The 288358-nt window shown below is 45.7% G+C and overlaps 6 protein-coding genes across 11 annotated transcripts in view; 4 read left to right on the forward strand and 2 right to left on the reverse strand.

The window, feature by feature from the left end:
* Positions 1 to 89666: 89666 nt before the first annotated feature.
* On the forward strand, positions 89667 to 173211 carry USP24 (ubiquitin specific peptidase 24). 4 transcript variants are annotated; one of them, XM_040407815.1, is made up of 67 exons: positions 89667 to 90300; positions 111312 to 111474; positions 112135 to 112202; positions 112375 to 112518; positions 112597 to 112719; positions 112988 to 113023; positions 113999 to 114064; positions 114830 to 114895; positions 126586 to 126660; positions 130236 to 130394; positions 131322 to 131436; positions 131576 to 131679; positions 132834 to 132941; positions 133355 to 133450; positions 133524 to 133685; positions 134263 to 134370; positions 134501 to 134650; positions 135262 to 135393; positions 136857 to 136968; positions 137437 to 137513; positions 138344 to 138484; positions 138843 to 138896; positions 139345 to 139460; positions 141513 to 141579; positions 142851 to 142961; positions 143626 to 143724; positions 145096 to 145263; positions 145457 to 145542; positions 145631 to 145724; positions 145806 to 145955; positions 147373 to 147470; positions 147645 to 147740; positions 147820 to 148048; positions 148139 to 148301; positions 148804 to 148959; positions 149670 to 149740; positions 149846 to 150006; positions 150798 to 150859; positions 151672 to 151863; positions 151955 to 152072; positions 152387 to 152531; positions 152664 to 152783; positions 154748 to 154873; positions 155050 to 155148; positions 155283 to 155365; positions 155556 to 155697; positions 157587 to 157706; positions 157794 to 158011; positions 158092 to 158216; positions 158298 to 158439; positions 158585 to 158732; positions 159802 to 159897; positions 159998 to 160101; positions 160186 to 160299; positions 160617 to 160713; positions 160794 to 160910; positions 166251 to 166343; positions 166472 to 166574; positions 168116 to 168231; positions 168312 to 168425; positions 168652 to 168717; positions 168807 to 168870; positions 169190 to 169268; positions 169970 to 170045; positions 170706 to 170792; positions 170886 to 170996; positions 171321 to 173211. In XM_040407815.1, exons 1-67 carry the CDS (start codon positions 90052 to 90054, stop codon positions 171381 to 171383), a joined length of 7713 nt encoding a protein of 2570 aa, XP_040263749.1. In that variant the 5' UTR covers positions 89667 to 90051; the 3' UTR covers positions 171384 to 173211. The 4 variants fall into 4 exon arrangements, with proteins under 4 accessions (XP_040263749.1, XP_040263750.1, XP_040263747.1 ...); XM_040407813.1 differs by having other exon boundaries at positions 89668 to 90300; positions 111309 to 111474; XM_040407814.1 differs by having other exon boundaries at positions 89668 to 90300; positions 111309 to 111474; positions 145809 to 145955.
* A 7369-nt stretch (positions 173212 to 180580) lies between these two features.
* Positions 180581 to 192567, reverse strand: PIF1 (PIF1 5'-to-3' DNA helicase). Its single transcript, XM_040407818.1, is given in 14 exon segments — positions 180581 to 180679; positions 182416 to 182607; positions 182689 to 182834; positions 183097 to 183184; positions 184000 to 184106; positions 185840 to 185979; positions 186277 to 186383; positions 186574 to 186688; positions 186772 to 186925; positions 188667 to 188792; positions 189020 to 189085; positions 189088 to 189148; positions 190083 to 190653; positions 192508 to 192567. Coding segments are annotated over 13 exon segments (1911 nt in total). The 5' UTR covers positions 190650 to 190653; positions 192508 to 192567; the 3' UTR covers positions 180581 to 180637.
* Positions 192568 to 193922: 1355 nt separating this feature from the next.
* On the forward strand, positions 193923 to 196329 carry FAM183A (family with sequence similarity 183 member A). Its single transcript, XM_040407832.1, has 4 exons — positions 193923 to 194071; positions 194634 to 194693; positions 195379 to 195482; positions 195962 to 196329. Exons 1-4 carry the CDS (start codon positions 193930 to 193932, stop codon positions 196073 to 196075), a joined length of 420 nt encoding a protein of 139 aa, XP_040263766.1. The 5' UTR covers positions 193923 to 193929; the 3' UTR covers positions 196076 to 196329.
* Positions 196330 to 212682: 16353 nt separating this feature from the next.
* On the forward strand, positions 212683 to 241093 carry CFAP57 (cilia and flagella associated protein 57). The gene is given in 25 exon segments (XM_040407835.1): positions 212683 to 212836; positions 212838 to 212859; positions 214530 to 214846; positions 214937 to 214985; positions 214988 to 215251; positions 216143 to 216244; positions 216247 to 216288; positions 216393 to 216544; positions 219504 to 219643; positions 222721 to 222886; positions 223390 to 223503; positions 223659 to 223871; positions 224489 to 224662; positions 225026 to 225187; positions 225657 to 225812; positions 225897 to 225990; positions 228821 to 229011; positions 229919 to 230092; positions 230880 to 231038; positions 233477 to 233620; positions 234616 to 234732; positions 236474 to 236608; positions 238876 to 239019; positions 239233 to 239368; positions 240684 to 241093. Coding segments are annotated over 25 exon segments (3687 nt in total). The 5' UTR covers positions 212683 to 212701; the 3' UTR covers positions 240869 to 241093.
* Positions 241094 to 243471: 2378 nt separating this feature from the next.
* TMEM125 (transmembrane protein 125) lies at positions 243472 to 265451 on the forward strand. 3 transcript variants are annotated; one of them, XM_040407829.1, is made up of 2 exons: positions 243472 to 243546; positions 262141 to 265451. In XM_040407829.1, exon 2 carries the CDS (start codon positions 262523 to 262525, stop codon positions 263177 to 263179), a length of 657 nt encoding a protein of 218 aa, XP_040263763.1. In that variant the 5' UTR covers positions 243472 to 243546; positions 262141 to 262522; the 3' UTR covers positions 263180 to 265451. The 3 variants fall into 3 exon arrangements, with proteins under 3 accessions (XP_040263763.1, XP_040263764.1, XP_040263765.1); XM_040407830.1 differs by lacking the exon at positions 243472 to 243546 and adding an exon at positions 260288 to 260490; XM_040407831.1 differs by lacking the exon at positions 243472 to 243546 and adding an exon at positions 260518 to 260571.
* A 16043-nt stretch (positions 265452 to 281494) lies between these two features.
* Positions 281495 to 288358, reverse strand: part of C9H1orf210 (chromosome 9 C1orf210 homolog) — an 11416-nt gene continuing 4552 nt past the window's right edge. The window contains exons 2-3 of the mRNA XM_040407834.1: positions 284728 to 284868; positions 281495 to 282224 (exon numbers count right to left, since the gene is read on the reverse strand). Coding sequence (XP_040263768.1) covers positions 281905 to 282224; positions 284728 to 284782 — 375 coding nt within the window. The 5' untranslated portion in view covers positions 284783 to 284868 and the 3' untranslated portion in view covers positions 281495 to 281904. The remainder of the gene's footprint in view (positions 282225 to 284727; positions 284869 to 288358) is intronic.

Below are 288358 nucleotides of genomic sequence, written 5' to 3' on the forward strand. Positions count from 1 at the left end.
TTGATTTAAGACCTCCTATAACAGGGCGGCCCTCTAGCTGCTGCAAAACTACAACTCCCAGCATGCCCAGACAGCCTACAGCTATCAGTCTACAGCAGGGCATGGTGGGAGTTGTAGTTTTGCAACAGCTGGAGGGCCGCAGGTTGGCCTTCCCTGTCCTATAAGATCAGAACCCTCCTCTCCTGAAATACTTTGTGCTGCTGGGTCACTGTTCCTCCCACAAGATCAGCACACTCCTCTCCTGAAATACTCAGTGCTTCTGGGAGCCCTGCTTCTTCCATTCTCTGTCCAGGATCCTGGCGCTTTCTCCATTTCCCTCCGTCTTCCATTGTTCTGCCCATATCATGAGTTCACTAAATAAGAGAGAGCCCTTCTTTCCTGAAATACTCTGTGCTGCTGTGCCATACATTATTGCCAAGAATGAGTTCATTGCAGAGTAAATAATAGAAATTGTGGTATTCACTGTGTAACGGGGTCTTCCATGTCTTCATAGCAATGTTCGGAGGGATCGGGCGGATCGGATAGTCCGGGGTCTTGGAGGAGCCTTGGAGGGGATCAGCCAAGAGAAGCAGCGCTTGTTTCTGGCCGATCAGGTTGAAATGTTACCAGGTTGTTTTGAAGGAGGAAACTCGGCCTCTCAGCGGGGGCCCCTCAACCTGAGGCCGAGGCATTGTGGACAGATGAAAAGAGCCAGTTTAATTAGTCTGAATCATACGGATCCCGCAGAGGGGACGACAACGAGCGCTGGAAAGAACGAGGGGAAAAAGTCAAACAACAACACGTTTATGAAAACAGCATGTGACACCAGGGCTTTCCGAAAAGCACAATTTGCATTGAAAATTTGGGGCAAGGAGATCGTTTTACCGTTTCCACATTGGTCACTTGGCCGGGACTGCGAATAACCGGCGACTGAACCGCGCTGTGTTGTCCTGGGCAATAACACAAAGACAAAAACAACTGCAATCCCGTTAACTCTTTATCTGCAAAATGATGTGTCTGTGCATCGTCTACTGACAGGAGCCAGCAAAGGTTGGGAGCCCTGCTCCAGTAAAATCCTCTAGGGGGCGCCACTGAGATCACAGCCAGTTACTGGCAGCAGCTGTTAAAAGGCCAGTCTTATGTTAAAGCTCATTGTAGTTGAACACTTCTGCAACTTTGTAACATACAGTAAATGCAAATATTACCCTGGGGTCACCGATTGTTACAAAGTATCAGCCTGTGCAATTCCTACAGCTAAACACAGCAGCACGACAAAGCTCTGTGCACACATCTATATGCTGTTAGGTTTTTTGTCTGTCCTTTTATTTGACTTTGTCCTGGGATAAGTGGCGGAAGCTGCTACCTGCCAGCACCACCCAGCCCGCCATTCATCTTAGTAATGGTGTCCGTCTCTTCCTGTGTCTCGTGTCTGGCAGCTCTTCAATCTCTCTGACTTTATCTCCATCTTCCGGCTCTATCTATCTCCAGCACCAAAATGACAGAAAGCAGAGAATGAAAATGTGGTAGTAGTCAGCGGCTGGTGAGGGTGATGGTACAATAAAATATGAGGTGTGAAGGAGGAGACAGCAGAGTGCAGCTCAAGCAAATCCAAGCTACAGGGATGATTAACACAGGCACCAACTGGGCCCTCCATCTGGGCACTGGGGTTTTCTAGCCAAGATAGTCTGTGTTGGTGTCTCTTGGCAAGAATGTGGGTCTCTGTGGCTGCAATTGGTTTGGTGCAGGTTAAAAATGGGTGCACAATATAAGGGATCCCCTGATACCTCACCCTTAACCCTCACAAGGAGGTGTGGACTTTCCTGGTTGGAATCCAAGGTTGTGGTCCCAGGAATGGTCGCCATTTGGCAGCCGGAAGCAGCAGCGATGATAGGACTAGAACATAGTCATAGAACTAGAACATGGTGACATGACTGGAGCCAAGATAGGAACGTAGCATCCAAGGAATAAAGCAAAGGGGCAATCAGACTCCAGGAGCAGGCTAAGATGGTACCTGTAATGACCGGCGTCACGCACAGGGAGGGAAATGGGAAGGCCCTGCCCAAGGGAGAGGGAAAGGTGGTGACCCCTGACTCACCTTGCGGTTGGCACCTGACTGCCCTGACGTCCCTAGACGGGTTCCTCACCCGTGCGGCGATCACGTGCCTAAACCCTGGCTTTCCCTAAAATGAGCCCTAGATAGTGAACGGGCCGATGGGATCGCTAGTCCGCACCACTGACACTAAGAGGGAAACACCAGGGAGAGGACAGACAATACAGACAAACACATACACCCAGGTGGGCGATCACAGCAGACCACAAAGGTCCAACAGGGATCCGGAGGGTAACGTTCTGGAACAACTACCAGAGAACGCAGCAACACAGCTCCAGAGGGTCAGAATAGAAGTCCAGGCAGGAAGCTCTATATCTGGCAACCAGAGAAGTGTGAGGGGAATATAAGGAGGTTTGGGAGTGCTGGACAAGGAACAGCTGAGGAGAAGGAGCTACGGATCAAGTGAGCAAAAGGGTTGCAAAGCAAACCCAGAAAGCTACCATAAGGAAACAGCCCTATCTTACATAGAGCGCGCAGCCAACCGCTGCGACTTCCTGACCCCGGGTATAACGGAGTCAGGCGTGGTTCTTGACACCCTCGTGACAGTACCAGGTGAAAAGGATAAAAGCAGAGTCCATCAGCAGGCTGGGATGGTACCAGGAGAGGAAAGCAGAAGCAGAGTCCAGGAGCAGGCCCAATTGGTACTGGGAATACCAGGAACAAGTCTAGTTAGAGTCCACAGGAACAGGATCCAGATAGTTCCAAGACTGTTCTGTGTTGACCCTCATGAAAGCATCTAAAGACCATTGTCTGCTTAAATATGTTCCCAGAACCAAGACTTCCCCAGTGATATCAGCACATCAATTGCCTAGCAAAGTGCCACAACCAAGGAGAAGACACAGGAGGACAATAGTGGGCTGACTATAGAGCGATCAGGACTGAGGACAACTAGGAATGGTACTCTTCTTTCCAAGAGCCTCATACAGGGTCATTGCTATAGAGGTGCAGAGCAGTCACACCCGGGCCCTGGAGCTTGAGGAATGGGAAGGGGGGGGGCAAAGATCCCTCTGCCACGTAAGAAGATACCATTATTATAACAGCACATGGTATTTGGGGACCCTGGCACAGACAATGGATTGGGGCCTAGGATCTTCAACCTATGCCTCTGACCCCATAGTTGTTTCATGGACTGCCTCTATGGTATGCATGGTGGTAACCATTTGATCAGTAATGGTCCCGAACATCCTGTCTTGTCTTTGGCTCTTCGTATTACGATCTCTTCATAAGATTGTAAAGACCTACTGAAATATCAACGCCCATCAGTACGAACCCACATCTACAGAGGACTATAACCATTAGGACAATGTTGCCCAAACCCACCAAATCCAATGGGATTGGCCAACCATCTAGTGTATGTGGGGTGTCCAGGCTCTTACCTGTAAGGGCAGGGGCAAGAAGGATCGGGCATGTTGGAAAATATACCGCCAGCGGGCTCTTGGCTAAGCCAAACATGCAGATACTGTTTATAGCGACGGACAACTACCTTGAATGGGATCATTTAGCCATTTTAGAGACAACAAGAGAGAGCTTCAACTCCTGGTGCAAACCATCCCCCCCCCCCCCCCCCCCCCCCCAAAAAAAATGTTAACGTTCAGCTGATGGTGTGAGACTACAACCCCTAACAAACCCAAGTTGAGTGATCATATTTATACTTCTTGGTGATAGAGCACCCCCTACTGGTGGAGGAAACCTTCAGCCACTATAGTGGTAACCCAGAGGGCCTTCAGCAGTGATCAGCCCTGACGAGCAGCTCGATGCTAGTGAAGACCCTGCTGCTGCAGATGTACAGGAGCTGAACGCCTCTCCTACACGACCCGTGTGTTAATTTGTGAGGGTGCGAGTGAGGTGTTCCTCTGCCAATAATGTATTTTTCCACTTTGAGAACATTTCCTCCCCATCTACATTTTTCAGAGCTCCCCCTCCAATATAATAAAATATAACGGGGATGTATATATGGAATTAAGGCGCCCGTGCCAGAAATAATGTCGTTGGGTGGTCGGGGCCGGCATCTGGCTGACTCCGGCGACTACACGTGCTTTATAAGAAGACAAATAAACTCTGCGCATAATCTACAGAAAATCACATGACCAGAGGTCGTCCTCACTATAAGAAAGTTTAATATTAGAAATTCTGGTAAAAATAAAAATCTCTAATGTCCACTTATCCCACGGTCTTGGGTTTGGCAGTAAGGAGCGTTCTCACCAGGAAAGGATGAAGAAAGTTATAATGTATCAAGAAATAAAAACATGGCTTCAAGAGGACTTGTGAGCTCAACCCCATTTAACCACACACAGTGCCCATTAGGGTTGTTCCTGCTGATTAAAATGCTATTTGGGTGGTGAACATCTTATGCGCCGTTTCAAAGAAATCAGAGTTTTATTACATATGCTAATTAGGGCTTCAGTGCATGCAGGGGTTGACCCTAAGTGTATATGTCATTACTAATAAGTGCCCGATGACTTCAGGCACATTGCAGGTTTATCACATTTTTGCCGCGCATTGTGGCAAAATTGATAACAAGGCTGCTATGTGCAATAACTAAGGGACATGTAGAAGGACCTGTACATGGTCACATGACCTCTGCAGGTCCTCAAGCCACAGGGGAGAGCAGCAAGGAGGCAGAGAGTGTGAGCTGCATACAGTAAATGTATGGAGTCTATATTAGTTTAGGAAGGGGGTCTGGTATAAAGGTCTATATTTTAGGAGCCCTGGGGTCTGAATTTATTTCGAGGGTCTGCCCTGGCTCTCTTGTTAGGGTGTCTAGGTCTCAACTTATTTAAGGTTTCTGCTCTGGATCTGTGTTTAGTTATTCCACTTTGGGGGTCTGTATTTATTAGGCAGCTTGTTCTGGGTTTATATTTCGAGCATCTGATTTGGTCTTGGATAAGGTAATAGTTTAAGGGGTTCGGGTCTGGATAAGGAAGATGTGATGTGGGGGGCAGTATTTATTTAGGTTGTCTGTTCAGAGATCTGTGTTTGTTTAAGAGGTCAGGTCTGGGGACAATTATAGTTTGAGGGTCTGGGCCTGTATTTGCTAAGGGGGGGGTTGTATTTATTCCCAGGTCCGGAGTTATTTGTGTTGGTATAGAGAATGGTGCAGAAACAAGGGTCCAAAGATGTCTTAGCAGAAAATGCTGCAGTCATGTGGAGAAGAAGCATCGTGGTGCCTTGGGCTAGATGGAGAAGAAAAGGAAAGAGAACGTCTACATCAGAGAAGACGTCACCTGTAGTCACTGGATTTATAGAGGAGTTGTCACCTTTCCTGAGTTGTCTTTTGCATTATATAATTAGATTTTACAGAAAGTCTTTGTCTCAGCCTAGGACTTATAGTGGATGTTACCGTTCTCTGTGTCAATATGATGTGTCCTTGCACAGGCTGATAGTGTCGGCAATGGTTGGAAACTGTCAGTATGTAGGGACACAGCCTCCTGAGAAGGAGAATGGTAACAGCCACTTATCAGTGGTAGCACAGAAAGGTGGTGATGTCTGTACGCACAGCTTGGCAGGCCATCCGTGAAGTAAAGGGGGGTGGCCAAGCTTTGTGAACAGCCCAGGGCCCATGGTCTACTTAATCCTCCACTGATATTACTGCTATGGGGCCCGAGACCTGCTCTGAACTGGGTCTGACCCAGAAATTCATTCCCTTACTGTGACTGTAACCTTGGTGCCCCCCACTGGCTCTCACAGGAAATGCCAGGGCACAAAGGGTTGCTTCAGGGGTCTGGTAGTTTGCCATTTCAGGTCAGAGACAGAATTGTAGGGCCAACAAATGGCTTATGGTGTGTGACAGAAAAGGGGCCTCATTTTCATCTCGCTCTACAGTGTGCACCCCGGATACAAACACAGCTACGGGCTTAGATCGAAGTGAAAATATATTAGTACATCCAGAAATATGATTTTGGCGCAATACTGAAGCGAATAAGTCTGCGATCCTCGCTGAATGAGGCAGTGGTCAGATCTGGAGACATATAGTATGTGGTATATCAGTCACAGCGGGCCCGATCCCGGAGATTTATCCACGTTTACTGCTCACTATAAATTTGTATCTGGAAAATGAACAGATGTGAATGCAATGAGGAATCTTCTGTCTCCAGGCCAAAAATGAGCAGAGCAGAAGTTACTGTGGCCACACAATATGCTCTACATTCCCAGCATGCACTGCAGCACCTGGCATTTACATATAGTACATTGTAGAAGGTGTTGCCCATGATATCTACAGTTATTGAAGATAGATATACATGTGCAAACATAAATACATATATACAGAGGCATGCAAATATTTAGGCACCCCTGGTCAAAATGACTATCAATATCTCATGGCACATTGTGATACTTTTTTGTGCTTGGAGAAGGGTTCCCAGCCTATTCACCTAGAACAAAATATATCCTCCAGCACAAGTCGTTTTTTAATTGCAAAATCTAAGTCCCTGATGTTAACATCATTGAAAATCAGTGAATAGACGTCAAAAGAGCAGAGCATGCAAGATGGCCCCGGAGTCCAACAGAAGAGGACAATTATAAACATTTAGATACAAGTACATACATACTGACTCCTCTGTCCCCCTGGATACTCCTCTGTTCACTCCACTCTCCTCTGTCCTCTCCAGAGACTCCTCTGTCCCACTGGATATTTCTCTGTCCCCTCCACTCTCCTCTATCCCCTCCAGAGACTCCTCTGTCCCCTCCAGACTCCTCTTTCCCCTCCATACTCCTCTGCCCTCTCCACTCTCCTCTGTCCTCTCCACTCTCCTCTGTCCCCTCCACTCTCCTCTGTCCCCTCCAGACTCCTCTGTCTTCTCCAGACTCCTCTGTCCCCTCCACTCTCCTCTGTCCCTTCCACTCTCCTCTTTCCCCTCCACTCTCCTCTGTCCCCTCCAGACTCCTCTGTCCCCTCCAGACTCCTCTGTCCCCTCCACTCTCCTCTGTTACCTCCAGACTCCTCTGTCCCCTCCAGACTCCTCTGTCCCCTCCATTCTCCTCTGTTCCCTCCACTCTCCTCTGTCCCCTCCACTCTCCTCTGTCCCCTCCACTCTCCTCTGTCCCCTCCACTCCCCTCTTCCCCTCCAGACTCCTCTGTCCCCTCCACTCTCCTCTGTCCCCTCCAGACTCGTATGTCCCCTCCACTCTCCTCTGTCCCCTCCACTCCCCTCTTCCCCTCCAGACTCCTCTGTCCCCTCCACTCTCCTCTGTCCCCTCCAGACTCGTATGTCCCCTCCACTCTCCTCTGTCCCCTCCAGACTCGTATGTCCCCTCCACTCTTCTCTATCCCCTCCACTCCCCTCTTTCCCCTCCAGACTCCTCTGTCCCCTCCACTCTCCTCTTTCCACTTCACTCTCCTCTGTCCCCTCCAGACTCCTCTGTCCCCTCCACTCTCCTCTGTCCCCTCCACTCTCCTCTGTCCCCTTCACTCTCCTTTGTCTCCTCCACTCTCCTTTGTCTCCTCCACTCTACTCTTTCCCCTCCACTCTACTCTTTCTCCTCCAGACTTCTCTGTCCCCCCCACTCTTCTCTGTCCCCCAACTCTCCTCTTTCCCCTCCAGACTCCTCTTTCCCCTTCAGACTCCTCTTTCCCCTTCAGACTCCTCTTTCCCCTCCAGACTCCTCTGTCCTCTCCACTCTCCTCTGTCCCCTTCACTCTTCTCTGTCCCCTCCACTCTCCTCTGTCCACTCCACTCTCCTCTGCCCACTCTACTCTCCTCTGTCCCCTCCACTCTCTTCTTTCCCCTCCAGACTCCTCTGTCCCCTCCACTCTCCTCTTTCACCTCCAGACTCCTCTGTCCTCTCCACTCTCCTCTGTCCCCTCCACTCTCCTCTTTCCCCTCCAGACTCCTCTTTCCCCTCCAGACTCCTCTGTCCCCTCCACTCTCTGTCCCCTCCACTCTCCTCTGTCCCCTCCAGACTCGTCTGTCCCCTCCAGACTCGTCTGTCCTCTCCACTCTCCTCTGTCCCCTCCAGACTCCTCTGTCCCCTCCAGACTCCTCTGTCCTCTCCACTCTCCTCTGTCCCCTCCACTCTCCTCTTTTCCCTCCACTCTCCTCTGTCCCCTCCACGGTCCTCTGTCCCCTCCAGACTCCTCTGTCTCCTCCACTCTCCTTTGTCCCCTCCACTCTCCTCTGTCCCCTCCACTCTCCTCTGTCCCCTCCACTCTCCTCTATCCCCTCCACTCTCCTCTGTCCCCTCCACTCTCCTCTGTCCCCTCCAGATTCCTCTGTCCCCTCCACTCTCCTCTGTCCCCTCCAGATTCCTCTGTCCCCTCCGCTCTTCTCTGTCTCCTCCTCCAGTCCAGCACCTGCTGAGAAAGGGGATTGCAACAATGTAAGGAGGAGGGGGGGCGGTCTTCATGCTCAAGGTCATCCAAATATTTCTTCATTCCCCCCTGCTTTTGCCATTCTTTCAGTAGGTTTAATAAATGGATCTGTTTTCACTTTCTGGAGGAAAGCATTGTGTCGTCTGTTCTGTCACTTTAAATTAACTGGGAATAGAATGAAGAATGTGCATTTTATTGTGCGCCCATCACCTATGGACAGGAGAGGACGGTATAACATGTGCTCTATGGCACCCCCACCAAAGACATTGAAATTGCCCCCCTCCCCTTAAAGGAGAGATGTTCGGGGTCAACCTCATTGATCCTGGAAATGAAGGGGTCACTGTGCTCTCCCTGTACAGCCTCTCCCTGCACAGCGGCGCCCCGACCACACGATGTGAAGAGAGCTGCAGACCCCTGCACAGCCGGTGGTCAGTAATGCGACTGCAGTGGAGTATATAAGACTTTTTGGAGAGGTTTCCAGGAGATCATCCAAGGTAAATCACATGAAGCAGGGATGCTCAACCTGTGGTAAAACTGCAACTCCCACCATGCCTTTCTGTAGGCTGATAGCTGTAGGCTGTCCGGGAATTATGGGAGTTGTAGTTTTACCACAGCTGGAGGGCCGCAGGTTGAGCATGCCTGACATAAAGCAGTAAAGCAATAATCAATTAGGAAGGAACAGCAATAAAACGAGATGCATTCACAGCCTGAGGAGAAGGTGACGTCCGGTGATCCGCAGCCGCTTTCATGTCGGATGATTTATCTGGACATACTTTCCCAGTTGCCTCAGAGTTTAGATCACTGCTATCTGGTTGAGTAAATGACCCGTCAAACAGCTGGAGGAAATGACTGGAGCTTTCATTCATTTGTTGATTGCCGGTTGCAAAACTCTGAAGTTTATTACGCAGAAGATGAGAGTTTAAAACCTTATAAAATGTATCTGAGCTTCTAGCATCGCCGCGTCCTGAGCTCCCATTACCAGGTCCTATAAAATCCAGGAGAGCGAGAAGAGCGGGAGAAGTGCCGGACAGTGACTGAAAACCCCGCGCCACACACTGCCATCCTGCAATAGTCATCAATGACATGATATCTTCATAAATGACAATAATGCCGCCTATCCATTCACTAGAGATCAGCGGTGACATCCCTGAGAATGCCGCCTATCCATTCACTAGAGATCAGCGGTGACATCACTGAGAATGCCGCTTATCCATTCACTAGAGATCAGCGGTGACATCACTGAGAATGCAGCCTATCCATTCACTAGAGATCAGCGGTGACATCCCTGAGAATGCCACCTATCCATTTACTAGAGATCAGCGGTGACATCACTGAGAACGGCACCTATCCATTTACTAGAGATCAGCGGTGACATCACTGAGAATGCCGCCTATCCATTCACTAGAGATCAGCAGTGACATCCCTGAGAATGCCGCCTATCCATTCACTAGAGATCAGCGGTGACATCACTGAGAATGCCGCCTATCCATTTACTACAGATCAGCGGTGACATCCCTGAGAATGCCGCCTATCCATTCACTAGAGATCAGCGGTGACATCACTGAGAATGCAGCCTATCCATTCACTGGAGATTAGCGGTGACATCACTGAGAATGCCGCCTATCCATTTACTAGAGATCAGCGGTGACATCACTGAGAATGACGCATATCCATCACTAGAGATCAGCGGTGACATCACTGAGAATGCCGCCTATCCATCATTAGAGATCAGCACTGACATCACTGAAAATGCAGCCTATCCATCATTAGAGATCAGCGGTGACATCACTGAGAATGCTGCCTATCCATTTACTAGAGATCAGCGGTGACATCACTGAGAATGCCGCCTATCCATTTACTATAGATCAGCGGTGACATCACTGAGAATGCCGCCTATCCATCACTAGAGATCAGCGGTGACATCACTGAGAATGCCGCCTATCCATCATTAGAGATCAGCAGTGACATCACTGAGAAAGACGCCTATCCATCATTAGAGATCAGCGGTGACATCACTGAGAAAGACGCCTATCCATCACTAGAGATCAGCGGTGACATCACTGAGAATGCTGCCTATCCATTCACTAGAGATCAGTGGTGACATCACTGAGAATGCTGCCTATCCATCACTAGAGATCAGCGGTGACATCCCTGAGAATGCAGCCTATCCATTCACTAGAGATCAGTGGTGACATCACTGAGAATGCTGCCTATCCATCACTAGAGATCGGCGGTGACATCCCTGAGAATGCTGCCTATCCATTCACTAGAGATCAGCGGTGACATCACTGAGAATGCAGCCTATCCATTCACTAGAGATCAGCGGTGACATCACTGAGAATGCAGCCTATCCATTCACTAGAGATCAGCAGTGACATCACTGAGAATGCAGCCTATCCATCACTAGAGATCAGCGGTGACATCACTGAGAATGCCGCCTATCCATTCACTAGAGATCAGCGGTGACATCACTGAGAATGCCGCCTATCCATTCACTAGAGATCAGTGGTGACATCAAGTATATTTACTAAGTAACTGTCTGTAAAGCTCTGCAGAATATGTCAGCGCTATATAAGTGAGTAAAATAAATAAAAGAACTTTGTTGCCAAAACAAAAACCAATATAAATATTTAGGAAAGTTTTTTTCCTCCACTTAAGTTTTTAAAATAAATTCATCAAAATTTCTAATTGATTCCTGTCTGTAAAATGACAATATCCCAAATGTCCTGATTTCAGAATCCAATCGACTCAGATCGTTATAATGGAATTTGGCAGTAATGATGTCACTTATTGTCTGCAGGCCGAGCACTACTTTACTATAAGTGATTCACCGCTATTATAACTTAACATTTAATAGTATATTGTTAAAAGTAATAAAAAGGCCCAAAATTTGTATACAAACAGGGACAAAGGACACACCAAAATCTGTAGATAGATGCGACCTATAACTGGCCTCAGAACAATACAAAACCCAGTAAACAGATGACAGGAGGGAGGATAGACAATGGAGAGACCGGGGTACTGGGACCACTTAGCAGATTTGCATTTGGGACCATTGAGTCTTTTTTGAGCATTTTTTATATTTTCCCTTTCTGTTTCCTTTACTTGACGAAACTGGGCAATCACTGTTGCCAAATGGAGGGACAGTAAGGGTTAATTAGAGAGGGAGTACTATTAGTCAGAGTTTTTCAGGGATACATAGGGACAGAGTCCCAGTACCCCGGTCTCTCCATTGTCTATCCTCCCTCCTGTCATCGGTTTACTGGGTTTTGCATTGTTCTGAGGGCAGTTATAGGTTGCATCTATCCACACATTTTGGGTGTGTCCTTTGTCTCTGTTGTATACTAATTTTGGGCCTTTTTATTACTTTTTACAATATACCATTAAATGTTAAGTTTTAATTGCGGTGAATCACTTAAAGTGAAATTGTTACCGCTAACGTACTTGGCCTTGACCACTGTAACTTGGTCGTGTGTGTTTTTGTTTTTTTCTACTTCACTATAACCCCCAACATCTGTTTGCATGTCCGCACTGGTATTTGTTATAATGTTTCCAGGCTGCAGGATTCTTGTAATTAACATGTCAGTAACTGCCAAGAGAATATGATCCACTAAAATGCCTGTTCCTTGCAGAAGAGCTTACAATCTATGTCACCGAGCCTAGAACAGGAACTTCTGCATCTTCCAGGCATTGTTCAAATTAGGTAATAAAGTGATTACAGCCCACACAAGTATAACGAGCAGAACAGCGAAGTGCAGACCGAAAACACAACAACGAGAATGAAACAAAACCATCAAAGTCTAAAGAACACTACAACAGTGTCTCCACATAGAGGACAGCATTATAATATATCCCTGTATTGTAGTAGTTATATTCTTGTATATAGGAGGTAGTATTGTAGTAGTTATATTCCTGTACATAGGAGCAGTATTATAGTAGTTATATTCTTGTACATAGGAGGTAGTATTATAGTAGTTATATTCTTGTACATAGGAGCAGTATTATAGTAGTTATACTCTTGTACATAGGAGGCAGTATTATAGTAGTTATATTCTTGTACATAGGAGCAGTATTATAGTAGTTATATTCTTGTACATAGGAGCAGTATTATAGTAGTTATATTCTTGCACATAGGAAAAGTATTATAGTAGTTATATTCTCGTACATAGGAGCAGTATTATAGTAGTTATATTCTTGTACATAGGAGGTAGTATTATAGTAGTTATATTCTTGTACATAGGAGCAGTATTATAGTAGTTATATTCTTGTACATAGGAGGCAGTATTATAGTAGTTATATTCTTGTACATAGGAGCAGTATTATAGTAGTTATATTCTCGTACATAGGAGGCAGTATTATAGTAGTTATATTCTCGTACATAGGAGCATTATTATAGTAGTTATATTCTTGTACATAGGAGACAGTATTATAGTAGTTATATTCTTGTACATAGGAGCAGTATTATAGTAGTTATATTCTTGTACATAGGAGGCAGTATTATAGTAGTTCTATTCTTGTACATAGGAGCAGTATTATAGTAGTTATATTCTCGTACATAGGAGGCAGTATTATAGTAGTTATATTCTCGTACATAGGAGCAGTATTATAGTAGTTATATTCTTGTACATAGGAGGTAGTATTATAGTAGTTCTATTCTTGTACATAGGAGGCAGTATTATAGTAGTTATATTCTTGTACATAGGAGGCAGTATTATAGTAGTTATATTCTTGTACATAGGAGGCAGTATTATAGTAGTTATATTCCTGTACATAGGAGTAGTATTATAGTAGTTATATTCTTGTACACAGGAGGCAGTATTATAGTAGTTATATTCTTGTACATAGGAGGTAGTATTATAGTAGTTATATTCTTGTACATAGGAGCAGTATTATAGTAGTTATATTCTTGTACATAGGAGGCAGTATTATAGTAGTTATATTCTCGTACATAGGAGCAGTATTATAGTAGTTATATTCCTGTACATAGGAGCAGTATTATAGTAGTTATATTCTCGTACATAGGAGGCAGTATTATAGTAGTTATATTCTCGTACATAGGAGGCAGTATTATAGTAGTTATATTCTCGTACATAGGAGCAGTATTATAGCAGTTATATTCTTGTACATAGGAGGTAGTATTATAGTAGTTATATTCTTGTACATAGGAGACAGTATTATAGTAGTTATATTCTTGTACATAGGAGCAGTATTATAGTAGTTATATTCTTGCACATAGGAAAAGTATTATAGTAGTTATATTCTCGTACATAGGAGCAGTATTATAGTAGTTATATTCTTGTACATAGGAGGTAGTATTATAGTAGTTATATTCTTGTACATAGGAGCAGTATTATAGTAGTTATATTCTTGTACATAGGAGGCAGTATTATAGTAGTTATATTCTTGTACATAGGAGCAGTATTATAGTAGTTATATTCTCGTACATAGGAGGCAGTATTATAGTAGTTATATTCTCGTACATAGGAGCAGTATTATAGTAGTTATATTCTTGTACATAGGAGGTAGTATTATAGTAGTTATATTCTTGTACATAGGAGCAGTATTATAGTAGTTATATTCTTGTACATAGGAACAGTATTATAGTAGTTATATTCTTGTACATAGGAGGCAGTATTATAGTAGTTATATTCTTGTACATAGGAGGCAATTTTTATTAGTATAAACAAGCAAAAATACAATAATACATTTCAAAATAAGAATGAACAAACAATTATTAAACTGAAATCATACATATCATCAAAATAATAAATTTATAATAATAACTTTAACTTAAGAGTCCATTGCAAATAAATGGGAGAAAAGATGAATAAATAACATAATTTCAGGATACATGAACCAAAAATTACTCCAAATATACATTCCTCCATAATTTTTCATTCTCGCCCTTTCTCCTAACTTCTATAGATCTGATCCACCTTAGCTCCGACAGGATGAGGTTTACGGCTTTCTCATGATTGAAGGGCTCACTGTGGATGGACACTCTTGTTCTTGTATGCCAGTGATAGTATTTAACGATGGTAATAATCAGATGCATGGTCCCCCGGTCAATGTCAGCTACCTGTGATGTCACACCATATACAATGTCTGGGTAGGTCAGAGACTGCAGTCTTGGGATTTTTAGCTTGCTGGTTATCTCCTGCCATATCTGTCGCCCTCCCCAGCACTCGGTTATAAAATGTTCCATAGTCTCCTCCTGCTGACAGCCCAAGGGACACATGCGATCTAGAACACTCAGGAACTTTAAATTGCCTCTGACAAAAAGCTTCCCATGGAATGACAGCCAGGCAATGTCAAACAACTTTGCAGGAAGCCTTGGTCCGTTGAGGAACCTAAGACTTTTCTGCAAGGTGGCTGTTGTGCAGTCTCTCAGTGCTGGCTGCAAGTTATAGAAGGCCCTACAGATCCTTATATAGAGATCCTTCCTGGTCTTAGTCTCCAGATACACCTTGTCTATTCCCCATTTCTTCACACACTTTAGACCATATTCCAGGTACTGGGGGAGGAAGCCACGAGTAAACCGACCCCTCTTGAGACTGCCGCCTCGCACCCAAGACTCTGCAAAAGGCAATATCCAGTCCCTGACACTGTTCACCCACAGGGAGCTGCTGTTTGAGTCCAGGCAACCAAAATTAACTTTCAGAAACATGGAGTCAAAGAACACCCTTGGATTTAACATATCCAGCCCACCCTCTCTCCTCTGTAGGTAGGTGATCCCTCTTTTTATTGGGTTCAACCTGTTCCCCCACAAAAGTTGGAAGAACAGGCTAAAGAGCCTAGCCGAGAAAGGTTCTGGCAAAGGAAAGACAACAGAGACGAACAAGAAGACGGGGACCAGGTAAGTCTTCAACATAGTAACCCTTTCTCTATAGGTCAGCCTCCAACTTTTCTTCCCAATTTAGTTTGGCATTATCTTCCCTCCCAAATTTGACCCCAAGGATTTTAATATAGGTGGAGGCCTTTGCAAATTGTGGCAGATCAAAGTCTGGATCAGTACTTAAAGTCCAGAGAGCTTGACTCTTCTCAAGGTTGACTAGAGACCCTGAGGCCTCCGAGTAGCTTCTGATGGCTGCAGACAACATCTCCACCTCTCGAGGCTCAGATATCACCACAGTCACATCATCCGCATAGGCAACTACTTTCAAAGGCAAGCAGTGGGGGACCAGCACCCCCTGAAAATCACACTCCTGTAGTGACCTCAGGAACGGGTCCAAGGCAAACACATACAGCAGTGGACTCAAAGGGCAACCCTGTCTCACCCCTGCCTCTACTTCAAAAGTGTCCCCTTGCCAACCATTGATTAGAGGAAAGCTCTTCGCCTCACAATATAAAGTTTTCAGCCAATCTACAAATTGTCCTGGAATACCGTACTTTGACAAAGTGGCCCATAGATACTCGTGATCCACTCTGTCAAAGGCTTTAGCCTGGTCCAGACCTACAACATATCTCCCACACCTCAGAGCTTTACATCTCTCAAACATCTCCCTTATCGAGATGACTGCTCCAGAGATGTTCCGCCCTTTTACTGTGCCAAACTGACAGCCTGCCAACAGTGCCCGGGACAAACAAACTAACCTAGAGAACAGGATTTTTGCCAGAATCTTCCTGTCGACATTCAAGAGGGCAATCGGCCTCCAGTTCTTGATGTCACTAGGCTCCTTACCTTTAGACAGCAGAATTAGCGAGGACACCCTCATGGACGGAGGCATCAGGTGATTTTCTAGACAATTTTTGTACACGTCCACGAGGATTGGGGCCAAGTGGTCTCTGAACTTCTTATAGAATTCTGCTGTTATACCATCTGGACCTGGTGCCTTCTTCAGATGTAACTGATCAATGGCCACTTTAACTTCCTCCACCGTTAATTCTGCTGTCAAAGGAGAAAAGTCCACATCATTAGAATCAGGGCCTGGAGTTGCCTCCAAGAATTGAGTCATCTTCTCTTTATCCAAAACCTTCTTCTGAAATAAGTCAGCATAGTAAGATCTCACCACCCCCAGGATACCCTCCCGAGATTCCTGCAAAACACCCTGGGAGTCAGTGAGACCTGCCACCGATTTATTAGCCACACGTTCCCTGCAATTCTCAAAGGGATCAGGAGCCCCTAAGGTCCCATAATCCCGTTCCAGAACCAGGGAGGTGTACCTGCTGTACTGATACTGCCTTATCTCAGATTTCAGTCGGTCGATCTTTTGTTTTTCATCCCCACCCGCCGAATACAGTGACTCCAATTCTTTCCGCAGCCTGAGATACTGGCTATACTTACTCTTCCCTCTTTTAACTGACAGTCTCTGTAAGAGGGATCTGATCTCCACCTTGACATCCTCCCACCAGTCGGCCACGTTGTTATAAAAGTCCACTCTCTGTAGCTGAACCTGGAAAAGAGAGTGGACACAATCCTGGACATAGACATCATCCAGGAGGCTGGAATTAAGCCTCCATAGCCCTCTACCAATATCAGAGCGTCTAGTGGCTCCCAAGCAAAAAAACAAAGCCAGGTGGTCAGAGTAGGGGACGACCTTCTCACTTATCCCGCTAACAGTCTCTGTGGGGTTCACAAATGCCATGTCGATTCTACTGCTTCTGTCAGCACAAGAATATGTGAAGTTTGGCTTTCTGCCACCCCATGTGAAGACATCACTTAGGCCAGCCTGCGATATTATGTTACTTAAGACTCTGGAGTCTCTGACCACCGCTCTGCCCGAGGACCGGTCACCTGATGACAAAGTGACATTAAAGTCCCCCGCCATTACCACAGGTATAGAGGTAAAAAGATACTGCTTCACATCATTAAACAGCTGGATTCTCTCAGCCACTGTCTGTGGGCCGTAGATGTTAATAAAGCGGAGCCGTCTACCATGGATGGTCACTTCCAGCACCAGGCACCTTCCCATAGCTACCTCCGTTAACCTGTGCACAGTCACGTCATTAGTGTTAAACAATATGGCCACCCCGGCATAAGGCTCCACAGCCAGCGACCAGTAAGAAAGACCGGACCGCCATTCACTCTCAGCCTCACGTAGATGCCCCAAGGTGTTCAAACGTGTCTCCTGCAGAAAGATGACATCTGCATCCAGGTATCTGAGGTGATCGTATACCGCGTGTCTGGTCCTTCTTACTTTGATGCTGTTCACATTGCTCGAAGCAACTTTTAGAAAAAACACAGCCATCACAAGACAACAGAAAAAGAGCAGATAAGTGATTCCCATCATCATAGGTCAGGATCAGAGGCTTCCTGCCTACCACCGGTCTCCATATCTGACTCTACAGGGGCTTCTACAGGAGGGGGCTTCTTCTTTGTTGGGGGGTCCCCTGTGTCTGCCTCACCCTCATTATCTATTCTCTGTTGCTCTTCCTCATAATCCCCATCAGACTCTGATAACGCCTCATATCTGTTTGATAGGACCATGACGCCTGCACCGGTACTGACTTTTTTCCTGGTGTTTTGGCCCAGGTTATGTCCCTCCTCAGACTTACGGGAAGACTTATCTTTTTTCCTCCTTTTGTTCCTCTTGGCCTCTTCATATACAGAAGGTGATACAGAGGCGGCTGCCTGAGACTGGTCCTGAGTGACCACCTCCATGGTGCCCTGTGTGTTCTCTGAAGGCTGAGGTTCGGGTGTTGTCTCACCTGACCCCTGTTGTACCTCGTGCCTCGCCAGTATGGTCCCTGACATCAAAGCCTCCTCCTCTATAGCGTCTGCGGCCTCCACTAACTCCTCATCTGGAAGCTCCCTGCATACGTTATGCCAGGCATCTGGGCAATCCTTATGTGAGTGGCCTATCTGTCCGCAGAGATTGCATCTAACGTTCTTACACGTGGCACTCAGATGGCCGAGCTCACCGCACAGGTTGCACTTGACCACTGTGCACACATTTGCCACATGACCGACCTTGCCACACTTGAAGCACTTTCTAGGTTGCCCAGGATAGAAACAGACGCCCTTCTCTCTACCGATAAAGAAGGAGTTAGGGAGATGTAAGGTGATGTTATTGTGCTGGCGCAGCTTCACCAGCACCTTCCACCCTCCAGTCCAGACACCATCATCGTCCCAGTTCTTAGTGAGGTCGGACACGAGGTCACAGTGCCTCCGGAGCCACACCACAATGTCCTGGGGAGGAACAGATTCATTCCAGAAAATAACATTCACAATAACAGTGTCTGGCTTGGAAATGGGAATGAAAATGAACTTATTCCAGCCTTCGGTGTCTCTAAACCTGGCAAAGTTTGCCCAGAACCTATCCAGACTAGACATAAGCTTAAAGCCGACATCATAGCCCTGCCTGTCTGGTAGATTTATCACCGCCAGGATGTCCTCTGGAGCAAACCCCATCTGGTGGCACAGGAGTTCCCTCACCACAAACCTCCTATCGGGGAGGTCTTCTTTGGTGCCTCGGTGTTTAAACCTCACCACGTTCCTCCTCTTAAACGCCTGGCCTGTATAGCCTGCACTGGAGGTGAAGGATGGAGCGCCGCGGCTCCAGGCATTTCTGGGAGGATCCTGACGGGGCTCACTACCCTGAGTATTGGGGCGAGTGTCTCCACTAGAGGGGCCTGACGGGGGGGCACTACCCTGAATATTGGGGTGCGCGTCTGCACTAGAGGGGACAGTCTCATCCGATGTGGGTTGTGTTAAGGGGGGGAAATTACAGACATCATTCTGTACACCTTCCTGACCGCCATCCACCTCTATATCCCACACAGACTGTACAGTATCCCCAGCCCCCAACCCCTCAGGTACAATATCAATGTCCCCGGTCTGTGCCCCAGTAACAGAGCTCTCCTGCGTCTCCGCATCACCCTGACCCATGGATACATGTCCACTGTCCTGCTGTTGGGCTGGCTCTGCTGGGACTTATGGTGCCACATATCCAGGATGTTGCTCAGGGACAGCTGAAGGTTCTTGCGGCTGCACTTGCCCACCTCCCTTCTGGAAAGAGAAACTTGCAGGCTTCAGTATTGGTTGTGTCACTCGCCGGGGCTCATCTGGGGACATGGACCCTGATTGTGCTCTAGAGGAGCGGGATCCAGAGTCACTGTTCTGTCTCTGCTGTGAGAAGCGTTCCTGGTTCCCGTAGGACTCGGCCAGGGGCCCCATCCTCTCCAGGACACAGTCCATCTCCTTCACCACCTGTGCCAGCTCTATGCTCAGTGAGTGCAGCTTGGTATCATACAAGGTGTTACTATCGGGGTGCGCAGTTTTCAGGTTATATACACAGTCTATCTGCATCTGCAGCAGTTGTTTGTGGTGCTTTAACTCCCCCATTCTCCTTACCAGAGCCGGGATCTCCTCCGCCATCTGCAGCTCAGGTGCTCGCGTGGTCTCCTTCACCTGCTGTCCTGGTCGGGGCAGGGGTCCAGGCTGTTTGGATTCACCGGTCTCCTGCAACTTTGCCTTTCCAGCTTTACTGCTAGTACTTGCAGTTGCATCTGCTGAGGCCTGTTCACACTTTGCAGTGTTTGTAGACATGGCATTCCTGGTTACCTGTAGAGGCATTGCTGCAGATCTGGTGCGGCCTTGGCAGGCCATGCTGGAAGCCACAACTTGCTGTTTCAGGTTTTCTTGCAATGTTTGTTTCTCCAGTGATGTCCGTCTCTGTCTGTGTGCAGGAGAGGGGAGCTGCTCACCTGCTGCACGACCTGCGCTCATCACCTCTGCACCTTGCTGGCTGGACTTGGGATCCGCTTGCATCTTCACTGCACTCACTTTCTTCTCTTCTTCTTTCTTCAGAACAACAATATTTCCTTCATTCTGCTGCTGACTGGAAACTTTGGGATTAGTATCCACTTTAGGAATGGTTTGGGAGTTTTCTCCCAGTGTAGGCCTGGAAGCCTGGGCCTTGCTGAGGGAAGTTCCCCGCCCGGGCTGGCCACACCCTGGGCTCTGGACAGACATCCACAGGCTCAGGAGAGCTACTCACACACGTCCTCACAGCTAGGAGGCAGTATTATAGTAGTTATATTCTCGTACATAGGAGCAGTATTATAGTAGTTATATTCTTGTACATAGGAGCAGTATTATAGTAGTTATATTCTCGTATATAGGAGCAGTATTATAGTAGTTATATTCTCGTACATAGGAGCAGTATTATAGTAGTTATATTCTTGTACATAGGAGCAGTATTATAGTAGTTATATTCTTGTATATAGGAGCAGTATTATAGTAGTTATATTCTTGTACATAGGAGGCAGTATTATAGTAGTTATATTCTTGTACATAGGAGGCAGTATTATAGTAGTTATATTCTCGTACATAGGAGCAGTATTATAGTAGTTATATTCTCGTATATAGGAGCAGTATTATAGTAGTTATATTCTTGTACATAGGAGGCAGTATTATAGTAGTTATATTCTTGTACATAGGAGGCAGTATTATAGTAGTTATATTCTCGTACATAGGAGCAGTATTATAGTAGTTATATTCTTGTACATAGGAGCAGTATTATAGTAGTTATATTCTCGTATATAGGAGCAGTATTATAGTAGTTATATTCTCGTACATAGGAGGCAGTATTATAGTAGTTATATTCTCGTACATAGGAGCAGTATTATAGTAGTTATATTCTTGTACATAGGAGGTAGTATTATAGTAGTTATATTCTTGTACATAGGAGACAGTATTATAGTAGTTATATTCTTGTACATAGGAGGCAGTATTATAGTAGTTATATTCTTGTACATAGGAGGCAGTATTATAGTAGTTATATTCCTGTACATAGGAGTAGTATTATAGTAGTTATATTCTTGTACACAGGAGGCAGTATTATAGTAGTTATATTCTTGTACATAGGAGGCAGTATTATAGTAGTTATATTCTTGTACACAGGAGCAGTATTATAGTACTTATATACTTGTACATAGGAGGTAGTATTATAGTAGTTATATTCTTGTACATAGGAGCAGTATTATAGTAGTTATATTCTTGTACATAGGAGCAGTATTATAGTAGTTTTATTCTTGTACACAGGAGCAGTATTATAGTAGTTATATTCTTGTACATAGGAGGTAGTATTATAGTAGTTATATTCTTGTACATAGGAGCAGTATTATAGTAGTTATATTCTTGTACATAGGAGCAGTATTATAGTAGTTTTATTCTTGTACACAGGAGCAGTATTATAGTAGTTATATTCTTGTACATAGGAGGCAGTATTATAGTAGTTATATTCTTGTACATAGGAGCAGTATTATAGTAGTTATATTCTTGTACATAGGAGCAGTATTATAGTAGTTATATTCTTGTACATAGGAGCAGTATTATAGTAGTTATATTCCTGTACATAGGAGCAGTATTATAGTAGTTATATTCCTGTACATAGGAGCAGTATTATAGTAGTTATATTCTTGTACATAGGATCAGTATTATAGTAGTTATATTCCTGTACATAGGAGCAGTATTATAGTAGTTATATTCCTGTACATAGGAGCTGTATTATAGTAGATATATTCTTGTACATAGGAGCAGTATTATAGTAGTTATATTCCTGTACATAAGAGCAGTATTATAGTAGTTATATTCTCGTACATAGGAGCAGTATTATAGTAGTTATATTCTTGTACATAGGATTAGTATTATAGTAGTTATATTCTTGTACATAGGAGGCAGTATTATAGTAGTTATATTCTTGTACATAGGAGGCAGTATTATAGTAGTTATATTCCTGTACATAGGAGTAGTATTATAGTAGTTATATTCTTTTACACAGGAGGCAGTATTATAGTAGTTATATTCTTGTACATAGGAGGCAGTATTATAGTAGTTATATTCTTGTACACAGGAGCAGTATTATAGTACTTATATACTTGTACATAGGAGGTAGTATTATAGTAGTTATATTCTTGTACATAGGAGCAGTATTATAGTAGTTATATTCTTGTACATAGGAGCAGTATTATAGTAGTTTTATTCTTGTACACAGGAGCAGTATTATAGTAGTTATATTCTTGTACATAGGAGGTAGTATTATAGTAGTTATATTCTTGTACATAGGAGCAGTATTATAGTAGTTATATTCTTGTACATAGGAGCAGTATTATAGTAGTTTTATTCTTGTACACAGGAGCAGTATTATAGTAGTTATATTCTTGTACATAGGAGGCAGTATTATAGTAGTTATATTCTTGTACATAGGAGCAGTATTATAGTAGTTATATTCTTGTACATAGGAGCAGTATTATAGTAGTTATATTCTTGTACATAGGAGCAGTATTATAGTAGTTATATTCCTGTACATAGGAGCAGTATTATAGTAGTTATATTCCTGTACATAGGAGCAGTATTATAGTAGTTATATTCTTGTACATAGGATCAGTATTATAGTAGTTATATTCCTGTACATAGGAGCAGTATTATAGTAGTTATATTCCTGTACATAGGAGCTGTATTATAGTAGATATATTCTTGTACATAGGAGCAGTATTATAGTAGTTATATTCCTGTACATAAGAGCAGTATTATAGTAGTTATATTCTCGTACATAGGAGCAGTATTATAGTAGTTATATTCTTGTACATAGGATCAGTATTATAGTAGTTATATTCCTGTACATAGGAGCAGTATTATAGTAGTTATATTCCTGTACATAGGAGCTGTATTATAGTAGATATATTCTTGTACATAGGAGCAGTATTATAGTAGTTATATTCCTGTACATAAGAGCAGTATTATAGTAGTTATATTCTTGTACATAGGATTAGTATTATAGTAGTTATATTCTTGTACATAGGGGCAGTATTATAGTAGTTATATTCTCGTACATAGGAGCAGTATTATAGTAGTTATATTCTTGTACATAGGAGCAGTATTATAGTAGTTATATTCTCGTATATAGGAGCAGTATTATAGTAGTTATATTCTCGTACATAGGAGGCAGTATTATAGTAGTTATATTCTCGTACATAGGAGCAGTATTATAGTAGTTATATTCTTGTACATAGGAGGTAGTATTATAGTAGTTATATTCTTGTACATAGGAGACAGTATTATAGTAGTTATATTCTTGTACATAGGAGGCAGTATTATAGTAGTTATATTCTTGTACATAGGAGGCAGTATTATAGTAGTTATATTCCTGTACATAGGAGTAGTATTATAGTAGTTATATTCTTTTACACAGGAGGCAGTATTATAGTAGTTATATTCTTGTACATAGGAGGCAGTATTATAGTAGTTATATTCTTGTACACAGGAGCAGTATTATAGTACTTATATACTTGTACATAGGAGGTAGTATTATAGTAGTTATATTCTTGTACATAGGAGCAGTATTATAGTAGTTATATTCTTGTACATAGGAGCAGTATTATAGTAGTTTTATTCTTGTACACAGGAGCAGTATTATAGTAGTTATATTCTTGTACATAGGAGGTAGTATTATAGTAGTTATATTCTTGTACATAGGAGCAGTATTATAGTAGTTATATTCTTGTACATAGGAGCAGTATTATAGTAGTTTTATTCTTGTACACAGGAGCAGTATTATAGTAGTTATATTCTTGTACATAGGAGGCAGTATTATAGTAGTTATATTCTTGTACATAGGAGCAGTATTATAGTAGTTATATTCTTGTACATAGGAGCAGTATTATAGTAGTTATATTCTTGTACATAGGAGGCAGTATTATAGTAGTTATATTCTTGTACATAGGAGGCAGTATTATAGTAGTTATATTCCTGTACATAGGAGTAGTATTATAGTAGTTATATTCTTTTACACAGGAGGCAGTATTATAGTAGTTATATTCTTGTACATAGGAGGCAGTATTATAGTAGTTATATTCTTGTACACAGGAGCAGTATTATAGTACTTATATACTTGTACATAGGAGGTAGTATTATAGTAGTTATATTCTTGTACATAGGAGCAGTATTATAGTAGTTATATTCTTGTACATAGGAGCAGTATTATAGTAGTTTTATTCTTGTACACAGGAGCAGTATTATAGTAGTTATATTCTTGTACATAGGAGGTAGTATTATAGTAGTTATATTCTTGTACATAGGAGCAGTATTATAGTAGTTATATTCTTGTACATAGGAGCAGTATTATAGTAGTTTTATTCTTGTACACAGGAGCAGTATTATAGTAGTTATATTCTTGTACATAGGAGACAGTATTATAGTAGTTATATTCTTGTACATAGGAGGCAGTATTATAGTAGTTATATTCTTGTACATAGGAGGCAGTATTATAGTAGTTATATTCCTGTACATAGGAGTAGTATTATAGTAGTTATATTCTTTTACACAGGAGGCAGTATTATAGTAGTTATATTCTTGTACATAGGAGGCAGTATTATAGTAGTTATATTCTTGTACACAGGAGCAGTATTATAGTACTTATATACTTGTACATAGGAGGTAGTATTATAGTAGTTATATTCTTGTACATAGGAGCAGTATTATAGTAGTTATATTCTTGTACATAGGAGCAGTATTATAGTAGTTTTATTCCTGTACACAGGAGCAGTATTATAGTAGTTATATTCTTGTACATAGGAGGTAGTATTATAGTAGTTATATTCTTGTACATAGGAGCAGTATTATAGTAGTTATATTCTTGTACATAGGAGCAGTATTATAGTAGTTTTATTCTTGTACACAGGAGCAGTATTATAGTAGTTATATTCTTGTACATAGGAGGCAGTATTATAGTAGTTATATTCTTGTACATAGGAGCAGTATTATAGTAGTTATATTCTTGTACATAGGAGCAGTATTATAGTAGTTATATTCCTGTACATAGGAGCAGTATTATAGTAGTTATATTCCTGTACATAGGAGCAGTATTATAGTAGTTATATTCTTGTACATAGGATCAGTATTATAGTAGTTATATTCCTGTACATAGGAGCAGTATTATAGTAGTTATATTCCTGTACATAGGAGCTGTATTATAGTAGATATATTCTTGTACATAGGAGCAGTATTATAGTAGTTATATTCCTGTACATAAGAGCAGTATTATAGTAGTTATATTCTCGTACATAGGAGCAGTATTATAGTAGTTATATTCTTGTACATAGGATCAGTATTATAGTAGTTATATTCCTGTACATAGGAGCAGTATTATAGTAGTTATATTCCTGTACATAGGAGCTGTATTATAGTAGATATATTCTTGTACATAGGAGCAGTATTATAGTAGTTATATTCCTGTACATAAGAGCAGTATTATAGTAGTTATATTCTTGTACATAGGATTAGTATTATAGTAGTTATATTCTTGTACATAGGGGCAGTATTATAGTAGTTATATTCTCGTACATAGGAGCAGTATTATAGTAGTTATATTCTTGTACATAGGAGCAGTATTATAGTAGTTATATTCTCGTATATAGGAGCAGTATTATAGTAGTTATATTCTCGTACATAGGAGGCAGTATTATAGTAGTTATATTCTCGTACATAGGAGCAGTATTATAGTAGTTATATTCTTGTACATAGGAGGTAGTATTATAGTAGTTATATTCTTGTACATAGGAGACAGTATTATAGTAGTTATATTCTTGTACATAGGAGGCAGTATTATAGTAGTTATATTCTTGTACATAGGAGGCAGTATTATAGTAGTTATATTCCTGTACATAGGAGTAGTATTATAGTAGTTATATTCTTTTACACAGGAGGCAGTATTATAGTAGTTATATTCTTGTACATAGGAGGCAGTATTATAGTAGTTATATTCTTGTACACAGGAGCAGTATTATAGTACTTATATTCTTGTACATAGGAGGTAGTATTATAGTAGTTATATTCTTGTACATAGGAGCAGTATTATAGTAGTTATATTCTTGTACATAGGAGCAGTATTATAGTAGTTTTATTCCTGTACACAGGAGCAGTATTATAGTAGTTATATTCTTGTACATAGGAGGTAGTATTATAGTAGTTATATTCTTGTACATAGGAGCAGTATTATAGTAGTTATATTCTTGTACATAGGAGCAGTATTATAGTAGTTTTATTCTTGTACACAGGAGCAGTATTATAGTAGTTATATTCTTGTACATAGGAGGCAGTATTATAGTAGTTATATTCTTGTACATAGGAGCAGTATTATAGTAGTTATATTCTTGTACATAGGAGCAGTATTATAGTAGTTATATTCCTGTACATAGGAGCAGTATTATAGTAGTTATATTCCTGTACATAGGAGCAGTATTATAGTAGTTATATTCTTGTACATAGGATCAGTATTATAGTAGTTATATTCCTGTACATAGGAGCAGTATTATAGTAGTTATATTCCTGTACATAGGAGCTGTATTATAGTAGATATATTCTTGTACATAGGAGCAGTATTATAGTAGTTATATTCCTGTACATAAGAGCAGTATTATAGTAGTTATATTCTCGTACATAGGAGCAGTATTATAGTAGTTATATTCTTGTACATAGGATCAGTATTATAGTAGTTATATTCCTGTACATAGGAGCAGTATTATAGTAGTTATATTCCTGTACATAGGAGCTGTATTATAGTAGATATATTCTTGTACATAGGAGCAGTATTATAGTAGTTATATTCCTGTACATAAGAGCAGTATTATAGTAGTTATATTCTTGTACATAGGATTAGTATTATAGTAGTTATATTCTTGTACATAGGGGCAGTATTATAGTAGTTATATTCTCGTACATAGGAGCAGTATTATAGTAGTTATATTCTTGTACATAGGAGCAGTATTATAGTAGTTATATTCTCGTATATAGGAGCAGTATTATAGTAGTTATATTCTCGTACATAGGAGGCAGTATTATAGTAGTTATATTCTCGTACATAGGAGCAGTATTATAGTAGTTATATTCTTGTACATAGGAGGTAGTATTATAGTAGTTATATTCTTGTACATAGGAGACAGTATTATAGTAGTTATATTCTTGTACATAGGAGGCAGTATTATAGTAGTTATATTCTTGTACATAGGAGGCAGTATTATAGTAGTTATATTCCTGTACATAGGAGTAGTATTATAGTAGTTATATTCTTTTACACAGGAGGCAGTATTATAGTAGTTATATTCTTGTACATAGGAGGCAGTATTATAGTAGTTATATTCTTGTACACAGGAGCAGTATTATAGTACTTATATACTTGTACATAGGAGGTAGTATTATAGTAGTTATATTCTTGTACATAGGAGCAGTATTATAGTAGTTATATTCTTGTACATAGGAGCAGTATTATAGTAGTTTTATTCTTGTACACAGGAGCAGTATTATAGTAGTTATATTCTTGTACATAGGAGGTAGTATTATAGTAGTTATATTCTTGTACATAGGAGCAGTATTATAGTAGTTATATTCTTGTACATAGGAGCAGTATTATAGTAGTTTTATTCTTGTACACAGGAGCAGTATTATAGTAGTTATATTCTTGTACATAGGAGGCAGTATTATAGTAGTTATATTCTTGTACATAGGAGCAGTATTATAGTAGTTATATTCTTGTACATAGGAGCAGTATTATAGTAGTTATATTCTTGTACATAGGAGGCAGTATTATAGTAGTTATATTCTTGTACATAGGAGGCAGTATTATAGTAGTTATATTCCTGTACATAGGAGTAGTATTATAGTAGTTATATTCTTTTACACAGGAGGCAGTATTATAGTAGTTATATTCTTGTACATAGGAGGCAGTATTATAGTAGTTATATTCTTGTACACAGGAGCAGTATTATAGTACTTATATACTTGTACATAGGAGGTAGTATTATAGTAGTTATATTCTTGTACATAGGAGCAGTATTATAGTAGTTATATTCTTGTACATAGGAGCAGTATTATAGTAGTTTTATTCTTGTACACAGGAGCAGTATTATAGTAGTTATATTCTTGTACATAGGAGGTAGTATTATAGTAGTTATATTCTTGTACATAGGAGCAGTATTATAGTAGTTATATTCTTGTACATAGGAGCAGTATTATAGTAGTTTTATTCTTGTACACAGGAGCAGTATTATAGTAGTTATATTCTTGTACATAGGAGACAGTATTATAGTAGTTATATTCTTGTACATAGGAGGCAGTATTATAGTAGTTATATTCTTGTACATAGGAGGCAGTATTATAGTAGTTATATTCCTGTACATAGGAGTAGTATTATAGTAGTTATATTCTTTTACACAGGAGGCAGTATTATAGTAGTTATATTCTTGTACATAGGAGGCAGTATTATAGTAGTTATATTCTTGTACACAGGAGCAGTATTATAGTACTTATATACTTGTACATAGGAGGTAGTATTATAGTAGTTATATTCTTGTACATAGGAGCAGTATTATAGTAGTTATATTCTTGTACATAGGAGCAGTATTATAGTAGTTTTATTCCTGTACACAGGAGCAGTATTATAGTAGTTATATTCTTGTACATAGGAGGTAGTATTATAGTAGTTATATTCTTGTACATAGGAGCAGTATTATAGTAGTTATATTCTTGTACATAGGAGCAGTATTATAGTAGTTTTATTCTTGTACACAGGAGCAGTATTATAGTAGTTATATTCTTGTACATAGGAGGCAGTATTATAGTAGTTATATTCTTGTACATAGGAGCAGTATTATAGTAGTTATATTCTTGTACATAGGAGCAGTATTATAGTAGTTATATTCCTGTACATAGGAGCAGTATTATAGTAGTTATATTCCTGTACATAGGAGCAGTATTATAGTAGTTATATTCCTGTACATAGGAGCTGTATTATAGTAGATATATTCTTGTACATAGGAGCAGTATTATAGTAGTTATATTCCTGTACATAAGAGCAGTATTATAGTAGTTATATTCTCGTACATAGGAGCAGTATTATAGTAGTTATATTCTTGTACATAGGATTAGTATTATAGTAGTTATATTCTTGTACATAGGGGCAGTATTATAGTAGTTATATTCTCGTACATAGGAGGCAGTATTATAGTAGTTATATTCTTGTACATAGGAGGTAGTATTATAGTAGTTATATTCTTGTACATAGGAGGCAGTATTATAGTAGTTATATTCTTGTACATAGGAGGCAGTATTATAGTAGTTATATTCTTGTACATAGGAGGCAGTATTATAGTAGTTATATTCTTGTACATAGGAGGCAGTATTATAGTAGTTATATTCTTGTACATAGGAGCAGTATTATAGTAGTTATCTTCTTGTACATAGGAGCAGTATTATAGTAGTTATATTCTTGTACATAGGAGGCAGTATTATAGTAGTTATATTCTTGTACATAGGAGGCAGTATTATAGTAGTTATATTCTTGTACATAGGAGCAGTATTATAGTAGTTATATTCTCGTACATAGGAGCAGTATTATAGTAGTTATATTCTTGTACATAGGAGGTAGTATTATAGTAGTTATATTCTTGTACATAGGAGGCAGTATTATAGTAGTTATATTCTTGTACATAGGAGGCAGTATTATAGTAGTTATATTCTTGTACATAGGAGGCAGTATTATAGTAGTTATATTCCTGTACATAGGAGTAGTATTATAGTAGTTATATTCTTGTACACAGGAGGCAGTATTATAGTAGTTATATTCTTGTACATAGGAGCAGTATTATAGTAGTTATATTCTTGTACATATGAGCAGTATTATAGTAGATATATTCTTGTACATAGGAGCAGTATTATAGTAGTTATATTCCTGTACATAGGAGCGGTATTATAGTAGATATATTCTTGTACATAGGAGCAGTATTATAGTAGTTATATTCTTGTACATAGGAGGCGGTATTATAGTAGTTATATTCTTGTACATAGGAGGCAGTATTATAGTAGTTATATTCTTGTACATAGGAGGCAGTATTATAGTAGTTATATTCTTGTACATAGGAGGCAGTATTATAGTAGTTATATTCTTGTACATAGGAGGCAGTATTATAGTAGTTATATTCTTGTACATAGGAGGCAGTATTATAGTAGTTATATTCTTGTACATAGGAGGCAGTATTATAGTAGTTATATTCTTGTACATAGGAGCAGTATTATAGTAGTTATATTCTCGTACATAGGAGCAGTATTATAGTAGTTATATTCTTGTACATAGGAGGTAGTATTATAGTAGTTATATTCTTGTACATAGGAGGCAGTATTATAGTAGTTATATTCTTGTACATAGGAGGCAGTATTATAGTAGTTATATTCTTGTACATAGGAGGCAGTATTATAGTAGTTATATTCCTGTACATAGGAGTAGTATTATAGTAGTTATATTCTTGTACACAGGAGGCAGTATTATAGTAGTTATATTCTTGTACATAGGAGCAGTATTATAGTAGTTATATTCTTGTACATATGAGCAGTATTATAGTAGATATATTCTTGTACATAGGAGCAGTATTATAGTAGTTATATTCCTGTACATAGGAGCGGTATTATAGTAGATATATTCTTGTACATAGGAGCAGTATTATAGTAGTTATATTCTTGTACATAGGAGGCGGTATTATAGTAGTTATATTCTTGTACATCGGAGCAGTATTATAGTAGTTATATTCTTGTACATCGGAGCAGTATTATAGTAGTTATATTCCTGTACATAAGAGCAGTATTATAGTAGTTATATTCTTGTACATAGGAGGCAGTATTATAGTAGTTATATTCTTGTACATAGGGGCAGTATTATAGTAGTTACTAGACGCAATTTACACTGTGGTATTTATCTTCGGTCCGACAGCTTTCTAGCTGTCGACCAGTGAAACCCACGTGTCCTCGTGGTGGAAGCAGCGAAATACATTGGGGGATATGGTCCAGCAGGTGTTGCCTGACCGTGCAACACCTCTCTTCTTCAGGCGTCGCTGTGTCCCCCCAAACTCAGGCTTCCTCAGCGTTGTGGCCCCCAGCACTCCTGGCTGGGACCACACAGACCCTCTCCAGGTCTGTTCCCTGGGGCCCCACTCCTCCTCTCCCACTCTGAGGATTGCTTTATCCCCAAGTGATTATCACACCTCACCTCAGGCCCGGTGATCGTGGGGAAAACACAGCAAATCATCCCATACATCTACTCTAATAGCTATGAGGCCTGTCACTGCCAGCAGTATTATAGTATTTACAAACCGGATTCCAAAAAAGTTGGAAATCGTGAATAAAAACTGAATGCAATGATGTGGAGGTGCCAACTTCTAATATTTTATTCAGAATAGAACATAAATCATGGAACTAAAATTTAAACTGAGAAAATGTACCATTTTAAGGGAAAAATATGTTGAATCAGAATTTCATGGTGTCAACAAATCCCCAAAAAGTTGGGACAAGGCCATTTTCCCCACTGTGTGGCATCTCCCCTTCTTCTTACAACACTCAACAGACGTCTGGGGCCCGAGGAGACCAGTTTCTCAAGTTTAGAAATAGGATTGCTCTCCCATTCTTGTCTAACACAGGCCTCTAACTGTTCAATCGTCTTGGGCCTTCTTTGTTGCACCTTCCTCTTTATGATGCGCCAAATGTTCTCTATAGGTGACAGATCTGGACTGCAGACTGGCCATTTCAGTACCCGGATCCTTCTCCTACGCAGCCATGATGTTGTGATTGATGCAGAATGTGGTCTGGCATTATCTTGTTGAAAAATGCAGGGTCTTCCCTGAAAGAGATGACGTCTGGATGGGAGCAGATGTTGTTCTAGAGCCTGAATATATTTTTCTGCATTGATGGCGCCTTTCCAGACATGCAAGCTGCCCATGCCACACGCACTCATGTAACCCCATACCATCAGAGATGCAGGCTTCTGAACTGAGCGTTGATTACAACTTGGGTTGTCCTTGTCCTCTTTGGTCCGGATGACATGGCGTCCCAGATTTCCAAAAAGAACTTCGAATCGTGACTCGTCTGACCACAGAACAGTCTTCCATTTTGCCACACTCCATTTTAAATGATCCCTGGCCCAGTGAAAACGCCTGAGCTTGTGGATCTTGCTTAGAAATGGCTTCTTCTTTGCACTGTAGAGTTTCAGCTGGCAGCGGCGGATGGCCCGGTGGATTGTGTTCACTGACAATGGTTTCTGGAAGTATTCCTGAGCCCATTCTGTGATCTCCTTTACAGTAGCATTCCTGTTTGTGGTGCAGTGTCGTTTAAGGGCCCGGAGATCACGGGCATCCAGTATGGTTTTACCGCCTTGACCCTTACGCACAGAGATTGTTCCAGATTCTCTGAATCTTCGGATGATGTTATGCACAGTTGATGATGATAGATGCAAAGTCTTTCAGCAGTTTTTCGCTGGGTAACACCTTTCTGATATTGCTCCACTATCTTTCTGCGCAACATTGTGGGAATTGGTGATCCTCTACCCATCTTGGCTTCTGAGAGACACTGCCGCTCTGAGAAGCTCTTTTTATACCCAATCATGTTGCCAATTGACCTAATTAGTGTTAATTGGTCTTCCAGCTCTTCGTTATGCTCAAATTTACTTTTTCCAGCCTCTTATTGCTACTTGTCCCAACTTTTTTGGGATTTGTTGACACCGTGAAAATTGGAATCAACGTATTTTTCCTTTAAAATGATACATTTACTCGGATTAAACGTTTGATCTGTCATCTACGTTCTATTACAAATAAAATATTGACATTTGCCATCTCCACATCATTGCATTCAGTTTTTATTCACAATTTGTTTAGTGTCCCAACTTTTTTGGAATCCGGTTTGTATATTTACATACATAGGAACAGTATTAGAGTATTTACAATTATATATATACAGGAGCAGTATTATAGTAGTTAAATGCTTGTACGTGGAGATTATTTTCCCTCCATGATGTCTTGGCATCTAGCATGGCAGTTGCATTTGGGCATTGTCTCTTTCTAATCATACGATTCTCCTACAATCGTCTAGTACAGCGGTCCCCAACCGCCGGGCCGCGGCAATACAGAGGAGCGGAGAGGCCAGGCGCACATCACACAGCGCGCGGCCGTACAGCCGGAAGGAAGGAGAGCGTTCCTACCTTCCAACTGTGATGCCGGCCAGCCACTACCACAAATGAAAATGCTTGAAAAAGGCTTGTGAGGCAGGGATTGGTTAGGTCTCACTGCCCCACCAATGGAAATAAAAATGACGGCCCGAGGGGAGGGGAGGCATCCATTTTCAGCTAGTATCTTCTGAGGGAGTATCTTCAGCTAGTATCTTCTGCAGCAGAGCCCAGTGCAGCAGAGCCCAGTGCAGAAGAGCCCAGTGCAACAGAGCCCAGTGCAGCAGAGCCCAGTGCAGCAGAGACCAGTGCAACAGAGCCCAGTGCAGCAGAGCCCAGTGCAGCAGAGACCAGTGCAACAGAGCCCAGTGCAGCAGAGCCCAGTGCAGAAGAGCCCAGTGCAACAGAGCCCAGTGCAGCAGAGCCCAGTGCAGCAGAGCCCAGTGACCACTAGACCCTAGTCAGTTTTGTGCAGCCAATTCAGGTATAGTTACCACGTCAGCCTGAAATAAAGGCAGGGAGATATCAATGTAATAGTGAGGCCTATTTCACACTGATTCTGCATTATGGTGAGTTGAGTCACATTTAAATAATAAATGTAATCGTTATATAGTGTTGTGACGGTATCATCCGTGTCACCGTCTAGTATTCCCTTCTCCCCTTGAAATAGCACCGCCAAGTAATCCACAGAGCAATAGATCGCTATTATCGCTAGTATCGCCGGTATCGCCAAATAAGTCTATAGCTGTCCCAAGCTGAATGCTAGAAATACTTTACTGGAAGGCTTCACATTGAAAAATACAATTGCTTTTATCCCCTGCTCCCATGCAAGGGAGACACCCACAACAAACATACATTAACCCATAACACAAAGGTTACAACCCACATAGACACCATGGTTAACATAATCAACACAGGCAGGAGAATACACATTGCCCTCTGTCCTGAGAGACAATCGAATTACAACTCGGTTGTCTCCAGGACAGAGGACAATCGCCAATACACACAGAGAGACAATGGAACAGACATCACTTACTCAAACATACAATGTCCCACCCTTTACAATACACATAGACGTTTAACACATCCCAAAATGACACGAATTAGACCAGGAATTCAAAAGTTAGTACAAGTCTCTTTGGCCTGGATGTACTTATGGGTTTTCTGCACAAAACCGGTGCATTCAACATGGGACCATAATCACATGGTAAGAGGCTGGCAAGTAGTCCTTTCCAAGCACTTGTGGCAACCTCAAAAGAGGGGAGTTTGTCACAAAAAAACAAAAACATATTATATGTTTTATTATGCACCTTGTGTTTTGTTATGCGTGTGAATCAGTCAGCGCCGACCAGCACCGCCCTAAGCCCCTCCCACCCCCAAGACCCGCCCCAGAACCCACCCACCCCACCCGGTCCCTGGGAAAATTGTCTTGCATGAAACTGGTCCTTGGTGCAAAAAAGGTTGGGGACCCCTGGTCTAGTATACAGTATGTCTATACACAACGAGCGGCCTGTTTCCATTCATCGGTACCCCCCCAGCCTCACCATCCCATATAAGTCATTTCTTAGATCTATGGAGCCTGCTGGTTGCAGACTGACACCTATCAGCTTGTATGTATATGGCAGAGATTTATAATCAGTGGGGGTCTGCACACAGAGGGCCACGGGGTGGGGGGGGCTGCTCGAGGGTCTCCATATGTTTGGAATGAGTGTTTTGTTCTGTACAGAGAAGCAGAAACATGAAATGACTTATTGATCTAGAAGATCAGAGCGGGTATGGGCAGGGGATGTAATATCACTGCCCTTCTGGATGCCATTAGGGATATCAGTGAGACCCTCAGGGAGAGCCCCCTCTGAGGCGCAGCTCTCACTATGGATTGCAGTGAGTAATACATTTATGAGAACCACAATAGGTTTACAGCAATAAAGAAGATTTTTTGTGCCACATGTTGCCTAATATGTAACAGATTATACTCTGGTCATACAACCTTTACGAGACCCCCCCCCCCCCCCCTTCCCTGCCACCAACCTGAACCCTTGTGTAACCCTTTTGTATTCAAACCATGCTTTATGTTTCCATTCTTCTCCACTTTTATCATGTCTTCTTCCTGTCAATGAATGAAAAAATTTCCCTTTCTATTTAGATCTTGCCTAGACTGTAATGGTACATCAGCACCAAGAATGTGTCCATTCACAGACAGCAAATGCAGCATGTTCATAGTTGTTTAACCACTGGATAACACACAGACACGCTGAGGGCTGGACTCCACCAATGAATTCGGTTTATGAGATGGAAAGAAGGTGATTATTATTGATTAAGGTTCTCACCTATGGCTCCCCCTAGTGGACACATTTATTACTGATGAGATTTCAGCTAGGGCTCCCCTAATGTAGACCGGTATCCTTAATGAGAGCTCTGCTATGGCTCCCCCTAATGGAGACAGGTAGTACTAATGAGATCTCAGCTTTGGTTCCACCTAGTGGAGGCAATTATTATTGATTAAGTCTCAGCTGTGGCTCCATCTAGTGGACACCATTATTGATGATGTTTTTAGCTATGGCATCCCCATGTGTAAATGGTTATTATTGATGAAGTGTCACCTTTTGCCCCCAAGTTGAGGCAAACACTGATGTGACTCCTCCTAGCACAGGCCAATATTATTGCCTAGGTCTCAGCTATGATTTTTTTTTTATCTACAATTCCCCTTATTAATGTATCAATGTCAAAATTGGCCTAAACCTATCTTGACCCAGATATAAAGCGTATATTAAAACATCACTTTTAATTCAATATAATGATAAAACGGCTGTGAGCCAAATGAACAGTTAAAACACTTTGTTTCCGCCCCAAAGGATTAACCACTTAGTTGCTACCGAGGTGAGGGAGATGTGCACAACTATGTCTACAGCACTAGAACATAGGGGGCAATGTGTGAAGAGCCTGATGTAAGCCAACTGCCTGTAGTTGCCTGCGAAAGCTGATTAAATGCAATGGGTGACTCTGCTCCTACACACAGAGGTGCACAGCACACTTGTCTGACACTGCGTCATTCACACACTGCGCACGCGCTGCGCACACACTGCGCACGTGCTGCTAAACACTCCACCTGGCTCAAAAACCCTGCTGTATTAGATGAAATATCCTGCATAAGGGCTGCTAAGCTAATGAGCTGCATTGGAGCAAATCAAGCAATCAACTGCCCCCCAACATGTTTCACCAGACCACTGGCTTCTTCAGGGGACATGATGGTGGTATAAATGCCGCAATTCTGTGATTGATTTGTATGGTGGCCAATTAGTGTTAAGAAAGCTACACCAAGTGACAAAAAAACGCTAAACAATTGAAGTGTCTGCCCTCCCTATTGTATTGTTGACGAATGAGTGCAGGGCGGGGGAGGTGTCCTTCTGACATCATGCGGAAGGAAGACTTAGAAAATCAGCGGGACGATACTTACCAAAGTGCATGTCCTGCGCAAGCGATGGGTGCGTGAGCACTGAGACACTGAGTGCCATTACCCATAGAGGTAAGGAAACTCAAGACATGCCTAGTGCGCATGTCCTGCGCCGGCAGCCGATGCGTGAGCACCTGGTTTCCAAGAAGGGATAACCAAGTGCACTGCTGCCCATGCGTGCCAACTTAAAATATGGTAGCGGCACGGAATAACCTGCGCTGTTAATAGATGCCCAAGCACTTTATCTCTGGTAAGGAATAGATGTTATATCCCTAGAGGAGAGCCATATTCACAAAAGGAGGATTTCTATCTATCATCCACTGGTGCCAGTTGTACAATATGCATTCTAGTATTGACTGCATACCTGTGGCTATCCCACCGTACCAACCACCGGCTGTCATCTATAGTTATTTGCTCACTAAACTGAAAACTAACCATAAATATGTGTGTCAACTAAGATTACCTCCCTAAACGGTCTGTAGTCAGCAAGTCCGCACGTCTCACACCCTTCGCGCGCGCAAAGGCCCTATGTAGGACCTTTTTTTGGATATCCTCTAGCTGTAAACTTGTTATACAGGTTATTACTTTCCTGTATAAAATTGTAATCCTCTGAACAGTTCCTGCGCGCCCTGATATATTGACCTATAGGTATCCCCTTTTTTAGGGGGTGTGGGTGGTGACTGTTCCAGTGCAACAGATTATTGGTGGCTGTAGGTTTACGGTATATCTCAGCGAGGAAGTGGCCACCAGGATCCAAGGTGAGACTGAGATCCCAAAAAAGTGAGTGTTGTCATTAATTTCTGACGTGAATCTCATTCCTGTGTCATTGGATTTGAGTGCCTCCACGAATTGGTGAAAAGTGTCCCTTCCCAAAGGATAAGTACGTCGTCAATGTACCTACCCCAAAATAAAATGTGTTTAGTGTTATTAAACGATAGTGTCTTCCCACCACCCCAAAAACTCATTTGCATAATTGGGTGCGCATTTACTGCCCATAGCGGTCCCGACTAATTGTAAGTAGAAGTGTCCATCAAAAAGAAAAAAAATGTGAGTGAGAAGAAAGTGTAATAAGGTTAAAATAAACCTGTTGTGTCTGTGAAAGAGTGGAAAGAAATGAGGAAACTGCCTGAATTCCTAAATCATGTCTAATATTGGTGTATAATGCCTGAACATGGAGGCTGGCCAGTCTCGTCTCTGCTCCTGGAGCCCGGTGACCACATCCCTGGTGTCCCTGATAAACGAACTCGGAACAAAGGGTGCGATGAATTCATCGACGTATTGGCTAATATTCTGTTGCCCGAGACAATGGGTCTCCCGACACAGGTCGTCTTTGTTCGTGTACCTTTGGGATGGCATATAGGGCTGCTATCATGGGATGTGCTTTATAGAAATCTATACTCATCCTTGGAAAGTGGCTTACATCAGGCTCTTCACACATTGCCCCCTATGTTCTAGTGCTGTAGACATAGTTGTGCACATCTCCCTCTCCTCGGTAGCAACTAAGTGGTTAATCCTTTGGGGCGGAAACAAAGTGTTTTAACTGTTTGTTTGGCTCACAGCCGTTTTATCATTATATTGAATTAAAAGTGATGTTTTAATATACACTTTATACCTGGGTCAAGATAGGTTTAGGCCAATTTTGACATTATTATATTTGTATACAAATACCTTTACCCAGGTTAGGTCCTTCTTTTGTAAACAATTCCCATTATTGAAGACTTATGTTGATGAGATCTTAGCTATGGCTCCACCTAGTGGACATCTTTATTACTAATGATGGGCTCCACCTAATGGACACCATTATTGCTGATGTTTTTAGCTATGGCTCCCCCTAGTGGATGCCTAGGATAAAACAGGTCTACTGCATTTCATACCATGAATCTGTTTATATTCATGGTATTATTGATTTAGCATTATTATTAATAATAATAATAATAATAATAATAATAATATAACACATTGGGTCAGGTTTACTAATATGGCTTAATTGCAGACAGTCTAAAACTGCACATCGCTAATGTCAGCTAGCTTAATAGGGTTAAATCTGGTGACAGAATCCCTTTAAATCTGAGCAGTCTGTTTAGCTGTGTGGGGAAACAGCGGCCTCTTGTGGTCAAACAGCAAAATAACAATGTTCATGCAATAAGAGCTGTTTCACAATCTCACACTGGGACACCCACCGATCAGGAGGACAGGGGCCCTGCACCCCGTGGAGCCCCCCTGAAGTGGACAGAGTGGCTGGTCGGAAATGTGCGCCACCACTCCATTCATTTCTATGGGAGCGTTGGAGATTACCGAACGCTGTCCTCGGCTTTCTCTGGGGCTCCTATAGAAATGAATGGAGCAGCGCTGCACTTTTCTGACCAGCTGCTCCGCCCATTTCAGGGAGGCTCCACAGGTTACACAGGGCCCCTGTCCTCATGATCGGTGGGGGTTCCAGCAGTAGAACCCCCTGTGGATAGGGGGATGACTTGTTATAACCAGAATACCCCTTTAAGTCATACCTCCTCTTAGGAAGACCACACCCCTTTTCTGTAAAGCCACACCCCTATTCAAAACAGTTAATAAAATCATGGACGCCAGTTTTTTGGTGCAAATGATTCCAGAATTGTGATGTTTTGATTAGTAGATGTCTCTGTATCTGTCATTGGGAGGTGACATCACTGTATTCACATTCATAGGAGCAGTCCGACTCCTGTATGACAACTGTGCTGATGGGAGTCATACTTCCTATGGGCAGAATTCATTATCCATCATCTATACAGAATGGAGAATGGGTGTAACAGTCGTCTCATGTATACTGTGTATCTTACTGGTATCTGCCATAGTGACAGGTTCTCCCGGAGGGTCGTCTGCCGTTAAGGGGTCCTCCTCCGTGTCTTGTGGTTGGGCTCGGAGTGTCTTTATCATTTTATGATATCCTGGGGGGGTTTCTCTTTGCATCTGTCTTTGGTTTCTTTGATGTCCCCTCCATTTTTTATCACTTTGTATCCAGGAGGGAAACTTGAAACAAACTTTTCCTCCGACTTCTGAAAGTCTAAAACTCATTCTCTGAGCTGAACTGTAACGGGCAGCGTGGGGCCCCGCAGTGCCGGGAGTCGGGGCTCAATCTCTGGATTTAATTAAAGCCACATTTCCTAATGAGGTAATGTTTCTGGTTTATCTGGATGCGGGGAGGCAGCAGGTGGGGGGGGGGGGGACATGGCGCTGCAGAGACCGTACAATGTTAACCTCCTCTTTATCACCTCCGTGTTTTTCTTTTCCCTTTTTTTTCGATGCATCGACACATGCGGCGGCTCCACCGGGAACCCTGCGCCGCGCCATGTGGTTTTCAGTAATATTTCCCCAAGGCAGAAGACAAACAGTTCTAGGGGAAGCTCATAAAACCCTCCGCAGATCTGTAGGAAACGTTCAATAAAAGGGGCTGTAATATTTTATCACAAGGTAATTTGGGGAAACGCTGACGGTTCTTAAGATTTTATTATTATTATTACTGAAGCATTTCATGAATGGAGAAGCTGGAAACAGAAGTCAACATGTAGCAGAGCGAGGAAAACTCACGACCAGGGTATTGTGGAGCAGGGCTGGTGGGGACGGTGTCCAGGGGACCAGATGTACGACGCAGCTCCGGGGCCACAATATGACATTTGCACCAAGGTCCCACACTGTCATGTGCCATCTGTAACACACCAGGATGCCACTGCTACCTCTGCACCCCTATAGCTACGCACCAAATGGCTCCCCTCTCCTACAGAAGCTGACTTCTATAATTATATATATCTTATAGGGTGGGAAATTGTCATATACAATGATATGTGATGGCATGACTGCTGCTTGCTTCCAAAAACAGCACCTCACTTGTTCATGGGTTGTGTCCACTATTGCAGCTCAGCTACATGGCTGAGCATAGTGCTAGGATAGGATCGTTTTCAGACCTATACAATTATCCCTGCAGCCACCACTAGGGGGAGCTCACCAATTGTACATTTTTTGCTGCCTTCATCCACCACTAGGGGGAGCTCACAAAACTATATAATTTTTGCTGCTTGCAATCACCACTAGGGGGAGCTCACAAAACGTTAAGAACCAATTTCTTCTGCGGCAAGTTCAATCATTTTTTTTCTTTTACTGCGTTCAGTGTGTGCGTTTTTCTGTCTGGATTGTATCCGGATTGCATTAAACATCTAGCAACCATCAGTGAAAAAACCATTGCATCCGGATGCCTTCCAATTTTCACGCAAGCCCCATTCACTTCTATAGGGGCCGGAGCTACATGAAAAATGTACAATATAGAACATACTGCGATTTTTCCTGAAAGCAGAGATGATGCGGGAAAAATTATGCTCGTGAGCACACACTCCTTAAAATGAATGGGTCAGGATTCAGACCGGACGCTATGTGTTCTCTACATGCAACCTTTAGGGCAGGATTTTTCAAGCAGACTTGGATCCAGGACGGCCATCATAAATTTCAAGACTCCATACAGACAAACTGTGGGACCCCCTGCCCCCCCCCCTCTCAATTTTATTCACGCTGTTTACAATCACCATAAACAATATATTCACTACATTGTACGGGATATTACAATGTTACAAGGATAACCAAATACTATTTTGTGATATTTAATAAATAAAAAACTATAAGGCATAACAAACCCAATCTTCACAACATAAGAAGGTAAGGCGGCTGTTCACTGCATGGATGGTCTGGGGTTCAAATCTGTAAAATAATCTTTATAATAAAGGTTATTACAGAAAAATAGAACAGGAGAATACAGTCTATTGCCCCCTTATAAGTTTGAGAATATTAGGGTTTGTGTCCCTTTAAGAGACTTTACATTTTACATTGTTACAAGTAGAGTCGAATCTCCTCTTAGTTCCTTCTTTTATTTTCTTTGTAAATTTGTCAATATTAGTCACTAACATTATTCACTCTCCTTTCTTTGTACAATGCCGCAGAATATGTTGCCGATATATCAATATAGGTTGCTTGCATTAATTCTAAGGTATCTGTTCTCCTTATGACCCAGGCCGCAGGGGCCTATAAGCAAGGTGAAACATTTATACTCCAGCCTCACCTGAACACTGAGCCTATTGTCCTCCGATATTCCCCTCCCCCCATAAGAATCTATTATAACTTTATTATTCTTTTGTTTGCAAAGAACAAACCCCATTTGTGCGTTCGCGCGGACCCTCCGGCCTGGCCCCCAGCCCACATCATGCGGCCCAACATTCCCAAGTCTCTGTTTATTAGTTGCACAATAATTGGCTTTTTTTCCATTTTTGGAGCCCCAGAAGAAGCGTCGTGTAAAGCTGCGCTCTCCCTGCCAGATATTCACAGCGCAAAGCTGGCAGAGGCTGCGAGGAGCGGAAGCGTTTTATAAGGAAAATATCCCCCATCACAGACCCGGCGGCCGAGCCCATTAATAGCAATGGAAGGCTTCGAAACTGAACGTTTGATTCAGACTTTCCAGGTAACCGTCTTGAATGGCGCGGTATGGTGCCAGAGGAAGTAATACTGAGGGGTCTTCTCTGGAGGTCCAGCCAGAGGATGGGGGGGCTTGCTGTATACAGTGAGAGGGCTATCAGATATTTACAGCTGGATGAGACGGGCATATAACATAATATAATGTAACATAATGTAACAATACTGTATAATATAATATATAATGTTTGTGTGTTCTCCAGTTTCCTCCCATACTGATAGGGAACTTAGATTGTGAGCCCCATTGGGGGCAGGGTGACGATGATGTCTGTAAAGTGCTGCGGAATATGCCAGCGCTATATAAATGAGCATAATAAATAAATAATAAATAAATAACTAATGTAATATAAAATGTAATGCTATAATGTGACAATACTGCGTAATATAAAATGTAATGAAATATAACAATATAATATAATGTAATGTGATAAAATCCACGGCTTCCTCGGATTACAGATGAAATGGTAATGACGTCCCTAGGTCACTGTATAATGAAAAGTTCCATTTCCTCCACATTTCACTGCTTGCTGCCAGTGAATGGAGACTGAGGAGCTGAAAATCCTGTCCTGATCAAAGCACACCGAAGCCCTGATACCCCGTCACAAGCCACGCTGCGCAGCCGCAGGGTCCGTACACATTCTCAGTCTCTGACAGCTAGTACCGGCCGTGAAGTGGTGGAATTTATAAAGTATATTAAAAAACTATAAAACGTTTCATCCTGTTTATTAGAAGGGCCCCTGAAGTAAGCCAATCACAAGGTGCCCCCCCAACATTCAGCCGCGCTCTGTGGGGAACTCAGAATCAAGCACTCGATTCCCCAGCGGCGCCCCCCACAGGGGTAATGAAGCATTGCACATGGAAATCAATGTCATAGTAATACCCTGTATTTATATAGCTCCAGCATATTCTGCAGCGCTTTACAATCAGGGGGTTCATGTACAAACAGAGTCATAAAGAGCAGAGGAATGAAGGCGCTGCTCACAAGAGCTTACAATCTATGACACAGAAGGTAACACTGGTAATGCACGGACGAGCTGATTCCCTCAGAATGACCCTCTTTTTAGCTGCCTTCTGGTTTGGTGAATCGATCGGGGTCCTGAACCTCTGTGACCGGTCTGACCCGCGGCGTAGCCTGCATTCAGCCAATCAGCGCACTTCTTTCATACACGAGCCAGCCCGCTACTTCAGAACGCAAAGGACCCTAAACAGTCATCATGGTTTGTAAAATTCCCCTTTAAACCCCTGACTCCCAGTGTTAACTCTAGCACGCCTCCTGCTTCTTTATAGGGGGCGAGAAAACCCAATTGCGGGGTCACAATACACAAGATTTTGTATGTTCCCAATTTAACCAGCAGATGAAGAGGGAACAAGAACAACTCCCCCACAATGTACATCCAGCTAATGAGGCCAAAACCAGAGCATTACGGCTCCTGGGGGATCTATTCACACCTCCATCTACCTGCACCGAAACCTCGATCAACCCAATACCGCCATCCTGTTCTCTCCGTATTGTCGCCCTCCTGTGACTATTGGGGTCAATGTATTTATAGTTGTTCTGGTCCCATCATCCAGATACAAAGCGTCCATTGAGCGGCTGCAGAAAGACCCAGTAAAGCTTCAGACGGCCAATCACCATCCAGTATCATCTCGGAACGGACTACAACAATCAGCATGGAGCAAGAGCGCCACCTGTCAGCAATCCCTTGTAAACTGCTGAGGGAGCGAAACCTGTTTGTGACATTTTTGAAAACTGGAAACCCTCAATATTTGTCTTTCGAAGACAAAACCAGGAGTGGATTTTAAGAAAGCGGAGGTCGGATCTGTCAATATTTTTTCTCCGTTCTTGGCTTCAAAAACTGCATCAACAAACCTGACGGTGTGACGTCATCCTGAGGCCTCGTTACAGGTCCGCTTGTCTCATTCAGGGATCCAAACTGATTAACATATACGAATACGTAAGGCCTCTTCCACACGAGTGCGTTCATTGAAACTCGCACCATTTTGCAAGCAAGTTCAGTCAGTTTGGTCTGCGATTCCGTTCAGTTGTTTCCTCGCGGGTGCGATGTGTTTTGATGCGTTTTTTTCACGCGCGTTATAAAAAAACTGAAGGTTTACAAACAACATCCATCAGTGAAAAACGCATCGCATCTACACGTGCTTCCGGACGCAGTGCGTTCTTCACTGAAGCCCCTTTCACTTCTATGGGGCCAGGGCAGCGTGAAAAACGTAGAATATAGAATATGCTGCGTTTTTCACGCAACGCAGAAATGTTGGGTGAAAAAAAGGGGCCTAATACCTGAGATGCCTCACAGGTTAACCCCTTCCCTGCTGTAGGCATTTTGCAGCTTAGTGACTTGATTGTCGCGTTCTAGGAGCCATAACGCTTCATTGTAGCCGCCGCATGTGGGATTGTTTTTCGAAGGACAAGTTGTAGTTTTTAATGGCACCATTTTGGGGTAACATAACTTACTGGTTATCTTTAATAACTCTTTCTAAGGGGGGGGGGTGCAATAAATACCACCACTGAGTTTTTAGACTGTAAATTTTGAAATTTTGCACAATAAACACCCTTTAAAAAAAATATATAAAATGTTTCCCATGTTTTCCTCCCATTACCCTTAACTTTTTTATTTTTCTTTCTATGGAACTGTGTTAGAGTTTGATTTTTGCAACTTGTAATTTTTATTAGTAACACTTTGGGGTACATAACATATTTTGGTTACCTTTTATTACATTTTTTAAATTTTTTTAAACAGCTATTCTACCATTGTTTTTTGTTTGTTTTTTTACTTCGTTTGCCGTGGGGGATAAATGACATGATATTTAATTCTTAATTTTGCTCTTGTTAGTCAAACAAGGAGCCTTTGATTTGGGATCCTTCGATCGCTTATTAGTGAACTGTATTGCTTATGTAGTACAGTGCACTATACACTGTCAGTGGCACAGCCTGATGGCCATACACTCCAGGCAGCCATGGGGGCCTTCATTAGACCTCTGGCTGCCATGCTCAGACTTCATTGTCATTCACAGGGTGCTGGTGTCAGACAGAGGGAGCCCCTTCCTTCTAAACCACATAGATGCTGTGGTTGCTATTGATCGTGGCATCAAAAGGGTTAAATGGCCTGGACTGGCGCCTCTGTCATGTCACAGCCAAGCTTCTGCTTGTCGCTGCACGGGATAGCCTTGCGGTGTTTATTCTAGGCTGCTGTAGGAACACGGCGTTCTAGAATAAAGCTGTCATTAAGGGGTTAATAGGCTAGGGAAAACCACCGTTTATTCACAGCGAGACTTTATTATATAGTCAAAGTGCTAAATAGAGGCACTAAAAAAATGGCCGATCTGTCAGCAGCAACTTGTTGATGGTTTCCAGGTGACAACTGGAATATACACTTTACAACCGGCCGTTCTCGAAGGGAGCGCTTCACTCAAATAATACCGACAATAGAATATCATTATTGCAAACCTTTTGGTTTCCATGGTTACAGACAACAAACAAATCACGAGTAGTCTGATCTTGCAACCAGCCCACTAGCTCTGTGCCCTGCTTCTTACTAATGTGCATCATGTGATGGTTGGCAAAAAGCAGGACTCAGAAGGGGGTGACACATGGCCGCAGGAAGAGATTATACAGACTTTGTAGACTCTAACCATGAGATGTGTCGTTTTGCATAAGAGCTATAGACAAAAAACGGTAGGAGGTTTATAACCAACTATTAACTATTTGCAAAGTTGCATAATTTTTTTTTCATTTTAGATGCACTGGAGCTATTCAATTATTTCTAGTGTGTATATATATATATAGTTTCCAAAGATGAGGCAGCACTCCAATGGATATAAAAAGTGGATTCTTTATTCCCCCTCTGTGCAGCGTTTCAACCGTCTCAATGCGGTCTTTCTCAATGCGGTCTTCCCATGCTTGAGAAAGACCGCATTGAGACGGTTGAAACGCTGCACAGAGGGGGAATAAATAATCCACTTTTTATATCCATTGGAGTGCTGCCTCATCTTTGGAAACTATACGTGTCTATAGCCGTCCAAGCCTGCGGCTGAGAGGACCTGCACCCGCCATTTTTGGTCTTGTGCTGCTGTGTTTCTTTTTGTTTTTTATATATATATATTATACATTATATACGTCTCAGGGCAAACTGAAAAGTTCAGCGTTCTACAGTTTCACAAGATGCATTCATTTCAGATTCTCCTGCAGGCAAATAAAAATACCGACACCTGAATGAGACCAACTAAGGAGACATACCGACACATTGTTCCAATTCCAGGCGAGATTTAGGATATTTGGCCTTAAAGTAGGTGACTCCACACTACAAGTAAAACAAAGCTCCAACAGATACAAGTGATAGAAAACACAAAAGGGGGTCATTTACTAACCAGAAATACGCCTATATTAAAGGGGTCCTCTCACTTCAGCATGTGGCATTTATCATGTAGAGAAAGTTAATACAAGGCACTTACTAATGTATTGTTATTCTCCATGTTGCTTCCTTTGCTGTCTGGATTCATTTTTCCATCACATTATACACGGCTTGTTTCCATGGTTACAGACCACCCTCAAATCCATCAGTGGTGGTCGTGCTTGCACACTATAGGAAAAAGAGACAGCCTCTCTGGTGGCCAGGACCATGGGAGCACACATAGGCTAGTTCTTTTTCCTATAGTGTGCAAGCACGACCCCCGATGCTGGATTGCAGGGTGGTCTGTAACCATGGAAACGAGCAGTGTATAATGTGATGGAAAAATGAATCCAGACAGCAAAGGAAGCAACATGGATAATAACAATACATTAGTCAGTTGCTTGTATTAACTTTCTCTACATGATTAAGGCTAGGTCTACACAACGACATTTGTCGCGCGACAGATAGGGCACAACTACACTGCAACATTTGTAGCGCAACATTTTGTTGCACCAATGTCGCGTGACAATTTTTAGAATGGCAGTCTATGGTGTCGCACTGCAACATGCAACATGCTGTGACTGCGACGCAACAGTCGCAGAAAAATCCATCTCAAATGGATTTTCTGCGACTGTTGCGTCGCAGTATGTTGCATGTTGCAGTGCGACACCATAGACTGCCATTATAAAAATTGTCGCGCGACATTAGTGCAACAAAATGTCGCGCGACAAATGTCGTCGTGTAGACGTAGCCAAATGCCACTTACTGAAGTAAGACAACCCCTTTAAGCGTATTTCTGGCACAGTTTGCAGCGCAATCTGCAACCTTTCCCCACTCACACCAGGTGTAAAAAAGTTTGCCGGGCCCATCTTATTTAAAATTTCCTACGCCTGGTTTAAGCATAAAAAATGGTCTAAATGTAAGACAGATCGGAAGCTGTCTTACATTTAGAAGTTAGGCGAAGTTAGGCTAGGTCTACACGACAACATTTGTCGCGCGACATTTTCTCGCACCAATGTTGCGTGACAATTTTTATAATGGTAGTCTATGGTGTCGCACTGCGACATGCGACTTGCTGCGACTGCGACGCGACAGTCGCAAAAAATCCATTTGAGACCATAGACTACCATTATAAAAATTGTCGCGCAACATTGGTGCGTCAAAATGTCACGTGACAAATGTTGCAGTGTAGTCGTGACACATGTCATCGTGTAGACCTAGCCTTATGGAGGTGGCGGCGCCTCTTCATAACTCCGGTGGATCCGATAGCTATAGTGGATATTAAGACCGGCGTCTAAAACACCGGTCTTAATACATGACCCCCAAAGTTTAGAGATGAGCGAGTCCATTCCAACGCTGGAAAAGTTCTAATTCTAACAAATGCAAATTTTGTGTAATTAATATTCTGGAGAATCGCAAGAGAGAGGGAAGGACGGAAGAAGCATCATGGTTTGGGCTGGTGGAGGGGGCATCAGCTACAAAATGGTTGAAAAAGAAGATTTGTGTCCTGACCTTAACCCTGTGGAGATGCTGCGGAGGGCTGTGCACACAGCGAACCCCAAAAATATTGATGAACTGAAACACATTTGCAGGGAGGAATGGTCCAAATTCCCCCTCAGTGTTGTGACATTCTTATTTGCAGCAGCTACTGGAAACATTTGGTGATTGCTGCTAAGGGAGGATCTAGAGGTTATTAAATACTCCTCAAGAGTGCCCCCATTAGTAGAAATGTTAAATATTCAAAGCTGACCCATCAATACCTGTTGAGACACAATACTCTAAGCATATTTACAAGTGGTCACATGGACCAATAATTGTCTCTTTAAGAGACAATTATTGGTCCATGTGACCACTTATAAATATGCCCATTAGTAGAAGAGCCCACAGTAGAAATAAGGCCCCCTATTGTTCCCTCAGTAGTAATAAAGCGCTCTACAGACCCCTCAGTAGTAATAGGGCCCCCATAATGCTCTTAGTAGAAATAAGGCAAATCTATAAGTCCCTCCAAAGAGCCCCCAGTAGTAATAAGAATGCTTAATGTCCTCTGGATTTATAATACCCCTACAGAGCCCCCAGTAGTATTTATACTGCCCCCTACTGTTATAATGCTCTCCCTGAAGTGCCCCCAGTATTTATAATGCCCCCTGCAGTACCCCCTGTAGTTATATTCCTCCCCCCCCCGCCATACAGTTGTCACGGTCCCTCAGGTGACTGATGTCAGGAAATCAAGGAGATTGGCTGAGCGTGGAGGAATCTAACAGCCTCCTTGATTTCTCTTGATTCAGTGTTGATAGGGTTAATGGCCACTTCCTATTTCTCAGCTGTTGCTCAGTGGTCATCACTTCTACCCTTTATAGTCTGACCCCACTCTTCCAAATATGCGGTAGATAGCTTCATTTGGGTTTGGCTGAGCTGGTGTAAGGTCGTCTCTGGTGTTCCTGCACATTCGTCTCTACAGAAGTTAAGTGTCGCGTTTGTTTGTGTTTGTTATATTCCCTGTTTGTATCTGGGCCTGAGACAGAGACTTCCATTAGATAATGTTGCGATCAGTGTGTGGGGGGGAAACTCTACACTGAACACAGGAGGGAAGGGGAACAGTAACTGGGCCTGGAAACTAGGGAAGAAACAGGTCACCTCCTAGACAACCCTAATTCGGGCCCTAACTACCTATCAAGATGAATAGACCCTGAAGGTAGGAATATTCATATGCAGGATACCTAGGCCTTTATTCCCTATTAGGCCCTGGAAAAGGTTAGGACCAGAGACAACCTATTCCTCCCCAGATGGACGAAGGGAATATAACAAATACAAACAAACGCGACACTTAACTTCTGTATAGATGGACGAGCAGGAACACCAGAGACAAACTCACACCAGCTCAGCCAAACCCAAATGAAGCTATCTACCGCATAGTCAGAAGAGTGGTGTCACGAATGGTGTAACAGAAAACTAGAAGACACAAATGAAGATCCGACTGACTTGATCCAAAACTAAGGAACCAATGGGTAAGCCCTGTAAGCCCTAGCTCTCTCCCTTAGTTGCTCAGCCGATGCAAAAATCTCAATGGTAGAAATCTGCATACCCTCGTTCCTCGACTGTATGACACCTGAACACCCTATGATAGTGAGGGGACACGACCACCGGCTCCCTACACTTAATACGGAGGGAGTCAGGGTCACCTCGGATCAAGCAAACAGGAAAACAAAGATAAATGAACAGACTTATCTGTAGCAGCATCAGTTGTAGCATCCAGCATGCACCCACTCCAGGAAGTTGTATAAACCGCAAAGTGATGCAGTATGGGAGGGGATTTAAAGGGATGCAATCAGTGCAACTACATGACAGCTGAGAGAGGGAAACGAGATGACAAAAAGAAAGCAAAACAAAAGAACCTCAAGCAGGAGGTTCTGAAGAACGTCTGTCAGAGCTTCACAGATGTCTGACGGTGACAAGTGGGGTCAGACTATAAAGGGTAGAAGTGATGACCACTGAGCAACAGCTGAGAAAAGGGAAGTGGTCATTAACCCTCTCAACACTGAATCAAGAGAAAACAAGGAGGCTGTTAGATTCCTCCACGCTCAGCCAATCTCCTTGATTTCCTGACATCAGTCACCTGACGGACCGTGACAACAGTCCCATGTAAATAAGATCTTACCATCTCTCCTGCCCCCTCCGAAATACAGTCCCATGTAAACAACACAATCCCCTCCCCCAGCTCCCTCCCCCATACAGTCCCATGTAAGTACCATCACTCCCTCCTACAGCCACCATCAACGTAGATTCCTATGTAAATAACATGACCCCCACCCCAGTCACCTCCAACATACAGTTCCATGTAAATAACATCTCTGCCTTCAGCCCTAACATACAGTCCCAGTTAAATAACCATAACTCCCAGCATTGCTCTGCCTCTCCCTTCACTTACCTCTCCTCATGTAGCAGACATCACCACAGGACTTCTCCTCTACACTGCCATCCTCTCCTGCACTGGTCACATGATAATGACATCATCGCAGGTCCTTCTCTACCACTGCCTGTTTTACTGGTCACATAACCTGTGATGTCACCACAGGTCCTTCAGCTCTTCCACAGCATTAGATTCAATTGTATCGCAGTTATGAGGAGGGCAATACAGTTTTAACCTAGCAACGCCCTTGAGTTAGGCCCCTTTCACACGAGCGAGTTTTCAGCGCGGGTGCAATGCGTGCGGTGAACGCATTGCACCCGCACTAAATCCTGACCCATTCATTTCTATGGGGCTGTGCACATGAGCAGTGATTTTCACGCATCACTTGTGCGTTGCGTGAAAATCGCAGCAAGCTCCTCTTTGTGCGTTTTTCACGTAACGCAGGCCCCTATAGAAATGAATGTGGTTGCGTGAAAATCGCAAGCATCCGCAAGCAAATACGGATACCGATGCGATTTTCACGCACGGTTGCTAGGTGACGATCAGGATGGGGACCCGATCATTATTATTTCCCCTTATAACATGGTTATAAGGGAAAATAATAGCATTCTGAATATAGAATGCATAGTAAAATAGGGCCGGAGGGGTTAAAAAAAAATATATATATATTTTAACTCACCTTAATCCACTTGTTCGCGCAGCCCGGCGTCTCTTCTGTCTTCTTTCTTCAGGACCTTGGTAAAGGACCTGTGGTGACGTCACTGCGGTCATCACATGGTCCATCACGTGGTCCATCACCATGGTGATGGATCATGTGAATGACCATGTGATGAGCGTAGTGACGTCATCAAAGGTCCTTTTCCTCACAGCCCTATTGTACTATGCATTCTGTATTCAGAATACTATTATTTTTCCTTATAACCATGTTATAAGGGAAAATAATACAATCTACACAACCTTGAACACAAACCTGAACTTCTGTGAAGAAGTTCGGGTCTGGGTACCACAGTCGGTTTTTTAGCAATTGCGTACCTACTCGCGCGGGTTTGCCGCAATGCACCGGGACGCATCCGGACATAATCCAGACACGCTCGTGTGAAAGAGGCCTTAGGGAGTCTGATCTGTGGTCTGAATAAACTTCAGGGTGTGCTATGGGGTCTAAACCAATTTAGGGGTTCTGGTCTGGGGTCTGAATTAAATGCAGAGTCCAGTCTGGGGTGTGAATATATCTAGGGGGTCTGGTCTAGGGTGTGAATATATCTAGGGGGTCTGGTCTAGGGTGTGAATATATCTAGGGGGTCTGGTCTAGTGTGTGAATATATCTAGGGGGTGTTGTCTGGGGTCTGATATTAAAATATGAAGTCTAGGGTCAGTGCAGTTTCTAGGTAAAATTTCTCTCAGGGCGAGTGTCAAAAAAACCCCCCCCCCCCCCCCTCAAAACTGCTCGATAAAATAAGTGTCTCCCCATTGTAAAAAATGTGGAACCACATTGCACGGACGGTCACAGTGACGCACTGTCCCACAGACTCAGGCTCTCACTCACAGCAGGCTTCTTTCTCAGCACTGCTCCGGGCGGGCGGTAACAGGCAGGCTCTGCGGGCGGCGGTGCTCTCCTCACTACTGTACATCACGCGGCGCGTGACGTACAGTGAGTGAGCGCCGCCGCCCGCACTGCCTGCCTGTGGGGGACATTATTTTTAATAAGGATCACTATGGACATTATTTAGAATGGAGGCTGCTGTGGGTGTCATTATAACTGTATAATGTCTGATAGGCCTAGTCCTGAGTTATATTACCCTGCCCTGTATAATAATGTACCCTGATACCCCTTAGTTATATTACTCCAGCCGGGTAATATAACTAAGGGGTATCAGAAATGGGTACATTATTATACAGGGCATGGGCAGGGTGATATAACTCAGCTCAGGACTAGGCCTATCAGACATTATACAGTTATAATGAGTAATGACACCAACAGCAGCCTCCATTCTAAATAATGTCCATACTGATCCTTATTAAACTTAATGTCCCCCACAGTGACAGTGGCCCCCATTTTCATGTCTCCCACAGTGCTCCCCCCCCATTGTAATTAATGTCCCCCCCCCCATTGTAATTAATGTCCCCCCCATTGTAATTAATGCCCCCCGATTGCAATTAATGCCCCCCCCCATTGTAATTAATGCCCCCCCCCCCCATTGTAATTAATGCCCCCCCAGACCATCACTCGCCTCACAGCAGGCATCAGCACTGCTCAGGGGCTCAGGGCGGGCGGTAACAGGCAGGCAGTGCGGCGCTCACTCACTCACTGTATGTCACACGCCTGCGCCGCCTAGTGGGAGGAGCAGGCGCGTGACGTCAGTAAGTGCCGCCCGCACTGTCTGAAGAGTGAGAGGACTCGGCACTCGGGCACAGGTCAGGCGAGATGTCAGAGGGAGGCAGGGCCGGTGCAAGGATTTTTGCCGCCCTAGGCAAGATAAAAATTGCCCCCCCCCCCCCCCCCTTATCAGACATCACATATATTCCACCCCTTTCTCAGCTTTTAAATTAAAATAACTGCTATGCTTCCCTTACGGTTAATCCAGCTTCTTGTAGCTGTCTTTTTGCGGAATGGAATTGCGGACTCATACATTTCTATGGGGCCGCAATTCCGATCCTGAAAAAAATAGAACATGTCCTATTCTTGTCCACAATAGCGGACAAGAATAGGCATATTCTTTTAGTGCCGGCAATGTGCGGTCCGCAAAATGTGGAACGCACATTGCCGCTGTCCGTGTTTTGTGGATCCGCAAAACACATACGGACGTGTGAATGGACCCTAAATGTGAGGTAAATTAGTTTCCAATGTAGCATTAATAACTAAACAATTAAATAATAAACATATTGCATTGTCTACTGACCACCAGGACAATAAGATGATCTGGTCTCTGGCTGCAGTCTGGCTCTGGGGACTCCCTTGTCACTCTCTTCTCCCCCCCCCCTCCCTTGTCACTCTCATTCTACCCCCCCCCCCTTGTCACTCATTTCCATTCCCCCCCCCCCCTTGTCACTCATTTCCATTCCCCCCCCCCTTGTCACTCATTTCCATTCCCCCCCCCCTGTCACTAATTTCCATTCTCCCCCCCCCCTGTCACTAATTTCCATTCTCCCCCCCCCTGTCACTAATTTCCATTCTCCCCCCCCCCCGGTCACTAATTTCCATTCTATTGTCACCTCTAGTGTAGCGTGGCCGAGCTCTGTTCGATCCGCGGTACAGGAGCATTTGTTTCCTGTACCCGGCCGGACTGACAGGAAGTGCACACTAAGCACTTCCTGTCAGTCCGGCCGGGTACAGGAAACAAATGCTCCTGTACCGCGGACCGAACAGAGCTCGGCCACGCTACATTAACATGAGCACAGAGCAGAGACAGCAGGCAGGAGATTCTTTAGAGGAGCGGCAAGCGCTCAGCCGCTCAGGAGGCGCAGCATGACGGGCGCCGCCGGCCGGCAATTATATATAACCAATTTTTATTTTTTATTTTTTTACACCACACAGGGCGCCCCCCTTCTGACAGCGCCCCGGGCGGCCGCCCGTCCCGCCCGCCCCTAGAAACGGCCCTGTCTAGGGTCAGAATGCATTTACGGGGTCTGGTCTGGGTTATGAATATATTTAGGCTAGTTTCACAATAGCACTTAGTATCAGGCAGGTTGTTCAGACTCTCTGTGCATTCCGGCACTGCGGGAAGCTTAAACGACGCTGTACGGCCTCATTAACTATAATAGGGACTGGCGGAAATCCGGACGCAACCTGGCAAATATCTCTTCTCAACATATTTGCAGGGTTACAACCGTATCTCAGCTAGTCCCCATTATAGTTAATGAGGCTGGACGGTGATGTGACAGTGACGGTGGCAATGGTGGAATGCACTGAGATCTGGCAGGCTATTCCCTCTCGGAACAGCCCACCGGATAATAAGAGCTAGTGTGAAACAACCTTAGGGGTCCATGGGCAATCTGGGGTCTGATAATAATAAAGTGAGTCTATATTAGACCACACCCTTTTATATAAGTCAAGCCCTTGACAGGCAACTAGTACTTTTGTTGTGACTCTCTGAAGGGCTCTCCCAGGCCTCTGAATTTGAATAAGTGTCATTTTACTTAAAAGGGGTGACTGCTTTTTTTATATTGACAACATATCCTCAGTATAAGACAACCCTTTTAATGACAGCAAGCAGAGCTGTATAATCTGTATGTAGTGAGCTCCCTCTAGTGGTGGCTGTATAATCTGTATGTAGTAAGCTCCCTCTAGTGGTGGCTGTATAATCTGTATGTAGTGAGCTCCCTCTAGTGGTGGCTGTATAATCTGTATGCAGCGAGCTCCCTCTAGTGGTGGCTGTATAATCTGTATGCAGTGAGCTCCCTCTAGTGGTGGCTGTATAATCTGTATGTAGTGAGCTCCCTCTAGTGGTGGCTGTATAATCTATATGTAGTGAGCTTCCTCTAGTGGTGGCTGTATAATCTGTATGTAGTGAGCTCCCTCTAGTGGTGGCTGTATAATCTGTATGTAGTGAGCTTCCTCTAGTGGTGGCTGTATGATCTGTATGCAGTGAGCTTCCTCTAGTGGTGGCTGTATAATCTGTATGTAGTGAGCTCCCTCTACTGGTGGCTGTATAATCTGTATGTAGTGAGCTCCCTCTAGTGGTGGCTGTATAATCTGTATGCAGTGAGCTTCCTCTAGTGGTGGCTGTATGATCTGTATGTAGTGAGCTCCCTCTAGTGGTGGCTGTATAATCTGTTAGCAGTGAGCTCCCTCTAGTGGTGGCTGTATAATCTGTATGTAGTGAGCTCCCTCTAGTGGTGGCTGTATAATCTGTATGTAGTGAGCTTCCTCTAGTGGTGGCTGTATAATCTGTATGTAGTGAGCTCCCTCTAGTGGTGGCTGTATAATCTGTATGTAGTGAGCTCCCACTAGTGGTGGCTGTATAATCTGTATGTAGTGAGCTCCCTCTAGTGGTGGCTGTATAATCTGTATGTAGTGAGCTCCCTCTAGTAGTGGCTGTATAATCTGTATGTAGTGAGCTCCCTCTAGTGGTGGCTGTATAATCTATATGTAGTGAGCTCCCTCTAGTGGTGGCTGTATAATCTGTATGCAGTGAGCTCCCTCTAGTGGTGGCTGTATAATCTGTATGTAGTGAGCTCCCTCTACTGGTGGCTGTATAATCTGTATGTAGTGAACTCCCTCTAGTGGTGGCTGTATAATCTGTATGTAGTGAACTCCCTCTAGTGGTGGCTGTATAATCTGTATGCAGTGAGCTTCCTCTAGTGGTGGCTGTATGATCTGTATGCAGTGAGCTTCCTCTAGTGGTGGCTGTATAATCTGTATGTAGTGAGCTCCCTCTAGTGGTGGCTGTATAATCTGTATGTAGTGAGCTCCCTCTAGTGGTGGCTGTATAATCTGTATGTAGTGAGCTCCCTCTATTGGTGGCTGTATAATCTGTATGTAGTGAGCTCCCACTAGTGGTGGCTGTATAATCTGTATGTAGTGAGCTCCCTCTAGTGGTGGCTGTATAATCTGTATGTAGTGAGCTCCCTCTAGTGGTGGCTGTATAATCTGTATGTAGTGAGCTCCCTCTAGTGGTGGCTGTATAATCTGTATGTAGTGAGCTCCCTCTAGTGGTGGCTGTATAATCTGTATGCAGTGAGCTCCCTCTAGTGGTGGCTGTATAATCTGTATGTAGTGAGCTCCCACTAGTGGTGGCTGTATAATCTGTTAGCAGTGAACTCCATCTATTGGTGACTAAAGGTAAGAAGCATTTTATCTTTTACCTCTAGGACTCTGTGACAGCTAAATGCCTGAACAGTATGGAAGCTACGCCTCTGGGTCTTTAATTTTTCCTGAGGGTCAGAAGGTCTTGGTCACATCTGACTGAATGGTCTCCAAAACCAATAAGATCCAATGGCATGGGTGAACCTTGTTATCTGCAACGTATCTCTAGGAAAGAGCCAAAGCTCATAAGTGATTTTCTATAATTTGTCGCCTCTTTCATGTGTGAGCCAGCATTGTGTGAACACTGACGCCCTGTCACTACACGACGTGAGTGCAGCAACCGCTTCCTGCCCAGATCCAGATAACTCGGACTGGAGGAGCAGGAGGACCGCAGCGTTCCAGCAGAGACTGAATGAAACATTATGCTTTCTGGGAACTTAAGATAAACTTTATCACAAAGAAATTAATCTAATGGCAAAATAACGTCCAGGATCCGATGGCGTAATAAAACTGAAGGAGGATGAAAGACGATAAAAGAGGAAGTAGAAATGTAAAGAACCAATGTGCAATGATTACTAATAATTATGTGGACCATACTGGTATAACCCGGGTATCTCCTGTATATAATATATATACGCTGCTGAAAAAAATAAAGGGAACACAAAAATAACACATCCTAGATCTGAGTTAATTAAATATTCTTCTGAAATACTTTGTTCTTTACATAGTTGAATGTGCTGACAACAAAATCACACAAAAATAATTAAAATGGAAATCAAATTTTTCAACCCATGGAGGTCTGGATTTGGAGTCACACTCAAAATTAAAGTGGAGAAACACACTACAGGCTGATCCAACTTTGATGTAATGTCCTTAAAACAAGTCAAAATGAGGCTCAGTAGTGTGTGGCCTCCACGTGCCTGTATGACCTCCCTACAACGCCTGTGCATGCTCCTGATGAGGTGGCGGACGGTCTCCTGAGGGATCCCCTCCCAGACCTGGACTAAAGCATCTGCCAACTCCTGGACAGTCTGTGGTGCAACGTGACGTTGGTGGATAGAGCGAGACATGATGTCCCAGATGCGCTCAATTGGATTCAGGTCTGGGGAACGGGCGGGCCAGTCCATAGCATCAATGCCTTCGTCTTGCAGGAACTGCTGACACACTCCAGCCACATGATGTCTAGCATTGTCTTGCATTAGGAGGAACCCAGGGCCAACCGCACCAGCATATGGTCTCACAAGGGGTCTGAGGATCTCATCTTGGTACCTAATGGCAGTCAGGCTACCTCTGGCGAGCACATGGAGGGCTGTGCGGCCCTCCAAAGAAATGCCACCCCACACCATTACTTACCCAATGCCAAACCGGTCATGCTGGAGGATGTTGCAGGCAGCAGAACGTTCTCCACGGCATCTCCAGACTCTGTCACGTCTGTCACATGTGCTCAGTGTGAACCTGCTTTCATCTGTGAAGAGCACAGGGCGCCAGTGGCGAATTTGCCAATCTTGGTGTTCTCTGGCAAATGCCAAACGTCCTGCACGGTGTTGGGCTGTAAGCACAACCCCCACCTGTGGACGTCGGGCCCTCATATCACCCTCATGGAGTCTGTTTCTGACCGTTTGAGCAGACACATGCACATTTGTGGCCTGCTGGAGGTCATTTTGCAGGGCTCTGGCAGTGCTCCTCCTGTTCCTCCTTGCACAAAGGCAGAGGTAGCGGTCCTGCTGCTGGGTTGTTGCCCTCCTACAGCCTCCTCCACGTCTCCTGATGTACTGGCCTGTCTCCTGGTAGCGCCTCCATGCTCTGGACACTACGCTGACAGACACAGCAAACCTTCTTGCCACAGCTCGCATTGATGTGCCATCCTGGATAAGCTGCACTACCTGAGCCACTTGTGTGGGTTGTAGACTCCGTCTCATGCTACCACTAGAGTGAAAGCACCGCCAGCATTCAAAAGTGACCAAAACATCAGCCAGGAAGCATAGGAACTGAGAAGTTGTCTGTGGTCACCACCTGCAGAACCACTCCTTTATTGGGGGTGTCTTGCTAATTGCTTATCATTTCCACCTGTTGTCTATCCCATTTGCACAACAGCATGTGAAATTGATCGTCACTCAGTGTTGCTTCCTAAGTGGACAGTTTGATTTCACAGAAGTGTGATTGACTTGGAGTTACATTGTGCTGTTTAAGTGTTCCCTTTATTTTTTTGAGCAGTGTATATGTACAGCTGGTATAAGTTATACATCTTCTTGTATATAATGATATGGACCATGCCGGTATAACCTGGGCATCTCCTGTATATAATTATATATGTACAGCTGGTATAAGTTATACATCTTCTTGTATATAGTAATATGGACCATGCTGGTATAACCTGGGTATCTCCTGTATATAATTATATATGTACAGCTGGTATAAGTTATACATCTACTTGTATGTAGTGATATGGACCATGCTGGTATAACCTGGGTATGTCCTGTATGTAATTATATATGTACAGCTGGTATACAGGTGAAACTTGAAAAATTTAAATATTGTGCAAAAGTTAATTTATTTCAGTTATGTAACTTAAAACGTGAATGTAACGGGGTGCCAAAGGCTCCCTCGGTCTCCCATCAGCCGCAGACCTGCTGCTTAGCTTCGGGAGCGAGGATCTGTGTTTGACCTCGTTCCCAGGGCGGCTTTGCTAGCTGGGAGGCTCCCTGCTCCTAGGTCTGCCTTGAGCGCCGAGCTGATCACTCGGCGCTCGACTGGTCGGTCTGTTCATTTAGGTTCCTGGCGTTTGTTGGATACCTGTATACTTACATGATCCTGTTTCCTGACGATCCTTTGCCTGCTCCTCCTGTACTGCGCATCCTTCCTGGTATTTTGACCTCAGCTTCCACCTGACTGCTCTTTGCGGACTCCTTTTCTCCTACTTCTCGACTCTCCTGGTATTTATGACCCCGGCTTCTCCTGACCATTCTTTGCTTATCCCTCTGTACTGCGTTGTGCTCTTGGTTTTGACCCGGTCCGTTCACTATCCGTTATTTGTCTTGTCTGTCCTTCCCGCACGTATCCTAAGTTAGGGACTGCCGTCCGACTGCCGCCGTGAGGCAAGTAGGTAGGGCCAGGGGTGAGGGTGGAGCGCAGTGGTCACTATCCTCCCCCCTGTGTGTGTGTGTACGTGACCGTTACAGATTAACAGGCCTAATAACCACTGTATAATGAATCCTCTGGTGACCCTGACTGACCATGTCTCTAATCTGACGCAGATGGTGCAGGAGTTAGGGGAAAAACTCAGTTCTTTTGAGTTAGGGCAAGGTTCTTCCACTCCTCAGGCCTCCAGTCCGCATTTTGAGCCCCAGATTAAGCTCCCACAACCCTTTTCTGGAGTCCGGAAGAAGTTTCTCTCTTTTAAGGAGAGTTGCAGACTTTACTTCCGTTTGCGCCCCGTGTCCTCTGGCCTCGAGAGTCAACGCATGGGCATTATCATTTCCCGACTACAGGGTGATCCCCAGGACTGGGCGTTCTCTTTACCTGCTGGCACCAGTTGTTTAACTTCTGTGGAAGGGTTCTTTCAGGCCCTGGGTACCCTCTATGATGAACCAGACAGGGCTCTAGTAGCCGAGACGGCTCTAAAGGCACTGGTTCAGGGCAATTTACCAGCGGAGGATTATTGCACCCAATTCAGAAGGTGGTGTGTCTCCTCAGGATGGAACGAACCAGCCCTGAAGAGTCAGTTCAGGTCAGGTCTGTCTGATAATTAAAGTATCTTCTGGTCAGTTATCAACTTCCAGAGACCTTAGAGGAGATGATGACCCTTGTTGTCCGACTTGACCGACGGGTTAGAGAGAGACGACAGGAACGACTGTTCTCTTCCCAGATGGTGGTCAAGCCAGAGGCCTATCCAAGAGACAACGCTGAGGTCTCCACCGAGGAACCTATGCAGGTTGGCATGACCCGAGGGAATCTTCACCGCAGACGTGGAGAATGCTTTTACTGTGGAGATCCTGACCGTTGGATCAACCAGTGTCCTAAGAAGGTCCTCTCTGTCAAGTCTCCTAAGGCAAGGCAGCCTAAAGACCAGGTACACCCAGATTTTTCTAAATGTAAGCTTTTGGTACCCATTACGATATCTCTGGGGGTAGATAAATGGCCGGGTAAGGCCTTTATTGATTCTGGTTCAGCGGCTAGCTTTATTGACTCTGAGTACGCTGTAAGATTGGGTATTCCAATGTTTGCTTTACCAACTCCTATCCATGTCATGGCTATTGATGCTACTCCTCTTATTGGTGGTACGGTGAGCTCATGTACCTCAGAGATTTCTCTAACCGTGGGTGTGTGCCACTCAGAGAGATGTTCCCTTTTAGTCCTGGAGAACCTACCGGTTGAGGTGGTACTAGGGTTGCCTTGGCTCCGACTACATAACCCCACTATAGATTGGTCCAAGGGGGAGTTGGTGAGATGGAGGCATAAGTGTGACTCGTGCTTGTCCGTGGTACAGGCTGGGGTCTCAGTAAAGTCTGATACTTTACCCACTGTTGTTAGGGAATATTCTGATGTATTCTCATCACCAACCCCGGAGGTTCTACCCCCCCCCTTCCCCCGACCTTAGGATTGTACTATAGAGCTAGTAGAGGGTGGCAAGTTTCCTAAGGGGCGAATTTATAATCTTTCTAAGCCCGAACGCAAGGCCATGGAAGATTATATTAAGGAGAGCCTTGGTAAAGGGCATATTAGACCTTCTGTCTATCCTATGGGGGCGGAGGTTTTCTTTCTTAAGAAAAAAGATGGCGGTCTTAGGCCATGTATCGATTACCGGAGATTAAATAAAATCACTGTCCAGAATAGATACTCCCTCCCATTGATTCCGGATTTATTTAACCAGGTCCTGGGGGCAACCTGGTTTTCCAAGATTGACCTGAAAGGGGCATACAATATAATCCGAATCAAGGAGGGAGACGAATGGAAGACGGCGTTCAATACTCCGGCAGGACACTTTGAATATCAGGTGATGCCTTTTGGACTCAGCAATGCCCCAGCTGTGTTCCAAAACTTCATGAATGACATTCTTAGGGAGTTCCTAGGTAAATTTGTTATTGTCTATCTTGACGACATTTTGATATTCTCTCCTGACTTCGAATCTCATGTGTCTCATGTTAAACAAGTATTAGAGGTGTTGAGGGAGAACCAGCTATCCGCTAAGCAAGAGAAATGTGTCTTTGGTGTACAGGAGATTCTGTTTCTAGGGAGTGTTCTGACTCCTCACGCCTTCAAGATGGATCCTGGTAAGGTACTAGCAATTAAGGAATGGGTAAGGCCTTTATCCTTAAAGGCTTTACAACGGTTTTTAGGTTTCGCCAATTACTATCGTAAATTTATTATGAATTTTTCTGTAATTGCTAAACCGTTGACCGACCTTACTAAGAAAGGGGCGGATTTGGAGAATTGGTCTACTGAGGCCATTTCTTCATTTGAAAAATTAAAAAAGGCATTCAGTACCGCTCCTATTCTGATCCAGCCTGATCAGGAGAGACCTTTTATTGTGGAGGTGGATGCGTCCGAGGACGGCGCAGGAGCAGTCCTTTCACAAGGTCCTGCTAGTCTAACTAACCTGAGACCATGTGCCTTCTTCTCCAGGAAATTCTCTCCCACTGAGAGAAACTACGACATAGGGAATAGGGAGCTGCTGGCCATTAAATGGGCATTTGAGGAGTGGAGGCATTTTCTGGAGGGGGCAAGGCATTGTGTAACTGTTGTCACTGACCATAAAAACCTTATGTTTCTCGAGTCTGCAAAGAGGTTGAATCCCCGTCAAGCCAGATGGGCTCTGTTTTTTACTCGTTTTGATTTTTCCATTACGTTCAGGCCGGGAAGTAAAAATGTGAAGGCAGACGCATTATCTCGGAGCTTCCATGCTTTTCAACCTACTGAGGTACCACCTGAATCCATCCTACCAGCAAAAATCTTCTTAGCAGCTCTTACCCAGGATATCTCGGGTCGCATTAGGTCTGAACAACATCTGGCACCGGTATCCACCCCAACAGATAAGTTGTTTGTTCCCGTACAATTTCATCTCCAGCTGTTGGGTGAGTGTCACGATTCTGCCTTTTGTGGACATCCTGGTTTTGAGGGCACTAAGGATCTGGTTTCTAGATCTTATTGGTGGCCCACTCTAACTAGGGATGTCAAGTCCTACGTGTCTGCCTGTGAGGTTTGTGCCAGGTCCAAGACACCTAGGACTCGCCCTGCTGGTAACCTACAACCCATACCCATTCCCAGTAGACCTTGGTCCCATATCTCGATGGACTTTATAACTGACCTACCGCCGGCGGAGGGTAAGACTGTGGTTTGGGTAGTGGTCGATAGGTTTAGCAAGATGGTCCATTTCATTCCCCTGTCTAAACTCCCGAATGACAAAACCCTGGCGTCTATTTTTGTGAAAGAAATTGTTCGATTGCATGGTATCCCGGAAAATATTGTTTCTGACAGGGGTGTGCAGTTTGTGTCCAAATTCTGGAGGGCCTTCTGTCAAAAATGTCAAATTTCATTGTCTTTTTCCTCTGCCTACCACCCTGAGAGTAATGGGCAGACTGAACGCCTTAATCAGTCTGTGGAACAATTCTTGAGGTTGTATGTTGCTGATGACCAGCAATTATGGGTGAAATTTCTTCCATTGGCTGAATTTGCTTTGAATAACCGTGTCAATTCCTCTGCTGGGGTCTCCCCTTTCTTTTGTAACCATGGTTTTCATCCCCGTTTTCATTCTGGGTCATCCGTCTCCTCCTCTAACCCTGAGGCGGATAGGCTCTCCTCTGAACTGTGCACAGTTTGGGTCCGGGTTCAATCGAACTTAGAAAAGGCTCAAAGTTCTCAGAAACTCAAGGCCGATAGGAGACGTTCAAGGGGGGTGAATTTTCAGGTTGGGGATAAGGTATGGTTGTCCTCCAAGAATCTCTCTCTTAAGGTAGATTCTAAAAAGTTTTCTCCTCGTTTTATTGGACCATATAAAATCACGGAGGTGATTAGCCCGGTATAATTTAGGTTGGAGCTGCCCGAGTCATTCCACATTCATAATGTGTTCCATAAATCTCTACTTAAAAAATATTTTGAACCGGTAGTACCATCGAAAGCCTCGCCTCCGCCGGTTCTTGTTAATGATGCTGTCGAGTATGTGGTGTCTAAAATAGTGGATGTCAGGAAGGTGCGTAATTCCTTGCAGTACCTGATTCACTGGAAGGGGTATGGACCTGAAGAGAGATCCTGGGTACCTGCCAGGGAGGTTCATGCTCCTAGACTTGTTCGAAAATTTCATTTAGAACACCCTGAAAGGCCGTCGCCTGAAGTCTTGGGTCCAGTGGCCCCTCGTAAAAAGGGGGGGTACTGTCACGGGACGCCGAAGGCGCACTCGGTCTCCCATCAGCCGCAGACCTGCTGCTTAGCTTCGGAGCGAGGATCTGTGTTTGGCCTCGTTCCCAGGGAAGCTTTGCTAGCTGGGAGGCTCCCTGCTCCTAGGTCTGCCTTGAGCGCCGAGCTGATCACTCGGTGCTCGACTGGTCGGTCTGTCGGTCATGTGACGCTGGCCACGTCACATGACCCTCACTCCCCACGATAAATACAGGCAGCCTGCTGGCCACAGGTTGCCTGTTAATTTAGGTTCCTGGCGTTTGTTGGATACCTGTATACTTACCTGACCCTGTTTCCTGACGATACTTTGCCTGCTCCTCCTGTACTGCGCATCCTTCCTGGTATTTTGACCTCGGCTTCCCCCTGACTATTCTTTGCGGACTCCTTTGGTACTTCTCGACTCTGCTGGTATTTATGACCCCGGCTTCTCCTGACCATTCTTTGCTTATCCCTCTGTACTGCGTTGTCCTCTTGGTTTTGACCCGGTCCGTTCACATTCCGTTATTTGTCTTGTCTGTCCTTCCCGCACGTATCCTAAGTTAGGGACTGCCGTCCAGTTGTCCCCTGTCATCAGGACTCGTGAGGCAAGTAGGCAGGGCCAGGGGTGAGGGTGGAGCGCAGTGGTCACTATCCTCCCCCCTGTGTGTGTGTGTACGTGACCGTTACAGTGAAACTAACATATGAGATAGAATCATTACATGCAAAGTGAGATATTTCAAGCCTTTATTTGTTATAATTTGGATGATTATGACTTACAGCTTATGAAACCCCAAATTCACAATCTCAGAAAATTAGAATATTGTGAAAAGGTTCAATATCCTCGGCTCACAGTGTCACCCTCTAGTCACCTAACCCATAACACCTGCAGAGGGTTCCTGAGCCTTTACATTATCTCTTAGTCTGGTTCAGTAGGAATCACAATCATGGGACAGACTGCTGACCGCACAGTTGTGCAGAAAACCATCATTGACACCTCCATAAGGAGAGAAAGCCTCAAAAGGTAATTGCAAAAGAAGTTGGGTGTTCCCAAAGTGCTGTATCAAAGCACATTAATAGAAAGTTATGTGGAAGGGACAAGTGTGGAAGACAAAGGTGCCCAAGCAGCAGGGACGACCGCAGCCTGGAGAGGATTGTCAGGAAAAGGACTTTCACAAGGAGTGGACTGAGGCTGGAGTTAGTGCATCAAGAGCCACCACACACAGACGGACATGGGCTTCAGATGTCGTATTCCTCCTGTCAAGCCTCTTCTGAATAACAAACTACGTCAGAGGCGTCTTACCCGGGCTAAAGAAAAAAAGAACTGGTCTGTTGTGTCCGAAGTCCTCTATTTTGATGGGAGCAACTTTTGCATCTCATTTGGAAACCAAGGACCCAGAGTCTGGAGGAAGAATGTAGAGGCACACCATGCAAGATGCTTGAAGTCCAGTGTGAAGTTTCCATAGTCGGTGTTGATTTGGGGAGCCATGTCATCTGCTGGTGTTGGTCCACTGTGCTTCATTAAGTCCAAAGTAACGCAGCCGTCTACCAGGAGATTCTGGAGCACTTCATGCTTCCTTCTGCAGACGAGCTTTATGGAGATGGTGACTTCATTTTCCAGCAGGACTTGGCACCTGCCCACACTGCCAAAAGTACCAAAACCTGGTTCAATAACCGTGGGATTACTGTGCTTGGTTGGCCAGCAAACTCGCCTGAACTCCATAGAGAATCTATGGGGCATTGCCGAGAGAAAGATGAGAGACATGAGACCGAACAATGCAGAAGAGCTGAAGGCTGAAGCATCCTGGTCTCCATAACACCTCAGCAGGGCCACAGGCTGATAGCGTCCAGGCCACGCCGCACTGAGGGGCCCGAACCAAGTACTGAGCACATAGGCATGATTAGACTTTTAAGAGGTCCTACATTTTTCTATTTAACATCCTTTTATTATTGATTCCATGTAATATTCTAATTTTCTGAGATTGTGGCTTTGGGGTTTCATAAGCTGTAAGCCGTAATCATCCAAATTATAACAAATAAAGGCTTGAAATATCTCACTTTGCCTGTAATGAGTCTCATATGTTAGTTTCACCTTTAAAGTTGCATTACTGAAATAAATGAACTTTGTACAATATTTAAATTTTTGGAGTTTCACCTGTAAGTTATACATCTTAATATCCAGAACGCGGTCCGTCTCTGCTTGCAATGCTTCCCGGAACACTTCCAGTAAAGGTTTCTTCTCAGACCTGGCAGTTTATGGATCAAGGACTAGTCTTTATGACAAAGAACCTCTCTTGTTCCATCTTCAGCTGATCTGGACCTGACCCAGAGAGTCTTCTCTTTGGGTTGATTTCTGGCATCCAGAAGTAACGCAGAACAATGTTCTTGTGTCTTTGGCTGATTACTCAAGATTACTGGAAGAGGGACAAGCCAGCACCGATCCTGCAGATCCTTAGTGCATTCCTGGAGCGTTCACATCCATGTAGGGAGAGAAAACCATCAGTATCAACCCACATCATACACTGACCACTAATCATGGGCCCGGTGACTACATTATGTGTGATATAAGGACAACCCAGGTCATACCAGAAGATGCCCAGGTTATACCAGCTGTACATTTATATAACCTGGGAGATACCCAGGTTATACCAGCATGGTCCATATCACTATATACAAGTAGATGTATAACTTATACCAGCTGTACATATATAATTATATACAGGAGATGCCCAGGTTATACCAGCATGCTCCATATCCCTATATACAAGAAGATGTATAACTTATACCAGCTGTACATATATAATTATATACAGGAGATACCCAGGTTATACCAGCATGGTCCATATCATTATCTACAAGAAAATGTATAACTTATACCAGCTGTACATATATAATTATATACAGGAGATACCCAGGTTATACCAGTGTGCTCCATACCACTATATACAAGAAGATGTATAACTTATACCAGCTGTACATATGTAATTATATACAGGAGATGCCCAGGTTATACCAGCATGCCCCATATCACTATATACAAGAAGATGTATAACTTATACCAGCTGTACATATATAATTATATACAGGAGATGCCCAGGTTATACCAGCATGGTCCATATCACTATATACAAGAAGATGTATAACTTATACCAGCTGTACATATATAATTATATACAGGAGATACCCAGGTTATACCAGCCTGCTCCATATCACTATATACAGGAAGATGTATAACTTATACCAGCTGTACATATATAATTATATACAGGAGATACCCAGGTTATACCAGCATGCTCCATATTACTATATACAAGAAGATGTATAACTTATACCAGCTGTACATATATAATTATATACAGGAGATGCCCAGGTTATACCAGCATGCTCCATATCACTATATACAGGAAGATGTATAACTTATACCAGCTGTACATATATAATTATATACAGGAGATGCCCAGGTTATACCAGCATGGTCCATATCACTATATACAAGAAGATGTATAACTTATACCAGCTGTACATATATAACTATATACAGGAGATACCCAGGTTATACCAGCATGGTCCATATCACTATATACAAGAATATGTATAACTTATACCAGCTGTACATATATAACTATATACAGGAGATACCCAGGTTATACCAGCATGGTCCATATCACTATATACAAGAATATGTATAACTTATACCAGCTGTACATATAGAATTATATACAGGAGATGCCCAGGTTATACCAGCATGCTCCATATCACTGTATACAAGAAGATGTATAACTTATACCAGCTGTACATATATAATTATATACAGGAGATGCCCAGGTTATACCAGCTGTACATATATAATTATATACAGGAGATACCCAGGTTATACCAGCATGCTCCATATCACTATATACAAGAAGATGTATAACTTATACCAGCTGTACATATATAATTATTTACAGGAGATGCCCAGGTTATACCAGCATGCTCCATATCCCTATATACAAGAAGATGTATAACTTATACCAGCTATACATATATAATTATATACAGGAGATGCCCAGGTTATACCAGCATGCTCCATATCACTATATACAAGAAGATGTATAACTTATACCAGCTGTACATATATAATTATATACAGGAGATACCCAGGTTATACCAGCACGGTCCATATCACTATATACAAGAAGATGTGTAACTTATACCAGCTGTACATATATAATTATATACAGGAGATGCCCAGGTTATACCAGCATGGTCCATATCATTATATACAAGAAGATGTATAACTTATACCAGCTGTACATATATAATTATATACAGGAGATGCCCAGGTTATACCAGCATGCTCCATATCACTATATACAAGAAGATGTATAACTTATATCAGCTGTACATATATAATTATATACAGGAGATGCCCAGGTTATACCAGCTGTACATATATAATTATATACAGGAGATACCCAGGTTATACCAGCATGGTCCATATCACTATATACAAGAAGATGTATAACTTATACCAGCTGTACATATATAATTATATACAGGAGATACCCAGGTTATACCAGCATGCTCCATATCACTATATACAAGAAGATGTATAACTTATACCAGCTGTACATATAGAATTATATACAGGAGATACCCAGGTTATACCAGCATGGTCCATATCACTATATACAGGAAGATGTATAACTTATACCAGCTGTACATATATAATTATATACAGGAGTTACCCAGGTTATACCAGCATGCTCCATATCCCTATATACAAGAAGATGTATAACTTATACCAGCTGTACATATATAATTATATACAGGAGATGCCCAGGTTATACCAGCATGGTCCATATCACTATATACAAGAAGATGTATAACTTATACCAGCTGTACATATATAATTATATACAGGAGATACCCAGGTTATACCAGCATGGTCCATATCACTATATACAAGAAGATGTATAACTTATACCAGCTGTACATATATAATTATATACAGGAGATGCCCAGGTTATACCAGCTGTACATATATAATTATATACAGGAGATGCCCAGGTTATACCAGCTGTACATATATAATTATATACAGGAGATGCCCAGGTTATACCAGCATGCTCCATATCACTATATACAAGTAGATGTATAACTTATACCAGCTGTACATATATAATTATATACAGGAGATACCCAGGTTATACCAGCATGGTCCATATCACTATATACAAGAAGATGTATAACTTATACCAGCTGTACATATATAATTATATACAGGAGATGCCCAGGTTATACCAGCTGTACGTATATAATTATATACAGGAGATGCCCAGGTTATACCAGCATGCTCCATATCACTATATACAAGAAGATGTATAACTTATACCGGCTGTACATATATAATTATATACAGGAGATGCCCAGGTTATACCAGCATGGTCCATATCACTATATACAAGAAGATGTATAACTTATACCAGCTGTACATATAGAATTATATACAGGAGATACCCAGGTTATACCAGCATGGTCCATATCACTATATACAGGAAGATGTATAACTTATACCAGCTGTACATATATAATTATATACAGGAGTTACCCAGGTTATACCAGCATGCTCCATATCCCTATATACAAGAAGATGTATAACTTATACCAGCTGTACATATATAATTATATACAGGAGATGCCCAGGTTATACCAGCATGGTCCATATCACTATATACAAGAAGATGTATAACTTATACCAGCTGTACATATATAATTATATACAGGAGATACCCAGGTTATACCAGCATGGTCCATATCACTATATACAGGAAGATGTATAACTTATACCAGCTGTACATATATAATTATATACAGGAGATGCCCAGGTTATACCAGCTGTACATATATAATTATATACAGGAGATGCCCAGGTTATACCAGCTGTACATATATAATTATATACAGTAGATGCCCAGGTAATACCAGCATGCTCCATATCACTATATACAAGTAGATGTATAACTTATACCAGCTGTACATATATAATTATATACAGGAGATACCCAGGTTATACCAGCATGGTCCATATCACTATATACAAGAAGATGTATAACTTATACCAGCTGTACATATATAATTATATACAGGAGATGCCCAGGTTATACCAGCTGTACGTATATAATTATATACAGGAGATGCCCAGGTTATACCAGCATGCTCCATATCACTATATACAAGAAGATGTATAACTTATACCGGCTGTACATATATAATTATATACAGGAGATGCCCAGGTTATACCAGCATGGTCCATATCACTATATACAAGAAGATGTATAACTTATACCAGCTGTACATATATAATTATATACAGGAGATGCCCAGGTTATACCAGCTGTACGTATATAATTATATACAGGAGATACCCAGGTTATACCAGCATGGTCCATATCCACCCTAGGGGAGACAATCAGCATGTAGGGGTGTACGTGATCTGCAGAGATGGATTCATACCCAGATCGGTGGAGAGCGCCTTCCACGTGGATGAGTGGCCAGGAAAGCCTTCCCCAGACCATAGCGCTACCACCACCAGCTTGTGTTCTTCCAGCAATGGCTGCAGGGCGTTCCCTTTCTGATGTTTCTCGCCTGACCCACCAACGTTCATCCATTCCATGAAGCAGCAAACGTGACTCACCAGAGAAGACAACCCTTCACCAATCAGCGGGGGTCCGATTCCGATACCGCCGAGAAAATGGAAGCCTCTTCTGCCGCTGCAGCTTGGTTATCAGAGGTGCAGTGACCGTCCGTCGCTCCGGAGCCCCAGACGCAGTAGGTTCTCTGAACTGTTGGGTTAGACACACGTCTGGTGCCCCTGGTTTGTTCCGGCGGTGAGCTGCTCCCCTGTAGGGTGTCCATCCTCCCACCTTCATAGCCACCATTCACCTCTCACATCAGTGGCACGTGGCGCTCTGCAGTTTCCACGTCACTTATTCACAGTGGCGCCGTGAGTCCACTCACCATACACTTCCACCACAGCAGCACGAGAACAGTTCACACTGCGCAGTGTCAGAAATAATAACGCCAATAATCAGCCCTTTCTGCTACTCTGATAAATCGCCCTTTTTACCCGACAGACTGGTCGCATCTTTTACCAGTGAAGCACAAGTCTGTAGTTAATGGCCCCCAATGTGTCCCAGCTGTGATCTATAGGGAAACCTGGGTGTAAATGTATAACTCCCAGTGCCTCTACTGGTCAAGAAAAGTATTACACAGTGTCCATTCACATCAATGGGTTTTCTATGCAGGACAGGACGTGTCCTCCAAGGCCAGAGACGCCCTGTGGAAATCAAGAGACGAGGACCCCCCCCCCAGCAGTAGGGCGTATAGAATAGGTTTACTAAACTGCACAAGCCCTTTAAGCCTGACCCCGGCGGTTCTGATTATAAATCCTGGCGTAAATAGGTGGTGACTGGAACCATGGGTCCATATTTACTGTTAATCTCCAGTCCAATCTTTCACCCTGCAGTCACGAGATGCCCCAAAGTCGCCACCAGTGCCGCGCGCTGTGCGAAGAGTTTGGTGCATCTCGCTAGAAGTCAGGCGCTTTTGCTTAAGGTCCTCTCACTTCAGCAAATAGCATTTATTATGTAGAAAAGTTACTTACTAATGTATTGGGACTATCCATATTGCCTCCTTTGCTGGCTGGATTCATTCATCCATCCCATTATACCCTGCTTGTTTCCATGGTTACGACCAATCCCTGCAATTCATCAGCGGCGGTCGTGCTTGCGCACTATAGGAAAAAGCGCCGGCTTCTCTGGTGGCCGGGACCGCGGGAGCTCACATAGGCTGGTGCTTTTTCCTATAGAGTGCAAGTATGACCACCGCTGCTGGATTGAAAGGTGGTCGTAACCATGGAAACGAGAAGTGTATCATGTGATGGAAAAATGCATCCAGCCAGCAAAGGAGGCAATATGGATAATCGCAATACATTAGTAAGTGCCTTGTTTTAACTTCCTCTATGTAATAAATGTTATTTGCTGAAGTGAGAGGACCCCTTTAATTGATTTACTTTGCAACAGCAGTTTGTGCCTAAAAACTGGTGCAGATCAATAATGAATTTGATGCAAATTATGACTCCATTTATTAGTAACATGTAGCGTAATTACGTGTCCTAATATGAAGAGCCGGGTTATAAAGAATTTCGGGTATACTGACCCTTTCTGAGAAGGAAGGCATTGAACATTTCCGCAGATACACACTGCCCCCTGGTGGGTGATCCAAGAACTGACCGGATGAGTTTCTGCATTATATCTCGGGCTTGTGGGGGCTAATTACTGGATGGAAAGCACGATGCTCCTCACCCCATTACAGACCATAAGATCACTCGGGGACTTCTTACCTATGTACTACATTCCCCATCATCTTCAGTTACTATCTGGATTACTGTCTAAAGCCGGCCGTACATAGGGGGATATCAGATGTCTGTTTTCTGGGTTACTTGTCATCAGGGACGTACACAGATATCATAGAGCCCCATAAGAAAAACTATGTCAGGGCCCCTCCAGTGAGAATTTGTCCACTTTACTCCAATTTTCTTCTATAGGGGAGTCATAAATTATTATTATTTATTTGAAGGCGCCCATTAATTCCATGACCCTGTACATCTAAAATATAAATACGATAAACACAAAACTATTGACAGGCTGGTCCGGGGGCTTACAATCAGATTTATCATTACACTTCCATCTTACTCCACTTTTACATACTCTGATTTATTAATGGTCCTTTAATACTGTGATAAATGTGGTTTGTCGGTAGCAGTTTGTCCGTCAGTAAGCGGCTTTACAAAGGTCGCACGTCTATATATGAAAAAGTCACATAAGATAAGCATGGTCCTCACTGGAGTGAAATTGCGGAATTTTTGGAGACTTTGTAAATTGTCGCAATAGTAAATGTGTCTAGAGATTAATTTACATAAGAAAACACGCCCACTTTCAGAAAACTGGCGAGCACAGCTCAGAGCCAATAAAAGTCGCAAAACTTTTTCACTCCTCCATTATTTTGACTTGAGCTAATGATAAATCTGGCCCCATATTTCTTGATGTATTTGCTCCAGACAATGGGCACAAATAAACGGATAAATCTTCCCCATAAAATCTTCTGCTTCCTCTCACACAATACAGCAATGAGCGATCTGCAGCCACCACTAGGGGGAGCTCAGTGCATAGAAATGTAGACAGTTACCACCCAACTAAGGCGACTTTCACACTCGCGTATGGTGCGGATCCGTCATGGTTCTGCACAAATGTCAGTGTGAAAGTAGCCTAAATAGAAGCTGTAAACCTCACTATGCACTGAGCGCCCCCTAGTGGCAGAAAACAGAAAGTGTACAGTGCTACCCCCACCATGGACCCCATAGCTGCGATGGCTCCACCACTGTGTGTCAGCATGGCTGCTCTGTGAAGGTCGTTGGTTTGGATGACATTGCTATAAAGTAGAGCATCTCCTATCTATCTCTGTATAATCTATCTCCTATCTATTATCTATCTATCTCCCATCTATCTATCTATCTATCTATCTATCTATCTATCTATTATCTATTATCTATCTATCTATCTATCTATCTATCTCTCTCTCTATCTATCTATCTATCTATCATATCTATTGTCTATCTACCTCATATCTATCTATCTATCTATCTATCTATCTATCTATCTATCTATCTATCTATCTATCTATCTATCTCTCTATCTGTCTATCCTTATATCTATCTATCTATCTATCTATCTATCTATCTATCTATCTATCTATCCATCTATTATCTATCTATCTATCTATCTATCTATCTATCTATCTATCTATCTATTATCTATTATCTATCTATCGATCTATCTATATTCTATCTATCTATCTCTCTATCTATCTATTATCTATCTATCTATTATCTATCTATCTATCTATCTATCTATCTATCTATCTATCTATCTATCTATCTATCTATCTATCTATTATCTATCTATCTATCTATTATCTATCTATCTATCTTCTATCTATCTATCTCTCTATCTATCTATTATCTATTATCTATCTATCTATCTATCTCATATCTATCTATCTATCTCATATCTATCTATCTCTCTATCTATCTATCTGTCTATTATCTATTATCTATCTCTCATATCTATCTATCTATCTATCTATCTATCTATCTATCATCTATCTATCTATCTATCTATCTATCTATCTATCTATCTATCTATCTATCTATCTATCTATCTATCTATCTATCTATCTATCTATCTATCTATCTATCTATCTATCTATCTATCTATCTATCTATCTATCTATCTATCTATTATCTATCATCCCAGTTTAAATCAGTTTTGGACACACAATTTGCACCACAGCCCCTTGGATTCTTTCCGGGGAGATTTTGGCTCCTCTATATATTAGATTTAGTGCAGTTTGGGGAATACGTCCGCTGTGAACATTTACTTCATTCTGATGTATTTGGCTGCAGCACATCGCACAGGCCTGCGGAGAGCGGCTCCAGCACATTACTCATCTGTGGGACTATCAGAAATCATTCTGCAATATTATGTTATATTAACCCTGTATGCGCTGCCTCCCCCATCTATATCCCCTGCATGAGGACGGTTTCAGACGCCCATGTGCGGTCCGTTGAAACGCGGTCCATGTGACGCCACATTTCCCGGACAGACCTCAGCTGAGCTGAACCAAACGCACTGCATCCTAGTGATCCATGATGATGAGAGCTTCACCTGGCCGCGGGTCTACAGTCCCATCAAATGATGCTGTGAGTACAGGACAGAAGACCGGCAATCAGGCTGGAACTCACAGAATCTGAAATCGTTACGATGCAGTGAGTTGGGGGTCAGCCAAGCCGTGACCAGTCTGGAACATGTGTCCGTCACATGGACCGTGCTTCACGGACTGGATACAGCCAACATGACATTCTCTCATCCTGCAGCCACCACTAGGGGCAGCTTTCTACATAACGCTATACAATTAAGTTATAAGGAAGTATACAGGGAGCTCCCCCTAGTGGTGACCAAAAAACAAAACAAAACACAAAATTCTGAATTATAGGGGTTGTCCAGGGTTAAAAAACCATGGCTGTATTCTTCTGGAAACACCGCCAAGTCTGACATTGAGGACAATGGGAATGAGCTGCAGTACCACATGCAACCTGTGGACAGGTGTGGCGCTGTTTCTTGTACTCCAGACTGATACATTTTACCTGACCTGACAGCAAGCAGAGATCCTCAAATGCTGGGGAAATAAAACGCAAAGTTTATTAGAAAGTTGCAGAACTTTTCATTGTAGATTGTTTTAATTTCCAAGATCTGGAGCCCCTTTAAGGGGGATGGTCCCTTTAAGAACCAGTAAATGAGGACTGTGCAATGGTTGCATGTATTTTGTGATCTCTGAGCGCTCAGACAGAATTACACGCACAGGGTGCAGGATTTCGCCCTCCATGACTGAATGATTACCGGCCAAAACCAGTCTTCCCTGATCAGTTGGACAGGAAACCCTGGACGAGGCATTACAGATATCAGCAGCTGGCAGCGGTCAGCAGCGCGGACTCTGTGCCCTGAGCAGGCAGGTTCCCTCCAACAGGTTACACATGTCCTGTCCAAGAATGAAGCCATCACAGCGCTGTGCACGGAGGCGCCACAGCAGAGAAATGTAGAACTGTGCGCCGCCTACAGCGATAGACGCACGTGGTGAAGATATCGCCCACATAACAGCTGCATCTACAGAGACCAAACACATACTGGGGGCGCTGCAGCAAAGAACACGGGGACACAATGTGGGCATTACTACTGTGAGGGGGCACAGTGTGGATATTACTACTGTGAGGGGTCACAATGTCGATATTACTATTGTGAGGGGGCACAATGTGGATATTACTACTGTGAGGGGGCACAATGTGGATATTACTACTGTGAGGGGTCACAATGTGGATATTACTACTGTGAGGGGTCACAATGTGGATATTACTATTGTGAGGGGTCACAATGTGGATATTACTATTGTGAGGGGTCACAATGTGGGCATTACTACTGTGAGGGGTCACAATATGGGCATTACTACTGTGAGGGAGCACAATGTGGATATTACTACTGTGAGAGGAGCACAATGTGGGTATTACTTCCGTGAGGGGTCACAATGTGGGCATTACTACTGTGAGGGGGCACAATGTGGATATTACTACTGTGAGGGGTCACAATGTGGATATTACTATTGTGAGGGGTCACAATGTGGGCATTACTACTGTGAGGGGGCACAATATGGGCATTACTACTGTGAGGGAGCACAATGTGGATATTACTACTGTGAGGGGTCACAATGTGGATATTACTATTGTGAGGGGTCACAATGTGGGCATTACTACTGTGAGGGGGCACAATATGGGCATTACTACTGTGAGGGAGCACAATGTGGATATTACTACTGTGAGGGGGCACAATGTGGGTATTACTACTGAGAGGGGAGCACAATGTGGGTATTACTACTGTAAGGGGTCACAATGTGGGCATTACTACTGTGAGGGGGCACAATGTGCATATTACTACTGTGAGGGGTCACAATGTGGATATTGCTATTGTGAGGGGTCACAATGTGGGCATTACTAATGTGAGGGAGCACAATGTGGATATTACTACTGTGAGGGGGCACAATGTGGGTATTACTACTGTGAGGGGGGCACAATGTGGGTATTACTACTGTGAGGGGGGCACAATGTGGGTATTACTACTGTAAGGGGTCACAATGTGGGCATTACTACTGTGAGGGGTCACAGTGTGGATATTACTATTGTGAGGGGTCACAATGTGGGCATTACTACTGTGAGGGGGCACAATGTCGATATTACTATTGTGAGGGGGCACAATGTGGATATTACTACTGTGAGGGGGCACAATGTGGATATTACTACTGTGAGGGGTCACAATGTGGATATTACTACTGTGAGGGGTCACAATGTGGATATTACTATTGTGAGGGGTCACAATGTGGATATTACTATTGTGAGGGGTCACAATGTGGGCATTACTACTGTGAGGGGTCACAATATGGGCATTACTACTGTGAGGGAGCACAATGTGGATATTACTACTGTGAGAGGAGCACAATGTGGGTATTACTTCCGTGAGGGGTCACAATGTGGATATTACTACTGTGAGGGGTCACAATGTGGATATTACTATCATGAGGGGTCACAATGTGGATATTACTATTGTGAGGGGTCACAATGTGGGCATTACTACTGTGAGGGGGCACAATATGGGCATTACTACTGTGAGGGAGCACAATGTGGATATTACTACTGTGAGGGGTCACAATGTGGATATTACTATTGTGAGGGGTCACAATGTGGGCATTACTACTGTGAGGGGGCACAATATGGGCATTACTACTGTGAGGGAGCACAATGTGGATATTACTACTGTGAGGGGGCACAATGTGGGTATTACTACTGAGAGGGGAGCACAATGTGGGTATTACTACTGTAAGGGGTCACAATGTGGGCATTACTACTGTGAGGGGGCACAATGTGCATATTACTACTGTGAGGGGTCACAATGTGGATATTGCTATTGTGAGGGGTCACAATGTGGGCATTACTACTGTGAGGGAGCACAATGTGGATATTACTACTGTGAGGGGGCACAATGTGGGTATTACTACTGTGAGGGGGGCACAATGTGGGTATTACTACTGTGAGGGGGGCACAATGTGGGTATTACTACTGTAAGGGGTCACAATGTGGGCATTACTACTGTGAGGGGTCACAATGTGGATATTACTATTGTGAGGGGTCACAATGTGGGCATTACTACTGTGAGGGGGCACAATGTAGATATTACTACTGTGAGGGGTCACAATGTGAATATTACTATTGTGAGGGGTCACAATGTGGGCATTACTACTGTGAGGGGGCACAATGTGGATATTACTACTGTGAGGGGTCACAATGTGGATATTACTATTGTGAGGGGTCACAATGTGGGCATTACTACTGTGAGAGAGCACAATATGGATATTGCTACTGTGAGGGGGCACAATATGGGTATTACTACGGTGAGGGGGCACAATGTGGGTATTACTATTGTGAGGGGTCACAATGTGGGCATTACTACTGTGAGGGGGCACAATGTGGATATTACTACTGTGAGGGGTCACAATGTGGATATTACTATCATGAGGGGTCACAATGTGGACATTACTACTGTGAGGGGTCACAATATGGGCATTACTACTGTGAGGGAGCACAATGTGGATATTACTACTGTGAGGGGGCACAATGTGGGTATTACTACTGTGAGGGGAGCACAATGTGGGTATTACTTCCGTGAGGGGTCATAATGCGGGCATTACTACTGTGAGGGGTCACATTGTGGGTATTACTACAGTGAGGGGTCACAATGTGGGCATTACTACTGTGAGGGGTCACAATGTGGATATTACTATTGTGAGGGGGTCACAGTGTGGGCATTACTACTGTGAGGGGTCACAATATGGGCATTACTACTGTGAGGGGGAACAATGTGGATATTACTACTGTGAGGGGCACAATGTGGATATTACTACTGTGAGGGGGCACAATGTGGATATTACTAATGTGAGGGGGCACAATGTGGATATTACTAATGTGAGGGGGGCACAATGTGGGTATTACTACTGTGAGGGGTCACAATGTGGGCATTACTATTGTGAGGGGGGCACAATGTGGGTATTACTACTGTGAGGGGTCACAATATGGGCATTACTACTGTGAGGGGGAACAATGTGGATATTACTACTGTGAGGGGGCACAATGTGGGTATTACTACTGTGAGGGGGGCACAATGTGGGCATTATTATTGTGAGGAGGCAAAATGAAGGCATTATTACTGTGAGGGGGCACAATGTAGATATTACTACTGTGATGGGGTCACAATGTGGATATTGCTATTGTGAGGGGTCACAATGTGGGCATTACTACTGTGAGGGAGCACAATGTGGATATTACTACTGTGAGGGGGCACAATGTGGGTATTACTACTGTGAGGGGGGCACAATGTGGGTATTACTACTGTGAGGGGGGCACAATGTGGGTATTACTACTGTAAGGGGTCACAATGTGGGCATTACTACTGTGAGGGGTCACAGTGTGGATATTACTATTGTGAGGGGTCACAATGTGGGCATTACTACTGTGAGGGGGCACAATGTAGATATTACTACTGTGAGGGGTCACAATGTGAATATTACTATTGTGAGGGGTCACAATGTGGGCATTACTACTGTGAGGGGGCACAATGTGGATATTACTACTGTGAGGGGTCACAATGTGGATATTACTATTGTGAGGGGTCACAATGTGGGCATTACTACTGTGAGAGAGCACAATGTGGATATTGCTACTGTGAGGGGGCACAATATGGGTATTACTACGGTGAGGGGGCACAATGTGGGTATTACTATTGTGAGGGGTCACAATGTGGGCATTACTACTGTGAGGGGGCACAATGTGGATATTACTACTGTGAGGGGTCACAATGTGGATATTACTATCATGAGGGGTCACAATGTGGACATTACTACTGTGAGGGGTCACAATATGGGCATTACTACTGTGAGGGAGCACAATGTGGATATTACTACTGTGAGGGGGCACAATGTGGGTATTACTACTGTGAGGGAGCACAATGTGGACATTACTACTGTGAGGGGTCACAATATGGGCATTACTACTGTGAGGGGTCACATTGTGGGTATTACTACTGTGAGGGGTCACAATGTGGGCATTACTACTGTGAGGGGTCACAATGTGGATATTACTATTGTGAGGGGGTCACAGTGTGGGCATTACTACTGTGAGGGGTCACAATATGGGCATTACTACTGTGAGGGGGAACAATGTGGATATTACTACTGTGAGGGGCACAATGTGGATATTACTACTGTGAGGGGGCACAATGTGGATATTACTAATGTGAGGGGGCACAATGTGGATATTACTAATGTGAGGGGGGCACAATGTGGGTATTACTACTGTGAGGGGTCACAATGTGGGCATTACTATTGTGAGGGGGGCACAATGTGGGTATTACTACTGTGAGGGGTCACAATATGGGCATTACTACTGTGAGGGGGAACAATGTGGATATTACTACTGTGAGGGGGCACAATGTGGGTATTACTACTGTGAGGGGGGCACAATGTGGGCATTATTATTGTGAGGAGGCAAAATGAAGGCATTATTACTGTGAGGGGGCACAATGTAGATATTACTACTGTGATGGGGCACAATGTGGATATTATTACTGTGGGGGGGGAATGTGGTTATAACTACTGTGAGGGGGGCACAATGTGGGTATAACTACTGTGAGGGGGCACTGGGTGTGTATAGATATGCATTGGGCAGAGTTGGAGGAGAGACCTATTATTAAAAGATTTGCTGCTGCCCTTGTTCCTCTTTCTGACTGGTCGGGGTATGCGCCTGTGTTGGGGCAGAGACCCGAATGCCGAGTGAGCAGTGGACTCCGAATTAGAAGTTATGGATATCCATAGAGAAAAACCAAAACAGGCATAGAGCCGTGTATCAAGAGTTTCTAAACTTTATTAAAGAAAGCAGAGGTTAATAAAGCGATTTTCTGGATCATTTCAAACTGAAGATGTAGTCAAACATTTACGTCATTAACTCATTAAAAACACAATCTAAAATGAGAACCTTCTTGGCTATACGCCTAGAACGTCTCCTTAATCTTAACCATGGGTGCTAGCCACATACTGGTACTCCTAGTGCTTGTTAAGATTCCTTTCTAACAAGCGTTGGTGGGGGCTAGGAGTGACCTTGAAGTTACAGTAACTTTCCACAAGAAGCTCACAGTTCAAAGGTTTAAAAGTAATATCAGGAAGTATTACTTTACTGAGAGAGTAGTGGATGCATGGAATAGCATTCCTGCAAAAGTGGTAGCTGCAAATACAGTGAAGGAGTTTAAGCATGCATGGGATAGGCATAAGGCCATCCTTCATATAAGATAGGGCCAGGGGCTATTCGTAGTATTCAGTATATTGGGCAGACTAGATGGGCCAAATGGTTCTTATCTGCCGACACATTCTATGTTTCATTACACAAAAAATGGCAGTATGACATACAAACATGGAGGACACAACCCTCACAATTCCCCCATTTTGAGATATTCACCCACCACAGGTGTCAGATACACATACTTCAGCCGGACATTCCCCTTGCTGCTGGTTTCCCAGATTCTGCATATTTGCCTGCTCCCGGTGACTGCATTTGTTTTCAGACCGGCTCCCTGGACAGGTAAGGGCTTACCTGTTCCTTGCCGGACTTGTGAACAATGCAAACTGGCCATCACTGAATGAGTGCAACAATCAACAAAATCTGTATTATTCCCTGTACTATACGCATAAGCCACCCACCAACATTTTTAAACCAGTTTGCTGGATTTAAGAAAGAGAAGGTATCTGACCACCAAGAGTCCTTGTCAGCACTATGGGCATCCAGCCATTTATCTCTCACTTCTTTCATCTTTCCGATACCTGCTCTTACTTGAAGGTTACCTCCTGGGTCTATATAATGACAACAAGCAGATCCTATTGTTTGACACATTCCTCCTTCCTTAGTAGTAAAATAGTCTAAAACTAGAGTCTGCTGGTTAGTAACTATGATTAACTGAGATTGGACATCATTAGTTTGGTTTACAAGGCCTAATACATCCCATATCTGCTCATCTAGGTAGTCAGTGGAGTTAAACCTAAAACTTTCATTTTCTGGTCTTTAGATAGATAAGAAGTCTCTACAATTTATGTCAGCAAGTTCTAACCACGGTACCGGAATCGCTAAATAAGGCATAGTGTTTGAACTCACAGGACTGTGACTACAGATCCAACAGTTTTTATAATTGTCCGCATCTGTCATATTCTTTAACATGACCTAATGATGTCTAATAAGAGCATTGTCCCAGTCACTTGTAGAGCGTGGATGCTCAGAGCCAGGAGTAGCAGTGCAGGGATCTCCATCCTCAGGGTTGGGCACTTTCTTGCAATGTGAGGCGTGAATCCAGTTAGGCTTTCCTTCCACCTTTACAGAGGATGCAGTTTTCAACAGGACTTGGAAGGGACCATCAAATCTGGGCTCAAAGGTTTTCCTCACCTGCCTCTTTATCACCACCCAATCTCCAGGCTCAAGACTTTGTGTGCCTTCTACTGAATCAGGGTCTGGAATGGAAGCAAACACTTGTTTATGAGTGTGATCTAACCTTCATGTAACTGACCAAACTGTCAGTCTGCAACTGTTGAGGGAAATACAATCCTAGCCTTGGGGCACTGCCAAACAATACCTCAAAGGGGGACAACCCTGTCTTCTATTTTGAAGTGGTTCTTATGGAATATAAGGCTAGAGGCAAACACTTTGTCCAGGGCCTCTGGGTCTCCCGCATGGCCTTCTGTATTTTCAGTTTCAATGTGCCATTCAGTCGCTCAACTCGGCCATTGCTGTGGATGGTAAGCTGTATGAAAGGCTTGGGTCACCCCTAAAGCTTACATAGCCTCTCTCATCACTTCACCTGTAAAGTGGGAACCTCTGACTCAATAACTTCAGGAACACTTTTTGGCACTGGCTTTGGCTATTGGGAAGGCTTCCGGCCAACCTGAAAAGAGATCAACACACACGAGAACAAACTCATACACTCCTAGCTTTGGTAGTTGTATGTAGTCTATCTGTGTCACCGCCAGATCTCTGAGAAGTTCTGACAGACGTTCTTCAGTACCTCTTGCATGATGTTCTTTTGTTTTGGTTTCGCTTTGTCATCTCTTCTCCCTCTCCCAGCTGTCATCTATTAGCAGTGATTGCTTCCCTTTATATCCCCTCCCATACTGCCTCACTTTGCGGTTTATACTACTTCCTGGATTGTGCTCAATGCTAGATGCTGCAACTGCTGGTTCCTCAGATAAGTCTATTCTTTTATTTGTGTTTTCCTGTTGGCTTGATTCTAGGTGACCCTGACTCCCTCCGTATTGAGTGCAGGGAGCCGGTGGTCATGTCCCCTCACTATTATAGGGTTTTCAGGTGTCACTCAGTCTAGGTACGAGGGTATGCAATTTTCTATCATAAAGATCTTTGCATGGGCTGAGCAGTCAGGGAGAGCTCTAGGGCTTTTCTAGGGCTCACCCATATGTTCCTTAGTTTGGGATCAAGTCAGTCGGATCTTTATTTGTGACTTCTAGTTTTCTGCAACACCATCCGTGACATTCTGCAGTCTATGAAACGGGAAAAGTGGCCTAGGGGTGTGCTTGCTTGCAGTCTTCACCACCTGGCCGGGGTTCTTCAATGCACAGACCATACATCCTTGCACAAAACGGCTACACCTTTAGAGAACCCTGGAGCAATCCAGCCAATATTTACCACACTTACCATGGCACCTTTTGACAGATGGGCCTCCTGAGCCATAACCGGGTACAGAGGGCGTGGCAGACAAATTCTGTCCTTGTTTCTCCATAGTCCTTGGTCATTTGGCCCAGCCTCTTGTTTAGTCCATAGTTCTTTTTCTTCAGTTGGGGCCTGCTCAGACAATTTGAACAGAGTGTCTTTGGATATATCCACAGGTTTCAAGGCTCACATTGGAGTCTGAGTTGTCTAGCCATAAACATATGTTTTGGTTGCACCTGTGTGAGAATGCCCTGTATGTCATGGGGAGTTTGTACAATCACTGGGTAGTCCAACCCTACTTCTGAGGCTTTTTGAATCATTGCCTGCACTGCCGCGACTGCCCTGACGCAGGAGGGGGCGCCTCGAGCAACAGGATCTAATCTAGCTAAGAAGTACGCCACTGGGCGTTGACGTTCACCATGCTTCTGAGTAAGCACAGCAGTACTGTGACCCTGCATTTCTGAACAGCACAGGTCAAATTCCTCATCATGCTTTGGAATACCTAGGGCTGGAGAAAAGCATCAATTTGACTGGCCACTGCTCTCTCCTGGGCATGACTAAGGGGGGGGGGGGGGGGGTACTGCTTCACTCGAGGGGCTGACATCCTGACTTAAGATGCGCAGTGACCGGAGACATGGTGTCACTGCCTATGGTGTACGCTGTGACACTGTTGCCACACTTGCTGTTGCCCGCGGCAACGTGTTGCTGTGAGAGCATGCAGTGGCAGTGTCTCGGCCTTCTGGGTGATTGCCGTGACATGGTTACCACGCATGCTGTTGCCGGTGGTTACGTGTTTGGTATGCTTGTGTGTGCACTTCCCCTTTAAGTTGTAGCCTCCCTCTGTCTGGTGCTGTAAGGGTTAACTCCCTGACTGGGTGTGGTCAGTGGTCACTTGGCTTATATCTTCTGTGGTTTCCTGGCTGGAGTCAGTTGTACTTCAGCTGTCGTTGGTGCTGGAGTTCTGCTCCAGTCCAGGGTGTTCCATCTGTCCAGTGAGGGCCACCCTTGTGGTCATCAATGTCATCCCGGTGTCTCCTTCCCTTCCTGTCCCTATTTGTATGGAGTGGGTTATGTTCAGGGTGTTGGTATGTCTAGTTTGGTGTTACATGTCTAGTGGTGTTTGGTGTCATGTTTGCTAGACATTCCCCTGTCATAGAAACATAGAATGTGTCGGCAGATAAGAACCATTTGGCCCATCTAGTCTGCCCAATATACTGAATACTATGAATAGTCCCTGGCCCTATCTTATATGAAGGATGGCCTTATGCCTATCCCATGCATGCTTAAACTCCTCCACTGTATTTGCAGCTACCACTTCTGCAGGAAGGCTATTCCATGCATCCACTACTCTCTCAGTAAAGTAATACTTCCTGATATTACTTTTAAACCTGTCTCATGTTTATTGCAGCTATGGATGTCCTGGGTTCCTGTGTGATTTGTGGTGTGTGTCCTTTAATGTCGGTGTGGACAGCAGCACTAGTGCACGGGTTCCAGTCAGTGTGTCTGTGGCCGGTAAGTGTGTTATTGGTCTCGCTTACCTGCCATCTCCATATGCTGTATGTGTTCCCCTCTCCTTGCAGCCTGGCCTCAGATAGAGACTCCTGTTCCTCCGTGTTGTGGATGAACAGGTCGTCTCTCCCCTGCTCCTTGGTGAGGGATTACCAGGGCGACTTAGGGTTTCTAGGAATCCTGAGTATGAGCCGTCCTACCATCGGGGTCCGCTCATACGGTGAGGAGTCAGGGAGAGGATTAGGGACCCGGTAGGAGGTGACCTGCTCCCTTATTACTCCTTTTGGCCAGGCTGATCCCCTTTTTACCCTTTGACACCGCATGGTGGGGGGTTTCCCCCACTCCCCACCATGACACACGGTGAGTTTCCCTAGGTCTGTTCATCATTGTTTTTTTTTTTCTATATATATCCAGAATAAAGTAATTTCACTCCTTTTTTTACCTAAAACCAGAGCGCACACCTTCCTGTGTTTTTGCGATGATACCATCAGTAAAGCTGATTTCGCTCACACAGACATAAAGAAATATTTCCCATACATTAACACACACAAGTCTTTGAACTTATTAACAAATAGCATTTTCTGGAGCTGCATACACTCACACTAAGTACCTCACATACATTGCCTTGTTATTTTCTCTTAAATTGCAGACAGTGTTCTCGCTATCACACATTCCAATGCCATGACGTCCCTTCCCCCGCAGCTGCAAGCAGCCCCTGCATTCTCCCCTCTGTCTCACTCTTCATACTCAGCTTTCCGTCTCCATATGTTCTCTATCTCAGCAAACAGTTCCTACGGGTTCTGCGACATATTCACCGGGCAACAGGTCACACAGACACACGGACAGGCATGACATAATACTTCCTCTGCGCTGCACCGAGCAAGTTTCCACACTCAGTTCTCCATTTGAATCACATCCTGTAATCGTCCGCAGTCCAGCTGCATACGTCTCTACTGTCTCTTTTCTACTCTCTCTCTCACTATTTGGCAGTTTTCCTCTTTTTCTCCCCGGACTTACTTGGTATGGTCCCTATGGTCTGTCTCAGTCCAATCCCAGGATTTGGGTCTGTCTCACAAGGCACTTTAACACCCCAAATCCTAAATTAAAATCTTCCATGAAGGCAGACGTGAGACGTTCTTCTCCCATTTGTCCTGTGGCATCTCACCCCATGTCAGTCCTGATAGTTCTTAGTCTTGACTCAAAGGACACTACATCCTCTATAGCCTCCTGCACTACGTCCTTCAGGCTTCGTGAACGCTCATCCTCCTTTGTCCTGGCCCATCTACCAAAAGTCCCTGACTGTCCTGTCTTCTCCCAATCCCTCCAGGCCACATTTTTCGCTCTGTTGACCTCTAGGGTATTCTTAACCGAGCTATAGTGTGCCTCCCCTAACTTCAGGGATACCAAGTCATTTAATAAGTCTGCCCATGCTGCTCTGTAAGTGGCCTGTATCCGTTGTAACATTTGGGATCTTGGCATGGGTCGCGTCAGTGGGTCAGGTATCCTTGACAGTAGTCCCAGTTGGTCCTTAGGACTCCATGGAACATAATGTATAAGGTGCTGTTGAAAATAATGGGGAGCCTGAGGAGGTTGTGCTGCCTGTTGGCCGTCTTGGCCATCTCCACCACCAGCTACATCAGCAGCGGCAGGCGCCTGAGGGACCTGAGGTATCATCCCTCTTCTCAATAGCACTGGATATAATCCAGTACGGTATCTGGGGGCACCACACGCTCTGCAGGTTTAAGTCCAATCTGGATTCTGATTCCCGCAGGTCCTGCATATCCATCCTTCCGGTCCTGCACCCTTGGAGGATTATAAGGTGGCGGACCTCCAGATTTAACCTTCCTCTTAAGGGGGTTCTTAGTACAACTTTCCCCTGTAAACTTGTGGCTTCCAACCTTCGGTTTCTATCTCTCTTGCTACCTTAATCCAGATGCGAACTACATCTTCACATGTATGATCCTTAATCCACCCACTGTGGGTGCGCTTGAACCTTTCCCAAACCTCTAAATCGAGGTTTCCATGCTTCATACCTGCTTTTTCCAACACTTTGTCAACTTTCTTTAACGCACCTTTGCCACCTCTCTTTTCTACCAGTTGTTTAGCTGTCTCATACTCTTCGGGAACGCTGTTCTGATTACCCATAGTCTATTCCTGAATCTGTGCTTAATAGGGAGAACCTAGACGTCTATTTTCTCCCACAGTAGCTTCCCCACCCTGTCCTTCCAGGTGAACCTACTGTGTTAGGCGACTTTCACACTCGCGTTTGGTGCGGATCCGTCATGGATCTGCACAAACGCATCCGTTCAGAGAATACAACCGTCTGCATCCGTTCAGAACGGATCCGTTTGTATTATCTGTAACATAGCCAGGACAGATCCGTCTTGAACACCATTGAAAGTCAATGGGGGACGGATCTGTTTTCTATTGTGCCAGATTGTGTCAGTGTGAAAGTAGCACCAAACGTGAGTGTGAAAGTAGCCTAGCACAGTAGGTACACCTGGAAGGACAGTAGGTACACCTGGAAGGACAGGGTGGGGAAGCCACTGTGGGAGAAAATAGACGTCTAGGTTTTGCTCAGTTTCGGCAGACAGACACCAAAACGCTGCAGGCGGCCTCCAGAGCGGAACGGAGGCAAACTGATGCATTCTGAGCGGATCCTTTTCCATTCAGAATGCATTAATGGCAAAACTGATCCGTTTTGGACCGCTTGTGAGATCCCTGAACGAATCTCACAAACGGAAACCAAAACGCCAGTGTGAAAGTAGCCTTAGGGTACTTTCACACTAGCATTTTTGTTTTCCGGTATTGAGTTCGGTCCTAGGGGCTCAATACTGGGAAAAAACGGATCAGTTTTATCCCCATGCATTCTGAATGGAGAGCAATCCGCTCAGGATGCATCAGTTCAGTCCCTCTTACGTTGCGCAGACCTTTAAAAATGCAGAAAAAAATAATACTGGATCCGTTTTTCCGGATGACACCGGAGAGACAGATCCGGTATTTCAATGCATTTGTCTGACGGATTTGCATCCGTATCCGTCTGACAAATGCCATCAGTTTGCATCCGGATTGCTGGCAGGCAGTTCCGGCGATGGTACTGCCTGCCGGAATCCTCTGCCGCAAGTGTGAAAGTAAACTTACTTTAAAGCCAAAGCCTCTCTGGGCATCGGGCCCCTTCCCCTAGCTTCCTGCCAGATTCTACACACACAATAAACAATGTAAACAGCTGCCCCCAGAACAATCCCAAGCAATTCCCAGCTAAAATCCTGGTTTAAATCCATCATGCGCTTATCTTCTAGCCCTTCATCAGGGTCTCAGATTCTTAAACATAAATTAGGCACGACTGTAACGTTACCTTATACTCTGCCGGACCCCCGAACAAGACAAATGCCAGACAGGGAGGTACAGACTACTTGTAAGAAAAAGCTCTTACCTCAGCGCTGATTTTCGTCTGTTTGTCCCGGTGTGGCGCGTCCAGGCGTCGGAGGTCTCCGCAGGAAGGACTTAGTCGTGCCCCACGTATCAGGCGCCAGTTTTTGTTGGGGCAAAGACCCCAATGCCGGATGAGCGGTGGACTCCGAATTAGAGGTTATGGATATCCATAGAGAAAAACCAACACAGGCATAGAGCCGTGTATCAAGAGTTTCTAAACTTTATTAAAGAAAGCCGAGGTTAAAGGGGTTATCGCACCTTCTGTTTTGCGTGCCGTGGCCGCTCTCTCCTCCTGGCAGACTGCTCAGTCAGGGGGCGTTGACCTTCCTATTGAGTGACAGCCGAATCAGCGCTCTGTGTGTGTGTGTGCGCTCACGTCTGAGCCGGGAGTGGCAGAGGCGCGCGATGCAGAGATCCCGCACATCTGCTGACTTTACAGCTGAAGAAATGACAGGATGAACGGGTTTGACCGCGCATGCGAGAGGAATAAACTTACGAAGGAAGGCAAGAGATTGACCGCGCATGCGCGATCCCATGAAGCTGGCCATCCAGCCTACAAGAAGACAGAGAAGGACACCACGCAAGCCGTAACCATTCGCAACCACATGTACACAACTCGGAGGAAGAAATGCAAATAGAGAGGAAAGGAGGAGGAATCGATTAAAACGTGTATTTAGTAAATTGCATAAAGTGGGATAAACCACACAATAATTTAAACTTCATTACATGGGATAACCCCTTTAATAAAGCGATTTTCTGGATCATTTCCAACTGAAGACGTAGTCAAACATTTACGTCATTAACTCATTAAAAACACAATCTGAAATGAGCATCTTCTTGGCTATACGCCTAGAACGTCTCCTTAATCTTAACTGTTGGTGCTAGCCCCATACTGGTACTCCTAGCGCTTGTTAAAGGGGTTCTGCAGTTTTTTTAAACTGATCAGCATCTAATCGGCGGGGGTCCGACACCCGGGACCCCCGCCGATCAGCTGTTTGAGACGGTAGCGGCATTGGCAGCAGTGCCGCAGCCTTCTCACTGTTTACCGCTGGCCCAGTGACGTCACGACTAGTATCACTGGCCTGGGCGGGGCTAAGCTCCATTCAAATGAACAGAACTTAGCCCCGCCCAGGCCAGTGATACTAGTCGTGACGTCACTAGGCATGCAGTAAACAGCAAGAAGGCAGCGGCGCTACTGCCAGCGCCGCTGCCTTCTCAAACAGCTGATCGGCGAGGGTCCCGGGTGTCGGACCCCCGCCGATCATCTGATCAGTTTAAAAAAACTGCAGAACCTCTTTAAGATTCCTTTCTAACAAGCATGGTGGGGGCTAGGAGTGACCTTGACGTTACAGTAACTTTCCACAAGAAGCTCACAGGTCATTACACAAAAAATGGCAGTATGAAATACAAACATGGAGGCTGAGGACACAACATGGAGTCTTAACCCTCACACCTGCTGAGTTTCTTTAGACCCTGGTGACAACTTGAGGGTCTCAACATGACCACATTTCCCCCAGGCAGCGTTGCTCAGTGGCCTCCAGCCGTGTGATGTCTTGCACTGGCCTAAAGCTCTTAATTAATGGCCATATGGACCAGAGGTTGGAAAATTATATTTTAAAATTAAGTATAAAACAGTTTGCCATCCACAATATGGCCGCCACCATGGCTCTCAGCGGTCCCTGGGCGCTGTGCCATCCATAACATCGTTACCAACATCATCCGGGTCAGATGACTCCATCACGTGCCACAACCAACCAGTTGAAAGGGCTTAATTCCAGTCACAAGATGGCCGCCAGGCGCTTCTCGATCACGTGCTCTATCAGGTGACAGGGTCGATTCCACCCTGGTTTCCAGCCGAGTGTGGGCGTGTCCCGAGGCGGACAGTGAGGGCTGCCAGTCAACATGGCGGCGCACAGGAGCTCTCCCGTGAGGTATAGAGCGTGATTCCCGGTGTGTGGAGCGGGCCGCCCCCCGGAGGCTGCAGCATGGAGTCGGAGGAGGAGCAGCACATGACGACGCTCCTCTGCATGGGCTTCTCGGACACGGGCGCCATCCGCAAGGCCCTGCGCCTGGCCAAGAACGACATCTATGAGGCGGTGGCTCTGCTGACTAACGAGCGGCCCGGCCTGGACTACGGCTATGAGCCCATGGACAGCGGCTCCCGGGGCGAGAGCGGCGGCAGGAGTACAGGCTTCGACCCGCCCCCCGCCTACCATGAGGTGGTGGAGCCGGAGGTGAGAGGAGGAGGAGGACGGAGCTGTCAAACTGCGGGGAGGGGGACATGTGTGTGTGTCATATGGGGGACGACGACATGTGTGTGTGTCATATGGGGGGGGGGGGGGGACATGTGTGTGTCATATGGGGGGGGGGGGGGGGACATGTGTGTGTGTCATATGGGGGGGGGGGGGGACATGTGTGTGTGTCATATGGGGGGGGGGGGGGGACATGTGTGTGTGTCATATGGGGGGGGGGGGGACATGTGTGTGTGTCATATGGGGGGGGGGGGGGACATGTGTGTGTGTCATATGGGGGGGGGGGACATGTGTGTGTCATATGGGGGGGGGGGGACATGTGTGTGTCATATGGGGGGGGGACATGTGTGTGTCATATGGGGGGGGACATGTGTGTGTCATATGGGGGGGGGGGACATGTGTGTGTGTCAAACTGCGGGGAGGGGGACATGTGTGTGTGTCATATGGGGGACGACGACATGTGTGTGTGTCATATGGGGGGGGGGGACATGTGTGTGTGTCAAACTGCGGGGAGGGGGACATGTGTGTGTCATATGGGGGGGGACATGTGTGTGTCATATGGGGGGGGGGGGGGGACATGTGTGTGTGTCATATGGGGGGGGGGAGACATGTGTGTGTGTCATATGGGGGGGGGGGACATGTGTGTGTCATATGGGGGGGGACATGTGTGTGTCATATGGGGGGGGACATGTGTGTGTCATATGGGGGGGGACATGTGTGTGTCATATGGGGGGGGGGACATGTGTGTGTCATATGGGGGGGGGGACATGTGTGTGTCATATGGGGGGGGACGGGACGTGTGTGTGTCATATGGGGGGGGACGGGACGTGTGTGTGTCATATGGGGGGGGGGGACGTGTGTGTGTCATATGGGGGGGGACGTGTGTGTGTGTCATATGGGGGGGGGGACGTGTGTGTGTCATATGGGGGGGGACGGGACGTGTGTGTGTCATATGGGGGGGGGGGACGTGTGTGTGTCATATGGGGGGGGGGACGTGTGTGTGTCATGTGGGGGGGGGGGACGTGTGTGTGTCATGTGGGGGGGGGGACGTGTGTGTCATGTGGGGGGGGGGGACGTGTGTGTGTCATGTGGGGGGGGGGACGTGTGTGTGTCATGTGGGGGGGGGGACGTGTGTGTGTCATGTGGGGGGGGGGACGTGTGTGTGTCATGTGGGGGGGGGGACGTGTGTGTGTCATGTGGGGGGGGGACACGTGTGTGTGTGTCATGTGGGGGGGGGACACATGTGTGTGTGTGTCATGTGGGGGGGGACACGTGTGTGTGTGTCATGTGGGGGGGGGACACGTGTGTGTGTGTCATGTGGGGGGGGGACACGTGTGTGTGTGTCATGTGGGGGGGGGACACACGTGTGTGTGTGTGTCATGTGGGGGGGGGACACGTGTGTGTGTGTGTCATGTGGGGGGGGGACGTGTGTGTCATGTGGGGGGGGGGGGACGTGTGTGTGTGTGTCATGTGGGGGGGGGACACACGTGTGTGTGTGTCATGTGGGGGGGGGGGACACGTGTGTGTGTGTCATGTGGGGGGGGGGGGACGTGTGTGTCATGTGGGGGGGGGGGACGTGTGTGTGTGTGTCATGTGGGGGGGGGGGGGACGTGTGTGTCATGTGGGGGGGGGGGGACACGTGTGTGTGTGTCATGTGGGGGGGGGGGGACGTGTGTGTCATGTGGGGGGGGGGGGACGTGTGTGTCATGTGGGGGGGGGGGGACGTGTGTGTGTGTGTCATGTGGGGGGGGGGGACGTGTGTGTGTGTGTCATGTGGGGGGGGGGGACGTGTGTGTGTGTGTCATGTGGGGGGGGGGGGGCGTGTGTGTGTGTGTCATGGGGGGGGGGGGGACGTGTGTGTGTGTGTCATGTGGGGGGGGGGGGGACGTGTGTGTGTGTGTGTCATGTGGGGGGGGGGGGACGTGTGTGTGTGTCATGTGGGGGGGGGGGGGACGTGTGTGTGTGTCATGTGGGGGGGGGGGGGCGTGTGTGTGTGTCATGTGGGGGGGGGGGGACGTGTGTGTGTGTCATATGGGGGGGGGGGGACGTGTGTGTGTGTCATGTGGGGGGGGGGGGACGTGTGTGTCATGTGGGGGGGGGGGGACGTGTGTGTGTGTGTCATGTGGGGGGGGGGGACGTGTGTGTGTGTGTCATGTGGGGGGGGGGGGACGTGTGTGTGTGTGTGTCATGTGGGGGGGGGGGGGCGTGTGTGTGTGTGTCATGTGGGGGGGGGGGACGTGTGTGTGTGTGTCATGTGGGGGGGGGGGGGACGTGTGTGTGTGTGTGTCATGTGGGGGGGGGGGACGTGTGTGTGTGTCATGTGGGGGGGGGGGGACGTGTGTGTGTGTCATGTGGGGGGGGGGGGACGTGTGTGTGTGTCATGTGGGGGGGGGGGACGTGTGTGTCATGTGGGGGGGGGGGGACGTGTGTGTGTGTGTCATGTGGGGGGGGGGGGGACGTGTGTGTGTGTGTCATGTGGGGGGGGGGGACGTGTGTGTGTGTGTGTCATGTGGGGGGGGGGGGACGTGTGTGTGTGTGTGTCATGTGGGGGGGGGGGGACGTGTGTGTGTGTGTCATGTGGGGGGGGGGGACGTGTGTGTGTGTCATGTGGGGGGGAGTGGCCACTCCCTGTGAAAACCACTGACAGGACACGGATGGGTCACGGACCATTGGTAGGAGATGCTCTGGAAATCTGTGTCAGCCGGGCTGTGCACGTGGAATATGTAGAACACACTGAGGGCAAAAAAATCAACATCTGAACCAAACACGGATCCTTTACAGCTAAAACGCCGGGCGTCTTGTCATGGACGCCATCACTGACACGTGACGGAGGCTTAGTGCTGCTGCCGGGGCGCCCCCAACTGGTATCGCCCAGATGGGCTTTGTTGCAGACTGCTGGCAATTTATTCATAATTTTCTAGTGGGAATAATAGAGGAACGACAACACATAGCATTACATGGAAAAACGTTCCAGAAATGTTATTACATGGGGGATGTGGTAGTTACTGATAGACCGTGTGTGGAGAACGTGGCGTGTTACGTGTACATCTACAGGGAGACGCGGTTTTTCTCACTGATCCGCTCCTCTGTCCTCTCCTACATTTGCCAAATACTTCCTGTTCCGTCCCCGGAGCGTCCCTTTTAAACTGCGACACCAGCCATGAACCACACAGACTCGGTGTGGACCAGGCTCTACAGGGGAAGGAAGCACAGCAGCGGGGGAGGGGGTGTTGGGCCCCGCAGATCCTGTACGTGTTTGTGGTCAGCGCATAATACAGACACTCGTCAGGACATTACAGGCGACGCCGTCACATGATCAGCGGAGAGAGCTTCGCCCTAGTCACATGACCGCCCACTGCCAAAGAATGAAAACAAATGTGTTCTGGGGCTTTCTGTTTTACAGCAGCTAAAGAGTCACTCAGCATGACTAATGTGCAGCATGCTGGGAGTTGTAGTTCCCCAACCAGTTGTGGTTACATCTGCGTTTGTTTTTCACGTGCCGCTGATCGGTGGAGGGCGTGCGGGCATCTCGGCTGTTTGTGAAAATGGCAGCGATGAGCGGCGGTAATCTCACGTCTTATATCCGCGCAGCGTGAAGACCGGAGGATATCACATGAAGATCACTGACATAAATCCCCTTAAACCAAGAGCAGATCAGAGCCGCCTGTAAGCTGATTGGGCTGTGCGGAGACTTGGCGCCATTAGGGAGAGTTATCGCCCGGGAGGATATAGACACCAGCTGATGATGGGAGCAAATACTGCTCGCCTCCACTTCCTCATCAGCGTTATGTCTGCGTTATCGTGCATTCATTGCTTTCCAAGTCCCGTCCACTCGGCGGGCTATCCTCCTCAAGAGCAAGTGTGCGCTCGGCATTCTGCACTGCGCTGGAGAGCGGGACTTGGAGAATAATACGCAGGCTTCCTCGAGTGTGAACACAGACATAATGTGGATGATGTACGTTTTTTTTCCCCCCTATTTTGATTGTTTGCACAAAAGAACCTCAAAGCGGAGATAATACATATTTGCTGCATAGTGGACTGAATACGGGCAGAATTAGGATTTTGAGGATTTTGATATCGTGACAACCTTAATCTCTAGAGGTTATATCAGCGCTGGAGCGTTATAAGAGGAGCGGCTGATATCAGTCACGTGATGTAATGTCTCTGGAGGTTATATCAGTACTGGAGCGTTATAAGAGGAGCGGCTGATATCAGTCTCATATGATGTCATGTCTCTGGAGGTTATATCAGGGTTATGTAAGAACATTACGTTCAGCCTCGCATTGGCTGACCATAGGAAACAATGGAGTTTAGGGTTAGTGTCCCTTTAAGCCCCTGTTTTGTGGGTCTGGTGAATGGTCACAATATGTTTGTCTGTGGAAGGTGCTGACTTTGCGGGGCCATCCTGATGTCGTGTGCTTTCTGTGTACTCCGTGTGAACTATTAATAGAGAGGCGTGCGCCGGTTACATGTGTGTGTGCGCGCGGGGTGTCGCACAAAGCCATTTACAGGACTCCTGCGCTTGTGTGGAGTTTGGCCTCCTCACACTGGGTGACTATAGGGCTATCAGCTTTCCACAGACCCTGAATGGCACATAAAGCTGCTTTGTGTAACATGTCACTGGTGTGTGTTTCTCTTCCCTCAGGCTACTTGCACACGACCGTATGTGTTTTGCCGTCCACAAATAGCAAATGCCATCCGTTTTTTTTTTTGTTTTTTTGGGCGGATCCGTTGTAACAATGCCTAAAACGGACAAGAATAGGACATGTTCTATTTTTTTTGCGGAACGGACATACTGATGCGGACAGCACACAGTGTGCTGTCCACATTTTTTGTGGACCCGTTGAAATGAATGGGTCCGCTTCCTATCCGCAAAAAAAATACGGAACGGACATGGAAACAAACAACGTTCGTGTGCATGAGGCCTTACCCTTTATATCAGTTTTTACTGTTGTCCTGGCATTCTATTCATGAATCAGGAGGAGCAGAGCTAAAGGTTGCTTTCAGAATGGAGGAGGTTGTGCTCAGGATTCTGGGGGACACAGAAGTGAATAGAAATGAAAAGGTAAAAGTAAAAGCTGTGATCGCCGTCAGTGCTCAGGTTGTACGGCATTTATTCACCAATCATAAGCCGATTTGTGATGGAGTACCCCTTTAACAAGGCTGTCGGCGTCGGACTCTTAAAGGGGTTATCCAAACTATAAAACATGCCCCTCATATAGATTATACTTTCCCCGCTCCCCGGCACCTGCGTCGCTCCTGATCCCCGCACGGCCGCCGCTGCATCTCCCCATCTCGCGGATCAAAACATCCAGAGGGAGTAGCCAATAGCAGGCCTCGATGGGGATGAGCCTCCGTATCATCGCGGGTGCCAGCGAGTGCAGTAAGTATAATCTATATGAGGGGCCCGGGCATTGGGGGGCAGGTTTCATAGTTTGGATAACCCCTTTAACATCAGAGTTTTTCTAAGCGATTGGTTTGACGTTTCTTGACTTCCGAGATTTTCTTTGTACTGGAAAAATAACTTCTCCCCTGACACCAGGGAATGTGCGAGGAAGAGGAGCCTCAGTCACAGCTGAATGGTGAATTCTGCACCTTTCTTGTAGAACTTGTTTTGGTTCTTCATTTTCAGTGAATGGTAGCGTCGCTCTTTACATCTACTGCCCTAATACTTCCCACAGCTGAGGGCTTTCACTGTTGGCTCTAGGGCTACTTTCACACTTGCGTTGTGAGGATCCAGCAGGCAGTTCCATTGCCGGATCCGGAAATCTGTGCGCAAACTGATAGCATTTGTAGGCGGATCCAGATGCATTACAATACGGGATCAGTCTCTCTGGTGTCATCCTGGAAAAAACGGATCCGGTATTTATATTTTTCACATTTTTAAAGGTCTGCGCAGACCGGAAAACCGGATCTGTTTTTTCCGGAACACTTGGCGTTAATGCATTTCAATGGAAAATAATGTCGGCGTTTCGGCAAGTGTTCCAGAATTTTGGCCGGAGAAATACCGCTGCATGCGGCCAAATACCGTAAGAGTGACTAAACTGAAGACATCCTGAACGGATTGCTCTCCATTCAGAATGCATTAGGATAAAACTGAAGTGTTTTTTTTCCGGTATTGAGCCCCTAGGATGGAACTCTATCACCGGAAAACTTTAACGCTACTGTGACAGTACTCTAAGGCTCAGTTCACACCTGAGCGTTCTGAAAGGAGCGCTCTGTATGCGCGATTGTACGGGCGTTTACAAGCGCGCATACAGAGACAAGTGTGCACACAGTGTCGCGTGTTCCCGAAAGTCTATGTACGGGAACGCGCGACAAGCGCCCAAAAAAACGCTCCTGTACTTGTGTGAGCGTCGGGCGTTTTACAGCGCGATCGTACGCGCTGTTAAACGCCCAGGTGAGAACCATTCCCATAGGGAAGCATTGGTTTCTCCTTGTTGAGCGTTTTACAGCGCGTAGGAACGCGCTGTAAAACGCTCAGGTGTGAACTGAGCCTAAGGGTCCATTCACACGTCCGTGGTGTATTGCGGATCCGCAATACACCCGGCCGGCACCCCCCCATAGAACTCCCTATTTTTGTCAATTGCAGACAAGAATAGGACCTGTTCTATTTTTTTGCGAAGCCGCGGCCCGGAGATTTGGGGCTGCGCTCTGGAGATGCGGAGAGCACATAGTGTGCTCTCCGCATCCATTCCTGCCCCATTGAGAGAGAATGGGGTCTGCACCTGTACCCGATATTGCGGAACGAATGCGGACCTGTTTGCGGACGTGTGAATGGAGCCTAATGTGTATAGTGACCTTCCCACCCTCCAGACGGAAACAAACTGCACTGCTACATTGTAGCAAACTTATCACATCTGCTGCTGTGTGCAGACTGGATACAGTTGTATCAAACCCTCAGCTGTGAGAAGTACTAGGGCAGAACAGGTTTTCAGGCTCCAGATTGTAGAATGTTCATATTCATTGATTGCTAACAGAGATCTTATGTTGTGTACTGCCATATCTTAAAATACTGAATTCCATATGGTATATGTCACATGTTGTTAGGTGGGTCACGCAGGATCAAGACTCTGGGGTATTCATAGTTTCCCATTGAGGAGATGGAGTCTCTTGTGTGGATTTCGCTATTTTCGGCGTTGTGTGTCGTTTGGCACAGGTCGCTCTCTAATGAGTCTCGTGTCTGTGGATGATTGTCCCCGTGGGATGTTATCTGATGCAAGGACGCGTCAATCTCTTGTCTTGCTGTGCAGACGTCTCACCTCTGGTAATATTGTGGGGAAGTGGACCTGAGACTGCCGCACATTATAGGGGTCCGCCACCATGATAATGAAGTGGTCGCCAGGGTCCAGCAGTGACATGCCAGTAATGAGGGGGGTTGTATTACAGCGCACCTCTACATCTGTATTACATGTTGATTTGGCAGTGCAGTTCCTTCATTCGGGGGTTCCACAGGTCAGACCCCCTCCCATTATAAAGCGATGACACGTCTGAGCCACATGTCCTCACTGTATGAAATGAGAATTCCTGTGTAGCTTGTATAATACTGTGTCTGAATGGGGGTGGGGACAGATAGATGTACCCTATAGAACCAATTAATACAATTGTCTGCCTGTAGCCACCACTAGGGGGAGCTGGCTGCACAGTAGTAATCCAGTATACAGTAAGCTTCCCCTAGAGGTGACTTTAAAGTGAACCTGTCACACTGAACATGGATCTTCTAGATGAAGAGGAGCTGGGTGCAGAGTCTGAGGGATTGACAGCCCCTGTCCCCATGATGACTACTTTGTGAGTATCTGCAGCTCGTCTTATAACTTCAGACTTTAGCGGCCCAATTAAACGTGTGATTTTTTTTTTTTTCGCTTTGTTCCTCTTGTTGTGTCATCGACTGATCCTTGTGAGACATGTCCGTGCCGAGAACTGGATCCTTGTGACCTTTCATAACCTCCCTAGTGGTGTTTGTGTGCGGGATCCTGATCGCTGCCAGTCCCAGAGCGTCGGCCTGTAGTCCTGGATTAAAGGAAGATTTCCCAGAAATATCAGTCGTCGTCATCGCGCGGTATCAGATCGCCCTGCACAGACCGGTGACTACCACTATGGGTCATAAGGGTCGTCACCTGATCCATGTAATGCTCCGTTATTAGGTTGAGAACCCCACCACCAGTAATGCCAGTGCTCTTCTTGTCCGTGAAGCAGGAGGCCCAGAATGAACAAAGCTGTAGAGGTGGCTAGGATAGAACATGCCATTGTGGATGGACCAACCACTAAATAGTGATCGCCTCCAAAACAATCCTGACTTCTTGGGGTCAGTCTCGCTGGATATGGTTTGGTTTACTACAGTGGGCTGCAACCTATGGCACTCCAGATGCTGTAAAACTACAACTCCCAGCATGCACATTTGGCTGTTCTTGTAACTGCCATAGAAGTGAAAGAAGGATTCTGGGAGTTGTAGTTTCAGAACAGCTGAAGTTTGCTGATCCCCGGTCTACTAGGTTCATACATTGGACTTGAAGGAGCAGGGATTTGTAGGCTGTAATGGCTGTTAGCTGCTGCTGGTCCATGTAACAGACACCGTACAGTGGCCACTTATCCCCCAGAGCATGCCGCTGCTGGAATTATATTCATTGATTTAATGCAGGTTATAATGGTAGTAGAACAGGTAGAAAGGGTTTACAGGGATAGCTAAAAGCTGCTTCCCCCAGTAGAGAAGTCAAAGGGGTTTTCCATGCTCCTGACATGATGACCTAGCGTCTGGATAGCTCATTAATGCCCAATTGGTGAGTGTCCGACGCCCCACACCTCACGATTCTCTGTTCCCTGCAGCTTCCAGTCCTAGAACTAGAACTTGACTTAAGGAAGCACAGCTCCGTTCACAGCGTAGTGGCCGTGCTGGGTTACTGCAGCTCAGCTGCCATTAAAGGGAATAAGAGCTGAACTGCAGTAACCCGACACGACCGCTATCCTGTGAACAGCGCTGTGCTTCCTGTTCCATTCACACTGCTTAGGCTACTTTCACACCTGTGGCAGAGTGATCCGGCAAGCAGTTCTGTCGCCAGAACTGCCTGCCGGATCCTGCAAAACGTATGCCAACCGATGGCATTTGTAAGACTGATCAGGATACTGATCAGTCTGAAAAATGCCTGATAAGTCAGAAAAATGCATTGAAATGACGATCTGTCTTTCCGGTGTCATCCGGAAAAACGGATCCGGCATTTATTTATTTTTTCACCTTTTTTTCAGGCAGCGCATACGCAGGCTGAAAGGACATATTCTGCATTCAGGCAAGTCTTCATTTTTTTTTTGGCCGGAGATAAAACCGTAGCATGCTGCGGTTTTATCTCTGTCCTGATTAGTCAAAAAGACTGAACTGAAGACATCCTGATGCATCCTGAACGGATTACTCTCCATTCAGAATGCATTAGGATAATCCTGAGCAGTTCTTTTCTGGTATAGAGCCCCTGGGACGGAACTCGATACCGGAAAAGAATAACGCTGGTGTGAAAGTACCCTTATTCCAGAGGCTGCAGGGAACAGCTGATCGTTGGGGGTGCCGGGTGTCAGACCCTCACCAAACAGATAATAATGACCTATCCTGAGGCTAGGTCTTCAGTGTCAGGAGCCTGGAAAACCCCTTTAATAAAGGGGCTCCTCCATTCTGGACTCTTATCTGTTACCCTTAGAAAAGAGCGTCTTTCTCTCTGGAGAATCCATCAGATGGATAAACCATCTATATAAATGGGAAGGGTGTGATACCTCATCTCCCATATGGGGGCGCTGTATGGGAATTTAACATTTGCAGTCCAGTACAGGTCTTAGCTGGACACCCTGTGATCATTGGGGGACCCGGTTAGCAAAGTGAAACCCCTTTACTACTGCTGTAACGGACCTTTTAGTTGTACCATGTCCGGAGATTGCTGCTGCTTCTATAATGATGCTGGAGGAGCGCAGGCCTCCCATGCAGGGTGGTTAAACTTTGGGGATTTGTGGGAGTCCCACTATTTTATATGCATCTGTACTCGCATATTTATAGGAGTTGCTACAGAAATGGCAATCTGGAACATTTTTATAAAATACAGCGTTTGTCTCTCCATGGAGAGGACGGGTCCAGCCTGTTTATATTCTTGCTTCCAGCAATATGGCTGCTTCCTAGTCACAGCCACCACAAGGGGTTTCCAGCATTCTATAGATTGTGCTCTGCAGCTTACTAATAGGCTGTGTGTAACCATTCCTCATCATTGTCAGGATATGTGTTTGCTGTCAGTGACTGAGGTCAATCCTGTTTACATTCAGAGGTAGCAAACCTGCTGAGAAGAGGATACAATTGTATCCAGTTTAGCTCACAGAGCATTGTGTAAACAGCTTGGACCCTGCACTGATACATTGTAGCAAACTAGCTGAGGGATGTGTTTTCTTTTCTGTTGCTACATATGGCCATACACATTAGATCTGTACCCTCCAAGTTTGGTAGATTAGGCGAATCATCAGATGTGTATGGGTCTCCCTGACAGAGGATGTTAGGGTAAATAAACAGAATAGTGAGTGCAGCTCTGGAGTATAATACAGAATGTAACTCAGGATCAGTACAGGATAAGTAATGTATGTACACAGTGACTGCACCAGCAGAATAGTGAGTGCAGCTGTGGAGTATAATACAGGATGTAACTCAGGATCAGTACAGGATAAGTAATGTATGTACACAGTGACTGCACCAGCAGAATAGTGAGTGCAGCTCTGGAGTATAATACAGGATGTAACTCTGGATCAGTACAGGATAAGTAATGTATGTACACAGTGACTGCACCAGCAGAATAGTGAGTGCAGCTCTGGAGTATAATACAGGATGTAACTCGGGATCAGTACAGGATAAGTAATGTATGTACACAGTGACTGCACCAGCAGAATAGTGAGTGCAGCTCTGGAGTATAATACAGGATGTAACTCGGGATCAGTACAGGATAAGTAATGTATGTACACAGTGACTGCACCAGCAGAATAGTGAGTGCAGCTCTGGAGTATAATATAGGATGTAACTCAGGATCAGTACAGGATAAGTAATGTATTTACACAGTGACTGGACCAGCAGAATAGTGAGTGCAGCTCTGGAGTATAATATAGGATGTAACTCGGGATCAGTACAGGATAAGTAATGTATGTATACAGTGACTGCACCAGCAGAATAGTGAGTGCAGCTCTGGAGTATAATACAGGATGTAACTCGGGATCAGTACAGGATAAGTAATGTATGTACACAGTGACTGCAGCAGCAGAATAGTGAGTGCAGCTCTGGAGTATAATACAGGATGTAACTCGGGATCAGTACAGGATAAGTAATGTATGTACACAGTGACTGCACCAGCAGAATAGTGAGTGCAGCTCTGGAGTAAAATGCAGGATGTAACTCAGGATCAGTACAGGATAAGTAATGTATGTACACAGTGACTGCACCAGCAGAATAGGGAGTGCAGCTCTGGAGTATAATACAGGATGTAACTCAGGAACAGTACAGGATAAGTAATGTATGTACACAGTGACTCCACCAGCAGAATAGTGAGTGCAGCTCTGGAGTATAATACAGGATGTAACTCAGGATCAGTACAGGATAAGTAATGTATGTACACAGTGACTGCACCAGCAGAATAGTGAGTGCAGCTCTGGAGTATAATACAGGATATAACTCAGGATCAGTACAGGATAAGTAATGTATGTACACAGTGACTACACCAGCAGAATAGTGAGTGCATTTGTCCCAGAAAACAACCTTTAATTTCCTATAATTTACTGAGACTGTTTCTTAGGTGACATTGGTTTTGGCATACCGTACTTTCATCCAGCTGAAATACAATTTACATGGCAGAAATGGCTGACAACATAGAACAATAGTATTTTGTTTCCTTTTTAATATGATGCTATTAGAGCCATGTAAATCTCACAGAATATTCTTTTGCAAATCCTATACTGATTGGCACGGAGCGCGGTTTCTGTGAGTACAGATTATAAGGGGCCCGGTCAGATCCTGGATTGTCTCACAAATACAAATCTTTTTAGACTCCCTGCATGCTGCGGGTGGTGTTTGTTTCACTTGAGTTCATCCAGGGGATGTGGATTGTTCGCTTTCTGTTTTAAATTTCCCCACATAAAAAAAACGTATGTGGACAAGTCTGGGGAATATGGCGGCCATAGCCCCTCGCTCCCAGTTCGCTCATCCATTGAGTACTGTCATGTGCAGCAGGTTCCCCATCTAGTTGAAAAAAGCAGGACATTTGTTCTTCTGGTTGTAAAACTGTTCAGAGTTGTCCGGGTAAATTGCGGTATTTACAGCTACATTGCGCTCACTATTCGTGTTCCTGACGCTGTGCAGATTTACTATCAGTCGGTTTGATTTGGAGGTATTGGAGGCTCCTTTTTCGTGACCCACCCACCCTGTTTTTTCTAGTGACACAATTTGGGGCTTCATATAACTTATTAACTTTTATTACCATTTTTTAGGTATAATGGGGGGGGGGGGGGGAGCAGTTCCGCCTCTGCTTTTTGTACTTTCATTTTAGGACACTCACCGTGTGGTGTAACTAGTTTTGGTTATTCTCAAGTCCGTACTATTGTCAGGATAGGCACTTTGGCCCCTTCAATCAGCTGGTTAGTTGGTGGTGCTGGGCCATTGTGAAGCTGGAATACCCCTTTAATTTGTTTATGAAGAATATAATCATTCAATAAGCCAGGGGATGATGGGGCTTGTAGTCCAGCACCACTATTGTAGGTGCTGGTGTTGTCCTGGGGTCATACGACCCCCACTTCGTCTTCCTGTCTCTCGCCTCGGAGTTATTTTAAGGCCTGGCCGCCTGCAGCATCTTCCCTTGTAGAAGAGCCTTGTGCGTTGCAGCCGTGTATCGCTCCGCTCTTTGTGTAATGAAATAATTCCCTAATCTCCACTTCTCAGACAATGTTAATTAACAGAAGCGACATCGCTCCTCTGAAGCAGGAGCTAATTACGCCTTTGTTAGCTCCCCTGTTTTGTTGCGGGATTGGGGGTGACGCTTGAGCGCTCGCTCTTTATAGAGAAGCCTGTCATCGGCACGCGGCATTCACAATGTGATCTGAAGAGCGAGGATCTGTTAAAGGGAACCCGCTGTATCAGTCACTTGAATAATCATCAGTCCCCCAAATTCTCTATAGCTTCCCTATCTGTGTGCACCGCATACTACAACCCCTATCTGCTGCTGTATATGCAGAATACAGTACAAGGTTTCTGGAGCCTTTAGGTACCAATCGGATCCGTATTCGGATCACCATTAATAGCTGCGCTGGACCTGTACTTGCCATCACTTATGGATAAAGGGTGCATGGCTTAGAAACCACCATTTTGGTGCAAAATGATGCATTTGAGCGTTTTTACTGATGTTCATGCCCAATAATCTGGACATGTAAATGGGTCCCAAGTTTAGACAGTGTTAGTAAGTGTTGCTTCACGTGACCGTCCTCAGTCCAGGGAACATGGGCCGCATCTCCAGGACCAAACGTGGCTCTCCTGACCCGAACTGTCCGTTCCTATCTAATGGCGGCTCTATTGTATACATGATGATGTGAGCACCGTGCAATAGAGCCGCGATCACATATGAACTTACCGTGTCCTAAATCTCTGTTGCAGTCAGTTCAGGTCAGGGGAGCCACGAGCGGCCCAGTAGATGCGGCTGACGCGTGGCCAGTGTTTCCCAGACTGAGCATGGTCGGGTGAATCAACCCTAAGTTACGTTTACATGTGGGGGATACTCTGCAGATTTGACGTCATGGATTTTCACAATGTTTTACAGTATTGCCAAAGTGGATGAGATTTTAAGAAAAGCTTTATAAGAAATTTGCTATATAAATTGACCTGCGGTGCAGCGTGACAATTCTTTGCTGCGACCTCCGCCTTGGATTTCGCCCTTTGCATATCACATCAGTCGCCTTGTGTATGGATTCCAAAGACCAAAACTTTGGGGGTCTATTTTTATCATTAAAGGGGCTTTCTGAGATTTAAATACAGATGAACTATCATCTGGATACGTTATCAGTATGTGATCAGTGGGGGCCCGACACCCCCGACGATCAGCTATTTAAGAAGGCAGCGACGCTCCTGTGAGCACTGCGGCCTTCTGTCAGCTTTTCTTAGGTCAATGACCTAATGACCTCACTTTGTGAGCTAAGCGAAGGCCGCGGCTCTCACAGGAGCTCTGGTGCTTTCTCAAATAGCTGATCGGCGGGGGTCCTGGGAGTTGGACCCCCACTGATCAGATACTGATCACATCAGTATAAAAATCTTGGAAAACCATTTTAAAACAGTAAAATAAAGTAGCGTATTTTTCGCCCTATAACACACGCCGGCCCATAAGACGCACCTACATTTTAGAGGAGGACAATAAGAGAAGTATTTTTCATTAGACCTCAGGTCAGACCAGCAATCAAACCCCAATGTTAATCAGACCTCAGTTGACACCCCCAATCAGACCTCTGCTCAGACCCCAATGTGAATGACCCCCCATTCAGACCTCAGACAAGAATAATACAAATAAATAAGACCACCCCCCCCCCCCCATACAGACCTCAGATCAGCCCCCATATGCCCCTTATCACACAAAATAAAATAAAAAACACTTTCCTCTCCTGCTTAGGACGCCGCCGCTCCTCACCGCCAGCGATCTTATTCCTCCTGCCGTCTGCTGAGCTGTGTCCTGACGCTCGCAGCTTGAGGTCACAGAGTGCCCTCACCATGTTCGCAGCCACAGCACCACCGTGTCACCGCCAGCTCTCTGAGAAGCTCTGGCAGACGTTCTTCTGTACCTCTTGCTTGATGTTCTTTGTTTTGGTTTCACTTTGTCATCTCTTCTCCCTCTCCCAGCTGTCATCTATTTACACTAATTACCTCCCTTTATATTCCCTCCCATACTGCCTCACTTTGCGGTTTATACTACTTCCTGGATTGTGTTCACTGCTAGATGCTGCAACTGCTGGTTCCTCAGTCTTTTCCTTTATTTGTGTTTCCTTGCTGGCTTGATTCTAGGTGACCCAGACTCCCTCCGTATCAAGTGCAGGGAGCCAGTGGTCGTGTCCCCTCACTATTATAGGGTTTTCAGGTGTCACACAGTATAAGGTACTTGGGCATGCAATCATCTACCATAAAGATCTTTGCATGGGCAGAGCAGTCAGGGAGAGCTGTAGGGCTTTTATAGGGCTCACCCATATGTTCCTTAGTTTGGGATCAAGTCAGTCGGATGTTTATTTATAACTTCCAGTTTTCTGCAACACCATCCGTGACACACCGAGGACCAGGAAGCGGTGAGTACAGAGCCTTCACCGCTTCCCGCTCCTCCGGTACTAATGAGAGCTTCCATAATGGGGGAAATAAATGCGCTGTATGGGGCGACAAATACAGTATATTACAAAAAGGAAATGTGGGCCATTTAGAATAGAATAAAATGACCTGAAAGCTTCGTTACCAGTAGGAAAGGATTCCTGCGGCTGATGCGTGCTGCAGGCTATCGCAGCCATAACACTGGGTGGTGAGGAATTTGCAGTTAATTCTGCATTTGCGTAACTTGATGCACTCACATGCTTGTGCTACGATAGGGAGCAGTAATCCCGCACATTGCCTTCACTTTTATTTGCGAACGACTCCAGGAGGTGGAAAGTTTGTGGGTTTTTTTCTGCAGTCACACTTAAACTGTAAATATCTGACTTAAAGGGAACCTGTCACCAAAAAAACGCTTACTAAGCTGTTAATAGTACCTTAAAGTGCTGCATAGTAGTTTCCTAATGCACTTTTTCATCGTTTAGCCGCATCTAGCCTCCTTGAGAAATCGATGTTTTATTCAGCCGCTGCCCCCTGCTTCAAGTCAGGTTTGAAGTCAAGGGGGCAGCGGCCTAGTTGTCTCCAATGCTGCTCTTCCCGCTGCCTTTATAGACACGCCGGATCTCAGTGCCGGGACCGCGCTCCCAGCCCGCATGCGCAGTAAAGGGCTGCTGTAGCGCGATCCCGGCTCCGGCTCGTACACTCAGCCGGCTTCAGTTGCGCTACTGCACATGCGCCCGCCAGCCTTACATACTAGCACAGTTACAGAAGATGCCGGGCGCATGCGCAGTAGCGAAACTGAAGCCGGCTGATTGTACGAGCCGGAGCCGGGATCGCGCTACTGCAGCCCTTTACTGCGCATGCGGGCTGGGAGCGCGGTTCCGGCACTGAGATCCAGCGTGTCAATAAAGGCAGCGGGAGGCGGGGAGAGCAGCATTGGAGATGCCTAGGCCGCTGCCCCCTTGACTTCAAACCTGACTTGAAGCAGGGGGCAGCGGCTGAATAAAACATCGATTTCTCCAGGAGGCTAGATGCGGCTAAACAATGAAAAAGTACATTAGGAAACTACTATGCAGCACTTTAAGGTACTATTAACAGCTTAGTAAGCGTTTTCTTGGCGACAGGTTCCCTTTAATATGACAACATTTCGGAGGCCGGAGATGGACGGAGCTTCTTCTCTATTTACCGCAGACTTCCTGTTATGTAGAATGGGAAGTTTGTGGATCTAGTCAATGACATCGGCGGAAACTGCTAGAAAATAATCAGCATTTTTTACCCTCAGAAACCTCAAAGCAGGGATTGTGTGTGTGAACCGTGTAAGTTATCAAACGCTGGCTGACAATAGGCTACTGGTCACGCGCCAAACTGTGCCGGACTAGATCTTTAACACAACAAAGGTCATTATAGCCTTCTTTAAAAATGTAAGATGCTAATCCTGAGTTACATCTTCTATTATGCTTAAAGGTGTTATCCACTTTTTGAAACAGCCCCCCCTATGGGCCGGGCCCTTCACAGGTAATATACTTACCCCGCTTGCCGCTCCTGGTCACCGCAGCTGCTGCTTCTCCCTGTACATGGATGAAAACATCTGGTGTGTGGGGCGGGGGGGGAGCATCCAATGGCAGGTGGGAGTGGGCATGGGAACCAGCATCCCTATAATCGCGGGTGACGCTAGGGAGGCTCGTCCCCACCTGCCATTGGCTGCTCCTCCCCCACACTAGATGTTTTCATCAGTGTACAGGGAGAGGCCAGCGGGGACCAGGAGCGGGGTAAGTATATTACCTGCGAGGGGCCCTGCACATGGAGGGGGCTGTTTCAGAAATTGGATAACCCCTTTAAGACCTGCAGTCACTATTCTGCTGGTGGAGTCACTGTGTACATACATTACTTATCCTGTACTGATCCTGAGTTACATCCTGTATTATACTCCAGAGCTGCACTCACTATTCTGCTGGTGGAGTCACTGTGTACATACATTACTTATCCTGTACTAATCCTGAGTTACATCCTGTATTATACTCCAGAGCTGCACTCACTATTCTGCTGGTGGAGTCACTGTGTACATACATTACTTATCCTGTACTAATCCTGAGTTACATTCTGTATTATACTCCAGAGCTGCACTCACTATTCTGCTGGTGCAGTCACTGTGTACATACATTACTTATCCTGTACTAATCCTGAGTTACATCCTGTATTATACTCCAGAGCTGCACTCACTATTCTGCTGGTGCAGTCACTGTGTACATATATTACTTATCCTGTACTGATCCGGAGTTCTATCCTGTATTGTACTCCAGAGCTGCACTCACTATTCTGCTGGTGCAGTCACTGTGTACATACATTACCTGTGGAGTTTTGGGTGGGTTTCCCCTTTATATTAGTGAAGTCTGCCTCCTCTGGCTGCAGTGTATTATTCGGTGACTCAGGTCCTGGCGGTGGTTGAGCGTCTCCTCCTGGTGTTACAGGCAGCGGTGTCACCTCCGGCTAAAGGGAACTGTTTATCACACAGATGGAGATTGTGCAGTTGTCACCACTTGATGATAACACCGGCGTCCGGGGCTGGCAATGATCTAACGCAAACAGGCGATTTGTGGTTACTCAGCGGAAATTACATTGTGTTTTAGAGCTTGTTCATTTTGGGCAATGACTGTTATAGAAGCCGCGACCCCTGGAACAACCTTCAATCAGCCGGTGAAGGAAGAACATGTGGCCTATTGTGATCATAGGGTGTCCCTGTATGGGTTCAGAAGATTTAATAGGGAGAACCTACCTCCTCTCCCCAAAAAAGATTAGCTTCAAATGCCCACAGTACAGCTGCAAAACCGGCCCTCTGGTGGTTCTACGGAACTGATCGCCATAGAGGTCTGTGGACCTGGAGCCATATTACATCATCAAACCAACCTGAGGTCCCCACATACACATAGGTACAAGACCTGTGGCCTCATATACCGCCATACAGCGCTATACTTTTTTCCCAGAGGTCATTGCCTCGAAGACCCTCTACACCAGCTGGATCTCCATAAGGAGGCATACAGACGGACAGTATGGCCCCATCAGAGTCTGGGGGGGCCGTATCATAAATCCATATGACCTGGAGGTTTTACAGAGATATTCCTGCTCGTATGCAGGAGGCTTTAGGCTCGACTGCATAATCAGATTGTTTTGGTATCTAACTGTGCTTTTCTAGTCAGGTAAGGCTCCATTCACACGTCCGTAGTGCATTGCGGATCCGCAATACACCCGGCCGGCACCCCCTATAGAAATCCCTATTCTTGTCTGCAATTGCGGACAAGAATAGGACATGCTTTATTTATTTTTTTCTGGAGTTGCGGACTGGAAGATCAGGGGCGCGCTCCGGAAATGCGGCTAGCACACTGTGTGCTCTCCGCATCTCTTCTGGCCCCATAGAGAATGAATAGGTCCGCACCCGTTCCGCAGAATTGCGTAACGGATGCGGACCCATTCTACGGACGTCTGAATGGAACCTAATATAGATTTGTTAGAAAGTTTCCATGCTGGATCATAGACCCAAGTGTGAATGATAATTTAAAGTCCTCCCCACCCCCATCCCTACTACCCTGATAATGTCAGTCTTCACTGGAGAACTCTCTTTCTATTCTTGCACAGGAGCTATATATCCGCCATGAGATGAAAATTCTTTGCAGAAATCATCAAAAGTAAAGTTATTTCTGCATATTGTCCAGTGAATAACACACTGACATGGGGGGGGGGGGTCACCGGACGTCCTGCGTCGTCAGATAGACTATGGGCTTTGTAACGGTGCCTCGTCTGTGCTGCCGCTCTTTGGTGCTTCCTCACACTGCCGCTCTGTTCCTCCAGCTGTGGGGATGGCAGCGAGCCGTGCGCAGCGATTGTGTCTGCTGAATGGATCAATAGACGCTGTGTAAATCGGACATGGCCTAATCCGCCGTCAGGTGACCAGATTAGCGGAGGCCGGCCGCAGTAACACAATGAAGAATGGACGCGCTCGGATCTGATTTACACACAGGCTCCTGAGCGACCCCACCACAAATACCCCCCAATGTAAATAGGCGGTTGTTTTCTTCTGCAAGTTATCAAATTCCACGTTATCCTTATTTTTCTCTGGTTCTGGGAAAGTTGGGTGACAGCTTGTAAAGTTTCCACTAAGCTTTTCCATTCTCGGGTGTAGAAAAGATTCTTGGTTACTCGTGACGCTGTGTAACATGGCAGATCTGCCCTTCAGGGGTCTGCAGAAGCTGGGTGACAGCCTGAATGGCCGCCATATTGGCTGTTAATAATGCTGCCTGGCTGTGGAAAAGCTGGGTGACGAGCAGTAGAATTGCCGTTACAGCTGCCGGCTTTCCTACAATCCTGCTTAGCATGACCATTATAAAGGCTAGTAATGCCTTGGTGCCTTTCAGGACTCTGGGAAAGCTGGGTGAGCCTGTCCTGGAAGAGGTAGTTCCAGCTCGTTATCGTTCAGTTTTTAGAAATGGCTCACCCAGCTTTCCCAGTGTCATATTTCTAGGCAGATATCTAGAAAAGCTGAGTGAGCGTTTCCTGATGGACAGGACTCTAAAAATAACGAGGCGACATCATTCGGGGGAATTGGTGCCCCTGACGAGCGCCTATGTCTCCGCTGTGACCGTCTCTGAATCTGCTTTCCCATCGCTGTCCCCTCACAAAGCTCCTCTGTGCTGGATCTCGCTCAATGTCTGCTGCTGCCAACCTAGAATAAACCCTGCGCCCCTGCCAAAAATTCTGAATGTGATGATGGCACATCGCCGCTCTGTGTCCACAGGGGGCAGGGACCGGGCACAGTCCAGACACTTGTTGGCCGAACTTCCAGCCTTATGTACCAAAACGTCATCACTGCGGAATGGGAAGGGATGCAACTTTATCATAGACTTCGACTTTTCACCATTTTCAGTGTCTCTGCTTTGTGTCGGTGAATAGAAACTGTCTGTATGTGGAGAGTGAAGACCTGACACAGGTGCAGTGTTTGTTACAATGTATCAAGTAGAAACAGTAGACTGTGATACATGTATCAGTCAGGCGCCATAGATACCATTCCCCCGTGGCGCCACTTTCAAGATGTCTTTTTTTCCACCTTATTTTAAGCCAGATACAAAGCTGCGTGTATCTACACAGTGCTCCTCAAGTTACAATATTAATGTGTTCCTGGACAACCATTGTATGTTGAAGTCCATAACTATGGAAAACTAGTAATTGGTTCCCAAGATAAGAGAAAATGAAGATTTAAGAAACACAAGCAGATAACTAATCCAGATAAAGCAAGTCCTAACATACAACAGGCAGGAATAGATGCTGGAAGCCGTACATCACTGTCTATGATGAGGACAGGAGCTTCTCCAGGGTCCAGCACACAGTGCCAGGAGATTACCATGGAGCCCCCGACCAGGAGCAGCTCCTCCCGGCACAGGCAGAGGGCAGTACAGGACATGTAGTACCGCCCTGTACTGTCATCAGGAGCTACTACACACCGACACAGGGGTTTACCAGAGGAATGGCCGTGTTTATTGGTGGGACCCGAGTCTGAGGCATCGTGTGTTGAGTCTAATTTCATGTTAGGATTGCTCAAGGAAAACCCTTATATGCTGGGTATCCTGAGGTATCTTGTATTTTACCCGATGTTTAATCTGATTTTCAATTCTTATTTTAGAAGAACGATGAGAATGGAAACTGCTCTGGAGAAAACATAGAGTTCCCCACCACAAATCTGTATGAACTGGAGAGCCGGGTGCTGACCGACCACTGGTCCATCCCCTACAAGAGAGAGGAGTCCCTGGGAAAGTGCTTGATAGCGTCCACTTACCTGGCAAAACTTGGTAAGTAGGGGAAAGGGTTAATATAAGCTCCAGAGACATTACATCATATGTGACTGATATCAGCTGCTCCTCTTATAACGCTCCGGCGCTGATATAACCTCTAGAGACATTACATCATATGTGACTGATATCAGCTGCTCCTCTTATAACGCTCCAGCGCTGATATAACCTCTATAGACATTAAATCATATGTGACTGATATCAGCTGCTCCTCTTATAACGCTCCGGCGCTGATATAACCTCTAGAGACATTAAATCATATGTGACTGATATCAGCCGCTCCTCTTATAACGCTCCAGCGCTGATATAACCTCTAGAGACATTAAATCATATGTGACTGATATCAGCTGCTCCTCTTATAACGCTCCGGCGCTGATATAACCTCTAGAGACATTAAATCATATGTGACTGATATCAGCCGCTCCTCTTATAACGCTCCAGCGCTGATATAACCTCTAGAGACATTAAATCATATGTGACTGATATCAGCCGCTCCTCTTATAATGCTCCGGCGCTGATATAACCTCTAGAGACATTAAATCATATGTGACTGATATCAGCTGCTCCTCTTATAACGCTCCGGCGCTGATATAACCTCTAGAGACCTTTTACATTGTTTACTACAAGTTCTAGTAACTGATATTCTCCTTTGTTTCTCAGGTCTATCAGATTCTGACGAAAACTGCAAAAGGTTCATGGAGAGATGCATGCCAGAGGCTTTTAAGAAGGTAACATTGAGAAGGACTAATGTTCTGTCATGTCTAAGACCTATGGACAGGGATTGTCCTGCATTGGGTTCCCGTTTAAGAAAAACACATTTGCAATATCACACGTCTGTGATCGCACTGTCTGTCTGACGGCTCCCGCTCTTGCCCTGACTTCAGGTTTTGTTTCTTGCAGCTGCTGACGTCCAGTGCGGTCCACAAATGGGGCACCGAGATCCACGAGGGAATCTACAACATGTTGATGCTGCTGGTAGATCTGGTGGCAGAGCGAATCAAGCAGGAACCTGTTCCCACCGGGCTCCTGGGAGTCCTCACCATGGTAATATGTCTAGATCTTCTCAACCTCCACACCATGGTGCCAGATGAATAGTTCTAGATTTCTTTTTTTTTATTCCAGGCCTTTAACCCTGACAATGAATATCATTTCAAGAATCGGATGAAGATGTGTCAGAAGAACTGGTCCGAGGTCTTTGGGGAAGGAAACATGTACGCCGTTTCTCCGGCCAGCGCCCTGCAGAAGGTGCAAATTATTAAAGCATAAGTTGCAAAAAGAACATATATGCAGTACGCCATGTATTAAAGGGGTTTTCCAGGAGTTTTATACTGATGACCTGTCCTCAGGATAAGTCACCAGTATCTGATCGGTGGGGATCGATACGGGAACACCTGCCGCTCAGCTCTTTGAGAAGGCAATGTGTGTTTTTTTTGGGGGGGGGGGGGGGGTACTTTAATATAGTCTTTTGCATATAGTAGACTTTCTCTGCATTTTTCTTTTGTGTCTTTAACAGGAACCACACGGCTGGCTGGTGGACCTCGTGAACAGGGTAAGTGGAGGATGGGGATCTGATGCTGAAACATACCGTATTTTTGCTATGTAAGACGCACCTGACCATAAGACTCCCATATTTTAGGGGAGGAAAACGAGAAAAAAATATCTCATCACATCTTGTTTCAGACCCTCAATCTTCATCAGACCAGCAATTTTGATCCAACTTCCGTTCAGACCCTCAAATCAGTCCTCCAATCTTCAACAGACCTCAGATCAGAATCTTAATCAGACCTTCAAATCAGAGCCCCATCTTTATCAGACTCCAGCTCAGACAAAAAAAGAAATAAAGCAACTTACCTTTCCTGCTGCGTATGCTGCAGCGTCCACTCTGTAGACCCAGCGCGCTCTACCTGCAACGCTGCACTGTGACCCGATGTCACACAGTGTCAGGTCATAGTGCGCTCTTACGCAGTAGTGAGTCTAACGGTGGTAGCGCTGGAATTACTCGCTGGTCCCTGGTCTTCTCCGGGAGTCGCACTGTTTCCTTTACATCAGGATGTAGTACGGTAATGTTGTACACTGTCAGGACACAGCGTGACTTCTGAAGAAGACTAGAGACCGGTGAGTAATTACAGCACTGGCAGCGCTACACTCACTGCCCCTGCATCTCCTATGTACTAATGAGCTCTTCCAGATATTAGGATGCACTGCAATTTTTGTGAGGGGGGAAAAAAGGGCGTCTTATAAAGTGAAAAATATAGTAACCTATTTAAAAGGGAAATTTAAAAGGGAATCCCATCTATAAATACATGACTGGGATTAACATCTGTGAAGGTCTGTATTAAAGGGCCCCCATCATCACCACCCAAATTAAAGCACACTTGTTAGAGTCGGGGACAGAGATTTGTTTCTTAATTGGGAATGTGAGGGTGGAAGTGGGCCCCTTCTGAGGAGATTGTGATGGATGCTTACAGATATAATGGATTTCTACAGGTTCTGATTGTGCCTCCTGCTTTTCTTGTTTCTGCAGTTTGGAGAACTTGGTGGTTTAACGGCGATTCAGGCAAAACTGAACTCTGAAGAAATAGAACTTGCGGTAAATGTATTTACTGGGGAATTCAGACCAAATATCCTTCTGACGTGGTCCTTAGGACGTGGTCCCTGCATCTGAGGAGAGAGCATGTAAAGAACATCAGGAACCCTCTGTGTTAGCAAGTGCAATTAGCAAGACTGCTGCCTCGTATATTATAAGGACACCCATTTCCCTCAGACCTCTGCACAGCACTGTTATCACTGCGGGTTTCTAGCAGTAAAATCCACCATGATCGGCTCAAAGTCGGCCTCTTGATGGTGGTTGTCAAAGTTGAGAACCTCTTTATATTTTGCTGTTAATAACAGCCCCCCGTTACGTTATACATTCACTATGTATACCTGTCCATCTATACTGCGTGTACGATTGTCAGACATCCACAGAGGTAGTGCAATTATCCATTATTTCCATGCTGTAATTTCTGCACACTGCCTGGGCCCTGCAATTAGCTGTCAGAAAATGGCAGCGCTCCAGTGCAGGTGGGGAGCAGCAGGCAAGCAACGACCGGTGTGTAACGGGAGCCTCTGACAGCTTTTATATATTCAGATATTTAAGAAAGTGAAAGGATTCAATGAGCTCAGAGCAGCCATTTCAGGTCTCATTCATTCCTGATTAAAGGAGATTTACTGTTGTTTTTGCAATTTGCATCCCTGGTTAATGGTGTAGCATTTAGCCAATATAAAGTGATTTGGGGACAGCCACTGAATTGACTGCTTTTTGGCACAGAAAACATTATTGCAATTTTTTTAAATGTTTTTCCTTTCCCAACAGGAAGTGTCAGCGTTGGTTCAACCCCTTGGCGTGTGTGCAGAATACCTCAATTCCTCTACTGTGCAGGTAAATATTACCTACAAAAAAGTTACCAGACCGCATGAAATACAAAAGATTTTTATTAGATACAATATATTACGTCACAAAAGAAAAAACAAGTGCGGGACAAGGTGACATCAGAGGAAGGACACGCTGGTAATCTCCTCACTGCTCCACAAATTAATAGGTAGATAAAGTGCAAGTGCAAATATACAATTAATACAAATATCAAAGGCAAGACATATTACCTAAGCAGCTTTTTCTTCCGGTATGGCACCAACCCAGACGCGCGTTTCGGCGGACCTTCGTCTGGGGGTGGCGTCATCACCGCAAGGCGCACAATTAATACCCCCATCCACCAATCATAATGCTGATTGTGCAAACGTACACACGCCAATGAATGATAGCGAATCGCATCTTAGTGATGTGAGGCATCACATGAGTCCTCAGTCACGTGACCCACATCGCGTCACATGACATCAGTACATCACGCGAGATCATCGGGGATAGTACTAGTGGCATCAAAATACAAATAGTGCATGCGCAGGCCTGCGTAATAGCGCTGCAAAGAAAAAGACCACTAAAAGGGAGTCATTGTAATACCTCAATACCGACATATGACAACAAGTATTTCAGTATAATATTTATTATGCACAACATAAATTACAGCCAGGAGCATCAATTGTGAAAAAACACATCACACTTATGTGAACAAGTGAAAAACTACAAAAGACTTAAACAGTTGGTGTATGCCAATGTGTGCAAAAAAGAACCATGAAGATGATGTGAAATAATAAAGTGAATAAAATTATTGTGCAACATAGTGATAAATGTGATGAAATGATATAATCATAATACATTGATCACAAATTAAATATCATGATAAATGGTAGATACATATTAGATTAAAAAAATATACAGTGACCATAATTATGTGTTGAAAATCTAATAAAAAGCATGATTATGAATTGAGTTATATATTAAATTGTGACTACGTGTTAAGACCTAAAAAAAATACAAAATAATAAAAAATAAAATGAAAAATAAAAAATCTAAAACCTGTATTGAAAACCTAATAAATAAAATAATAAAAAGCGCGATTGTGTGTCATAAGTGAACCAAAAGGTCTAGAACTATATTGATGCACAAACCTAGAATGGGGCATGGTTAATACCATGCAATGACGACACTACATAAATAATAAATTAAAAAAACATTAAAAACAAGGAGCTTGCGCTGACCAGAGAGGGCCTATAGAAAAGACAGAAAATTCATTGAGTCCATTCGGACGCAATGTATTGAGTTTCCAAATCCACTTACATTCCAGTTGAGCAAGTTTCCTAGATATATTTCCACCCCGAACATTTTTGGGTATGCAATCTATCCCTCGACCCTTCAGACCCTTGGGGTCACAGGCATGATACATCCTAAAGTTTCTGGCAACAGGTTTCAAACTCATCACATCTCTCATTAAGAGCAGCCAAGATGTCACGAAAATGCTCACGTACCCTGACTTTCAACTCCCTTGTGGTGAGGCCCACGTACACTTTCGAACATGGGATTTTAAAAACCCGTTCACCAGTAACATCACAAAACTCAGTAGCCCTTCCCATGTTGGTACATCCTATACACTTCCCACAAGGGGTAAAGCCGCATTTGGGTTTTCCAGTTCCTGAAAAGATCGGACGGACTGGTTTCATTTACAAACTTCTCACTAAATGATCCTTAAATTTTTAGATCTTCTTGCTACCATTGATGGGCCCGATGTGGCATATTTTGCAACAATCGGATCTGTCAGTAGTACCGGCCAATATTTGACCAAACAGGCCTTCATTTCAGACCATCTAGATCACCCATGCTCAACCTGCGGCCCTCCAGCTGTTGCAAAACTATAACTCCCATCATTCCCTGACAGCCTACAGCTATCATCCTACAGAAGGGCATCGTGGGAGTTGTAGTTTTACAACAGCTGGAGGGCCGCAGGTTGAGCATGCCTGGTCTAGAGTGATAATTAGTGACAAATCCCACCTTATGAGGTAAGTGGGGTAGACGGCTCTACTTTTCAAGCAAATGATAGAGGTGCAGGAGCTGCTAAATCTGACTCCCCCAGTCAGAGTAGTGGAGATTGAGAAGTGAAGAGATAAGCAGGCACACTCTTATATGGGTCAATCTATTTTAGTTTATTTATAGTATTTAAATAATGTTGTAATGATAGAATATTTTAAAAATTATATTAAAAAAAATATATAAATGCTGGTAGTAAAATATGAGATAAATAGGATCAATAGTCCAAAGATGAGAGTCAATGAAAATGTCCTTTGGAGTAAAAATAAACTATAAAAAGTAAAAAAATAAAAAGGATAATAGCCACTAGGTAAAAGATTGGATGCAATGGATGATGCGCCTTTTATAATAATGCTCCTGTTTGTGGGAAAGTCTTTCATAAATCGAATGAAGATATGCGGTGATAGTCTTTGGTCTTGTATTGGACCAGGAATGGTCTTCTTTGAACTAAGACTTTTAAGGTGTAAGGAACAGTATATATGTAGTACAAATAGCTGTATTATTGTACGGTACTGTGGGAAGAAAAGATGCTCTGTGAGATCACTTACCCACCAACCGGCGCTGTTGTGACAGATCCTCCAATGACGGTCGGCTGTTCCTGGGAAAATTTGCGGAGTCCAACACAGTCTGATGTAGTCTTTGGCGTGCCTCGTGTTGCCTGGGGCGCCGGGGGCGTGGTTCGCGCCTCTGTAGTGTGATGCGGGTGATCGTGATCTTTTCAGAGCGCTCCTTTTGGTATAGTTAAGATGGTACACAGTAGTTAGTGTTGTGACAATCCTCTATAGGCTTCTTATTACACGGTCTACACCAGACTGTGCTGGACTCCACAAATTCTCCCAGGAACAGCCGACCGTCATTGGAGGATCTGTCACAACAGCGCCGGTTGGTGGGTAAGTGATCTCTGCAGCCAGAGACAGTGCGGGACGCCGCACTGAGGCACAGAGCATCTTTTCTTCCCACAGTACCGTACAATAATACAGCTATTTGTACTACATATATACTGTTCCTTACACCTTGAAGTCTTAGTTCAAAGAAGACCATTCCTGGTCCAATACAAGACCAGAGACTATCACCGCATATCTTCATTCGATTTATGAAAGACTTTCCCACAAACAGGAGCATTATTATAAAAGGCACATCATCCATTGCATCCAACCTTTTAGCTAGTGGCTATTATCCATTTTATTTTTTATTTTTTTACTTTTTATAGTTTATTTTTACTCCAAAGGACATTTTCATTGACTCTCATCTTTGGACTATTGATCCTATTTATCGCATATTTTACTACCAGCATTTATATATTTTTTAATATATAATTTTTAAAATATTCTATCATTACAACATTATTTAAATACTATAAATAAACTAAAATAGATTGACCCATATAAGAGTGTGCCTGCTTATCTCTTTACTTCTCAATCTCACCTTATCTCTAGATTTTTCTTCGAGTACAGGAGATTCGAACGGGAACATGATTTGACTCTTCTGTAAGCACTTTTAATGGATCGTTGACTATATCCATGATCAGAGAAACGCATATTCTTCAAAATTATGGTCAGTGGAACATATTCTACGTCCTCTAAGAAATTGTCCAACTGGAATGGATCGAATCAACTGTGGAGAATGAGACGAGGAAACATGAAGGAAGGAGTTGACAGAAGTTGGTTTCCTAAACACACGTCACAATGGAACCATTTTCCCCCGGTCGGACCTTTACATCCCAAAAAATCAATGATGTCCTTATCAAATTTATATGTCAATCTTATATTCTTATTGTTCTGATTCAACAATTTGAACCATTCATATAAATCATGAAGGTACCCCTGCCAGATCAAAAACACATCGTCGATGTCCCGCACCCAAAAAACGGCGCGGTCCATCAATGGGTGTCGATCTGACATGAAGAGGTCTCTCTCCACAGCCCCAGGAAGAGATTAGCATACGAGGGCGCACAGGGCGCCCCCATTGTGGTCCCCTGGAGCTGCAAGTAGAAAGACCCCTGAAAAACAAAAAAAATTATGTGTCAGAACAAAATCTAAGGGGTCCAACAGAAATGTTTTCTTACGTTGATCCACATTCTCTCTCCAAAAATAATTCCACCGCCTGAATTCCATACTGATGTTTGATGCTGGTGTATAAAGATTTCACGTCACATGTCACTCAGTACATGTCATCTTCCAAATGTATGCCATTGAGCCTCCTCAAAAAAAATAGATTTTTGTACTTACCGTAAACTCAGTTTTTTGTTCAATGCATTGGGGGACACAGCACCATGGGTATATCCCCAACTGCCACTAGGAGGCTGACACTAGCAAAAGAAAAGTGTTGCCTCCGCCTAGGTGGCCTATACCCTCTCCACAGCCACTAGGCTAATCAGCTTGTACCAAAAGCAGTAGAGAGAGAAACAGAAACAAAGAAGCAACAAGCGCTGGACCGGGGAAGAACAAGAAAACAGCCCGGTGACACAGAAGCAAAAACAGAGGGTGGGATCTGTGTCCCTCAATGCATTGAACGAAAAAAGGATTTTACGGTAAGTACAAAAATACAATTTTCTCGTTAATGGCATTGGGGGACACAGCACCATGGGACGTCCTAAAGCAGTTTCCCAAGGGTGGGAAAAGAACCGCTATGCAACTGGTTGGGAGTACAGGTGCAGGGGAACCATGTGACCCAACGGGAGATAGGAAAACAAGGAATGGGCCAATAGGCTCCAGGACCAGGAAAAATCCCAAGGAATAAGAAGTGGAAGACTGCCAGAATCCCAGGACAAATGCCTGGGAGAAAATCCCAAATGCAAGGAAAAAGGCAAAGGGAAACACCCAGCTCGACCAAAGGCTGGGGAAAAAGAAAAACCTGAAGGAGAGGAAGCAGGGCAGATGTCCTGCATAGAAACGGAGGTGAACAAACGCCCACTGGAGCGCCAGAGGAAGGAACTGGAAGATCCCCTGTTCCCTACTGATAAACAGGAGCGCATCACCACCAGAAAGCGACTGTTGGCAGGGACCTAGCCAGACTAGTTATAGAATATGCTCAAGGGACGTTGATGACCAATCCCCGTCACCCCAGCCGCAGCGAAACCGCGACTCCCACCCTGCCTCACCCATTTCCGTGGCGTTCAGAAAACAGCCAAGCAAATGTGCACACCGGGACCCACAGCCGGAGGCCAGCCACCACAGCTCCAGGAAAAGGATCTAGAAGAAGAAATCCAGCAAGAAGATATGATGGTCCCCGAGGGCCAGAAAGGGAACCTGTTGGAGGAGAAAATACCTGGGAAAAGACAGAAGTCCTGACCCAAGGAATACAACCTCCTTGAGGGCAAGAAAAAGGAAGGCCCTGATAAACACCCAGTAGCAAAGGGAAGTCAATTCCGGAAGGCTGAGAAACAAAGGAACCCAGAAAGAAAAAAGGACTTGGCAAGGAAAACCGCTCTGAATGGTCACAGACCAAGGACATGCCCTGCCGTGGCAAATGCCGTGTGAAGGCTCAGGAGCGGATGCCAGGATATAGAGGAAGCGGGGAGGCACAGGTGGCTGAATGCTCCAAAAGAAGGGAACGCAACAGTCACCATAGGAAGAGAGCAAGCCTCCTTGCACCTGAAACAGGTGAGAGGAGAGAAACACCCGATGAGTAGGGGAAGGTGGGACACTATCCCACCCTGGAATGCAGCCACCCCCTTGGGAAGGAGGGAAAACTTTGCAATGGCTAAGACTAGGGTACGTCAAGGCATGCTTTCCAGAAAAAAATGGGAAGAGAATCAATCCCCAGCAAAACGGGAATAAAAGGCCAGAGGGAACCCTGACCGCAAGAAGGGCCAGAAAAAACACAATCCCTGGAAATACGAGTAGGCAAAGGAGCAAGCGTTTCAATACAAAGGGAAAGCACCATTTCCCTAATGGTCATATGAAGGCAAATTCCTCTCTAGATCAACCAGCTCCCAAGAACTGGGACCTGAAACTGAGGATAGGAGAGGCTACAAACCCAAGAAGGAAACATGCCTATGGGGACCCAGCAGAGAAAAAGAACCAAACTGGGTCGAAAGAAATGGCTCCCATACAGAGCATATAGAGATGCCATTAATAGCTTCCCCAGAGGGAATCTGCCAGCAGACGGACCTGCAACCATAGGAGCAGGGATCCCAAGTAAAATAACTCAGAAGAGTTCCCACGGGACAATAGCTGGCTGTCAAAATGACATGAAGCTAGATAGACCAGCAAACATCGGAGCAGGGACCCCAAGCAAGAGGAAACGCAGAGAGAGTCCCACGGAAGGAATTATAGAAAGAACGTCAGCCATGGTTAACTAACTATGCTAAGTGTGGAGACTGTAATACTGTATACTCTGCCCCCTAAGGGGCACGTACCGCATCCGCTTTTGTAAATAATTGCAGACACCCATATGCAGAAAAGGATGCTGGATTTGCCAGCAGAAGCTGGAAGGGGTTACACTGACATGTAGAGACCAGCTAACGGCCGAACTTAGTGAAAACCCCCCCGGAGGGGGAAAAGGATTGGCCGGGGCATACAAGAAAGGCAAAGACAAGTAAAATAAACGTTTTGGCAGTAGCCAACTACTCCGAAAACAGAAAGGAGTACAGACGATGCCTGAATATGAAAAAAAACCAAGGGCCTAAACACAATACGGGAGCCAACAGTGGAAAGCTCACCGCACCTAGGCAGGTGTCTGGTGCTCACTAGTCCTTCCACGACCGTATCGGATAGGGCGTCCAGCGATGACCTGAGAACTGCAGTAGCAGCTGGTGCTCACATCGCGGCGAACCCGCGTCGTGTAGAGCATCCGGAGAAGATCCAGGCTCTCCCCCAGGATTGGAGTCTACGCGTCTGTGAACCCAACCGAAAGATGGCAACAACAGTGCGAATACCCCATCAACAAATGCTGTACACCCTAGTGTTGTCAAAGAACACACCAAGTAGAATAGCTGACAACAGCCCAAGGTGGAGGAAATGTGGTTGCCTAGAACATTTCAAGGCCAAGAGGTCTTGTTGGATAATGCAGCATGCCTCAGGGGAAAAAAATCATGCCCAGGATAGGGGCAATGAGAGGAATCAGTGCATTCCAATAGCATTGGGCCAGCACTGCCATAGCGAATTCTCCGAATCTGAAGGAGCACCCTCGCCCTAGGCCGTATGGTCGCAGACAGGATCATACTCTGCCCAGATCCGAAATCTGAGGTAGAGGTGTCCCCCGAGACGGCGGATGCATAGTACCCTCACCACAGGAGAGGAGTCATTGCCAGCCACAGACCTGTCTGGGAGTGACCGAGGACATAGAAAGGGAGCAGCACCTAGCTGAGACAACCCGAGGTCGACTAGGGAACCTGGAGTCCGAGTGTGAGCGTACCCCGTCAACAGAAGTCCCTGGGGGAAGCAGAGGTGGCCACATTTGGGCAGGCAAGCGGACTAAAAGCTTCACCCTGGATTGGGGGAGCAAGGATAGATTCCCAATGACCTGGGACAGGGAAGGGGCCCTGACAAGGCACTGCATACAAACAGGGTCAGGCTAACCGTGTGGCAACCTCAATGGGCGCACGAAGTACGTGGCGACCCCGAGGAGAGGCTGGGACTGGGAGTCTCCTCCGGAAGAGGACATGAGGGAGCCTGGAAAAAAGGAAAAACAGCCAGCCAGTGGCTGTCCTACCAGACACCAGGGCTGTGTCCCCAAAGAGGTGCTGCAGCAGCCGCAGAAGAGCCAAGGGATGGATGTGGGGCTGCAGAAGAGATCCTGGCAAGATAGATGCCCTTTTCTGGTAAGAGTTAAGTGCCAGCTCCGCCCACAGGGTTAAAGCTCACGCTTTCTGAGATAGGAGGGGAAGAGAACCCCTCCCAGAAGCCGAGGGGCGCGGAGAGGGGCCAAGGAAAAGCGCGGTAAGGGAAGAGAGGGGCGAGAGAGAACGCGGCCTAGCAGGCCCCGAAGCCGGTGCCTCGATTTTATGAGGCGGCCGGAAACTGAGCGCTGTCGGCGGTGCGGATCGTGGGAGACCAGGGGCCCTTTGGAAGGAAAAACTAGGTGAGGAGGGCAGAGGGGGAGAAGCGATGCCCGGGAAGGGGTGGATCGGGGCAAACTGAGCACCTGGGTCCCGGGGTTGGGCCGGGGAAAAATGCGGCCTAGTCCCGGCAGAAGACGGGGACTAAAGTAGCAGGGAAGGCCACAGAGGAAGCGGGGTGGCCAGGGAGGAGAGAGAGAGAACCCGAGGGGGGAGAGAAAAGAGAAAGAATGTGGATCAACGTAAGAAAACATTTCTGTTGGACCTCTTAGATTTTATTCTGACACATAATTTTTTTGTTTTTCAGGGGTCTTTCTACTTGCAGCTCCAGGGGAGGGACCGCAATGGGGGCGCCCTGTGCGCCCTCGTATGCTAATCTATTCCTGGGGCTGTGGGAGAGAGACCTCTTCATGTCAGATCGACACCTGTTGATGGACCGCGCCGTTTTTTGGGTGCGGGACATCGACGATGTGTTTTTGATCTGGCAGGGGAACCTTCATGATTTACATGAATGGTTCAAATTGTTGAATCAGAACAATAAGAATATAAGATTGACATATAAATTTGATAAGGACATCATAGATTTTTTTTTGGATGTAAAGGTCCAACGGGGTGAAGATGGTTCCATTGTGACAAGTGTGTTTAGGAAACCAACTTCTGTCAACTCCTTCCTTCATGCTTCCTCGTCTCATCCTCCACAGTTGATTCGATCCATTCCAGTTGGACAATTTCTTTGGGGACATAGAATATGTTCCACTGACCATAATTTTGAAGAATATGCGAGTGATTTGAAACAACGTTTCTCTGCTCATGGATATAGTCAACGATCCATTAAAAGTGCTTACAGAAGAGCCAAATCATGTTCCCGTTCGAATCTCCTGTATTCTAAGAAAAATCTAGAGATGATAAGATGAGATTTGTCACTAATTCTCACTCTAGATGGTCTGAGATGAAGGCCTGTTTGGTTAAATATTGGCCGGTACTACTGACAGATCCGATTGTTGCGAAATATGCCACGTCGGGTCCATCAGTGGTAGCAAGAAGATCTAAAAAATTTAAGGATCATTTAGTGAGAAGTTTGTATATGAAACCAGTCCGTCCGATCTTTTCAGAAACTGGAAAACCCGAATGGGGCTTCACCCCTTGTGGGAAGTATATAGGATGTACCAACATGGGAAGGGCTACTTAGTTTTGTGATGTTACTGGTGAACGGGTTTTTTAAATCGCACATCAACTGACTTGCACTAGTACAGCAGTGATTTATTACGCGAGATGTCCGTGTTTGAGAGTGTACGTGGGCCTCACCACAAGGGAGTTGAAAGTCAAGGTACGTGAGCATGTTCGTGACATCTTGGCTGCTCTTAATGAGAGAGATGTGAGGAGTTTAAAACCTGTTGCCAGAAACTTTAGGATGTATCATGCCTGTGACCCCAAGGGTCTGAAGGGTCGAGGGATAGATTGCATACCCAAAAATGTTCGGGGTGGAAATATATCTAGGAAACTTGCTCAATTGGAATGTAAGTGGATTTGGAAACTCAATACATTGCGTCCGAATGGACTCAATGAATTTTCTAGCTTTTCGGCTTTCCCTGATCAGCGCACGCTCCTTGTTTTTAATGGTTTTAATGAATTTTTTGATTTATTATTTATGTAGTGTAGTCATTGCATGTTATTAACCATCCTCCATTCTAGGTTTGTGCATCAATATAGTTCTGGACCTTTCGGTTCACTTATGACGCAAAGAAAAAGTTCCCCTTTAATCACAATCGCGCTTTTTATTATTTTATTTGTTACGTTTTCAATACACAATCATGTTTTATGTTTTAGATTTTTTATTTTTCATTTATTATTTTGTATTTTTTTAGGTCTTAACACATAGTCACAATTTAATATATAACTCAATTCATAATCATGCTTTTTATTAGATTTTCAACATAATTATGGTCACTATATATATTTTTTTCAATCTAATATGTATCTACCAATTTATTATGATTATATCATCATTTCATCACATTTAACACTATATTGCACAATAATTTTATTCACTTTATTATTTCATGTCATCATCATGGTTCTTTTTTGCACACATTTGCATACACATCAATTGTTTGTCTTTTGTAGTTATTCACTTTGTTCACATAAGTGTGATGTGTTTTTTCACAATTGATGCTCATGGCTGTAATTTGTTATGCATAATATATATAATTTTGAATCACTTGTGTCGGTATTGAGGTATTACAATGCCTGTTCTTGCACTGATATTGTTTTGCCCTTTTAGTGGTCTTTTTCTTTGCAGCGCTATTACTCAGGCCTGCGCATGCGCTATTTGTATTTTGATGCCACTGGGGCTATCCCCGATAATCTCGCAAGATGTACCGATGTCATCATGTGACGCGATGTGGGTCACGTGACTGAGGACTCATGTGATGCCTCGCGTTACTAAGATGCGATTCGCTATCATTTATGGCCCAGATGTGTACGTTTGCACAATTAGTATTATGATTGGTGGATGGGGGTATTTATTGTGCGCCTTGCGGTGATGACGCCACCCCCAGACGAAGGTCCGCCGAAACGTGCGTTGGGGTTAGCCATCCCGGAGGAAACACAGCATGGGTAATATGTCCTTCATTTTGATATTTGTATTAATTGTATATTTGCACTTGCACTTTATCTACCTATTAATTTGTGGAGCAGTGAGGAGATTACCAGCGTGTCCTCCCTCTGTGATGTCTCCTTGTCCCTGCACTTGTTTTTTGTTTTGTGATGTAATTTATTGTATCTAATAAAAAATCTTTTGTATTTCATGCGGTCTGGAAACTTTTTTGTAGATTACCATAGGCATGGGTTTAACTAGATAAAAGCAATGGGTTATTTGGTTGCGGTATTGTGCCTTCTTTATTGGTATAGTTTGTGGAGGTAAATAGTCGCTCTGTTTGTGCCTGTGTCAGGCAGTGACATACATGTAAGTCATTGATTGCTTGGCAATGTACAAAGAATGAGTTGAGCCCAATTCAAACATGGCGAATGCTGGCTGCATTACACATCGAACGCCTGCCTGAGGTTTGATCTCTCAGATGCCACAGCTTATAGTGACTGTGGCATCTAAGCGGTTAGACAGGGGGGGGCATTGAGCAATTTTGGTGTCCTGGGGTCTCAGGGGGCTGCCATCTCACTGATCTTATAAAAAATATAAAAATCAAGTCTATACAAAGAAGTATATTTATCATATTATAAAAAATATCATAATTGGTATTGCCACATCCAAAATATCACGTTATATTGCCTGTATTTTTCTGTAAAAATATTACTAAATTATATATATTTTTCTTTTTGGTTTGGTCTCCTCATCTCCCATCAAAAATGTTATAAACAATGTTCAAAAAGCCTTATGCACCCCCAAATGGAACCACCGCACAAAACAAGCACTCATTGGCGTAAAAATAAAAATAGAGTTGGTGCATAATAGAAAGGTTATGAAGCGACTTTCCTTATTTCCTTTTACGCAGCAGACTGAGCAATTTGGTGACTGCCCGGACAGAGTGGCTCCTTCATGCCTGTGTCGATTAGGTTATCTACAGTATATGGTAGCTTGCATGTATATATGAGATATGGGTTGTATATTGATCACTTGCTGTTTCTTCTCCATTAGCCAATGCTGGATCGAGTGATACACAAGATGATAAAGTACGTGCAGAATGTGGAAGAGAAGGATCTCAAGGACAAGGTTAGGATATGTAGATGTCTTTAGGAATGGTCTTTGCCTGAAAACAGTGTCTTGGAATTGATCTTAAAAGGGTTGTATGCTTTTATTTATATTGATGATCTACCTTCAGGATAGGTTTTCAGTATCTGATCAGTGGGGGTCCGACTCCCAGCAACCCCACCAATCAGCTGCTTGAAGAGAAGTCTCCATACGAGCGCTGCCTTCTCTTCATTGTTTACCTGCTCGCCATTGCCACCACAGCGGTCAGCAGGTGTAATTACAGGTATGATGTCCCCATTCACTTCTATGGGACGGTTCCTTCCAATCAAATGTATAGAAAGGAGCTGTCCCATGGAATTGAATGGGACGGTTAGTTGTAATTACACCTGCTCATTGCTACTAATGCGACAGAGCGTGGCCCTCTCTTCAAACAGCTGATCATGGGGGGGTGCCGGGTGTCGGACCCCCGTCATTCTGATATTGATGACGTATTCTGAGGATAGGTCAGCAATATAAATAAAGCAGACAACCCCTTTAACCCCTTAGGGACCGGGCTCATTTTCACCTTAAGGACCCGGCCATTTTTTTTCAAATCTTACATGTGTCACTTTATGTGGTGATAACTTTAAAACGCTTTTACTTATCCAGGCCATTCTGAGATTGTAACAAAAAATAGCTGTTTTGGCACCGTCTTTATTTCTTTGTTTGTAAAACTTTTATTTATTTTTTACTTTTTTTACACTTTATTTTTTGTCCCACTCTGGGACTTCAACTTTTGGGGGTCTGAGCCCCTTTAGAAAGCATCACAATACTTCTGTATTGTAAAGCATTGGCTGTAAGTGTATTACACACTGTAATACAGGGGGCTGGGTCTCACAGGCTCTCCCGGAAGGCATCGGGCTGCCTTGCCTGCCATCGGGTCCCCGTCACAGCAGCACGTGGACCCGATGGAAGCTTCGATCCCTGCACGGACATCGCACGTGCCGCTGTCAGTGCTGACTGTGGCTCATCAAAGGTTAATGCGCCGGCATCGGTGATTTTACCGATGCCAGCGCATGCAGCAGGGGTCTGGCTATCAGTGACTGCCGGACCCCTGCCGCGGACCGGGCGGCCTCGTCTCCTGCACCTGCCCGATCACAGCGCCGTACATGTGCGCGCTGGTCCTTAAGTCAGGGACATCTGCGCGTCCTCTACGGGTTAAAGACCATGACAAATTAAGCAAAAAATTAACCACCTTTGCAATACATCTTGATAAACTGTTATTTTGTGTATTCAGCTTTTGTGCATAGCTGTGCATGGTCACAGGCGACAAATTCTGTGCAATCAAATCCCAGGGGCATGTTCCTTTTCATCTGTCTTGAAATGCATTTTAGCATAAAGTAGAGGGAAAATAGAAGAGAGTATGGCTGCAGGATCAGACTACAAAGAGTGTGCTGTCTGTTACCATGGAGATGCATGGGTCTGCATAGGAGCTGTAGGGGAAAAAAACAATAGGAATGTTTTGATTTAAGAAAATATTTATAATTTTAGGTGCTTTGGGACAATTAAAGAAATATTTTCTAAGGTTGACATGAGCGTTAATGTATATAGTGGAAAGTTCTGCTGACTTAGACGTTTGTGTGTCACTTCCTCTCCATTTGCAATATCTCTGCTTGATGTTGGAGAACGAGGAAACATTCTTATTTACATTTAGGGTCTGAAAGCCCATCATGACCTACAGTGGCTTCCACAGCTGATGAGTTGTTACAGTGGATCACTGTAGGTATCAGGACAGGAGATTTATGTTTAGCTATTGCTTACACTGATACCTACAGAGGTCTGTGAAATGGTGAGGAATCGAAACACTAAATGTGTGCGGCTATATTAGGAATCTGGAAATCCCCTGTAATTCTCAATATGATACTTGGTGGAAACATTTGGTAATCCCCATCATTGTAGGTCACCTTTAGATCATAATTTGGAAATGTCCGCAATGGTTTGAATTTTGGGGACCGTAGTTTTCATTCACACAGATCCTAATGTAATGTGCAGAGTGCGGTTGTGTTTACTTTTGCTTTAGCTTCTAATGTAACATTACAGATTTTGATCATAATAAAATGGGGATTTCCAATTCCTTTTTAGCTTTGTGAATGGCCGGGGTGATTTGCAGCTCTGTTTAGTTGTGTAGTGCAGCATCCTCCTCTCCCATATGCTTCTGGGAAAGCTGGGTGATAACTATCACTGAAAACAACTACCTAAAACGTAACTTTTATTAAAGATCATTAAATACAGATCCCTTACAGGGGACCAATGAATACATGGACAAACACAAAAAAAGAGCTGTTGTGAACCAGGCAGGCGGCTACTGCTAGTGGATAGAGGCACGGGGCAACACGTATAGATTCCTGATGTGTGTCCCTAGGTATCCCTCAAACTATCCTCAGCCCAGAGATGCACCTGAATGTTAGGAGCACTCTGTCCACGTGCCTTGACTGCCTGTCCTTAAAAAGCCCTTGCTAATGGTAAAGTACCCAATACATAATCTACCAAATACCAGAGAAAAATTACATGGTTCTTAGTTTACACTAAGTATGATACACACTATGTACATATCGAGAACAGTATAGATTTACAGTCCTGATCAAAACACGGTATTAAATTACTTGCGTTTCCCCTTGTAATCTTAAAGGTTCGTCAGGGGACACACAAGTATCAAATAATGCCAGTCAGATGTCATAGCATGTGTGTCACAGATACACAACGGAAGCAAAACAAAAACCAAACAAAACCAAAAACACTTCAGTTTTCACTCACAGACTGGTGGTGCGTGGCTTGAGGGGCTCCAGGGGGCAAATAGATGTAGCTCCAACTAGTCCATTCACACACACTCACTTTTAAACCCCAGAAGGGGGCGGTCCTAGATATTATTGGCCAATCCTGGGCCGTACATGCCGTCATGTGACCAGGCCAATGGTCGTATTCATCAGCTAGAGTCACTATAGATGTTGATCTTAACAGCCTATGAATGCAGAGATCGCGGTCTACATAGGGTCCCAGTGTGTACTGAGACAGTAGAGAACTCCAATCTTGTATGCCATGAAGATGTCCTTGCGTTCCATCCAGTGAAACGCACGCCTTCCCGGATCACAGGGGGCGTGTAAAGATGGCCGTGCGTTCCAGATGGGTCACATGATGCACACATAAGATGGCCGTGCCTTTCATCCATGCGATGAAGCGCACGCCTCCCGGATCGCAGGGGGTGTGTAAAGATGGCCGTGGATTCCAGACGGATCACAAGGTGCACGTAAAGATGGCCGTGCGTTTCATCCAATAAAGCGCACGCCTCTCGGATCACATGACACCGGTAAAAATGGACGTGATCGGCACGTGGAACGCACATTACTCGAATCACCGGGATCCACCCATGGTACAAGGGAGGATCCCGCGTCTCACCGCATCCTATCATAACCCTTGTGGTAGCTATAATGATGCCTTATTAGTTGTCATCCGAAAATCAGACTGCAGAGGGCGACTCAAGGTTTAATATTTACAGGGATTTTTTAAAATTATTGGAGGTAATTGTGTAACATAACACTTGTCTCTCCCTCCTCTCACAGAGGCTGGTCAGTATCCCCGAGCTCCTCTCTGCCATCAAATTACTCTGCATGCGTTTCCAGCCAGACCTGGTGAATGTTGTGGACGACCTCAGGCTGGACATCCTACTCCGAATGCTCAAATCTCCTCACTTCAGCGCAAAAATGAATTCTCTTAAAGAAGTAAGTGAATCAATTTCTATGATGTAAAATAAAAAGGTTATTGACTTTCTATTTCTTTCATGACAACATTCTTGCTCTAACAACTTGACAGAGCCCTGGTTGCACAACTGATGATTTGTTGCATTGTATCAGTGAACGCAGTCTGCAGCTTCGACTTGAGGCAGATTGTTCTAACCTATACTGATACATTGTAACAACCCTATAAGTTGTGTCAGTGAAACTAAGTCTAGGTTCACATCAGCGGTGCTGTTCCATTTCCTCTTTTCTAGAATAGGAACAAAAAAACGTAAGTGCCGAATGCAGGATATGGCGAGTACCAATGGCGCCTGACTATCTCATTGCCTATAACAGGATCTGTTGGGTTTCCAATACAGTTTGTGCAATTCTTCCAGTAGTGATTAGTGTTGAGCGAACTTCTGTTTTCAAGTTTGGTGTACAAGGTTTGGGATATCTAAGAATTTCGTTCTGGATTCCGCTACCATGGACCATAACATATGGTCCGTGGTAGCGGAATCCATAACAGAATTCTTGCATAACCCGAACCTTGTACGCCGAACTTGAAAACAGAAATTTGCTCACCCCTACTAGTGATACATTGTTTTGTTTCTTTTACCAAAATCTGGGACAAAGGATCCTACTGGGATGTGAACCTAGTCTAAATAAGGAAGAGTTTACACCCTTGAATCAAGTATCTCCAGATTCTCTTGACGGCAAGCAGAGATCTTAAAAATAGTAAGAATTTTAAGCACAAAATCTGTTTAAAATTTGAAAAGGTTAAAGGGATCTAGGGGTTTCCATACTGAAAATAGTGTGAGACCGGCTGCTGAGGTTCATGATGGACTTTAAAGGACATATTTTCTATTTCTTACCATTTTGTTTTCTTTGTTTATACATTTGATACATTTTTGATACAATTGACTTTTTAAGGTAACCAAATTGATAGAAGACAGCACTTTATCAAAATCTGTGAAGAACGCCATAGATACAGACCGGCTTCTAGACTGGCTTGTAGAAAATTCTGTCCTTTCAATAGCACTGGAAGGTGTGTATCTTATGTTCTCGGTGACATGCGCTGCTTCGTGATGCTCATTGGGCTCTGACAGTTAATGAACATGTCTGACGGGTTCTGCAGATCTGCTGCATCCTCAGTGATGTTATCACCGTCTTATCTCTTGCATCAGGTAACATTGACCAAGCGCAGTACTGTGACCGTATCAAGGGAATCATTGAACTGCTGGGCAGTAAATTGTCCTTGGATGAACTTTCCAAAATCTGGAAGATTCAGGTATGTTCTAGATTTAAGTAAAGTTGTCTAAAAACCCATAAAAATAAGACCGGGCCTGGACAGGTTCTAGGACAATGAAAATAAAGACTTCCCCTGTAACAGGCCTGTCACCGTTTAGTGTGCCGGAGGTGATGACACTTTTGTGACTGCAGCCGGCCAATCAATGGTGTCAGCAATGACGTGTGCACAAACTGCACATGACCGCTTCACATTCCATACATGTACATGTCCCTGCTGAGGCCATTGATTAGATGGCAGCGGTCATGGAAGGCGTACAGGGAACATCATCACTTCTGAAGTACAACCTGCTCTCTCCCAGTAATCCTGATCGAAACTGCTCTAATCTTGGATTATCAGAATATCCTAACATTTATATATTTTCTGATACACAGAGCCAGATCCCCTGTATAGACATAAATTAATATAATTTTTGCATCTGACAGCCACCACTAGGGGGAGCTTACTACATAAGACTTATGCAGCCTAATATGTCTTCAAGAAGCGCCCTCTAGTGGTGGTTGCAGACAGACAGAATGCTATCATTTAAAATGGGTATCCCAGACTTTACAAATGTAGATAACAGCAGGGGTTGTTATAACTTTCTTACCTTTATGCTCCCCTTTATTTCCAGTGCTGCCTGCTGGTCATTCTATCAAGCACTATGGCAATGACTACCCCATGTGATTGCTGCAGCCAGCCACTAATCACAATCACAGCAGTGATGTTGTTGCTGCAACACCAGTGTCTCTGCAGTCATGTTCCTGACAACCGATATGGCGGCAGTGGCCAGCGATTAGCTGCTGGGATCATGGGTAGTCAGGTATGAAAATGCCATAAAGAAGGATGCTGAGCAGGCTGCACTGGAGCAGCGGTGCCGGAACAGAGGAGGGGGGTTAGTAAAGCTGGTAACTTAATTTCTGGGGGTCTCAAAAAAAAACTTTTATCTTTACTTCTGTGGTGGTAATTTAAAACTCTATATCAAATATACAAAAGCTGACAGGATTGCAGCTCAGCCCCTTTCATTTCAATGAAGTTGAGTTGCAAAGCCATACAAAATGAAAATAGGTTCTGTGATTTCATTTATTTTTTTGTTCATGTTTTTATATTTTCTTTCGGTGCTAATCAAAGTATTTTTCACTTTCCTCTTTGTCCAGTCAGGACAGTCATCCACTGTGATCGAGAATATCCACACCATCATTGCTGCTGCAGCAGTAAAGTTCAGTTCAGACCAGCTCAACCACCTTTTTGTGCTTATCCAGAAGGTAATGTCGCTTGTTCAGCACCTGCATTGCAGCCGCTCCACCATTGTCTGTGCTAGCGTAGCACACATGACACCTGTCACTGCATTTATGGCAGATTTTGCTGATTTTCGATTTTAAGAATGGTGATTTGCACAGTTTAGAAGAAGAGGCAGAGAACTGGTGTTATTTGGCAATACTTGTACATGGCCATGAGATGACAATTAGTCTGAAAGAGCGTCCAATGGCAAAACATAATGTATTCCCATAGGGGAAGAAACTTGCGGCACATACATGGTATACATTTTTGCACATAGCAATTACTCCCCAAACTCTGTGCAAGTCTATTGTATTTTCTGTTTTGCTCCTACTGTTCACTCTCCCTTTATAAAGTGTTTTCTATTCATGTGGTGACCATTGATTTTTCCTCTTCCCAGAGCTGGGAGACAGAGTCCGACCGGGTTCGGCAGAAATTATTGAGCCTCATAGGCCGTATCGGGAGAGAAGCTCGTAATGAGACCACCACCGGAAAGGTGACCATCCAGATATAATAAAAGGCCTCCTATCCTTGGCTGCCACACAACTCACTTTCTGTCATTGTTACAGGTCTTAGAAGTCTTATGGGATCTCGCCCACCTGCCCACTCTGCCATCTAACTTAATCCAACAAGCCTTAGAGGAGCACCTTGCAATCCTCAGTGACGCCTATGCAGTCAAAGAGACCGTTAAGAGGAGCTACATCATAAAGTGCATAGAAGACATTAAAAAGGTGAGTGTGATTGGGATGGAGTTGTGGGTGGATTAAGCTGATCTGCAAATCAGGCTGCTGAATGGCCTTCGTGAAGTTCAGTCCTGTTCAAATAAATGGGGATGAGCTGCAATACCAAGCACAGCCATTATACAATGTATGGCGCTGTTCTTGGTACAGTATGAACAGGCTGCAGCACTCATCCGAGCACTGTGGCCTCTTCAAACAGTTGATAGGCGGCAATGCGAACGATCAGACTCCACCAATCTGATATAGATGGCCTATCCTAAGTATAAAGTCATAATTTTTAAAATTCCATTATAACCCTTTTAAAAGGGAATATGGGAAACCGTTGACCATTTGCGACAACTCCTTTAATTTAGCCAGACATATTGGAAATGAGCTGACTGATATCCACCCTCATAAACGTGCATGCTCATATTGGCTGGGCATGCATGCTTACTGCACAGGAGACTAAAGTTTAAACTTATACCCATTAGATATTAGGTAGTCCATGCAGAGCTCAATGGGATTTCCTCTGTGTGGCCAGGTAACATGATCAAGTATTTCACAACAATTTTATTCTTTCCAATTTCAGTCCTCTCAGCACAACAACCCACAGGTGGTATGGGTGGTGCCCGCCTTACGTCAGCTCCACGAGATCACTCGCTCGTTTAACAAGCAGACCTATCAGAAGCAGGACAAGGTGAAGTCTTTGTGGGGCCTTATGATTTACGATGCATACCTTATCTTTTATGTAAAGCTTTGAATAAGCTATTAAATTTGCATTGATTTGGTTTTGAGATGTGCATTCATTTTCCTTTTCCACTTCCCAGAACATCATTCAGGACCTGAAAAAGAACTTCGAAATTGTCAAATTGGTGACTGCAAGCTTGGTGGCGTGCCATCGATTGGCGGTATCCACTGTTGGTCCTGGTGGGCTGGTTGGATCCTCTATGGTTGACGGCAGATACACTTATCGGGAGGTATCTGACATTGAATGTCTTGCTACAGGGAAAAACAGTGTTTAGTATGATGTTCTTTTGGAGAGCCCTGATATCCCCAGTAGATGTGCTGCTGTGTAAGCAGGAAGCTGAGAAGCATGAATGACCGTCCAGTCAAACTACTGGGCTACAGAACAGAGCCAGACACACTACAGTATCTGCGAGCTAGTGGTAGGACTTAAATTAGACAATGCAGTCTTGTGTTTTTCAGGGTTCTCTAAACCCCTACACATAGCGCGCTCTCCGCATCTTTTCCGGCCCCATAGAGAATGAATGGGTCCGCACCCGTTCTGGATAATTGCAGAACGGATGCGGACCCATTCTACGGACTTCTGAATGAATCCTTAATGTACCTGCAGTTCAAGAAATATTTAAAGGGAACCTGTCACCGGGATTTTGTGTTTAGAGCTGAGGACATGGGTTGCTAGATGGCCGCTAGCACATCCGCAATACCCAGTCCCCATAGCTCTGTGTGCTTTTATTGTGTAAAAAAAACTATTACATATGCAAATTAACCTGCAAATTCCCTTTTAATATTGTGGATCAGTAGGTCAAGTGTTAAAAAAATATACCCTAATTATTAACTCTTTCAGTATTTGGAGGCACATCTGAAATTCCTGGCATTTTTCCTTCAAGAAGCCACCTTGTACCTCGGCTGGAGTCGTGCTAAAGAGATCTGGGAATGTCTGGTGACCGGACACGACGTCTGCGAACTGGACCGGGAAGTATGTCCTAGAGACTGCATCTTATAATCACCGCGGGTCATTTATAAGACCAGCGTTTTAGACGCCGGTCTTAAGAACCCCAATATCTGGCGGTGGATCCGCCAAAGTTATAAAGAGGCGCAGGCCTCTACATAACTTTGGCGCATCCAGCGCCAGTCTAAATGTAAGCCAGCTTCCTAGCTGGCTTACATTTAGACTATTTTCGATGCCTAAAATAGGTGTAGAAGATGATGAATGAGATCGCCCACCAGCCCGTCCCATTCCCACGTCCACTTTTTTAGACCTGGTGTGAACAGGGAAAAGTCGCAGATTGCGGCGCAACTAACCGTTGTGCTGCAATCTGCGCCTGAAATACTCTTAATATAGGTGGATTTCAGGATAATGAATGACTCCCATTGTGTTTAGCACTGGCCCTGGATGGCCCATCCCAATCAGCACAGGTTATTAGGATGTTATTGAGACTGTAAGACAGAGACATAAACCCCTGTGCACTCAAAGTGCTAAATGCACATACTAGCCCACGACTATAATTGTTGCAACAGCTTGTCTTCTTAAATTCAGAAGAATAAATCGGAGACTGCACTTGCCGGATCTCACAGTTTTGAGCGGAGTGGCTCCGAACCTGCGCTCGGTGGTGGATCTCAGCCAAAACATCCATATATAATTCCAAGGCAGGAAAACCGTAGCTGCACTCACCACTTATGCAAAACACACTGCTCCTTTATTGAGGTTAAAAGTCCATACAGGTCAGGTATGTGGGCGACCTTACAAACAGGCGATGGCCGTTTCGCGTGGTCTGCGTTCGGTCTAGCCTAGACCCCACGAAACGGCCATCGCTTGTTTGTAAGGTCACCCACATACCTGACCTGTATGGACTTTTAACCTCAATAAAGGAGCAGTATGTTTTGCATAAGTGGTGAGTGCAGCTATTGTTTTCTTGCCTTGGAATTATATATGGATGTTAACCTCAGTAAGGAGCAGCGAGCTTGTCTTCGTTTTCAGGTAACAGCAGATAAATATATTACAAAAATGTCAGAATTCACATCTGATAACTTCTGTTAATCACAGATATAGGAACTCTCTGCTCCAGGGGGTTTTCAGGATTCATATATTGACGTTTCATCAGAATAGATCATCAATTTCTGATCATTGGGGGTCGACTCTGCATCAGTGCCAATCCGCTGTTTGAAGAGGCGGTGGCTCTGAATGCTGCGTCCTCTTAAGTCAGTGACTTCACGTTCACTGGTTACATGGCCTGTGTGCCGCTCAGTCCCATTCAAGGGAATGGGTCTGGACAATACCAAGCACAGCCCCTATACAATGTGCTGTGAGGGGCTGCAGCTCTCACTGGAGCACCATGGCCTGATCGGCAGGGGTACCCCGGGAGTCTGATTACTACCCACTAAATATTGATGACCTGTCCGGAGGAAAACTCCTTTAATGCGGATGATTCTTTGTTCCAGATGTGTTTTGAGTGGTTTACTAAGGGGCAGCACGACCTCGAGAGCGACGTCCAGCAGCAGCTTTTCAAGGAGAAAATTCTGAAGTTGGAGTCTTACGAAATCACAATGAATGGTATGAGAAATTACGGGGGTCCTAGAGCCAGTCTTTGTGGAAGGGTGGGGGGTGGTAGTATTGCAAATGTTATACTATTTATTTATTGAAAGGGGAATTCTCATTGTATAGATGAGATATCACCAGAGGTCAGACCCATCACTGATCTTGAGAATGAAGAGAACGCAGCACTAGTTTAGCAATGCGTGCGCTTCTAAATTCCCATGCACAATGGCGCTCCTGTCTCACGTGGTAGTGCATTGAACTGCAGTCGGCCCCATTCTCATGAATACGGATGTTCTTCAGTTTCTTGCACAGTTGGGTTGCCGAGTGGCCCTGTGCAGAGTAACTTGAGAGGATCGAGCTCCAAAGCAGAGGTTGGACCCCCACTGATTTTAAAGTGACAGCACATGCAAGTGATGTAATTCTATGCCCTTTCAACAAAATGTTATGTCTGTTAACACAGCTGTCCTTGTGTATGTCTTGCAGGTTTCAGTTTGTTTAAGACATTCTTTGAGAACGTCAATCTCTGCGATCATCGGTTGAAGCGGCAAGGCACGCAGCTGGTGAGCGCTCCTGAAAGCTGGGATACTCTACCTTTTATTGCATCTGCCTGGTTTGTGATTGTGCATAGGTCATTTCACCCACAAGCAGTAGATACAGAAATCTCATACTCCTGACTCACATGTACTCGAGTCCCTGTTTGAAAAGGGAGATATGAGTTGATGCCAGGCACTTATGGCACCGCTTATCTAACAGAAAACAAAAGGATCTGATGCATTCACATACAACCTGTGAGATTCTTGTTAATATGGGAGAAACAAAAATGCTAGATTAACAGATCCCAATAAATGGCTTGTCTCTTTAAGACAACCCCTGTTAAGTGTCATAGTTGACAGTCGCTAGCTTGGTATCCCTCGTTGAGACAGGACTATTCTATGAGCAGCTACCGTGCTGGAGTAATCCGTCTTTGTGTTACTTCTGAATGGCTGCCATGTAATACTTCATTTCCTCCACTGCAGTGGAATTGCTTGGCTGGGAGCAAGACTCGGAATATCAGCTGATTTCCATGGCCCCTTCATTTTAAAAGGAGTTGTCTATAATAATGAGAAAACCCCTTAGATAGAAGGTGTCCATTTGTTAGTTCAACCTCTGAGGATTTTCGTTTATATTTTATTTATTTATTGGAAATTATCTGCAGGAAAACTGACAGGTGTGGATTTACCTTAAAATGGAGGGATTCCAAAGGGCATACGGCCAGAAATGTGTGCCCCAACTTTAGTAATAGCTATATTGGGGAGGGGGTCAATCTGAATATACTAGACATATGCCCTTTTCCTCTGTTTTTGATTTTTCACGGTCCACATCCCTTTAATTCACTCCATCCTTTTTGCAGCACGTTGAGAAGCTGGAACTGATCGGCATGGATTTTATTTGGAAAGTTGCGGTGGAATCTCCTGACGAAGAGATCGCCAATGAAGCGATACAGCTGATAATCAACTACAGCTACATCAGTCTCAATCCCAGGCTGAAGAAAGTGAGGGGTGCATGTTTTGTGGATGAATGAGGGCCTATTTACATCTGCGTTGGAGGCTCTGTTCAGGCCTCCATTGCAGATTCTGTCGAAAAAGACCAAACAGAAAAATCCTGCATGCATTTTTTTTATTTTTTTTTTATGTCCGGTGAAAAAACTGGTTCCCAAATGGAAACTGAACAGACTCCATTGTAACCAATGGGGTCTGTTCTGGTCTGTTTGTGTTATGTTCCGAATCAGCACTTCCGTTACTTTCGTTGTTCTGCTCCTTTAATGGAAATAACTAGCAGTGGTATGAAATCAGCCTAAACTGTACGGGTAACCCTGAGAGATGGAAATACATTGCCATTTTATTTTGCAGGATTCGGTTTCTTTGCACAAGAAATTTATTGCCGATTGCTACACACGGTTAGAGGTAAGAATCTGCTTTGTATTGACTTTATTTTAAAAGGAGTAGGCATTCAGATAATTGGTATCACTGCAGCATGGAGTATTTCAGGAAATCCGTGTGGGATGTTTTGAGGGGGCTGAGCTCAGTCGTGTTGAGGTTAGCAAGGGTGTATGGAGATGACGAATATTGCAGAGTTACATAGTGAAAAGTGTAGGGGCCCCAGGGGCACAATGTATTTCATGAATTGGTGCTGATCTTCTGGGCACTGACCTGTCTGCTCATAGTTATGATACTGAGAACTTTGAGATTCCAGATTATCAGATGTTTCAGATTTCTTTAACAGGTTGATTGTTACCATTGTGCAGTAGACAGACTATCAGTAGATAAGCCTCCATGGAAACAAATATCCAGTAGATTTAGTTGCTTTGATGTATACAAATTCTACATTATTTTTTTCTCATCTTGTCTTTAGGCCGCAAGTTCTGCACTCGGAGGTCCCACTCTAACCCATGCAGTCACCAGAGCCACAAAAATGCTGACTGCCACGGCTATGCCATCAGTGGCCACTTCTGTTCAGTCCCCGTACAGGTGAGCATCTCCCTCTCCTGTTTTGTGTCATCTGTTCCCTTTTCTATGGTCATTGTGACAGCAGCTTATCTCAGCTCAGGCAGTACAGTATACCCATGGGTAGCTATGTCAACTATGTGTAGGCAAAGAACACAAACACTTGTTTATTACAAACTGAATGAAGAATTTGCTACAGGAAAATCTACATGTTTTTATTCTTTCGTTGTCCTCACCTGCGCAACCAGTTTTTATTTGTTGCGCCATTAGTACAGTTTTGTGTCTACAGCTAGGCATCTCCATGGTAACAAGCAGCAAACCCTGTCTTGTCTGATCTGCAGTCATACGGTGTTCAATTCTCTCCCTACTTTTTCCTAACATACAGTACAGACCAAAAGTTTGGACACACCTTCTCATTCAGAGTTTTCTTTTTTTTCATGACTATGAAAATTGTAGATTCACACTGAAGGCATCAAAACTATGAATTAACACATGTGGAAATATATACATAACAAACAAGTGTGAAACAACTGAAAATATGTCATATTCTAGGTTCTTCAAAGTAGCCACCTTTTGCTTTGATTACTGATTTGCACACTCTTGGTATTCTCTTGATGAGCTTCAAGAGGTAGTCCCCTAAAATGGTTTTCACTTCACAGGTGTGCCCTGTCAGGTTTAATAAGTGGGATTTCTTGCCTTATAAATGGGGTTGGGACCATCAGTTGCGTTGAGGAGAAGTCAGGTGGATACACAGCTGATAGTCCTACTGAATAGACTGTTAGCTGCTTTTTTCTTGCCATAATACAAATTCTAACAGTCTATTCAGTAGGACTATCAGCTGTGTATCCACCTGACTTCTCCTCAACGCCACTGATGGTCCCAACCCCATTTATAAGGCAAGAAATCCCACTTATTAAACCTGACAGGGCACACCTATGAAGTGAAAACCATTTCAGGGGACTACCTCTTGAAGCCCATCAAGAGAATGCCAAGAGTGTGCAAAGCAGTAATCAAAGCAAAAGGTGGCTACTTTGAAGAACCTAGAATATGACATATTTTCAGTTGTTTCACACTTGTTTGTTATGTATATAATTCCACATGTGTTAATTCATAGTTTTGATGCCTTCAGTATGAATCTACAATTTTCATAGTCATGAAAATAAAGAAAACTCTTTGAATGAGAAGGTGTGTCCAAACTTTTGGTCTGTACTGTACATTTGGTATGTTAGCAGTAAATAGAAAGGATAATGACTGCACCATCAGACAACATACGGTTTGTTTCTTGTTACCTCAGAAAGGCATAGGTCTGCATAACAGCTGTAGACACAACAATATAGGACATTTTTAAAAGAGAATATTTGCAACCTTGCTTTCATTTTAGATGCAGTGAAATAGAATGATACAAAAAGAGGCAGATGTATAAAAAAAAAATCTGATTTTCTAAAATTCGTTTTGTGACAGATAAACAAGTGCTTGCTTTCTGCTCTTAAATTAGGTTGAGTGTCCCTTTTAAAAAAATCTAATGTTCTAATAAATTGACTATAATTGAAAACTTCAATAAAAAGAATATTTAAAAAAAGTGCACCTACTGTAATGGGTCTTGGAGTGATAAACAAGCAAGAGATTACCAATGAGCGAATCGATTAATTCATCAGACTTCTTGAGCAGCGAGGGGCTGGTCCACCGCTGCTCAAGAGGCTCCCCATTGATTGACAGAGTTAGACATCTCACTGGCCCTGCCAGTCTTGTGCCTGTGCCATTGCTTTGAGTAGTGGTGCAAGCCTAGTGGCTCTGCTGCCGCTACAGGAGCAGTGCAGATGGTGACTGTGCATGTGCTGCTACACTTCTGCTTGCACTACTACTCAGAGCAACTGCGCAGGTGCAAGATTGACAGGGCCAGGCACGATGTCTGGCCCTTTCAATCAAGTGGAGTGGGAAGCCTAGTCATCAGCGGAGCAAGCCCTTTGCTACTCAAGAGGTCTGTTTGAGCGAATTGATTTGCTCATCTCTACAAGGGATTCATTGTTATGCATAATGTCCTCTACATAAAATCTGTAAATTGTCCTTTCCTGGCAGGTCAACTAAACTAGTCATAATCGAGAGGCTTCTTTTGCTGGCAGAGCGCTATGTGATCACTATAGAGGTAATTATCTGCTACTTATAATTAACACACCCTCTTTTATTCCGGCCGCCTCTCGGCATGTTTGCCTTGCTGCTGCCGGAACTCCGGCTCGCCCCCATTATAGTCCATAGGGCCGGAGTGGTAGTCCGGGGGCAAGCGTGCACTAGCGGCAGCACGGATCAGACAGGCTGTTCACTCGCCGGAACATCCTGCTGCAGTTTCTTGCCACTGGTGTGAAAGTACCCTAAGACTGCATTATTCAGGATAGACTTTGCTGTATATGGATTTTCCCATCTAAGGCCCCTTTCACACGAGCAAGGTTTTCCACGCGGGTGTAATGAGTGACGTGAACGCATAGCACCTGCACTGAATCCTGACCCATTAATTTCAATGGCTCGGTGTACATGAGCTTTTTTTTTTTTCACGCATCAGTTCTGCATTGCGTGAAAAACACAGCATGTTCTATATTCTGCGTATAGAAGTGAATGGGACTTCAGTGAAAAACGCATCGCATCCGGAAGCAAGTGCGGATCCAATGCGTTTTTCACTGATGATTGCTAAGAGATGTTATTTGTAAACCTTCAGTTTTTTATCACACGTGTGAAAAACGCAAAATGGTGCAAGTTTCACTGAACACATTTGGACCTAATCCTAATTAGGATTGGAAATTCGTGACTGGCAGACATTAGGTTAAAGGAGGGCTTTTGTGAGTAAATTGCTGAACCCTCACATCCAGAGACCCCATGACCTCTTGGTGCTCAAGCACTAAACATTCATGGTGTTCACCATACAGACTTCACCCATACAATACCCTGGTGAGCCAGATTATGCAAAAGTTTGTCTGTATGTCCCATTTCCATATCATTCTGTTGTTTTTACACTGTCGTTGCAATTTTTGAAAGACGCTGCATATCCTTTCTGACATTGGCTCGAATTTTAGAAACTGCACTCTCGTCGGAAACGCAATTGCATTTAAATATGCTGTGTTGAACAATATTTCTTTGATGTTCTGCAGTTAAATGAAATTCAGGAAAATAAATGACATAATGATGAACTGCAATAAAAAAGCAGTAAAAATGCATGTAATTAAGTGCGATTACTTTAAACCGAAAAGTGAAACCTCCGGTTCCTGTATAGAAATGCACAGGGCTTCAAATGCTTTTGATTTAGCATTTTTAGTGATTTTCTCCTGCCACACATGACCCTATTATTATAGAATTGCCTGACTGATTCTCCCAGAGTCGTAGCTCGCCCTCTCAGCCTTTGTGTTGACTTGTGTTCTCTTCCTGCAGGATCTGTACTCTGTTCCCAGAACAATTCTACCTCACGGGGCTTCTTTTCACGGACATTTGTTAACGCTGAACCTTACTTACGAATCTACCAAAAATACATTCACCATAGAGGTAAGTGTCCACTCCTGTATTTTATGCACTGAAAGGGATTGTTCCACCATAGTCGCTTTCCTGTAGATATGGAATAATTATCTGATGGGAGTCTGACCACTGAGACCCCCAGTGATCATGAGAACCGGGGGTCCCAGAGTCTCCCAAGTGAATGGAGTGATGATCACACGTGTCACACTGCTGCATTATTTCATTTTGTCGAGGAGAAGCAGAACATATTGTTTGGCTATCTTTGGCAGTGTCATAGAGATGAATGGAGTGGCAGCATGCGTGCGTGATCGTCTCTCCATTAATGTAGGGGACTTGGGAACCCCGGCTATGAGGAGGTCCCTACCAATCAGATACAGAGCCCCTGTACACAGGGTAAGTGAGAAGTTATGTTAGGAAACCCCTTTAAGCCAAACCTCAGTTGTGTAAGGTTCCCTGATGAATCTGATGACAAGGGGTCCAGCTGGGGACAATAACCGTCTAGCTACAACGTTTGGCAAAAAATACCTGTCTAATGTAAGGATTGCATTTGCATACTCTATATTAAAAAGCCAGGCTACTAAACTGTTGTATAAAAAATATATAGTATAAAAGTCCTATCCCAGCAAATGTCTTTACTGGAAAAAGTTTTCTGTTGATCTGCGTGAACAGAGAGGACTTGTTATTTATACATTAGGCCCACAGCAATGAGACGATCGGAAGCGTCCGCTGGAAGATAGCCAGGCATCTGAACTGTCCTATAGAAAATATGCAGATATTTGCTAACGAGAGTTTGGTAAGTAATAACTCTGAATATGTGCACGGAATTGTCCAGTTACCCTTCTAGGAAGAGTTATACTTTATACACAATCTGCCTCCTCCAGAGATGGCTGGAGAGCCACCGATGATGGGTAGAACTATAATCCTTATTCAGATGCGTACTGCACTGGTTCAGAAATCTTTATAATCCAGCATGCAACCAAGAAATGTAATGGTTTATTCAAAGGGGTTCTCCCACGAAAGCTATCGATCACCTATCCAAAGCGGTCAAGCACACCACAGTCCAGAGAACGGCCGCCCTTGAGTCCCCTCTGAGCACTAGTGCGTATGACTGCCCACCGCTTCATTCACTTCTATAGGCTTGATGTAAAAAGCAATCCGTCAGTCCCATAGAAGTGTGGGGAGAGCGAAGACTTGGGAGCCACACTTCCACAATCCAATCGTCTATCTTTTGTATAGGTAATAAATAATGTTCATGGGATAACCGCTTTAGCAGAAAGTTACCTGATAGTTGAACACCTTCAGACCATCCAGGGATCTGGGACGTCTTTTTATAATTGTGTGTTTTGCTAGCCGTCTGTTACTCCACCAAGAAATGAATGAATACATGGACAACTGGTGAAAGGGATTTGTCCCTACACCATCTGTACTGATTGGACAGTGTCTGAGTTTGTAGAGTCCCTTCCCCCCCAACTGGTAACACCTTCATATATTTCTAGAAGGCATAACCGAGGGACAACAAAATAGAGTTCTCAAAAAAAAGAGAGGGTGCAGAACGGTTTATGTGGAATACAAGTCAGGAGAGGTGACAGGGCCTCTTTAATGGAACATTTTCCATTTGCTGAGATTTGTTGTGTGTCATGTTTTGTCACATGCTCCTTATCGACAGACTGCAAAGCCCACTTCAGTCTGTTACTAAGGAAAAATGTGGGGGATTCAATCAGCACAACCCTATATGCAGGTGCACATCGCTATGGCGAAATACATATACAAAGAAAAAGACACAAATGTGATAGCACTCTGCAACCAGCACTCTGCCCTGCCTCTATGCTGGATCAGGCATTGGTGTACATTTTGGCCAAAGCGTAATAAGCCACTCACCACATCAAGGTCGCCTCTATGAGTGGTCCCTAACACTAGTTCCTACCTGTTTATGGGCCATGACAGCCACACAAAGTCCAGGGAGCGCAGGTGCAGCATGCACGCCAAGCACACTCTGCTTTTAACCCCGTCCGGTGCCATTACAGCTTTCATCGGATCTAAGGAGCCCCTGGAATTGTTGATGACTTTTATTGACACTAACCAGACACGCTGTACAGGAAGCATCACCTGAAGGCTGCTACCTGCCCTTTATGTCTTCAGTAATGTAGCGTCTGCTCTCCTGCAGTTGACAGTGAATAAAGACCAGAAGTTGCTCCATCAGTTGGGGTTTTCAGATGACCAGTCACTGACCGTGAAGACGACAGGAAGTGGTACCCCATCCGGGCCCTCTGCAGAGACCTCCTCCGCTTCCAGCAGCAGCGCTGGCTTCAGCTCCTCCTATGTAATGGAGCAGGTATGGAGGGCTGAGGCCCCGACCCTCATCCTATTAGAGTTCATAATCATCAGAAAGGACACTGCTTGTTAATTTCCCTGCTGGTCCATTCAGGCTGCTCTATAGGCAGAACACAGCCATTTCAGTCTATCAGATTATGCCGCTTGCCTATAGAGTCCCCCCTTTAAAACCGTATTGCCTTTCTCCTCATTAGGAAAAATCCCTCCCAGGAGTGGTGATGGCGTTAGTCTGCAATGTGTTTGACATGCTGTATCAACTGGCCAACCTGGAGGAGAGCAGGTAATTGTGCCCTATACATCTGTCTTCCCTGGTCTGTATCGGGTCCGTGCTTTATACTAGGCGCGCTGACAGGTGTCTGTCTCTGCAGAATCACCCTGAGAGTCCGGAAGCTTCTTCTATTGATCCCTACAGACCCAGCGGTGCAGGAAGCATTGGATCAGCTCGACTCTCTGGGCAGGAAGGTAAATGGCTGCATTATTTTATCTCCTTCATGTCCTGTCCTCCTCCCCTCCCCCCATGATAATTCTTTGATTTCTACCCAGAAGACACTTCTCACTGAGTCTCAGCCATCGAAATCCCCATCTCTGTCCTCTAAGCACCATCACCAGCCCAGCGCCAGCTCCATCCTGGAGAGTCTGTTCAGATCGTCTGCCCCAGGCATGTCCACCTTCCGTGTGTTGTACAATCTAGAGGTAATCACGTGAACTACTACCTCAGATACTGAATATTACTTTACTTATAAATATATTCGAAAATGTTGACTCTTTTTAAACATGTGACTTATCCTGTTTTGATTCTGGTGTATAACCTGTAAAATCCTTGCTTCACAGCTGCATTCTCAATTCAGCTGGTCATTAAACAGTTTGTAGAGAAAGGACTAGATGAAATTTAGGATCAGTACAGGATAAGTAATGTAATGTATGTGTACACAGTGACTGCACCAGCAGAATAGTGAGTGCAGCTCTGGAGTATAATACAGGATGTAACTCAGGATCAGTACAGGATAAGTAATGTATGTGCACAGTGACTGCACCAGCAGAATAGTGAGTGCAGCTCTGGAGTATAATACAGGATGTAACTCAGGATCAGTACAGGATAAGTAATGTATGTACAGTGACTGCACCAGCAGAATAGTGAGTGCAGCTCTGGAGTATAATACAGGATGTAACTCAGGATCAGTACAGGATAAGTAATGTATGTACACAGTGACTGCACCAGCAGAATAGTGAGTGCAGCTCTGGAGTATAATACAGGATGTAACTCAGGATCAGTACAGGATAAGTAATGTATGTGCACAGTGACTGCACCAGCAGAATAGTGAGTGCAGCTCTGGAGTATAATACAGGATGTAACTCAGGATCAGTACAGGATAAGTAATGTATGTACACAGTGACTGCACCAGCAGAATAGTGAGTGCAGCTCTGGAGTATAATACAGGATGTAACCCAGGATCAGTACAGGATAAGTAATGTATGTACACAGTGAGTGCACCAGCAGAATAGTGAGTGCAGCTCTGGAGTATAATACAGGATGTAACTCAGGATCAGTACAGGATAAGTAATGTATGTACACAGTGACTCCACCAGCAGAATAGTGAGTGCAGCTCTGGAGTATAATACAGGATAGAACTCAGGATCAGTACAGGATAAGTAATGTATGTACACAGTGACTGCACCAGCAGAATAGTGAGTGCAGCTCTGGAGTATAATACAGGATGTAACTCAGGATCAGTACAGGATAAGTAATGTATGTACACAGTGACTGCACCAGCAGAATAGTGAGTGCAGCTCTGGAGTATAATACAGGATGTAACTCAGGATCAGTACAGGATAAGTAATGTATGTACACAGTGAGTGCTGAATCGTAATACAGTCTCAGTATGATAAATAATGCATTGATGGCGGTCCTCATCTTTGTACATAGATTTATGGTCTTCAGTTGTGAACATAAGCTTTTAATATTTAGCTAATCTTTCCCTAGTGATAGAATGGTCGTAGAAAATTACTAGCGGAATATAGACAATATTGCTGTAACTCCATCTGCACGATGCTGCATGTCGCAGGGTTTTTATTTTCATCACTCAGCTTGTGACTCTTTCTGCTATTACAGGTTCTCAGCTCCAAATTGATGCCAACAGCTGATGATGAGATGGCAAGAAACTGCGCCAAGTCGTTCTGTGAAAACTTCCTTAAAGCTGGAGGCTTGAGGTCAGCCATTGTCATACTCTGTGTATGTTCCCTGCTTTTCAAGTTGCCCCTGATCTGATCTGATCCTGTATTTTCCACTATTAGTGGTTTTCTGTTTAAATTGTGTTGAAAATAAATCCATTTCATATAAAACATGGATTTCATTGATTTTCTCACATTTTGGCTTCCTTGCAGTTTGGTGGTAAATGTTATGCAGAGAGATTCTATCCCTTCTGAGGTGGATTATGAGACACGACAAGGTGTCTACTCCATCTGTCTGCAGCTTGCCAGGTGCGTATATATCCAGCAGCCATTGACTGGTATCCGATTGAATCCTCCCATATTGTGACATGAATAGCTTCTCTCTCAGGTTTTTGCTTGTGGGACAGACTATGCCAACCGCCTTTGATGAAGACACGGCGAAGGACGGAGTAGAGGGACTGTCATCAAGACCTTTCCGGAATGCCAGTAGACAGTCTAGTCGACAGATGTCCCTTTGCGGGACTCCAGAAAAATCCTCGTATCGGCAGTTGTCCGTCTCAGACCGGTCATCTATCAGGGTGGAGGAGATTATTCCTGCTGCTCGAGTTGCAATTCAGGTGATTACTGATATTAGGATGTGTCATCTAACTCAGTGACTGTGTCATTCATTACTAAGCCAATGTCTTTTCCCCTCTATATGTCAAAAGACCATGGAGGTCAATGATTTCACACTCACTGTGGCTTGCTTTATGCGATTATCCTGGGCTGCAGCTGCCGGGAGATTAGACCTTGTTGGCAGCAACCATCCAATCAAAGAAAGTAACAATACTCTGTTCCCTGCCGGGCTCCGTAGCCGACTAAGCAGCTCAGGTGAGAGTCCGTAAATAATCTACATAAAGTTTACTAACTTTGTAAAATGTGTTCTTTATCCTGTTCTGAGCCTGAGTTGCATCCTGTATTACACTCCAGAGCCGCACTCACTAGGGCTGCAACAATTATTTGAAGTTATCGATAATATTCGATAACGGGATTCAAATAATCGTTAGCTGCAGCCCTAGCACTCACTATTCTGCAGGTTTTTGTTGGAAACCATCCACAATCCTGTGGGCAGACAGCTTGTTTAGAATGGTCCTGATCAGTAATGCAGTGTATACAAAGTATCTTGCAGATGCATATTTTCAGGCAGACATATAGTGTATAGGACACTTAACTACAGATGTCAAATAGAACACCGCTTACAACCCTAAATTTCCTGATGTTGTGATATTTGTATTCAGATAAAGCTGCCATTTAATCAGATTTTCTAGACTGGTGTGTACTATATTTGGGATACATGAATGCGGATGACGGCACCTCTTCATTTTCCTTGCAGGAAGTAACTGCAGCTCTGGCAGTGAAGGAGAAGCCACGTCGCTCCACGCCTGGATCTGCGTCCGGCAGCAGTCAGTGTCCACCAAAGATGCAATTATTGCTGGAGAGGCCTTATCTCTGCTGGTCACGTGTCTTCAGCTCCGCAGCCAGCAGCTAGGTATGTATGAGCCAAAATTACATTCCTCGTTTTTGTAGATGGTTATAACCCCTTAATCTGCGCCAATGCAGTGGCTGGTAAATGGCCTTGTTTTACAGCTCCATGTTTTTATGCTGCTGTAGAGGTGTGTGGCCCTGCGCAGGCATCCAGGGGCAGGTGCTGACTAAGTATAGTATTACACTAGCAGATCAGGCAGACCATTGTCTGGAAGGAAGGGTTGCTTCCCTGCAGTCGTCTGCTCATCAGCAGTGGCGACCGCTGCTATTACCATCGCTCGTCCCCATAATGAATCATTGCTTGCCGTCAGCAGATTGTGTTTACAAAGCAAAATCAGCCGTCTTCTAACTATTATTTTTACGCATGCTTAAAAATCTGGATTGCCTGATGAATGAGCTCGTTCATCTGGTAATCAGCGGCTGTATTACACTGCCAGATCGTTGCTAAATAGTGTTCCTACGAGCGCTCTTTAGCGATGAACTAGCTGACCATTGGCCAGTGTAATATAACCTAATTATAGCCTAGCTTTAGTGGCTGGGATTGAAGGAACCTGCCGGTTACCCCTTTGATTGCCACAGTCAAGAGTATCTGAAGTACAACCAAAGAGAAGTTCCCCCTTCGCATGGACCTCATTTCCCTTATACAGTGACAGTTAACCCCTGGGGTTCTCGTTTCTTCTTTCTTCATGTTTCTTATTCTTCTGTCTGTTGCAGGATCTTTCTACAATCTGCCTTCCGTTACTGACTTCACCATTGATATTCTGCTGGGGTCTCCCAGTGCGGAGGTAAATGACGACATCAGGGATTGTTCTCAGATGTTTTTAGTTTTGTGTACACAACATACATTGTATATTACTAGCCACAAGTACTCACTTCACGCATCCCCACAGATCAGACGCGTGGCCTGTGATCAGCTGTACACCCTGAGTCAGACAGACACCTCCAGCCACCCCGAAGTCCAGAAACCCAACCTCTTCCTGCTGAACGTCATCCTGTCCGCACAGCTGCCACTCTGGTCACCGACCAGCATAATGAGGGGCATCAATCAGAGGTAAGCCTGCGGATGTGGCAACTCTTACTATTTTTCCCCATGTGTTGACCAGGTCTTATACTCCAGTCACATCCAGAGTTGCATTCGCAATACGGGACAGCACTAACATGCACATAGTATATCTCAGCTGATGGCTTATAACTCACTGCAGACTACTGTACAGTGCCTGATGTAGACATTACATCTCCCACAATGCACTACAACAGAGCGGGAACTGAACTAATAAAGGTCTGCAGGGAAATATGAGTTCTTGTGATCTCATCGAATTTTAGTTTTGATGCTGCTATAGTTGTGACTGGAGTACAAACATGACGTAAATGCATTGTATCTTGTATGTGTAAAGTTGCTCATCAGTATGTGCAAGGATTCCTGTTCCCTGCTGTGCAGTTTTATGAGCCTTGTGGCAATTCCTTTTAGGCTATTTTCACATTAGCGACCGCCTTCTCCGGCAGGCTGTTCCGGTGGGTGAACAGCCTGCCGCATCCGTGCTGCCGCTAGTGCACGCGTGCCGCAGGAAGTCCGCTCCGGCCCATTCACTATATTGGAGGTGGGCCGGAGGCAAAAATGCCAAGAGGCGGCCAGAATAAAACTACGACATGTAGCTTCAGCCCACCCCCAGCGGCAGCACGGATCCGGCAAGCTGTTCCCCCGCTGGAAAGCCTGCCGCTGATGTGAAAGTGGCCTACTAGAAGTATAATGTTTACTTACTGTTTCACTGCCATATAATTTTCCCACAATTGTTGTTCATTGATGGAATGAATGCTGACCTGGTCCTTGTTCCTCTGTTTCAGGTTGTTGGAGCAGTGCACAGAGTACTTTGATTTGAGATGTCAGCTCCTCGATGAGTTAACCAGTAGGTGTAGTCGCATTCACTCATACTTCAGGTGCTTTTAATAAAGTTGCTTTTTCTTCAATCATATTGGAGAAAATGTACAAATTGGATTTATTTCTCATGATATTGGAGAACACATCCGCCATGGTTATAGGCCCCACCACTAGGGGGCAGAAACTAACCCAACTAAAGCCAGTGACAGACATTAGATTGCTGTCAACCGAAGCTCCTCTCAGACAGTGATCAGAGCTGACCACATGAGAATGCATGGCTGTTATTTTCCAGAAACAGAGTGGCGCTTGTTTCTGGAAGATACCAGTCATATGTTCTCACCTCATACAATCCCTTTTCCCCATTTCTAGCTCCTTGGTATAATAAGTTCGAGCGTCAGGTAGTGGAGACTCTTAATATTACTACCACTGTGGCCACGCAGTCACCAGTGGGAGGACGGTTGTAATACACAGCCATCACTGCTGGGACCAGAGAAAGCTGCAATCAAGCCTGACTGCAATGCTGCACAGGAGAGGCGACTCCCTTGTCATGATCTCTGTGGCTTAACGTCACTGTAGAGGCACAATATACTCGCACACATAAGCCTATTGTTCTTAAGGGGTTAACATTACCAGTAAATGCATGGTATTTCACCACCTGTGGGCGTACAGGGATACCAAATTAGACCAGTACATACATATATATCTCCTCGAGGATGAGTCCACATGGCAGCCTTGGTGGCAGGGATCTCATCATTAGGGAATCCTTATCACTTAGTAAGATAGTAAATGGTGCATTGTTGTAAAATCCTAAACATTTCCACCTCTTGTCATTCACCTCAGCCACTGAGATGGAGCAGTTAAGCATCAGCCCAGCAACCATGTTGGAAGATGAGATCAGTTGGTTGGATAACTTTGAACCAAACCGGACAGCAGAATGTGAAACCACCGAGGTGGACAATGTGTGGCTGGCTGGTCACCTCCGGCTCATCAAGACGCTCCTCTCACTGTGCGGTGGTGAAAAGGAAATGCTCGGTGAGTATACAGCTGCAGTCGTCCCGCAGGCAACAGACAGAACTACTGCCCCCTACTGAATCCTGTCTGTCTTTTTGTGCATGTTTTGCAGGTCCTTCCCTTATTAAACAGCTGCTGGATGATTTCCTGTTCCGCGCCTCAAGAATAATTTTGAACAGCAACTCTCCCGCAGGTAGTGGATCGCTGAGCCAGCAGGACTTCCACCCCAAGTAAGATTTCCTGCGTAGTCATGACCATTTTAAGGCTATGGATGCCTTTGATTGATCACTTTTTTATTGCATCAGTTATGTAATTTCCCCCTTTTTTGCTCAATTAGATTTCTGTAGCTTGCATGTATTTTAATACATAGCAAGCTGCAGAATGACATTCACAATCTCTTCAATCAGATGGGATTTCTAACTGCTTGTCACAGCCCCTCTCCTACTGAGCAATCATTTGTTACATTTTAATCAATGTGATTGACGTTTGATGGTTACCTGTATTGTATCATTCGTCTCATCATGTGGCTTCTCTGCGGTTGCAGGTGCAGCTCTGTGAACAGTCGGCTGGCAGCGTACGAGGTGCTGGTGATGCTTGCAGAGAGTTCTCTCACCAATCTACAGCTCATCACAAGAGAACTGTTGTCCATGCACCATCAGCCAGATTCGGCGCTCACCAAGGAGTTTGATGTAAGTATTGGTAGATCCGCGGGGGTGTATTTGCTGGTCGGTAACATTGGTTTATCTGTCCCTTAGCTTTGCTCGTTAGTGACCTAATTGAATGTCTCTTCTAATATTTTTTTTATTTTTTTAACATTCTAGTTTCTGCCCCCGGTCGACAGCCGCTCCAACTCTGGGTTTGTCGGTCTGAAGAATGGAGGAGCCACTTGCTACATGAACGCCGTCTTTCAGCAGCTGTATATGCAGCCAGGTCTTCCTGAGGTCTGGTAATCGTGCACAACCTATATTATGTTATGGAGCTCCCTCTAGTGGTGGCCACAGGCAGTTTTATCTTGCAATTGTCAGGAAAGCGGATAGATTAGCACAGACTCTTGGTTCTAAGAATTATGAGATGAGGTGACATTTTACATTCTGACCTGTCGGCACTTGATTAACTATGTTAAAGGGTTTTTTATCACTTGGTATGACATAATTAGCTGTCAGACACTAGCGATCTGCTAGTGTCTGCTCTGGCCAACCATCCTACTATAATCACTTGTGGGGCAGCGGTTTTGCTAAAAAACTAACTTTTATAAATATGCTAATGAGCCTCTAGGTGCTATGTGGGCGTCATTAGCACCTAGAGGCTCCGTCTACCTTCATACACAGCCACCGCCCAGCGCGTCCCTCCAGCCCGCCCATGTCCTCCTCCGTGTGACGCAGCGGACGAGTTCTCGCGCATGCGCCGTGCGCGGCTGTATTCGGCGCATTTGAGATCTCAGCTCGGAGCGGTCAGACATTCAATGCGCATGCGCGGCTGTATTCGGCGCATTTGAGATCTCAGCTCGGAGCGGTCAGACATTCAATGCGCATGCGCGGCTGTATTCGGCGCATGCGCATTGAATGTCTGACCGCTCCGAGCTGAGATCTCAAATGCGCCGAATACAGCCGCGCACGGCGCATGCGCGAGAACTCGTCCGCTGCGTCACACGGAGGAGGACATGGGCGGGCTGGAGGGACGCGCTGGGCGGCGGCTGTGTATGAAGGTAGACGGAGCCTCTAGGTGCTAATGACGCCCACATAGCACCTAGAGGCTCATTAGCATATTTATAAAAGTTAGTTTTTTAGCAAAACCGCTGCCCCACAAGTGATTATAGTAGGATGGTTGGCCAGAGCAGACACTAGCAGATCGCTAGTGTCTGCCAGCTAATTATGTCATATGAAGTGATAGAAACCCTTTAACCCTTTCTGGACCACTGCCAAACATGTATGGCGGAAGTCCAATATGTAAACGTGGCACCTGCTTAGAAGCCGAGCAGGCACTATAACCTCTGCTGTTTTACAAAGTAGGCATCTTGTGCTAATGTCTGTGATCAATTGTGACCACGGCATTTGAGTCTTTTCCCAGGACAGCTGCCCTCCCATGGTCCAAATGGCTCCCCTGCACTGAGATCGGGAAACCATTCATTTGCTGTGGTAGCCTGGAGCTTGTTAGAGTCTCTGGTAATGTTCCTATGGAGCTCTACTTGTGCCAGGGCTCCTTCGGAACACAATGAAACTCCCATAGGCTGCAATGGTTATTCATTGCAGTCTATGGGAGAAGTGATCAGATGATCACATGTTCAAGTCCCCTAGTGGGACTTTAAAAAAGAAAAAAAGTGTATAAAAAAAAATATAATAATTCAAATCGCCCCCTTTTCCCCATTTCAAAAATAGAAAATAAAAAATAAAGATCATTGGTATTGCTATGTCCCAGGTCGCCTGTACTATTAAAAGTTAAACATATTTATCCCATACAGTGTAACAGAAGAAATCACAATGGCTGATTCACTATTTTTTTCATTGCTTTACCTACCCAAAAAAAGTGAATAAAACGTTATACACACGCATGGCATCAACCTCCCCACTACATTGTATGTAATATAACATGGTGCCATTAGTAAGTATGACTAACCCTCCCACCCCCCCTTCCCCCTCGCCTATCCAAAAAGGAATAAGCCCTCATACAGCTATGTAAAATAAAAAGTTATGGCTTTAGGAAAGCAGAAAGGAAAAACTACAAGTACCTGAAGGGGTTAAGATACTGTTATGTTGGCTTCCTAATAATCATTGTGCAATGGTGACATAACTGTGTTAATTGCCCAAGGTTTTGTACATGCGAACAGCAGCTGTGACCTCCCGTATAATCACATGACCCTGAAGATCTGCATTATTCTAACCTGAGATTTCCTCCTTCTCTCATCCAGGCCTTGCTCTCTATGGAGGATGAGACTGAAAATCCGGACGACAGTGTCTTCTACCAAGTCCAGTCCTTGTTTGGCCATTTAATGGAAAGCAAACTTCAGTACTATGTCCCGGAGAACTTTTGGAAGGTGATTTCTGCATTCAGATCGCTGTAGATGTATGAGTATCGTCAGTCCAGTACATTTTAGGAGAACCTCTTGGTTCTTCCGATTTTCTTCTTTTTTTTTTTTTTAAGGAAAATACTTATTAGTACTATATTTATAGTTCTCGTGCATTATCCTGATATGTGACTTGGAATCTTTAGATCTTCAAGATGTGGAACAAAGAGCTGTATGTCCGAGAGCAGCAGGACGCCTACGAATTCTTCACAAGTCTCATAGATCAGATGGATGAATATCTAAAGGTACTGGACAATTTTCCCATGAACACCAAACGTTGCATCAAATGCGATTCTGAACCCTTAACCCCTTTAAGTGTCTTACATAAAGATTACGGTAATATATTGATATGACCTTATGTTTTGTCTTCCATCTACAGAAAATGGGGCGCGATCAGCTCTTTAAGAACACCTTCCAAGGGATCTACTCCGACCAAAAGATCTGTAAGGATTGTCCTCACAGGTGAGTGCTTGGGAGCAGACATTACACACAGGGTGTTGAAAACCCATCCACATCTACTGCACTGGAAATTGCTGAGGATTTGTAGAATCCACATAGCCAATCTGCCGAAACTCTGCCACGTGTAAACACTGCTTTATCCTCGCTGAATGCTGTGTAACTGTGTTTTAATATAAATGTGTGTTTATTACAGATATGAACGAGAGGAAGCATTTATGGCTTTGAATTTAGGGGTCACCTCCTGCCAGAGCCTTGATATTTCCCTTGATCAATTTGTGAGGGGAGAGGTGCTTGAGGGGAGTAATGCATATTACTGTGAAAAGTGCAAGGAAAAGGTGAGCGTGCGAAATACACATTCATTTCAGTTGAATGAAATTTATCTGCAGATAAGTTCACAAACTTTTTTTTTTGTTTGAAGTCATCCTGAGTTACAGCCTTCTATTATACTTCAGAGCTGCATTCTATTCTATTCTGCTGGTGCAGTCACTGTGTACATACTTTACTTATCCTGTACTGATCCTGAGTTACATCCTGTATTATACTCCAGAGCTGCACTCACTATTCTGCTAGTGCAGTCACTGTGTACATGCATTACTTATCCTGTACTGATCCTGAGTTACATCCTGTATTATACTTCAGAGCTGCATTCTATTCTGCTGGTGCAGTCACTGTGTACATACATTACTTATCCTGTACTGATCCTGAGTTACATCCTGTATTATACCCCAGAGCCGCACTCACTATTCTGCTGGTGCAGTCACTGTGTACATACATTACTTATCCTGTATTATACTCCAGAGCTGCGCTCACTATTCTGCTGGTGGAGTCACTGTGTACATACATTACTTATCCTGTACTGATCCTGAGTTACATCCTGTATTATACTTCAGAGCTGCATTCTATTCTGCTGGTGCAGTCACTGTGTACATACATTACTTATCCTGTACTGATCCTGAGTTACATCCTGTATTATACCCCAGAGCCGCACTCACTATTCTGCTGGTGCAGTCACTGTGTACATACATTACTTATCCTGTATTATACTCCAGAGCTGCACTCACTATTCTGCTGGTGGAGTCACTGTGTACATACATTACTTATCCTGTACTGATCCTGAGTTACATCCTGTATTATACTCCAGAGCTGCACTCACTATTCTGCTGGTGCAGTCACTGTGTACATACATTACTTATCCTGTACTGATCCTGAGTTACATCCTGTATTATACTCCAGAGCTGCACTCACTATTCTGCTGGTGCAGTCACTGTGTACATACATTACTTATCCTGTACTGATCCTGAGTTACATCCTGTATTATACTCCAGAGCTGCACTCACTATTCTGCTGGTGCAGTCACTGTGTACATACATTACTTATCCTGTACTGATCCTGAGTTACATCCTGTATTATACTCCAGAGCTGCACTCACTATTCTGCTGGTGCAGTCACTGTGTACATACATTACTTATCCTGTACTGATCCTGAGTTACATCCTGTATTATACTCCAGAGCTGCACTCACTATTCTGCTGGTGGAGTCAATGTATACATATATTACATTATTTATCCTGTACTGATCCTGCATTACATCCTGTGTTATATTCCAGAGCTGCACTCTTAGTTTAGCTCAGAATTGTAAGTTGTCTGTGTTTTCATTCAGCACAGAGCTTTCTCTGGTTACTTGCATTCCGGTAAATGTCAATTTAAGGGTCCATTCACATGTCCGCAATTTCGTACCCATTGCGGACCCATTATTTTCTATCCCGGACACGGAATTGCTGACCCACACTTCCGGGTCTGCAATTCCGTTCCCGAAAAAAATAGAATATGTCCTATTCTTGTCCGCAATTGCGGACAAGAATAGGCATATTCTATTAATGTCGGCAATGTGCGGTCCGCAAAATGCGGAAACGCACATTGCCGCTGTCCGTGTTTTGCGGATCCATGGATCCGCAAAACACGTTACGGACGTCTGAATGGAACCTAACACTAGAGCTTGCTTTATAATCTGATATAGTGAAAAATAAGCACCACTGCTGCTTTGGTTTATAGTAATCCTTCTTGCTGATTGTTTCTCACCAGTAGCATAGTGGATGCTGCTTCTTATTCTTTAAAATAAAATGTTTGTCTTTAGCACAAATGAAAGTTTTCTTAATCCACTGTCCAATAAATAATGTAGTTTTAACTCTTTTGCCACCTGGAATGTAACATGTTGTTTCCTCCAGAGGACGACGGTGAAGAGAACATGCATCAAGTCTCTGCCCAGTGTTCTAGTCATTCACTTGATGAGGTTTGGATTTGACTGGGAAAGTGGACGCTCCATAAAATATGATGAGCAGATCAAGGTGGGTTACTGGTGAGCAAACACAGTGGGTTTGGTTAAAGTTGAAGGAGGGCGTTGGCTGTACACGTCTGTCTATTGCTTTCTCTAGTTCCCTTGGTTGCTAAACATGGAGCCGTACACCGTGTCCGGCATGGCTCGTCAGGACTCCTCCTCAGAAGTGGGAGACAACGGGAGGCACATGGACCCCAGTGGAGGCTCCCCGCGAAAGAAAGTGGCCCCGACAGAGAACTACGAGCTGGTTGGTGTGATTGTGCACAGTGGTCAGGCTCATGCTGGTCACTACTACTCCTTCATTAAAGATCGCAGGTAATTCAAATCAAGACTGTTGTATGATGCAAGAATTACCGCTGCATCCATGTCTCATTGCTGCTTATGTTCTGGTGCAGGAGCTGCGGGAAAAGCAAGTGGTTCAAGTTCAATGACACTGTGGTGGAGGAGTTCGATCTTAACGATGAGACCATTGAGTATGAATGCTTCGGTGGGGAGTACAGACCAAAGGTCTATGACCAGTGTGAGTTACTGGGCCTTTCTAACGAATATCCAAGGGGCAGGAGGTAACGCTTAACTGACCGTTGACCTTTCTTCTGTGCAGCCAACCCATACCCGGATGTGCGCCGGCGCTACTGGAACGCCTACATGCTTTTCTACCAACGTGTGTCCGACCAGAACTCTCCAGTTTTACCAAAGAAGAGCAGAGTCAGCGTTGTGCGCCAGGAGGCCGAGGATCTCACCCTGTGAGTTTTACTCCCCTGCAGACAACATAACTGTGGGTAAAGGGTAAAGTCAGGTTGTCTTCCAGCACTGGGTCCTGAGTTCTAGTCTTACCAGGGGCAATATGTAACAATGTAGTTATTATATAAAGGATGTCCTGCCTTCTAGATCTGCGCCCTCATCACCTGACATTTCACCCCAGTCCTCGCCTCGACCTCACCGGACCAATGACCGCCTCTCTATATTAACCAAGCTGGTGAGAAAGGGGGAGAAGAAAGGTCTTTTTGTGGAGAAGATGCCTCTGAGGATATACCAGGTAGTGAGCCGTGCAGCTTGCTGGGGTGTCTGTTTTGTGGTGTTATCTTGCTTCTTCAATAGAGGAAAACATTATATATGGTCTAAGCCTCGTCTATGATCAAATCGGAGACTTTCAGCCAATATATTTTGATCCTTTCATTGGTTGCTGAAGGCACATATAGTGTGCTGCTCCTAGTCACCTCTATGTGCGGGGTCTGCTCTCCTGAAGGTAGATGCCCAACGGCATAGGTAGGTTTAGAGTAGGACCTGCTGACTGAGACCACCTTGGTGCTGGTAGGCGGGCACAGATGTGTTTTGATCCAAATATATTGGCTGAGTCTCAGATTTTATCAGATCAGAATGAGGGCTATGGCAATATATAATGTTTGCATCTATTGTGTAAGTGCATTATTTTCTCAGATTTTTCTTTTATAAATGTATCTATTCACATCCACATATTAATTTATCATATTGGACAGGATGTTTTGTATCTTTTTCTGTGTTTTTTTTTATTTCTTTCTTTCTTGTAGAAATGCAAGGTTGGGAGACCTTGCTTTTAGCTGTGTTAGATGTCATTGTAGTCTCCGGATGTTGGATTATGTTTGTAAGGCCTCTTTCACATGCGTGACTGATTAGGTCTGGGTGCGTTCAGGGAAACTCGCACCATTTTGCAAGCAAATTCAGTCAGTTGTTCAGCTTATTCCGCGCAGGTGCAATGCGTTTTGATGCGTTTTTCACGCACGTTATAAAAAAACTGAAGGTTTACAAACAACATCTCCTAGCAACCATCAGTGAAAAACACATCGCATCCGCACTTGCTTCCGGATGCAATGCATTTTTCACTGAAGCCCTATTCACTTCTATGGGGCCAGGTCTGCTTGTAATACACAGAATATAGAACATGCTGCATTTTTCACGCAACGCAGAACTGATGCGTGAAATAAAGCGCTCATGTACACAGACCCATTGAAATGAATGGGTCAGGATTCAGTGCGGGTGCTATGCGTTCACGTCACGCATTGCACGCGCACGGAAAACTCGCTTGTGTGAAAGGGGCCTAAAATGAACTTTTTCTGTTTCTTTTACAGATGGTAAGAGATGAAAATCTGAAGTTTATGAAGAACAGAGACATTTACAACAGCGACTATTTCAGTTTTGTGCTCTCTCTGGCGTCTGTGAATGCTGTAAGTAGCTCATGATGTGTTTTTACGAGGACTTATGAAATCTTGTACTTACACTCGTCAGCAGGTGGCATACTTCATTATTGCTTTTCTGTTCCTACAGACAAAGTTGAAGCATCCAAACTACTCCTCAATGGCCAAAGCGAGTGCACAGCTGGCCATCCAGTTCCTCCTCCATACCTATCTGCGGACAAAAAGGAAACTCCGGTAAGGATCCAGACTCCCCCCTGTCATGTTATGGAATCACTTTTCAATTTGTATCATGCAGTATCCTGTGTGATTTGGTTGCAGGGTAGACACCGAGGAATGGATTGCAACCATTGAGGCCTTGGTTTCTAAGAGCTGTGAAGCCTGCCAGTGGCTTGTGGAATATTTTGTCGGATCAGAAGGCAGGGAACTCGTCAAGTAAGTCTGAAGTGAATCCTCACCTTTTAGTCATCATATTTATTTTTTAGTAAAAAGTGCTGATTAACTTCTTAATTTATCGTTAGGGTGTCTGGAGCTTTGCTCTCTTGTCACAAAGCTCCAAAACTCCTGCATAGACATAGAGGTACAAGTTAAAATTCTGTCTACCTGCAGCCACCATTAGGGGGAGCTCACCGTCATGTGTAGTATAACAGTATTCTATGAGCTCCTTCTAGTGGTGGCTACAAGGAGACAGCACATTACACATGAATATATGTCTAATAAGTATTTTATTTACCCCACGTTATCCCACACAGGGTATTTCTGCTGGAGTGCGGTGTCCGAGAGGTCAGATGCGCTGTGGCCACTATTCTGGAAAAGACACTTGATGGCGCTTTACTTCACAAAGATAAGGTAATGAGTGTTGTAATATGCACTCCTAAGGGTACTAGAGACCCTAAACTCCCATGTCATGTCTGCATTTGGTGATGCAGGTTAATGGAGTCCATCAGCTGATAGAGATGCTGCTCAGTCTGCTGGACAAGGATGTGCCCGAGAACTGCAAGAACTGCGCTCAGTACTTCTTCCTCTTCAACAACTTTGTACAAAAGGTAAATTTTAAACTTCATGACATGCTCAGGTCCACAAGATGTGCAAAAATATTCAGTTTGGATTATGTCCGGTTATGGGAGTGTCTAGAAATCAATCTGTCTGATCGTCATTTGACTGCTGGGATCCCCAGAATGCGTAAAGGGAATGTGTCATCAGAAAATGACCTGCTGTTTAAATCACTTTTTGATGTTATTTTTGATTTTCCACTTTTTATATTTAAGCTAAAACCACAAATCCTGCAGTTTTCACACTTGCCACTATGTCTAATAATTGCCACCACTTCTTGGTTTGTACTGATTACTTTACTGCGGTTAACTCATTCTAATCCTGCCTGTAATGATCCACCATTCACAGTAGGTGATTGTGAAATCCTATCTACCCTATTCTTTCCTTGTACAATGACCTCCACACAGCACGCCTAGAAAACTCAAAAAGATCCCCTCCTGACCATTGTATCTATGGCCCATGTGGCTGCCATAAAGAAATATTATTTTTTTTATGCTTTGTAAATGCTGTTAAGAACAGCACAGGCAAGATGGCCGTCCCCATAATTATATTCAGGAAATAAAATAAAAAATTTAAATCAGAAATAAAAACACATTAGAAAAAAAAGCAGATCTGGTTTTAACGGGTAGATAAAATTTTTGGTGACACATTTCCTTTAACCACCTCCCGACCGCCTAACGCACGGATGCGTCCGGAAGGTGGTTGATTCATTCCTCCTGGACGCATCCGTGCGTCATCTCGCGAGACGCGAGATTTCCTGTGAACGCGCGCGCTCACAGGAACGGAAGGTAAGAGAGTTGATCTCCAGCCTGCCAGCGGCGATCGTTCGCTGGCAGGCTGGAGATGTGATTTTTTTTTTTTTTTTTTAACCCCTAACAGGTATATTAGACGCTGTTATGATAACAGCGTCTAATATACCTGCTACCTGGTCCTCTGGTGGTCCCCTTTGTTTAGATCGACCACCAGAGGACACAGGCAGCTCAGTAAAGTAGCACCAACCACCACTACACTACACTACACCCCCCCCCCCCCCCCCCCCGGTCACTTATTAACCCCTGATCACCCCAGATCACCCCATATAGACTCCCTGATCACCCCCCTGTCATTGATAACCCCCTGTAAAGCTCCATTCAGAGGTCCGTATGAATTTTACGGATCCACTGATAGCTGGATCGGATCCGCAAAACACTTACGGACGTCTGAATGGAGCCTTACAGGGGAGTGATCAATGACTGTGGTGATCACCCCATATAGGCTCCCTGATCACCCCCCTGTCATTGATCACCCCCCTGTCATTGATCACCACCCTGTAAGGCTGCATTCAGACGTCCGGATGAATTTTACGGATCCACTGATAGATGGATCGGATCCACTGATAGATGGATCGGATCCGCAAAACACATACGGATGTCTGAATGGAGCCTTACAGGGGAGTGATCAATGACGGAGGTGATCACCCCATATAGACTCCCTGATCACCCCCCTGTCCAGGGGCGTAGCTAGAAATGCATGGGCCCATAGCAAAAAAATTTATGGGCCCTCCCCTAAATAGTGCCAACCACAGATCCCCCTCCCCTAAATAGTGCCATCCACAGATCCCCCTCCCCTAAATAGTGCCATCCACAGATCCCCCTCCCCTAAATAGTGCCATCCACAGATCCCCCTCCCCTAAATAGTGCCATCCACAGATCCCCCTCCCCTAAATAGTGCCATCCACAGATCCCCCTCCCCTAAATAATGCCATCCACAGATCCCCCTCCCCTAAACAGTGCCATCCACAGATCCCCCTCCCCTAAATAGTGCCATCCACAGATCCCCCTCCCCTAAATAGTGCCATCCACAGATCCCCCTCTCCTAAATAGTGCCATCCACAGATCCCTCTCCCCTAAATAGTGCCATCCACAGATCCCTCTCCCCTAAATAGTGCCATCCACAGATCCCTCTCCCCTAAATAGTGCCATCCACAGATCCCTCTCCCCTAAATAGTGCCATCCACAGATCCCTCTCCCCTAAATAGTGCCATCCACAGATCCCCCTCCCCTAAATAGTGCCATCCAGATTCCCCTCCCCTAAATAGTGCCATCCACAGATCCCCCTCCCCTAAATAGTGCCATCCACAGATCCCCCTCCCCTAAATAGTGCCATCCACAGATCCCCCTCCCCTAAATAGTGCCATCCACAGATCCCCCTCCCCTAAATAGTGCCATCAACAGATCCCCCTCCCCTAAATAGTGCCATCAACAGATCCCCCCCCCCTCCCCTAAATAGTGCCATACACAGATCCCCCCCCCTCCCCTAAATAGTGCCATACACAGATCCCCCTCCCCTAAATAGTGCCATACACAGATCCCCCTCCCCTAAATAGTGCCATACACAGATCCCTCTCCCTTAAACAGTGCCATACACAGATCCCCCCCCTCCCCTAAATAGTGCCATCCACAGATCCCCCTCCCCTAAATAGTGCCATCAACAGATCCCCCCCTCCCCTAAATAGTGCCATCAACAGATCCCCCCCCTCCCCTAAATAGTGCCATCAACAGATCCCCCCCTCCCCTAAATAGTGCCATACACAGATCCCCCCCTCCCCTAAATAGTGCCATACACAGATCCCCCCCCTCCCCTAAATAGTGCCATACACAGATCCCCCTCCCCTAAACAGTGCCATCCACAGTATCAGGTGCCTCCCCCCCCCATGTGCCAGTCAGTATCAGGTGCCAACCCCCCCCCCTCCAGGTGCCAGTATCAGGTCAGGTACCAACCCCCCTCCCCCCATGTGCCAGTATCAAGTGCCCCCCGCTCCCCCCATGGCAGTAACAGTCGGGTATTAAAAAATAAACACTTCTACTTACCTCCATGTCAGCGATGCGATGCAGCCTCTTCCTGTGTCCCGCTCTGTATGTCCATATATGGAGTCACTGCTTGTATTTCAGAAAAGGTTTCTGCTGGGATTCGAACCCACGACCTTTCTGTATCAGAGGCAGAGCAGCTAACCACAAGAGAAGCCTTGCTGCTGACTGAAAAGTTATGAGACTTCTACTGTTATAGCTGGCTAAGTGTACATCTATACACATGACAGCTGCTTATATATTGAGATATAGCAGTGCTGAGTGTGTTGGGATAGCTGTCACATAGAGATATAGCAGTGCTGGGTGTGTTGGGGCAGCTGTCATATGTATAGATGTACACTTAGCCAGCTATAACAGTAGAAGTGTCAAATTTTTTCAATCAGTTGCAATGCCTCCTTTATGGTTGCGAGGGTAAATGCTTTGCCTCTGATACACTCATACATTGGAGGTTGTGGGTTCGAATCCCCGACACATCAGGAGACTTTAGAATATAAGATTAGAGCACATTAGCGAGGGGGCCCTGAACATTAAGACATCGATATTTAACTAACTTGAAAATAAACTGTCGGGCCCCGAAGCAGCTGCTTCCCCGGTAGTTACGCCACCTCCTGGCTGCCTGTGTGTAGTGTCTGTGTGTGTGTTAATAAAAAAAAAATGAATGCGGTCGGACTGGCCCCCTAGTGGCGTAGGGCCCCATAGCCACTGCTATGGTTGCTATGGCGATCCCTACGCCACTGCCCCTGTCATTGATAACCCCCTGTAAGGCTCCATTCAGAGGTCCGTATGAATTTTACGGATCCACTGATAGATGGATCGGATCCGCAAAACACTTACGGACGTCTGAATGGAGCCTTACAGAGGAGTGATCAATGACGGAGGTGATCACCCCATATAGACTCCCTGATCACCCCCCTGTCATTGATCACCCCCCTGTAAGGCTGCATTCAGATGTCCGTATGATTTTTACGGATCCACTGATACATGGATCGGATCCGCAAAACACATACGGACATCTGAATGGAGCCTTACAGGGGGGTGATCACCCCATATAGACTCCCTGATCACCCCCCTGTCATTGATCACCCCCCTGTCAGGCTGCATTCAGATGTCCGTATGATTTTTACGGATCCACTGATACATGGATCGGATCCGCAAAACACATACGGACATCTGAATGGAGCCTTATAGGGGGGTGATCAATGACAGGGGGGTGATCACCCCATATAGACTCCCTGATCACCCCCCTGTCATTGATCACCCCCCTGTCAGGCTGCATTCAGATGTCCGTATGATTTTTACGGATCCACTGATACATGGATCGGATGTAGAAATATCTTGGCAAAAGACAACTTTTCCCATTTTTTTTTTTTTTTATACAAAGTTGTCTTTTGCCAAGATATTTATCTCACCCAGCATGGGTATATGTAAAATGACACCCCAAAACACATTCCCCAATTTCTCCTGAATACTGAGATACCTCATGTGTGACACTTTTTTGCAGCCTAGGTGGGCAAAGGGGCCCACATTCCAAAGAGCACCTTTCGGATTTCACCGGCCATTTTTTACAGATTTTGATTTCAAACTACTTACCACACATTTGGGCCCCTAGAATGCCAGGGCAGTATAACTACCCCACAAGTGACCCCATTTTTGAAAGAAGACACCCCAAGGTATTCGCTGATGGGCATAGTGAGTTCATGGAAGTTTTTATTTTTTGTCACAAGTTAGTGGGATATGAGACTTTGTAAGAAAAAAAAAAAATCATCATTTTCCGCTAACTTGTGACAAAAAATAAAAAGTTCTATGAACTCACTATGCCCATCAGCGAATACCTTAGGGTGTCTACTTTCCGAAATGGGGTCATTTGTGGGGTGTTTGTACTGTCTGGCCATTGTAGAACCTCAGGAAACATGACAGGTGCTCAGAAAGTCAGAGCTGCTTCAAAAAGCGGAAATTCACATTTTTGTACCATAGTTTGTAAACGCTATAACTTTTACCCAAACCATTTTTTTTTTTTTACCCAAACATTTTTGCAAAATTTTACAACTGAAAGTAAAAAATGTCATTTTTTTGGCAAAAAAATCGTTAAATTTCGTTTAATAACAAAAAAAGTAAAAATGTCAGCAGCAATGAAATACCACCAAATGAAAGCTCTATTAGTGAGAAGAAAAGGAGGTAAAATTCATTTGGGTGGTAAGTTGCATGACCGAGCAATAAACGGTGAAAGTAGTGTAGGTCAGAAGTGTAAAAAGTGGCCTGGTCTTTCAGGGTGTTTAAGCACTGGGGGCTGAGGGGGTTAAATAAGGTGGCTCCGGAGCTCGGAAAGTGAAGTGCCCGTTGCAGTCAATGACTGATTTTGCAGTCTCTGAAGAGAGCGGAGCCAACAGCAGTCATCAGTGGGACATTGATCATCTGTCAGGAGACCCCCTGTAAATCTGTACATTGTAATAGGAGTAATAGTCTAATCTGTAATTCTCCCCCACACAGCAGGGAGTGCGAGCTGTGGAGCTACTACTAAAGTACTCAGCTGTGCGACATTTCATCAGCTTCCTGCTCGGGCCCAATCGGAAGAACAACCAGGTAACCAAATGTTGTATATCTTCATACAGAGGCTCTATACATTGTCCCGCCATGTGTATTCTCAGTAATATAACTATTTTCCTATCACTGTGCTCCTGGAACAAACCATTGTTTACATGTATTCACAGAATCGCCGCTGGAGCCCGGCACAAGCTCGAGAGTTTGGCTACTTGCACAATACAATCGCACTGCTAGTCCTATATTCTGACATTTCCCCCCATCGGACCGTAGGTAATAAATGCTCATGTTTTTAGCACAATTTTAGGGGGCCGGCCGCACTGGCCTCCAATGAGTTAAATACAGGGGAGGGGGGGGGATGGTCTGCTGCCTGGCAGCACCTGCCAGGCAGCAGGGGGCAGTCATGTACACAGTTCTTTTAGTATATTCTAACTTGAAGCGTCCCCATCACCATGGGAACGCCTCTGTGTTAGAATAAACTGTCGGATCTGAGTTTCACGATCTAACTCAAATCCGATGGTATATTCTAACATAGAGGCGTTCCCATGGTGATGGGGACGCTTCAAGTTAAAATATACCATCGGATTGGAGAAAACTCCGATCTGATGGTATATCTGACTTTGCATAGAAAGTCAATGGGGGACGGATCCGTTTGCAATTGCACCATATTGTGTCAACGTCAAACGGATCCGTCCCCGTTGACTTGCATTGTAAGTCTGGACGGATCCGTTTGGCTCCGCACGGCCAGGCGGACACGAAAACGATGCAAGCTGCGTTCGGGTGTCCTCTTGCTGAGCGGAACGGAGGCCAAACGGTGCCAAACTGATGCATTCTGAGCGGATCCGCATCCACTCAGAATGCATTGGGGCTGTATGGATCTGTTCGGGGCCGCTTGTGAGAGCCTTCAAACGGAACTCACAAGCGGAACCCCAAACGCAAGTGTGAAAGTAGCCTTATACTCCAGAGCTGCACTCACTATTTTGCTGGTGCAGTCACTGTGCACATACATTACTTATCCTGTATTATACTCCAGAGCTGCACTCACTATTCTGCTGGTGCAGTCACTGTATACATACATTACTTATCCTGTATTATACTCCAGAGCTGCACTCACTATTCTGCTGGTGCAATCACTGTGTACATACATTACTTATCCTGTACTGATCCTGAGTTACATCCTGTATTATACTCCAGAGCTGCACTCACTGATCTGCTGGTGCAGTCACTGTGCACATACATTACTTATCCTGTACTGATCCTGAGTTACATCCTGTATTATACTCCAGAGCTGCACTCACTATTCTGCTGGTGCAGTCACTGTGTACATACATTACTTATCCTGTACTGATCCTGAGTTACATCCTGTATTATACTCCAGAGCTGCACTCACTGATCTGCTGGTGCAGTCACTGTGTACATACATTACTTATCCTGTACTGATCCTGAGTTACATCCTGTATTATACTCCAGAGCTGCACTCACTATTCTGCTGGTGCAGTCACTGTGTACATACATTACTTATCCTGTACTGATCCTGAGTTGCATCCTGTATTATACTCCAGAGCTTTATTCAAAATGATGCTGCCTGTTATTGGAAACAGCCACCCTAACAGCTGAGCTCCTGTAATTCAGTGGTGTGGAACATCAGAGCTAGCTTTGTGTGGGCATTAAGCACAGAAGGATGTACTTGGAGATTTCACTTCTGGGGTCTGCTGAAATAAAGGTGCAGCTCTGAGGTATAATACAGGCTGTGACTCTTTCTGTAGTAAACCTCACTGCTCTCTAACCACACTGTGACCTTCTGATTGCTTTAGCTCCCAGTGCTTCCAAGCCTCAGCCTCTGGCCAGTACACGCGGTCCTCTACTGCCGCTCCATTCTGAGGTGGAAACGCTTATGTTCATGCAGGATGGCAAGCCGTACTTGCTGGAGGTGGGTAGCTGCGTGTGCATGTATGTTGGGGGGTTTGTGTGTTTTGGGGTTCGCTCATCAGTCCTAGCATCCTCTTGCAGGTGATGTTTGCGATGCGGGAGCTGCCCGGGTCCCTCTCCGTTCTCATTGAGATGCTGGGTTATTGCTGCTTTTGCAACGAGCGGTTCTCCCTCATTGCTCTGAACTTCATTAAGGTAAGTGACGCTGCCCTGGTGGCGTTGCCTAAACACGCGTCCTGCAGCTCAGAGCACGGAAAACCCGGAGGCACAGCAGCCAGTTACTGGAGTTTTCTGAGATGAAAGACCTAACAGCAGAGCAGCACAAGAGTCCTGGGCGGCTCCATACTATGGACCTAGGAGACTCTGTGCTGCCATCATCGGCTGATACTAATAATACGATGTTGTCGCTCCTTTCCTCCAGAACCAGCTGGAATCGGCCCCCCCTCATGAGCTGAAGAACATGTTCACCCTCCTGCATGAGATCCTGGTACGTACCTGCTGTGGAAAGTATGACCTCCCAAACCTTTGTAGATTATCATGAGACTCCCTGACATTTTCCTGGTTTCTTCCCTTAAGGTGATTGAAGATTCCATCCAGCTGCAGAGGCTGAAGTTTGCCTTTGAGTCTGATGGTTTGCTGGGTGAGTAGTAACATCTAGACCAGCGTTCAGCAACATTACAGCTGTTGAGAAACTACAACTCCTAGTGTGTTCTTGGAACTCCCTTAGTGGATCGTGTAGTTGTAGTTTAACAACATCTGGAGGTCAGTGATCCCTGATTGAGCATCAGTGTCATTTTGTGGGCTGGACTTGGGGATGGTAGGGGTGATGCTTTTAAGCAGGGGCCATTAGGCATCTGGACTCTCGGCTTTTTCAAGCCATAAAATGTTGGGTGTAAAGGACTTCTTCTATGGTTCCCTTCAGGTTTGTATTTACTCCTCTGTTTCTTCCCTTTCCTCAGCATTAATGCATCACAGCAATCACATAGACAGCAGCCGCTGCTACCAGTGCGTGAAGTTCCTCGTCACTCTGGCCCAGAAGTAAGTCTGGATACTTTGTATGGATTGTAAGCTCTTTGAGTCAGACATCCCTTCCTCAAGTCGTGTTTAGGTGTGCATTGCACGAATTGTGGGAGAAATCAGGCTTGAAGGGGTTTTCCGTTAAAAAGGACATATCTCCTATCTACAAAATAAGGGTAGTTAGTGTGTGATCTGCGGGGTCCAACCGCTGGGGCCCAGATCAGATCATGAGAACGGAGCCCCGTGTTTCCCTGTTTGAATGGAGCAGTGATTGCACATGTCCACTGCTGCTCTATGAGACTGCCAGAGAGAAACCACCCCACTCCAGCTGTAGACATCTGTAATACAGCAGCAATATTGTTCCCTTAAAGGAGACATGCACCCCAAACCGAAATATCCCCATCCATGAGATTACTGAGGTGCCTTCTCCATCCTGACCATTGACAACAAGTACTAGGAATAGAGTTGTCAGTCTTAATACTGGATTGCTTTTCTTCCACCAGTTTTAGGTGATCAGGTTTTATATGATCAAGGGGATCTGCTGCAGGGGAAATGTGTAAGGCAAAAGGTTTGCTGGGTCCTTCAGAGCAGGGGTCCATCTCTGCAAGTCTCACAGTGCCCCCATTTCAATCTGTTATCCCATAAGCCCCAATGTAGCACAGAAAGATGTGCACTATAAAGGCCAGGCCCATCCATCAGTACTTACCTGTTTTTGGTGACAGGTGCGCTGCTGCTAAGGAATATTTCAAAGAGAACTCTCAGCACTGGAGCTGGGCCGTGCAGTGGTTACAGAAGAAGGTGAGTAGCTATCTTCACCCCCCTTGTCTGTAAATGAGCCCCTCGCTGAAAAGATAAGACCACCAGTAGGGATGAGTGAATTTCAGATTTTAAAATTTGTTTTCGGTTCGGGTTGTGGTATAATGTGAATTGCGTTATGGATTCAGTTACCACGGACCATAACGCAATTCCTTTAGAGGCATTCCGTTATTCATTCCGTCATAATAGAAGTCTATGGCCTGCATAACGGATCCGTCCGGTTTACGTTATGCTGGAGTCCTCTCCTGCATAATGGAAACCAGAGGCTCTGTTATGCAGGCCATAGACTTCTATTATGACGGAATGCCTCTAAAGGAATTGCGTTATGGTCCGTGGTAACTGAATCCATAACGCAATTCACATTATACAACAACCCGAACCGAAAACTAATTTCAAAATATAAAAATTCGCTCATCCTTAGACACCAAATATTTGTAGTCTAGACATTTTAATGGTGTGGAGACATTGTAACAAGCTATCAGGACAGTGCTGTGTTTACCTCAGAGGATTGTCTAGACTGGATACAATAGTATCAACCCCCCCAGCTGTGTGAGCAGGACAGTTGTGGACTGCTTCCTTTCACTGACAGCATGCAGATATCTTAAAAATTATGAAAAATATTGCTGTGTTTTCTCTGGTCAGATGTCTGAGCACTGCTGGGCTCCACAGAGCAACGTGTCCAACGAGACATCAACCGCCAAAACCTTCCAGCGGACGATCTCTGCACAGGTAGCGGGCGGGGCTCAGATGGAAGGAGGGGGGTGGTTTGGGGTCACATTGTCTATGTGTACAATATCACCACTAACGGCCGTCTCCCCGCAGGACACCTTGGCCTATGCCACTGCCCTGCTGAACGAGAAGGAGCAGTCTGGAAGCAGCAATGGCTCGGAGAGCAGTCCGGCCAATGAGAATGGAGACAGGAGTATGCAGCAGGTGCGCAGCTCATGCCTCGCTCTGTGATTGTTCGAATGCATGGATAACGGGAGGAGATTTGTCAGTGCAATCGACTAGTTTCCAAATAGAGATGAAAAATCCAAAAATGTTTCCATTCTGATGGTTCTTAAGGGGTTAATAACGTCATTGCATTAAATAAGAATGGCGCCATATTAATGAAGGTGGCACAATTACCAGGTATTGGTCATGTGACCTGACAGTCCAGGCGCAGGGTTAACAAGTGCCCCGGTTAATGTCTCCTCATAGGGGCAACTAGAGAAGGACAAAATTGTTTTCTGATTTATTTGTATTTTTTTTTTTAAGGGCCCCGACTCTCCAATGATCCTTGGAGACCCAAAAAGTGACCTTGAGGACGTCGATCCTTGAATCCAGGTACAATCGATGAGATTCTCGCCACGCTGTGAAAACCGATGCACTTTGAAGACCACAAGGGGCTCATCTTGACATTTTCCTCCTGGAGCTGGCGGGTCACTGAGCGGCTGGACTCCAACCACAACAAACACACCGCCAAGGTCATTTCTGGAACGGTCGCAACAAGGAGAACTTTAATTGTATTGCTGCAAAAACAACGGATACAAAATATTTTTCTCAGAATTTTATTGTAAAAAAAGAGAAAGTGAAAACCCGGCTGAACTTTTTTTTTTTTCCTTTTTTTTTCGTGAGCATTAAAGGAGTGAATGTACAATTGTTGCTTTTTCTGTAATGCTGCGGAGAATTCTTTTTTTTTTTTTTTTTGGTTTTATACAAAGTGTAAGAAAAACCTTCGAGATGCGTCCGGCGACTTTTTAACCTTTCAATATTAGGAATATGAAAATGATGTATAAATACGTGGAAGAGACTAAAACTTGTACAAATTTAGTTTGGAATCAATCTTTTAAAGAAACAAAAACAAATCGAAACTTTGTATTTAATGTCTCCTATAATTTATATAGTGCCATAGGAAGAGACGTGTGGGCGATTGTCTCGTGTCATTTAAAGTGGAACTGGCGCTTATTCACAGTGGAGGTCACCAATCAAAAGCCGGAGATGCAATTGTGGGAGGGATCATGTAATCTCGCAGTGTCACATAAAATTGATGGATTTAAAGGGAACCCTTAAACATGATGTTTGAGCTGCAGGCAGCAGGAGGAGCTGAGAAGGCTGATGTGTAGTTTTATTCATTTCTTTTCTTGCTCATTCTGGGCTTTGAAGTCCAGGAGGCGGTCCTGTCAGTGATTGACAGCCTTTCCTCTATTTCTGTGTATACAGAGAGAGCTGTCAATCACAGATAGGACCGCCTCCTGGACTTCAAAGCCCAAAAAGAGCAGGAATGTAATTGAATAAATGAAAAGTTTTACTACATTTTTCCCATAAAACTATACATCAGCTCTGTCTGTTCAGCTCCTCCTGCTCTATAACAGTGTTCAACGTGACAGGTTCCCTTTAAAGGCCCAGCTCGGACAAACGTCATCTTGTGATGTGTTGTAGATGAAGATTTGAGGATCTGATTGATAGTCAACAGTTTGGATCACCACTGAGAGGCGCTCTGTAGCGTTTCCAATCTGCATCATTCAGTTTTACTAGAAATCTCTGAATTTAATAATCTCAATAGTTTTGCAAATCAGTCATCGTTCAGACTCGTGGACTGATAATTTCCCCTTTTAAGAGATGGACTGGGCCGCTATACGGCACCATCACCGGCTGACACTTGGGTGTGACTAGTGTAATTCTGTGGCATAAGGTGTACTGTGCCTTATGCCTCATCTAAATCATCCCAGATTGCTGCATACAAATACCTCCATTGAGTATAGCACCAGAAACACGGGGGGGGAAAAAAATGCAAAAAGTCCTGGAGTTTGGTTAAAATGCATCCTGTAAGAGACGTGAATTTCTGTACGTTTCACATGCTCATTGTATAGATCACCAGATATTTTAATTTTTCAGTTTTTTTTCCTTTGTACATTTTTATGAGTTTTGCCTCAATCATGGAAACCTTGTGGGCAGTGTGCTTTGTATATTATCCACCTGTGTCACCAGCTGACGGCTACAAGGGCTTTATTCTGCAGGGGGCAGAGAACGCTGGTAGTCTTACTCCAGGGCCCTTGGACACGGCAGTTTGTGACCTTGTGTTATATTGCCACAGGTGCCCGTTTTTAAAAAGTGCTTTCCTTTTTATTTTTTCCTGAAAATAAAGAATTTGCAAAAAAAAAAAAAATCTACATTTAAAAGAATTTGCATCAAAATGTTTCAGAATTCTGTCCCCTTCACCACCACAGAACAGATCCACACTTTACATTCTGTTCTCCAGGTATAGCACACAGCCGGGCACCGTCCAAGCGTCTAACGCTTTTTTTGTTTCTACAGAGGATATTAATTATAACAAAGTCAATGCAGCAACTTCATTATCGTCAGCCACAGGACAAGGAACGGCCGCCATCTAGGCCCCACCTGTCATCCCTGCAGATATGTATGTATGTCTGTCTCATTGGCGCTGGTTACGCGGTAAGGGTTGTCACCTGTGCGCCTTTAAGACAAAGCTAACCGCAAACCAGACGCAGGTAAGTGTTACACCGAAAGAACGGCAATATTGCGACAACAGCTACTGATTGCAACAAAGTTGTAGTGGACAGTAACGTTGTTGCAACTTTTTCAATGGGCCGTTTTAGACGACTGTGTCCACCGCGGGAAAACGCACTGCATGTGGGAGCGTGATTTCCCAGACTGGACACTTCTGTGACAGAACCGCACGGCCTTATAATGCTGTGTGTCCCTGACCAACCGCCATTGTAATGATTTGTATATGTAGAATGGTGTCTGTACAAATTACAGCAGAGACACACTGCATTATAAATAGGGATGAGCGAATCAACTTCGGATGAAACATCTGAAGTTGATTCGCATAAAACTTTGTTCCAATACTGTACGGAGCGAGCGCTCCAATGAGCCGGTAATAACTTCATAAATTTGTACTGTAAAAAAACATTTCCCGAATCCGGGAAATGTTTTTTTAACACTAAAAATTAATTTATGAAGTTATTACATGAAGTCTCGCGAGTCTTTGCGAAGCAATAACTTTGGCTCATTGGAGCCAATACATTCTAATACTGTACAGAGCTCCTGCTCCGTACAGTATTGGAACAAAGTTTTATGCGAATCGACTTCGGATGTTTCATCCGAAGTCAATTCGCTCATCCCTAATTATAAATCATAAGGCCTTGCAGTCCTGTCACAGGAGCAGAGTTCACTACAGGAAGTCACGCTTGCACATGGAGCGCGTTTCACACAGTGAACACGCTCGTCTGAAATTTAGGCTTGGGCATTTTTTCCTGCACATGGTGAGTTTTGGTGTGGATTTTGCCCATTTCAATGAAAGGGTGAAATCTGGGATAAAAGCGCATTAAATCTGCACGTAATGCAAGACAGCCCGGGCCCGTGTGCAGGTAGGATCAGAGAAGGTGGCGCGTATACTCCTGTCCATGGGCTGTGACTGGTAATTACTTGAAGGAGGTGGAGTAGCGATACCAGGCACCGCTTCTGGCCAGGAGTGGCGCTGTTTCTATTAAAATAAAAAAAGATTTTCCTCATATCATAATCCCTTTTAAAGCGTAAATCAGGGAATTACTCAATAGTATATTATGGAATGACTACTTAATATAATATATTCCATGATATTTAAGGGGATGTCAGTTTTCTGATTACATTCTGAAGTGAGAAGGCGTGTGAAATGCTTAAACGGCGCATATCTTACTCCAACATGGCCATCGAAGCCCCCTGCAAACAGACTGCGGTGCCCAAGATGGCAGCGGTCACATGATTTACCCATGTGCCTGCCTTCTTGCATCCTTTAATTCAGTGCCTGCCCAGTAGAAGATGCAGCCAAGGACACAGTGGTGGTATCTTCTCATACAGCATCTGTGGGGGTGTAAGGGTAAGTAATGGGCTGCCATAGCATTTCATATGCCACTATATGTCATTTAAACAAAAAGTGGACAACCCCTGTAAGGTCGACAGAACGGGACAACTATCGGATGGGGGTGTGCCAACATTCCCCTCCCCCCATAATAAATTCCTGCAGTGGACATCCTCATAGTATTGGGGGGGGGGGGTTTGTCACTTGAGCAATTTCCTAAAAGGTTCCTGCAACTTAGAATTACCTGATTGTGTAACTTATTTAAGCAACTGCAAGACATGGAGCTGCTACTTTAAGTTGCTGCATTGACATCTGTACCTTTTTTATACTTCATTCATAGAACGCTCTCCATATTTCTGCTTTTTAGATTATTGCTTGGACATAACTGGAAATTGTCGGACCCCTGGCCGTATCATTGTGCAAAGTGAACTCCAGGTTCAGGGGTGTCTGATGTGAACGGGGGCCGGACAGGCGTGTTTATAGGTTTTGTGCCAATTGATTTTTATTAATTGTGTTGTATATTTTATTTTTGATTTGTTGCGCTGATATTTTAATTTTAAGGTCTTTTCCAATAAATGCAACATATTCTACAACGCTCCCGTCCTCGCCCAGGTGTGTGGTCTGCTTTATTCAGTTCGTCCAAGTCCCTGATTGCATGGTCTAGACTGATCTGGGCCTTTCAGAGAGCACCAAGTTTGAATCAGTTGCCCCCATTCCAACCATCAACCTCATTTTCTATCCTGGTCCTTAAAGGGCCAGACATTGCATATCATGTAGGCTGCAGAAAACAAGACCATGAAAGAAGTTCAAGGCACATCTGCAGTGACAACTTAGCAGAAAAGGAGATTTTTGTAGAACTTACCAGTAAAATCTCTTTCTCGCTCTTCATTGGGGGACACAGAGACCATGGTATAGCTATGTCCTCTAGGAGGCATTGACACTAGATAAAGCTGTTAGCTCCTGCCCTGGCAACTATACCCCCTCCAGCCTGGAGAGAGAGCTTCAGTTTGTGGAGAAGCATGGAACACCAACCATGCCAAGGACCCAACAGGGTTCAATCCAGCAACTGCCACAACTCTGGTCAAACAACAATACTGGGTGGGTGCTGTGTCCCCCAATGAAGAGCAAGAAAGATTTTACTAGTAAGTTATACAAAAATCTCCTTTTTTCGCCCATATTCATTGGGGGACACAGGAACCATGAGACGTCCAAAAGCAGTCCACAGGAGGGAAAACCACAGACCCATGGAAGCAAGCGTCCCTGCAGGCATCTAAGAAATTGCTGCCTGCAAGACCATGCGGCCCAAGGCAGCGTCTGCCGATGCAAAGTATGCACCTGGTAAAATTTTGTGAGCGTGTGTAAGGAGGGCCAAGTAGCCGCCTTACACAACTCTGCAGCCGAAGCGCGATTCCTCCGAGCCCAAGATGCACCCACCGCTCTAGTGGAGTGAGCGGTGACATGCCGCGGTATGCTTCAGCAATTGTCGACTGAATTTAGCGTGCGATTGCCACCTTGGAAGCCGCCAATCCCTTTCGAGGACCCTCCGGAATAACAAAAAGGGATCCATACGGCAGAAGGGACTGGAGGCTGCTAATAGATCTTAGAGCGCTCTAACAACATCCAAATGGTGTAACTCCTTTTCCTTAGGGTGTGAAGGAGATGGGCACAGTGAGGGAGGGAAGAACAATTTCCTCATTAATATGGAAGTCAGAGAGATGACCTTCAGAAGAAAAGAAGGGACAGGCTGGCGAACCACCTTGTCACTATGAATAACCAAACAAATATCCTGATGCAGCGTTTCCCCAGTCAAAGATATAAAGACCGGTTCGTCTCTATATATATAATATCCCCTGACGAACCGGTCTTTATATCTTTGACTGGGGAAACGCTGCATCAGGATATTTGTTTGGTGGTATTTCTTTAGTGGTATACTTATTCATGTATTCAGCAGGTTAATATAGCCATATATCCCCTTTTAACAACAATAGGGCTTAACAGGGGTATATAGATTAGGTACGAGGACAGGGAACCCCTACCATTAGGGGGTGTCCCTGGGCTGAGGTCTAGGGAGGGACGCATAGGGAACAATAGGCGTTTATTATCCGTTTCCCATTGTGGCTCTTAGGCCTCTTTCACATGGGCGTTGCGGGAACACCCACGATTTTTCCGCGCGAGTGCAAAACATTGTAATGCGTGAGAAAAATCGCGCATGTTTGGTACCCAAACTCGAACTTCTTCACAGAAGTTCGGGCTTGGGATCAGTGTTCTGTAGATGTTATAAGGGAAAATAATAGCATTCTGAATACAGAATACCAAGTAAAACAGCGCTGGAGGGGTTAAAAAAATAAAAATAATTTTAACTCACCTTAGTCCACTTGATCGCGATGCCGGCATCTCCTTCTGTCTCCTTTGCTGAACAGGACCTGTGGTGAGCGTCCATTACAGGTCAAGGACCTTTGATGTCACTCCGGTCATCACATGATCCATCACCATGGTAAAAGATCATGTGATGACCGGAGTGACGTCATCAAAAGGTCCTGTTCCTGTATTTAATGCTCACCACAGGTCCTATTTAACAAAGGAGATAGAAGGAGATGCCGGGCTACACGATCAAGTGGACTAAGGAGAGTTAAAATTTATTTTATTTTTTTAACCCCTCCAGCGCTGTTTTACTATGCATTCAGAATGCTATTATTTTCCCTTATAACCATGTTATAAGGGAAAATAATAATGATCGGGTCTCCAACCCGATAGTCCCCTAGCAACAGTGCGTGAAAAATCGCACCGCATCCGCGATTTTCACGCAATGCACAAGTGATGCGTGAAAATCACCGCTCATGTGAACAGCCCCATGGAAATAAATGGGTCGGTATTCAGTGCGGGTGCAATGCGTTCACCTCACGCATCGCATCTGCGCGGAATACTCGCCCATGTGAAAGGAGCCTTATTCTTAGTTTCTCTGGAATATTCATTGAGGGATATCCTCACCACCTCCTGAATGGCTATATCTACAAAACCGTGAGTAACCTCGGAATAATTCTTCAAAAGCTATTTTTTTGTTCTGAGACAATAAGTATTCCATCTGTATCTGTTTTCTTGACCCATAGCCCCATAACGCAGCAGAGGAGGGGGCCACCGAATTCAGTGCTAGAAGAGTCCACCACCTGACGAATGGTACCTGGCAGTGGTAACGCAACAGCGCTCCCACAGTAGGAGCCAGCGCTTGCCCAGTCAGCGCAAGTGAGGGGGTCCTGAGACTATCCGTAGAAGTCAGGTACCATACTGCGCCAGTGAAGTAGAGCTACCGTAAAAACTCTACCTGGAAGGGCGCTGAACAGGAGCAACTGCCAAGCTAGCGCCAGTGGGGGAACACACTGTAGTGGCTAAAGCAGAGTGCCAGCATAACCCCTTCCCAGAGAAGGAGGAGGAGTGGTGGATAGAGAATACAGAGTGAGTGAACACGCGACTCGCTGGAACGTACTCACCATATATATGTGCAATGGTGTATGCACTACGTATTGATGTGGACAATATCATGACCGACTGGAACGGTGGAGGCCCATGGAGATTGGGGGTCTCTAGGACAAGTGCTGCTAGGCAACCCCCTGAGAAGACAAAGGATGTTATAAGCATGTCCAAAACCAGCACCAAAAGAAAAGAAGGAATAGCCACCGTATCCACTGGCGGCACCCATATACCACTAGAGTAAGAGTACCGGGCACCCGCGGGTACCGACTGTTGCCACGCCCCCTTGTGAAATAAGTGAAGCGCATGGCGGGAACTAATGCATATGGCGAATCCTGTACCCCGTGGGAGTAATGCGTACAGCACACAACGTAACCAGTGATAATGTCATCCCGCCACCTATGGAAGTGGCTAAAGCGTAGGGCAGGTACTGAACCCAGTGGAGATGCAATTCCGCCATCTACGGGAGGGGGGGATGTGGTACGCCCGGCACTGGAAACAGTGGTTCTTGTACTTAGTCCACCTATGGCAGGGGACAATGTATAAGGCAAGTGCTGTATTGCAATTACTCCGCCTATGGAAGGGGGCAATGCATACGACAAGTACTGCTGGCCACCGTGGACGTAATCTTGGGAGATTGCTTCGGATTCACGTCAGGGTCTGAATCAGTGATCTCCCCCCTTCCCAATCACTAGAGGACATTGCTATACCCACGGTCTCTGTGTCCCCAATGAATAATGGGCGAGAAACTGACTTCTGTTCATCTGGATGAGGTTGTTTCTGCAAACACCATTCATGCATAGAATAGCTGCAGCACATCAGCCGCTTCTGCACAGGGGGGCAGCTGACACTTTGGGACTTGTAAAGGAACGTTTCCATTATGAAACTTTAAAGCAATCCTCCATCTAAAGTGCACCTATGTCCTATAGAAAAACGACCCAGAATAACTAGGCACAGACAGGGCAGATTGGCCATAGACCCTACAGGGAAACTTCCTGGTGGGCCACCCAAACCCTCCTCTCTGCCGCTGACCCGGGTACATGTTGAGCTCTCAGTGATTAACGCTGTGAGAATTGGGATATCGCGCCCCCGGCCAGTGACCGCACGTGCCCTCCTGAATTCAACTGCTGTGGCCCTCACCTCCTAAGCTCCATAGACAACTGGGGAGGAGGACAGAAGATGGCAGGGTGTTGAGGGACGGCAATATATTGTGCTGCTGGGACAGTATTTTACACTACGGTATTGTTGACCCCGCCTGCTGTTAATTTGGACTTTCCTACAAAATGGGGCCAATTATTGTTTTGTTTTTTCCAGGGCCACCAAGTTCCCAGTCCACTGCTGGGCATAGAGCAGCCTCCTGCCAGTATCCGGGGGCTGCTGGGTGTAGGGCGAGGACACCGTTACATCACTAGTCCTTCTCCGATTACACTATTATTGTGCCGATCTTTAGTTACAGTGTATTTATATCTCCAGTCACAATTTTACTGGTTTCCAGTTGGCTCGCATCCCCCTGCTGGTTCATTGTCTAGTGTTCGATCAAGCCAGCAAAGCATTATATGAAAATGCGGGCACATAAGATGGGACCAACACAGATGTCTTCAGCTGCCAAGCGCACATGTAACAGGTCAGCCGGTGTCATCGGTACAAAACTGCTGACAGATACACTTTAAAGGGCAACTGCCATTCTATTTTTGTGTAATGTGTAGGGGCAGCGACACTGACCATGTTTGGAATAGACTTTTAATTAGTGAAATCATACATTTCTATTAGGAAAAAAAAATAGCTCTAAAGTGACCCATTCTGAGCTTCAGCAGCGCTCCTGTGTTCACCTAACAGTGGAGGCTAACATTGACTGCGTTATGTGGACAGAGGAGCGCTGCTGAAGCTCAGAATGGGTCACTTTAGAGCCATTTCTTTTCCTAATAGAAATGTATGATTTCACTAATTAAAAGTCTATTCCAAAAATGGTCAGTGTCGCTGCCCCTACACATTACACAAATAGCCCGGTAGTTACACTTTAAAAGCTTATTGGGGGGAGGGCTGTGGTTGTAGGGAAACCATCTTCACCCCGCTGGTTATAGGATCCGCCTACTATAGCCACTTCAGAGGTTCCATCAGGACAGGTTTTCCCCTATACTTTACATTACAACCATCCATTGGACTAGAAGCAGAAATGTAAAAAAATACATAAGCTTTAATTTAAAAAAGTGCCAATTTGTTCTGTACATTAATATTACACAGGAAAAAGATAAAAGCGAACAGGACATCAGTTATTCTCCTTTCCTCCCAAGTACGGATCCAGAGATGTCTGAAAAGGGAAAGAGAAAAGTGAGAATCTACAGCTTCTTAGAAGGGGGATCCATCAACTTAAAATAAGTGACACTTTGTATTAGGAAAACGGAAGCGACACATTATAGAAAATGTTATTTATTAGAAAACTGTAGCCCGTCTAATGGAAGATTGCTAAGGAGAATCAGCCTCTGGACTCCTAACCTCCAGCCCTGCCTCCCTAAGGCCTCTTTCACACGAGCGTGTCCGGATAAGGTCCAGATGCGTTGCGGCAAACCTGCGCGAGTAGGTACCCAATTGCAGTCAGTTTTGACTGCAATTGCGTTCCGTTTTTATCGCGCGGGTGCAATGTGTTTTGCACGCGCATGATAAAAAAACTGAATGTGGTACCCAGACCCGAACTTCTTCATAGAAGTTCAGGTTTGGGTTCAAGGTTGTGTAGATTGCTATTATTTTCCCTTATAACCATGTTATAAGGGAAAATAATACATTCTGAATACAATAGGGCTGGAGGGGTTTAAAAAATAATAAAATTTATATATATATATATATATATATATATATATAATTTAACTCACCTTAATCCACTTGTTCGCGCTGCCGGCATCTCTTGTCTTAATCTGTGAGGAATAGGACCTTTGATGACGTCACTACGCTCATCACATGGTCCGTCACATGATCCATCACCATAGTAAAAGATCATGTGATGAGCGCAGTGACGTCATCAAAAAGGTCCTATTCCTTAAAGAAGAAGACAGAAGAGATGCCGGCTGCGCGAACAAGTAGATTAAGGCGAGTTAAATTATTTTTTAACCCCTCCAGCGCTATTGTACTATGCATTCTGTATTCACAATGCTATTATTTTCCCTTATAACCATGTTATACAGGGAAAATACTGATCGGGTCCCCATCCCGATCGTCTCCTAGCAACCGTGCGTGAAAATCGCACCGCATCCGCACTTGCTTGCGATTTTCATGCAGCCCCATTCACTTCTATGGTGCCTGCATTGCGTGAAAAACGCACAATAGAGCTGGCTACAATTTTCACGCAACGCATAAGGGATGCGTGAAAATCACCGCTCATGTGCACAGCCCCATAGAAATGAATGGGTCCGGATTCAGTGCGGGTGCAATGCGTTCAACTCGCGCATTGCACCCGCGCAGAAAACTCGCCCGTGTGAAAGGGGCCTAAGGGCCCATGCCATGCATTGGAGCGCAAATTCAACTTGAAAGAGTCTACACCAGGCATGCTCAACCTGCGGCCCTCCAGCTGTTGCAAAACTACAACTCCCAGCATGCCCGAACAGCCTACAGCTATCAGCCTACAGCAGGGCATTGTGGGAGTTGTAGTTTTACAACAGCTGGAGGGCCGCAGGTTGAGCATGCCTGGTCTACACTGTAGAAAAAAAATAAGTTTTTGCAGTACGGAGGCAGGGACCGAAATGCCATGAAAACGCTTCGTAGTGCTTAGCGGCCTTCCGCTCCATATCTTCCAGATTGCTGATCCATTTAAGCGATACGGTGCGCACACGGCCGGTGCCTGTATATTGCGGACCCGCTGTTTGTGGGGTCACAATATGGGCACGGCCAGCAAGCGTTCGTGTGCATGAGCCCCAAATGTGTGATCGCGTTTACCAAGACCAATGTGACCCTGCAGTCTGTCTGCGGCAGGAGCGCTGGGGAGGTGAACGCTTCCTCTCCCTCTATACTGTGACCCTGCCCCCTATGGTACCGACTCGTCCTGCCATCTCTCACCTGGTACAGCGCTCGCTCCTTCTTTAGTCTAGCGTAGAACTGGAGGACGTAGGGATTCGCATTTACCGCCTTGGGATCGAAATCCATTACTCGGAGACCCTCTAAGCTGCGAGCTCTGGAGAGCGCTACATACGCCTGGCCGCTCTCAAACACCCGTGACAGGGAGATCTCCACACAGTCCAGCGTCATTCCCTGCAGCACAGGAAGAACGCCATGATTCAAGCCCTGGCCACTGTGGATCACAGACGCTCCTTGGGGGTGGGGGTCACTTACCTGACTCTTGTGTATGGAAATGGCCCACGCCAGCTTCAGGGGTAACTGCTGCCGGCTCAGGTAGACCCCACCATGAGCTTTAATTACCCAGCGCTCCGGCTTGATGACCTCCAGGACCCCGCACAGGAAGCGCACTTTAGGCAGCGCTAAAGAGAAGATGCATAAAGTTACAAGACCATAAAGTCCACGACCACAGATCAGGGGGCTGCGAAGGAGTCTGGATTTTTTTATTATTTATTTATATTTTTGGGGGGTTAATTGGTTACTTTCTCAAGCATCTGTCATGTACATTGACCTCAGTAAATACATTGTATCCATGCCAGTCAGTATCCCAAAACCCTTCAGGGTGAGACCGGATCCCTCCAGGTCGGGGGTCCTACCCTATAGGCCTCCTAACCCATCACTCACGTCTTTCTGTTCCTTCAAACCCGACGACGACTCCTCGCGCTCCGTTCACTAAACCTCGGGCGACATCCAGATTCTTGGTCAGCATCACCTGCAGGGTCATCATTGGAGAATTAGGGAAACCAGTCACTGGATCAGGGGTCAGCAACCTCTGAGTGTTGTGAAAACTACAACTCTCAGCATGCGCCATTCACTTCTATGGGAGTTCTGAGAAAAGCCCAAGCACATGTCCATGCTGGAAGTTGTAGTTTCACAACCGCTGGCGTGCTGCCAACCCCCTGCGCTAGAGTCACTTCCTCCTGAACTGCTAACATCATGGAGAAACCTGGATGAATCTGCATAGATTCTACAGCTCTGGATGTGACTGGAGTCTAAGCCCTAATGCAAGTCAAGATGAATGAAAAATGAACAGGCCTAGTCTGGCCAATTATCTTATTGGCACCCCCTACTGGTCCAGGGTCTGTGCAGAACGCGCTCTGATGCATTGTGGGAAATATTTACAGACGGCCATCCAGCTGTTGTAAAACTACAATTCCCACCATGCCCTGCTGTAAGCAGTCTGGGCATGCTGGGAGTTGTAGTTTTGCAACAGCTGGAGAGCCGCAGGTTGGCCATCACTGGACTAGAGCAAGCACTACCCAGCGTGTGGTGCATTTCTGCATCTTGGTCAAGCGGTGCTGACAAATGCCAAGTGGCAACCAGTAGCATTTCAAATGCAGCTCTGGATGTGAGCGGAGTAGAATATCTCATCTAACCCATTTGAAAAGTAACAAAGCAGTTATATGTAGATAGAAGAGGCTCCGCTCCTTTCAGTTATCTGATATCTTCCGATTAGCGATTGTAGCGTCTCCACCCGAGGAGGATTTGTACAGACTCCAGCGCCCCCCCCCCCAGACCTTTCCTCACCTGAGCGCCCTTCTTCAGCAGAATCTGATCTCCAGCAGGACACTGCGCGTTCACAGTCTTCACCAGCATCGGGTCACTGTCCAGAGCGTCATATTTGTGCACCTCCCCTGCAGAACAGAGAGTCTCCGGTATTATCACCGCACACAGGAGCTGCGCGCACCACGTCCGGCCCCCTGGTTAGAGCCGTCACATCAAGACTAGGTTTCCCGCTGATGTTCTGTCTGCCGTGTTCCAGAATGAAACATCCCCTTAAGGCCCCTTCAGACGAGCGAACGCATAGCACCCCGCCCTGAAGCCTGACAAAGTCATTTCAATGGGCCAGGAGCGTTTATTTTCACGCATCAGTTCTGCATTCTATCAGCATGTTCTATATTCCGTGTTTTTCACGCAGCCCTGGCCTCATAGAAGTGAATGGGGCTTCAGTGAAAAACGCACTGCGTCCGGAAGCAAGTCTAATGCATTTTTCACTGATGGTTGCTAAGAGATGTTGTTTGTATACCTTCCGTTTGTTTTTTTTATCATGCGCGTGAAAAACGCATTGCACCCACGCGGAAAAAAACTTAACGCAATTGCAGACAAAACTGACTGAATACACCCTGAACGCATCGGGAGCCAATCCGCAACAATAGGACATCATTTGTGGACCGGCAGTCCGCAAAAAACACCGATTGGAAACAGACTCAAAATCTGGTCCTGTGCATGAGACCCAAAGGCAATCTCCTGCCAGATTCTATTTAAAGGGTATGTAGACTTTTACAACTTTAGGCCTCATGCACACGACCAGTGTGTTTTGCGGTCCGCAATTTGCGGAACAGCACGGACAGCCATTGATATAACTGCCTATTCTTGTCCGCCAAACGGAGCAACGGATGCGGACATCACACAGAGTGCTGTCTGCATCTTTTGCGGCCCCATTGGAGTGAATGGGTCCGCACGCGAGCCGCAAAAAAGTGCGGCTCGGATGCGGACCAAAACGGTCGTGTGCATGAGGACTTAAATGGTACATACAAAAAGGACGAGACTGCTGAGGTTTTACGGCTGCGGGTTTCACCATCTCCATTGCAAAGTGAAATGTGCGGTGGAGACGAGCAGCATAAACCGGCATTCTGCAGACCGCACTGCAGGTCAATTTACGTTTTTCGTACATCGCATGTGGAGGAGAGTTCTTAAGATCTCATCCACTTTGCTGGTACTGTTCAACGCGGCAGTGGACATTTGTGCTGTGAATCTGCATCATTTCCGTCACGTGTGAACATCGCCTTATGGTTCATTGCAAAATAAAAATAAAACCCAACTTTGGATGTAACCTTGATTAAAAGTGAAGGTTTCCGTATCTGCAGCGCCTGTGCGGACCTATGTCTCTCTGCGTACTTCGATCCTACAGTACGGCCCCCCACTTCCCGATTCTGCATTACCCTTTAACAGAGCATCGAGCAGCTACCATTAAAGGGGATGTCCAGGTTAATTATTAAGAAAACGAATAAATGACCCTAATAGTCCTGAACCCCCTCCATTTCAGCGCCGGCTGACATGCCAATATCCCTCACGTGTCAGCTGTAGCCCCTCACTGGCCTCAGCAGTCTTGTGCCATATACCGCTGGAGCCAAGGCCTGGCTGCAGCAGTCACATGCACTTATGGGGCGGCTTACAACAATGCAGTATACCGCTACAGCCAAAAGCATAGATTTCGTGCAGCAGCGCGGAGCACAGGAGCTGCGTCTCCGGAACGGAGGGAGATGATGTTTCCTCCCTGGACAACCCCTTTAAAGATCTTGTAGTGGTCGTGCGGATCGTTAGCATAGCCTCCATGTAACCACCTAAAATAGGGTCCCGTCCATACCTGACAGTTGCTGCAATCGTCGCTCGTTGGTCAGGTCCACGTCGTCCTTGTGGGTGCAGAGCCGCGTCGCCAGGATCCCGTCCCGCTCGATTGTGTTGTTACCGGTCTGTAGCAGCTGCGCGGTCACCTCCTCCGTGCATCTAGGGGGGGAAATACCAGAACAGAAGGAAATTCAGTGTCCAGTGCAATTAAAGGGGCCGCACGGGATGAGAAATAGGCGACTGCAGTCTGCAGGGAACAGCGCCACACCCGTTTACAGGTTGTGTTTGGAACTGCAAGAAGACGCCCCCTCTAAAACCGGAGACACTGCCTCAGTCATTACCATACATACAAAGCATGAAACTGTCTGGACAAGTTGGGAGTTGTAGTCTCTCAAAGCTAGTCCACCATTTAAAGCTAGCATACAGAGTAACCCCACCCACATTTCAGGGTCTTACCTGCCCAGACGAACGGCCTGCAGCAGAGAGATGAACTTCTTGTCCGTCTGTCTCCGCACTTCCGTCAGCTCCATGGTCAGGTGAAGGCATCTCCTCCAGCTTTTACTCTGTGTGAAGCAGAACACATGAGAAACGGCCGGGGCCTCGGGAAACAAGGCATCAATGTTGCAGCTTCTGCATCATTCCACCTAAATACTAGAGATTCTGGACCAAAATGCATCACTTCAGTCACCGCCAGAGGACACGCCTGACCCAGAGGGGTGCTCATTGTGACGCCCTATTGAATGCAGTTCCCACCTGGAAACAAAACTTTGTCTGACTTGAGGCTTGAGTCACCGGTGGAAGCTGTAGAAAATCTCCACAAATGATGAGCTGGATCCCACCGAAAGGCTCCTCCCGCCCGCGGACCACCCTGTAACAGGCGACAAGACAGATCAATATTCAGCTTCACCCCCCAGCCCTATTAACCAGAGCAGCAGACATACAGATCTATACCTGGCGACAGCCTCCAGCTTGTCAAAGAACTCTCCTTCCACCATGGAGATCTCATCTATGATCAGGTGTCGGCAACTTATCCAGTGCTGACGGACCCCCGGCCTCTTGGCCAACTCTATACATTGCTCCAGCGGAGCCTTTCCAGAACCGATACCTAAAACCAGTGCAGCTGTGAGTAACATTGCGGAGCAAAGATACAGGCATAACGATAAGGAACAGTCCGACCACAGAAGACAACCACCATCATTCACTACAATGACAAACAGTTAAAGCACCAGAACTACCAGATACATACAGCCCTCACTAAACCTGTATGTGGTGAGCTCCCTCTAGTGGTGGCTGTATAATCTGTATGTAGTGAGCTCCCTCTAGTGGTGGCTGTATAATCTGTATGTAGTGAGCTCCCTCTAGTGGAGACTGCATAATCTGTATGTAGTGAGCTCCCTCTAGTGGTGACTGTATAATCTGTATGTAGTGAGCTCCCTCTAGTGGAGGCTGTATAATCTGTATGTAATGAGCTCCCTCTAGTGGAGACTGTATAATCTGTATGTAGTGAGCTCCCTCTAGTGGTGGCTGTATAATCTGTATGTAGTGAGCTCCCTCTAGTGGTGGCTGTATAATCTGTATATAGCGCACTCCCTCTAGTGGAGACTGTATAATCTGTATGTAGTGAGCTCCATCTAGTGGTGGCTGTATAATCTGTATGTAGTGAGCTCCCTCTAGTGGAGACTGTATAATCTGTATGTAGTGAGCTCCATCTAGTGGAGACTGTATAATCTGTATGTAGTGAGCTCCCTCTAGTGGAGACTGTATAATCTGTATGTAGTGAGCTTCCTCTAGTGGTGGCTGTATAATCTGTATGCAGTGAGCTCCCTCTAGTGGAGACTGTATAATCTGTATGCAGTGAGCTCCCTCTAGTGGAGACTGTATAATCTGTATGCAGTGAGCTCCCTCTAGTGGAGACTGTATAATCTGTATGTAGTGAGCTCCCTCTAGTGGAGACTGTATAATCTGTATGTAGTGAGCTCCCTCTAGTGGTGGCTGTATAAACTGTATGCAGTGAGCTCCCACTAGTGGTGGCTGTATAATCTGTATGCAGTGAGCTCCCTCTAGTGGGTGGCTGTATAATCTGTATGTAGTGAGCTCCCTCTAGGTGGTGGCTGTATATATTGTATGTAGTGAGCTCCCTCTAGTGGTGGCTGTATCATCTGTATGTAGTGAGCTCCCTCTAGTGGTGGCTGTATCATCTGTATGTAGTGAGCTTAAAAGCCATGTACACACACATTTGGGGGCAACTTTATTTTTTTATTGCAGTGTACTCATTGTAAACACTTTTACAATTGGTCTTTATCAAAAATTTGGAGCCCTTTTCTCTGTACACGGCCAAGATGCTCTAGTAGCAGGATCTGAATTTTCTCTGTTCCGTCAGGCAGCTCACCTGACTGCTCCTCATCTCTGACCCTATAAACACACATTATAGCTCAGTGGCTTAAATAAGTGCTTATGACCCCTCAGTAATTTACAGATAAGGTTTATTAGATGACGGCTCAAAGTGAAAGTAGGATGCACACAGCTAGAAAAACAGTTAACCCTTTGTGACAGAATGGCTCAATATTTTTAATAAAGACCAATAGAAAAAATGATTTTTAGCCCAAAATGAGATAAAAGCAATCATAAAAAAAAAAAAAAAATTGCCCCGAAGGTGTACATAGCCTTTAATTTTCAATCTTTTTGCAGAACATAATGAATAAGAGCATGGCATAGGCCATGGAGGATTCCGATTGGCCGCATTAAAATAGCTCCTCCACAGTGGCCATCTTTAAAACATAACTAACTAGATTTTTTTTTTTATTACTCATGGGAGTCACCACGCACCTTCATTGGGATATCCTCACCTGCAAAGGCATGTAGTGTGGTGCCACCAATGTGACAGGCGGCCACCCCTGTGCTCGCTGTCGCATAAGTGCTTTTAGGGGGCAGCGCCCCAACAATCCTTTTCAGGAGGTAAGATTTCCCTGTGCCTGGAAAGAAGGAAACAGAGGCAGAGACTTTACAAGGCGGAAATAGCCGTTCTGCCTCTTTAGCTTCACCTGCAGAAGAGTTTAGTCAGGAAATGAAAATCCTCCATTCTTTACACTGCAGGCTGTATCAAGCAAACTGGAAAATGATGCAAAACAGATACAACCCTGATATTACAAAGTGACTGATGACATTTATGCCTAAGAGTCAAAAAAATTGTCTTCCCAACCTGCGCTTCCGGTAAAGAAGACATTCTTCCCGCTGAGGACGGTGCTGAGGATCATGGACTGCTCGTGGAGAGCTGCAGCTGCTGTGGCCATGGTCAGAGCTGCTTTTTGCTGGGACGGAGCTCAGAAAGCTAGAAATCAAAGATGCAAAACAATAAGCCTACTCGCGACCAGTTTTCTGAGAGGTCATGGATTTTCTATACAGGTAACAGAGGTGTCACTCTTCACTGCAGGTCTGTTATTCTATTCATGAACCAGAAAGAACAGGATAAACAGATTTAGCTTAATCCTAGAATGTGGTGCAGTTTATACAAAAGTGACTTCGTAATAACATATCTTGTACTGCCCTAAGTTACCTCCTGTATTATACTCCGGAGCTGCACTCACTATTCTGCTGGTGCAGTCACTGTGTACATACATTACTTATCCTGTACTGATCCTGAGTTACATCCTGTATTATACTCCAGAGCTGCACTCACTATTCTGCTGGTGCAGTCACTGTGTACATACATTACTTATCCTGTACTGATCCTGAGTTACATCCTGTATTATACTCCAGAGCTGCACTCACTATTCTGCTGGTGCAGTCACTGTGTACATACATTACTTATCCTGAGTTACATCATGTATTATACTCCAGAGCTGCACTCACTATTCTGCTGGTGCAGTCACTGTGTACATATATTACTTATCCTGTATTATACTCCAGAGCTGCACTCACTATTCTGCTGGTGCAGTCACTGTGTACATACATTACTTATCCTGTACTGATCCTGAGTTATATCCTGTATTATACTCCAGAGCTGCACTCACCATTCTGCTGGCTGTTAATGGAAACAGTCAGCTTGGTGGTGGAAAGCTTATCAGAGTTTCCATAACACAGGGGGCAGCTCGTTTTTCTAACACCAGATGACTGCATTCTGGGAAGTACAATCTTTACATAAGGCTCTTTACCAAATCACGAGAACAAGCAGCGTCAGGAGACTTCCGCACTGAAGCCTGCAGCATTAAGAATGCAGCTCTGGAGTATAACACAGGATCCAATGACTGCGGTCTGTTTCTTACCAGGCTGTTCTCGGATGATGCGGTCCTCGGTCGTTTCTGCGGACATCGGTTTGCAGCATTGGGTCCTCGGTTACTGAGCCCCTTCCCCTTCACAGGGGTCTGGGTGTTGACCTTTGCCCTCATTTCATTCGCCTGCTCCACATCCTTCTTTTGGATGGGGCTGATCGTCTCAAACACTCGTGGGAGCCCCGACAATAGGCGCGTTCGCTCGTTCACCGGCTTCTCGCTCTTCCCCGCCTCGTGCTTTATCATCAGGGTTTTCATGAAGTGCTTTAGCTTGTCCGAGGGGCAGTTGGAGATCAGCAGCTGCACGTTGTCCGGCCGCAGCACGATGGAGCTCTTCCCATCTCGGATGAAGCGGGTGAAGATCTGGATCTGCCTCAGGACGAAGTTTTGGGGCAACTTCCCATCACTGACCATCAGCACCAGCTCCCGGAACTCATTGCGTCCCAGCGAGGTGAAGGCGTTACGGATAACTTTCCGTTTCATCGCCTGTCCGGAGGCATTCAGATATTCAATGGCGACGCTGCTCTGGATCTCTGGGGACAAGTGGTCGGCCAGATTCATCTTCCTGGAAAGAGAAGGAGTCCTGGTGACTGTCACGATCCGGTCTCCCTGTAATCTGGACCCTCCATTAGAACTGTCTGACCACAGGGGGCCGCACCTGGACAGCCCCTTTAATAGAGCTCAGGAGCAGCAAGATGTCCGACTATCAGGAACTCTGCACGGACGCCGAGACTTCCCGCCGTTCAGAGATCGCCCCGACACGGCTTCTGCCCCAGTGACCATAGCGGTGGGGTATCAGGGCTATTTCTGCATTACTTGCTCCAATCCCACTGTACTAATCGCCCATCAATAATAGCAGGGCCGACGTTGTCACAGCTCCGCCCCCCGTTTCATTATCCCTCAATAATATTATGGTTCTGACTTTGCAACATTCTATCTGCACACAACACAAAGCTGGAGATTGGTTTCCATGACAACAGACGGGCTGCAAATCTGTCCTAATCATCCAGATGGAGGAAACAGCACCCGAGAGCCCCATGAAGCCTGGGTGGCAGGAGTGGGGGAGGGGTGTGCCCTCTTATAGGATATCATGTAGCCCCCCTGTTAAAGAGTCTGTCACTGTCACCTCCAAAAATCGCTTACAAAGTAAGCAAACCGCCATTTATCGGAGGTGCCCGGAAACAGAACCATAACTGGTCCTAGGATCCTGAGAAATGATTTAATTTTTTTTTAATGCAAATAAGGTTTTCAGTGCACTGTGGGCGGGGCCACTCAATTTAGTGCACCTGGCTTCCCCAGCAACGTCACTACGGTCTCTGAAATCTGAGGGACCATCAATCAAAACAAGAGGAATGGGGCTGGGCGAAGTTACTGGCGGATGGTTGGTGCACCATAGACTTAATATTGGCAAGAAGCATTTATCAGGATTAGGGCTCGTTCACACGACCGTTGGTGTCCCGTGCTGTGAAACGCAATGCACGGGCACCTTCCGTGGGGCAGGCGCATGGGGATCGCAGACCCATTCACTTAGATGGGTTCCGTGATCCTTCCATTCCGCATAAAGATAGAGTAAGTTCTATATTTTTGCGGTGCAGAGGCACGGAACGGAACCCCAGGAAGCACTCCGCAGTGTTCCGTTCTGCATCTCCGGATTTGCAGACCCATTAAAATGAACGGGTCCGCATCCGTGATGCAGAATGACAATGGACCGGTGCCCTTGTATTGCGGATCCGCAAATGCAGTTCGCAATACGGGAACGGGACACCAACGGTCGTGTGATTTTCAAGGAAAGATAGGACTACGTTTCAGAGCACTGACCCTGCATGGTGCAATGCCTTTAAAAGAACCTGATCGGGACCTCTGCTCATAAAAGGTTATTAAAGGGGGATAACCCCCAGCATCAAACGATCTGCTCCACTACCAGCATCTGATGGTGGTTCATCCTCAATGTAATCTCCTGGACCCCATTATAGGTCCAATCATATCCTAGATCACTGCTGTCAGGGCATGCTGGGAGTTGTAGTTTCACAGCAGCTGGAGAGGCGCAGGTCTCCACTCTGAGAACTACTACAGACGCGTTGCACCCTGCGGTGCACCTAGCCCTTCTGCTGCCTGAGCCTCATTGGAGGTGCACCCCGGGCCTGATCGCTCCATACAGACTGATGGATGGTGGAGATGAGACCCTGAGCTGATCCTCCATCACACAGGGCGGGGGTCCCAGATGACACAGCGGCCACATAAACATAGAGATATATATATATATCGCTGTCAGGGAGAGGGGGGGATATATAGTGAGCACAGTGCTCTGCAGAGAGACTCATGTACAATGAATCCAAGGACCTGTACATATAAACTACATCCCATGGGATACTCCAGATATACAATATGTGCGATATCAGCAACCACATCAGAGACTTACCGTGAGCTGGGTGTGAGGCTCGTCCGATCTCCCCGGCTCTGAGCCCCGCAGCCTCCTCGGTCCCCGCGATCTCCCCCGGCTCTGAGCCCCGCGATCTCGCATCAAACACTTAAAACAAGTTTAAATCAGCCGGCACCGAGAACCAGCCAATCAGAAGCTGGGCCTTTAAAGAATCAGCCAATCGCGTTCCAGTGACGTCACGAGTAGAGAACCGTTAAAACCCTGATTGTTTTGTCACGTGATGGAGCCGCGGCGTCCATCTTTGTTTTGGGAAAGTTATGATTGACTCTCCACACAACTTCTGGCAAAATAAATAAATCCAATTCCGGGACGAATCCTGTGGAGAGCCGCCGCGGCGCCCCCTGTTGTCCGTCACCCTCCATCTTCTGTTCTTTAGAGAATATAATTGTGTTGTCTGAGCCTCCGCAGCGAATTTCATCAGATCTGGGCGCTGTTCACACTGCTCGTGTCCGCTCATGGCAAAAGACAGGAAAGCTCCCGGCGCAGACGCCTCTGTATGGAATAGCGCCATCTGCTGCGCCATTCTATGCGGCTAAAAACTGGGGAGCTCACCGCACACTGGTTATACACTGCAGCCACCACCAGGGGGAGCTCACCGCACACTGATCATACACTGCAGCCACCACCAGGGGGAGCTCACCGCACACTGGTTATACACAGCAGCCACCACCAGGGGGAGCTCACCGCACACTGGTTATACACAGCAGCCACCACCAGGGGGAGCTCACCGCACACTGGTTATACACAGCAGCCACCACCAGGGGGAGCTCACCGCACACTGATCATACACTGCAGCCACCACCAGGGGGAGCTCACCGCACACTGGTTATACACTGCAGCCACCACCAGGGGGAGCTCACCGCACACTGGTTATACACTGCAGCCACCACCAGGGGGAGCTCACCGCACACTGATCATACACTGCAGCCACCACCAGGGGGAGCTCACCGCACACTGATCATACACTGCAGCCACCACCAGGGGGAGCTCACCGCACACTGATCATACACTGCAGCCACCACCAGGGGGAGCTCACCGCACACTGATCATACACTGCGGCTTCCACCAATAACAGCTTTCAGCTCGCAGATACGGTCAGTTTTAGGTTACGGAAGTCCTGACTTTTCCACGTATATATCAGGCCCAGAATCTTGCGCTTCAGTAAACGCGTAGGAAATCCTACAAATGCAGCCATTTTTATTATCTGATCAGGCGTTCACAAAGGGCAGCCGGCGGGGGTCCTGATTGGCTTCGGCACTACATACGGTCGCCATAGAAACCGCTCCCACAAGCTCAGGCACAAGTAAAGACAGGCGGCGGGGCCTTGGTTGCTGTGGTAACCTTGCACAGCCTTTCTGGGCCTGGTCAGTTTCCCTGGAAACAGGACGCGCAGTCTGAAACATGGCGGCCTCGGCGGCGGGACAGCGGGAGAAAGCTCCGCGGGACGAGGTGTCTCTGAACGCCATCCACCGGGAGACGATCCGCAAGGAGAACCGCAGCCAGAGACTGGTCACCGAGTTCAGCATCAACCCGCACCACAAGAGTAACGTATCCGGCGGCAGCGCGTTATACGCTGATAATGTGCAGGGGTGACGTCACAGCTGTGCCATAGACTCAGATCTGAGAACCGGGCGTCCGCTGTTAGACCCATAACCGCAGCGTCTCCTGCTCGTGTGAACGGCGCCTGCACTTTAATGCCGAGTGCCCCCAATCTGGGCCCCAGTGGTCGGACGCCCACCAAGTGATGTCACCATCTGATCAGTCTGGCATAAAGGCTTCAAAATTAAAGGAGCACTCCAGATAAAACTGAGGGGCGGAGCATGACACTGACCACTGAGAGAACCCGTGTCAGGCTCCGCCCCCTCAGGCATTGGCCTGGAGCAGCGATGCTCAACCTGCGGCCCTCCAGCTGTTGTAAAACTACAACTCCCATCATGCCCTGCTGTAAGCTGATAGCGTTAGGCTGTCTGGGCATGCTGGGAGTTGTAGTATTGCAACAGCTGGAGGGGCGCAGGTTGAGCATCCATCCCTGCTGGAGCATCCCTTTAAATGGCTCAACCTTCATGAGGCGCTGCTCTCACCCCAGCGTTTCTCTTACTTTCCAGTGCACGCAGTAACGGGGAAGCCAATGGCGTGGCACGACAACCAGAACGAGACGGCGGACGGTAGGTGGCGAGATCTCTCCATATAGATCGATAGGACAAGCGGTGGATAATCACGGGCGAGTAGATTACAGAGCATCCTGGGATTTCTAGTCTGTTCATCCTGAGCATTCTGGTTCTTCTGTATTTATTTCAAGGGGGAAGCAGTATTAAAAACTGAGGAAAAAAATCTCATTATCAAGAATGACGTCGCCTTGGAGTACGGATCTGCTGCAAATGCCTGCATTGTATTCATGAACCAGGAAGCTCAGGATGAACAGTACTATTGTGGCTGCCTGCACATGTCCCTTTGTATTGTCACAATTTTGCAGTAAGATCTGCGGATTTGGCCGCAGGGGAAAATGACGGGAGAAGTGAAAAAGGCGGCGGCCGGGTTCAGGCTAAGGGGCTCATGCACACAAACTCATTTTTTTCAATGTTCATTCGGTTTTTCTTGCGGTCCGTACGTGGAACCATTCACTTCAACGTGGCCGCAAAAATGGAAATGACTGTGTACATTCCGTGTCCGTACGTCCACAATAGAACATCTCTTCTTATTGTCCGTGTTACAGATAGCGGCAGGACGCTCCACAAAACATCCAACGGTCATGTGCATGAGCCCTAAACAGGATTGTTCCATTTCATTGACAGCAATCAGAGATCTTGAATAGTTTAGAAACCTTCCACTGACGTTATTTTACATGCACAGAAAACTTCCTGAATATAATCCATCACGCTGCGCTGGAGCCGACCAAAAAATACACCGAGCCGCAAACCACGAGTCAAGAGATCGGTTGGATGACACAGCCCCTGGTAGGTGCTCGGGGCCCCCCGGGGGGAGGATGACACAGGGTAGGTGCTCGGCCCCCTTCCCCGGGGGGAGGATGACACAGGGTAGGTGCTCGGCCCCCTTCCCCGGGGGGAGGATGACACAGGGTAGGTGCTCGGCCCCCTTCCCCGGGGGGAGGATGACACTGGGTAGGTGCTCGGCCCCCTTCCCCGGGGGGAGGATGACACTGGGTAGGTGCTCGGCCCCCTTCCCCGGGGGGAGGATGACACTGGGTAGGTGCTCGGCCCCCTTCCCCGGGGGGAGGATGACACAGGGTAGGTGCTCGGCCCCCTTCCCCGGGGGGAGGATGACACTGGGTAGGTGCTCGGCCCCCGGGATGATACAGCCCTTGTAGGTGCTCTTCCAGGGGGAGGAGGGAGATGACATGGCCCCTGGTACGTGCTCGGCCCCGGTTTGGAGGACGCCGTAGAGTCTAGACCTTCACCTCCTCCTTCCCCTGCAGATCAGAGTTGACCGGACAGACCGACGGCTGCATCATCATCGCCAGAACACGGAAATCACTGCGTACATGGAGACGGCGTGGAAGCTGAAAGAGCAGAGCGTCAACCTCCAGTGAGGATGGGAGGGCGTCCTGCAAGATTAGACATGGCACAGAGCCAAATATACAGGATAAAGATCCCCCAGAGGCTGGAAGGACAGGCTGAGACTTGTAGTCCCCCAGCATCACTGGTCGCTCTGTGCGTCACCTCCATTTTGTAGACAGCGGATAAGTGTGAATAATAAAAGATACTCATGAAATCCAAACAGCACTCGTCATACGGAGCACACCCAATCACATGGGGGTCTCTGCTCGGGACCCTCTTATTAATCAGAGCGGAAAGACCCCAACATCCCATAAACATGGACACTCAGTGGTGTGTTTTTTTTATTTAAGCACCTTGTAAGATTTATTCCGCTCACTACAAGGATCCTGACTGCGCAGCCTCAGAACGGCAGCACATTGCTAGGATATGCCACTACTCTCAGGTGTGGGGCCCAGGGGTCAGACCAGCACCCGACATTGGTGGCATCGCCTAGCGATATGCCAAAGTGTGAGATGTCCTGATATTACACTGAAACACGCACAGTATTGTATGTCTGAAAATAAAGGGATATTCCCATCTCAGAATGACCCCCATGCAGCGGCGAGAGGGGGTGCGCGCAGTCGGCTCAGCGGTTTCTGTAGCACCATCCGCCTCATCCAGGTGGGAGAGCCTTGCAGGGGCCATTGTTCTAGAGATGCAAGTACCAAAAGTGGGATCCACATCTATCAGACACTGGTAGAACCTGAGGCAGGAGCGACCCTCTAAACCCTTAAAGGGGTTGTCCAAATTATATTCATTGATGACCTATCCTCAGGATAGATCATCAATATCAGATCGGCAGGGGTCCGACACCCAATACCCCCGCCGATCAGCTGTTTGAAGAGGAGGCGCGCGCCATGCCAGCGCTGCCTCCTCTTCACGGTTTACCTTCTCGCCGTTGCATCTGCAGCAGTGAGAAGGTGTAATTACCCCCAAGTGTATAAGGAGCGATCCGTCCCATTGAAATGAATGGGGCGGTTAGGTGTAATTACACCTGCTCACCGCTGCGGCTGCAACGGCGAGAAGGTAAACCGTGAAGAGGAGGCAGTGCTGGCATGGCACGCGCCTCCTCTTCAAACAGCTGATCGGCAGGGGGTGCCGATCTGATGTTGATGACCTAACCTGAGGATGTCATCAAGCAATATAACTCGGACCACCCCTTTAACGCACGATGCAATACATGTATAGCACTATGCACCTGCAATTGTATGGGTTACTGCGGTGAGCCTCTACATACACGGCTGGTACCGGCTGCATCATACAGCAGACACTCAGCTGCAATGACTGGGAACGGTGATCGCGCCAAACCCTGTCATTTAACCCCTCAAATGCCACATTCAAAACTGTAATGCAAGGCAGAGAGATGCGGCCTCCCGATCGGAGCCCCCGCAGTGAAATCGTGGGGCTTCAATTGGTTACCATGGCAGCCTGGACGCTTCTGAAGCTTAGCAGGGCTGTCATAGTAATCTGCCTGCTGAGCTATGCACAGCTCAGCAGGGAGTGCGTCATAATCCTATTCACCCTAATAGATCTCTTTTAGGGTGAATAGGACAAGGGATCAAAAGATCCCGGGCTCTAGCCCTTAAGGGGGCGAACGGTTATCAAATAAAAAGTTTAAAAAAAAAAAAAAAAACTTTAAAGCACCCTAATTTTACATAAAAAAATATTAATAATTAGGTATCACCATGTCCTAAAATGTCTGAACTTATAAAAATATATATTTATTTATTTTATTTTTTATATATTTATTTTTTCCTGTGCGGAACAGCATAACAAAAAATGAAAAACATGATTCGCCATTTTTAATTATCTTGTCCCTTGAATAGTGTTGTGCACACCACAAATCCGGTACCAGTAAAAACTACAGTTCGTTACAAAAAATAAAAAAATCCCTCATACAGCTCTGTAGACCGAGATATTAAAAATGTATAGCTGTCAGAAATTTTTTTTTTTAAAGTAATTAAATAAAAACGATACAGGTTTGGCATCTTCGTATTGGGCTGCAGAATAAGGACATCATTTTTAACGCACAATGAACGCCGTGACGTCAAAACCCCAAAATCCTTGTTGGAATTGTGTTTTATTATTATTATTTTTCAACTTTACCCCACAAATAATTTTTGCCCCAGTTTTCCAATACAAGACAAGGTAAATGTAATGGTGGCATTAAAAAATGCATCTCGTCCCACAAAAACGAAGCCCTCATATGGGTATGTGAACGGAAATATAAAGTTATGGCTGTTGGAGCGTGGGGAGGAAAAAAAAAAAAATAGGCCCGATCTTTAAGGGGTTAAGGAGCACCTCGAGGACTGAACAAACTGACTACTAGGAGGAAATTTATCAAAACTGCCTTAATTGCCCATAGCAACCAGATTCCACCTTGTATTTTTCAGAACTCCTTTGTAAAATGTAAGGTGGGATCGGATTGGTTGCTAGGGGCAACTAAGCCAATTTTCCTTTACACCAGTTTCTTCCCCAATGTTTACATTATGGAAATAAAACTTAAATTGATTAGCCCCCAAGACTGGTAAAAAAAAATAAAAAAAAAGGAGAACCAAAGAGGCTACTGACCCCAGATATAAGTTTCCGAGGATAATGTAAAGCTGCAGTATAAAGCATGAAGGAAAAACAAATCATGGGAAAACAAAGCTGAAGCTCAACACAAAGCAGATCACGCGTCATGAGGTTTCCATATTTTTTTTTATAGGTTAAATAATAACCAATCACTAGAATTATATGGAGACCTGCACCAGCCCTTCAGCTCTGGGCTTGGCCCTCAGCCACTTGGGGCCCTTACTGTTCCAGCCTGAGTCATCTTCACTCTAAAGCCGCTGTGGTTCCACCCGTCTCATTTAATCATAAAACTTATTCCATACAAAACCATGAGAGAGCGCAGCCCCGCAGGGAAATAATGCTCCATTCACAAAGTCTCTGATAATATACAGCCCGGAGGTCACCGCCAAACACTGCCCGATTCGCCACTTATCTTCCCTTATTCTTTATCTTCTGCCGCACCCGCTTACCCGGTCTCTTCTGGAGAAAGAATTAAAAACAATTACAGTAAAGCAGCACAGCAAACAAAGGGTTACATAATGAGTACTCACTTTTTCAATTGGTCACTAGGACCATTAGTAGTCTCTAAGTTAACACGTGCTTCAGGATAACTAATATTAAAATATAACTTATTTCTTCCTATAAAACATTGACTAGAACTCACACTTTTAAAACTATCAGTGGTGCCTGCACTGTTGCATATATAAATATATTAGTTGGTATATATGCTCTCAACCACTGGAGGGCTCCCTGACTGTTTGCCTGTTAGTTTACACTGTGACACTGTAACAATTATCACAGTCAGTTGTTGCGCTCTGTTGAGACTGCCCATACCCCTGAAGACGCCAAGTGCTTGGCGAAGCATGTCGGGGGGCAGAGTGTGAGATGTGATATTAGCCAGTGTGTGCAGCGCGGAGCATGAAGACATGAACACATGCAGTGACCGACATACTCCATACACTAGGAGGACGCTCAATATTTAAAAGTAGCGCCCTGTGGAATCAACAGAGCGCAACAACTGACTGTGATAAATGTTACAGTGTCACAGTGTAAACTAACAGGCAAACAGTCAGGGAGCCCTCCAGTGGTTGAGAGCATATATACCAACTAATATATTTATATATGCAACAGTGCAGGCACCACTGATAGTTTTAAAAGTGTGAGTTCTAGTCAATGTTTTATAGGAAGAAATAAGTTATATTTTAATATTAGTTATCCTGAAGCACGTGTTAACTTAGAGACTACTAATGGTCCTAGTGACCAATTGAAAAAGTGAGTGTTTTGAGTCTCAACACATGCGAGTGGGTCTCATGTAACTAAAACATAATGAGTACAGCTCTGGAGTATAATACAGGATGTAACTCAGGATCAGTACATGATAAGTAATGTATGTACAGAGTGACTGCACCAGCAGAATAGTGAGTGCAGCTCTGGAGTATAATACAGGATGTAACTCAGGATCAGTACAGGATAAGTAATGTATGTACACAGTGACTGCACCAGCAGAATAGTGAGTGCAGCTCTGCAGTATAATACAGGATGTAACTCAGGATCAGTACAGGATAAGTAATGTATGTACACAGTGACTCCACCAGCAGAATAGTGAGTGCAGCTCTGGAGTATAATACAGGATGTAACTCAGGATCAGTACAGGATAAGTAATGTATGTACACAGTGACTCCACCAGCAGACTAGTGAGTGCAGCTCTGGAGTATAATACAGGATGTAACACAGGATCAGTACAGGATAAGTAATGTATGTACACAGTGACTGCACCAGCAGAATAGTGAGTGCAGCTCTGGGAGTAATAATACAGATGTAACTCAGGATCAGTACAGGATAAGTAATGTATGTACACAGTGACTCCCACCAGCAGAATAGTGAGTGCAGCTCTGGAGTATAATACGGATGTAACTCAGGATCAGTACAGGATAAGTAATGTATGTACACAGTGACTCCACCAGCAGAATAGTGAGTGCAGCTCTGGAGTATAATACAGGATGTAACTCCAGGATCAGTACATGATAAGTAATGTATTGTACACAGTGACTGCACCAGCAGAATAGTAAGTGCAGCTCTGGAGTATAATACTGGATGTCTATGTGTGTGATATATATATATATATATAATTTGCTCGTATATCCTCTACTTACATTTGCGTTCTTGCCTCCCTTCTTCCCGGGTCTGTGGGGACCTTTTCCATGTGCCACACGTGCTCGGAACCCAGACACATCATTAAAACTTTCCTTTGTGTTCTTTTTGACCCCTTTTTCTTCCCACCGAATCCAAATTTCTGGTCTTTTGTATTGTCTTTTGGCGTTTGGTCTTTAGATAGAGAAAATTAAGACATTTCTGCTAAACGTATGAATCCCACACAGTAAGAGCTCAATCCTCCACTGGCTTACAGCCTGCGGCTTGTAGGCTGTTGTGAGACTACAACTCCCAGCGTAATAGATATTACTAAAACGTGCAGACATTTCTGGCCAGTCTTGCACACTTACCCTTTCTTAGACTTGGGGTTTACTCCCACCAGATTTCTGTTGAGATTGATCGCCCTCTAGAAAAATCCAGCTTATCAGACAGACCTTGAGAATGGGGGAAAAAAGGCAGACGAGTAAGTAGATATATTCCATTCAGTGTTCATCGCTTTATACAGTCACCACTAGGGGGGAGCTCACTGCATTACAGATTTTACAGCCACCACTAGGAGGAGCTCACTACATACAGATTATACAGCCACCACTAGAGGGAGCTCACTGCATACAGATTATACAGCCACCACTAGAGGGAGCCTCACTACATACAGATTATACAGCCACCACTAGAGGGGCTCACTACATACAGATTATACAGCCACCACTAGGGGAGCTCACTACATACAGATTATACAGCCACCACTAGGGGGGAGCTCACTACATACAGATTATGCCAGCCACCACTAGGGGGAGCCTCACTAATACAGATTATACAGCCACCACCTAGAGGGAGCTCACTACATACAGATTATACAGACACCACTAGAGGGAGCTCACTACATACAGATGCTGAGAAGCAGCAGATAACTCCTGTTCTTGGGATTGGTGGGGGTTTTATCAGTCAAACCCTCATCAATCCTGTGGACAGATGACCCATTTAAAAACTGTATGCAATAAGCTCATCAGCTTCCTCTAGTGCAATCTCCTGAGCTCTTTCTAATGGTGGCTGTATATATTCTGTATGTAGTAATCTCCTGGAGCTCCCTCTAGTGGTTGTTGTATATATCTGTATGCAGTAATCTCCCTGAGCTCCCCCTAGTGGTAGCTGTATATATCTGTATGCAGTAATCTCCTGAGCTCCCTCTAGTGGTGGCTAATATATATATATATATATATATATATATATATATATATATATTAGAAAAATGGACAGCACTCCAAAGGCTATAAAACAGTAAAAAGTTTATTCACCCATGTGGAACGATACAGCAGCGACGTTTTGGTTCACGCTTGACAAAGGCTCTATGGATGAGCAGAAACGTCGCTGCTCCATCGTTCCACATGGGTGAATAAACTTTTTACTGTTTTATGGCCTTTGGAGTGCTGTCCATTTTATTTTCTGTCTTTTTCAGCTTGTGCCCTAGGACTTAGCACCCATCTTTTTCCCTTTTCTTATTTATTGTGGTCCCTCTAATGGGGACAGCAGGCAGAGTTATTATGTAATTTCAGTTCTACACAGGAGATCTAGAGCTGTGCGTCTGAACAAACCAGTGCCAACCCCAAGGAAAATACATTAGGAAATTATCCTGCACTGAATATTGGATCTATTGAGATAAAACTCAATAGGTACCGAGTGCTGAAACCCCCACTAATCGCAACATTGAGGAGAGAGAAGCGTTTACATAGTGCGCGCTCCTCACCGCAGGTGACAGAATTTAGACAGACTCCTGAAGCGAGGAAAGAGCGCGCTGTGAGCTCTTCTGTCTCCTCCTTCTAGAGATTGGTGGGGATCTCAGCACTCAGACCCCCACTGATGAAAACCTTTGATATGTCACTATGACATATGAAATGTTTTAAAGGTTCAGTGACCCTTTAAGAAGAGGAGCAGCAGTATAACAGATGTATATTCGGACTGCGCCTCTGGGGTCCTCGCTGATCTTTACCTTTCTGATACTTCTTGACCTGGTTCATCATGTGGGATTTCTCTTTCTGCCTCTTCTGTAAAACTTCCACTTGCACCTAAATAGAAAAAGAACAAAGAAGTGATGTGTGAGCGACAGGACGGGTGGGGAGGACATCCCAGCGTCGGTACCACACCTGGCGCCGGAGCTCACCTTTTTCCCGTACTTCCGCAGAGCTCGCAGCTGTTTGGCTTTTTCCGATTTTTCCATTGAGATCTGTTTGGCTTGAAGTTTCTTTCGGACCTAAAAACCCAAGGAAATAAATCATCAGACTAAATCTAGATCTCATGGTAAGCGCCAGTCTTAAAGGGGAAGTCACCAAAAGTATGCAGCATATGACAGTGCAGAAGAGTTGTAAAAAAAGCAGTGGCTGACAACAGGGACCAGTTACAGACGTCTGATCTCCACTGATTTCTAGAATAAAGGGGAATCTCATGTATCCATGACAACACTGAGTGTTCGCTCCCTCTAAATATGTCACCTGTCATGAATCTAGGAATCACACTTTTAGTTATGGGTGTTTTTCAGTTTCAGCAAATAGGGCTTAGCCATTATAAGTTTTACAATCGAACACCTCTCCTTTTCAAGCTCTGTTATTGCTGTCAGTGAATCGGAACCCACATTATTTAATTCTAAAGAATACGTCCTGGTCACTGCTGCACGGTGCGTCACATAGGAGCTCTGACAGCTGTACCGAGCCCTGCACCTGTGGTCTCATTCTCTGAAAGTAAATTATTAACTTTCTATTCGCCGACAGCAAACAAATATACTGGAAATGGTGAAGACTTGAAGTAGTTTACGGACCTTTCCTTTTTACAAGTAGGCTTTATTTACAAGTCAAAAAACGCTGCACAGCGCCCAAATGCAAGAAGAGAAACTGCTTGCACTCAGGGGGATCCACCAACCTTCTGCATGTGTTGATCAGTTTTCGCCATCTCTGCAAAATAATCTTCAGGACGATTAGTGAAGACTTTCAATTTATTAAGACGTGGCAAAGCGAGGAGCACCGCGGCCTGTGCTTGACGATAACTGAGGAGAACAGAAGAGATATGAAGAAATGACAAAGATATAATGCGTCATGGTGAGCCCCCCATTAACAGACTGTGCATCAAATAGAATTTACATAAACATACTCCAGAGCTGCACTCACTATTCTGCTTGTGCAGTCACTGTGTACATACATTACTTATCCTGTACTGATCCTGAGTTACATCCTGTATTATACTCCAGAGCTGCACTCACTATTCTGCTGGTGCAGTCACTGTGTACATACATTACTTATCCTGTACTGATCCTGAGTTACATCCTGTATTATACTCCAGAGCTGCACTCACTATTCTGCTGGTGCAGTCACTGTGTACATACATTACTTATCCTGTACTGATCCTGAGTTACATCCTGTATTATACCCCAGAGCTGCACTCACTATTCTGCTGGTGCAGTCACTGTGTACATACATTACTTATCCTGTACTGATCCTGAGTTACATCCTGTAATATACTCCAGAGCTGCACTCACTATTCTGCTGGTGGAGTCACTGTGTACATACATTACTTATCCTGTACTGATCCCGAGTTACATCCTGTATTATACTCCAGAGCTGCACTAACTATTCTGCTTGTGCAGTCACTGTGTACATTACATTACTTATCTGTACTGATCCCGAGTTTACATCCTGTATTATTACTCCAGAGCTGCACTCACTATTCTGCTGGTGCAGTCACTGTGTACATACATTACTTATCCTGTCCTGATCCTGAGTTACATCCTGCATTATACTCCAGAGCTGCACTCACTATTCTGCTAGTGGAGTCACTGTGTACATACATTACTTATCCTCAACTGATCCTGAGTTACATCCTGTATTATACTCCAGAGCTGCACTCACTATTCTGCTGGTGCAGTCACTGTGTACATACATTACTTATCCTGTACTGATCCTGAGTTACATCCTGTATTATACCTCCAGAGCTGCACTCACTATTCTGCTGGTGCATCACTATGTACATACATTACTTATCCTGTACTGATCCTGTATTATACTCCAGAGCTGCACTCACTATTCCGCTGGTGCAGTCAATGTGTACATACATTTCTGATCCTGATGTATTACACGCCGTGTCCCCATTGCTGGCAGCACAGAATCACTCACAAGCACATCTCTCTTTTGAAATCATCCTCAGCATCCACATCCGCACCCTGAGCCTCCCGCCACCGTTCTGCACCGCTGGGTCTGGTACGGGGGCCGTTGTCACATCCAGACGCTCCACCCAGGGGCAGGTCTTTCTTCAGATCTTTAAGACTTTGATTTAGTCCGTTTCTGAATCAGAAAATCGGTGTTATTAACATGAAGACTCTCCGAATACATATTCTTCACAGCCTCAGAGATAAATGAAGGAAACAGGAGGAGCTGAGCTACGCACAGACCGCGGAGTGAATGGACACCGCCTTAATCTCCGCCCTGCGGCTCCGTTTACTCTGCAGATTGCATTTATCAAAATCTCGTCCACCTTGTGGCTGCTGTAAAGCGTTACAGATTTACTGCGTGCAAATCCAAGGCAACAAATCTGCAGGGTCCGAGTCCTGTGCGGACGTCACCTGCAGCCGCACTCACCACATCGTTCGGAAGCTTCCTCTTCTCGTCCAGCACTAGATTCAGCCCAGGCTTCAGATCCCCGCGCTTGAAGGCTTCTTGCAGCTACAATAAGACACAATGCAGATACTGTACACGTAATAACACATTCTGTACACCACTGCTGCCACAGAGAGGAACATGGCCGCCAGAAGGGGGTTGCAATGGAGGGACGGGGGTTATATGAAAGTATAGAAATCTCAGCAGCATGCTCAACCACCACGCCATTCAAATGGGAGAGTCAGGACTCCTGTTCTTGTGATTAGTGAGGGTCCCAGTGGTCAGGCCACCTTTCACCTATTCTGTAGATTCTGGTACAGCCCCTTTAAGGCCCATCATCTCTCCTGACACGTCTGTTTTTGTAACTGCTTGCATTAAGGGAACATCTGTTCTTATGACTGTAATTCCTGCTAGAGGTTATGAATGAATTGCTAGCAGTACGCAATTAAGGTCCAGCTGGGCGTTACCAGTTTAAGGTGGGGGGGCTGTCCCTGTACAGTCTGAGCCTATCCATTCCGAGCTGCCAGTGTTCAGACTGTGCAGGGTCCCCCCCAACAGGCAACACCCAGATTAAACCCTTTATCATGCAGATTCCTGGCAAGTCATTCATAAACTTCTAATAGGAATACTAGAGGAATGGCACAACAAAGAGACAGAAGGATAGATGAACAAGAATAGGTTTTTTCTTTTCATGGGAAATGTGAATCGTAGTAAAACAGACCGGTCAGGGAGAGGCGGTCGGTCCTCTACAAGCCCGCCAGCACATAAGTGCGGGTTTCAAAATAAAAATTCCACGTAGATTTCTCTGCGTTCCCGCACGTGTTACGTCAGAGTTTGTAGGAGATTTTGATGCGGCAAAGGGCGAAATCCACACGAAAAACGCAGAAAACTGATTGAGATTCAATTTAGAAATCATTCACTTTGCTGGTTCTGTATCACACTGCGGTGGAAAAAAAAACCATGCGTATCCTGCGGGTAGTGCAGGTCATTCCCCAGAACGGCCAATATGACGTGACCAGACGACCCGGTCTATCTGCGGTCACATTACCCTCCCAGGGTTGGGGGCGCCGAGTCTGAGCGCTTTCAGCCATTGAAAGCCGCTCAAATCGATCCCATGTTGGTTCCTTCTGGTCTCGGATGCGATGCTTCGTTTTGCCAGTTGGCCGCCCCTCCGCCCCGAGCACAGGCGCCACCTTTGTGGTTAGGCCTTCTTTCACACGGGCGCTGCGGGAAATGTGCGGGTGCGTTGCGGGAACACGCTGCGAGTGCAAAACCGAATTGTAATGCGTTTTGCACTTGCGTGAGAAAAATCGTGCATTGTTTGGTACCCGAACTTCTTCACAGAAGTTCGGGCTTGGGATCGGTGTTCTGTAGATTGTAATTTTTTCCCTTATAACATGGTTATAAGGAAAAAATAATAGCATTCTGAATACAGAACGCAAAGTACAATAGTGCTGGAGGGGTTAAAAAAAAAAAAAAAAAAAAAAAAAATTTAATAAGGACCCTGTGGTGACGTCACTCCGGTCATCACATGGTCCATCACCAAGGTAAAAGATCATGTTGACGGACCAGGTGATGACTGGAGTGACATCACCACAGGTCCTTTTCCTGCACACAGCAAAGATGAAGACAGAAGAGACGCCGCGTGCTGCTCGATCAAGTGGACTAAGGCGAGTTAAATTTATTTATTTTTTTTAACCCCTCCAGCACTATTGTACTATGCATCTGTATTCAGAATGCTCTCATTTTCCTTATAACCATGTTTATAAGGGAAAATAATAATGTTAGGGTCCCCATCCCGATCGTCTCCTAGCAACACGTGCGTGAAAAATAACACCGCATCCGCACTTGCTTGCGATTTTCACGCAACCCCCATTCATTTCTATGGGGCCTGCGTTGCGTGAAAAACGCTGAATATACAGCATGCCTGCGATTTATCACGCAATATAATGTTTCAAAGACCCTTTGGACCAAGGAGATTCAAAATTATATAGTTCAAATAGCCTAGTTTCCTAGACTACTAAACTCCCGTTTCAGGTCAACTTAAAACATAACATTTATTTTATTAAGAATAATATAAAAACGGGAGAACTAAGGAAACTTTAAAATTCTAGGTGCAGCAGGACTCTGAGGGCAGAGATAGGGGTTACTTCACCCATATATTCTGCCTCCATAACATGCGTCCATTCACCTTTTGCTTTCTGTTTGGCGATAGACTTTATTCGCCTTGATGGAACTTATGTAAGGGAGGTCACCTATTCAATCGCTTTAAATCATTTACTTTCCGTATCCATGTGTCTTTAGCTGCGACTCTCCACCACTTATTGTCAGGGTTCAGAGGAGTCTGCAGTTACTCCTCTCCGTGACACTTAGTCCTACCTGAACCTAATTTAAACTCCAAGACAAAAGCTCCCCCAACATGTTTCACCACTAAAAGTGGCTTCTTCAGGGGAATGGAGCTACTACCAACAAGAATGCCTTTCAAAAACGCTCTTTTAACCTCTGTGGGTGGATCATTAGGTGTTCTGCAGCCAATCGCTGCTGAGCATCTTGATTGACAGTCTAGTGGCCCCATCAGACACCTTCATTGTTATGTTTTCGTCATATAATCGCGCCTTGCGTTCATATTTGCGTTCTGCGCATGCGTGAGAACTTAGATTGTTTAATCGGAAGTTGTGACCTACTAGGCATGCGCCTACACTTAGACATTTCGTCTTGCGTTTATACTTGTGTACTGCGCATGCGTGAGGACTTTGAAATTCTCAAAAGGTGTAGCAATACTGAGCATGCGTCCATACTTAAACAGGCACTGCATTGTTCCTTTACAGGTATGCGAATATGTACTGCGCATGGACTTTAAATTTTTCCTCAGAGAAGTAACTATACTGGGCATGCGTCCATACTTAGATATTATTTACCAGCATGCGACTACGCATGCGTGAGAGCTTTAACTTTTTCATGAGAGTATGACAGTACGGCGCCTGTGCCTGAACTTAAATTAGCATACTATGCTTGCAGGTAAGTCAGTACGCATGCCTAAGGACTTAGAAATTCCTATCCCAAGGTATAGCAATACAGTCCTTTCGCTTGTACTTAGAATCTATCTTAGATCCCTCAGAGCACTGGAATATGTACTACGCATGCGAGAAAACTTTAAACATTTGGATCACAAGTAGTGATGAGCGAACTTCTGTTTTAAGTTCGGCGTCTAAAGTTTCAGCTTCCGGTTAGCGGAGAATCCCGATATGGATTCCGAATTCCGTTGTGGTCCGTGGTAGCGGAATCAATAATGGCCGATTATTGATTCCGCTACCACGGACCACAACAGAATTCGGAATCCATATCGGGATTCTCCGCTAACTGGAAGCCGAACTTTAGACGCCAAACTTAAAACAGCAGTTCGCTCAAAACTAATCACAAGTATAGCTATACTGGGCATCCGTCTAAACTTAGATTTTTTTTTCTCATATCATTCCTTTATAAATATGTACTGCATATATGTGGAGACTCCAGCATTCTAGTCACAAGTATAGCTGCACTGCGCATGCGTCTGGATTTAGATTTCCTATCTCTCATCACATCATGTATCATGCATGGATAAGAGCTTTAGAGTTTCTATTCAAAGAATATAAGAGTACAGCGCTTGCTCTTACTCCTAGAATTTATTTAGTGGATCCTTCAGGATATATTTAAGGACTTTAAGGTTTATCTAGGGCAAGGAAAGGTAGCAATATAGCGCTTGTGTCTGGACTTAGGTTTTCCTCTACACTTGAAATTAATGCTCAGGAAGTTGCTTCAACTTATATATTCTAAATTGTATTTATTTTATTCAAAACAATTCTATTATTCTCTCTTTTTATCCTTATGTTTGTATTCAAGGATCTGATTATGTGTTTTGGGGTGAATTGAGGGCCACTATCCTTTTTCTTCCAGGTAAATTATATTTATTATTTTTTTCTTAATTGTGATATAAATGTATTTCTTATGGTGTACTTACCCATTATCTAGATAAAGGCTGTGAAGGAAAAGCCTTCATTAAGGCCTTGTGGACTCATTGTATTCAGTCTATGAATCCAGCGTGCCTCACTCTGTAGCAGTTTTTTATCTAGGTTCCCCCCTCTTGGTCCTAGAGATATTTTCTCTATGCCCCAGAATCTAAGACGGAGTTCTTGTTGTTATGAAAATATTTTACATGTCTGGCAATTGATGTGTCTTTTCCTGTTTCAATGGTGCTGATATGCCCTGAGATGCGGCGTCTTAATTCTTGTAATGTTTTGCCCACATATAGTTTGGGGCATGGGCAGGAGGCCAGTGATGCGTGAAAATCACCGCTCATGTGAACAGCCCCATAGAAATGAATGGGTCGGGATTCAGTGCGGGTGCAATGCGTTCACCTCACGCATCGCATCCGCGTGGAATACTCGCCCATGTGAAAGAGGCCTTAGGATTTCACGGTGAGAATGATCCGCGGCAGAGATGGCGTGGATTCCCCCGCAGGCACACATACTGAACACATGCCACCTGCAGGCAGCGACTCAGCTGCCTCATACCTCTTTATCCGTCAGTTCTGAAGCATCAAAGTCAGAGTCCGATTCCCGAGGCGCTGTCCTCCTCGCGGTCCAACATGGCGGCTCTTCTCCTGTGAACAGACAGAATCTGTCAACATGCAGCAATGAAATCTACAGCGGCGGGGAAATCGCTGATATGACAGTGAATGGCCCCCCGAAAAGCCGACCACCAGAACTAAACAAAATCCCAGAACCCTCTCTATGAACGAACAGAAGTAAAACCCTCATCATCCTCATCTCAAGCCTTTCCAAACTAAAGCAGGAGTTTACCCCAGCAGAATACTACACCGACTGCGCCATTTCATATAAACATGTCACAATATCGCTTCACCAACTACTACCACCATCAGGCTACTACCAAAGTGTCGGTTTCCTTCCTCACAGGAATAAGATCGACCCCAGCTGTCATATTGAGCCCCCCTTCATTGGTGCAGTGTTATTTACCGCCGTCTGCAAACACAGCCCAACTGACTCCCCTGAACCCCCATAACCCAGCAGTGGGGGGCCTCGTACCCACCGGACCCAGCTCTCCACACGTGTAGCCTCCCGGAAGTCTTCTAACCGCTCGCTTCCGCTGACGTCATCACCACACATCCCGTCATCCTCTGCGCCTCCCCAGCGTTCTGTGCGGCGGAGCGTCCCGTCTCCATGGTAACTGAAGGCACAGAGCACAGAGAGCCCGGTAAGCGCAGCCCGTGGAGAAGGATGTCTGTCTATCGTATCTTCTGCCTCCATAGTAGATTTTCTACACTGTATCATGGGGCCACATGGATAGAAGTGTCAGCTCTGCAGGCTTTCTGTGTTGCTAGGCAACCAGTTTGGGAACATATTAAAAGTGTAACTCCCGTGGCGCAAATTCTTAGTCGGACGTGTCACCGTGGCGACTTTACGCCGTTTTTCTAGATTAAAGCATGTGTGTCTGTACGTGTCACCGTGGCGACTTTACACCGCTTTTCTAGATTTAAAGCATGTGTGTCTGTACGTGTCACCGTGGCGACTCTACGCCGTTTTTCTAGATTTAAAGCATGTGTGTCTGTACGTGTCACCGTGGCGACTTTACGCCGCTTTTCTAGATTTAAAGCATGTGTGTCTGTACGTGTCACCGTGGCGACTTTACGCCGTTTTTCTAGATTTAAAGCATGTGTGTCTGTACGTGTCACCGTGGCGACTTTACGCCGCTTTTCTAGATTTAAAGCATGTGTGTCTGTATGTGTCACCGTGGCGACTTTACGCCGCTTTTCTAGATTTAAAGCATGTGTGTCTGTACGTGTCACCGTGGCGACTTTACGCCGTTTTTCTAGATTTAAAGCATGTGTGTCTGTACGTGTCACCGTGGCGACTTTACGCCGCTTTTCTAGATTTAAAGCATGTGTGTCTGTACGTGTCACCGTGGCGACTTTACGCCGCTTTTCTAGATTTAAAGCATGTGTGTCTGTACGTGTCACCGTGGCGACTTTACGCCGTTTTTCTAGATTTAAAGCATGTGTGTGTGTACGTGTCACCGTGGCGACTTTACGCCGCTTTTCTAGATTTAAAGCATGTGTGTCTGTACGTGTCACCGTGGCGACTTTACGCCGCTTTTCTAGATTTAAAGCATGTGTGTCTGTACGTGTCACCGTGGCGACTTTACGCCGTTTTTCTAGATTTAAAGCATGTGTGTGTGTACGTGTCACCGTGGCGACTTTACGCCGCTTTTCTAGATTTAAAGCATGTGTGTCTGTACGTGTCACCGTGGCGACTTTAACGCCGCTTTTCTAGATTTAAAGCATGTGTGTCTGTATGTGTCACCGTGGCGACTTTACGCCGCTTTTCTAGATTTAAAGCATGTGTGTCTGTACGTGTCACCGTGGCGACTTTACGCCGTTTTTCTAGATTTAAAGCATGTGTGTCTGTACGTGTCACCGTGGCGACTTTACGCCGTTTTTCTAGATTTAAAGCATGTGTGTCTGTACGTGTCACCGTGGCGACTTTACGCCGCTTTTCTAGATTTAAAGCATGTGTGTCTGTACGTGTCACCGTGGCGACTTTACGCCGTTTTTCTAGATTTAAAGCATGTGTGTCTGTACGTGTCACCGTGGCGACTTTACGCCGTTTTTCTAGATTTAAAGCATGTGTGTCTGTACGTGTCACCGTGGCGACTTTACGCCGCTTTTCTAGATTTAAAGCATGTGTGTCTGTACGTGTCACCGTGGCGACTTTACGCCGGTTTTCTAGATTTAAAGCATGTGTGTCTGTACGTGTCACCGTGGCGACTTTACGCCGCTTTTCTAGATTTAAAGCATGTGTGTCTGTACGTGTCACCGTGGCGACTTTACGCCGCTTTTCTAGATTTAAAGCATGTGTGTCTGTACGTGTCACCGTGGCGACTTTACGCCGCTTTTCTAGATTTAAAGCATGTGTGTCTGTACGCCACGCCCGGTTATATGACTGCGGCCTCCCTGATACGACAGAATATTCATCATTTCCACCATATAGCGCGGTGACGTGGTCTGCTGCAGTACATAGACACAGAAACGCCTTTCCGTACATAAAGCTCAACGCCATTTCGGCGTTGTCAGTGAACGTCATGTCCAGAGGTCACATGACTGCGTCTTTTGGGGAGCGGATTGCCATCGCTTCTGCTCTACTGTTCAGCCTTTCTACAGCAATGTCGCCGTTATAATTCTTCTTTTCTCTCCTCCCGCAGGACGACGCGACGCCTTCCTCCGACATGTCGGTCATTGTGGCTCAGTCTCATTTTATCTTTGGTCTCCAACCAAAAGTCGCCAATAACATCTGTTACTTTGATGAACAAACCGTGATATTCCCGTCCGGAAACAACTGTATAAAGTATAACGTGGATCAGAAAATGGCAGAAGTTTATTCCAGGTAGGAAGAGGCCTCTGAGGGCGCAGATTAAGGCTACGGCTGCACGACGACAGATAGGGCACAACTACGCTGCAACATTTGTCGCGCAACAATTTTTATAATGGCAGTCTATGGTGTCGCACTGCGACATACTGAGACGCGACAGTCGCAGAAAAATCCATCTCAAATGGATTTTCTGCGACTGTCGCGTCGCAGTCGCAGCATGTTGCAGTGCGACACCATAGACTGCCATTCTAAAAATTGTTTCGCGACAAATGTTGCAGCGTAGTTGTGCCCTATCTGTCGTGGTGTAGACGTAGCCTTAAGGGACACTCCACCACAAACCTGACTAATATTGCAGGCTGAGATGCGGAGTGGCCCTCCTCTCCACAGGGACTGTCTGACAGACTGATTGCTTGTAATACATTGCACGGTTTTTTACAAAGTGGTTGCTAGGCTGCTCTCCCTTAGCAAACCGGTCTGTCTCAGATTACCCAGGCCGTGCCTCTGAACTGATGGCAGAGAAGACTTGACAGACATAAACCGCACTGTTCTCTGTCTCCTGCTGCTGCATTAAAGGGGGATTCCCAGTCATTTCAAGTTATCCCCCACCCTCAGGATAGGGGATAACTAATAGACCAGTGGGAGTCCTTCCGCTAGGACCCCCACAGAACAGGGACCCCATGTTCTGCAGGGCCTCCCAGAAGCAGGTCAGGCTCCATTCATCTCTATGGGCGTGCCGAAGATGGTGAGGTACAGTGCGTGGATGCTTCCGGCGCTCCCATAGAGATGAATGGAGCAGCGGAGCACAAGCCTGACCTGCCACTCTATTCATTTTGGGGGCCCTGCGGGGTACAGGGCCACGTTCTTCTGATCAGAGGGGTTCCCAGCATTTGAGCCACTACCAGTCTAATAGCTATCCTGTTGATAGGGGAAAAATGGACAGTTACTGGAATACCCCTTTAAGCAGTTTTTATGTAAAAAATAAAATAAAAAGTTAATTTAAGTGCAGAATCGCCTAAAGGGGTTGTATCATCTCATACATTGGGGGAATATTGCTAGGATATGCCACCAATGTCTGATGGGTGTGGGTCCTATCTTTAGAATGAAGCCTGAAAAGTGAAGAGGGGCGCAACGCGCATGCACGGCCGCCCTCCATTCATTTCTGTGGGAGTGCCAAAAATAGCTAAGCGACGGCTCGGCTATTTCCGTCAGCCCCATAGAAGTGAACAGAGCCGTAGTGGCGCATTTCCCATTCATTTCAGTTCTCGGCAGTCCCATAGAAATGAATGGAGGGTGGCTGCGCACGCGCGGTGCGCCCTCCTTCACTTTTCAGGCTCTGTTCTAAAGATCAGGTGTGGATCCCAGAGGTGGGACCCGCACCCATCAGACATTGGGGGCATATCCTAGCAATATGCCCCCAGTGTATGAGATGACACAACCCTTTTAGTGATTACCGATATGACACGTACTGTATCAGGACCCCTTGCTTGTTCACCTTCCTTCCTAGCCCTTTTAGCAGAGGGGAGTAGAATGACCTTCATGCCCTTGGTTTCGAATATTGTGTCCTGCGCTGTTCGCACCACCCTTTGGGCCCCTTCACCTGATAGCAAGTCTATAAGTTGCCTCTATGTCCTCAGCTTAGACATAAAGATTATATATATATATCAGTCTTGTCTCTTTGTTGTCAGGCTCAGAGAAGAGCCATGGCATGAAGGCGTTAGCGATCAGCCCCAATCGCCGCTACCTTGCCATGTCAGAGAAGGCCTCCGACAAGGCTACAATCACCATCTATGATTTGGCGTCCATGCCGTTCAAGAAGCGGAAAGTCCTAAGTGCTTCGGAATTCACTGCGCAGGAGTTTGTCAGCATCGCGTTCTCACCAGACTCGAAGTACCTGGTGGCTCTGTCCGGCTCCCCTGAGTGGCAGATCATCTTCTGGATGTGGGAGAAGCAAAAAGTGATGGCGACTGTGAGGGCCGACAGTCAGAATAGCCCCATTTACCAGGTAAACCCTTGACATAGATTTTTTGGTTGCCCCAGCTTCTGCTGTGTCTGGCTCCGCAGGGTGTACTGATCCGGTCTCTCCATGTTTTAGGTGAGCTTCAACCCCCATGACAATTCCCAGATCTGTGTCACTGGACACGGGTCTTCAAAATCCTTCGCTACGTGGATGGTAATCTGAAACAGACAAACTTTCAAAAAGTGGAAGCTCAGAACTTCCTGAGCCACGCATGGCTGTCTGAGGACAGAGTCATCTGTGGAACAGACACCGGGAAGCTGTTTCTGTGGGAGTCTGGAGACCTGCGCTGGGAGCACAACATCGGGGGAAGAGCCAACGCGCACCCTCATCATCCCGAAAAACGGAGAGCATCCTCTGAAGATGGACGGTAAGTTAACAAGAGCATTAAGAGTCCCCATTGCTGGTGGCCCATGGACTACGTTTATCACCTGACCACAGGATAGGTGATAAATGTATAATTGCTGGGGATTCAACTGCTAGGACCTCACCAGTCATGAGAGTGAGGGTCCCCAAATCCCCTATGTGACTGGAGACATGGTACTCAAGCGCGATCACTTCTCCATTCACTTCTAGGGGACAGTACAGCGCTCCGCTTTCTCCACCATAGAAGTGAGCAAATCTACATGTGGTACCTACCTGCCCACGGATATAAACAGCTTTTTGCTGGGGGTTACAGTAGCTGAGGGGAAGTCCTGCTTAGGGCCTCATTGCACATGACCATATGTATTTTGCACTCCGCCAAACGGACAAGAATAGGACATGTTATATTTTTTGGGGAACAGACTTGCGGACATACGGTAACAGAATGCATACAGAGTCATTTCCGTTTTTTTTGCGGACCCATTGAAGTGAATGGTTCTGCATACGGGCTGCAAAAAAAAAACTGTGCGGACAGGAAAGAAAATATGGTCGTGCGCATGAGCCTTTAAAGGGATGTCCCCGAACAGACTGTAGGATATGCAAAAACGGTCTAATAAATGATAGATTATCAAAGCTGCCGAGCATAATCCATGAGAGAACCCACGTCTGTGTGCCCGCTCCCCACTCCTGATGGACGCCATTATTACTCATATTGCCTCCATGGTCTGTGACATCACTTCTGCTCTTTTTTATTTTGGACTGACTGTTTGTGTATATATTGTTATATTTTCTGTGACGTTCCAATAATCTAGATTTATGATAATAATCAATATCCCACTGAGCCCGGATTAAAGGAATGTTTTGGGGTTAGGGTATATTGTCATACAGGATGTCTAATACGTCCCTTCCGTCTTTCTCTAGGGCCCTCTCTGCCTTGGGCAGCTCCTCGTCATCCCCTTTGCAACATCAATTCCATTCTGGCCTATTCCAAGGGCTTCCTGTGCTCCGGCGGTCCCGGCACGGTCTCATGTTTGAAAAAGTAGAAGATCGAGAACTTTACAAGAGAGGTCTGTAACATTAAGGTAAGGTCTGGAGAACAACGCCAGCGTGGAAGGTGTTTTCATCTAACCCTTCCACAGATGATGTCATGTCCATGCTGTCCGTCTGTCAGATCCCGCAGATAAGAACAGCAGTGACTCGGGTCTGTCGGAGCAGCAGGAGGTTCTGTGCATGTGTCTGAGCCCCTCCGAGGAGACAGTGATCATCAGCACCGAGAAGAGCCAGCTCTATAGCATCGCCCTGTCCTCGGCGGACATCACTAAGGTAAGAGGAAGCTTTGCTCCCAAATAAATATCATTTCCTCGAGTCGTCCTCTTCTGTCAAGATCTTTCTTTGTTGTATCTGGTTTCTTGAAATGCTGAGTCTTTGAAACCCTCACAGAGGTTGTCACAAAGCTCTCAATATTCTGAATGGCAAATCTTCCTTGGTCTGAACCAGGGCCTGGACTCCCTGATGATGGGTTATTGACCTCACATCACATAGAATTGCTTGGTTTCACCTTATACGCTCCGTTCACCATCACAACCATTTGTTTCTTATTGCTCCAATAAATCTAAAATTAATTGTATAATAACCAAAATGAAACAATTCACTTAATCCAGGTGTCTCGATATTAAATAATGTAAGTTATTTTATATATTTTTTTACGTTATACCTTTCATTTCTATGCATGTATAGAAGAAAAAATACAGGGGACTGCGATCCCAACAAGGCCCGGAAACCAATTAAATGCTATTTGTTTTGTTATAATTGGAAAAATTTTTATAAAAAGAATATTAAAAAAAGTACCAATTGCAAAGTTGCTTCACTTTTTATTATAGATCTAAAGAGAGAGTAAAAATATGTTTGTGAAGGTGACACTAGGCCATTAGGCTTCGTTCACATCACCGTTCAGGCCTTTCCGTTCTCGGGGCAGGAAAACGGAAAGGATGGATTCGGCACATAACTGAGTCGAACGAAACCTAAGGACCCCATAGACTATAATAGGGTCCGATATGTTTCCGCTCAGAAGAAGATTTTGGAGCGGAGACAAAAGTAGGGCATGCAGAACTTTTGTCTCCGCTTAAAAAATCTTCTTCTGAGCGGGAAACCTAACGGACCCCATTATAGTCTCTGGGGCCCGTGGCTCTGTTCAGCTCAGTATATGTACCGAATCTTTCCTTTCCGTTTTCCTGCCCCTAAACGAAAGAGGAGAACGGAAAAGAGCTGAACGCTGATGGTAACGAAGCCTTAAAGAAGCATGACAGAAAAGGGAAAGATGTTACATTAAAAATTAGATTATTTTTTTTTGCCCCTTAGTGACTACAACACACCCTTTTCACTAAGGGGCTGTATTCCGTTGTGTTCACTCTACACCGCCGTATAACGGGTTCTGTAGCAGCTGCTCGTCTGCCTAATAACATAAGGGCTCCTGCTCCAAGAGGTAGAGACAGAGACAGGAGGCTCCGTCTGTCACCCCAGAGGCACAGCCATGATGAGGGTGATCGCAAGGTCGAGTGCCTTGTGGCAAAAATGTCCTTAAAAACACTATATTATGGTTTAAAAATTATTTTAAAAAAACTGCTCATAACTGGTATTGCTGCATCTGTAACACCATAAAAAAATCCCACCTCCTGAAACATGGAACGAAAAGAGACACCCTGTGTACCCCAATGTGGCACCAATGAAAACTACAACTCGTCCTGCAAAAACAAGTCCTTACACGGGCGCAGAACATAGAGATGTTATGGCTTCCGGAATCTCCTGTTACAAAAACAGTTTTTTTGTGAAATGTGTTCATTGTGCAAAAGTTGTAAAATATAAAAATGATATAAAAGTATTATTGGCATAATGCAAGGAAACATTTATTATACATTTTATTATGATATTTATACCGTGCAGTGAACGGATTAAAAAATCAAAACCCTAAATAACACTGGCTTCCATGCAATGCATGGAGATGTGATGACAGCGCCCCTTCTGACTGCATCCAAATCACTTCGTAACATCAATTTGTAAACAGAGCTTCCAGTCCCTTCCACTCAGGCAGGAGGGGTAGAAGAGGGTGGAAGTGAGAGGAGATGGAGATGGTGATGGGAGATGGTGATGGTGATGGAGATGGTTGATGGAGATGGTGATGGAGATGGTGATGGAGATGGTGATGGAGATGGTGGGTGGTGAGATGGTGATGGAGATGGTGATGGAGATGGTGATGGAGATGGTGATGGAGATAGTGATGGAGATGGTAAAGTAGATAGTGATGGAGATGGTGATGGATATGGTGATGGAGATTGGTGATGGAGATGGTGATGGAGATGGTGATGGAGATAGTGATGGAGATGGTGATGGAGATGGTAAAGTAGATGGAGATGGTGATGGAGATGGTGATGGAGATGGTGATGGAGATGGTGATGGAGATGGTGATGGAGATGGTGATGGAGATGGTGATGGTGATGGAGATGGTGATGGAGATAGTGATGGAGATGGTGATGGAGATGGTGATGGTGATGGAGATGGTGATGGAGATGGTGATGGAGATGGGTGATGGAGATGTGGTGGAGATGGTGATGGAGATAGTGATGGAGATGGGTAAAGTAGATGGTGATGGAGATGGTGAGGAGATGGTGATGGAGATGGTGTGATGGAGATGGTGATGTGATGGGAGATAGTGATGGAGATGGTGAATGAGATGGTAAAGTAGATGGAGATGGTGATGGAGATGGTAAAGTAGATGGAGATGGTGATGGAGATGGTAAAGTAGATGGAGATGGAGATGGTGATGGAGATGTGGTGGAGATGGTGATGGAGATAGTGATGGAGATGGTAAAGTAGATGGAGATGGTGATGGAGATGGTGATGGAGATGGTGATGGAGATGGTGATGGAGATGGTGATGGAGATGGTGATGGAGATGGTGATGGAGATGGAGATGGTAAAGTAGATGGAGATGGTGATGGAGATGGTAAAGTAGATGGAGATGGTGATGGAGATCGAGATGGTGATGGAGGGAGATAGAGATGGTGATGGAGATGGTGATGGAGATAGTGATGGAGATGGTAAAGTAGATGGTGATGGTGATGGAGATCGAGATGGTGATGGAGGGAGATGGTGATGGAGATGGTGATGGAGATGGAGATGGTGATGGAGATTTTCTTCAATGTGCTGAATGTCTTGTCTCTGGAGATGCTTCTCCGTCTCTTCAGCCGCTCCATAAATCATCTTCTCACCATTTATTTGTCTTGCAGAGTGATGACGTTCCCTTTGAGTTCCTGACCGAGCCTTGGCATTCCTCCGCCATTACAGGACTCGGTGTGTGTATCCGCAAACCTCTGATCGCCACCTGCTCGCTGGACCGCTCCGTCCGCATCTGGAACTACGAGAACAAGTACTGGCGCTGTATATCTGCCCCCTATAGACTCTATGTGCACCCCCTGCCAAAGATGAATGTGTGTTCTCAGCATTACATTATAGTTTATTGTAATTCATTAAAGGGGTTCTCCAGGATTTAACAGATGATTACCTGTGCCCTAGGATAGTACATCAATATCAGACAGGGGGTCCAGCACCAGAACTACACTCCTTATGTTGTACTGATCCTGAGCACAGCCTGTATTCATACTTCAGAGCTGCACTCACTATGTGTGAAGTATAGTACAGGATAAGTAATGTATGTACACAGTGACTGCACCAGCAGAATAGTGAGTGCAGCTCTGGAGTATAATACAGAATGTAACTCAGGATCAGTACAGGATAAGTAATGTATGTACACAGTGACTGCTCCAGCAGAATAGTGAGTGCAGCTCTGGAGTATAATACAGGATGTAACTCAGGATCAGTACAGGATAAGTAATGTAATGTATGTACACAGTGACTGCACCAGCAGAATAGTGAGTGCAGCTCTGGAGTATAATACAGGATGTAACTCAGGATCAGTACAGGATAAGTAATGTATGTACGCAGTGACTGCACCAGCAGAATAGTGAGTGCAGCTCTGGAGTATAATACAGGATGTAACTCAGGATCAGTACAGGATAAGTAATGTATGTACGCAGTGACTGCACCAGCAGAATAGTGAGTGCAGCTCTGGAGTATAATACAGGATGGAACTCAGGATCAGTACAGGATAAGTAATGTATGTACACAGTGACTGCACCGGCAGAATAGTGAGTGCAGCTCTGGAGTATAATACAGGATGGAACTCAGGATCAGTACAGGATAAGTAATGTATGTACACAGTGACTGCACCGGCAGAATAGTGAGTGCAGGATTAATTTTATTATTGAACAACAACCATGTTCTCAATGAACCCAAAAAACTCATTAATATCAAAGCTGAATATTTTTGGAAGTAGTTTTTAGTTTGTTTTTAGTTTTAGCTATTTTAGGGGGATATCTGTGTGTGCAGGTGACTATTACTGTGCATAATTATTAGGCAACTTAACAAAAAACAAATATATACCCATTTCAATTATTTATTTTTACCAGTGAAACCAATATAACATCTCAACATTCACAAATATACATTTCTGACATTCAAAAACAAAACAAAAACAAATCAGTGACCAATATAGCCACCTTTCTTTGCAAGGACACTCAAAAGCCTGCCATCCATGGATTCTGTCAGTGTTTTGATCTGTTCACCATCAACATTGCGTGCAGCAGCAACCACAGCCTCCCAGACACTGTTCAGAGAGGTGTACTGTTTTCCCTCCTTGTAAATCTCACATTTGATGATGGACCACAGGTTCTCAATGGGGTTCAGATCAGGTGAACAAGGAGGCCATGTCATTAGATTTTCTTCTTTTATACCCTTTCTTGCCAGCCACGCTGTGGAGTACTTGGACGCGTGTGATGGAGCATTGTCCTGCACGAAAATCATGTTTTTCCTGAAGGATACAGACTTCTTCCTGTACCACTGCTTGAAGAAGGTGTCTTCCAGAAACTGGCAGTAGGACTGGGAGTTGAGCTTGACTCCATCCTCAACCCGAAAAAGCCCCACAAGCTCATCTTTGATGATACCAGCCCAAACCAGTACTCCACCTCCACCTTGCTGGCGTCTGAGTCGGACTGGAGCTCTCTGCCCTTTACCAATCCAGCCACGGGCCCATCCGTCTGGCCCATCAAGACTCACTCTCATTTCATCAGTCCATAAAACCTTAGAAAAATCAGTCTTGAGATATTTCTTGGCCCAGTCTTGACGTTTCAGCTTGTGTGTCTTGTTCAGTGGTGGTCGTCTTTCAGCCTTTCTTACCTTGGCCATGTCTCTGAGTATTGCACACCTTGTGCTTTTGGGCACTCCAGTGATGTTGCAGCTCTGAAATATGGCCAAACTGGTGGCAAGTGGCATCTTGGCAGCTGCACGCTTGACTTTTCTCAGTTCATGGGCAGTTATTTTGCGCCTTGGTTTTTCCACACACTTCTTGCGACCCTGTTGACTATTTTGAATGAAACGCTTGATTGTTCGATGATCACGCTTCAGAAGCTTTGCAATTTTAAGAGTGCTGCATCCCTCTGCAAGATATCTCACTATTTTTGACTTTTCTGAGCCTGTCAAGTCCTTCTTTTGACCCATTTTGCCTAATAATTATGCACACCTAATATAGGGTGTTGATGTCATTAGACCACACCCCTTCTCATTACAGAGATGCACATCACCTAATATGCTTAATTGGTAGTAGGCTTTCGAGCCTATACAGCTTGGAGTAAGACAACATGCATAAAGAGGATGATGTGGTCAAAATACTCATTTGCCTAATAATTCTGCACGCAGTGTAATACAGGATGTAACTCAGGATCAGTACAGGATAAGTAATGTATGTACACAGTGACTGCACCAGCAGAATAGTGAGTGCAGCTCTGGAGTATAATACAGGATGTAACTCAGGATCAGTACAGGATAAGTAATGTATGTACACAGTGACAGCACCAGCAGAATAGTGAGTGCAGCTCTGGAGTATAATACAGGATGTAACTCAGGATCAGTACAGGATAAGTAATGTATGTACACAGTGACTGCCCCAGCAGACTAGTGAGTGCAGCTCTGGAGTATAATACAGGATGTAACTCAGGATCAGTACAGGATAAGTCATGTATGTACACAGTGACTGCCCCAGCAGAATAGTGAGTGCAGCTCTGGAGTATAATACAGGATGTAACTCGGGATCAGTACAGGATAAGTAATGTATGTACACAGTGACTGCACCAGCAGAATAGTGAGTGCAGCTCTGGAGTATAATACAGGATGTAATTCAGGATCAGTACTGTCATGTACTCCATGTACACAGTGATTTAGATGTGTTATGTAAGATGAATATACTGTAGGTCTCAAGGCTGGAGCTGAATCACTATTCCGTATAGTAGTTGCATGTTCTGATCTTGTGTAATTTCTGGGTCACTGGTCGAGTGATGTAGAAGGGTTCAGGGGAATTTCATCCTGTAATGATTCTGTCCTGTTGATTGGCAGCTCTTTGGATCTGTACAAGGAGTTCCAGGAGGAGGCGTTCAGTATCTCGCTGCACCCCTCCGGATTATATGTACTTGTGGGTTTTTCTGACAAGTTACGACTGATGAATCTGCTGATTGATGATATCCGGTCATTCAAAGAATTCAACGTCCGTGGATGTAAAGAGGTGACGCATATTCTCTATACTGGTTCATATTTAATCGGTGAGATCGGATTGTATGGTTACTGTGCAGAAGTCGGAGGGGGAAACCTTTGTATCGCTTAATTCGAATGTAAAGAGGTGACAAATTTAAAGAGGTGGCTAACCTTTGCGCCGCAATCTGCGACTTTTCCCCGCTCATGCTAAATCTAAAGAAAGGGGGCAGAAAATCTACCCCAGCTTCCTTGCTGGATCCATCGCCAGTGCAGGGGTTATTAAGACCAGTGTCTAAAACACCGGTCTTAATAAATGACCCCCTAAATGTAGCACATCGAGATCTTGCTGTAAAATTGCTGCATGTTTGTCTCAGGATCTGCATTGAAAATTTTCCACTACACGTGGACTCGACGAATGGTCCAGTTTATTATACTTCACTATGTAACACTAATCAAATATAACATCACTCCTTCTAGTAAGTAGCTCTGATTCCTGCCCGCACAGCCCCATCTCTCACCTTCCTCTCGCTTCAGTGTGTCTTTAGTCATGGAGGACATCTCTTCGCTGCTGTGAATGGCAACGTCATCCATATCTACTCTACAGCAACGTTCGAGAATGTAGTCAACCTGAAAGGCCACAACGGAAAGGTACGTCTGCGTCTACGTACTGGGACTTCCTATGTCAATAATAACGTACAGATTCTGCTAAATGGCATCCAGTAGACTTTGTCTATGCCGCATAGCTCCCCTCATTACTAATACCAATATGGTCATGATTGTGACACCATGTCTCCTGGGCTCAGGTGCGCTCCGTGGCCTGGAGTGCGGATGACAGTAAGCTGGTGTCCTGTGGCCTCGATGGAGCCGTCTACGAGTGGAACTCACTGACCGGTAAGAGGGAGTCTGAGTGTGTCCTGAAATCCTGCAACTACAGCTGCGTGGCCCTGTCCCCCGACTCCAAGACCATCTTTGCTGTTGGATCTGACCAGACACTGAAGGAGATTAGTGATTCGCAGGTAAAGATGTATTTGCATCTGTATATAGGCTGTTAGTCTGCATTCTCATTGCCTCTAAAGCAGTGTTTCCCAACCAGTGTGCCTCCAGCTGTTGCAAAACTACAACTCCCAGCATGCCCGGAGAGCCTTTGGCGGATGCGGACAGCACACTGTGTGCTGTCTGCATCCATTCCGTCCCCATAGAGAATGAATGGGTCCGCACCCGTTCCGCAAAATTGCGGAACGGATGCGGACCCATTTGCGGACGTGTGAATGGAGCCTTAGATGCCACCAATATGGCTGCCAGTCCCCTGCTTTCCTGGAGTCCTGAACATGAAGTCTGTCTGGTGGTAAAGATCTATGGAGGGGTTATGTCCACTTAGGAGTAGGGGACCGCTGGGTAACTCACTGTGCTTCCCAGTAAAATGAATGCTTATCATTCTCAATGGCTTGTTTTGCACACGTGTCCTGATGAGGGTGTCACCTCCCGGTGTGGAGAGTGATGGTGACGCTGGTCACTGAGAGATACTATGACCGTGCGCCCTGTATGACCAGACCTAGCATTACTACTAAATAGAGGAGATCTTATAATAAGAGGTATAATTATCATCGTGTGCCATCATTTGTTTCCTCATCAGATATCACGGGAAGCACCATCCTTTGACGTGACGTATACGGCGGTTGCCATCTCACATTCTGGACGCATGGTTTTCACTGGCACAAATACCGGGACTGTGCGCTCTATGAAATACCCGCTACCTCTTCATAGGGAATACAACGAGTACCAGGCACATGCCGGACCGGTCACCAGGGTAAGAGCGGGGATTTCTGATCAGCTTATGCCATGTAACATCTACAGCTGCAAACACAAATAATAAATGAATACAATCGTGCCATACTCACTATACAAAATGTACTAATGCTATGTGATAAATGATTCTTGGCAAATTATTTGTGCCTGTACGCCAAGGTCAAGGCGATCTCTTTCGGACAGGAACCTACACTAAATACTACCTACTATGGGCATACAGTGGCATATGTTGACCTTATACTTTATTTTACTGGATGCCTCTGTATAGATGAGTGGAGTCAACTATGCTTTACTATACAACAGTAAGGCGTCCCGTCTGACAGGGACTTACAGTAAACACGGCCCCTCATTGACTTCCTTTCAGCTGGTGGTGACATATGACGACCAGAATCTCCTGTCCATCTCTGAAGACGGGTGCCTTATAGTGTGGAAAATCTCTGACAAAGAGAGCCGTGGCCTGAAGCGGGATAAAGAATTGACCTATGCAGAGGAGGTCCTGATCACCAAGTCAGACCTGGAGGAGAAGGTGAGGATTCACTTCAATACCACATACATCTATGTGCATCAATCTGTATGAATGATGAGAGTAACCCTGTGACTGTAATATTGGGTGGCATTTCCACTGAATCAGGAGGACCCCAGGAGGTCAGAGTTTAGGACGGACTAACAAGCCATGGCCTCTGGAGGCTCCACTGAGTTATCGGCTCTTGATGTAGTTCCTCCTTTAAAGGGTTCTACAGAATTGCAAATACCAAATAAAGGAATTTGGAGTTAATTGAGTGGGGGCCTCTGTTCAGGACCTTCATCTTTTGGCCGGTGTGGGGCGCGGTAACTAAGGACCTCTCTTGCTCTGGAGGACCCATCCTGTGTTACACAGACAACCCGTTGATGTGAATGGCCACTTTGTAATGCTTCACTTCCCCCTGTGGCGGCACTGCATGAAAAGGAAGCACATATCACGGAATGAAATATTTTTTTTGTATAATTGACCTTAGAACCAGGTAATGCTGGAGCTGAAGACTCGCGTGGAGGAGCTGAAGATGGAGAGCGAGTATCAGCTGCGACTGAAAGACATGAACTACAATGAGAAGTTAAAGGAGCTGACGGAGAAGTTCATCCAGGAAATGGAGGTTCTGAAGACAACAAACCAGGTATGAGATGTGTGAACTGTGCCCCATAATCCTCATCATCTGATGGCAGCCAAAGATAACTGAAGTATCACCCCCATCATTCAGGTATTGAAAGCTGAGGCTGAGAAACAAGAGCTGAAACACCAGGACGAGTTAGCGGAAGTGATGGAGAGACATTCCCGGGAGCTGCAGGATCTAGGTACCGGCTACTCCGTCTATCTGTATGCTTTATTTGCCTGCAGATATTTCCTTGTGTCATTTTTAATTTCCTCTAAAATTAATCTAAAAGTCACCTGTGAAGATAATCCGCGTGACTTTCCTCTTCCGTCCGGTTGTTTACAATTCTAAGCTGGTTTTCCTTACTTGTATCTTGTACTGGGAATACTGGGTATCAACCATTATGGCTGCTTTTATAGTCTGCATCATAAGTGGGAAATGTGCCAGGTTAGACCGCTTTCACACCGTCACTGTCTGGTCAGAGATTGTGAGCCAGAACCAGGAGCGGAGCCTACACAGAAATCAGATCTAATGAGAACATTTCCCCCCTTTCTGTGTTTTTCACCTGCACCAGATTCTGCCTCACAATCGCTGATGAAAATCACTGATCAAACACGGACTGTGTGAAAGCAGCCTAAGGGTGTAGTCACAACTCTGGATCTCCAAAACACAGATGCCGGCCGTGTGCACCAAGCATCGTGGTTTGGACCCATCGGTGCACATTTACTAGGATCGGCTTTCTATGCCCGTCTTAGTTTATCCCTTGCACTGCCTTAAGATTCGTCTAATTTATGATGAGACGCGTGCCTCGTCGCAAGGCGGTTAAAAAGGGGACTTGCGAGTATTTTATGACTAAAATAGTCACAAGTCTCTTAATAACTGTGCTCCATTGACTTCTATAGGTCCACGATCCACATGTTGCGGGCAAAAGTAGGACATGTGCTCTCTTTTGTGGAGTGGCCGCACGGACCCGGAAGCACATGGAAGTGGTGTGAAAACGATTTCAGTCACGGGCTGGAGTAGTGTTCACTCCAGACACACGCCTCGTCGCCTCGTCATAAATCAGGCGAATCCTCTAGCAGTGCGGAGGGGAAACAAAGACGTAAAAAGTAGTTTGATCCCCGTTGAGTCTATGTTCACATGTGGCATATATATACGCCGCACAGAATTGTACTACAATAGCAGCAAAGTGGATGAGATTTTGCCAGTCGTATCCACACGGAGATTTATCTGCGGTGTGCATTATAAATGTGTGTGTTGCAGGTTTTCACCACGGATTCCAATCATAATGTGAAATCCAATTTAAATTCAAGGAAAACCCACGACAAATACATATGACTTATGCAACTTTTTTCAATGAATGTCCTCTGTTCACGTACTCTAAAAAGGCTTTCCAAGAGTCCTGAAAAACCTGCTAAAACTATTTTGTTTTTATAACTTACATAGTGAAATCCATCAATTGTTACCAGAATTTTATTTTTTATCTTCCTCATCATCTCAAGTGTCCACTGCTGTGTTATCATTGGGGTGACGTGTATCTGTCACTTCAGCAGGATACTGAAAACTACAATTCCCAGCATGCACCACATTAGGAGAGGTCCTCACGCCTATAACGGCGAATATTGCCTTCTGTGCAATAACGCCTATTTCATTACCCAGCCCCATGTATGTTACATTGCTGATGGCATCTCATACACTGCGGAAGTAGAATGCAGGAAGATAACCATGGGACCAATGTAGGGGTTGTAACTAGAAGGGGACATATTAATATTATTATTATTTATTATTAAAGCGCCATGCATTCCATAGCGCAGTACATATGATAAGCGGTGCACACACATAATACAGACAATTGCACTAATCATAAACAAGACGAGTTACAGACTGGTACAGAAGGAGAGAGGGCCCTGCCCGCGAGGCTTACAATCTACAAGGTATGGGAGAAGGACACAGTAGGTGCGGGTGAAGCTGTTCGTGGCGGTATAGAGGCAGCAGGGTCACTGGTTGTAGGCTTGTCTGAAGAGGTGGGTTTTGAGGTTTCTTTTGAAGGATTCCACTGTAGATGAGTCTGATATGTTGGGGTAGCGAGTTCCAGAGTATGGGGGATGCACGGGAGAAATCCTGGAGGCGATTGTGGGAAGAGGCGATAAAGGGAGGAGAGAAGGAGGTCTTGTGAGGATCGGAGAGTGCGTGTGGGGGTGTATCGGGAAAGTAGTTCAGAGATGTAGGAGGGGACAGGTTGTGGACGGCCTTGTATGTATTTGTTAGTACTTTGAAGTGAATTCGCTGGGCAATGGGGAGCCAGTGAAGGGATTGGCAGAGGGGAGAGGCAGAGGAGTATATACAATGTGGCGTGCATCACGGAACCTGCACATAAGGGCTCATGCACACAAACGTATTTTCTTTCCGTGTCCGTTCCGTTTTTTGTGTGGACCGTATACGGAACCATTCATTTCAATGGGTCAGCAAAAAAAACGGAAGGTACTCTGTGTGCATTCCGTTTCCGTATGTCCGTATTTCTGTTCCGCAAAAAAATAGAACATGTCCTAATATTGTCCGCATTATGGACAAGGATAGCACTGTTCTATCAGGGGCCAGCTGCTCCGTTCCGCAAAATATGGAATGCACACAGACGTCATCCGTATTTTTTGCGGACCGCAAAATATATACGGTCGTGTGAACAAGCCCTAATACTGGGAATTTCGGCAGCTTTTTAAGTCCAAGTACATTTTGAATATTTATAACAGGGGTGGGAGAGAATAAATGCAGGAAAACCCCTTCATATTTCAGCCCGTTTTAACAGGACCTACTGAACGTCTATCAGACCTCAGAGGACCCGGCACATGTGGATTTAAGAGGTCCTATAGAGTAGACTTTTACCTGCCGGAGCCCTGTGCCCCATTGTGCTCGGCTACATGAAGCTTAGATGCTGATGGGATGTTGGGGCTGATAGTCGTCCATGATTTGGTCTGCACTGATCTGATGTTTGGGACTTTGCCCTTATTCTTGGGATGTTTCATTTTTCTCCTCAGAGACGGCAAATAACCAGAAGCTTCTGCTGGAGTACGAGAAGTACCAGGAGCTGCAGGTGAAATCCCAGCGGATGCAGGAGGAGGATGAGCGGCAGCTCCACGAACTGGAGGAGAGCAAGAGCCAGGCCTTGGAGGAACTGACCGAGCACTACGAGGCGAAGCTACACGAGAAGGCGGCTCAGCTTCAGCAGGTGAGGACCACTTACCGGAGACGGTGCCACATAGATCACTTACTGTACCACTTACCGGAGACGGTGCCACATAGACATCTCTGTTCATTAAAGGAGGTTTTCTATGATAAGCACAGGCTCCACATTAACATCTATCCGTCTGACGGAATCACCTCCAAGGTCTAGAACAAAGGGCTTTCTTGAACTGGAAGTTCCTGTGTTGTGATTTCTGGCGAGCACAGGATCAGTTCTAGTTCATAAAAAAGGTACTGGGTCCCCAAATGAAGGCCATTAAAGCAAACAACCAGTTGGTGAAAACATTCCTTTTCAGTCCTCTTTGGCAGTTTATAAAACTCCTGGTTGTAAACAACAGCGTTCTTATTCACCGACAGCAAGCAGAGAATTTGAAAATGTTGAGAAATTGCTGTAAAAAAAAATATTCAAAATTTGCAGCACTTACCGTATATATTGATTAAGCCTTAGGCAGATGAAACTAGGATAAGCCCCTGTATTACCAGCAGTCAGTGCCTATATGATACAGCTGGATTAAAGGCCCGGTCCAGGATCAGAACACCGACGTTCATTGTTTTACATGGGGCTGTTTATTTAGTAGTGACTGAGCTTCAGGCCATTCAAGTGATCTGGACTTCCTACTAAGTAGATGACATGCAGCTAGACGGACCCATGTAAACGATGACGAGGCTGAAGTGTTCGCACAAGCACCGTTGGCCCTTCAAACAGCCGATTGGCGAGGGTGCCGAGAGTAATGATTTTCTTCATACACGTGGCAGGGTTACTGAAAAGGAGAAAAGTGACCGCCGTCCAGTGTTCTGCCTGTGCTTGGAGTCGGAGAAGACATTGAGCTTCCCGCTAATGGACTCCAGGCTGTGGAATCGGAAAACGCTTTAATGTGCTGCCCTTTTTTCAGGCTCAGGATGAAGCTCGTCAGCAGCTGAGAGAATTAGAAGAAACCAAGAAGCAGATAGAAGAGGATGGAGACAGAGAGATCCAGGACATCAAGATAAAATACGAGCGGCGCCTGCGGGAGGAGAGGGAGATCTCCCTGCGGCTGAAGGGGGAGAGTGGAATCATGAGGAAAAAGGTAGAGCACGTATATACGGTGTATGGCGGTGAGTCGGACATCAGGAAGCACCAACCTATCTGCAAGAGGCTGGATGTTGGGGAAGGCTCTGATCTGTAAGCACATAGTGGCTTATTGCTTCCATATTGCAGACACTTTTACTCCTTGTCCAACAAAGTGGTGTGACTTAGAAGGGAAGGATGTGGCATTGTGGGAAAGGGCATGGCTGACAATGCGCCACAAAATGCACAATGTCACCTTAAACTAGACAGCCTAAAGGGTAATTATCCAGCCTCAGCTACTGAGAGAAATCTGGCGCAGTTTAATACTGTATTGTCGGTAGATTAGACACTTGTGCCAAATTTATGACACATTTGCTCAATTTTTATGGTGGTTTGCACCAGGCCCAGCAGTTTACTGGCGTTTTGTGGGCAGAGCTCCATTTATAGCCAGATTTATCATTGCAAGTTGTACACAAAAAGATGTAAAAAAATAAGGAGCAAGTGCACTCCACTCCCCTGGTGAGATACAACCTGAGCCTTTCTAACATAGGTATTTTGTGTATTTTGTAAGTGATGTGCAAGATTTTGTCAAATTGTTGCACAAACATCCTCTAGTCTAGATGAAATTATTTAGAAAAAGAAGCTACAGAAAAAAACATTTTATCTTTTATTGAAAACAGCCCCAAATCCTCTATCCATTTCAAACGTCTCTCGCACATATCCAAAAACTTTTTGTCCCGCATATAAGATAGTGAATCTCCTCCACCATCTCAGTATTGATCGTCTTCCACATCTCCCCCCTGTAGTTCAGCAGTCTGCAGAAAGACATTGAAGAGCGGGCGGCTGACATTGAGAGGATGAAGATGGAGGAGCAGAAGCTGAAGGGCGTTATCAAGTCTCTAGAAAAAGACATTCAGGGGCTGAAGAGAGAGATCCAAGAGCGGGATGAGACCATACAGGACAAGGTGAGCCCCGCTGACAGCTTGCTGCACATAAATAGCAGATTTGTCGACCCTTACTCTGCACTGACCAACGCGTTCAGTAGACTTTTAAAGAGTTGAGATATCTGCCATCTGTCAGGGAATAAAAACGTATTAGTGCGCGGCGTGCCTTGTCGCAATGCGCTGTGCATCTGTGTCAGGTGAACATGATCAGGATTGGTTTTCGGCCCCTGGACATAAATGAGATTGTCCCTATTCACTGACATCAGTCTTGAAAGTTATATATATATATTACAAAGTTCCCTAACTTTTTCATAATACAATAATTAAAGGGGTGTTTGTATCTTCGATACTGATGGCATATCGCTAGGTGCGGGTCACACCTCAGGGATCCACTTCTATCTCCAAGTGCAGGGTCAGCCGACGCGAGTGCACATCCACCCACCATTCTCCACTATGGGAGTCCTGAAAGTAGCTAAGCACTGGCTCGGCTGTTTCCTGCAGTCTCCTAATGGTGAATGGAGAGGTGGACGTTCCTGAGCGGCTTGCTCTCCATCCACCACTATGGAACTTCCAAAAACAGCCCAGTGCTAGCAGTCAATGGAGAGCAAGCTGTGCAAGCACGGTATGCTCTACCTCAGCCGTTAACCAGCTCTGTCCACTACACAATGGATGGAACTGTGCCGTTTTCACACCATCTGCTTAAAAACAGTTGATCTGCAGGAGTGCGCAGTGACGGACCCCGCTGGTCAGATATTGATGGTAATACATTCTGGGAATAAGCTTTAATTACATAAAGAAGGAAAATCCATTTAATAGAAGAATACCCCCAGCAGCTGACATGAGTTGTTGGTTTAGACTCACATAACTCTTCTGGCCACTGCAGTAATTTGCTTCATATAGAACAATGGCCGGCTTCTCCATAGTAGAACTTGTAGAGACACTTTCTTGTAGGGGGAACTTAAAGTGGCTCTGTAAAAAAAATAAATGCTGAGGACAGTGATATAGTTGAGTTCAGGAGGGCATGTACATACAGTGCTGCCCATAATTATTCATACCCCTGGGAAAATTTTAACTTAAAGTTACTTTTATTCAAGTAATTTTTTGACGGGAAATGACATAGGTGTCTCCCAAAAGATAATAAGACGATGTACAAGAGACATTATTGTGGAAAAAAACATTTCTCATCTTTTTTTTACATTTGAGCAAAAAGTGTCCAGTCCAAAATTATTCCTACCCTTCTGAATAATCAATAGAAAAGCCTTTATTGGCGTTTACAGCGATCAGACGCTTCCTATAATTGCAGACCAGCTTTTTGCAGGTCTCCACAGGTATTTTTGCCCATTCATCTTTAGTAATGAGCTCCAAATCTTTCCGGTCGGAGGGTCTTCTTGCCATCACCCTGATCTTTAGCTCCTTCCACAGATTCTCACTTGGATCCAAGTCTGGACTCTGGCTGGGCCACTCCAAAACCTTAATGTTGTTGTCTGCTAACCATTTCTTCACCACTTTTGCTGTGTTTTGGGTCATTGTCATGCTGAAATGTCCACTGGTGCCCTAGTTTCTCTGCAGACGGCCTGATGTTGTCGGTGAGAATCCTCATGTATCGCTCCTTTTTCATGGTGCCGTTTACTGTGATTAGGTTCCCTGGTCCATTGGCTGAAAAACACCCCCAAAGCATTAGGTTCCCACCACCATGTTTGACAGTGGGGATGGTGTTCTTTGGGTTGAAGGCTTCTCCTTTTTTACGCCAAATGAAGGAAACATCATTGTGACCAAACAATTCAATCTTGGTTTCATCTGACCATAACACAGAAGACCAGAAGTCTTCTTCTTTGACCAGATGAGCTTTTGCAAAGGCCAAGCGAGCTTTTGTGTGCCTTATCTGGAGAAGTGGCGTCCTCCTTGGTCTGCAGTGTGCAGTGTCCGTTGGATTGTCTGCCTTGAGACATTGCCACGAGCAGAGCCCAGATTCACCAGGATGGCCTTGGTGGTGATCCTTGGATTCTAACTGTCCTCCTGGCAGCACAGGGGTCACTTTTGGCTTCCGACCACGTCCTCTGAGATTTTCAACAGTGCGGAACATCTTGTATTTTTTGCTCAAATGTAAATAAAAGCTGAGAAATGTTTTTTTTTCCACAATAATGCCTCTTGTACATCGTTTTATTATCTTTTGGGAGACACCTATGTCATTTCCCGTCAAAAAATTACTTGCTGGTTGAATAAAAGTAAAAAATTTGCCAGGGGTATGAATAATTATGGGCAGCACTGTAAGTACCTGGTGCTCCTAGCATTAATTCATGTGCAGAAGATCATTATGTACCCAGCCAGCTGCAGTGAGGAGGGCTCGGGCGGACCCCTGGGCATCGGCCCATCAGGACATTTCCCGGTAGGGTCTGTGGCCAGTCCGACCCTGCTTCCTTAGGTTTCACATCCTGATGTCTGTGTCATTTGTGATCCAGGAAAAAAGAATCTACGATCTGAAGAAGAAGAACCAGGAACTGGAGAAATTCAAATTTGTTCTAGATTATAAAATCAAGGAACTGAAGAAGCAGATCGAGCCCCGAGAAAACGACATCAAAGAGATGAAGGAGCAGATCCAGGAGGTAACATGGCCGCCCTGGTCTCTGGCCCCAGATGACTGGATCCACGATTGCAGGTTTTGATGCAGTTTTAGGAGTGGAATATAAGAGAAGAGAACATCTGAAGGAAGGACGTCTGCTCTCTGTTACATCCACTCCTCTGTTTGGCTAAAAGAAAAAAAAAACTGCACCACAAACTGCGTATGTGAATCCAGCCATAGGCCTCCTTTACGCGCACTATAGTTTTAGTGTGTTTTTTTATTTACTCTATGGACTTGAAGCGTTTCATGGCACACTATGGAGTCCCCAGTGATCATCTGTAATATTTTAGGGAAAACTAGCTGCAATTGTTCCATTTCCCTGCGGCGCCTCCATAGGAGACATGAGCATTACACGTTTCACATTGAAATCAGTGGTGAGGCACTTTCTTAGTATTCACTCTCCACATTGAGTAATACATAAGGATCCAGAAGGGAGACTCGCCCCGGCCATTTTTTGCAACAGAATTTCCTGATTCTGTATATCAAAGTGGGTTTCTAAACCAGACAACCCCTTTAAACCAGGGTCAGCAAACTGGACAGTTGCCTAGCACCCTTGTTTAATGAAGGGTCCTATATGACTATATTATGTGGACTCTGAAAGTATATTTGGATTATGCATCTTATTTGTGCATTATCTGGTGGTGTTATGTGGGCTGAATATGGCACTATATGGCAGTTCGTTGTAGTCTGTCTGATACTGAGCAGGTCGTCTTTAATTTAGTTTTCTCCATAAACCATCCCATACCTGGCACTAGGGTTTGAGAGGGGTACTCAAATACTTGGGCATCCAGTGATTTGGTTGTGAGATGTGAATGAGCCTCTTAGAGGGGGTCAGATTTAGAATTTACTAATATGGGCCGCTCTCTTCTTTGTCCACCCTGCACTAATAGGGAAAGCAACCTCCGCCATATAATATCAGATTTCCATAGATTTACGGGTCACAGATCTCTTATGTTGTCAGATATTTCTGTATTCTAGATGGAGGCGGAACTGGAGCGTTTCCATAAGGAGAACACACAGCTGGATCTGAACATCACCGAACTGAAGCAGAAGCTGAAAGCCACCGAACGGGAGATGCAGAGGGAAAGGCAGAAGGTGAGGCCGAGAGCAAGACCCTGGGGGAAAGAGACCACATAGAGCAAGAGCCTGGGGGGTTGAGGGGACCACATAGAGGAAGGGGGTACCATATACAACAAGAGCCTGGGGGTTGAGGGGACCACATAGAGGAAGGGGGTACCATATACAACAAGAGCCTGGGGGGTTGAGGGGACCACATAGAGGAAGGGGGTACTATATACAACAAGAGCCTCGGGGGTTGAGGGGACCACATAGAGGAAGGGGGTACCATATACAACAAGAGCCTGGGGGGTTGAGGGGACCACATAGAGGAAGGGGGTACTATATACAACAAGAGCCTGGGGGTTGAGGGGACCACATAGAGGAAGGGGGTACCATATACAACAAGAGCCTGGGGGGTTGAGGGGACCACATAGAGGAAGGGGGTACCATATACAACAAGAGCCTGGGGGGTTGAGGGGACCACATAGAGGAAGGGGGTACTATATACAACAAGAGCCTGGGGGGTTGAGGGGACCACATAGAGGAAGGGGGTACTATATACAACAAGAGCCTGGGGGGTTGAGGGGACCACATAGAGGAAGGGGCTACTATATACAACAAGAGCCTGGGGGGTTGAGGGGACCACATAGAGGAAGGGGGTACCATATACAACAAGAGCCTGGGGGGTTGAGGGGACCACATAGAGGAAGGGGGTACCATATACAACAAGAGCCTGGGGGGTTGAGGGGACCACATAGAGGAAGGGGGTACTATATACAACAAGAGCCTGGGGGGTTGAGGGGACCACATAGAGGAAGGGGGTACCATATACAACAAGAGCCTGGGGGGTTCACTCAGAGCAGGAGTGGAGGGGATGACATAAAGCAAGAGCTGGGGAACCATACAGAGCAAGAGTCTGGAGATGACCATGCTAATCAAGAGTTGGGGGGGGGGGGGGGCAGACCACAAAGAGCAAGAGCCGGGGGGACCACTTGGAGCAGGAGTCAAGAGGTGGGGCCACATAGAGCAAGAGCCGGGGTGGAACGGGATTTCAGATCTCGTAGTTACATTATGTCTTTTACTTCATTCACACCCAAAGCTGCATACAGAATTTCAGAGGCTGCAGGACCTCACATCGCCTTACTGACAGTTTCCAGTTATGATGATGCTTCTTTAAACTCAGAATTCTGGTTTGCTCTTACTATAGAGCAGTGCATTGTGGGAGCACAGAAGACGTTACAGGAATCTCATGTATATGGGTTGTTGTGGTGGCATGCACAGGATTTCGGCATACCTCCATTCATATAAAGGGGGGCTCATAGGAAATTCTCCAGAAAATCATGCTCTGTGTGAGATCACATGACTATCAGCGGGGACGGAGCTAAACCACTATAATTTAACAATGGCCGCACGCAGAGGTTTTGGATGTAAATGGAGAACATGAAGAACTGCGAGGTGTTTGCAGGAGACCAGACTGTGCAGATGAAGCCCGGACCCCCATGCACTGATCTGTACATAACCCGGACACGAGGCGCTTAGATACGTTTCCACCATCATAATGCAGGTCTTTTCTCCATGTTCTAGTACATGTGCAGAACCCTGTCATTCAGGATTTAACCCTTTTCTCCCCACAGAAAGATTCTAGTTACCTGTACAGTGGACCCCCCGAGCGGCGCACATATAGCAGTGACTAGTGATGTATATGATGGTGGATGTTTTCTGCTATGATCTCTGGATCTTGTATCATCATGTGATGTGGATTCTGTCCGGTCCGCAGGTTCGGGATGTGGAAGCCGTGGTGAAACGCTTTAAAACTGATCTGCACAATTGTGTCGGATTTATCCAGGAGCCTAAAAAGCTGAAGGACAATATCCGGGAGCTGTACTCAAAATACGTGCAAGAGAGCGACGCGGTGAGTCCATAGATATATATCTCCTGTATGGAGGGCTGTATATACCTCCTGTATAGACGGCTGTATATACCTCCTGTATAGAGGGTTGTATATACCTTCTGTATAAAGGGCTGTATATACCTCCTGTATAGAGTGCTGTATATACCTCCTGTATAGAGGGTTGTATATACCTCCTGTATAGAGGGCTGTATATACCTCCTGTATAGAGGGCTGTATATACCTGCTGTATAGAGGGCTGTATATACCTCCTGTATAGAGGGCTGTATATACCTTCTGTATAGAGGGTTGTATATACCTCCTGTATAGAGGGCTGTATATACCCCCTGTATAGAAGGCTGTATATACCTTCTGTATAGCGGGTTGTATATACCTCCTGTATAGAGGGCTGTATATACCTCCTGTATAGAGGGCTGTATATACCTTCTGTATAGAGGGCTGTATATACCTTCTGTATAGAGGGCTGTATATATCTTCTGTATAGAGGGCTGTATATACCTCCTGTATAGAGGGCTGTATATACCTCCTGTATAGAGGGCTGTATATACCTTCTGTATAGAGGGCTGTATATATCTCCTGTATAGAGGGCTGTATATACCTCCTGTATAGAGGGCTGTATATACCTGCTGTATAGAGGGTTGTATATACCTCCTGTATAGAGGGCTGTATATACCTTCTGTATAGAGGGTTGTATATACCTCCTGTATAGAGGGCTGTATATACCCCCTGTATAGAAGGCTGTATATACCTTCTGTATAGAGGGCTGTATATACCTTCTGTATAGAGGGCTGTATATACCTTCTGTATAGAGGGCTGTATATACCTTCTGTATAGAGGGCTGTATATACCTTCTGTATAGAGGGCTGTATATACCTCCTGTATAGAGGGCTGTATATACCTTCTGTATAGAGGGCTGTATATACCTTCTGTATAGAGGGCTGTATATACCTTCTGTATAGAGGGCTGTATATACCTCCTGTATAGAGGGCTGTATATATCTCCTGTATAGAGGGCTGTATATACCTCCTGTATAGAGGGCTGTATATACCTGCTGTATAGAGGGCTGTATATACCTCCTGTATAGAGGGCTGTATATACCTTCTGTATAGAGGGTTGTATATACCTCCTGTATAGAGGGCTGTATATACCCCCTGTATAGAAGGCTGTATATACCTTCTGTATAGCGGGTTGTATATACCTCCTGTATAGAGGGCTGTATATACCTCCTGTATAGAGGGTTGTATATACCTTCTGTATAGAGGGCTGTATATACCTTCTGTATAGAGGGCTGTATATACCTTCTGTATAGAGGGCTGTATATACCTTCTGTATAGAGGGCTGTATATACCTTCTGTATAGAGGGCTGTATATACCTTCTGTATAGAGGGCTGTATATACCTTCTGTATAGAGGGCTGTATATATCTCCTGTATAGAGGGCTGTATATACCTTCTGTATAGAGGGCTGTATATATCTCCTGTATAGAGGGCTGTATATACCTCCTGTATAGAGGGCTGTATATACCTGCTGTATAGAGGGCTGTATATACCTCCTGTATAGGATTCAGAATATGGATCTGTATATATCACCTGCATAGGGCTCTATATATAATTGCCTGTACAGGGGTCTGTATATCATGTCATATATAAGGGTCTGTACTTAGGCGACTTTCACACTCGCGTTTGGTGCGGATCCGTCATGGATCTGCATAGACGGATCCGTTCAGATAATAGAACCGTCTGCATCCGTTCAGAACGGATCCGTTTGTATTATCTGTAACATAGCCAGGACGGATCCGTTTTCTATTGTGCCAGATTGTGTCATAGAAAACGGATCCGTCCCCATTGACTTACATTGTGTGTCAGAACGGATCTGTTTGGCTCAGTTTCGTCAGACGGACACCGAAACGCTGCAGGCGGCCTCCAGAGCGGAATGGAGACGGAACGGAGGCAAACTGATCCATTCTGAGCGGATCCTTTTCCATTCAGAATGCATTAGGGCAAAACTGATCCGATTTGGACACTTGTGAGAGGAGCCCTGAGCGGATCTCACAAACGGAAAGTCAAAACGCCCGTGTGAAAGTCGCCTTAGGTCTATTTATAATCCCAACCCTGACCTATTACACGGAGACGTCTACATTTACACCTATAGACAGTGTATTAGGCAGGTCTCTGGGTCACAGGTGTGCCAGGTGGCAGTGACCTATGGCGCTGGGCATCTCTGGTTGAGTTCCAGTCATTGTAACCTCTTCTTACCTCTCCGTCCTCTCAGGCAGAGATTGTGGGCATCGATGCGGACATCCAGCGGGAATACGCCCGGCAGCGGGAGCACTTGGAGCGCAGCCTGAGCACATTACAGAAGAAGCTGGTGAAGGACACTGAGATCCATCGCGCTGATAACGTGCGGGTCATGCAGGTAGATGCTGGGGGTTATTACCTCATACCTTTACTACTTACTGACTGGGTTCCATTATAAATTCAGCGCCTTCACTGTCCTCGCCCCTCGCCCTTCTCGCGGACTCCAGCTGCGCGTACACATTGCAGCCGCAGCTCAGCTGGATCACTTATCAGAATAGAGCACAATGTCACGCCTGCTCCGCTCTGAAGCGTCAGCCTTTGTCTCACACAGGAGAATGTAACATTGATTAAGGAAATTAATGAGTTACGTCGAGAGCTGAAGGTCAATCGTACAAAGGTCCACGACCTGGAGGTGGCACTTGGGGTAGAAAGGAAGAATCGGAAAAGTAGCCTGGCAGACTCCAAAGGTAATGATTCTCCTTTTCTTCCTGTTACTCTCATTTTCACACACAGCAAAACAGTGTAGTGCAACGGTGTGCGGTATGGCACAGCAGAGTGCAGTATGGCACAGCAGAGTGCGGCATGGCACAGCAGAGTGCGGCATGGCACAGCAGAGTGCGGCATGGCACAGCAGAGTGCGGCATGGCACAGCAGAGTGCGGCATGGCACAGCAGAGTGCGGCATGGCACAGCAGAGTGCGGCATGGCACAGCAGAGTGCGGCATGGCACAGCAGAGTGCGGCATGGCACAGCAGAAGAGTGCGGTACAGCCGAGTGCAGTGTGGTACAGCAGAAGAGTGCAGTACAGCCGAGTGCAGTATGGTACAGCCGAGTGCATTGTGGTACAGCCGAGTGCGGTATGGCATGAGAGTGCAGTGTAGCGCAGAGCAACTGCATTAATGGAGCTCAGCCAGGATTTGGGGGGTACTATCTCTCCTTAGGTAGAGAACGCCTTAATCAGTGTGAGGAGACTTATAGGCCATTCATGCTCCTCTGGAATTCTGGGAAGAAAGGGATGCAAATGAGCTCTTAACAAGCTCCGCCTCTGATGCCACCAGACGTAAGGCAGCTATCCTATAATGTAATGTTCTTGTCTGCAGATGAGATGCTGGCTTATTCATTATCCAAGTCATGTCTCAAGGCCTAGTTAAAGGGTCGAACATTGACTTATAGGACAGCTGCCTTACATCTGGTGGCATCAGAGGCGGAGCTTGTGAATAGAATATAGGACATGATGCATGAAAAGAACTGGGAATGTAGCTTTGGATGTGACTGAAGTATAAGACACAATAAAACGTCCTAACTGTAAATACTGCAGTGAGTGTGACTGGAGTATAGGACATGATGTAAGAGGAGAATTGAGAATGCAGTTTAGGGAGTGAATGGACCAAATGAGACATACCTCAGTCACATCCAGAGCTGCATTCACGGTTCTGATGTTTTATTATGTCTTATACTGCAGTCACATCCAAAACCTCATTCACAGTTCTGATGTTAAACCATTTCCTATAATCTATTCACGACCAGGACGGCATTCACAATCCTGATGTTACATCACGTCTTATAGCACAGTTGCATCCAGAACTCTGAAGGCTGCTCTGGATGTGAATAGAGTATAGGACATGATATAACCACAGAACTGTGAATGCTGCTCTGGATGTGACTCTGGTATGAGTTCAGATCTGACAACAGAACAGTGATTGCAGCTCTTGATGTGACTTGAGTTTGACAGGACAAGCGCCATGTTGTTTGATGCCATATTGCACTGTGCTCTCTGTGACAGGGTCTTCCATTGGCGGTCCGCAATCCTCAGGGCTGCTGCGGCTGAACATCGAGGAAGAAACAGCAAGAATCATTGAAATGCAGAAGCTGGAGATCAAACGGTTACGGGACCTGCTTCAATCACAGGATATGACGACGGGGATCAGACCGCCCTCTGTGGGGAGGTTACCGTCACTTACCGCCTGATCATCCAGAACCGTATTAGAACGCCAATAAACAATCTCACGTCAGTCGTAGTCTAATATGTCTGTCCATATAACTGTCCACAACCGCACATGTGACATCATACGTTCATTGACATGTTTTCTGAAGTGGCCCTAAGCTATGGGGGCCACCTTCATATTTGCTAATGTAGAAAGTCTGATAATCCAGCGTACAGTATATGAGGGAGAAGTCCTATAGGGCTGGCTGCCTTCAGCTGCCACTAGGGGGAGCTCACTGCATATGGGGGGAGCTCAGTGATACTGTAAATGTCCAAGCGCCCCCTACTGGTGGCTGCAGGCAGATAGAATTGTATCACGTAACTCTGCGTCTGTGCAGAGGGTTTGGAGCTCTGTATCAGAAAAACAAAACTATAAAAATATATTTTGGACATGAAAATGACCTGATGATAAAAAGTGGAGATTCAGAACAGTATAATATGAACTGGCGGCTGTTTTATGGCAGGGATTTCCCAGGACAATACTCTTTGAAGTGCTCTGATTATATCGGCCTCGTCTGTCATTTAGAGGAAATGTCGTTCTGGACGCCACTTTGGAGCTGTGAGCGATTTCCCGGACTGTAGGTTCCCATCAGCCCTTCCCCCACAGACAGGACGTTCGTCTCTTGGTAGAAGTGACCCTTCATATAAAGTATTATGGGAAGAGACCCCCTTTAGTAGACCCGGTATAGCAGGTTAGCGGACGTCACGTACACATGAGATTTCTATAAAGACTATTGTTAGCGATGATCTCGTGTCCCCGCGGCTACTTCACCTCTTCAGATATAACAGTGGAGGCCGTTATAGTGAACTCCACCTAACCATGTCCTGGTCACACTTCTGATGTGTTGTTACAGTGTATCAGTCCACACAGTGGTAGCACAGCAGAATATCCTGAGTATCCTCCCAGCGCAGGTTTTATAAATGGGCTCTCTCCAGCGCAATTTACCTCTCAAATATTTTGTGATGTTGGGGAAAGAGAAAAATCCCACAATTTCTATACAATGACTTTGTAGCGGAGTGTGCAAGCGGTAAAAACGCAGCAAGAATCCAAAATGATCCGTGAACAGCAGCACGTCGATGGTTACTAATATCTTACTGTAGCGGGGGGAGGGCCACTTTAATAATCCCTCAGTACTGAATGCATGGCGAGCGCGTCCTCTTCTTATGTAACATTTATAATGATCCGATGCATTATATGAACCTGAGCCGATATCTGACGGAGGCCGGGGGCAGGGTGATCTCATTGCTGGCTCTCATCTAGGCGAATGGAAGCGAGACTGTAATACTGTAGACAATGCGCTATATGTGTGGCAGTGCCAGCGGACAATGTTATATTGTGTCACTGCCGGGACCAAAGACAATGCCATGTCTGTAGAGCAGGTGCCAGGAGTCCCCGGTGGGAGATGCGTCACTGGAGGATTATCAGACCCTCGTCCTTCTTACATGGTGGTGGGGCTATTACACAATGTATGCATCTGCTGCCCGGAGCGCCCTCTACAGGTGATAATCTCTATATAGTGAGAGCAGAGAGGAGGCATCTACACTGTATATTATATACAGGTAATGTCCCCCTCCCCCACACTGTAAATTATAAGCATATTAGAGGTTAAAAATGTCCAATGTGAGTTATGACCTCCTTACTAATTCACAGTTGGTGGGTGCACTATTCCTTATAATATACGACTGCTGCAGAACGTCTTTGTTGGTGAGGTCCGGTAAATCACTGGGGTGCCCAGGGCCCACCAGTACAATTTATTCTGGGGGCCACTATACATCTACATACACATACCACCTTTTCACACTGGCAGCAATGAGGGTGGGTTCACACCAGCGTTATGGAGTCCGTTATGGCTTTCCGTTATAAAACGGTTATAACGGAATCCATAAGACGGAAGGAGGGATCCGTTCTTCTGCCCATAGACTTGCATTATGACAGAATGCAAAACGGAAGCCGTTAAAAGGCATTCCGTTGGCTCTCCGTCCTAATAGATGTCTATGGGAAAGCATAACGGATCCGTCTGGGTCCCGTTATGCAAGACAGAAAACAAAGTTCTGTCGACAGGACCCAGACGGATCCGTTATGTTTTCCCATAGACTTCTATTAGGACGGAGCAAAATGGAATCCCTAACGCTAGTGTGAACCCACCCTAAGATACTCAAGATGATTGATTACGGGGGGCTCAACAACTCCTGTGGGCCCGGAGGAAGGACGATACTGGTGGCCTATAGTCACCTGACGCTTCTAAAATAATAAACTGGTGCTGGGGGCCCCTCTATGACAGGGGCCCTCTGGAGGATTCGCCTGTTCTCCTGTGGGCCAGGCCAAGCCTGAACTCGAGAGAAAGAAAGATGCTGAAGACTTCTGTCTACTGAGGTTTAAGGGGGACATTAAAAGAATACACAATAATTGAAGGAAGTGGAAAGATGCCAAGTACCTGAGGCCTTGGCCGGAGTCCAGGAGCGCAGGTGGAGCAGACGGATCACCTGGAATGTTCCTGCCCCTCCTGTCGCTGCAGCCGCAGCCAATCCCGGCCCGGGCCGAGGAGGAAGAGATAGAATTTCCACCTGTGAATAATAAACAAGAGCAGGAATCCTGTAAGACGGGACACGGAGGAGGCGGAGGAGGGGACTCGCTGCGCACCCCGACATGGCAGCAGTGTGGGTGAGTCCGCGGGTTTCTTACACGTATGTAGCACATGTCCTCAGAGGTTTTCGCCATTGCCAGGGCGGGCACCGACCATTGACATTAGGGATATATGCGTCATATTCACACCTGTTCAGCCTACAGGCACACCTACAGTATAGGGCAATAGCTGGTGGGGGCCCAAAGCAGGTGATTTCTGTGAAGTTTGGGTGAAAACTAATAGAGAACAGAGAATATATCTCAGCATATGTAGGCTGGCCATTCAGGAATGGGAAAAGCTGGGTGGGAAGCGCGGTGTCCTGTACGGCTGACTGTAAAGCTGTAAATCCTAAGGAGCGTGCGTCACTGGATCCTCCTCACAGTCATTCCAGATAAGAAGGTGCCGTTCTAAGTCCAGATCTCCGCACGTCTCTGTTCGTTGTACTCAGGGACCGAGGTTCTGATCTTATCTGCAAACCAAACTCCTTCCACGCAAACAGCGAGCTGCGCCCTGATGGCAGAATGGAAGATTTTCATCATTCACGGTTTTATAGGCTATAAAGGTTATCATCATCATCTGATGATGATGATGGTGCTCCCTGTGATCGATGCTCCCGGTCCCGGGAACACAATAAAACTGGGCCCCCAACTTAGTATGTATTAGTGTTGATCGAGCACCAAAGTGCTCGGGTGTTAAGGGGCTCTGGTCGAACACCTCGGGATGTTTGGGGGCTCTGGTCGAACACCTCGGGATGTTAGGGGGCTCTGGTCGAACACCTCGGGATGTTCGGGGGCTCTGGTCGAACACCTCGGGATGTTAGGGGGCTCTGGTCGAACACCTCGGGATGTTAGGGGGCTCTGGTCGAACACCTCGGGATGTTCAGGGGGCTCTGGTCGAACACCTCGGGATGTTAGGGGGCTCTGGTCGAACACCTCGGGATGTTAGGGGGCTCTGGTCGAACACCTCGGGATGTTCGGGGGCTCTGGTCGAACACCTCGGGATGTTCAGGGGGCTCTGGTCGAACACCTCGGGATGTTCGGGGGCTCTGGTCGAACACCTCGGGATGTTAGGGGGCTCTGGTCGAACACCTCGGGATGTTAGGGGGCTCTGGTCGAACACCTCGGGATGTTAGGGGGCTCTGGTCGAACACCTCGGGATGTTAGGGGGCTCTGGTCGAACACCTCGGGATGTTCGGGGGCTCCGGTCGAACACCTCGGGATGTTCGGGGGCTCTGGTCGAACACCTCGGGATGTTAGGGGGCTCTGGTCGAACACCTCGGGATGTAAGGGGGCTCTGGTCGAACACCTCGGGATGTTCGGGGGCTCCGGTCGAACACCTCGGGATGTTAGGGGGCTCTGGTCGAACACCTCGGGATGTTCGGGGGCTCCGGTCGAACACCTCGGGATGTTAGGGGGCTCTGGTCGAACACCTCGGGATGTTCGGGGGCTCCGGTCGAACACCTCGGGATGTTCGGGGGCTCTGGTCGAACACCTCGGGATGTTAGGGGGCTCTGGTCGAACACCTCGGGATGTTAGGGGGCTCTGGTCGAACACCTCGGGATGTTAGGGGGCTCTGGTCGAACACCTCGGGATGTTAGGGGGCTCTGGTCGAACACCTCGGGATGTTCAGGGGGCTCTGGTCGAACACCTCGGGATGTTCGGGGGCTCTGGTCGAACACCTCGGGATGTTAGGGGGCTCTGGTCGAACACCTCGGGATGTAAGGGGGCTCTGGTCGAACACCTCGGGATGTTCGGGGGCTCTGGTCGAACACCTCGGGATGTTAGGGGGCTCTGGTCGAACACCTCGGGATGTTCGGGGGCTCTGGTCGAACACCTTGGGATGTTTGGGGGCTCTGGTCGAACACCTCGGGATGTTAGGGGGCTCTGGTCGAACACCTCGGGATGTTCGGGGGCTCCGGTCGAACACCTCGGGATGTTAGGGGGCTCTGGTCGAACACCTCGGGATGTTCGGGGGCTCTGGTCGAACACCTCGGGATGTTCGGGGGCTCTGGTCGAACACCTCGGGATGTTCGGGGGCTCTGGTCGAACACCTCGGGATGTCAATGGGAGAACCCGAGCATTAAACCAGGCAGGCCCTGCTCTGAAGAGGGGAGAAAAGGTCAGAAATTGATGGAAACACCACTGAAAAGGTTCGGGAACAGCATGGGGAGGATGTCTGGATGCATCTTGGACTCCCAGGTCGCTGCTGGGAACCATGTTGTCCGAGTAGTACGCCACTTTTACAGACTGACAATAAAACGCACAAAACCGAAGATGAAATTAGTGTCGGATCCGGCATTCAAAATACAGCAATGCTGGATCCGTCCTTCCGGTCTGTGCATGCCACCGGAAAGACGGATCCAGCATTTCAGTGCATTTGTAGGACGGATCAGGATCCTGATCAGTTTTACAAATGCCATCAGTTGGCATACGTTTTGACGGATCCGGTAGGCAGTTTCCGGCGACGGAAGTGCCTGCCGGATTCCTCTGCCGCAAGTGTGAAAATACCCTAATAGGCATGTTGATTATGATGGAGGAGGAGGACGAGAAAAGGAAGATTGAACCATATTCCCTTGTTTGTGGGGGAAGGGGTGCAGGGAATACAGTGTATTCAGTACATCATAAACAACACATGTAAAGTGCCTTCATGTTCGGCCGCTTTCCTCTGGTGAAGTAGAGAAGTCAGGGGCAATCCAGGCCTTGTCCATTCTGATAAGAGTCAACCGGTCAGCATTTTCAGTTGACAGGCGGATACGCTTATCAGTTATTATCCCACCAGCAGTACTAAATACCCGCTCTGACAAAACGCTGGCGGCAGGGCAGGCCAGCACCTCCAAGGTGTAGAGCGCCAGTTCGTGCCACGGGTCCAGCTTGGACACCCAGTAGTTGTAAGGCGCAGAGGGATCACTGTGGACGCTGACACGGTCTGCTACGTACTCCTTCACCATCTTCCAAAACTTTTTCCCTCCTTGTGACACTAGGCCGCGCATCAGGGTGAGGGTGCTGGCGGGGTGTCATGATACTGTCCCAGGCCTTGGAGAGTGTTGCGCTGCCTCTGTTGGAACTGCTTGGTTGCCCAAGGTTGTACATAGGAGCAGTATTATAGTAGTTATATTCTTGTGCATAGGAGCAGTATTATAGTAGTTATATTATTGTACATAGGAGCAGTATTATAGTAGTTATATTCTTGTACATAGGACGCAGTATTATAGTAGTTATATTCTTGTACATAGGAGGCAGTATTATAGTAGTTATATTCTTGTACATAGGAGCAGTATTATAGTAGTTATATTCTTGTACATAGGAGGCAGTATTATAGTAGTTATATTCTTGTACATAGGAGGCAGTATTATAGTAGTTATATTCTTGTACATAGAAGGCAGTATTATAGCAGTTATATTCTTGTACATAGGAGGCAGTATTATAGTAGTTATATTCTTGTACATAGGAGGCAGTATTATAGTAGTTATATTCTTGTACATAGGAGCAGTATTATAGTAGTTATATTCTTGTACATAGGAGCAGTATTATAGTAGTTATATTCTTGTACATAGGAGGCAGTATTATAGTAGTTATATTCTTGTACATAGGAGACAGTATTATAGTAGTTATATTCTTGTACATAGGAGCAGTATTATAGTAGTTATAGTCTTGTACATAGGAGGCAGTATTATAGTAGTTATATTCTTGTACATAGGAGACAGTATTATAGTAGTTATATTCTTGTACATAGGAGCAGTATTATAGTAGTTATAGTCTTGTACATAGGAGCAGTATTATAGTAATTATATTCTTATACATAGGAGGCAGTATTATAGTAATTATATTCTTGTACATAGGAGCAGTATTATAGTAGTTATATTCTTGTACATAGGAGACAGTATTATAGTAGTTATATTCTTGTACATAGGAGCAGTATTATAGTAGTTATATTCTTGTACATAGGAGGCAGTATTATAGTAGATATATTCTTGTACATAGGAGCAGTATTATAGTAGTTATATTCTCGTACATAGGAGGCAGTATTATAGTAGATATATCCTTGTACATAGGAGCAGTATTATAGTAGTTATATTCTTGTACATAGGAGCAGTATTATAGTAGTTATATTCTTGTATATAGGAGCAGTATTATAGTAGTTATATTCTTGTACATAGGAGCAGTATTATAGTAGTCATATCCTTGTACATAGGAGCAGTATTATAGTAGTTATATTGTTGTACATAGGAGCAGTATTATAGTAGTTATATTCTTGTACATAGGAGCAGTATTATAGTAGTTATATTCTTGTACATAGGAGGCAGTATTATCGTAGTTATATTCCTGTACATAGGAGCAGTATTATAGTAGCTATATTCTTGTACATAGGAGCAGTATTATAGTAGTTATAGTCTTGTACATATGAGCAGTATTATAGTAGTTATATTCTTGTACATAGGAGCAGTATTATAGTAGTTATATTCTTGTACATAGGAGCAGTATTATAGTAGTTATAGTCTTGTACATATGAGCAGTATTATAGTAGTTATATTCCTGTACATAGGAGCAGTATTATAGTAGTTATATTCTTGTACATAGGAGCAGTATTATAGTAGTTATATTCTTGTACATAGGAGCAGTATTATAGTAGTTATATTCTTAACCATATTTCTTTTTATTGAGGTAAGAAAACAAGGCCACACGCCCACACAAGACAACTGTTTCATAACATTAAGAGTCACAATAGTTATCCAGCATACAAGTCATGTGTAAACAATACCAGCTATTATCATCTTCATCAAAAACATACATCAAAAGAAACGAAAAGAAGGAAGGAAAAAGGGAAGGAGAAGTGAGGGGATCCTGCTCTATCATGTGAAATTCCTGTGTGATTTCCACGGGGACCATAGCTTTAGGAAACAATGGCGAGAGTTTGTTTCCCAATGTGCCAGTTCCTCAAAGCGGTCGATTTGATCTACCTTGTCCGTCCACATATCGAGATTTGGAGGGGAATCGGTTTTCCACAAAAAGGGGACTAGTAGTCTAGCTGCTGTAATCAGCATTGTAGGGAGATTATTTTTGGCCGGGGTTATCGTGCTATTAGGGCACCATAGTAAGATAAGTTTAGCATCTAGTACGACTTTGGTTTTGCAAACACTATTAATCATTGATTCTACCAATTTCCAAAACGGTTGAATCTTATGGCAGAGCCACCAGATATGTGATAGTGAACCGGTTTCTATGCCACATCTCCAGCACACCTCAGGTACCTCAGGGTTAAGTTTGTGCAAGAATTCAGGAGTTTTGTACCATCTACTTAGTAGCTTAAAAGAATTCTCCTGAACTCTCACACAACGACCAAAGCCGTGAGAATGAGCCAAAACAAAGGCTCTCTCTGGTTCCGTCAGGGTCATAGAAAGCTCTCGCTCCCATGAAGTCAAATACCCAAGTTCTGGTGGTAAGAAGGAAAGCATTTCTTTATACATCTGGGATAATGGCCTAAGAGGAGGCCTAGGAGCCAGGACTTTCTTCTCAAGCCAAGAGGGGGAGCTGCTACTAGCAAAGGTTCCAACGCATAATTTGGTATCTCTCTTAAAATCTGCCAAGTGGAAAAAGGGAGCTGTCTTGATTTCGGGGCGATCCAATATTAAATCCCACTGCAAACTACCGTCTGGGAGAAGGACATCCCGCAGGAACAAGCCAGCGAGCCTAGACCAAATCCCAGAGGGGTTTAACACAGAAGGATGAATATAGCTCTGTAATAGTTTAAGAGGCATACAGGGGTTAGGGAAGCTAAACTGCTGGGATTTGACCATTTTAGACCATTCTACTAGCATTCCTTTCCAAACCGGGGATGAGGCGTAATGGTTAGCTGAAAAGGGCCTAACACCCCATAGAGTGAGCTGATCCTGGTTGGTGAGTAATACAGATTCGAGCCGTGAGCAAAGGGAGTTAGATTTACATGTTAGGGTGGATACACATCTGCATAACTGAACAGCAGTGTAATATGACTTTACATCAGGCATCCCAAAGCCTCCAAATTTCTTATCTCTTGTGAGAACAGAATATGCAATGCGTGGAGACTTACCATTCCAGAGAAAGCGCGTGAACACTCGGCGGACCTCTGAAAAGTATGAGTTTGGCAACCATATAGGTATGGCTTGTAGCAAATAAAGAAATTTGGGGAGAATGAAAGTTTTTAGATAGTTTTTCCTCCCTATCCATGAAACAAAAGGGAGTTTCAGATTCAGTAAGTGAGTGCGAACCTCTTGCAGGAGTGGAGCATAGTTAAGGGATGCTAGGTCTAGAATATTGGCCGAAACATGTGTTCCTAAAAACGTAATGTCTCTGGAGGCCCAGGTAAATGGAGTGGAACGTTTTAGAGTCTAGACTGTTGACTACAGATTGGGGGCAAGAAATATTAAGTGCCATGGATTTCCCATAATTTATTTTGAAGTTGGATACAAATCCGAAGTCCTCAAAAGTATTCAGCAACTTGGGCAAGGCTTCCGCAGGGTTAGAGGTCATGACTAAAAGGTCATCCGCGAATGCTGCAGTAACATGGGTTTGTGGGCCAATCTGGAGGCCTCTAATAACAGGGTCTGATCTAATTTTACACAGAAGGGTTTCCATGACCAGTACAAATAGTGCCGGGGAGAGGGGGCACCCCTGTCTTGTCCCGTTGGTGATGCGAAATGGTGGGGATAATGCTCCATTAACTTTGACCATGGCAGAGGGGGCCGAATAAAGGGTGTTGACAGCACTTATAAACTGGTCCGGGAAGCCAAACTTCGACAGGGTCCGCGACATAAAGAGCCAGCTGACCCTGTCGAAGGCTTTTTCCGCATCCGTGCTCACTAGAACTAAAGGCCTAGAGGATCTCTTGGCCCAATTCACTAGGTGTAGAAGCCGCACCGTGTTTTCCGACCCCTGTCTGCCATGGACAAAACCTACTTGTTCCTCATGCACAATGTCAGGGAGAACATCCTGAAGCCTGGTAGCCAGAATTTTCGCCCACCACTTCACATCATTATTAAGTAGAGATATTGGCCTATAGTTACTGCAGCATGTTGGATCCTTGTTTTCCTTATGGAGGACAGTAATGTGCGCCATTAAGGAATGAGGAGCAAGAGACCCCCCTGTCAGAAGGTAGTTGCACAAGTTCCTGAAACGTGGGATTAACACATCCTGAAAGGATTTATAGTATGCAATGGAAAATCCATCAGGGCCCGGGCTTTTACCCGATGGGATAGACATAAGGACCTTGCGAACCTCTGAATCGGAAATAGGTTTAGTCAGGAGGGAAGTTTTTGATGGGGATACAGAGGGAAGGTCTAGAGACTGCAAGAATTTATCAGTGGCCTCGGATAAATCTCCAGGGGTAGTCCCATTAGGGGGTGGCAAATTATATAAGGCCTCATAGAAGGTACAAAACGCCTTAGCGACATCTGGGGTGGACTTATGTATTTTGCCCTTGGAGTCTTTAATAGAGGAAACAAAGGAGTCAGAGAACTGCTTCTTGGCAATTGCCGACATCAGTCTGTTTCCTCTATCCCCATGAGCATAGGCCTTGAATCGGGAACGAAGTACCAACTTTGCTGAGGTGACATTCAATAAATTTTTTAGTTTTGTTCTGGCTTCAGTTAGTTCTGCTAGGGTGCTTATAGCCCGAGATTCCTTGTGGGAAGATTCTAGACGAGATATGGTCGCCAATAAGGCGTCTAGGGCTAGTGTCCTTTGTTTTTTCACAAAGGCTCCCAAAGCTATGAGTTCCCCCCTTAGGACCACCTTATGGGATTCCCATAGTATAGTAGGAGAAGGAGGTGAATCTGGGGTGTCATTAAGTGTGAAAAATTCAGATATTGAGGCCTTAAGCTTGTCTGCGTGTCTAGGGTCTAGAATCAGGGTATCATTGAGACGCCATAAGCGCTCCTTTCTCTGCGGGCTAGACAGGGAAAAATTTACAATGACAGGGGCATGGTCGGATAATGTTATATTACCTATCCGGGCTCCAGAGACATTACGCATATGTGAACTGGACAGGAAAATGTAATCCAATCTGTGGAAAGATAGTTTGGCATGTGAGTAAAAAGTATAATCTCGGCCATTGGGGTTTAGGGCCCGCCAGATATCTAATACTTTAAGTTTTTTCAGGGAAATTTTCAATCTTTTCAGGAGCCTATAAGATACAGAAGGTCTGCCCGCCGAGGTGTCCACCGCTGGCTCCAGAGCCACATTGAAGTCGCCCCCCAGTACTAATAAGCCCTCTGAGAAGGAGGATAACGCAGCAAGGGTCTGAACGAGCCATGGTACTTGGCCTTTATTGGGAGCGTACAAGTTAGCAAAGGTCACTGGAGATTCACCCAATAAACCCTTTACAAAAATGTATCTGCCCTCTGGGTCTGCTGAGATAGCCGAGTGTTTAAAGGGGAGGCATTTATTAATAGCAATACTAACCCCCCTACTGGTGGAATCGTGAGTACTGTGAAACCACTGGACAAATTTCTTAGGGGGAAGCTTAGGAATCTTGCCCGTTCTGAAATGGGTCTCTTGCAAAAAGGCCACCGAGACCTTATCTTTCAGAAGGAGAGATAGAGTTTGAGACCTTTTACATGGCTCGTTCAGCCCGTGCGCGTTTAGTGAGGCGACCACTATAGAAGACATTTCTGAATACATTCAGGTGAGTAAATGCATAATACAACCATGGAAGTATGAAAGAGCACATAGATGATATGAGCAGGAGAAGGGAAAAAAGGTAAGGGAAGTACAAAAGAACAAAAAATGAACAAGGGAACATTAAACATGTCAAGTTGACCAGTGAGTAATTCAGACATGACACCCGTCTGAGGAAGGTTGGTACTCTACCTATCACCAGCCAAGACAGAGTTGGACTGGCGAGGGGGCAAGTAAAGCACCTGTGGTCTGAACAGAAGAGACCAAAACAAAAAAGTGTCCAGCATCTTAATCCGTCCGGACATCACCCTGCAATGAGGAGCAGGATGCGTTATCCTAGAGGTAGCGTCCCGTAGCAGCAATAATACGGTACAGGACCGTTAAAACATAACATTAAGCCCAACTAAGAGATAGGCCATAAAAATAAAAACTCTAAGAATGCAGAAAACCTTTAAAGTGTAGAGAGGCTAAGTCCGCCTTTAGTAACCTGAGTAACAGAGGTGAACAACAGTCATCTCCTATTCTGGGGAGGTAACAATATCAGCAAGGTATGCTTACAAGCACCTCTAATCAGGTGGGATCTCCATCCATCCTACCGCGTCGCAAACGATCCGGTTTGCCTGCGGACGCCGTCTGCCATGCGGTCACACGAGGTGGTGCGGGAAGGGCGCCATCTTGGTCAGCTGGTAACCATGAGGGGATCTCCATCGGAGGAACATCCAGGGACCGCCAAACAGAATCCAGGTCAGCAGGAGAGCGTACGGTGAGTAGCTTACCATTCCTGGAAATCGCCAACCCAAAGGGGTATAACCAGCGGAATGGGGTCAAGGTTTTCCTCAGGATATCCAGGAGAGGCCTGAGAAGGCGCCGCTTGGCCAGGGTGGATGGGGCGATGTCTTGCAACATCTGAATCGGGGTATTTTCGTACTCCAGTACCTCCATTTCTCTTTGGCTTTTAAGGATGGCTGCGGTATCAACGTAGCTCAATAAGCCACAGATTACATCACGTGGCGGTTCTTGCGGTTTAGGCCTAGGGCGCAGCGCCCTGTGTATGCGCTCCACCACGATTCCCGCCGCTCTGTCAGGATCCAGCAGCTTAGAGAACAATTCCCGTGCCACTGTCGGTAAGGCCTCCGCTGCAAACGACTCAGGTAGGCCGCGGATGCGGATATTGCGCCGGCGGCTGCGGTTTTCTTGGTCTTCCAATTTCAGGAAGGCATCGTTTAGCAAGGCCTTGTGAGACGCCAGCACCTCCGACGCTTTACTCTCATATGTCATGATGGCCTCCTGAGTGGCTTCTAACGCCACCACTCTCTGCCCCAGATGCTTCATGTCGTCCTTGATATCAGACAGGTCTTGTTTTAAGGGCCAGAGGGCCGATTCAAGGACCCGGCGCAGGGTTCGCTCTGAGAGAGGTGGGTCTCTGGGTCTCTTGTCCGAGACATCGGAGCCGCTGCCTGCGTCTGACAATTCCCCGGCGTCAGAGTCCTGTGCAGCAGACGTCGCCATATTGGGGCCTTTCTGCGCCGTGAACCTCAACGTTTTCCGGAGAAACTTCTCCATCTCTGGCTGTTTGGAGCGCAGTGGGGTGGACTCTGAGCTTCCTCTGTTCTTTTCTCTGCCAGGTTTCCCCATAATCAGGCAAATTATGAGCTTTTATAGGGCAAATGGGCCGGAATGCTGGAGGAGCTCAAGCTCGTGCGGCCATTCAGCAGCGTGGCTCGGCTCTGCCCCGTATAGTAGTTATATTCTTGTACATAGGAGGCAGTATTATAGTAGTTATATTCTTGTACATAGGAGCAGTATTATAGTAGTTATATTATTGTACATAGGAGGCAGTATTATAGTAGTTATATTCTTGTACATAGGAGCAGTATTATAGTAGTTATATTCTTGTACATAGGAGCAGTATTATAGTAGTTATATTCTTGTACATAGGAGCTTAACAGTTTAACTCTATGCTTTCTGTTGTTTCTGCTGTGTCATTGAGCTTACCTCACATTATATAATGAATCGTAAAGGCATAATATATTTTCTGCTTCTGTGAACACAATATATATATAACAGTTATATGACATCCAAAACATGAAGTCACTGTAAATAACTCTGCTTTCGTCTTTAACACATAAACATAGGAACTGTATTAAGGCTATTGGCAGGTTTAGCTGTATACACATATAAGCTATATTAGCAACCTAGGACAGGTCTTAGCTGGCCAGCTACACTTGTCGGTCCTGTCTGTGGTTGTCAGGTACACAGCAAAGATCAGAGCAGATTGGTGACAACTTCCCCCATGTGTACCGCCGGACACCATCATTACCCCCTGTATACTGTATATAGGACATGTACAACCGCAGGGGAGCTTGTGTCTAAAATAAGAACAGTGAGGACCCCTCATGTAGATGGACCCTATAGCACTGTTATGGAGGATTCTTATGCTGTATTATGTGTGCAGTGTATGGCAAGTGTAGACGTCACTGTATAGCAGTATTATATGTGCACTGTATGGCAGGTGTAGACATCACTGTATAGCAGTATTATGTGTGCAGTGTATGGCAGGTGTAGACATCACTGTATGGAAGTATTATGTGTGCAGTGTATGGCAGGTGTAGACATCACTGTATGGAAGTATTATGTGTGCACTGTATGGCAGGTGTAGACATCACTGTATAGCAGTATTATGTGTGCAGTGTATGGCAGGTGTAGACATCACTTTATAGCAGTATTATATGTGCACTGTATGGCAGGTGTAGACATCACTGTATAGCAGTATTATGTGTGCAGTGTATGGCAGGTGTAGGCGTCACTGTATAGCAGTATTATGTGTGCAGTGTATGGCAGGTGTAGGCGTCACTGTATAGCAGTATTATGTGTACAGTGTATGGCAGGTGTAGGCGTCACTGTATAGCAGTATTATGTGTGCAGTGTATGGCAGGTGTAGACATCACTGTATAGCAGTATTATGTGTGCAGTGTATGGCAGGTGTAGACATCACTGTATAGCAATATTATGTGTGCAGTGTATGGCAGGTGTAGGCGTCACTGTATAGCAGTATTATGTGTGCAGTGTATGGCAGGTGTAGGCGTCACTGTATAGCAGTATTATGTGTACAGTGTATGGCAGGTGTAGGCATCACTGTATAGCAGTATTATGTGTGCAGTGTATGGCAGGTGTAGACATCACTGTATAGCAGTATTATATGTGCACTGTATGGCAGGTGTAGGCATCACTGTATAGCAGTATTATGTGTGCAGTGTATGGCAGGTGTAGACATCACTGTATGGAAGTATTATGTGTGCACTCTATAGCACTATTTAGAGGGTTTTGCAGCATTATTATGCACTGCATGGTAGTTTGCAGTGCTCACTGTATTATTTCTGGTGATAATGGCGCCTTTCAGGGAGTTGGATATATCAGGCTGTAAATGAGCGGTCAGCTTTTGAAGTTTATTTTGGAAGCAAGAAACATGGGCAATCATAAGGATCTGAGCTAGAGATGAGCGAATCCATCTGTCTGGTCAGCAGGTTTTCACCTGTGGGGGCTTTCCCTGCAGGTGAAGAAGAGCCCACCTGCCGCAAGATTGACAAGGCTGGACACTTAGCAAAGAGCTGACAACATTCTCCTGCGCAGATGCTGCTCCAAAGCTGGCAGAAAGTTGTCAGAGCCGGGCTAAATGTCCAGCCCCATCAATCTCGTGTTACAATCGATTCGCTCATCTCTAATCGGAGCGACTGTGATAAGCGGCAAATTGTGATGTGTAAACGACCGGCTCAGAGCAGCTCCGGAACAGCCGGTCCTGTGGGGTGTTCCCGGGATACATGTGGACGGCCAGGAACTATGGGGGGACACAATATATCATGTGGATGTGACCCGTACACCTACCTGAAGGTTATACACACAAGTGCCCCCCTTCATGGCAGCGGTGCCCCCTAATGGCAGTATAATGCCCTGCAATAACTGCAAATATATATCTATAAATCCACTGCAAAAACTGTCCAAGGATGAGGACCATAAGAAAGAGGTGAAGGAGAAGACTTGTCTCCAACTTCCAATCTCAATCCATCATATGAAGGATCCAAGGAGGCCACAACGAGCAGCTTCCAGGATCTGATAGAACAGGATGCAGACAACAGTGCCACAGTGTAGTAGTGATCCAGTGCAGAGATCCAGTACCATAGTGTATTAGTGATCCAGTGTGGAGATCCAGTGCCATAGTGTATTAGTGATCCATTGTGGAGATCCAGTGCCATAGTGTATTAGTGATCCAGTGTGGAGATCCAGTGCCATAGTGTATTAGTGAGGCATCCTGTACCACAGTGTAGTAGGGATCCAGTATGGAGATCCAGTGCCATAGTGTAATAGTGATCCATTGTTGAGATCAAGTACCATAGTGTAGAAGTGATCCAGTGCAGAGATCCAGTGCCATAGTGTAGTAGTGATCCAGTATGGGGATCCAGTACCATAATGTAGTAGTGATCCAGTGCGGAAATCCAGTCCCATAGTGTAGTAGTGATCCAGTATGGAGATCCAGTACCATAGGGTAGTAGTGATCAGGTGCAGAGATCCAGTGCCACAGTGTAGTAGTGATGCAATGCAGGATTCCAGTACCATAGTGTAGAAGTGATCCAGTGCAGAGATCCAGTGCCACAGTGTAGTAGTGATGCAATGCAGGGATCCAGTACCATAGTGTAGTAGTGATCCAGTATGGGGATCCAGTACCATAATGTAGTAGTGATCCAGTATGGAGATCCAGTACCATAGGGTAGTAGTGATCAGGTGCAGAGATCCAGTGCCACCGTGTGGTAGTGATGCAATGCAGGATTCCAGTACCATAGTGCAGCAGTTATCCAGTGTGGGGATCCAGGGTGTAGACCCAGTACCATAGTATAGTAGTGATCCAGTGTTATAGTGTAGTAGTGATCCAGTGTTATAGTGTAGTAGTGATCTAGTGTGTGGGGATCCAGTCACCTGCAGGGATCTACATTAGATCACTGAAACTGTTTATTTGTCACATGCTGAATAATCACATTGCGATCTCAGTGTTTTTCTGCTGTGACCCCTTAATGACTGATCAAGGGACCCTTGTCTTGGGGCCCCTGTAACCTACGACATAAATCTGACGTGCAAATAAGCGGCGCCAATGTCCCTGGCGCCTCCTGCTCTCCATGACTACATTACAGGTGAAACTCCAAAAATTTGAATATCGTGCAAAGTTCATTTATTTCAGTAATGCAACTTTAAAGGTAAAACTAACATATGAGACTCATTACAGGCAAAGCGAGATATTTCAAGCCTTTGTTATAATTTGGATGATTTTGGCTTACAGCTTAGGAAACCCCAAAGTCACAATCTCAGAAAATTAGAATATTACATGAAATCAATAATAAAAGGATGTTAAATAGAAAAATGTAGGACCTCTGAAAAGTCTAATCATGCCTATGTGCTCAGTACTTGGTTCGGGCCCCTCAGTGCGGCGTGGCCTGGACGCTATCAGCCTGTGGCCCTGCTGAGGTGTTATGGAGACCAGGATGCTTCAGCCTTCAGCTCTTCTGCATTGTTCGGTCTCATGTCTCTCATCTCTCTCTCGGCGATGCCCCATAGATTCTCTATGGAGTTCAGGTCAGGCGAGTTTGCTGGCCAACCAAGCACAGTGATACCACGGTCAATGAACCAGGTTTTGGCACTTTTGGCAGTGTGGGCAGGTACCAAGTCCTGCTGGAAAATGAAGTCACCATCTCCATAAAGCTCGTCTGCAGAAGGAAGCATGAAGTGCTCCAGAATCTCCTGGTAGACGGCTGCGTTACTCTGGACTTAATGAAGCACAGTGGACCAACACCAGCAGATGACATGGCTCCCCAAATCAACACCGACTGTGGAAACTTCACACTGGACTTCAAGCATCTTGCATGGTGTGCCTCTCCATTCTTCCTCCAGACTCTGGGTCCTTGGTTTCCAAATGAGATGCAAAAGTTGCTCCCATCAGAACAGAGGACTTTGGACACAACAGAGCAGTTCTTCTTTTTCTTTAGCCCGGGTAAGACGCCTCTGACGTAGTTTGTTGTTCAGGAGAGGCTTGCCAAGAGGAATACGACATCTGAAGCCCATGTCCGTCTGTGTGTGGTGGCTCTTGATGCACTAACTCCAGCCTCAGTCCACTCCTTGTGAAAGTCCTTTTCCTGACAATCCTCTCCAGGCTGCGGTCGTCCCTGCTGCTTGGGCACCTTTGTCTTCCACACTTGTCCTTTCCACATAACTTTCTATTAATGTGCTTTGATACAGCACTTTGGGAACATCCAACTTCTTTTGCAATTACCTTTTGAGGCTTTCTCTCCTTATGGAGGTGTCAATGATGGTTTTCTGCACAACTGTCCGGTCAGCAGTCTGTCCCGTGATTGTGATTCCTACTGAACCCGACTGAGAGACAATGTAAGGCTCCATTCACACGTCCGTGGTGTGTTGCGGACCCGCAAATTGCGGATCTGCAACACACCTGCCCGGCACCCCTATAGAAATGCCTATTCTTGTCCGCCGCTGTGGACAAGAATAGGACATGTTCTATCTTTTGCGGAGCTGCGGACCCGAAGATCAGGGTCGCACTCCGTCCCCATAGAGAATGAATGGGTCCACACCCATTCCGCAAAATTGCGGAACAGATGCGGACCCATTTGCGGATGTGTGAATGGAGCCTAAAGGCTCAGGAACCCTCTGCAGGTGTTAGGGGTTAATTGGCTGACTAGAGGGTGACACTGTGAGCCGAGGATATTGAACCTTTTCACAATATTCTAATTTTCTGAGATTGTGACTTTGGGGTTTCATAAGCTGTAAGTCATAGTCATCCAAATTATAACAAATAAAGGCTTGAAATATCTCACTCTGCCTGTAATGAGTCTCATATATTAGCTTCACCTTTTAAGTTGCATTACTGAAATAAATGAACTTTGCACAATATTAAAAATTTTTGACTTTCACCCTTCTGCAGTATTTCCACCGATGATACAACAGCAAAGTTTATAACTGGTGATATGATGAGGCCGCCATTAGCACCCATCCTACTGTGTCAGGCTGTGGCAGGTGAAGGGTTACAGGCGGCTCCTACTGTGTCAGGCTGTGGCAGGTGAAGGGTTACAGTCGGCTCCTCCTGTGTCAGGCTGTGGCAGGTGAAGGGTTACAGTCGGCTCCTACTGTGGCAGGTGAAGGGTTACAGGCGGCTCCTCCTGTGTCAGGCTGTGGCAGGTGAAGGGTTACAGGCGGCTCCTTTGCCAGGCTGTGGCAGGTGAAGGGTTACAAGTGGCTCCTCCTGTGTCAGGCTGTGGCAGGTGAAGGGTTACAGGCGGCTCCTCTTTCAGGCTGTGGCAGGTGAAGGGTTACAGGCGGCTCCTCCTGTGTCAGGCTGTGGCAGGTGAAGGGTTACAGGCGGCTCCTCCTGTGTCAGGGTGTGGCAGGTGAAGGGTTACAGTTGTTTCTCCTCTGTCAGGCTGTGGCAGGTGAAGGGTTACAGGCAGCTCCTCCTGTGTGAGGCTGTGGCAGGTGAAGGGTTACAGGCGGCTCCTCCTCTGTCAGGCAGTGGCAGGTGAAGGGTTACAGGCGGCTCCTCCTCTGTCAGGCAGTGGCAGGTGAAGGGTTACAGGCGTCTCCTCCTGTGTCAGGCTGTGGCAGGTGAAGGGTTACAGGAGGCTCCTACTGTGTCAGGCTGTGGCAGGTGAAGGGTTACAGGCGGCTCCTCCTGTGTCAGGCTGTGGCAGGTGAAGGGTTACAATTGTTTCTCCTCTGTCAGGCTGTGGCAGGTGAAGGGTTACAGGCAGCTCCTCTGTCAGGCTGTGGCAGGTGAAGGGTTACAGGCGGCTCCTCCTGTGTCAGGCTGTGGCAGGTGAAGGGTTACAGGCGGCTCCTCCTGTGTCAGGGTGTGGCAGGTGAAGGGTTACAGGCGGCTCCTCCTGTGTCAGGCTGTGGCAGGTGAAGGGTTACAGGCGGCTCCTCCTGTGTCAGGCTGTGGCAGGTGAAGGGTTACAAGTGGCTCCTCCTGTGTCAGGCTGTGGCAGGTGAAGGGTTACAAGTGGCTCCTCCTGTGTCAGGCTGTGGCAGGTGAAGGGTTACAGGCGGCTCCTCCTGTGTCAGGCTGTGGCAGGTGAAGGGTTACAGGCGGCTCCTCCTCTGTCAGGCAGAGTAACTTGGTGACAGGGACAGCAGTGAGTGCCAGGAGTCACAATGAGAGGAGCCATCATGTCAGTGCTGCACCTCGCAGCCCCCGCCTGCCCCCTGCAGCCTCACAATGCACTGAGCCACTCTGTGCCTCATGCCTCATTCTCTAATGCAAGCTCGGACTGTAGGAAGGTAAGTCCAAGGAGGAACCTGCGAAGAGGCATCAAGAACTGTCACAAGTGTCCCCATCGCCTCTTCACGCACAGCCTGACAGTATGTATGTTATAATTTATGGAACAGGTGTGTGTATGTATACGGTTTATATGTACCAGTCTATGTATATTATACCGTATGTATATACCGGTCTGTGTATATTATACAGTATGTATATACTGGTCTGTGTATATTATACTGTATGAATTGTATCGGTCTGTGTATATTATACTGTATGTACAGTATGTACCGGTCTATGTATATTATGCCGTATGTATTGTCCAGTCTGTGTATATTATACTGTATGTATGTACCGGTCTGTGTATATTATACTGTATATATGTACCGGTCTGTGTATATTATACTGTATGTATGTACCGGTCTGTGTATATTATACTGTATGTACAGTATGTACCGGTCTGTGTATATTATACTGTATGTATATAACGGTCTGTGTATATTATACCGTATGTATGTATCGGACTATGTATATTATACTGTATGTATGTACCGGTCTATGTATATTATACCGTATGTACCGGTCTGTGTATTTTATACTGTATGTACAGTATGTACCGGTCTGTGTATATTATACTGTATGAATTGTATCGGTCTGTGTATATTATACTGTATGTACAGTATGTACCGGTCTATGTATATTATGCCGTATGTATTGTCCAGTCTGTGTATATTATACTGTATGTATGTACCGGTCTGTGTATATTATACTGTATATATGTACCGGTCTGTGTATATTATACTGTATGTATGTACCGGTCTGTGTATATTATACTGTATGTACAGTATGTACCGGTCTGTGTATATTATACTGTATGTATATAACGGTCTGTGTATATTATACCGTATGTATGTATCGGACTATGTATATTATACTGTATGTATGTACCGGTCTATGTATATTATACCGTATGTACCGGTCTGTGTATTTTATACTGTATGTACAGTATGTACCGGTCTGTGTATATTATACTGTATGAATTGTATCGGTCTGTGTATATTATACTGTATGTACAGTATGTACCGGTCTATGTATATTATACCGTATGTATTGTCCAGTCTGTGTATATTATACTGTATGTACAGTATGTACCGGTCTGTGTATATTATACTGTATGTATGTACCGGTCTATGTATATTATACCGTATGTATGTACCGGTCTGTGTATATTATACTGTATGTACAGTATGTACCGGTCTGTGTATATTATACTGTATGTACAGTATGTACCGGTCTGTGTATATTATACTGTATGTACAGTATGTACCGGTCTATGTATATTATACTGTATGTATGTACCGGTCTGTGTATATTATACTGTCGTACCTCTCTATGTGTACATTGTTTGCTGTGGTGCACTGTTTGGCTTAGTGTCATCTTCTGCACCATGAAAAGCATGGTATGATGACATTTCCTGATGGAGGGCATGAAGGCCCAGTTTTTGCCCCCATCAGGTAGACGAGGGTCTGTAGATACGTTCGGCACACCGTGTATACAGTCTTTTCCCTCTGGGATCTGTCACATAGATGGTTTATACTCTGGAGCCCGTTCTTGGGGCCCCGTGGTTTGTCCCTCATCAGATACTGATTCATTAATCTTTCATCTTTTAGGTGACACGTCACTGTGAAGACTGAGAGACTCCAATTCTGGTCATCAAAGAAGACGGCGCGGTTCTTATAATTAGTAGGAAGGAACTTCTGCTCCATGTGACGTTGATGCTCATAAATGAGACGTCTTGCGCTCCTTTGTCTTCCTGTCATTGTGTCCCTCTGCCGGGTCTCCACTACAACCTCTGGCCTCCACTGAGTCTTCTGGAGCCTTCACCATGACATATCTTGCATCTCTAAGGTCCTTGACCTGTGCTCCATAATCTTCTCACCAATCACCATCCTCTTCTTCATCATGGCTGCAAACCTGGAGGACAATCCTTGAGATTCTGCTCTTACTTTAGGAGTGTTCTTGGTTTCCTCAGTTTGTTCCTCTGCTGTAATCATGTCATCCATTGATGAGTTGCCGCCACCAAGGGCTTCACCCAACCAAGGACAGATCCAGAGTGATGCCCTGGAGGAGCACACAGAACTGTGGTGGTTTAGAGAGCCGGTCAAGTCCATATTATGCTACTGTTTCTCGGTGCTCCTGATTTTAGCCTGTGGAATCGGTGGGATTGTGCTTCTCTCCACCACCACCAGTCGATCAGGAGAGTGGAGACTTGCCGTCGGGGCCACCCTTTGTATACTTGCTCTGTTGGTTTTACTGAAGCAACTTCTGAGCTCAGCTATCCAGGACATGCAATGTCTGACCAGGAGGGAGCACATCAACATGCTGAAGAGTGGAGGGTTGTCAGACATGCTGGTTTTCATCATAAGCTCCATTATTATCCTTGTGTGTGGGGTTGCCCTACTTCTTCTTTCCGTTACTGGAGAGACTCCAGGCTTCCCGCCTTTCCTAGTCACCATGCACAATGTGGGGGTGGCGTTGGTCGTTGTGGGATGCCTTATCCTCCTTGGTGTCCTTGTATTCACTATACTGGTGTTTTGCAGATCTTGTGTTCCTAGTCGCTTTCATCCCCGTAATATCGGGGTGTTCTCCATCTCTGGCCAGTTACATCAACGGCAGAACACCACCTCAAGTTTGGCCAACCTCCTCTAAGCCTGTCCCATGCCAAAGAGACAAATGGAGTTGAGCTCTTCTGAATTTTACCAAATGGTGTGGATCTGAGCTAAAATTGTCATGGTTAGAGTATGATGGTGTCATGAGGAGGTTATGATATGGTCATGATGAGGACATGATGAGATCTTGACGTTATGCTGGGGACATGACAGGGTCATAATGATGTCAAGTAGGGGTCATGATAGATCCCTGATGACATCATAATGAGGACATGTTAGGGTCATGATGATTTCATGCTGAGAACAGATTAGGGATGTTAAAACAGTTGGATGGAGGACAGACTTCTAGTGGCCTCCATTCAATAATCCATCCTTGATCCAAGCACGTTTACTTGAAGTGGGAACGCGGCCTTTGTACCCGACACAAAACCCATTTGCTTTCTATTGACAGGACGGAGAACACAGATGTTCCCCGGACACATCTAGAAATCCTGTAGCTCCCTCTGATGTTCCCCACCAGGAATGTGCTCATAAAATATTACCAGAATTGCAAGTAACTGGAAATACTGATCACAAGTGATATCCTCCAGTTACTTCCAAAGTGAAATCACACATGCCGCTGGTCCCTATCCGAATCTGACAGTCATGTGACCTAATAGCTGCGTTATAGCCTTGTAACTATCACTTCAGCTCCCACCATGCACTGCTCTCTGCTAGCAGGAAACCAGAAGAATTCTTACTGCTGCTTCGGATGGGACTGGAGTAGAACACATGCCGTAACTCCAGACTAGTAAAGCAAAGTATATAAAGAGTACACTGGAAAAGGTAAAATGACAGGTTTGGTTACAAGCGTCCTTGATTGTCACTGCCGGGATGTGTGGGGTCCTTGACCCTTCTTCTCCACTGCATCATTCACATGAAGTCACAATGGGGACACTGAGAGCAAAGAAAGCCGATTGTCCTGTGCAGAGTGCATGCTGGGAACTGCTGGAGATACAATGTAACAAAAACAGACAAAGGTTTTCCTTTGTTCATTCTATGATTAGGATTCGTGAGGTGAAACCTGATCAACCCCCCAAAATTCACATGCCATGTATGGCTGGCCTCTTCTGTAGCAGAAGACCCTTTTGGGCTCCTCAGGTACTAGGGCCCAGAAATGACTGCAGACTATTGCACAGGACAGTACCTGAAGGTGCCACATCTTGCAGAGAAAAATGCAGAAATATGCAATATGTCTATTTTCTAATCCAGATCTTTCGGGACGCGGCTCAAGGCCGTATTAAGGTCTTAGGTGTCTCCCAAGCATCAAAAATGTTCTACTTTTTTCGCCTTTGAATGGCGTGGGGCTTATTGGGAGGGACGTGGCCTCCTACAGCCCAACATGTTTGCTATAATGTATGTCAGAAACTGGCATAAAATATGGTATATGTCAAATCTACACGGACGGCCAGAAGATGCGCCAGTTTTTTTAAGAAACCCGTACCTTGAAATAAATGTGATGCATGGTACTCTAGCGCACTTATGATTAAGGCCGCTGTATGAAATGCAGTCTTTATAAATTCTCCCCCCCCCCCCCCCCCAAAAAAAAAACACTCAGCAAACTCCCCCCCAATCATTAATCTGAGGGATCCTGGCAGTATGTAATATACTATTCCCCTGCAGCTCCACCACAGGAGAAATGAAGGATTGCATGGTGTCCACTAAAATCAATGGACGTGCTGGGTCCTCCAGAGGGAGAGGCACTCTGTTGCCCCTCTCTTCTCCAACTAACTGACAGAGAGCTAAAACTGTTACCCCAAAGGGGTATTTAAAAAAAAAAGGTTTCTAAAACCAACCCCTATATAACAACAAGCATGGTGAAGAACCCCATTAATGGAGGCCCTTGGCTAGGACCGAGCTGTGGCCCCTGTGCGGCATAAGAGGACGGCAGGAATATGAATGGTAAATGAAAGGTATATGTTGTGGTTCAGTAACGTTCTGATCACTGTATAATTCTGGTCTGCTTGGTGACCACACGGTATCCTAGTCAGTGCCCCTCCACCGCCAGGGATGACATTGTCTGTCTCTTGGTGTCACACATCAGCTGATGACATGTATACACTACAGCCAGCCCCCCCCCCCCCCCTACACAAAGCTAGCGGAGTGCAGTTTGTCATGATATTGGAGTGATCTAAAGTTGCATTGTGTCTTTTACTCCAGTCACAACCAGAGCTGCATTCAGAATTCTGCTGCCTTAGGCCTCTTGCACACGAACATATTTTCATTCCGTGTCCGTTTCAGGTTTTTTTTTTGGATCGTATACGGAACCATTAATTTCAATGGGCCCGCAAAAAAAAAACAGAAGGTACTCCGTGTGCATTCCGTTTCCGTCTGTCCGTATTTCCGTTTCGCAAAAAAATAGAACATGTCCTATTATTGTCCGCATTACCGACAAGGATAGGATGTTCTATTAGGGGCCAGCTGTTCCGTACCACAAAATACGGAATGCACACGGACGTCTTCCGTATTTTTTGCAGATCCGTTTTTTGCGAACTGCAAAATACATACGGTCGTGTGCATGAGGACTTATCCTGTAAGAGCTTGAGCTGCAGGCTGTCAAATCTCTCCACTGCCCCCTGCTGGTTTAGTCATTATGCAAGCGCACGCTCTGCTGTGGTGCATTGTGGGAGGTGCAGCGCTTACATCAGACACATATAGAGTGAAGTGCATTGTAGGCGCTATCCGGGCTGAGCGCCCATATTTTATTTATGTAGGAAGGAAAGATAAGGGGCTGCCAGATATCACGGGTGCTGCTTATCCCTGGGCTGATGGAAAGTCTGAATAGATAAGATCCCGACCAACCCAGGTGATCCCTGATAGAGAAACTCACCGCCTCAGCAAACAAGCATTTAATTATTGGTAGATCTGATGAAAATGGTGGGATCTGCAAAAAAAACAAACTAATTGTCTATTAAATGCGCATGCAGGAGCAGAGTTCTGTATGCAGCTCTCAAAATGATATTATAGCAGAACTGAGAATGCAGCTCTGGAGGTGACTGGAGTAGAATTTGCACACTAGAGTTCAACATCTCCGATAGGCTGCTCCCTGCCAGAGATGTCTGGATCCGGCATTCCGGGATGCTACCTGACACCCGCCGGCCCTATTCACTTTAATGGGGACTGGCAGAGATCCGGCTGCAACCGCTGTGCAGTGGTTTTTGTCCGGCCGATTCTTGCCATATTTGCCGTGTTGAGGCCGGATCTCTACTAGTCCCCATTACAGTGAAGGGGCCCAGGCGGCGAATTGGTAGTTTCTGGCAATACCGGAATGCAGAGAGATCTGCCGGATCTAAATACGCCAGTGTGAATCAAGCCGAAATGGAAAGAGCGCTAAGTGTTTGCAACATTATATCTAGATTTTTAGAATAATATTTAAAATTCCACAAAAATGTGGCATAAATTCAGGTATATTAATCGCTGTGATCAATGCTGGCCGGGTCAGCCACAGATGACCTCTGCTCATATATCTGCAGGGTTTCACAGGATCTTCTATACGGACCTCACATGATCCGGCTGCGGTGGTGACCCCCAGTCCTCTGGAGGGGCCCCAATAATGCTCCAGCGGGCACTGGGCAGGAGCCCTCCTTACGGCACTGGAATCTGTCCAGAGCAGGAAATAGAAGAGATTTCTATCCTGATGCATCTGAGATGCTAATATTTGACTATGAAGATGTGGTACAATATAATATATTTTTACAGGACAAATAAATGATTATTTAATAAGAAGCTAATATATGACACCATAATAAAAATGATTATGATTTGATTTATGTCTTGGATTCTGTCTTGTTTCTTTATTTATCTTTTAATTCCACCATTCTGCATGGAACAATTCGATAACATATCTTTTAGGCCTCTTTCACACGACCGTATGGCTATTTCAGTGTTTTGCGGTCCGTTTTTCACGGATCCGTTGATCCGTTTGTTTCCGTTGTGTTTCCGTTTCCGTTCCGTTTTTCCGTATGGCATATACAGTATACAGTAATTACATAGAAAAAATTGGGCTGGGCATAACATTTTCAATAAATGGTTCCGCAAAAACGGAACGGATATGGAAGACATACGGATGCATTTCCGTATGTGTTCTTTTTTTTTTTTTGCGGACCCATTGACTTGAATGGAGCCACGGAACGTGATTTGCAGGCAATAATAGGACATGTTCTATCTTTCAACGGAACGGAAAAACAAAAATACAGATACGGAATGCATACGGAGTACATTCCGTTTTTTTGGCGGAACCATTGAAATAAACCGTATACGGAATGCAAAAAACGGCCCGCAAAACAAAAACAAAAAAAAAAACGGCAGTGTGAAAGAGGCCTTAGGGTCGCACCTCCATTATACTGATATAGAGCTCCAAATCTCCTCAAACTAAAACTCTGACTACCTGCAGCCACTACCACGGGGAGCACTTTAAAGGCAGATTATGATATTGAGGTCAATGGCTGCTGCAGCATATATCAGTATGTAGTAAGCTCCCTCTAGTGGTGGCTGTATAATCTGTATGTAGTGAGCTCCCTCTAGTGGTGGCTGTATAATCTGTATGTAGTGAGCTCCCTCTAGTGGTGGCTGTATAATCTGTATGCAGTGAGCGCCCTCTAGTGGTGGCTGTATAATCTGTATGTAGTGAGTTCCCTCTAGTGGTGGCTGTATAATCTGTATGTACTATGCTCCCTCTAGTGGTGGCTGTATATATCTGTATGTAGTGAGCTCCCTCTAGTGGTGGCTATATAATCTGTATGTAGTGAGCTCCCTCTAGTGGTTACTGTATAATCTGTATGTAGTGAGCTCCCTCTAGTGGTGGCTGTATAATCTGTATGTAGTGAGCTCCCTCTAGTGGTGGCTGTATAATCTGTATGTAGTGAGCTCCCTCTAGTGGTGGCTGTATAATCTGTATATGGTGAGCTCCCTCTAGTGGTGGGGCTGTATAATCTATGTGTAGTGAACTCTCTCTAGTGGTGGCTCTTTAATCTGTATGTAGTGAGCTCACTCTAGTGGTGGCTGTATACGGTAATCTGTATGTAGTGAGCTCACTCTAGTGGTGGCTGTATAATCTGTATGTAGTGAGCTCCCTCTAGTGGTGGCTGTATAATCTGTATGTAGTGAGCTCCCTCTAGTGGCGCTTGTATAATCTGTATGCAGTGAGCTCCCTCTAGTGGTGGCTGTATAATCTGTATGTAGTGAGCTCCCTCTAGTGGTGGCTGTATAATCTGTATGTAGCGAGCTCCCTCTAGTGGTGGCTGTATAATCTGTATGTAGTGAGCTCCCTCTAGTGGTGGGGCTGTATAATCTGTATGTAGTGAGCTCCCTCTAGTGGTTACTGTATAATCTGTATGTAGTGAGCTCCCTCTAGTGGTGGCTGTATAATCTGTATGTAGTGAGCTCCCTCTAGTGGTGGCTGTATAATCTGTATGTAGTGAGCTCCCTCTAGTGGTGGCTGTATAATCTGTATATGGTGAGCTCCCTCTAGTGGTGGGGCTGTATAATCTATGTGTAGTGAACTCTCTCTAGTGGTGGCTCTTTAATCTGTATGTAGTGAGCTCACTCTAGTGGTGGCTGTATACGGTAATCTGTATGTAGTGAGCTCCCTCTAGTGGTGGCTGTATAATCTGTATGTAGTGAGCTCCCTCTAGTGGTGGCTGTATAATCTGTATGTAGTGAGCTCCCTCTAGTGGCGCTTGTATAATCTGTATGCAGTGAGCTCCCTCTAGTGGTGGCTGTATAATCTGTATGTAGTGAGCTCCCTCTAGTGGTGGCTGTATAATCTGTATGTAGTGAGCTCCCTCTAGTGGTGGCTGTATAATCTGTATGTAGTGAGCTCCCTCTAGTGGTGGTTGTATAATCTGTATGTAGTGAGCTCCCTCTAGTGGTGGTTGTATAATCTGTATGTAGTGAGCTCCCTCTAGTGGTGGTTGTATAATCTGTATGTAGTGAGCTCCCTCTAGTGGTGGCTGTATAATCAGGTGATTTTCCTATTTCATGACGTAAAGTCATGATTTTATTAAAGACACGGAGGCGAGTATTGCTATTCTCCTTCTTTACTTCTGACCAATAGCAGCAAAGAAAATAGAAAATATTGAAACATGTCATCAGCCCCTCCCCATAGTCTCTCTATAACAGGCCACACCGCCTGCAAAACCTCCTCTTTCTTTGTAAGTCCAAACCGAAAGTCCAACAGAACCGCCAACCAGGAACCGGAACAGCCTGGAAACAAAAGCGCCATCCATCCGGAAGCGAACTGGAACAACAGGACCAACTCTGAAGAATCTCCTGAAGCTGTCCACATCAACACGATCGGCTGGAAACCAAACTGCCGACCCTCCGAACCAAGACGTAGACCACAGGATACCGCCCATTAGGCCGATCTCAACCTGAAAAAAGGCGAAAAACAGAACCATGATAGAAGCAAATTGTGCCATGTATTCACAAAACAAATGGTTGCGACAAACCTACTCAGGAAAAAAACTCATAGAGTTAAAGCAATATGCAAATAATATACAGTCCAAATCATGTCTATTTCAAAAACCCCAACAATAGGGAGGGAAACATAGGGTGGGCAATACTCGCCTCCGTGTCTTTAATAAAATCATGACTTTACGTCATGAAATAGGAAAATCACCTGATTTTATTACAAGACCCGGAAGGCTCGTATTGCAAGTTCAAATGTTAAGACAAATTCTCAATAATTGCTGAGAAAACGTGAGGACCTGGCCGAAAATAAAATTCCCTAAACGTGGATACTCTGGACGAGTCCGCCAATTTCAAAATGTCTTCCAGTCTGGCACCAGAAACCGCCAAAGAGGTAGCAGATGCCCCCCCTAGCGGAATGTGCCGAAATATAGATGTGTCCACGCCCGCCAGCTCATGATCCACTTCATCCACCTAGCCAGCGTGGGAGTGGTCACTGGGGCAAAAGGACGAATGGTAGAAAGGAGAGCTGAGGAAACTCTCGTGACCGATGAAGAGAAGTACGCGCTTCATATTCCTTGAGGCACGCTACGGGACAAAGAGAAGGCGAGGCCGGGAAAGCAGGATAAGCGACCGATCGTATGTGGGTCTTAGTCCTCCTAGAGATGTCAAAGGAGACCCCTCCGGGGTGTACGAGCGTGCATCATAGTCCAAAGCCTGGACGTCTGAAAACCCGCTTGCAGGATATAAGACAAAAAAGAGTGACGAGCTTCGCCGACAGTTGCCGTAGGGTAAGGTCCGCATTCTGAGGCCAAGAAGATAAAAAGGAAAAGGACACAAGACACATCCCAAGTGGCAGAAAATCTAGGCCTAGGAGGACGAGACATACCGAGAACCGCGCAGGAGACGACATACAAAAGGATGTTGCCCCCGCAGGAGTACCATCAAAACCTTGATGGGAAGCAGAAATAGCCGACCTGAACAGGCTGATTGTGCGGTAAGCCTTGCCCTGGTCAAACAAGAAGATCGGAAATGTAAGATCTCCGTTACAGGTGCCGATACGGATCCAAGTCCCTAGCCACGCACCAGCGAGCCCCAAGATCCCCAGGCTGATCTGTAAGATCTTCTGGTGCCCGGGGCCCCATGCATTTTCCAAAAGGACTCTAGCTGTTCCCGAAACACCTGGGACTTCCCAGGGTCCCCTGAAATCGACACGCCAACAGGCGCAGGGATCCGTCCAGGAGAAGAGGGTGTAGTTGGTGATTCGGACCTCGGAGGAGAGTCTGAGATGGCGGGAGCAGTACGGGATCTCTATCAACATCTCCAGAAGGTGGGGGAAACCAGGACTGGGAGTTCCAAAACGGACCAGTAGCACCAGCTCCGCCGAATATCGTCGTACTTGAATCTGGGTCCTGGGAATCAGCTGGAATGGAGGAAATGCGTAGAGCAAGATCTCTGGACCAATCCTGCAGGAACGCGTCCACCGCTTCGGCTTCCGGGTCGGGCGCCAGCTGTAAAAGCGGCTTCTAGTTGCGAGTTCAGACGGGAAGCAAAAAGGTTGATGCAGAAAGGACCCCAAAACTGACATTAAGGAACGGAAAACCGTTGGATCTAACTGCCAGTCGCTGGAATCGGAAAGATACCGAGAACTCCAATCCGCATGAATGTTCTGGACCCCCTGGAAAGATATTCCGCCAAAACAACCAACTCCTTGTCTAGGCAGTAGTCCCAGAAATCCCTCGCCTAACGAGACAAGATGGTGGAACGGGTTCCGCCCATGCCGTTGATGTACCTCACCGCTGACACATTGTCCATGCGTAATTGGATGCAGGATCTGGCCGTGTCCCCTCGTGAAGCTCTTGATCGCGAACGATCCAGCAACAGTTCCAGCGCGTTGATATGGATCCTGCCTCGGCCGCTGACCAACCGCCTCCAGTTGTAATCCCTTCGCAATGAGCTCCCCAGCATGACAGGCTGGCATCCGAATCCACCACGAAATCCGGACGATGGCCGAAGATAGCCTTGCCATTCCAAGCCTTGCAGATTGTGGATCCACCAGGAAAGCTCCTCCTTGGTTTCCTCGTCCCAGAGAGATCCAATCCGCGTAGGAAACTCCCCCGCCCGTAGGTGGGAAATCTTCAGGCGCTGAAGGGCCCGATAATGTAGTGGAGCCGGAAAAACCGCCTGGATAGAAGAGGCCAGCAGACCTATGATCCTGGCTAGTTGGCGTAAAGGGATCTGGGCAGATGACCTGGCTTTGCACAATTCCTTCTGTATTGATCGAACCTTGGCCGGAGGTAGGCTGAGTGTTCCCCCGCCGTGGAATCCACCAGAAAACCCAAGAACTCCAACTCGCGAGACGGGATGAGGCAGGATTTCTCCTGATTGTTGAGGAAGCCCAGATCCGCCAGAAGATCCATGGTCCAATGCAGATGATTCAGCAGTACCGATCGATCCTGGGCCATGATCAGGATGTCGTTCAGATTATACGATGAGACGAACTCCTCGACTGCGTAACCATGCCATAGCCGGGCGCATCAGCTTGGTGAAGCACCAGGGAGCTGAAGAGAGGCCGAATGGGAGGCACAGCGAACCGCCAAATCCTGTCCTGCCAAGAGAAACAGAGAAGATTTCTGGACGCGTCCTCCACCGGGACAGTAAGGTAAGCGTCCTTCAAGTCCAACTTGACCATCCAATCGCCCATCTGCAGAAGGTCCCGAAGGAGATGGATGCCCTCCATCTTGAAATGGTGGTATCTGACAAACGCGTTGAGGGCGCGTAAATTGATAACGGGCCGAAGTTGGCCCCCTTCTTTGCCACCAGAAATATATTGCTGATTACCATGCAAGGGGATACAGGAGCCGGTTCTATGGCTCCTTTGCGGACAAGATCCGACAGTTCTGAGTCGACCAGTATGCGGCTTTCCGCTGACAGGCACCCACAGGATGTGGATGTGGGATGACAGCGGGGAGGACGTCAGCTCGATGTGGAAACCCTGACCGTGGATAGGACCCATTGGTCTGAGGTGATACGGGACCAAGCTGGAGAAAAAAGACGTAATCTGCCCCCTACACAAACATTTAAAGAATTGGAATGAGTTGGTAGACTCACCGTAGGGACGTCTGGAATTAGGATTTCCTCTATATCCTCTTGGACGCCAGGAACTTCCTCGTGAAGGGAAGAAGGATGACGAGTCCCGTCTATGCTCCTGGAAGGTAGCTCTCTGAGAAAAGGAACCTCGGCCCGAACCACGGGACTGAAACTGGGCACAGCCGGACAGGCGGCCCCTAAAGCTGCCGGCCCTGGTAGAGACCCTACCGTGAAAAACTCTTTTCATAGAGCTTTGGGCCTTGGTCTAGGGCAGTGAAAGCCCCCACAAATCTCCCAAGGTCCTTAATAAAAGGTTCTCCAAATAATAGGCCCTGGGCCTCCTTACCCGGCCTCCGTAAGAGCTAAGTTGGATAGCTTGGGCTCTATTTTGAAAAGTATGGCTTTTCGCCTTTCTATAGCCAGGGACGTATTTACGTTACCTGCTATGCAAATGGCACGTTGTACCCATTCACGCAATTCAAGAGGGTCAACCTGTTTATTGTCTGCATTAGCTACCTCCGCTAGGTCAAAGATTTTTGCAAATGGTCCAAAGATGTCCAGGAGTTTATCCTGACAGGACCTTAACGCCGACTCCAGACCCCTACGCGGGTTCCAGACGGATTTTGCGAGGAACTGCGTCATTTTGGGATCGACAGTAGGAGTCTCGCATACCCTATTAGGGATGACAGGTCTGGGGCATTCCGCCCTAAGCTTATTGCGAGCCTCTTTGGAAAGAGGGACAGCGCACTCTGGCCTCCAAATATTTGGAGACGTGCTCCAACGGTAACCACTCAGCCGAGCGGGGGTGGTGGAGCGAGTCTGGGTCGAACAAGGGTTCCCCAGAGGGGTCCGTTAAAGATGCAGGTATACTTCTGCAGCGTACATAAGGGAGCTACACCCGGGTAGGGGGTTATCATCCATGACCCCTGATGGGTCCTCCTCTGCCTCCTCAAAGGCGTCATCCATAGCCTCCTCCTCGGATCCGACTTCAGAGTCGGAATCCAAATCTTGCAGTGCTCTAGCACTTTTCCAATTTCACGTGCTTTCTGCCTGACGCGTACAGGCTCTCTTGCGCGGACCAAGCGCGCCAACATTGGTGGAAACATCATCACCTTTATTATCTCTTTTTCTGGAGGCAGAAATCCCTGGCCCGGTGGGGTGAGGACACCATGACGGGCTGCAGGGTTTGTGAGGTAGCCGGATGGCAGCAAGGGCCTGGGCAATAGTTTGGGATATGACCGAAGTCATAGATCCCATGGCTGCAGCTATGGCGTTTAGATATGGACGCCTGAAAATCCGATCCCTGATCACCAGGGATCGGGGCATGATCATCTTCCCCTGAAGGGGTTAATTCCACAAGAGGAAAATCCTCCTCTGCAGGGCCCTGGCCCTGAGTACTTTTTTGGGCATGTTGTAAGTATTTATTATAGCTGGCCGCACTGCTGATGTGGAAAAACTAAGATATATATATAATGTGGGGCTGAGAAGCTGGCAAGGGGATTTGCCCCAGGCCAGAAAAGAAGAAAAAGCACTGTGGAAAAACCTGTAGGGGAGATAGAAAGAGCCGAGGACGGGCCGATGCTGCCGGAGCTCCGAAAAGCGATGACGTCACAGGTGGAAGCGCCCGAGATCTCACGAGATCTCGGCCACACTAGCAAGGAAGGCAGGGAGAGCTGCCGCAGCCGCACTGAGGTAAGCGGCGGGAAAAAGAGCCGTCCGATAAGGGAGGGGGAGCAGAAAGGAAGGCCCAGGAAGGTGGGCTAAGCGCAAATGGGGGGTGAGACGGGATACATAAAGGGTTAGTAAGAGAACCTTCTGAACGCAAAGCAGGTGAGGAGCTATGAAATAGCCCCAGACTAAGCAAAGACAGTATAAATAAATCAATAAACCCCCCCAACTTGCCCCAAAAAGGGGGGGAAAAAAACCAAGGCACAGATAAAGCAAACAAAAATCTATGTATATATATATATGTGAATCACAATGACAAAAACAGCAAATCCCACTACTTATCTCTGCGGTCAGCAGCAAGAAAGAGGGGGTTTTGCAGGCGGTGTGGCCTGTTATAGAGAGACTATGGGGAGGGGCTGATGACATGTTTCAATATTTTTCTATTTTCTTTGCTGCTATTGGTCAGAAGTAAAGAAGGAGAATAGCAATACGAGCCTCCGGGTCTTGTAATAAAATCTGTATGTAGTGAGCTCCCTCTAGTGGTGGTTGTATAATCTGTATGTAGTGAGCTCTCTCTAGTGGTGGCTGTATAATCAGGTGATTTTCCTATTTCATGACGTAAAGTCATGATTTTATTAAAGACACGGAGGCGAGTATTGCTTTTCTCCTTCTTTACTTCTGACCAATAGCAGCAAAGAAAATAGAAAAATATTGAAACATGTCATCAGCCCCTCCCCATAGTCTCTCTATAACAGGCCACACCGCCTGCAAAACCTCCTCTTTCTTTGTAAGTCCAAACCGAAAAGTCCAACAGAACCGCCAACCAGGAACCGGAACAGCCTGGAAACAAAAGCGCCATCCATCCGGAAGCGAACTGGAACAACAGGAACAACTCTGAAGAATCTCCTGAAGCTGTCCACATCACACGATCGGCTGGAACCAAACTGCCGACCCTCCGAACCAAGACGTAGACCACAGGATACCGCCCATTAGGCCGATCTCAACCTGAAAAAAGGCGAAAAACAGAACCATGATAGAAGCAAATTGTGACATGTATTCACAAAACAAATGGTTGCGACAAACCTACTCAGGAAAAAACTTATAGAGTTAAAGCAATATGCAAATAATATACAGTCCAAATCATGTCTATTTCAAAAACCCCAACAATAGGGAGGGAAAACATAGGGTGGGCAATACTCGCCTCCGTGTCTTTAATAAAATCATGACTTTACGTCATGAAATAGGAAAATCACCTGATTTTATTACAAGACCCGGAGGCTCGTATTGCAAGTTCAAAGTTAAGACAAATTCTCAATAATTGCTGAGAAAACGTGAGGGCCTGGCCGAAAATAAAATTCCCTAAACGTGGATACTCTGGACGAGTCCGCCAATTTCAAAATGTCTTCCAGTCTGGCACCAGAAACCGCCAAAGAGGTAGCAGATGCCCCCCTAGCGGAATGTGCCGAAAATATAGAAGTGTCCACGCCCGCCAGCTCCATGATCCACTTCATCCACCTAGCCAGCGTGGGAGTGGTCACTGGGGCAAAAGGACGAATGGTAGAAAGGAAGAGCTGAGGAAACTCTCGTGACCGATGAAGAGAAGTACGCGCTTCATATTCCTTGAGGCACGCTACGGGACAAAGAGAAGGCGAGGCCGGGAAAGCAGGATAAGCGACCGATCGTATGTGGGTCTTAGTCCTCCTAGAGATGTCAAAGGAGACCCCCTCCGGGGTGTACGAGCGTGCATCATAGTCCAAAGCCTGGACGTCTGAAACCCGCTTGCAGGATATAAGACAAAAAAGAGTGACGAGCTTCGCCGACAGTTGCCGTAGGGTAAGGTCCGCATTCTGAGGGCCAAGAAGATAAAAAGGAAAGGACACAAGACACATCCCAAGTGGCAGAAAATCTAGGCCTAGGAGGACGAGACATCCGAGAACCGCGCAGGAGACGACATACTAAAGGATGTTGCCCCGCAGGAGTACCATCAAAACCTTGATGGGAAGCAGAAATAGCCGACCTGAACAGGCTGATTGTGCGGTAAGCCTTGCCCTGGTCAAACAAAGAAGATCGGAAATGTAAGATCTCCGTTACAGGTGCCGATACGGGATCCAAGTCCCTAGCCACGCACCAGCGAGCCCAAGATCCCCAGGCTGATCTGTAAGATCTTCTGGTGCCCGGGGCCCATGCATTTTCCAAAAGGACTCTAGCTGTTCCCGAAACACCTGGGACTTCCCAGGGTCCCCTGAAATCCGACACGCCAACAGGCGCAGGGATCCGTCCAGGAGAAGAGGGTGTAGTTGGTGATTCGGACCTCGGAGGAGAGTCTGAGATGTCGGGAGCAGGTACGGGATCTCTATCAACATCTCCAGAAGGTGGGGAAACCAGGACTGGGAGTTCCAAAACGGAACCAGTAGCACCAGCTCCGCCGAATATCGTCGTACTTGAATCAGGGTCCTGGGAATCAGCTGGAATGGAGGAAATGCGTAGAGCAGATCTCTGGACCAATCCTGCAGGAACGCGTCCACCGCTTCGGCTTCCGGGTCCGGGCGCCAGCTGTAAAAGCGGTCTAGTTGCGAGTTCAGACGGGAAGCAAAAAGGTTGATGCAGAAAGGACCCCAAACTGACATTAAGGAACGGAAAACCGTTGGATCTAACTGCCAGTCGCTGGAATCGGAAAGATACCGAGAACTCCAATCCGCATGAATGTTCTGGACCCCTGGAAGATATTCCGCCAAAACAACCAACTCCTTGTCTAGGCAGTAGTCCCAGAAATCCCTCGCCAAACGAGACAAGATGGTGGAACGGGTTCCGCCCATGCCGTTGATGTACCTCACCGCTGACACATTGTCCATGCGTAATTGGATGCAGGATCTGGCCGTGTCCCTCGTGAAGCTCTTGATCGCGAACGATCCAGCCAACAGTTCCAGCGCGTTGATATGGAATCCTGCCTCGGCCGCTGACCAACCGCCTCCAGTTGTAATCCCTTCGCAATGAGCTCCCCAGCATGACAGGCTGGCATCCGAATCCACCACGAAATCCGGACGATGGCCGAAGATAGCCTTGCCATTCCAAGCCTGCAGATTGTGGATCCACCAGGAAAGCTCCTCCTTGGTTTCCTCGTCCAGAGAGATCCAATCCGCGTAGGAAACTCCCGCCCGTAGGTGGGAAATCTTCAGGCGCTGAAGGGCCCGATAATGTAGTGGAGCCGGAAAAACCGCCTGGATAGAAGAGGCCAGCAGACCTATGATCCTGGCTAGTTGGCGTAAAGGGATCTGGGCAGATGACCTGGCTTTGCACAATTCCTTCTGTATTGATCGAACCTTGGCCGGAGGTAGGCTGAGTGTTCCCGCCGTGGAATCCACCAGAAAACCCAAGAACTCCAACTCGCGAGACGGGATGAGGCAGGATTTCTCCTGATTGATGAGGAAGCCCAGATCCGCCAGAAGATCCATGGTCCAATGCAGATGATTCAGCAGTACCGATCGATCCTGGGCCATGATCAGGATGTCGTTCAGATATACGATGAGACGAACTCCTCGACTGCGTAACCATGCCATAGCCGGGCGCATCAGCTTGGTGAAGCACCAGGGAGCTGAAGAGAGGCCGAATGGGAGGCACGTGAACCGCCAAATCCTGTCCTGCCAAGAGAAACAGAGAAGATTTCTGGACGCGTCCTCCACCGGGACAGTAAGGTAAGCGTCCTTCAAGTCCAACTTGACCATCCAATCGCCCATCTGCAGAAGGTCCCGAAGGAGATGGATGCCCTCCATCTTGAAATGGTGGTATCTGACAAACGCGTTGAGGGCGCGTAAATTGATAACGGGCCGAAGTTGGCCCCCCTTCTTTGCCACCAGAAATATATTGCTGATTACCATGCAAGGGGATACAGGAGCCGGTTCTATGGCTCCTTTGCGGACAAGATCCGACAGTTCTGAGTCGACCAGTATGCGGCTTTCCGCTGACAGCACCACAGGATGTGGATGTGGGATGGACAGCGGGGAGGACGTCAGCTCGATGTGGAAACCCCTGACCGTGGATAGGACCCATTGGTCTGAGGTGATACGGGACCAAGCTGGAGAAAAAAGACGTAATCTGCCCCCTACACAAACATTTAAAGAATTGGAATGAGTTGGTAGACTCACCGTAGGGACGTCTGGAATTAGGATTTCCTCTATATCCTCTTGGACGCCAGGAACTTCCTCGTGAAGGGAAGAAGGATGACGAGTCCCGTCTATGCTCCTGGAAGGTAGCTCTCTGAGAAAAGGAACCTCGGCCCGAACCACGGGACTGAAACTGGGCACAGCCGGACAGGCGGCCCCTAAAGCTGCCGGCCCTGGTAGAGACCCTACCGTGAAAAACTCTTTTCATAGAGCTTTGGGCCTTGTCTAGGGCAGTGAAAGCCCCCACAAATCTCCCAAGGTCCTTAATAAAAGGTTCTCCAAATAATAGGCCCTGGGCCTCCTTACCGGCCTCCGTAAGAGCTAAGTTGGATAGCTTGGGCTCTATTTTGAAAAGTATGGCTTTTCGCCTTTCTATAGCCAGGGACGTATTTACGTTACCTGCTATGCAAATGGCACGTTGTACCCATTCACGCAATTCAAGAGGGTCAACCTGTTTATTGTCTGCATTAGCTACCTCCGCTAGGTCAAAGATTTTTGCAAATGGTCCAAAGATGTCCAGGAGTTTATCCTGACAGGACCTTAACGCCGACTCCAGACCCCTACGCGGGTTCCAGACGGATTTTGCGAGGAACTGCGTCATTTTGGGATCGACAGTAGGAGTCTCGCATACCCTATTAGGGATGACAGGTCTGGGGCATTCCGCCCTAAGCTTATTGCGAGCCTCTTTGGAAAGAGGACAGCGCACTCTGGCCTCCAAATATTTGGAGACGTGCTCCAACGGTAACCACTCAGCCGAGCGGGGGTGGTGGAGCGAGTCTGGGTCGAACAAGGGTTCCCCAGAGGGGTCCGTTAAAGATGCAGGTATACCTTCTGCAGCGTACATAAGGGAGCTACACCCGGGTAGGGGGTTATCATCCATGACCCCTGATGGGTCCTCCTCTGCCTCCTCAAAGGCGTCATCCATAGCCTCCTCCTCGGATCCGACTTCAGAGTCGGAATCCAAATCTTGCAGTGCTCTAGCACTTTTCCAATTTCACGTGCTTTCTGCCTGACGCGTACAGGCTCTCTTGCGCGGACCAAGCGCGCCAACATTGGTGGAAACATCATCACCTTTATTATCTCTTTTTCTGGAGGCAGAAATCCCTGGCCCGGTGGGTGAGGACACCATGACGGGCTGCAGGGTTTGTGAGGTAGCCGGATGGGCAGCAAGGGCCTGGGCAATAGTTTGGGATATGACCGAAGTCATAGATCCCATGGCTGCAGCTATGGCGTTAGATATGGACGCCTGAAAATCCGATCCCTGATCACCAGGGATCGGGGCATGATCATCTTCCCCTGAAGGGGTTAATTCCACAAGAGGAAAATCCTCCTCTGCAGGGCCCTGGCCACTGAGTACTTTTTTGGGCATGTTGTAAGTATTTATTATAGCTGGCCGCACTGCTGATGTGGAAAAACTAAGATATATATATAATGTGGGGCTGAGAAGCTGGCAAGGGGATTTGCCCCAGGCCAGAAAAGAAGAAAAAGCACTGTGGAAAAACCTGTAGGGGAGATAGAAAGAGCCGAGGACGGGCCGATGCTGCCGGAGCTCCGAAAAGCGATGACGTCACAGGTGGAAGCGCCCGAGATCTCACGAGATCTCGGCCACACTAGCAAGGAAGGCAGGGAGAGCTGCCGCAGCCGCACTGAGGTAAGCGGCGGGAAAAAGAGCCGTCCGATAAGGGAGGGGGAGCAGAAAGGAAGGCCCAGGAAGGTGGGCTAAGCGCAAATGGGGGGTGAGACGGGATACATAAAAGGGTGTAAAGAGAACCTTCTGAACGCAAAGCAGGTGAGGAGCTATGAAATAGCCCCAGACTAAGCAAAGACAGTATAAATAAATCAATAAACCCCCCCAACTTGCCCCAAAAAGGGGGGAAAAAAAACCAAGGCACAGATAAAGCAAACAAAATCTATGTATATATATATATGTGAATCACAATGACAAAAACAGCAAATCCCACTACTTATCTCTGCGGTCAGCAGCAAAGAAAGAGGGGGTTTTGCAGGCGGTGTGGCCTGTTATAGAGAGACTATGGGGAGGGGCTGATGACATGTTTCAATATTTTTCTATTTTCTTTGCTGCTATTGGTCAGAAGTAAAGAAGGAGAATAGCAATACGAGCCTCCGGGTCTTGTAATAAAATCTGTATGTAGTGAGCTCCCTCTACTGGTGGCTGTATAATCTGTATGTAGTGAGCTCCCTCTAGTGGTGGCTGTATAATCTGTATGTAGTGAGCTCCCTCTAGTGGAGGCTGTATAATCTGTATGTAGTGAGCTCCCTCTAGTGGTGGCTGTATAATCTGTATGCAGTGAGCTCCCTCTAGTGGTGGCTGTATAAGCTGTATGTAGTGAGCTCCCTCTAGTGGCGACTATATAAGCTGTATGTAGTGAGCTCCCTCTAGTGGTGACTGTATAATCTGCATGTAATGAGCTCCCTCTAGTGGTTGCTGTATAATCTGTATGCAGTGAGCTTCCTCTAGTGCTTGCTGTATAATCTGTATGTAGGGAGCTCCCTCTAGTGGTGGCTGTATAATCTGTATGTAGTGAGCTCCCTCTAGTGGTGGCTGTATAATCTGTATGTAGTGAGCTCCCTCTAGTGGTGGCTGTATAATCTGTATGCAGTGAGCTCCCTCTAGTGGTGGCTGTATAATCTGTATGTAGTGAGCTCCCTCTAGTGGTGGCTGTATAATCTGTATGTAGTGAGCTCCCTCTAGTGGCAGTGGCTCTGGCATGCTTACATTGTCTATTGAATTCTAAGGTTGTCTTGTTGTTTCTATGATGGCACAGCTATGAAGTCACTTCAACATTGTCTTTAGAAATGTTATGTAAAAATATATCAGTCTGCTGCTCTCTCCTCCTTGCTTTACACTGCAGCTCTACTTGTTTTGACTAGGTTCTGTGTAGAAGCCCAAGATCAGCAGGAATCATGAAGAGATGGTTTGTGTTAGTACAAGGGCAGATTATTATAATGTACAAATAACTAAGGAGGTAGACATTTTGGATTTTTTTTTATTAACACCTGAGCTGAAAAGACCCTGAGAAAACCAGAGATTTGGTTGTGAATGGAGTGTCGGTGTGATTGGAGTATTTGGAGTGTTGACCATTGATGATGATGATAAGAAGCCAAGCAATCATCTCAATGCCTTCATAAGTGACATAATCTTCAGATACATCATCTGGATCCTGTCTATATGTCCAACAACCATGGTGTACAACAGTAATAAATCCTGCTGCAGCCATCCTGGGACTGGTGGCACTTGCTCCTCGTGGGCCTACCAGACCACCAGGAGATGGTCAGACCACCAGGAAGGTCAGGTTCTTAGATTTGTAGACCATGGTCTCCTTCAAAGTCATGTACAGAACCCAAATAAGAAAGTGCAAGAAGCTTGAAGGTCCATATCTTAAAGTTCCTCGGGTGGGATGTGATCATCCTCCTCGTCCAACTCTTCTTGATGGTCCTCAGGTTGGATATAATTGTCCTCTATATACCCGTCCTCATCATCCTGTGTGTGAGGGACGCCTGGCAGCTCATTTTGAGACTCCGTAATCCATTCGTTCTCGGGCAGTGGGTGATGTCGATAACTGCGTAAATAGCGGCGGAAGAGGTTGCACTTGGCCACAACAGCGATGAGAAGGGAGATGGTGATGGCTACCAGCACGAATCCCACCAGGTACGGCCAACTTCTACCCTCAGAGACTGGTGTGGTTGGTGAGAGGGTAGCTGCGGAGAAAAAAGCAAAAGCTTCAGTGTTGACATTCTGTCACGGAGTGAAACAACACACCGAGCATAGGAGGGAAGGGGGGAACAGGGAACCAGGCCTGAGAACTAGGGGAGGAAGATGGACACCTCCTAGTGAAAACTCTAACCAAAATCCTGACTGACTACCAGTATGAACAGACCCCAAAGGTAGGTGGGTTCATACGCAGGAATACCTACAGTCCTAGCCCTATAGGACCCTGGTACTAATGGCAGGGACTAGACTACCTGTTCCTCCAAAAGGAAGGACGAACAGGAGTCTCCTTCAGGCCGAATACAAACAATAGGGAAATGCGACACACAGATCCCAAACAAAATACAAAAGGGAAAGGAAAGACTTAACTTCAAAGAGGCTATGGAAGCACCAGGAACTCAGCAGAGGTCCAACCGCAAACAATCCACAGGCACAGAAGCTATAAACTGCACAGCATCGTGGGAGAAGCCACTATAAATAAGGAAGGTTAAATGACCACATAATCAACACCTGAGGCGAGGGGTGTGGCAAGGGGTGTGGCCAGGGGTGTGGTCATTACCTGAAACAACACCGACGCCTATTGATCCACAAGGTAAACCTGTCAGATCAAGCCACGTGTTGCCAGTCTCACAGATCTCCTGCCACTCACTGATATAGCCAATATTAGCCAATATTATAGCTCAACCAGGGGTTGTCACCCAGCTTTTCCAGGATCCTGAATGGTAAATGCATCTGTGTAACAAGTTCTCATCTAAAATTCCACGAAGCAAAGCTGGATAATTCTACTAATACAAGTCCTGTGTACATTATTTGTGCTGCTGGCCTCCAAATTGAGCAGGGGTGTAAACAGAGGAGAAGGTGCCCATAGAGAGGGTCCACATTGGGCTCCTTTAGGACAGGAGGTCCCAATTCCAGACAGCCCCCCTCTAATAATTTTTACCCTCGTAGGAAAGATTATCATAGGGACCCTCAAGCTAGTTCCCCTTTTTACTAAGGTGTGATGTCTGTGCATGGGTGGAGCTTTGCTTGCTTTAGCACCGCCCACGAGGAAGAAGATCAGGGACAACCTGTGCTGGAGGCCCCCCCTCTGTAGAGTCCATAGCAGCTTCTATGACACCTAATTCTTTCATCCAAACAGCAGGAGACTCCCAAAGCATCAAGCAGTAAACTTAAGGAATACCTGTCAGCAGAAACAACCCTATTAAACAAGGATTACTCCCAGGTAGGGTTGATTCAGCAGATTACAACTATACCTGTCTTGTGAAAATCAAGGGGAAAAATGCAAATGAGGCTTATGGCACCGAGGGGGCATGGTCAGCACTGGGAAGCAGAGGAGCTAGGCCCCGACCCTCGTAGTATTTTTTCTTGGGAGCGCCACAGCCGATTTTCACAAAACAAGTATCGTTGCAATCTGCAGTATCTGCCCTACAAACCCTACCTTCCAGAACTAACCCTATTAAGTATGTCTGGTTTAATAGGGTTGATCCTCCTGATGGGTGCACTTTAAGAGCTTGCTGAGACTTGTGGTTCCACATTCATTTTTAAGGTTCTTGTGTAGAGTAAGACAATAGGTGCACAGCGATACCCGAGTGGGCGGAGGGCGCGCGCAGGTGACCTGGGTGCATTATACATAACAACCTTGCACAAACAAGGAAGCTGGACGGAGTCGAGGGTTCAGCAGCGTACACAAAACGAGAGTCAAACATTAAACAGTCGCTGGCAAAATACTGACTGCAAGTATCACACCCAACATCTCATCGCTGCAATTACCAGCCCAGAAAGCGCTGGCGCTCGGCTGTAGTCGCACCTGTGGAGCAGGAAACGTTCACTTCCTCCGCAGCCTGGAAGAGCCCATCCCCCAAATACTCAGCTTTCCTAAACCCCTAAATTTCTACTACTGTCCTCATGTATATTAACGCTTTGTGATGCTTTGTCTTTACCTTTGGGAATCACTAAATCTATTACTTATTATATCATAAGCCATTTAGTGGTTTAAAAACTCAATATCCTTGCCCCCATGCTTTATACTGCATCACAACTTTGCTTGTTTTTAATTGGCTGCTGTGTAAAATGAGTGGAATAGGAAGTCAGCTCCTGGAGGATTTTCATGGCTGTAAGGACTAAAGATTATAAAGTAAATCAAATAAATGATCAGTGTACATAGACCAGGAAGGGGGAGGGGGGCTGAATAAAGGGGGGGGGGGGGGGGTGGACCATTGGTCATTTTATTAGGTTAGAAGTGTGACACTGCCCCCTGCTGCCAGATACAGGACACTGCTGATAGAATGGAGGGGAAAGGGGAAACAGTAGAGAAGTTCTTTCTTTGTGTTTCCATTCACTGACAGCAAATAGAGATCTTGAGAAAAGTGAGGAATTGAAACATAATATCTATCAGAAATCTGCAGCATTTTTCATTGTACAGCAATTAATATGAAAAACCCTAAATCTGATGCAGTAGAGGCCAGCATGGAGGCCCTGATGGGCACAACTTACTGAGGCCGGAGAGCTGGCTGTCGTTGGAGCTGACGTCACGGATGTAGAGCTTCATGGCCGCGCTGTCCACCTTGCCCGCAATTTGCACATCCGGATCCCTCTTTTCTGCCAGGGTGGCACAGGAGCAGAGGTCGCCTGGCACTGGATGGAGAGAAGCGTCACACGGGTCTAATGTATCAGCGATTGGCTACACCTTTATACAAAGTCATTGAAGATGGAGTTAAAGGGGTATCCTGACCATCACATACCTCGTACATCTCTGGTAGGCGGTGGTCAACCTGCTCTTTCCTTCCTCTCCTGTTCTTATTTGCCACATCCAGTCCCCTCATGTGTAACAGTGGGCAGCGGGGTTCTCTGAGTCCCACCTATCAGATATCTATGATGTACCCTATGGATAAGGGGGGACCCTACCTCCATTCTTATATTCAGGCAGGGGTGTAGCAATAGGTTGTAAGTAGCAGTTGCCCCAATGCCCTGGTGCTCGAGGGGGTCCATAGAAGACCAATGGCACATCTATTATAAGCATCCATCAATATTAATACTACCTGTTACTGTATGTAGAGATTTAAAGGGGAACTCTAACTAAAACTGGCCGCTTATTGGTTACACTTTAAGGGGTTCTCCCCTTTGGACAATCCTTTAACAATAAGCAGACCAGGGGTTTTCTCCCTGCTGGGACCCTCAGTGATCAGCTGTAGGAAACGTGTTCAATCCCTCAGCAGCGCCCCCACAGGAGAAATGAAGCATTGCACCGCGCCCACTGTAAAGAAGGACAAGGTGAGATGTCGTGTGACAAACAGCGTCATTGAGCTTTTAATAGACAGGGAACGCTCAGGGACGACGTGTCCTCGTAAATCACTGCGCAGTCCCATGTCAGGACTGATATTTCATGTAAACACCCATCGCTACAGCAGCGCTCCCTGACCTGTGATTCTACAGCTGTTGCAAAAGTACAACTCCTATCATGCTGGGGTTGTAGTTTGCAACACCTGGAGCTCCATCCCTATAGAGTTATACTAGTGAGTGCAATCGCATCCAGTAAACGCCCCCAAAGTGACAAACTATGGGGTCTGAAAATGAAGCACGTCTGATGGCTACTCAGGACCCCCATAAGAGCACCCCTTTTATTTTTGCAGGCCTGCCATAGCAACATGACCTTTAAGAGGCGGCAGACACCAATGCATCAATATGAAGAAGAGAAATTAAAGGGGTATTCCTCTTCTCCACAGGCTGCAGGGCTCAGGAGACATCAAGGAGAGGGCCACCCATAGGACACCTACTGTATTCTCCCAGCAGGGGAAGGTCCCAGGGGTGGGAGCCGAACCCATCAAAGCATTTGGGGCATAATCATATTGAACATGGGGGACCCCTTTAAGATTTGCATACATTGATGCAACAATTTGCACAAGGATTATTTATTACACGAGGACTGGCGACTTTCCAAAAACAATTTTTAACGGGTATTTTGAGCTATCCATTGTATTCCATTGGCATGGTGGATCGGGCATGTCATAGCCATCAGCAAAGCTGCCCTCTCAAAATACGAGCCAACAACCACCATGGTCATTCACCAACATCCTACCATGGTCAACCACCAATGACCAACCAGCCCACGACCAATGACAATCCACACAACCACCAATGACCATCCACCCCACGACCAATGACAATCCACACAACCACCAATGACCATCCACCCCACAAGCAATGACAATCCACACAACCACCAATGACCATCCACCCCACGACCAATGACAATCCACACAGCCACCAATGACCAACCAGCCCACGGCCAATGACAATCCACACAGCCACCAATGACCATCCACCCCACGACCAATGACAATCCACACAACCACCAATGACCATCCACCCCACGACCAATGACAATCCACACAACCACCAATGACCATCCACCCCACGACCAATGACAATCCACACAACCACCAATGACCATCCACCCCACGACCAATGACAATCCACACAACCACCAATGACCATCCACCCCACGACCAATGACAATCCACACAACCACCAATGACCATCCACCCCACGACCAATGACAATCCACACAACCACCAATGACCAATCAGCCCACGACCAATGACAATCCACACAACCACCAATGACCACCCACCCAACCACATTCCCCCCATACCTTTATAATGGGCTGTATCAAGTGGTCTCTTAAAGGGGTCTTCCTACTTCAGCAAATGGCATTTATCATGTAGAGGAAGTTAATACAAATCACTTACTAATGTATTGTGATTCTCCATGTTGCTTCCTTTGCTGACTTGATTCATTTTTCCATCAGATTATATACACTGCTCATTTCCATGGTTACGCCTAGAGATGAGCGAATTTCCGCTTATGAAATTCGTTCACACTTCTTTTGTTGGTAAAAGGTGTATTGCGTTATGGATTTCGTTACCACGGACAATAGCGCAATTCTATGACGAAATGCATAACGGAATGCCTTTAGAGGCATTCCGTTATTCATTCCGTCATAATAGAATTCTATGGGCTGCAAAATGGATCCGTCCCGTTTCCGTTATGCAGGGGAGTCCTCTCCGTTATGCATTCCGTCATAGAATTGCGTTATGGTCCGTGGTAACGGAATCCATAACGCAATTCACCTTTAACCAACAAATGAAGTGTGAACGAATTTCATAAGCGGAAATTCACTCATCTCTAGTTACGACCACCCTACAATCTATCAGCGGTGGTCGCGCTTGTACACTATAGAAAAAAGCACCGGTCTCTCTGATGGCAGGGATCATGGGAGCACATAGGCCGGTGCTTCTTCCTATAATGTGCAAGAGCGGCCACCACTGATGGATTGCAGGCTGGTCGTAACCATGGAAACGGGCAGTGTATAATGTGATGGAAAAATGAATCCAGCCGGCAAAGGAAGCAACATGGAGAATCACAATACATTAGTAAGTGCCTGGTATTAACTTTCTCTACATAATAAATGCAATTTACTGAAGTGAGAGGACCCCTTTAACTGATGTAAGGTTTCAGTGATGGAGAAGACTCATATAGTGCCTCCGCCTCGGCCCATGATATTGGGACCATTTAAGGGAATTTTGGGGGATTTAGCATCGATGCTCTTTGTATCTTTTGGAGGACGGGTACTTTTGCAAATAAGAAAAGTTCTGCAACTTTCTAATAGGCTATTTTTTTTCACTTCACCATATTCAAGAAGTCTGCTTGGTGTCAACGAATGGAAACGTTCTTGTTTACTCCCAGAGGCTGAAAACTTGAAGACATGATACGTCTTAGGGAAGGTGAAGTTTTTGGAGGACGTTTTGAGGCAGATTTTCCTGCAGGTTTCCCAGCTAAAGCCAAAGGTGACTCCAGCAAGAAGGAGAAGTAGAAATCCTTCCTTTTTATTTCCGGTTCCGTTTGAATCCACTTCTGGCTTTAGTTGAAAAACCTGCAGGAAAATCTGCCTCAAATACTCCTTCAATACTCCATGTGAACTTACCCTTAGGCCTCTTTCACACAGGTGTTGCGGGAAAATGTGCGGGTGCGTTGCGGGAACACCCGCGATTTTTCCGTGCGAGTGCAAAACATTGTAATGCATTTTGCACTCGCGTGAGAAAAATCGCGCATGTTTGGTACCCAA

The sequence above is a fragment of the Bufo bufo genome, chromosome 9 (genome assembly GCF_905171765.1).
Source record: "Bufo bufo chromosome 9, aBufBuf1.1, whole genome shotgun sequence".
Taxonomy (NCBI): Eukaryota; Metazoa; Chordata; class Amphibia; order Anura; family Bufonidae; genus Bufo; species Bufo bufo.

Excerpts from the sequence above, each read along its gene's own strand:
- USP24 (XM_040407813.1), top strand. The coding sequence starts at position 90,052 with ATGGAGTCGGAGGAGGAGCAGCACATGACGACGCTCCTCTGCATGGGC. Across the intron at positions 160,300-160,616 it reads GAAGGCAGGGAACTCGTCAA|GGTATTTCTGCTGGAGTGCG; the intron begins GTAAGTCTGAAG and ends TATCCCACACAG. Across the intron at positions 168,232-168,311 it reads GCAAGCCGTACTTGCTGGAG|GTGATGTTTGCGATGCGGGA; the intron begins GTGGGTAGCTGC and ends ATCCTCTTGCAG.
- FAM183A (XM_040407832.1), top strand. The coding sequence starts at position 193,930 with ATGGCGGCCTCGGCGGCGGGACAGCGGGAGAAAGCTCCGCGGGACGAG. Across the intron at positions 194,694-195,378 it reads CCAGAACGAGACGGCGGACG|AAAACTTCCTGAATATAATC; the intron begins GTAGGTGGCGAG and ends TTACATGCACAG. Across the intron at positions 195,483-195,961 it reads GTTGGATGACACAGCCCCTG|ATCAGAGTTGACCGGACAGA; the intron begins GTAGGTGCTCGG and ends CTTCCCCTGCAG.
- TMEM125 (XM_040407829.1), top strand. The coding sequence starts at position 262,523 with ATGTCATCCATTGATGAGTTGCCGCCACCAAGGGCTTCACCCAACCAA.